At 51.0% G+C, this 209,761-nt stretch overlaps 7 protein-coding genes and 1 long non-coding RNA gene across 16 annotated transcripts; 2 read left to right on the forward strand and 6 right to left on the reverse strand.

Annotated features, from left to right (window-relative positions):
• Window positions 1-10,439: 10,439 nt before the first annotated feature.
• On the forward strand, window positions 10,440-16,181 carry LOC118550821 (intercellular adhesion molecule 5). The gene is given in 8 exon segments (XM_036116169.2): window positions 10,440-10,509; window positions 12,049-12,315; window positions 13,197-13,517; window positions 13,774-14,052; window positions 14,584-14,853; window positions 15,528-15,770; window positions 15,972-16,117; window positions 16,119-16,181. Coding segments are annotated over 8 exon segments (1,644 nt in total). The 5' UTR covers window positions 10,440-10,454.
• Window positions 16,182-29,787: 13,606 nt separating this feature from the next.
• On the reverse strand, window positions 29,788-30,978 carry LOC118550871 (somatotropin). Its single transcript, XM_036116285.2, has 4 exons — window positions 30,895-30,978; window positions 30,624-30,740; window positions 30,278-30,439; window positions 29,788-29,988 (listed from the first exon to the last, which is right to left on the reverse strand). The coding sequence occupies exons 1-4, from the start codon at window positions 30,976-30,978 to the stop codon at window positions 29,788-29,790; spliced, it is 564 nt and encodes a 187-aa protein (XP_035972178.2).
• An 8,205-nt stretch (window positions 30,979-39,183) lies between these two features.
• Window positions 39,184-42,676, reverse strand: CD79B (CD79b molecule). 2 transcript variants are annotated; one of them, XM_036116168.2, is made up of 6 exons: window positions 42,528-42,676; window positions 41,774-41,818; window positions 40,601-40,903; window positions 40,247-40,365; window positions 39,934-39,975; window positions 39,184-39,824 (listed from the first exon to the last, which is right to left on the reverse strand). In XM_036116168.2, the coding sequence occupies exons 1-6, from the start codon at window positions 42,583-42,585 to the stop codon at window positions 39,726-39,728; spliced, it is 666 nt and encodes a 221-aa protein (XP_035972061.2). In that variant the 5' UTR covers window positions 42,586-42,676; the 3' UTR covers window positions 39,184-39,725. The 2 variants fall into 2 exon arrangements, with proteins under 2 accessions (XP_035972061.2, XP_035972060.2); XM_036116167.2 differs by having other exon boundaries at window positions 41,774-41,821.
• Window positions 42,677-46,790: 4,114 nt separating this feature from the next.
• Window positions 46,791-75,084, reverse strand: SCN4A (sodium voltage-gated channel alpha subunit 4). The gene is made up of 24 exons (XM_036116166.2): window positions 74,812-75,084; window positions 74,603-74,721; window positions 74,375-74,464; window positions 73,963-74,091; window positions 73,396-73,487; window positions 71,244-71,558; window positions 70,117-70,180; window positions 69,734-69,875; window positions 68,721-68,930; window positions 68,002-68,155; window positions 65,919-66,157; window positions 64,022-64,195; window positions 62,843-63,199; window positions 58,299-58,778; window positions 56,259-56,391; window positions 55,442-55,596; window positions 54,721-54,894; window positions 54,481-54,603; window positions 52,897-53,175; window positions 52,588-52,641; window positions 52,183-52,320; window positions 51,566-51,670; window positions 50,689-50,959; window positions 46,791-49,920 (listed from the first exon to the last, which is right to left on the reverse strand). Exons 1-24 carry the CDS (start codon window positions 75,082-75,084, stop codon window positions 48,695-48,697), a joined length of 5,496 nt encoding a protein of 1,831 aa, XP_035972059.1. The 3' UTR covers window positions 46,791-48,694.
• Window positions 75,085-95,943: 20,859 nt separating this feature from the next.
• Window positions 95,944-98,589, forward strand: PRR29 (proline rich 29). Of its 3 annotated transcripts, none has more exons than XM_078065923.1 (6): window positions 95,944-96,069; window positions 96,440-96,515; window positions 96,700-96,806; window positions 97,754-97,983; window positions 98,144-98,220; window positions 98,366-98,589. In XM_078065923.1, exons 1-6 carry the CDS (start codon window positions 96,030-96,032, stop codon window positions 98,373-98,375), a joined length of 540 nt encoding a protein of 179 aa, XP_077922049.1. In that variant the 5' UTR covers window positions 95,944-96,029; the 3' UTR covers window positions 98,376-98,589. The 3 variants fall into 3 exon arrangements, with proteins under 3 accessions (XP_077922049.1, XP_035972175.1, XP_035972176.1); XM_036116282.2 differs by having other exon boundaries at window positions 96,031-96,154; XM_036116283.2 differs by lacking the exon at window positions 98,144-98,220 and having other exon boundaries at window positions 96,031-96,154.
• A 754-nt stretch (window positions 98,590-99,343) lies between these two features.
• On the reverse strand, window positions 99,344-113,350 carry ICAM2 (intercellular adhesion molecule 2). Its single transcript, XM_036116281.2, has 5 exons — window positions 113,194-113,350; window positions 103,994-104,098; window positions 101,968-102,231; window positions 100,253-100,573; window positions 99,344-99,679 (listed from the first exon to the last, which is right to left on the reverse strand). The coding sequence occupies exons 2-5, from the start codon at window positions 104,064-104,066 to the stop codon at window positions 99,531-99,533; spliced, it is 807 nt and encodes a 268-aa protein (XP_035972174.1). The 5' UTR covers window positions 104,067-104,098; window positions 113,194-113,350; the 3' UTR covers window positions 99,344-99,530.
• Window positions 113,351-120,954: 7,604 nt separating this feature from the next.
• ERN1 (endoplasmic reticulum to nucleus signaling 1) lies at window positions 120,955-203,743 on the reverse strand. 6 transcript variants are annotated; one of them, XM_036116247.2, is made up of 22 exons: window positions 203,539-203,743; window positions 177,990-178,110; window positions 159,115-159,148; window positions 158,006-158,078; window positions 153,989-154,061; window positions 151,584-151,706; window positions 150,289-150,390; window positions 149,202-149,463; window positions 147,845-147,923; window positions 146,873-147,038; window positions 143,275-143,393; window positions 140,589-140,780; window positions 138,850-139,114; window positions 138,007-138,097; window positions 137,543-137,732; window positions 136,650-136,749; window positions 136,163-136,362; window positions 135,574-135,721; window positions 134,214-134,341; window positions 131,604-131,727; window positions 131,102-131,169; window positions 125,971-130,560 (listed from the first exon to the last, which is right to left on the reverse strand). In XM_036116247.2, the coding sequence occupies exons 1-22, from the start codon at window positions 203,593-203,595 to the stop codon at window positions 130,348-130,350; spliced, it is 2,928 nt and encodes a 975-aa protein (XP_035972140.1). In that variant the 5' UTR covers window positions 203,596-203,743; the 3' UTR covers window positions 125,971-130,347. The 6 variants fall into 6 exon arrangements, with proteins under 6 accessions (XP_035972142.1, XP_035972140.1, XP_035972138.1 ...); XM_036116249.2 differs by lacking the exons at window positions 125,971-130,560; window positions 177,990-178,110; window positions 203,539-203,743 and adding exons at window positions 120,955-123,213; window positions 171,205-171,547; XM_036116245.2 differs by lacking the exons at window positions 177,990-178,110; window positions 203,539-203,743 and adding an exon at window positions 171,205-171,546.
• On the reverse strand, window positions 160,371-164,093 carry LOC144380878 (uncharacterized). The gene is made up of 2 exons (XR_013445162.1): window positions 161,394-164,093; window positions 160,371-160,882 (listed from the first exon to the last, which is right to left on the reverse strand). It is a non-coding gene; the product is annotated as an uncharacterized LOC144380878 (long non-coding RNA).
• Window positions 203,744-209,761: the final 6,018 nt, after the last annotated feature.

Genomic DNA, 209,761 nt, shown 5'->3' on the forward strand with positions numbered 1-209,761 from the left:
TGAGCCTCTGCCTCTTAGTTTGTGCTCAGGTCATGATTTCAGGGTTGTGGGGTCGAGCTCCGCATCAGACTCTGCACTCAGTGGGGAGTCTGCTTGAGATTCTCTCGCTCCCTCTGCCTCTGCAGCCCCTCCCCCCTCTCAAAAATAAAATAAATAAAATCTTAAAAAAAAAAGGTTTTCTGGAGCATTTTGATTTGAAGGATATACCACTGGTGGTCACATAATAGGCAAATGGGATTTGATACATCACTAGGGGCAACTCAAGACCTGGTAAAAGAGAACACTGAGTTGATGCTCAAGAACTGAAAGAGATGAGGGGAGGGGAGGCCATTCCTACTGCCACCCTCATAGGACCTAATGCTATAGCCAAATACAGGACCTGCAGTCATGGAGGCAGCATTCCCATGCCTTTATTCCCTTGACTTGGAATGCCTTTTTCTCTTCCTCTTCTTCTTCCCTTGATATTTACTCACTGACCACTTTTCAGAATTTCATTCTGAAACGTTCTTTGGTCTCAGAAGAGGGACTTTCCTATAACCTCTGACCCTTTTGCATCTACAGACACTCAGAGACTTAATGGAACTAAAGTATTTAATTTATTAAAGTACTTTATTTTATTTTTAAAGGTTTTATTTATTTGACAGAGGGATCGAGAGCACAAGTAGGCAGAGGGGCAGGCAGAGGGACAGCAAGAAGCAGGCTCCCCACTAAGCAGGGAGCCAGATGTGGGGCTTGATCCCAGGACCCTGAGATCATGACCTGAGCCGAAGGCAGCCGCTTAACCGACTGAGCCACCCAGGCGCCCCTATTAAAGTATTTTAAAAGTATTTAATAAACCTGAGCCAAAAAGACAATTCCCAGTGTGGGCTCTATGCTTCCTCACCCAGCTGTGTGGTGGGCAAAATAGCTCCCAAGGAGTTCCTAGGAGAAAGGCCTTCCCCTAGAGCAGGCCAGCAAAGGATCACTTCTCACTATGATGGCCCTCAGAAGGTTGGAATTTCAGAAGAAGCAATGTGGATAGTCAGGTCCTGGTGGGGAAACATTTACCACAATGGCAGCACTGCCGGGGCTGTACCAGGAGCCTGTCCTAGGTGGGACCCCAAGCAGCGACGTATCTGACTTCCAAACGGATGTGGTGGTGAGGCAGGCCTGGGGCACTGCCCAGTCAGAGCAGCGGAAAGGCTGGATGGCAAAGCAGCAGCTGTTGTAGTCTCCATCTGAGAAGCACTTACTGAGCAGCTTCTACGTGCCGGTCTCTGACATCTTCTAGTAAAGATCGATGCAGAAATAGACCATTTCTCCATGCGACAATTGCTAAGATAAAAGGTATTCATAAGGTACCATGGGGAAACAGAGGAGGGGCCTTTAACAAAGGAAAGGGATTAGTGAAGACTTCTTGGAGGACGGTATGCAAAAAAGGCTACGCATGAGTTAGGCAAAGAAAACAGAATAAGCCTCAAAGGCATGAAACAGTACAGGTGAAGAGAATCAGAATCGGTTTTGCTGGATCATCAAGTGTATGGAAGCTCCTTCTCTCTGTGCATAACATAGTCACAGTTCTCAATACACATATTTTCATAGTCAACACAGTCTAGCAGGTAAACCTTAAGAATAATGTCTTCCAGTAGTGGAAGTAGATACCAGGATTCAAGAGGTGAGCTTCAGGTCTACAGCCCAGGTGACACTCCTGAAATCTATGGAGCCACGGTCTAGGGCATGATTCTACCAGTTGTTCTCTCCCCATGCAAGGTAGAGGGTTATAGCGCATTCAGAGACCTGGGTGGCACTGTGGTCTGAGTCTTCTCCCTGGTCACTTCCCAGACCTTCTCAGAGGTGACCTCCTGGCTCCTGAATTTGGACTCAGATCCACCAGTATAACCGAAAAAAAGACCACTAAGACAGAGGAAAGATAAGGTAAGCGTCTCCACTGGGTCCATAAATGTGCTTGTCCTCTGGGGTTCTATCTTTAGCTCTTTTCTGTATATGTGACCTACCCAGGCATACTCATCTATTCCCATCCCATCAATTACTGTCTACTTTCTGATGAGCCTATATCTCTAACTCCAATTACCACCTCTCTCCTAAGGTTCAGATCCATATTTCCAATTCACTGCTGGATGCTCCATAGGTCATTTATACCCATCTGTCCAAAATCAAGGTCTCATTGTCCTCCCTCCCAGTCTTCTCTCCTGTATCTATCCTGACTTAGGGCATGAGGACATGGTGTAGGGCCAACCCTGCCTTGCTGAGACATTTCAAACCGGTCTTGTAAGCAGATGAAAGCCAAAGATGGAGTGACCCAACCAGATGCCCAGGACACCTGCAATCAAAGAGGTGAACAGAACAGAGAAAGCCTTAAGGACCTCTATTCTGTGATCTTGAAATCATCTTTCACTCCTCTGACTCTTGTTCCCCTTCAGTCTTAGTCTTCAAGTTCTGTTGGTTTTACCTCCTAAATCTTTTTTGGATCTATCCTACCCACCATAGGTCAGGTCGTCAGCATCTCTTCCTTAATCCACCCAACTAGTTTCTCTCCTTATAAGCCGTCCTACCCCATCCTCCCTGGCAATTTTGTCCCAAGGCAGCAAATGTGATCACATCTCTCCATTTTCCTATATTTGCCCTCCATTACGTTCAGCAGTGGGCTTTAAACCCACTGTGGTCCTTCGGGTTTCTCCGAGCTGTTGCGATGACCTGAGAGTGAGAAGGGATGGAAGCACTGAGAGATCCTCTCCCACCCTCCCCCACCTCTCATCCCTGCTTCAACAAGGAGTTCTGCTTTTATTGTTTTATATATTAAGTGACCTTGCAAGATTCTTTGGTGGAAAGGTTTCCACAGCTCTGACACGTTGAAAAGGCAAGGGCTTGCAGAAGAGTCTGTCTCTAAACTTTTCAGCATGGCATAAGTGGCTCTTACTCTGTCCTCCTCCTACTTCTCCAGCTTTATTTTCCACCAACATCCCAACTGAACTCACCTTTCCCTGAACATACCAAGCTCTTCCATGCTGTGATTCTTCTGCCTATGACATCACTAGAATGTAAGCTCCTTCAAGGCTGGAGCTTTGTTTGCTGCTGTGTCCCCACTACCTAGAACAATAGTTCTGGCACAAAGTTAAGTACTCAATTCATATTGATTAAAAGAGTAAGTGTTCCTCCCCAGTTCCCTGCTAAGCAAGTGTCTGTTTATTCTTCAAGGCCAACTCAAATGTCACTGCCTCTGGAATTTTCCATGACTTTCTATCCCAACCTTCCAACTGCCATCATCAATTTGTTGTTTTCTGCCTTCCATAATACTCAGTCTAAATTTCTGTAAGAGTAATCATCATATTGTGCTGTGGCTTTTGTTTAGGGCTCTGCCTCTATTCACACACCCCTCCAGTGTGAACTCTAGGAGGACAAGGACAGTGCAGAAACAATGCCTGCTCAGGAAATAGCTCTGATAAAAATTACCTCCGCTTCCCCATGCCAGAACTCTGTTCCAAGTCAGTCCTGATTAGGACTTAACCCATCAGGGCAGAAGGTTAAAACCAGCTTAGCTGTAACAGTTAACTTTGGCACCCAAATCTTTCTCAAGCTTTATGCTCTTGCTTTCTTAAACTTTATTGATTTGTGACCTTCCACCTGGATTCTTGGATTTTTCTTTGTTTACTTCTTAGCCCAGATCTTATCCTCACCCTGACTCTGATGGTCTGGCCAAGGTTGATTCACTTAATACTAACTCCTGATTTTATTTTTTTATTTTTTATTTTTTTTAAGATTTTATTTATTTATTTGACAGAGAAAGACACAGCGAGAGAGGGAACACAAGCAGGGGGAGTGGGAGAGGGAGAAGCAGGCTTCCAGCTGAGCAGGGAGCCCGATGCGGGGCTCGATCCCAGGACCCTGGGATCATGACCTGAGCTGAAGGCAGACGCTTAACGACTGAGCCACCCAGGCGCCCCCTAACTCCTGATTTTAACCCTTAATTTTCTGTTCTTCTAATTCTGGTGAAGACTGTACTGACCCTAAACAACCGTGTAGCTTCTATAAACAATATGCCTATGAGCCAGGCATTGACAGCCCCAGGAATAACAAACAGGTAAGGGAGAAAAGAGTCTTGAGGGATCAGGGAAGCAGCAGATTTGGGGAGCCCAGAAACAAAGTAAAATAGTCAAAAGGGAAATGCCACTTCAGAAGAGGACATTCCTCTAGCTGTGGTTTCCCATTTTTGTCAGGTACAAACCTACTGCTTCTATAACCCATTCCCACAACCATGACCACCCAGGCCAAAGCCATTATCCATTTGAAGGAATGATTTCTCTACTTCCCTGGGAAAGTACCATTCACATAAAGAAATGGGTCAATTGGAGCAAGCCCACTTGCCAAAATTCAATTCACTATGGACCAATTTATAAAAGTACTATAATTTTTTAAGAACTATTTTTATACAATACACCTATTTTTATTAGATGGGATTATATTAACAGCCTTAAAATATTAAAATTTAAGATTTTAATCAAAGAAATGAAAGTTAAGGTTGATAATGCCATTGAGGAATTGGGGAAAGGACAATAAAAATGTAAGCATATGACAAAATAGAATACGACATTCAAAAGTACCTTATAAAAATAAGCAGCTGAGAAAAATCCTGCTAAGTATAAGGGCAGAGACTGGTTTCTAGCAAGGGGTGATTATGATGTTGATTTGGTAGCACTCTGCAGAAATACTTAACACGAATGAGCAAAACCCATTCAAAGCCATAAAAGAGAAATGAGGGTAGCTTGAAGGGGTGACTATGATAGGTCTTACAAACCAGCCTTGAATAAACCCTGACCGTTTTAGGGTGGGTAGTCAGGAAAGGCCTTTCTGTGATTGCAAAAGGAAAACAGACTACCATTTATTGAACACCTATTTAGTGTCAAAAGCAATGGTAGGCACTTTCACATACATAAACCAATTGTCATTCCTTTGGACAGTAGAGGAACTAGAAGTTATGTAATTTCCCCATAGTCCCAAAGCTAGTAAGACATCAAAGAGGAATTCATAGACAGGCTTGTCTGGCCCCAAAGCTTCTATTTCTCGGGACATTCTCCCTCAAACTGTCAGTATGGAAGGAGGCAAAGCATTGGTACAACTAGGGCACACGAAAGGCGGCTGCCCTTCTTGGACAAGATGCCGCTCACTCATAATACCAAAGAAATAAGCCTTCATCCATAAAATGGAGTTACTAGTAGTGCCTCCCTCAAAGGAGTTAAGTAAATGAGACGGGGACTGCACGTAGTAATTGGTCCCCGGAAAACAAACTCCCAAATCCTCAAAGTTCACTGCACCGAGGAACTCCGCCCATGGCTCACGATCGGACAAGGACTGCGGGAGAGCCAAGGACACCGCAGGACGCCCCTGAGCATGGCCCAATTTGGACGCAGGAGAGTGTTCTTGAGAAACGAGCCTCCGAAGACGTTTGACATAAAAGCGGAGGAAAAGGGTCTCGGGTGGAGAGATGCAACAGAGGATTTACTCACCCCTTTCTACGGCTTATTGATAGCTCCTGGGCGCGGGAGCGAGAGCGCGGGCACGTTTGGTAGGAAGTGAGGAAGGGAATGCTCGTTCACTCAAGAGCGTTATTTGTATTTGGAGAAACGGGGGGGGGGGGGGGGGCACAAAAAGGTCTTTTCGGATATTGCCAAAAAGTCCCGTGGAACCCATTTCCCAGGTCACCCAGGAAGAACCCGTAGTGACGCCACCTAGATTCTGAACCGAGCGAGGCACCGACATCCGACACCCAAGAAGCTGCGCGACCGCTGCGCGCGCAGCCCTTTCCCGCGCGCGGCACCTCACGTGTTAAGGCCGTACCACATGACAAATAGGCACAGGGGCGCACCACCCTTTGTTTTTCTTATAGTGCCATTACTTGCTACAATAACCCTTTCTCTTTCTTTTCACTTTGTTTCTCCGAGTAGCTATTATCTTGGGTCAAACATGCGCTCTCTACCAAGCAAGATACAGGCTTCTCTACCCGTATCTTCCCCGCAAACCCCTCCTGTGGTTTTAGCTTCCTGGCCCGCCCCCGCTTGTCCCAGCCAACCCTTGCTAAGTTTCTGCGTAGACGTCACGAGTTTCTAGGCAGATCAGGAAATCCTCCCGCCAGGCGCTCCCTCGCGCGCCCCCTCCTGGCGGTGCCTCCCAAACGGTCTGAGCGCGTGCCGGGTTTCTGAGAGCGGCGCGGGCGAGGCAGCGGAGAAGGCGAGGCGGCCGAGCCACCCGAGGAGCGACCGGAGCAGCGAGCAGCGGCCCTCAGTGAGGATTTAGGTCTGGCTCTGTGTGCTTCGGTTCGTGCCGGTGTCTCCTCCCGGCTTTTCCGTCCAGTCTGCGGAGGTCTGACCTCGTGTGGCGGGCTTCGCCTTCTCTCACGGTAGCGGCCCGGAAACCCCCGAGGAGCACTCGCTGAAGTACTTTTTTTCCGCGTGTTTTTAATGTTTTCAATGTCGTCTGCCTTCACAGGCCTTCCGGGCCTGTCGGGCCGAGAGCGTGAGAGCCACACTGTGTGCACGCGAGACACGAGGCTCCTTCCGAGCGGGAGCGGGCCTCGCGCGCCGTGCCCGAGCGCCGGGCGCCCGCCCTCCAATATCTGTAACTACTGTGTCCGCTTCGTCCTTCCGTCCTTGGAGCTGGCGATGCCCTGCCCTCCCGGGGCGAACAGACCCGGCGGGGGAGGTAGACCAGCAGGCCTGAGAAGGGAGTGAGAGCGGCCTGCGAGACGGGAAAGCGGGAGCGCGGGCTGCGGCCTGGGCACTGGGGGTGGGAGGCAGGGAGGTGGTGCTGGGCCCCCCTCGCGAAGGTATCCTGAACCGGGGCGGGGGGAAAGGGGGTGTCCCCAGAGCAGGAAGCGAATTCCAGGGAATTCGAGAGAAAAGAGCACAGAGGATGGGGTGGGACTCACATCTGTGTAAGATACTGCCAGAAACGCTGGAAGAGCCCCAGACTTGGACTGGAAGTCCAGGCTGGCTACAGCGCCAGAGCAATCCCAGCAGCAGATCGGTGTTTGTGGCCCTCGCTCAACTGCCTGCGCTCTCCCCTGCAACCCTTTAGTGGCTGATTATAGGTCTAGGATTTCAGCCACTTTAAACCTTGAATTTGGGGATATCATCTACGGAGCAAGTAAGCCAAAGGAATTTAAAAAAGATTTAAAAATCGTCTCCCCTTAGGCATGCTGCTTTCTCTCTTAAGAAAATGAATGAATGTAAAAGTGCACGGTTTCAGTACCTGATCATAACATGCCACGTGAAAACAGGGATGAAATGGTAGAGCTGTGGGTATAGTTGGGGGGAGGGGCACTGGGGCACTTGAAACAACACAGAACAAGGTATGGTCAGTGTAGGAGTATTAAAACAAAAAAATCAACTCTCCCCACCCCGTTTTCTTTTATCTGTGTGGCATATGCTAGTGGCAACCACAAGGGAAAACCAACTGGCTTGGCTTGTAGACATCAAAGATGGGAAGTCTTTTAGCTAAGGCTCTAGGAGCAGAATATAATCATGAGATTCATTCACAGCAAGATTAGGCTTGCAGAGAAAGGCAACAGGAGTAAGCTAAGGAGAGATGACTAAAATAGAAGGAGCTCTTGGATTAACCTCTATGGGGTATTATTTGTGGCACTGTGACCCCATCAAAGCACAGATAATCTAGATTCGCTGAATATAAAAAAGCAGTGAAATAGTAAGCACTGCCCTGTAGTCAAGATGTCTGGGTTTGAATCCCGGCTTTACCTCTTAATTAGTTGTGTGACTTGAGGCAAGGTACTTTACCTCTCTTAGCCTCCATCTCTTCATCTATAAAACTAGCAATAATCATAGGATTGTTATGAGATAACTGAAGTAAACCACTCAGCATAGTTCCAAAGCCTGGAACATAGTATATGGTTACTAATGTTAAAAGCTGTTAGACAAGATGTGATTGAGAAAGAGTCATTGAAGTGAGATACAGATCAGTAGTGAGTGCCTACCTTGGAGTGGGTGTTAGGAAGAGAGCACTTTACCTCAAGAAATACAAGAATAAATGGGAATTCTACAGTGTCCAAGTTAATGTGACTGATATTTAAAAAAAATTATATAGCTGAATGAATGTTATACATGCCCTTCAAACAGTGGGAATGCCATTTTCCTCCGCCCTTTCCATGCCACTTTCAAAATCCTAGATATGAATAATTGATATTTTCTAAATATGTGAAAAAATATTTAGAATGCTATTTTTATTGATCTGTAAGATACATTTTAAGTAAAACCAGTATGTGTACTATGTAAACACAACCTCTAGCCTCTATTTCCAACCAGACTGAGACCCCCTGAACGTCATCTGTATAGAAATTTTGCAGCCATCCCTGCCTTCAGGGCCTCTCATATCTCCCTCAGATTACTGCAGTAGCCTTCTGACAGATCTCATGGCCACCAATCTTCTCTTCATCTTTCTTTTTCCCACACACTGCCAGTGTTGTCATCTTGAAAAATAAAGCTGATCATCCCACCCCCATGCTTTAAAAACTCTGTAAATTCCTACTTGCCTACTTAATTGTATACCTACTTCTCTTAACTTTACCCAAATTCTTTTCCCTATAAGCTGTCCTCTACCCATATTGAACTTCTTGAATTTTCTGAGTTAAGTCTGGCCTGACCTCTTCTCCATATCACTTCATTCCTTAATAAACTTCCAGTCGTAATAGAAAACCAGTTCAAAGGAGGTGTCTGAGAAACCTCAGCTCCTTCAGAGAGAAGTAATGATTTCCTCCTCAGTGCTCCTTGATCAGTTTGTCATTATTGACAGCCTCAGCAACAGTGACACAATCAGCATCATCACTAACTTACTGAAATCTTAGCAGGAACTGAGCTAAACACTGGCTTGAATTAAGTCATTTAATTCTCACTTTACTCCCTCCCCCCTGGGAATTTTTAAAATAACACTTGACATAATATTCTTTTTATTTATATTTGTCCTTCCTAGTAACTTCCAGGAATTCCTACTGTCATTGGATGAATCTTGGTAACTTCAGCACCTCACTAAAAGCCTGGAATACTGTAGATGCTCAATAATTGGTTGCTGGAATAATGTATGAATATAAGCAGTTCCACTCGGGGCTTTTATACTTTTTCAAACAAAGCTGTTATTACTTAAAACTCTTAAAACTTCAGAGTCTAGGGTAACTTTAGAATATCTTCAATGATAGGAGACCCTCCTTGGAAAGAGACTCAGAGCTAAGTCTGGTGAATAAGGTGTCTGAGTCATATCATTTTTGCTCAAAGAATAATAAAATAGTTTAAGAAAGATACTGATATTTCTTATGTAGCTTAAAAGCCAGTTCTAAATCACTTCCAAAAAAAGTTTTGAATAATGGTGTCATTACTGGAATAAATATATTGCTTTCCCAAAGTATTTGAAGAGCAACATTCACTTGGGATTATAAATCTTGATGTGCCTATTATGCATGTATAAAAAAAGACACCCCCCCCCCCAAGAAAACAACCTCTTTCAGACCAGCATACACGTAAAGGTACACCTGTGTGAAACCCAATGCGTGAACATTCAGATACAGAATTAGAGGGTAATCATTCATTTAATGGAATACCCATAACATGCCAGGCACTGTGGTAGGTGGAGATGCAAGATAAATATAGTCTCTTGTCCTCAGGGAACTCCTAGCATAGTAATAATTTCATCACTAAAAATAATTCACTAAAGTGAATTGCATTTTAATATACATAGCTTCAGAAATCGTGTTTGGCATAAAGTGAGGTACCACGTGTAGTAAGTAAGGGATTGTGAAGTGGGACAGGGTTAGTCAAGAAACTTTCTTAGAAGAAATTAGCTTGAATGGGGTTTTGAAAGAAAAAAACTTGGTATGGATTGGTGGAGAAAAGAGAAGTAGACACTTTACACTTAGCCAAATTAATAATCCAAAGGTTGCTTGGTGAACATGGAGGCAGATCAGAAAGAGATGGATTGTCTTGAGGGATATTTCATAGAGGTCATGAGGAGAGAGCCGTGATGAAACATTTCTCCCTTATATCAGAGAATGGGACTCTAGCGACCATGTTTTCTAGATTCAGGGTCACTTTCCATTGGACAATGCTAGATATACATTGGCCGATCTCATCTCTCTAAACTTCATTTTTTGTTTTCATGCTAACAGCCTTCTATTGACTCAAATAGATGGAGGCAAATCTGTAAACAGATAAATGCAATACAAGCTTTACAAGAGTCTCAATCTAATATCCTCTGTTATTTTCCTATGTCCTTTTAGTACACCCACAACATACCACTGTTACTCTTGCTACAATTTCTCCAGACTATGCAAGGTTTTAGGAAAGGGGCTGACCTTTAACAATATCAAAGAAATAATTTTCTATATCCTTTTGCTTTTCTTTGATCACTTTCTCCAGCATTGTTTTCTCCTTTCTCTCCAGCTTTTGGCCCTTCTCACAAGGATGGAAGTGCTGCTCTTTCGTGTCTGGGCCCTGCTGGCCTTGATCCCTTTCCCAGGTGAGGCTATTTGGGGACAGTTTCTTTAGTCAGTATGTACCCAGGTGCAGATGGCTGGCCAATGAGAAAGAGGATAAGAAGTACTTCAGGGCAAAAATTGACACTTGTCTGGACCCTAGGGAGAGATTCCTATTTTGGGATCATTAGGACACAGAATCTGTAGGTATCTCTGGCTTATAATTGGGGAACCCGAATTGAGGGACAGGATAATAGACCATTAGAGAGAACTCTCCTTAAGAAATATGCCTTCTCTCCTTGGCTCCCTGCTGCCCCAGGACTGTCTTATTTTTCCACTCTTGAGAATATTTTTACTTCATTGTTGCCACCTTCTGTGTCATGAAAAGCTACAATAGGGTCTTGATAGGAGAGGGCCCATAGCTCAATTATGAGGAGGGAGTTCTCTGGATGGCAAGAAAGGAACTGGAGCCTTAGTAGGTAACTCGGCCTCATGAGTTGTGTATTCCTAGATGGGACTGGTATTTGGGAGACAAAGCAGATGGTGGACACGGAGTAGCTAAAAGGGACCTGTAGGGAAGCTTTCAGAAGACTGCCTCTCACCTATGTCAGGCATCTAAAATATACCTGATGTCTCTCTCATTGCACCTGAGATTTCCCTAACAGACTAAACTCTTAAGCATCCAAAAACATCTGTTGCCTTAGTACCAAAGCAAAAAGGAATAGTCTCATGTTGAGAAGAGGTGAAAAGCTTTCTGGGAAATGAATGACCCTAGGAGTCACCTTCAGGCTAGTGGTTCTTCTGATTTGGTATGCATATGGGTCATCAGGAATGCTTGTTCTGCTCACTTGCATTACTTCCAGGTCCCACTTTCACAAGTTCTTAATCATTCAGTCTGAGGTGGAGCTAGAATCTGCAGTTTTACAAGGACCCCAGGTGATTCTGGTGAAGGCAGTCCTTAGACCATAATTTCAAAGAAACACTGCTTTGAGGTATAAGTAACAAAGCTCTTTTCTCCAGGGCCTGATAACCCCTTGAGAGCCCTCAGCAGCCAATCCTGGGAGCTTCCAAGACCTCTGGAAGCTCAGGAAGAGAATGGTTTCCTGGGCATGAGTTTTAAGAACTCCATAGTTTCCAAGGTGACACTAACAGAGAAATCAAGATCCCTAGAAAGATGATGAGTGGAGGGAATGGTGGTGGAATCAGAGTTTTAATTTGTTTATTAAAGTTACAAGGAACTAGAAGTTCCTTGTAACTTTTTCTTCAGGGTAAGTTTCCTTTTTTTTTTTTTTTAAGATTTTATTTATTTATTTGGCAGAGAGAGAGACAGTGAGAGAGGGAACACAAGCAGGGGGAGAGGGAGAGGGAGAAGCAGGCTTCCCGCTGAGCAGGGAGCCCAATGTGGGGCTCGATCCCAGGACCCTGGGATTATGACCTGAGCCAAAGGCAGGCGCTTAACAACTGAGCCACCCAGATGCCCCTAGGTTTCCTATTTCTAACCATCAAATAGAATCAGCTTTGTATTTTATTTGGGTCATGTGTTCCTCACCAAAGTCTTTGGCCTATGTGGTTGATCATTTCAGGGGCTACTGAAGAGACATTTGAGGTTTCTGTTTGGCCAGATCAGGCCCTGGTAAAGCTTGGACAGTCTCTAATGGTCAACTGCAGCACTACCTGTCCAGACCCCGGACCCAGTGGAATTGAGACTTTATTAAAGAAAACCCAGGTGGACAAAGGACCTCAGTGGAAGGAGTTTCTCCTGGAGGATGTCACAGAGAATTCTATTCTGCAGTGCTTCTTCTCTTGTGCAGGGATCCAAAAGGACACAAGCCTTGGCATCACTGTGTATCGTGAGTAGGGCTGAGGAGGAAGGGAAGAGTAGGGGAACAGGACGAGGCCTTATTTAGGGAAAAATTAGAGATTTCTTTTAGGGGAGAGAATTAGGAACCTTAATAGAGATTTCTGTTCTACTGTAGGAATTCTAGGGCTAATTACTTCTATTTCCCTTTGGTGTAGGATTTTAAATTAGGAGCAGACCATAGAGGGCATCCAGACATTGTGCTTGAGCATATGTTCAGATACAGAAGGCATATGCCAATAATGCTAGCTTACAAATGATCAAAGAAGTATACAATTAGTGCTAAATTATTTGACACAAATTCTTAGAATAAATAGGGTTTGGAGAAAGGAGGGTCTTTATGGGCCGGGATAGTTGGAGAAGTCTCCATGGAAAAGGAGGCTCTTGAGCTTCCCTCCTGCAGAATGGTAAGGATTTGAAGTGATGGGGATGGGTGAGGAAGGTCTTACAGGTGGGAAAATAGCACCGGCACGGATACGGCCATAAGAGTAAGTGTGACCTCGGTGGGGTAAAAGCTTGGTAGACTAGGGTGTAGTTTTTGTGTGATGCTGAGGAGCTCCTCAGAAGCTGCTCGTCCCTCTGAAGCACCTCTGGAAGAGAGAAAGTTCTCCAGAATGGCAGCAACAGTCAACACAAGGGACTCCCCCTCAGCAGTCATATTTCTTGGCTGTGACTTTGGCCACCTTTCATGAGCAGACGAGTCAGAAGACTGACTCGTTCCATGTAGGGCAAGGTTGGCAGAAAGCTGACACTGCTGATCAGACGGTTCAAGGGTAACAGTCACCTTGTATCACAAGCTGCCTGTCCCTGTATCATTTCTTTCTGGAAAAGTGAGTAGCCTTCTCTCATCAAGCCCACCTTTTTGTCTTAAAGAGCCACCAGAGCAGGTGATCCTGGAGCTGCAGCCTGCATGGGTAGCCATGGATGAAGCCTTTACAGTGAAGTGCCATGTGCCCAGTGTAGCACCCCTGGAAAACCTCACCCTTACCCTTCTCCAGGGTAACCAGGAACTACATAGAAGGAACTTTATGAGCTTGGCTGTGGCCTCCCAAAGAGCTGAGGTCACCATCAATGTCAAAGCCCAAAGGGAAGATGACAGGTGTAATTTCTCATGCCGTGCAGAACTGGACTTGAGTTCACATGGTGGAGGGCTCTTTCACAGTAGTTCAGCCATCAAGGTACTCCGGATCTTTGGTGAGTCAGAGCCCAGGTGTGGAAGGATCCTGAGGCTCATTTTCCTTGTCTTACCTTGGCCCTTGGGACTAAGTTCCCACAAAGTTTAAGATGAGGGTTTGAGGGTAATTGAGCTCTACCTCTACTTGGGCCTTAAACTTACCCTGGGGGACAGAGAGCTTTTAGCCACACTCCCTTCCTACGTTGTGGAGTTCTACATAGCACATGATTTATCATGGTTTTCCTCCTTTCTTTCCTTTTCTTCATTTCTTGGCAGAATTCTCTCAGAGCCCCAAAATCTGGGTCTCCCCACTTTTGGAGATTGGGATGGCAGAGGCTGTGAGCTGTGAGTTGTCTAGGGTGTTTCCAGCCAGAGAGGTCATGTTCCACATGTTCCTGGGAGACCAGGAGCTGAGCCCTTTTGTCTCCTGGAAAGGAGACACAGCATGGGCCAATGCCACCGTTCGGGCCATGGAGACCGGTGATCAGGAGCTGTCTTGCCTTGTATCTCTGGGTCCAATGGAACAGAAAACAAGAGAGCCAGTGCATGTCTATAGTAAGTGACCTGCCTCTTCCCTTCCGCAACGGGTTTCTCTGCCGCTGAAATCTTCCACAGTAAAGTCTTGGTGATTCAACAGTAAATATCCCTACTAACCTTTCCCAGGTATACTCTCAAGTGAGTTTTCTCTGATGAGTGCAGGCAGGTTGGAGACACGCATTGGGACAGTAGTTCTCTTCAGCCTTCACCCTGTTTCCCTAGGCCATCCTACTTACAGAGTGATTGTGGGTCCTTCAACTTGTTTCTAGAACAACTTTTGAGGTAAAGAGGAAAAATCTGTAAGATGAAAAGCCATCCTGCTGTCCTTGCCACAGAGGCACAGCCAAATGTACGCACGCTGCATTTGTTGTAAGAAGAGCTCTCAAGTTCCCAAATCTCACTGCTCCTGCCATTCAGCACTGAGGCAGGAGGGTATCTAAAGTCTTTCCTATCTTGTCTGCCTAGATACCACACCTTCAGCAGCAAGAGTACAGAAGTGGCTGTGAGTTTTGAGAAATATGTTTGGTTCTCTTTTTCCTTTTCTTATAGGCTTCCCTCCACCAATCCTGGAGATAGAAGAATTATACCCATTGGCAGGGACAGACATTAATGTGACCTGTTCAGGGCATGTATTAACATCACCCAGCCCTACTCTTCGGCTGAAGGGAGCCCCAGACCTCCCTGGCCCTGGGGAGCCTGCCTGGCTTTTACTTACCACCAGGGAGGAAGATAATGGCCGAAATTTCTCCTGTGAGGCCTCTTTGGAGCTTCAGGGTCAACGGTTGATCAAAACCACTGCAATGCAGCTCCATGTCTTATGTGAGTAGAAGACTGATCTTTCTGGTCAAAACAAGGATTATTATTAGTCTTTCATTTCCAGAGGTCTTGGCCAGCAACTTCATTATTAGAGTTACCACATTTTTCTCATTAAAATAAAAAAATCAAAGAAGGAAATAACATTAAAGCTCCCCAAGCTTACCTTAGCCCCAGGAAAGTGAGCTGGGAGAAACATGAGGGGGAACTGGGAATGGAAAAGAGAATACAAGGTGATCAGGTGGTATTAGTTGAGGGTTGATGGCTGAGGACACAGAAAGTGATAGTTTTGGGAGTTTATGCTGAGGAGGGAAATTTTCATATAAGAATCTGTATTTTGGAAAAGTAGAAAATCTCTCATCTCTGGGGTCGTCCCTACCCATCTCCTCACTCACTGAGAAGCAAAGATGGGAAGTAGGGAAGCCACCATTGATAGGACAACCCAGATCATTTAGTCTGAATCCATTAGAATGCCTTTGATGCGTCTCAGACTCCTCGCCCCTAGGGAAGGAAAGACGAACATGGCCCAAAGCAGGGAACAGTGGTCCTTCCCTCAGGAAGGAAAGCTGTTGGGTCAAAGGGACACAGTATTTGGATTAGGGGAGGAGGGGGAGCTGAGCCTCTGGGTGAGGAAGGAATGTGGCACACTGAGCTCAGTTCTCTGGGGGACTGTCTTCCAGACAAGCCTCGGTTAGAGGAATCTGACTGCCCTGGCAACCAGACGTGGGTCAAAGGGACAGAGCAGATGCTTGCGTGCGTCCCAAAGGGAAACCCAACTCCAGCCTTGGTGTGTACCTGGAACGGAGTGATCTTCCACGTTGAGGTGCCACACAAGGCAGCCTACAACCACACGGGAACCTACTGCTGCACAGCCACTAACCAGCTGGGCTCCGTCAGCAAAGACATTGCTGTCATCGTTCAAGGTGACTGTGGCTCTCCCCCGCTGCCAGGCCCAGGACGGAAATCCCCCAGGAGTTTGGGATTCTTATCCAAACCTGGAAAGAAGAAAACTTCCAGTGGGCGGAGGGAGGGTGAAACTGAGAGGTGGGTGTGGTAGGCTGGGAGAGGCAGGGACTCTCTCTGCCCTGTAACCCTCCCGAACTTTGTCTTCTGTACTTGGGCAGGACTGGATGAAGGAATCAGCTCCACCATCTTCGTCATCGTTATTGTTGCCCTTGGAGTGGGTGTAATCACCATAGCACTGTATCTGAACTACCGGCCTTGCAAAATAGAGAGGCGGAAATTGCCCTACAGGCAGAAAGAGAAGAACAAAAGAGGAGAAAAGCCAGTTTGCTGTTCAGCAAGCAGAAAAGTGCAATGCACATAATTGTTAAATGGAAACAGCTATTTGGTTGAAGGCAATCTCTACTACTGGGGTTTCCTAAGGGAGGAAAGGGGGGGAGGAGAAAGGAGGAGACATTACCCTTTGTGTTCTGCAGTCCCACAAAACAGGTGTTTCAGACCCCGCGTCCCTTGTGTCTCATCCATCCGCAAGCTCAGCTCCTCTGAAGTCACTCTAGTCACTAGGAATTTCACTCACAGTGTCCAGCTGATGAGAGGGCCTCTTGCTCCTTACTGTGTGCTTAATCAGTCCACTCGCTCTTAGACTCAAAAAAGATCCTTACCTTTGCTCCCAAACATCAGACTAAAGAGATGGTCAGAAATATCTCAGAAATGCAACTCATTTCTCTTGGTTTCCTCATGAGTAGATGGGAACCAGTTTCTTAGTCCACAGACAGGACTTCAAAGGGAGTGAATACCAAAGAGATAGGAATCAGAAGCTTATTCCTGCCTACACATTCCCCTGCTCCCCTAACCTGAGGTTCTGGAGTGCTGGCTCCCAGAGCTGAATTTGATAACATCATTAAGGGTCCGTGGGTGGTTAGGCTTCAACTCACTAACCATCTATTGTGTGCCTTGGAGGAGTGTAAAAGTCATAAATTCCATATTGGGTCAGACAAGCAGCTTCCCTAACCCCATGTTCTGTCCCTGAAGTGGAAATTAGAGTTCTTCCATTAAACTGGCCTCATAGGTTATGGGCTCCAAACATCTCTGAATTCCTTTTCATAATCCACTATAAAGTAATCATCTGTGAGTTCACATTTGACATATTAATTTTTTAATCTACGCAGGCTCTTAGTATAGAGTTCCAGTGTTTATTCTCCCTTTCCATAAAGAAGTATTTATTTTCATATGTCTGCAAACTATGTCCTTTAAGCTTCAGAAGAACTCCTCCTGTGACAATGTTTACCATAGATCTTATGATTCAGCTTCCTTCTCTGTTCTTTGGAAAATATATATTCACCCATACAGAAGATATGAGGAGTCCTAAAACCAGATCTCTTCTCCCAAATCAGTCATGTATGGGTCACTGAAATGTTGTATATAGTAAAAAAATAAAAGTGATTTTACGATATCTGAAAGTATTTCTCTTCTGTGTCATTTTGGAAAACTCTTATTAAGCCACGTGGTTGCATTTTGAGTACAGTTTCTAAGAAAAGAATGTTAAGCCGGTAGCTCGAACAACTAGCCCCAGGGCAGGTGGTGCGTTAGCTCAGGGCAGTAGCCTGTTTGACCTGCCCTTAAAACTAAAGTTGAGACCTCCAGATAGAGGTCTGCAGCCTTCCAAGTTGTAGACACTATGAGAAAGAATACAGCATCAGGCATCAAAGTGAAAAAAACTCATTCTTTTCAGACCTTAACCTGAGTCTGGGTTATGGATCAGGTATAAAAATAACCCTTTGATTTCAAAACATACAAGGCAGTAGGGATACAATGGTGAACAAAACAGTGTCCCTGCCTCTACAAGCTTCTAGTCAACGAGGGAATCCAGAGCAAGTCAACAGGAAATCACAATTGTACCTTTACTCCCATAACAGGGAAAGCACAGGTCTTATGAAAACGCCTAACTCAGGATCAAGGGAGGCTTCCTGGGAGGAGACTGGAAATACCTTGTTTGATCTTCAGAACAGCATCACCCCTGCCTTGCATCAAATGACCTCAGCCTCAATTTTTCCACTAAATACAATAGCCATTGCTCTCTCATCATGTGAGAAAATTACTCACTTTTCTGAATTGAGCACTTAGGGAAATAAGGAAGTGGGTTTAGAAGAAAAGAGTACAGAGCAGCCTAATCCAGGAATCTCCAGCCATTTTCAGTGTCTTGGGATCAGCTGCATCAGGTCTGTAGTTACCCCACAGAGCAAACCCCACCTCAAGGCCCCCATACCCTGAGGCACAGTGGAGGCGCCAGGGAGAGCCTAGAGGCTCCTGCCTTTGCTTCTCGCTGCCACTTGGTGTCACTGTTGACAGTCCTACACAGGCCATAAAACCTCGTGCTTCCCCCTGATCCAGGTTCCCGGGTCCGCTGCCATGGAGCTTTCAGGGAGGATAATCCGTTTCCTCGGGGCTTGGTCTAGCTAGGGGTGATTCCTTGCATGAATTTCCAGGGTTACAGACCTCACTACTTTAGATCAGCCATCTAGTAAGGCTCTTCAGATTTTGGTAGGCCTTTCCCTATGTGGACTTGGAACATCTGTTCCCTCTCTTTCCTTCCCCAGGGATCCACACAACCAGGGGGCAGGCAGCCCCTCCTAGTTAATTCTTAAAGTACAAAGGATCTCATTACATCTCTTTTGCAGAATAATAAAGCTGGTCTCTGCCCATTCCTCTGAGGGTGGCTGCCTTGTCTTCAGGGAGCCCCACCCCTAAAAGGTTTGCATATACTCTTTTTCTGAGCAATTAGCTCACACTTAACTGCAGCTACCCTGATTATCTTCAGGGAATGAGAGCTACCTTTAATACTCCATAAATTTATCCTCTTAAGAAAGTCAAGTTGACTTTCTGGTGTCTTTCTTTATAGACCTGAGAGAAAACAAGTTAATTCTTCAGTGGGGCCTTCTTACTATAGGGATAATAATACTAGTTACCTATTACAGGATTATAGTTGGAAAGAAATGACATAGTACTTATAAAAGACACTAGCATGGTGTGGTACATGTGTACACAATATCAGTTCTGACTACACTAATAATGCTGGTGCTGGTCATACCCGTAATCATCATAAACTCAAAGCAAGAGTCAGAAACCCATGGCAGCCATGGAGAGCCATCAAAAGTCACATACACCGCGGACACCTTTCTCTTTTCCATTGTGTTCTCTCTTCTATTCCTTTCCCTTTTCCTTTCTCTACTTTTCTCCTTTTTTGTGCCCTACGATGTAGGACTACTAGTAGGATGACCAGTTGTACCAGTTTGCACTGAGCTGAGGTGTTCTGAGATGCTAAAATTAGCAGTCTCATGCAGATGGTGAGGAGTTGATGACCCTAATACTGATATTAGTTGAAGTGTTTCTCATGTTTGCTGGGGCCTCCTGAATTAAAGCTGCGAGGCAAAGTGTCATGTTTGTTTGACCCAGATGACCAGGTCCTGTCATTCTGAGGACTTGCGAAGAAAGGGGAAAGTGTCAGTTTTGTTCTCAAATGTGTATAAAGTATCAAAACAATATATGTGTTTCAGCAATGCTGATGTAAGTGTTAACCTTCAAAATAAAACTGCCAGTTGTATTAACAGCAAAAATAGGTTTATTGGAGAACAGCAGAGAATTGCAATCCAGGACAAGCAAGCTACATGTAGCAAAACCCTAGGCAAGTCTGTAGAACAGAGGAGAGGACCAGTTCCTTTACAGACGAAAGGGGGACGTTGGGAAGACTGTTCTAAACAAAAGGCCCATTGGAGTAAAGTGTGAGCGGGAAGTATGGTGGTTTCTCATTGGCTGGGCTGTTGCTGGGGGAGGAGAAAAGCCTTTCTTCCTCCTAAGCGGTTGGTAAAGCAATATCCAGGTGCACGGTCTGTCTCCTGTTGGCTCTGCCATCATCAGGTGGTAGGGTATGAGCGCTCCCCCTGCCGGTCTCCCAATTCCTTTCTAAACAAGATTTTCTTTGATTAGTTTTCACATTTCCCCTTTTTGATCAAGATCTTTCTTTGAAAGCATCACTGATCAAGAGTCCGGTTCTCCACATTTCATGGTTTTGTCCCTCAGTACCACGAAGGGCCTTTCCCGGTTGTCATGTTCTAAGCTGGCGGGAAAGTGCCTAGCAGTTGGAAACCACTCAAGCCACATTTGAGTAACAAGGAAGGTTCAGAGGGAGAGCTCTCAGGTACTTCCCACCTGTCGTCCAGATTTATCAAGACTGTAAGCACTGGAGATCATCCCCAAGGGTTGAGCCAGCATCACCTATTGGGTACATTGCTTTTAAAAGTCTGATAGGCAACAAAATACAAAACTCAAAATAATGATACAAAACAGAAAAAGTAACTAACAATTCCACATCATATGATGGTTCTAAACCAGGACTCTAGGTCTGAAAGTAGCTAACAGAAATTTATTTGCACTTATTCAGACCTAGGGGAGAAAGGTTCTCCCTGTGAAGGCAAAGTCTCCACCTAAAGCAACCATGAAAGAGGAATCGTGGATTCTGCAAGAGCACACGGAGAGAACTAACCCAGTGCGGTGGGGAAGAAACAGTGCAGGTAGAAGCATGGAGCAACAGCTGATGAACTTTTTGCAAAAGAGCAAACTTTGAAAGCTGTTTAAAAACAGTATTGTTATCTCAAAAGAACTGTTTGAAACAAACGTGTTATTGATAATACAGCCTCTAAGGTTGCAAAGACCATGAAGTTCAGAGACCATGAATTTGGCTAAGAGTCTAAATTCAGTTAACAGTTCAGATGAAAGAAGCCTTTGTGAATTCTGAACCTTCTAATCCTTCAGAAAAAACAAGTGTAAGATTAATTTGTGCTGGGATCATCATGAGGCTGTTTCCAAAAGCCCATAATCAAAAGAGGTTTCCCCCTTTCGCACGGGCTTAGAAAATGCAGACAAGGGCATCCTCTTTCCACACACACAAAAAAGAAGCAACAGTGAGAAAAACGTATACAGGCCTGCCCTGACATCTTGGAAAAGTGGTCCCATCAGATGCCACCTGGGCATTCAATTCTGGGCAACCTTACCTTCAGGTCACCAGAGGGCATGCAGGTCCAGTCAGGGTTTGGTGCTTTCTTTAGATGTGTCACGTGAATTCAAGAGTCCATGCTCTGGAGTTTGGTGGCATAAGGGTTGTTTAGAAGTTCCTGATAAAGTCTTTTCCAGCGAGGTTGAAGAGAGCCTTTCCGGAGGTGTCTTTTCCAACAGATGAAATAAATCTCTAGGTTGCAAGGTGTGAGGCTTAAGATTATCATCTCCCAGGAATGGACCATGAAAAGACAGCTGTACCAAAGCATGGTTATTTTAACGAAGCAGTTAGGCCCTTGCAATACTGAAGTGTATCTTCTTTGGCCAACTGGGGGGTCAGCGGAGGCAGGGGCCCAGGGTATCAGACGTCCTGGGACTACCTCAAACGGTGAGAGTCTACGAGTTCCAGGGTAGATCTGAGATTTAGGACTAATGGCAGCACTTTTGGCCAGTGTATTTGAAGGATTTCTTAAAATTTTGCCAATTGAGTCTTAACAGTGCCGTTAGTCTGTTCAACGAACCCTGAGAACTCAGGATGGTATGCACAATGAAAAGTGCTGTGAAACCAGCCAATGCACAGACTCGTTGGAGCACCTGACTGGCAAAATGGGTTCTCTGATCACTATGCAGTTCCCCAGGTAGGGATATTTTTTTCTAATGGAATTTTAGCCACAGAAGAAGCATTGGCCTGTCTACAAGAGAAAGCATCGTGCCAGTGAGAAACATACAAACCATGGCTAAAACATTTATATTCACGAGAAGGGGAAGCTGTATCCAATCCATTTGTACAAACAGGTTTCCCTGGATTATACTTTAGACAGGTGGGACAAGAGAGGAAGGTACTTTTTGTGACCTTGTTGATATTTCCCCACCAATATTGGTGCGTGAATGCTATTATTTCTCAGTGGACCAATGTTTAATGCATGTACAGCGCTAAGGAATGGAAAATTTAGAATTTCTGGTAGGGCTGGATTGTTATTTGGTCCAAACCAGAAGTCCCCCTTTTTATTGAGTCAACAATTACTAGATTTCCAATATTGTTTTTCCCTCTCTGGGGCCAATTGTTGGGTATCTCTGGTCAATTTTTCCAAGTTATCATTTGGGAGAACATCACTTTGGAACATGACAGAGATTTAGCTTTTTGTTTCCTTGGGAGCACTGTTTCTGGCAGAAATATAAGCGAAGTGGTTTACTTTGGCCTCCAGGGAGTTGAGTCTAGAATGCCCAGGACCCTTAGTAATAGCCAGAGCAGCCAGCAAAGTATGGCATCTAAAAATTTTTGGACATAGAAGCCATTCTTAATTTTATTCCCATTGGAGGTAAAGACACCTTGCTGTTTCCATAACATTCCAAAGTCATGAGCTACTCCCAAAGCATACCGCCTATCAGTGTAAATGGTAACGGTTTTATCCTCAGCTAAGTTACAAGCTGGAGTAAGGCTGAATTATAAAGGTAAAGCTCCTGTCTCAGCGACTTGAAAAGGAGTTGCTATAGCATACCCAGCACAATATTTACCATCCTTTAAATAAGAACCATCAGTAAGGGGCATCTGGGTGGCACAGTTGGTTAAGCGTCTGACTCATGATTTCAGCTCGGGTCATGATCTTGGTGTCGTGGGATCAAGCCCCACATCGGGCTCTGCACTTAGCATGGAGTCTACTTAGGACTTTCTCTCCCTCTCTCTCTGCCCCTGCCCTCCCCCCCAACTTGTGCTCACGTGTACTTTCTCTCTCTGAAATAAATAAATCTTTAAAAAAAAAAAAAAGAAACATCAGTAAAGCATGAAAAATCTGCATTGGTTAGAGGTGTTTCCTGTATATTTCCATGGGGGAGGGTCAAAAGGTAATCTGTCAGTGTTAAGCAGTTGTGAGGGGTTTTGTCTGGGTCTAAATGTAGTCCTTGTTTCAAGATTAGATGCCCTAAGTATCGCATCTCAGTTTGAGCAAATGGCCTTTCTTTTTTTTTTTTTTTTTTTTTGGAGACCTTATGTCCCTTTAAGGCCAAAATTTAACAGGTGGATGCTGTCTCCTGTGAAGAGGTTTGAGAAAGGGAGCAGAGAAGTAAATCATATACAAATTGTAACAAAATAGAGCCTGCAGAAAACTTTCTATCACCCAAATCAGCTTTTAAGGTTGGTGAAAAGTAAAAAGGACTGTGTATGCAACCCTGGAGCTTACTGTCCAGGTGCATTTCCATTCTTCCCAAGTGAAAACAAAAAGGCACTATCTTTATCAAAGGGGATGGTAAAAATGCACTGCATAGATCAATTACAGTGAAAAATTTGCCTTCAGGGGCGCCTGGGTGGCTCAGTCGGTTAAGCGGCTGCCTTCGGCTCAGGTCATGATCCCAGGGTCCTGGGATCGAGACCTGCGTCGGGCTCCCTGCTCTGCGGAGAGCCTGTTTCTCCTTCTCCCTCTGCCCCGCCCCCCCGCTCTGCCTATCTGTACTCTCTCTCTGTCAAATAAATAAAATCTTTTAAAAAAAAATTTGCCTTCAGTGGGACTGGATGTCCGTAGCATATGGGGCTTAGGAACAACAGGTGCCAAGGGATAACAATGTTGTTACTGCTCAGAGGTCGGGGACAAACCCCCATCCTCAGCTACTGGGGCTTCCTCTCCGGTAAAACAGTGGTATTATAGGCACGAGTGCAGGGGATAATGAGGCTCCGAGCCTTGCAATCTTCTTTTTTTTTTTTTTTTTAAGATTTTATTTATTTGAGAGAGAGAGAGAGAATGAGAGAGAGAGCACGAGAGGGGGGAGGGTCAGAGGGAGAAGCAGACACCCCGCCGAGCAGGGAGCCCGATGCGGGACTCGATCCAGGGACTCCAAGATCATGACCTGAGCCGAAGGCAGTCGCTTAACCAACTGAGCCACCCAGGCGCCCGCAATCTTCTATTATAGCCTTGATACCTTGAAGGGCTTCTTTATACGGTACTGATTCATTCTGAGAAGAGATTTTGAGGGATCTATTTGAATCCTGCTGGGAGGTGCACTGTGGATTCGGCCAGTATCACCTGCAAATGTTGCTCATAAAGAGGATGGTAGCTGGGCCAAGAGGAACAAACGATACGACTCTGCTGTGGTGAGTCTGATTTCTGCCACACCAAAGGCCAACACACTTTCAACAGCCCCAGTTCCACCAGGAGCAGTCTGGTTCCGAATGGGAGTCAGACCGAAGGGCAGCCCAATCCAAAAGGAACAGTTCGGTTCAGAACAAGAGTCAGACGGAAGGCCAAGCGAACACTCTCAGAAAAAAACGAGATCTGAAAACACATCCGGAATAAAGACCGGAGAGCTCAAACACAGAGCAGAGCTCAAAATCCAGGAGAAAACTTACTCTCAACGCCAAGGTCCTGGAGGAGTCAGTGCGCCGACTGGCTCCGCGGGTACCAGCGCATGTTTGCTCCCCAGCCCCAGAATTGTTGGGGCGCTTCTCTGCATCCTACCCATGATCACTAAGGTTAACCTTAAAAACAAAATGCCAGTTATTTTACCAGCAAAAACGGGCTTATATGGGAATAACGAAGAATCACAATTTAGGGGAAGTACGCTACCCCAAAACCATAGGCAAGTCTGCAGGGCGAAGGAGAGGAGGAGAGGACTCCTTTTCTATAGAGGAAGGGGGGACGTTGGGAAGACTGTTGTAAACAAAAAGTCCATTGGAGTAAAGTGGGAGTTGGAAGTATGGGGGCTTCTCATTGGCTGAGTTGTGAGTGTCTCTCATTGGCTGGGCTGTTGCTGGGGCGGAGGAAAGTCTTGCCTCTAGTTGCCTGATAGTAAAGTGGTATCTGCAAGGTCCATCTCTTCCTGTTGGGTCTGCAATCGCCAAGTGGCAGGGCATGAGAGCTCCCCCTGCTGGCCTCCCCACTCCATTCTAACCTAGGTTTCTTTTTATTAATTTTCACAGAAATTCGGATTAGAGTAAATTTAGGTCATTTTAGGCTAGAGTAAATTTAAAAGATTACATGGAGTCCGAAAAACATTATTCCAGGGGGGTTCAAGATTACTTGAGCTCTGGCTATTGAACTCTTTCTTCGGCAAATCTCACCAATCTCACCTTTGGGAAGATTTTTCATTAGAAATTTAAAAAATTTTTTTAAAGTTGTGGTAAAATATACATAACATAAAATTTACCATCTTAATGATTTTTTAAAAAAGCATTTTATTTTTAAATAATCTCTACACCCAACATGGGCCTCAAACTCACAACCCCGAGATCAAGAGTCACATGCTCTACCAACTGAGCCATACAGGCACCCCCCATCTTAACCATTTTAAGTGTACAGTTCAGTAGTGTCAAGTACATTCACACTGTGCAACCAGTCTCCAGAACTCTTCATTTTGCAAAACTGATATTCCACCCATTCAACAACAACTCATTCCCTCTTTCCCCAGCCCTGGTAACCAACCATTCCATTTTCTTGTCTTCATAAATTTAACTATGCTAAGTACCTCATAGAGAGAAATCATACAATACTTGTCTTTTTGTTACTGGCTTATTAGAACATTTTTAGAGGACTGTTTAGAATTAGAAACAGAGCCACAACTGACCCAGGTCTTCATCACCGGTGGACCCGGAGATCTCATCTTTGTGGTCCCTAACTTACTGGTTCTCAACTTTGTTTGTACATTAGACTCACCTGGGGAGTTTTTAAAACGACTCCTTCCTGGATCCCTTCCAGACCAATGAAATCAGAACTGCAGAGAGTGGAGGCTACTGCCAGAGTTGTTTAGAAAACATTTCAGGTGTTTCTAATTTGCAATGGAGGGTGGTCTCCACCCCTTAATTGAAAAGCTGAAAGGCAGAATAACATTGGTCAAATCAAAAAGTTTAGGGGAGATGGTCTTTAAGGTCTTTTTAAATTCTAAAATTTTGCAAAATCAACCAGTATCTTTGAATTTCTCAACAAGCTTTGGTGGAGTGGATTCTGCTAAACCCAGAAGGAGCTGCGCGGAAGCTCCCTGGCCTGTGGCGCCCCCTGCAGTCTGCTGCTGTCATGACAAGCCCACTGTGGAGCCCTCGCCCGAGCAGCTGTTAACACCGCTCCCAAGGCACACTTCTGCCTCATTCATTCAACAAATACCGTACTTTTTTTTTTTTTTTTAAGATTTTATTTATTTGACAGAGAGAGACACAGCGAGAGAGGGATCACAAGCAGGGGGAGTGGGAGAGGGAGAAGCAGACTCCCCGTGGAGCAGGGAGCCCGATGCCGGGCTCGATCCCAGGACCCTGGGATCATGACCTGAGCCGAAGGCAGACGCTTAACGACTGAGCCACCCAGGCGCCCCCAAACACCGTACTTTTTAAAGAATGGTCACGTTTCCTTCTTTTTTTTAAATTTTTTTATTGTTATGTTAATCCCTATACATTACATCATTAGTTTTAGATATAGTGTTCCATGATTCATTGTTTGTGCATAACACCCAGTGCTCCATGCAGAACGTGCCCTCCCCAATACCCATCACCAGGCTAACCCATCCTCCCAACCCCCTCCCCTCTAGAACCCTCAGTTTGTTTTTCAGAGTCCATCGTCTCTCATGGTTCTTCTCCCCCTCCGATTTCCCCCCCTTCATTCTTCCCCTCCTGCTACATTCTTCTTCTTTTTTTCTTTCTTAACATATATTGCATTATTTGTTTCAGAGGTACAGATCTGAGATTCAACAGTCTTGCACAATTCACAGCGCTCACCAGAACACATACCCTCCCCAGTGTCCATCACCCAGTCACCCCATCCCTCCCACCCCACCCCCCACTCCAGCAACCCGCAGTTTGTTTCCTGAGATTAAGAATTCCTCATATCAGTGAGGTCATATGATACATGTCTTTCTCTGTTTGACTTATTTCGCTCAGCATAACACCCTCCAGTTCCATCCACGTCGTTGCAAATGGCAAGATCTCATTCCTTTTGATGGCTGCATAATATTCCATTGTATATATATACCACATCTTCTTTATCCATTCATCTGTTGATGGACATCTTGGCTCTTTCCACAGTTTGGCTATTGTGGACATTGCTGCTATAAACATCGGGGTGCACGTACCCTTTCGGGTCCCTACTTTTTTATCTTTGGGGTAAATACCCAGGAGTGCAATTGCTGGATCATATGGTAGCTCTATTTTCAATTTTTTGAGGAACCTCCATACTGTTTTCCAGAGTGGCTGCACCAGCTTGCATTCCCACCAACAGTGTAGGAGGGTTCCCCTTTCTCCGCATCCCTGCCAACATCTGTTGTTTCCTGACTTGTGAATTTTAGCCATTCTGACTGGGGTCACGTTTCCTTCTAAAACACTTATCCAAGCTAAGAGATCCTTATATTTATGCTCATGACCTCAACTTCTGAAGAATATGAGTTTTCCAAATAATTCTAAGATCCAATGAGGGATAATACAGGAATATTGCTTTTCAGCTTAATGTAAGAAATACTTCTCTGAAACCAGAGCGGTGTAATAGAGTGAGCTGCCTTGCGAAATAGTAACTCCCTCATACTAGTGCTACACAGTGAGTGCTATCTCTAAGCGATGCTATGGAGTAAGACTCCTAAATTAGAATAAATTAGGATGACCCATGAGCCCCTTCTAACCCCCAAAGTCCATGATTTTAAGCCAGACACTAAAAGAATGATCTACGGGCAGGCGAATGGTTTCTGAGCTAAGAAATGGAGCTCTGGGTTCTGATTATCCCAGCTCTCAACCACTCCCCAAGAACTTACTAAATGTCAAGTATCCAAAATGAATACAGGTGGGTCTTTTAAAGAAAATTCATCATAGCGTATACAAATTTGAACTTTTCAAGATTAATTAGGACACTGACTTTTTTAAAAAAATTTTTTTTATTGTTATGTTAATCCCCATACATTACATCATTAGTTTTAGATATAGTGTTCCATGATTCATTGTTTGTGCATAACACCCAGTGCTCCATGCAGAATGTGCCCTCCTCAATACCCATCACCAGGCTAACCCATCCTCCCACCCCCCTCCCCTCTAGAACCCTCAGTTTGTTTTTCAGAGTCCATCGTCTCTCATGGTTCTTCTCTCCCTCCGATTTCCCCCCCTTCATTCTTCCCCTCCTGCTACATTCTTCTTCTTCTTTTTTTCTTTCTTAACATATATTGCATTATTTGTTTCAGAGGTACAGATCTGAGATTCAACAGTCTTGCACAATTCACAGCGCTTACCAGAACACATACCCTCCCCAGACACTGACTTTTGTATTATAAAAGAATCATCGATTTTGTAAAATCATGTTTGGATAGTAGAGTTACTCTGAGCATCTAAGTATTGATTTATAGGTCACTACTTAGCGAAGGTGCTTGGGTGACCAAAGACTTCATTCTAAAGTGTTAACCACTGCCCTTGTAAGTTTATGTGGAAATAAGAAAGAAACAATTGAGAAGCGATTAGCAAAACAGAATTTGATTTAATAACAAATATTAAACATTCCATCAGAAAACACGGGACGCTCCAAAATTCAGTGCAAAAGAGCTGCAATTTCTTGAGGGCTGTAATGTGTCAAACACCTCGGAAACACCATTTTATCTAATCCTGACATTAGCCTTGCAAGGCAATTTTTTATCATCTCATTTTATGGGTGAGGAAACTGGGTCCCGGAAGGCAATTTGTTATCATCTCATTTTATGGGTGAGGAAACTGAGTCCCGGAGAGGTTAAGTAATCTACTCATGAGCCTAAATTCAAGTCCAAATATTTCTGATTCTTTCCCTCACAAGTTATCCCAATCCACTGCCCTTAGAACAAATCACTCACTGACAACTCGAAGAGCAAATGCCTTTGGGTTCATTTTTGACCTTAAAAATGTTTGCAATATGGGCGCGCCTAGGTGGCTCATTCGGTTAAGCGTCCAACTCTTAGTTTCAGTTCAGGTCATGATCTCAGGGTCGTGAGATCGAGCCCCGTGTCAGGCTTCGGGCTCAGTGCCCAGTCCGCTTGAGATCTTTCCCCCATCCTGTCTCTCTCTGTGCTCCTTCCCCCACTCTCGCTCTCTCTCTCTCTAAAATAAATAAACAAGTAAAATATTTTTTAAAATGTTTTCAATGTGAATTAGTCACCGATGTTTAAAAATCAGATTTCACGTGAAAGTCTGGATGTCCTGCGTGTCTTAAAAATCAGGAGGTTTGGAAGCCCTGCCCTGTGGTCCTGAATGGCGCCAAGGCCTGAGTTCTCCAAGTTGCTCTGGTCCCCATGTTCTGTGTTGTACCCCGGATGAGGAAGCGGAGTGTCAGTCAGGACTTATCCCTTCACGCCCAGCCCTCCTTACTTTCCTAATTATCTACCTGGCACCTGCTGGTGCTGAATTTGCAACCCCGATTTAGTGTCTTTCCTCCACTTCCCTTGCCACCGTTCAGATCCCAAATATTCTGGGTCTGTTTGTCCCAAAGCCTTTTGCATCGTTCCTGTTTTCCAAGAGTAGGTGGGTCTAATGTGTACTTTCTGCACAAAAGTAATTCTGATCTCTCTCATTGTTTTCTCCCATGTCGGGGCATTTTGCTTCTGTACTTACTAGCTTGTCTTGCTTTCCACTTCTTCCCGCTCTTGGGGGCTAGTTTGGTGTTGTGGGGCCCATGGGGGAGGAAGCCCAGAGACTTTATGGGGGTGCGCCTGACCTACGGCTGCCCAGAGAGCTGCGACCCGGGGCCTGGGCAGGGGACTTGATGTGCGACGGACAGGAGTGATGTGTCGGTTTCTTTCTAGCCCAGGAAGAATCGGGTCAGTTACCCTTCCCAGCAGACCCCACGGGATGCCCGCCGTGGTCTTCCCAGCCTGGCCCTTGCCCCGCATAACAGCATGACACCTACTCAGATGGTGTGATGCAACTTCATTTTATTAGGAAAGCACAGTGGACACGGGAGTGGCCCTTTCCAGGGTGAGGGGAGGCTCAGGGGAGGGGGTGAAAGGGGGGCCCGGCCCCTAAAAGGCACAGCTGCTTTCCACGAAGCGGCGGCACTTCATGACCCGCAGGTACGTCTCGGCCTTGTGCAGGTCCTTCTTGAAGCAGGACAGCAGCCCGTAGTTCTTGAGCAGCGCGTCGTCGCTGCGCAGGTTTGTGTCAAACTTGTCGTACGTTTGCTTCAGGATCTGCCCGGCCCGGGGGCTGCCGTCTTCCAGCTCCTGCAAAAGGCGGGGAGGGAGAGAGAGACCCAGGCCTCGGCCGCTGCTCCTCCCGGTCCCTCCGGGTGCGGCCCTCCCCTCCGGGCTCAGGGAAGGGAACGGAGGATTCACGGGGGGTGGGGGCACCGGGGAAGCGCTCTCAGGGCTCAAGGCCTGACTGCTGACTATAAAGGAAGGGGCACCGTCGCCCCTGGAAGCCCCCCACCCCTCGTCGGAGCCAGCGGGGCCACCAGGCCCAGCAGAGGGCGGGCACGGCCCCCCAGGAGGGGACCCACGGCGCCATCCCCACCCGCATCAGCGCTTGGATGCCCTCCTCCAGGTCCTTCAGCTTCTCGTAGACTCGGTCCGAGGTGCCAAACACCAGGCTGTTGGTGAAGACCCTGCTGAGGAACTGCACGGGCCCGAGCCACGACTGGATGAGCAGCAGCGAGAAGCGGAGCAGCTCCACGTCCTGCGGGCGGAGGGGGCGGTGGGCGCGCCGGCCTCGGCCTGGGGGGCCTGGGGGCCTCCCGCTGCCACCCTGCCACCTGCGCCCCCTCCCGCCCCAGGGGCCCGACTCCTGTGGAGAGGAGGGGCCGCCTTCTTGGAAGGAGGGAGGCCCCTGACCCTGGGCCGGCCCGCCCTGGCCTACTCACGGATCTCTGCTGGGCCTCGTCCTTGCCCGTGGGGGCCGGGATGGTCTCCGAGAAGCAGAAGGCGGCCTGCGCATTCTGGATGGAATACCTCTGGCCCTCGGGGATGTACGCCCGCTCCTGCAGCGAGGACACCCGCCCCGGGCCGCCCCATGCTTGACTCGGAAGCCCCCTCAGGCTGTGCTCAGCAGACAGCCTCTTCGCTTCGATGAAATCACCCTGAACTCCTCACCCCTTCCTGCCCCCCCCCAGCACCCCTTCCTGGGACGCTTACAAACTCCTTGTAGGTGTCGGCGGCCAGCTGGTGCAGGTGCTGGGCCCGGAGCACGGCGTTGGCAAACAGGCTGGACAAGGGCATGGCCGGGAAGGCGCCCACCTCCTGAGGCCAGGGCAGGCAGAGCAGGGTGAAGGCCAGGAGCACAGGGTTCTGAGGGCCTACGCAGGGACACACAGGGACACACAGGGACATAGAGGGCAAGGCTGGGGCCCAGACGGCGAGAGGCCTGTTTCTTTCCAGCCCTTCCCCTGCCCCCGCCCCAGGACTGAGGACACGTAACGCTTGGCCAAACGTCCGGGACAGACCTCTGTGCTCCCCCGCCGCAGCCCCAGAGCCCAGGCTTAGCGCCCCCATCCACTGGCAGGGCCCCCGCCTCGCCCAGCCCGAGGGGACTTACCTACAGCCATCGCAGCCGGGTGAGCTGTCCACAGGACCTGGAGCGCTTTGGGGAGCTGGGTGCTGGGATCCTGGAATTGGTCCCTCGTGGGCCCTTTTTATACCCTGGTCCCTTCTCTCTCTCCCCCTCCTCCCCCCCTATTTTCTCTATACATTTATGCATCGGGCCACTGGCCGGTCTGTGCTGATGGATAATTTAGAGCCTCCTCCCTCCTGTCCTGTTCCCGCTCTTCTTGGGGTCATGTCCCCCAGGCCTTCCCTGCCATCTTCCACTCTCCGATGTCACCGGCCCTGCACACAGGGTCTCAGCTTGAGAGACCACCCAGTCGGTCCTCATTTCAAGGGGGAGGTGGCAGGCGCGCTCTGCTCGGGTACCGTCATGGGGTGGTCCGCCCAGGTGAGGAGGACCCAAACCGGTCCCCAAAAGCGGGGCTGTGTCAGGTCGGCTGTGCTGGGAGGGCTGCGCCACCTCTCCTCGCCCTCTGTTCCCGATCCTCCGCCCCGCACGGCTCCCCTCTGTCCACCAGAGAGAGTGTGTGTCTAGGGAAAGGGAGCCCAGGACAGCCATGGATCCTGAGGTTTGTGGGCACAATTCAGCCCAGATTCCACCTCTGCCGCTGTCACCATCCCCCACCCTTTCCCGCCATCCCACCACCTGGTCGGGCCTGAGGCAGCTGGTGCTGAACGCCGACCTCCAGGGGGCCCCAGCCCCACACTGTCCACTCCCCACCAACTCCCCCCCTTTTCCCTGACGTGGGGGCGCCCCCAGGTGGCTGGGGCAAAGGACCAAAACTGGAGGCATCCCCCCTGCTCCTCGGACCTGCTACAGAGATGCAAACCAAGGAGAGGAGTGAACAGACCCAGGCCCCAAGTGCTTCCCCCCGCCCCCCAAGCCCAGGCACCACCAGATGATCTCAAGATTGGAAGAGCCCTTGAGGGCTTGGGTCTCGTCCCCAGCACTGGAACTCCGGGTACAGCACCCCCACATATGCTCTCTCCAGTCACCCTAGTCTCCTCCCAGTCTTTCTTCCCCTTTAAATATTCGTACAGAACTCGTCACGTTGTGACACGTTTGACCCACACAACCATCTCGTGAAGGCGGTATTATTACCTCCCCATTTTACAGAGGAGCTGACCGAGGCTCAGAGAGGCTTGCTCGCGCCAGCTACCTCAGCTGAAGCTGACCTCCAAAACCCTGCTCTTCCCCTGTTGATCATCCCAGACTCTTTCTCCCGAGCAGACTGGGTGGGCCACTCAGTCATTTCATCTTCTAAATCCCCCTCAACACAGGGATTTTGTGTTGCCCCCTCATCACGAGGGTCCCTTTGCCTCATTTTGTCCTCCCCTACGAGGCAGACTTTTGTTCCTCATTTCCGAGGCGAGACTGGCCCAGAGACACAGGGTGCACGTCGGAGATCAGGTAGCCCTGCAAGGGGGGGCTGGGAAGGCTTGGGTAGGACAGCCGCCCTCCAGCCTCCTGGTGCCCAGGCTTGGGGACATTGTGGCATCTGCAGGCCACCAGCAACAGATCACCCCCAGGGCTAAGAGCAGGAAAGAACACATTCCCCTCCGTGTAAACCTTCCACCCCTTGAGTCTAAGAACATTTAGCACTTGCCCTGTGGGAAAACAAACAAATGAACCAGCAAACCCTTCTAGAGGTCGTTGGTCATGGTGTTGACAACCAACGTTGAAAAGTTATACCCTCGTGGTCCAGGACAGGAGTACTGGTGTCTTGCCACCTCCCACTTTTAGGATACAGCTTCCTTTTTTCCCATCATTCTGGAATCATTGCCCAACCGTGCCCCGATTCACTATCTGTTGGGGAAGGCACTGGACGCACGGAGCTGTTCCCCAGGGAGGGCTGAGCAAGGACCAGAGTGGGCTATCATTAAAGATGGAGGCCTGAGGAAAAGGGGAGCGTGGGGAAGACTTTCCTCTCTTCCCTGCAGCTCTGGGAAGGGGAGGGGCCAGGAGCAAAATGGAGGAAGCTCTCTGAGCCCCACACAGCCTTCTACCACAGAGGAGGGGCCAGGAGCAAAATGGAGGAAGCTCTCTGAGCCCCACACAGCCTTCTACCTCCCCGTCCCCCTCTTTCCACCCTGTGGAGGAGGACTGATGTGGAACCCTTCATGACCAGTTTCTAGCTCATGGTGGGGGGACTTGTATGTGAACTGTGGACCACGGGTGAAGCGTCAGGCCTCCCCTAGGATTGAGGGTACAGGAGCCCAAGTTGGGGACTGCTCGAGAACCACACAAGGTGAGCACAGGGGAAGTGTGGCTGAGGTTCCCCACAGGCAGGATACTGCCAAGAACAGATGGAACTGGCCAGATCAGGGGAGGGGCTCTGCTCTTCTCACCAAACCCACTTCCATTGACCCCAGAACTAGATCGGCTCACAGGACTCTGGAGGTCCCTGAGGATACCCCTTTAGGGTTACCATGGTGGCAGCAAGAATGGAAGGGTGTGGAGGTAGACTTGGGATTTTCCCTCCGGTGCTGGGGAGTCATCCACCCTTTCTTGGGGCACCAAAGGGCCAGACCCCTGGCTTCTCCAGATTCAGAGATTGTCAAACCATGGCCTCCGTATGGTGGCCGGTAGGAAGAGGCTGTGATTAGCATCTCTGGGGTCAGCCTCAAAAGACTCGAGATGAATTGCCCATCATCTTGGAATCCATGAAATTCAGTGTGTGTGGAAGCCCTTCATATTTTCAGATTTGAAATCTGGGGTTTTCTGTACCTATTATGGAAGCTCATGGATCTGCTCTTGATCAGAAAGTGGCCTCTTTCAGGCTTCAGGAACCCCTCTGAGGTTCAATCCGCGGGGTTTGGGGCCAACTTATTTTGGAGTCATACTTACCACAGCCTTAAGGCCAGCCTCAGAGAGACTGGTAACCATTCTTCCCACTTCCCCCACCTTGGTCACTTGAGGCCCACATTTCCCACCACGAACTCTGTGCTGTCTTCCTCGAGGCCCGAGGCTGGGATTACCCCTGGGATGTAACTCCGCCTCCCCTTTGCTTCCAGCAGGAGTCCGAGCACCACGTCAATCATCCAGCACTGGGTCAAGGTCTCTAGAGAATGTTATGTGGGGATTCCCAAAGGCTTCGTCAGGGGAGGTGGGGAAGGAGATCAACATTTCTGAGTGCCCACCACGTGCGAGGCTCCGTCCTGGCTGATTGGGGTGGGAGGCCCATTTCAGAGGAGGACACTCAGACTCAAAGAAATAAAGTAGTTTGCGCACAGCCTCTTGGCTCCTAAGTGATAGCTGCCCAAGGCCCCCATCTTCCCACCACATGGAACTCTTTAGAACCCTCATCCGGGAAAGACAGTGGTGCTGTTGGGCATGGACAGAACTTTCCTCAGCACAAAGCTAGCAGAGGAGGGTCAAATCCCCGCTCAGAAGATGTTCAGTGAAGCTGGGGGGAATTGAACGGAAGGAGCTTCACCCCAGAATGAGGTCCACGGACACCAAGAAAAGCTGCAGAAAAAACAACCCGATGTAACCCAATTTAATGAACCAAATCACATCATCCTTCACATGTGAATTGCACGTTTCAGTGTGCATCATGTTTTCACTTCCTTTATCTCTTTGGACCCTTGGGTTTGCCACAGGGCTCAAGCAGGGAGGAAGGGCCTTGGAGGGCTTGGGGGTGGGGAGTAGCATAGGGGTAGGCACTCCTGTGGGTTGATAAGGGTGCTGTTTACCCTGGCTGAGAATCTCTGAACCATCTACAAGTGCATAATAGCCTCCATAACTGGACCTATTAATTTCCACTTTGGGGATTATTCCCCAGGGAGACAGTCCCATGGATAAAGAAGTAGTGAGGGGCACCTGGGTGGCTCAGTCGGTTGGGTGGCTGCCTTCGGCTGAGGTCATGATCCTGGGGTCCTGGGATCGAGTCCCCCGTCAGTGGGGCTTCCCTCTCAGCGATGAGTCTGCTTCTCCCTCTGCCCCTCCTCCTGCTTTCTCTGTCTCTCTCTTTCTCTCTCAAATAAATAAATAAAATCTTTAAATAAAAGAAAAAGAAAAAGAAGTAGTGAGTACCCAGGTGTGTCCAGCAGCTGTGGGAAGTCTGGGGTGCTTTTCTGATTGGTGCCCTTTATTGGAAATCACCTCTGACTCCTTTTACCTAATTCTGTGCTTATTTGTGGACATTTTATGCCCCTTGTGGGACTGTAAACCCTTCGAGGCTGGATTCATGCCTTTCATCGATTCATTCATTCACTCATTCTCTTTTTCATGCATTAACTGGTTCTAGAAGTAGTCATTGCTCTTTCTATGTGCCGGATATCGTACCCAGCAGATGGGCATACCCAGATGAAAAAAAGACAGCATCTTTTCTCTGCTGGAGCTTACGGTCTACGGGGAAGAGAGACAAGAGCAAACAAATACATAATGGCAAAATATACAAGGAAATTTCACGTTGCCAAAAATGCCATGAAAGAAACAGCTAAGATAGAGAGGTGAGAGCAAAGCCTGGGAAGGGGGGGGACAGACAGCAGGCACAATCCCAGAGCCAGGAACTCAACCAGCACGTGCTAGGTGGGGCGAGCAAATGCGAGAACTCAAATACCCACCCACCCGGAAATGGTAAGGTAGGCCACCTTGTGTCTCCATGTCCTTCTCAGAGAATGAATTTAAAATGAGAAGTACCCCCCAAAAAATCATAAAAAGTACAAGATCTTGCAATACACGGCACTACGTGCATGAAAAAAATTTAAATGAAAAAAAAAATAGACAAGGCAGTATGCAGATGCTGATCACAAATATTCTACACGGACTCACGACTTGCAGAACCTGAGCCCTAAGCGGGACCTCCCGAGGTGTCTGGCACCGCCCCCCTCCCCCCTGCTTTCACCACCAGAGAAAGTGGTGTTCAGTTGGAGAGAAAGAGGTCTTTATTTATTTTTTTTTTTAATTTAAGAAACGCACTAGGATCCATCTAAATGTGCTTTAACAAACTACACTCTGAACTCAGGATTGAACGCTAGTTAATCTTTGTGTGCTGTGGAGTCATCTAAGTTTCCAGGTAGAGGCTTTGGACTTGGAGAGGTCGCTGAGGTATCCCAAGTAGAAGGTGTGTTGGTTTTTTTTGTTTGCAGCTGAGTCACCGGCAGATTCTGAGGGTGCCGGAACCAGGAGCACCGTGGAGAGCCGGACTCACCCAGGAATTTCACAGATGTGGGCTCTGAATCCAGCCCCGAGGGTCATCTAAAGAGCAGAACGCTCGCAGACAGAATCTGGGAATCCCAAACTCTGTGTTCCAAGATGGCCTTTTGTGGCCCCTTCGCAGAAGACTCAGACACCTGCTAAGGGACAAACACTACCTACCAGTGACACCCACACGGCGGCAGCTTTTGACATTTTGTTTTGTTTTTCTGTCACCTCTGATTCTGCTGGAAAAAACACCCAAACCCTCAGGTCAGAGAGCACCCCAGGCCTGGCAGCACCTGCATCGAAGGGGCCGGAAGTCAAGCTAGAACGAGGAAGGAACCAGCCTATGCTTACAGCAGGGCCCCGAGGGACCCGGTTGGATTCCCCCAGTGGGCAGTGGGGCATGTGCCCACCAAGGCACCTCAGGACTGTGTTCTGTGGAAGGGGAGGCCTGGGGGAGTTGGCCAGAGCGGGGCCCCTAGAAGGATGGCCCCGTGGCGCGAACTCCAGCCAGGCTGGGACTCGTGTCCTCGTGTGTTGGGACTTGGGAACAATGGGAAATGTTTGCAGATGGCCAATGTTGTCCCAGGATTCTCTCCTCCCTGGTTCTCCTCCTTCTTTACTTCCTCCTCAATGTCTCCATGCTGCAGAGTCCTCCGAGGGAGGCAGCGGCGAGGTACCGGGAAGAATGCTGGGTTTGGCATCAGCAGGCGTCCCATCCCCCAGAAGCTATGACTTTGACCCATTGTTATCTTCCTGAGCCTTGATTTGCTCATTTATCAAATGGGGATGATGCTGCCCCCTTCCAGGGTTATGCTGGGGCTTATGCAAGATTATGTACATGAATATGGGGCTGTTCGATACAATTTTATTGGCATTTCAGAGGTGCTCAATATGTAAGTATTTTAGGGTCCCAATAAAAGATTTTGGTTCATGTTCTGTATCCTGATTTTGGTGGGGGGGGATATAAATCTGCACATGTGCTAAAATTCATCAAACTGTATACTGAAAGAAAACAAAGTCAATTTTACTGTATGACAAAAGAAAAAAAAAGAACAGCATCTGGTTCAACTCCCTTCCCTCAGACAAGTTTTTATGATTCCCATTCTACAGATAAAGCAACTGAGACCTGAGACTTTCATCACCCCCACCATCATCACGCAGTTTCATCAGCATTGCCTCAGTCAGTTCTGGGGGCCAGGGGCCCCTAATATAGATAGGACGATAACCAGAGCATAAGCCCCTAAAACAGAAAAACAAAAACAAAAACAAAGGGAAAAAAAAAGACAAACAGACCAGGGAGGGCTTCTACATCATGACCATGAGGGCAGATACCCTCTAGGGGTGTCTGGGGTAGGAGGCAGGGCTTGCGGCTCAAGTAATTCTCGGCCAACAGCACTGCGAAGCGCTAGGAAAACTCAGTGATCCAAAAGTATTAGTCTTTTGGTAAAGCCAGGGCCTCTCTAGACTCAGGGCAGCCCCAGGTCAGGGGAGACCCTGCTGGGGGGAGAAGTGAAGACACCCTCCCACCCCCAGCCCGGCTGCTAGGGTCCCTGGCGGAGGTAGGAGGACAGAATTAGCGCCACTATGCAAAGCAGCAGGAGAGGAAGGGCTCCAGCTCAGTGGAGGCAGATGCCAAAACAAACCAGTTTCCTCAGGGCCACCCGGAGGCCACGGAGGCCACGGAGGGAGCGGGCCCTGCCTGGCCTGCCCAGCCTGGCTCCCAGTGAGTGCCACTAAGCCACGCACACATGGACTGTTGGAAACCCCAGGCGCAGGAAGCTTAGCCCCCTGCCCCACCCCACCTGCTGGTCCAGCGGGGAAGCTGGTAACAACTGGTGGCTGTTCTTACTGGTCCCCACACGCTGGTCTTGCTTCTCCAGTTAAACTGGCCCTTCCCTGGGGGCAGGAATTTCTCTGGCCTGAATCTAGAGCACGAGTGGCAAAGAGGTGTTTCAGGCACCCCCAACCCCCCCGCCCCAAGGTCAATAGGAAGCGGAGCGAGGCCTGGCTTTGCACACGGAGGTTCATTGCCCTTAAGCTCCCAGCTGGGAACTGCTCCTGTCCCTCCTGCAGCCAGCACACTGGGGCCTAATTTGTAGGGCCCTAGGGATCATTTTGTGGGGATGTTGGGGCTCTAGGGGGCCTCTGATGTGGTGCTGGGAAAGGCTGAAGGAGTCACCTAAGGACCCCCAAACTTCACCACCACAAAGCCTCCTTCTTTAGGAATCTCTCTCTTGCGTGGCTCTGGGTCAGGCATGGTGGGGAGTAGTTTAACTGGAGACGAAGGCCAGCATGGGCAGCACAAGGCAGGAACGGGGCTTGGGCAGGGCCTGGGGATATTTGGGAGGGCTTCTCGCAGATGGAGGGCCTTCAGGGACAGAAGGATTGGGAATGGGTGGGCAAGGGCAAGCTCCTTCAAGGCTGAGACCCCTGCCCTACAGAGCAGGACCCAAGTGCTGCTTGTGGGCTAAAGGGAATGCAGGATGAAGGCTTCCTGCTAAAAAGGGCTACCAGCCTTTCTCCGATCTGGGCCCAGCTAGGGAAAACCCGAAGGGCGTAACCACAGATCCCAGCCAGGCTTTCAGAGAGAAGCCCTAGTGAGCCCAGGAGAGGCCCATGAGATCCATGGCAGTGATCCTCTCCCACACCCTCCGGGCCCACAGAGGTCCAAACATTTGTGCCCAGAGAGATACTCTGACCCACCCCATACCCATAGATGTCACAAGCCTGTGTGTGGTTTCTCGACACACTGTTTATTCCATGGGAGAATGGGATCAAGGCTAGGAGCCCCCTGGGGTGGGAGAGGGTGAGAGAGGGTGGGAGAGGGTGGAAGAGGGTGGGAGAGGGTGGGAGAGGCATGTAGCCCTCTGCGGCCCATCTGCGGCCAAGTGGGATGGACCACGGCTTTTCCCGGGCTCTGCAGGAAGCTGGTCTGCTTGAGTCCATTTGCAGGTTCCAGACAAGCCTCTGCCTTCCCCGTCCCGAACATGGGCTGGATCCCCACATAGCACCCCCAGAAGTCTGGGTCCAGTCTATCCCCAGAGAAGTCCCCACTCCAAATCACTGCCCTGCCCTGCGGCCCTTCCACTCCAGTCTCTGCGGCAAGAGCTGGGGACCAGGGGCCGGGGGGGGCGGCAGGCAGATGTGGTGGGCCAGCTTCAGAGGCTGACCGAGGTCCAGGGAAGTGGGGATGAGCTGGGAGCTGGAGGCGGCTCTCACACAGCCAATGAGGGCCCGGCTGGCTGGGCCCAGGGGCATGGGGAGGGCCGGCCCCTCACTCTTGACCTGGGTGCTCCCCGACTGACCACTTCACCTCTCCTGTCCGCAGAGTCACTATGTCCTCATAGGTGGCCGTCTGGTCGATGTTCAGGCCCTGGAGACACGGGATGGCACTCAGGCCTTGGCTCCTCTCTGACCACACCAGCGGATGGCCGCCAACCACCCCACAGCCCTCAGCGCTGTGGGGCCCCCCTCTTCCTTACCTCGTAGGTGTGATCTTCATCCATCCCAGCCTTGCTGTCATCCTGGCGGGGCAGGGGATGGAGAGCAGAGTGTTAGCTCCCGCCACCCCATCCACTGCTGGGCCAGGCTGGGGAGCGCCGGGGAGACTGGGCCAGGGAGAGGGATTGGGGGCAAGGGGTCAGGGGTCAGGGGGTGAGGAGCACTCAGAACAACTGAATGGATGAAGGAGAGACTGCATAGGTGAGTCAATGGGTGGGCTCCGGGGCCGGGGAGATGGAGACCCTGCCCACGTCTGGCCTGCCCCATGGCCGCCTCGCTGGCTGCCGCGGTCACCTTGTCCAACAGCAAGAAGATGGGCACGATGATGAAAAGGATGATGAGCAGGGTCTGGATCATGATGATGCCATCTTTTAGTGTGTTCCTTCGCTTCAGCTGTGCCAAGGTGCTTAACCCTGTGGGGAGGCGGCGAGGGGCGGTGAGGCTGGTGGCCCCCTCCTTGGGCCTGCGCCCCTCAGGACCTCCTCAGCGGCTCTCCTGGGCCATCTATGGCCACGGCCACCTTCACAGTGTGGCCCCCCCCTCAGGTGGCAGGCTGGGCCGGGGCGGGGTGCAGATGGCTCTACAAAGGCTCCGTGGCCCCGTCGCCCTTGCCCCCCACCCCGGCTGGAAGGCAGGCCCCAAACCCACCCATGACTCGCAGCTCAGTCCCGCAGCCCTTGCTGAGGGACCCCTTCGAGCACGTCTGCTGGCAGAAGTAGATGCCGTTGTCCTGGAACTGGATGCCTTTGATGGTCAGGGTGGCGACGGAGCCGTTCCGGCTCTGGAGGATGCGGCCCTTGTCCGGCAGCGGCTTGGGCTCCAAGTCCATCTCCTGCTTCCGGAGCCAGCTCACGATTTCCGACTCCTTTACGTGGCACCTGATTTCCACCGTGGCACCCCTTTTCCGGGCTATGAAGCGTGGGTTCTGCCAGATGCTGGAGCAAGCGCTTCCTGTGGGCGCCAAGGCCGGGATCAGCATCCCGCGGAGCATCTTCCTGACTGCCTGCCCCACCGTGGGCCCCTCCCCTCGTGGCACTACCCCAGCTCTGCCCCCTTCGTCTGTCCTTGCTCCTGGGCATGGGACAGTCATGAGGTAGAGGTGTGTGGGAGCTGAGCTCCATGAGTGGCCGCAGGCCAAACCACTGGGTCCCGCCACTTGCCGACTGCCCCCACCCCAACATTTGCTTTTCCTTTAGAAGGCCTCTGGAACTTTCCAATTCCTTTCCATGCCCATACAGCAGCGTGATCTAGGCCTCACCCACTGGGGCCTAGAGGCCCATAGGGCAGCCTCCCACCTGGCCTGGTGCTCCCACTTTTTGATTCCTAAACCTTCTTTCTCAGCTTGGCGAGCTCTTCCCACCCACCTGCTCCAAGAAGCCCCCTTCCTGCATCGTTCCCAGCATTCCCAGTGAGAGACCCCTGGGAATCTCTGAGGCCCTGTGGCCTGTCGGAGCCCCTAAGGTTACAGGCTCCTTCCCAGGCTGAGTCTGACCCAGCTAGACAGACCCAGCCTGAGTCCTCGGTGCAATTCCCTCTGGCTTCCCCCCTCCCACCTGGGTTGAGCCACACCCCTTAGCCACACCCTGGGACTGGAGCGCTTATGTCTAATGAGGGTGACAGCTGGCAGGAGGGGTGCTGGGGGAGGCCCTCGGAGCCAGGCCTCTGAGATGGAGACCCTAAGGTAGCCTAGAGATGGGTGTCCTGGCTGGGGACATCCGGGGGAACAAGAGCACAGGGGCCACCATGGGACAGCCCCTGGGACCAGGACAGCATTGGACACACACATACGTGCCCCCAGAAGGGGCAGGGGAAGTTGCTGACCTTTGGGGTCCGGGTACTCGTCTTCTGCTTTGGCTGCAGGCACACCTGCTGGGTGGGAGGAAGTGGGCGGGACTGGGCCAGGGCTCCACTGGAAACTGGCCGCCCCACCCCTGCGGCCCTCCATTCCTAGACCCACTGCCTCCTCCCGGGACATCAAGGTCAAGAGACCTCAGCCCTCCCTGGCACTGCTCTGGAGAGACTGGAGCGGGGAAGAGTCAGCAGAAATCCACCTCCCAGCCCCCCTTCTGCCTTGGGCCTGTCGGCTGGCCTTGAGCAGACACCGGGATGAGATTGGAGGAAGGTCACAACTGTCTTCCAGACCAGGGGACCATTTCTGGAACATGCACATCCCAGGGTCTGGTTGGGGGCAGCCTCTCTCCCATGTCCCCCGCCCCCCCCACCACACACACACACACACACACACACAGCCCCCGAGGGACTGGGGTAAACCATACTCCTTTCTTCCGTCCCCGTCCTAGACACCAGTCCCTCGCCCCCAGCTCAGCCGGACACCCTCTAAGCAGAAGAGGGGCCGGGGCCCCACAGCCCAGAGCTACTGAGCGGGGTGACACCCACAGACCCAGGCCCCAGGGCGGTCCGAGGGAGACAGGAGGCAGAAAGTGGGAGAGACAGAAGGCGGGGGCTGGAGAGAGCGGGACACAGAACAGAAAGGCCGAACAGCCCGCGACGGCGTGCGAAACCAGGGGTGGGGGTGGGGGGTGGGGTGGGGGCCCGCTTCAGGGGGGCGGCGTACCTGAAAGTAGCAACAGCACCAGCCAGGTGCCGGGCGCAGGGCGCAGCAACCCGGCCATGCTCACTGCTCCGTCCTGGACCCCAAGCTGGTGGCTAGGACAGAGGCTCCTGGGGGGAAACGTGTAACTGCCTGGGCTGCAGCCCGTCCCCTCCCTGCCTCTTCCCCACCAGGCCCCTTCCTGCCATGCAAATTGGGACCCAGGGGAGGCACCAGCTCTCCTGGGACCCTGGGGAGGGCGGGCTCTGTCAGCTGTGCAGCTAAGGCTCACAGGGCACCACACTGGATGACTCCGGGAGGCAAGGGCCACTGGGTCATCTGAGGGCATCTTGTGCTCCCCTCCCCGCACCCCTACCCCACTGATGGTCATGTCCTGGGGTCCCCAGGCTTCCATTGCGCAGTCCAGGTTCCCAGGCCCTTAGCTGAAGACACCCGGGTCCTGGGGGTGAATGCGAGCCCAGCTCCTCGGCTCTGGGCCGGCTTGCACTCTGCAGAAAGAGAGGCACCAAGGAAGGATGGTGCAGGGGTGCTGGGGATGGTGGGGGTACTTGTACTGGGCCCAGGCCTGGCACCTGGAGGGGCCCAGCAGGCAGCCTCTCGGCTGGAGCGCAGGCAGCCATGTTGGGGCTTGATGAAGATTTGTCCCGGTGGAGGCAGGGAGCCACAGAGGTTCTTGAGCAAGAGCCAGATGTGGCAGCTACTTGGCCAGACCCTGGCAAGAGGCCTCCCTCCCTCACTTGGTGAGAGAATTTGCTAGAAGCTGCCAAAGGGGGTGGACTTAGGTAGAGACAGCTTAGAAAAAACCCACCACTCAGGAATCAGGGGACTTCCAGGGAGTTGTCCATAGCTCCCAGGTCTTGGGTAGGGGACAGGAGCCTAGTGCAGGGAAACCTCCAGGTTCTGATACTCAAAAGCTCTCTGGCTTTATCTTGCCAGTCAGTAGAGCAGTGAATGGAATCATAGCATCCAGAAACTTGTCTGAGTTCCTGTCTGTGTCCCTGAGTCAGACACAACTTTTGCACCTTTGGCCGGGGGGGTGGGGTAGGGGGCGGTCAGGGCTGCACTTGTGCAGTACACAACCTGCACAACCACACATGGCAGGCTTGCATACCTCAGCCCCACAGCCAAGCCCACTCTGAGTTTTATGTTTCCCCCTTTTTCTCTCTTGTCCCCTCAATCCCTCTTTTCTCCCAACTCCCAGAGGGGAAGAAGGATGCTGAATCCTATGTGTCTTCTGCCTATATCTCGTTCTCCCTGCCACCCTCCATTTTTCAAACAGCCTACATTAGTGGTGGGTCTGTTTGGGTTTAGAGAGATGTGGACCTGCTCCATGCCAGGGTTGGCAATGAGAAAGGCAGGGGTCTGGGTGGTACCCCCTCAATCCTTGTGGACACAGGCCTCACCTGGATGGTAGGGGCCACCGCCAAGGAGTGTGGGCCAGGACCAGAGCTATAGAAAACAGTGACAGGAGGGTTTAGGTTTCACCCAAGGAACAGCTCGTTCCTGGCAGTTCCAGATGTTCTTGCTGTTTCCAGATGTTCCAAATGAAAAAAAAAAAAAAAAAACATTTCTCTGAAAAGGCGTCAGATGTTCAGTTCACAGAACAAACAGCCCAGGAATATAAACATCACCTGAGGTCAGCCTGGGGACCACAGGCCCCTTGTGCCGGGGTTGGGGGGTGATTGGAGACCCCCCCAGAGGAATGGGGGGAAAATCCAAGGGTTTCTTCCTTTAGCAAAGTACTTCCTCATGATGGAGACCTTGGTTAGCTTTGGAGCTAGTGTCCCCCCAAAGTTGGGAAGATAATTGGGGAAGACTTGGGGCACACACATGTACGTGTGTGCGCGCGCGCCCATGCACATGTATGCTCACATGATGTGTTGCCTCGGCTGCGTGGTGTGGGCCCTGCTCAGGAGCTGGGCCCGGGGCCCAGGGTGACTACAGGGGGCACGGAGGTTGGGGGGCAGATGGCATCTTCCAAACACACCCACACACCCACATCCCCTGTGGGCAGGCATGCAGATGTGGCCTTTGGACTTCATTCCCATTCATGCCTGGCAGGGATCCATTTTCAGGAGTGGGTGGAAGCAGTGGGGCCCCCACCGCCTGCAGGGTTATTTGTCACAGCCGGGGCTGTGCTGTTCCTTCTCCGGTGACAACAGCACAGAGTTCTGTCTCGGGTTGTGACGCCTTTTCTTTCCTGGAACAGGAGGCCTCGTAAGCCCACTCCCGCCTCTGCCCCCGGCTACCCTGGGCTGCACACCCCAACATTTGGCAGCCTCCACCTCCCCTTTCCAGGAAGGCAGCATCGAGACAAGAGATGGGGGTGGAGGGAGAGCGGACAAGGGGCTTAGAAGTTTGAGGAAGCAAGAGGTCAGGGGCCCCCAGCACCCCTGGGGAGGGTGGGAGAGGGCAGAACCTCAGTTTGGAAGGAGGGGCTCAGACCTCCGCCCCTCCCCCAATCCACTCTGCCTGGCCCTGCTGGGCTTGCTGTTCTGTGGCAGAGGGTGGAGGCCCGCTGGCTAAGAAGGAGGTAGGTTTGATTCCTGGCCCTGTAGTGCAGCAGCCAGAAAGCCGCCCCAAGTTACCTGGTGGTTCTCAGTGAGGAGTGGTCCCACCCCACCCCGGGGGCATTGGCAAAGGCACTGGGGCCAGCTGATAGCTGATGGAGGGGATGATTTTGAAATATTGGCTTTTGTTTTTCATCTAGTATTTTGCCTCTCTTCCTGCACTATTCAAGGCTCAGGGGAAGGGTGGGCCAGGGCACCCTGCAAGCTCTCCTGTCCTTGGAGCTGGAGAAGCCCCAGGCGCAGTGTGGAGAAACAGAGTGAGAAGGAGCCCCCCGCCCCAGGGAGGGAGGTCAGCACCCCGGTGGGAGAGCTCAAAACCCTGCAGGGATCCTGGACCCCTCTCCCCACGCATAGAGAACAGCAAGGAGGGAAGGGGCCTCAGGAATATGGCTGAAGGACGTCAGGGTAGCCTGTGGTGGCCCTCCCGAGCCCACACAGGTGCCATGTAACCTCAGGAGCCAGGAAAAGAGGTTGTAGAAATCTTGTAAAGGACGAAGTGTTTCCTAGTTTGGACAAATACAGCCCTGGGAGTCAGAAATCAAGTTGTAGAAAACAAAAGTATACATAAAGTTATATTTCACCCACCAGGACTGTGGACTTAGCTCACGACATCATACTACTCATTGTCACAGGTCCACGGGACCCTGGGCTCTCTGAGGTCAGAGGCCAGAGGTAGGGTCCTTGGGGGGACAGTATCTGTGAGGAGGCGTGTCCCTCAGGCACCTCGGGGCGCCTGGGGGACGCAGAGAAGCGAAGGGGGCTTCTAGAGAGGAGGCGCTGGGGCCACTGGGTCCCAACGCCATTTCCCGGGCACCATCATGGAGCGGGGGGGGGGGGGGGGGGAGGGGAGCGTGGCACTGCCCGTTGGGGAGGGGGCCACGACCCCTGACCTCACCTGGCGTCTTGGACTCCAGCTAAGAGGTTGGAGCTGTAACCTTAAAAATAAAACTGCCAGTTATCTTACTGGCAAAAGACGGGATAATTCGGGAAGAGCAGAGAATTGCAAGACCAAAGAAGCAAGCTAGGCAAAACTAGACGCTCCGCCACGAAAGGGAGGACCGGCTCCTTTATAGAGGAAAGGGGGACGCTGGGAAGGCTGTTGTAAACGCAAAGTCTATTGGAGGAAAGTGGGAGTAGGGAGTATGGTGGCTTCTCATTGGCTGAGTTCTGAGTGTCTCTCATTGGCTGGGCTGTTGCCAGGGCAGGAGGAAAGCCTTTCCTCTCCCTGCCAGATAGTAAAGTGGTAGCCCTGCAAGGTCCACCTCTTCTTATTGGGTCTGCAATTGATGAGGAGTGGTGGAGCCTGAGAGCTCCCCCCAGCTGAACCTCCCAACTCCGTTTTAGTGAGGTTTCCCTTTATTAATTTTCAAAACCCAAGCTTCCTTTTGGAGGGGGGCAGGAGAGAGCTGGACTGGGCCAGAAAGGGAGTTGGGGCCCTCCTTATCTTGCCCTCTACCCACCCTGAGGTTCCCCAAGTCTTCCCCATTTGGCTCCAATCCCCACCAGCCCTTCTTGCTTCTAGCAGCCCTCAGACCCTGTCAACGTCCACACAAGGAGGTGCAGAAGGGAGAAGCCCGCACATGAGAGGCACCCGGGGTGGGGGGGGGGAGGTTTATTATAAGAACTGTACAAAGGAGCCTGCTTGCCAGCCTGGCTTGGGTCTGTTCCCACCCAGACAGAGTGGGAATGGGTGTGGGTGTGCAGGGGAGGGGGCCATAGGCAGGGGAGGCTCTGCAGTCTGTATGAAGTCCAGTGGTGAGTATCCAGTCCCAACAGATGCGGAGCCTCTTGGGGCCACCCCAGTTTGGGGCCCCAGTTTGAGGGAAGGGCAGGGGGCAGGGTGCTGGTCAGGGAGGAGGCTGCCCTCTCTAGGACGCATCTTCTGAAGCAAGAGACAGACGGTTGCAGGAAGGTAGAAGGAGTAGGGCCTCCTTTCCACGGAGGACACAGGCAAGAGACGGGGAGTGGGGCTGGGGCAATGGGTGTGATGAACGGAATAGGAAGAAGGGACAATGGGTGGCCAGGAGGCCAGAGAGTAGGGCAGACAGAAAGGAAGGCTCCAGCCTGTGGGCACATGCACGCACACACACACACACCCACCCACACACACATACCCACACACCCACATTGTTTTGGAGGTTTTGCTGCTTCCTGAGTTTTAATCAAACTGTTCACAAGAAACAAGAAAGAGAAGAGGAACTAAGGGCAACGGGGACTCAACGTGCAAGCCTTACCAGACACGTTCACACTCATCCACACAGCACAGGCACACCTGCATAGGACACACACACACACACCAGACTACAGGGGCACGCTGACACAACACACACACACACAGAGGCGGGACACAGTGCTTCGTGGGCTTGAGCACACACACAGCCGTACACACAGGCGTGAAGCAGACACAAGGCACACGCGCAAGTGAGTAAATCCAGTGACGCCTGAGCAGGTGTCTCACTGCCCCCTCTGAGCTCGGCCTCCGTCCGTTCCCCAAGAGCCAGAAGAGGCCTGGCACGGCCACGCCTGGACCAGTGGTACCAACAAAGATGCTGCCCGGCGTGCCAGGCAGTGGGAAGTTGGAAGGTTGGGCCTGAGCCAGGTGAGCTGTGCACGTCCCAGGGTTGAAATCTCTAACATGGGCTCGACGACAACACTCTTAGGACCACTTTGAGGAGGGGGAGAGAAGGATGAGGAGGGAGGAAGAGATGGGTGTGGTGGGGGATGAGGCTGGGTGAGGCTACAGAGAGCCCTGTGGTGCTAATCGGGGAGGGAGGGAACAGAAATCTACCTCCTGAGCTCCAGGGTCCCTGCCCCCGCCCCAGGTCTGGGCGCTCTGGCCAAGGAAGCCTCCCGTGCAGTGATGTGGCTGGCGGGACCCCACCTCTATCAACCCGCCATGCTTCCTAGAAGAAGACGGTTCTTGAGTGGACTCCTCCCTCTAGCTCTTCCCCCAGGGGCCAGCCAGGGAGCCAGGGGCTGCACAATGGACAAAGTGGGATGTGGTTTCAGGGGCCACAAGCCCTGCCAGATGCATCAGGATCCAGTGGCCAATCGGACTCGGGGAGCCACTTGTGGACCAGTGACTTTTCTCTTCTCCAGGAAATTCGTGAGCTGGCAGGACGAAGCTGTATCCCAGTCAGGGGAGGCTTGGCAGGCCCTGGGTCAGGTGTCCGCTCTCACTGAGTTAAGACATCTTTATCCGGGAGAGGCCTGGGGGGGCCTGTAGCCCTTAAGACTCTGGTGGCAGGACGACAGCTCATCCCTCCACTGTAGGCTGGCTCCTCCCCCGTGTAGGGGGCAGAGATCTCTGGTGTTCCAACCTCCCCCAAGAGGAGAGGCCCATGAGGGGGTAAGAGCAACTTGAAGTGAGAAACCAGGGAAGCAGGGGGGAGGTGGGGGGAGCCTCAGGCCCAGGGTGGAGCCTCTGAAGGCAATTCCCATTTTCCATGGCCTGGGTGTCAGCCCCAGCGTGGCCACAACCTGTCCCCGACAGGGAGCCGGTCAGCGGCAGACTCAAAGCCTGCTCCCTCAGCAAGCAGGCACCATGAGTGAGTTTTGGGGGGGCTGTGCCAGGCTCAGCTGGCGACCTCGCCGCTGCTACTAGACAAGAGACTCTTTGACCCCCGGGCGCACTGTCTGCCCCAGGGGTGGGGAGGGAGGGAGGGCAGCATCCGAGGGGCTCATGGGCGTGAGCCCAATGGCAGGTCCGGCGTCCCCTGTCCAGCCCCTTTCCTCACCCGTGCTCGGCACGCCGCTGTTCCCATTCCCGTGGCCGTACATCTTGCTCATGGTGGTGGCGATCAGGCCCTCCTTCTCCGGGCCACCGTCCCCACTACCGTCCTGCCTGTGGTGGTACATGTAGGATGCCTGCTTCACCGTGCGCTGGAGCAGATGCCGGCGGTAGGCCCTCTGGATCTTGATGGCACACACCTCCTCGTGCTTCCTCTTGAGGGTGGTGGTGATGGGCTCGTAGGAGACCTTGGAGGGGTTGGCGGCCATGAACTTCTCCTCCATGGTCTCCTTGAGAGCGTCCATTTCCCCAGAGTCGCCCAGGACCTCCTTGGTGAGGGCAAAGAGGATGTCCAGGCAGTGGATTTTGTCCCCCGGCACCATGGGCAGGTCCAGCGTGATGAGCTTGATCTTGTTGGGCTTGGCGATCCTCAGCGGCTCCTGCAGGGTGTCCACGAAGTCTGAGAGGCGGCTGTAGGCAATGAACTGCGTGGCGTCGGGGTCGAACTTCTCCCATGTCTCGTAGAACATCTCGAAGTCGTCCTCGCCGAGGGGCTCGCTGCTCTCCTCGGTGGCCACGTTGAAGTTCTCCAGGATGATGGCGATGTACATGTTGACCACGATGAGGAAGGAGATGATGATGTAGCTGCAGAAGAAGCAGATGCCGATGGAGGGGTTGCCACAGTCACCCCTGACGCTGGTGCCCGGGTTCTCAAGTGTCGGGTCACAGTCGGGGGGCCCGCTGTTGAGGATCGGGTTGAGGAGCCCGTCCCAGCCAGCCGACGTGGTGATCTCAAAGAGGCAGATGATGCTATTGCCAAAGGTCTCAAAGTTGAACATGTCATCGATGCCCGACTCCTTCTTGACGTAGGCAAAGTTGGACATGCCGAAGATGGAGTAGATAAACATGACCAGGAAGAGGAGGAGGCCGATGTTGAAGAGGGCTGGCAGGGACATCATGAGGGCAAAGAGCAGAGTCCGGATGCCCTTGGCCCCACGGATCAGCCGCAGGACACGCCCGATCCGGGCCAGGCGGATCACTCGGAACAGTGTGGGAGACACGAAGTATTTCTGGATCAGATCGGAGAGCGCGAGGCCTGCAGGGAGCAAGTGTGAGGAGCACTGTCCTTGGGGTAGGAGGCGGGGTCAGGGAGCGGGGGAGGGGGGCGCATGCAGGGCTCAAGGGGGCCTGGCCTGGTATGCTCCTCCCCAGAAGCGAGCAAGAGAAGCACAGTCCAAATGGCCTGACCCATGAGGCTGGGCTCCCCCAGGGTCCTGGGGCCAGGGGCTCTGCTCTGCCCTGACACAGCTGGAAGGAGGTGAGATATGCCCAAGCTGATGGGGTTCAGGGTAAGCCGACCCCCAAGGCTGTTTGTAGATGCCCCAGATGAGACAGAGAGGGAGGAAAGCTCTGTGTGTGACTCGGAGCGTGACTTGTTTGTGACTCAGTTTCCTCATCTGTAAAGCAGAGGTGGTAACAGTACCTACCTCCTGGGATAGCACAGTGTCAGGCAAATAGTAAATGGTCAGTAAATGGTGGTTAGTTGCTATCATGATTACACACGTCTGTGCGCTTCTGTGTGTATGGAGACTGGAACCATCTTCTGTCTTCCACTGGGCTCACGGGCACCCGAGTGTGCATCTACTGGTTTCTAGAAGTGTATTCGTGGGTGTGCAGGTGACAGACTGCCTGTGAGCCTGGCCCATGTGCCTTTTGTGCATTAAGTGTGAACTCCAGCTGCCTATGCCCATGTGTCCGTGTACATGCGTGTGTGAGCTTTCCAGGTGCAAGAGCAGGTGCGTGAACGCAAGGATGGGAGCGGCAGGCCTCCCTGAGTGAGTCTGCCCGGCCTGGCCCCGCTCACCCACGATGGACAGGATGACGACCACGAAGTCGAAGATGTTCCAGCCGACGGTGAAGTAATACTGGCGCAGGGCGAGCATCTTGAGCACGCACTCGCCGGTGAAGATGATGATGAAGACCATATTGATGTTGTACAGGATGTCCACTTTGAGTTGACTCTGGTCGTCCGTCTCCACCATCATGGTGACCATGTTGAGGCAGATCAGGATCATGATCGCGATGTCGAATGCCTGCTTGGTCACACAGTCATACACCATGCCCTGGATCTTGTTCTGCAGCGTGGGAGGGGTGCGGGGGTGCAGGTGGGTGGATTTTGGGGGGGCAGTGGTCAGGACCCACACAGGATGTGGACAGGCAGGAGACACAGGATGACACAACAGCATGAGAGAGAGAGACAGAGACGGGGGGGAGGAGGTGTTAGGGCTTGTGGTAGAGTCGGCCACGGCAGGGAGGGGAGACCCATCCGGACAAGCCATTCTGGGGGGTCCGTGGGCTTCCTCCTCACTCTAGGACGCTTCCTCCTCTCAAGGTCCCCTGGCAACCTCTCATCCTTCTCCCGAAGTCATTGCTCACTGGGGAGGGTGTCTGGACATCCTCTTCCTCCCACTTCCAGGGGCCCTTGCCCCAGAGGCCACCCGCTGAAGGGGTGGGCCGACACTGGGGGCGAACCAGCGACTGGGGTTTATCAGGTTGCTGCTGCCCTCCCATGCAGTGCCTCAGTGCGGTTACAAAGAAGCAAGCTCTCCAGCATGGGGACCCAGCCTCATGCCAGGGACACCACCTGGTGGGTGGAGGACAGCCTGCATTTTGCCCCCATGGGCCCCTTTGGGCAGAAGGTTCATCCAGGCTGCAGGAGGAGGGGCTCAGAGGGCCGGTACCTGGGGCCGGGGAATTGGCTTCTGAGGCTTCTTGGAGCCAAGCTTCTTCATGGCATTGTAGTATTTCTTCTGTTCCTCCGTCATGAAGATGTCTTTCCCTCCAAAGTATAGTAGGATGGTGTCTGTAAGGCCAGAGGCCCCTCTTCTTGGCCTCCAGGGCCTCCCCACCTCAGGCCCCACCCTTAAAGCAGCCCGCACCCCAGCAGGGGACCTGGAGGGGCCAGAGATGGGGGCTGAGGGAGGGAGGAAGGGGATGGGGGTCTGCGGGGTCCAGAGAAAGGAGGGAGGGGTGTGGGGTGACAGAGTCTGGAAGAGGACCAGCACCGGCTCATAGCCTGTTTGGGGCCAGACACTTGCCATCAGTATCTCGTTGGGTGCTCTGAATGAGCCAGCTGGGTAGGGAGCATCAGCCTCGTTTCTTAACAAGGTAACCAAGGTTCACAGAGGCCTAGTCCCTCTCTCACGGTCGCCGGGGAGGGTCTGAGCCCGGGCTTGCTGCCTCAGTCATGCCACCAGCCACAGCACAGTAGCTGCTGAGGCAGCACGTGGGACTATCCCAAGGGACGGGCGAGCAAAGGAGGGAGGATGGAGCCCAGGGAAGGTGGGTGGATACTCATCTTCTTCTTCTGCTGGTTGAAGTTGTCGATGATGACGCCAATAAAGAGGTTGAGGGTGAAGAAGGACCCAAAGATGATGAAGATGACAAAATAGAGGTACATGTAGATGTTCACCTCATACTGGGGCTGTTCTTCCTTCTGCAGAGGCCACAGGACAGGACAGGCTGGGATGGGGTGGGATGGGGAGGTTGGGGGGGCATGTTGGCTGCCCCCTGTTCCCCATCTCACTGTGGGCAAGGAGGGCCTGGGGCCCAGAGGTGGGCCCTTCCACCCCCAGGTTGCCGAGTTTGGGGGCTTCTGAGGAGGTGGCGTGGGGCTGGGGCTGGGCAGAATTGCCACTGTGTCTCTGGTTGCGTCCTCTTCCCGGGCTCACTCACCGGCCGCGTCTCGGTGAGGCCCACTCACCTCCCGGGAGTCCACGGCCGCATACATGATGTCCATCCAGCCCTTGAAGGTGGCCTGGGAGAGTGTGGTTGGGTGTGAGGAGAGGGGCTGCTTGCCGTTTCCACCATCCATGAGTCTCCCTCCTCACCCCAGCCTGGTCCTCCCCAGGGCCCCACGGGGCAGGCGTCACACAGAGACCAGAGAGGTCTAGATACTACCCAGCACTGGGAGCAGGTGGGGGCCTCCTAACAAGGAGTAACGGTGGGTTCAGGTACAACACGAATCTGGGAGCGCTCCCAGTTTTGTGCGAGGGCAGCAGGTCACACTTACCACCTGCAGGAGGGAGAGGTAGCCTAGACCCACGTTGTCATAGTTGACTTTGACGTTGAGCCAGCGGACCTGGCCCGTGTGCATCAGGCTCTCACACTCGGACTTGTTGTTGACCTCGGAGATGTCAAACCTCTCAGAGGTGGTGGTGTTGATGCAGTAATAGAATTTGCCAGCGAACAGGTTGACACCCATGATGCTGAAGATGAGCCAGAAGATGAGGCAGACAAGCAGCACATTCATGATGGAGGGGATGGCTCCCAAGAGGGCATTCACTACCACCTGGGGGGCGGGGGGGAGGGGTCAGTCCCAGGTCTTTACCCAGGCCCCTTTGGGACAGGGCTCCCCACCTACACTAACCAGGGCACCAGACAGGGCTGGGCATTGTTATTCAGGGAAGGCTTCCTGGAGGAGGGTCACTCTGAGCCAGGCCTGGGGAGAAGTCTGCTGGGCTCCATGTTGGGGGGTGGGGGTGGGGAAGTGAGGAGTAGGGTTGGGGGTGCTGCTGGCCTATGGTTGAAGAGAGCTCTCTGCTTGGCTGGAGCCATCAGCCCAGAGTCGGGGCACTAGGCTTCTCTGGAAGCAGCTTGGCCACGGGTCACTAGGCAGGAGACAAACACTCCTACCTCGGCCCCCATAGGAAACTCAGCCCCTGTGACCCAGCCCCCTGCTCATCTGCTCCCAGTATTAGAGACACAGAGACCGAAAAGAAGCCATCGGGGGTCTTCAAAGCGGCAGGACCCTGTGCCCCACTCCCCAGCCCTGGCCACACAGGCCAGCTGCACTCTGTCAGGCCGGGCCAAATTTGAGAATTGTCCTTTTTCAAGGAGATGCTGTTTCATGACCTCCAGACAAGAGTGGGTGGCACAGACCTGGTAATGCCCGGGGTAGCTCTATTCTTGGCTGGGGCACCAACCAGCTGCATGGGCAGGTCATTTCCCCTCGGGGAGGAGGGGTCCCTGGTTCTGGGGGCAGGAGGACCCAGCATTGGCTGGCCCCTTGCATGAACAGGAGGGAGCCCCTCCGGCTGAGTGCCCTGTTGGCTTGTGACCAGCTGTCCCTCCAAGTGGGTCTTGTTCCCAACAGACCTCTCTTGGCTGGGGAAGTCCCAATTGTCTCAGCCAAAGCTTCTATTATTTACTGTCACTTCTGTTCTCAAGGGCCTGAGGGAAGGGTGGGCAGGCTCAGAGGCCAGGCACAGGACCCACCGACTCACCCAGGTCTCAGAGCCCTGGCGGCCCTGGTGTGAGGCTGGGGAGGGATGCCTATACACCCATCGACCTGCCTCCCTTCCTCCCCCCCGTCCCCGTGCCCTCACAGCTCCCCCCTGGGAGCTGATGCAGCCTCTGCTGTCCCCCAGCGGTGGCAGGGAGGAGCTCCAGAGGGGCTGAGGGCCGGAAGGGGCCCTTGGGTGGTGTGGGAGGATGTCTGGGGGCCCTCAGATCTGGCCTTCAGCGGGGCCCAGAGTCTGAGACCTCTCCTCCCCCCGTTGTGGCTGGAGTACAGACCTGCGCCCCCTGCACCTTGCTCTGCGGTGGTTGCTCCCCCAATCCCTAGCCCTCCTCAGAGCCCCCCCTCGGCACCCACCCTCATGCCCTCAAATCGGGACAGCGCCCTCAGGGGACGCAGGGCCCGCAGCGTCCGCAGGGATTTGATGGGACCCAGCTCCGAGTAGCCCAGCCAGTTGGCCACCAGACTGATGATGGAGACCTGCAGAGGGAGGGTGGGCTGGTCAGGGCAGGAAGGGCCTCAAGGCCAGGGCTTTCTAAGCCCCTCGGCCTCAGGGCCACCTCTGGATCTGGCTCACATCCCCCGGGGCAGACTCACATCCACAATGAGGAAGTCGAGCCAGCACCAGGCATTGGTGAAGTACACCTTGAAGCCGTAGGCCACCCACTTGAGCAGCATCTCCAGGATGAAGATGTAGGTGAAGACCTTGTCCGCGTACTCCAGGATGGTGCGGATGACTCGCCGCTGCTCGATGTAGATGTCCTCGAAGGCCTGGGGACGCCAGCATGGCCGGGGGTGGCCGGGGCCCGGGAGGCCGGGGCAGCAACCACGTCCCCCACCCTGCCTGCTGCTGGGGCTTTCCAGGGGTCTGGCACTGGGTCCAGGCCAGGGGCAGGCTGTTGGCTTCTCCCAGACTCCCCAGGGCCCACGGGTGCCAGACCCCTGGGGAGAAACCCCTCAGCAGCCCTTCCCCAGGGGTGACAGTCATCTGCTTGGGGGCCAGCACCATGACACATCTTCAACCCTGACCGCCCCCCACCCAAGCAACTCAACATTCCCAGGGCCTTCCCACTTCTGCCCTGGCTGGCACCTATCACTGGGGGTGCACACAGAGTGGGACCCCACCTGTCGCTTTAAGAAAATGAACATTTTCTACATCATATCCTGCAACCACAAGTGAGTCCATTTAGGATTCTCTGGGGTCCAGACTGCCCGGGCCTTGTCCCTCCCATGATGTGGGAAGGAGGGAGCCTGGGAGGGCCTCCTTTGGGCCTGGCACCCGCCTCTGCCCACGCCCGTCCCCCAGGGCGGTGCTTACCAAGGCTCCGCTGCTGAGCAGGATCATGAACACGATGAAGGTCTCGAACCAGTTGTGCTCAACAATCTTGAAGCAGGCCCTGCGGAGCGTCCACCACATCTTCCCACGGCCCTGGGAGATGTCCACGTAGAGGATAGGGCAGCGTTGCACGCAGGCTGGGGGAGGGAAGGGGCAAGGGCACCACATCACAGGACTGGGGACTGCCTCAGGACGTGCAGCCAGCGTGTGCCCACCGCCTTCCCGGGGATCGGCTAATCCCATCCTCCCCACCTCTCCCTGGTGGCCTTCATGCTGCCCAGCCCAGGCCCTGGGGGCAACAGTGTGTCTGCAGGGCTCTCTCCTGAAGGGCTGGGCTGGCCTCTCTCTGCAGATGAAGCCGAGGAGGGTAACGGTCTTAGAGCAGCCGTTCCCAAGCACTGGCCATCCCCAAGCACCGGGTCACACTCAGGGCCCCGTGGGGATTCCGCACGGCAGTCCTCAGGGGCCGGTGTGCACCCACCGCACACGATTGAGGCTCAGGGGGTCAGGGGCTGGGAGGCACCGGGCTCTGGCGCCCCTCCCTGGGGCTGTATCTCCCCCAGGCTGTGTCAGGGCAGGGCAGCATGTTGGTGTGTGGGGGTGGGGGGACGGGAAGTTCTGCATGCTTTCGGTGATGCACATGATCCTGAGATGTCCTCGAGGAGGCACTTGGCTGGGGCTGGGCCAGGGCTGTTGCGCCCCAAAGGCCCTGGCCTGGTCTGTCCCTTCCAGGGGCTGCTGGGCTGGGGGAGGCACCAGGTGAGGTGGTGGGGGTACACGCACATGGGCTCGCCCTCACCCTCCGTGAAGCACTCCTCAGGCTGCTCCCCATCGGGGTTCTCTTCAGCCTGCTCCTCGGGGTCCTCCTCGGGGGGCTTATAGTCGGCCGTACTGCACACGGAGGAGTTCCCATCGGGGGGCTGCGGTGGCTTCTGCAGGGGACCACGGGGTCACGTGAGCCCTGGGTCCTCCCACCAGGTGAACCAGCAGAGGTCAGGATGGGAGACCAGATGGGAGAGGAGAAAGGGGGGGTGGAGCTGACCTACTCATTCATTCATCATTCATTCATTCCCTGAGCCCTGGATTCTGGAGCCAGCACTGCGGACTTTGCAGGAGAACCACAGTGACCAAGGCAGCTATGGTTCTGCCCTCGCGGGGCTTCGATTTGGAGCAGGGCAGGCCGAGGCCTGGGAAGGGATGTGAGGACACAAGGAGGCAGGTGAGGGCCTCAGGTGAAGGAGGAGGCTGGGGGTGGCTGAGCTGGGCTGGGGGTCCTGGGAAGCGTGGGGTGGGGGCAGCGGAGGGGTAAGAGGCCTGAAGGGACTTTTGAGGGAGCATGAAAGGGGTCAGAATGGAGCCAGGGCTGCCATAGCCCGCAGGGGAGTGTGCAGTGTCAAGTTCTGAGCCTTCCCATGCCCAGGGGCTGCTGGGCTGAGGAGCCCAGAAGGAATGGAAAACTTTCCCCTGCAGAAGCTCCAGCCTGGGGCCAAGGAAACCCGATGGGAGTGGGGCAGGGTGGGTAGGCTGGGGCTCTGGACTGGCCAGGCCTCCCCCACCTCAGCTGGTGCTGTCCCAAGTCAGGTTCCTGGCCCTAGTCCCCCTCCTCAAGGGGACTCCTTCATGGCTGGAGTTGAGGTCCCTGAAGGGGAAGATGGAGAGGACAGCTTGGGGGGGCAGCCTCTGGATCCAGAATGGTCACCAGAAAATTACGGAGGTCCCCTTGTGCCCAGCTGACAGAAAGGGAAACCGAGGCAGGCATTAGGTCAGCCAGGGCACCCACTAAGCCACTTGCCCAGCCTGTGTGTCCCAACTCCCACAGTCCCCCTTGGAGCCTTGTTTGCCCCCCTCAGAGTCCCCAGAGCCTTGGCCCTGGGTGCTCTCCAGCCCTCCCCCACCTCCGCTCCTCATACCGAGGTCGGTGCCACATTTCCCTGGGTATTTATAGCTTGGCAGGCACTCGGCCCCCTGGTAAGTCAGCGTGACACATATCTGGGGGGGAATAAGGAGTCAAGAGCTTTCAGAGCAGAGTTCTTTGAGACTCCAGTGCCCAGCCAGGCCCAGGGCCGATAGGGTGGAGATGGACGGGGGCCCTGCCTTAGCTGAGGTGCTAGTCCTTCTTCTGCCAGAGCTGGAGGATGGGCTTTGGGGCCCAGAGTCCGCTCCCCTGAGAGGCTCAGGCAAGGTCCCGGCCTCAGCCTGAGCTTCTGGGGGTGACTACTAGTGCCTCTGTCACCCTTGCAGGGAAGGGGCAGGAGGAGGGGGCGTCTCCTGTGTGGGTGGGTCAGGGCTACTGCTGAGATGCCCAGCTCTGCTCTCCTTGTACCCAACCCCTTTGGCCCCCCAAATCCCTCCACCTCTCAGAGTCCCCAGCCCAGGCCCAGCACTTTGGCCCACACTGGGAGGTTGGGACCAGCCCCAGTGGGATAGTGGGAGCGACTTCAAGTTCAGAGGGGGGTTAAGAGAGGCCTCTTGGGTCCCCACCCTGGAGCTAGCGTGCCACAGGTAGGAAGATCCTGTCCAAGAGCACCACCTGCTGGTGAGCAGGAACCCAGGTGGAGGTGTGGAGCCAGAGCGAAGGGACACTGGGGAAGGACAGGCAGGGCCCGTCGGAATAATAATCGTCAGTCACCATGCACAGAGAGCCTGCTATGTGCTTACACACAGCATCTCACCTGATGCTCCTGACCATGCTCTGAGGTAGGTGCCATTACCCCAATTTTACAGATGGAGAAACTGAGTCTCAGAGAGCATTTGTGACTTCTCTAGGGTCACGCAAAAATTTGAAGCCATGTCTATCTGACCCCTGGCCCCCTCGAGCCAGGTCCTGTGATGGGCTCACCTTGCCATCCTCAGGCTCTGAGAAAGTGTCGGTCTCCTCCTCCGTTGGCATCTCCAGGTCGGACTCCTCGGAGGCGATGGGCACGTGAATGGTCAGGTAGGGGTTGTTGATGAAGTTGAGGTGGTCCAGCTCGATGCTGGGGGGAGAGCCGTCAACCAGGCCCACGTGGTTCAGGATGTGATTGTCCTTCTTCAGGTCCTTGTCGCCCTCATCGGGCGGCGGCTCCTTCTTCTCGTCCTCTGGGGCACTCTCCCCGGCCTCCCCGAGCTCCCCGGGCTCCCCGAGGCTGAGCATAATTTCCCTGGGGCTCAGGATCTTGCCATGCAGCAGTCCCAGGAGAAAGGCTTTGGCAAAGCCAATGCCCCACTTGATCCGCCCAATGGCGATCTGCAGGTTGTTCATCTCGCCATCCTCATCTGAGGAGGCCAGGCTGTCAGCACTGAAGGAGCTCAACAGCAGGGCCAAGAAGAGGTTCAGGACCTGGGGAACAGGGGTTGGGAGGAACCTCAGCTCAGCCTCGGGGGCCCCCCCAAGGGTGCCACCTTCAGCCAGCGCCAGGGGCCTCAGGTCTCCAGATCAGACCTACCACATGTGGGGCATCTGAAAGGCTATCACCTACTGGGATCCTCACAACTGCTCGGGGAGGTGAGGAGTGTTACTATCACCCCCACTTTGCAGAAAAAGAAGTAGAGCCTTAGGCACATGATAGGAGTCTGCAAGACCATGGCAGAGGCAGGGTTTGGGGAGGCCCACTGGGTGACAGGGGCTCTTTCCAGGACTCTGTCTTCCACCTCCACTGTTGGGGAAGGCAGAACAAAGAACAGGGCTCCCGTCTTTGAGTTTCCAGGACTTATTGGGACCCTGAATCAGCTGAGCCTTCTTTTCCTGTCTGTTAATAGAGCCTGTGCTCCCTGGTGCTCAGATGCATGTACCCTATTGCTCTGGGAAGGGCATACCCTACTGCTATTCACCCCCTGTTCTCTCCCCGGGATTCCCTGCTCCACCTGGTTTTCTTCCCATTTCCCTACTGAAAGACTTAGGAGGTTACTGGTCTACCCCTCCAGTCTCCAGCCTTATTTTCCAGAGGCAGATGTTTGCTGAGCCTCTCCCATTGTGGTGTCAGGGAGCTCCAACCTAGTAGAGACAGACGTTTGATCAGATACAATGCAGTGGGTTTGCATGGCAGTAGACACTGGGGTGCACATGCTGCTTGGCCTTGAACCCCAGTTTACTAGCGATGTGTCCTGAGGCAAATCATATCGCTGCTCTGTGCCTCCGTTTCCTCATGGGTATAATGGGGATGATTCCAGTACCCACCTCCTTGCATTGTTGTGAGGATTAAAAGATCAATATAAGGAGCACACAGTAGGCACTCAAAACATGTTGGCTGTTATGTGTGCAAGGACAGAAGGTACAAGGTACAGGAAAGAGTACGATTAACTCTGAGGCCAGCTCAGCATTTTATTAATAAGGAAACTAAGTCCCAGAGAGGTAGAGGGACGTGCCCTATGACATCCAGCACAATCAGGACTAGAATCCAGGTGTCCAGTCATTGCATAACTTTAGAGGATATCATTCATTTAGACTACAATGTGAATGGCAGCCCCAGAGGTTGTACAGTACGGTGGCTGTACCTTCCACCAGGGAACGAGGAGGAAGGTGAAGCCCAGCTGGGGTGGGGGGTCCTGGCACCTGTCAGCCAGAGGCAGGGCCAGGTCTTACTCTGGGGACCTTGGGACAGGGCTGGGTGTGTGAGTGGACATGAAGGAGTAGGGGAGCCTATACGTGTCCACCTTTGACCAACTTCTCTATGTGCCTCTCGCAGCCTGGCTTCTACCGGGGGTCCTCCAAGGTCTTTTTACCATCGCCTTACCTACCATGTTAGCATAATGTCTTTAAAGTGTGTGTGTATCTATATATACACCCTGGGGGAGAAGGTGCTGGGGGGATTCCTCCCCATCTCTCTGCCCCCTAGCTACTTTTCTGCCTTTGCCCCCAACCAATATTTATTGGTCTTTCTTTCCCTTTGTCGAGGGTGGTGGGGGGGAGAGGCATCCAGTTGCCAGAAACACATCTGAGATGGGAATTAACTGCTCTCTGGGTCAGCAGGGTTTGCACACGGCTCCTGCCTGGGACAGAAATAGCTGTCTCAGGCAAGGCGTAGGGAGGAGGCCTGGAGGGAAGGGGGATGGACATCATGTTCCCCCAGGGGCTCTGAGGGGTGGGTTACCTACGCCCTTGTCATTTCCTCTTCTTCATAGTAACCCAGGGGAAGTGCCCAAGTGCCACATGCAGGGGACATGGGGCCCCACACTCCTTGGCAGGATGCCTCAGTGCCCTCTGGCAGACACCAGCTTCCGTGAGGCCTGGGCTGGGGGGGCAGTGGGCGGGGACAGCGCCCAAGGAGCTGCCAGTGCCGCCTCCCCGGGCTGCTCCAGTCCTTCTGAGCAAAGCAAGAGAGCAGAGCGGCAGAGCTGGGCTGGGAAGGAGTAGCAGCGGTGTGTGTGTGTGTGTGCGCGCGTGTGTGTGTGCACACGCGTGTGCATGTGTGTGGGGGGAGTGACACACATGTGTGACAGGCACACAGAGGCAGTGGAGGGGTTCCAGACTCTGGAGCCAGACTGCTTGGGTTCCAATCCTGTGCAGGTTACTAGCTTCCTGCCCTGAGCCTTGGCTTCCTCATCTACAAACCAGAGAAGAAACAGCACGTCGCGGTCAGGCGGTGGTGAGCATCGGGAGATGGATACACAGAAAGCTCTCAGAACGCTGGACAAACGCACAGAGAGGTCAACTGTCGCCGTTGTTACTGCCCCTGATGACACCGTCGTTCTCACCCCCGCTGCTATTAGTGATGCTGTTACTGGCGTGACGCAGACCCAGGTTCTAGCCCGGGCTCAGTCTCACCCTCGCTGTGTGGTTCGGGGCAGGGGCTCCTCGGAGCACGGCGCGGACCTGACCTCCCTCCCAGGGTTGGGAGAGCATTAGGGATAACGCATGTAAAGCCCTTTGCGCAGGGACGGGCGCAGGGCAGGAGCCCAGTCCTTGCGGAGGGTGGGGTGACACCTAAGGTGAGGACCTGAACCATCACTTTCCACCCCGCCCCCTGGCCCCGGCCTTGTAGACCAAGTGCTTTGCTGAGTGCTCAGACCACACGCTGAAGGGGGTCACCACCATTACCATCCCCATTTTCCTCATGAGAAAAATTAAGGCCAGAGAGAGGTTAAATAACGTCTCAAGTTTTCCCGGTCAGTAAGTGGCAAAACAGGGGCTTGCAATGCTTTTGAGTTTACACACGTACAGATGGAAACCCACCGCAGACCTTTATAGTCATGCTGGGCCCTTAAACTTACCTTCTACTCAGAGCTACCTACCCACTCCAATCCCACCCCAAAGTTCTGCTGGGGCATCTTCTTTCTCTCTCCCCAGGCCCCAGGCCCTCTCCCAGGGACAGCCAGCTGGGGTTCTCCTGCCTAGCTGTCCCTGGGGGCTCAGGACCTCATCCCAGGGTCTCTTCCTAGTGGAGGTGACACCCCTCCCCTCCAGCCGACTCCTACCCCCAGCCGGAGCTCAGCGATATCTGAGAAGCGCTGACCCAGCAGCCTAAGGATTCCACCGGCCTTTGCGGAACGTGGGGACGTGCGTCTTCCCAGCCACCACCCCCCCCCGCCCCGTTGCTCAGGGCAGCGTCGGCCACGGCAGGGGGCAGCTGGGCACAGGGCTCCTGGCAGAAGTGTCACCCATCCTGAGCAGGGCAGGAGTTGTGGGCATCAGGATGTGGAGACACGCCACCCCGGGCCCCAGCGACAGAAATGCTGGTCAGCATGATGGCGGCCTGTACCCCTGCTCCTCATGGGCCCCCCTGCGGCTCCTCCCCTGCACCAGCCCCACAGGGAAGCCCTGAGCCACAGAAGGCGGTAGGATGAAAGCAGTTTATGCCATCTCCCCTCTCCCGGGGCCCAATTCCAGGAACGGAGGAGGGTGAGAGGGTGAGAGAGAGACAGGAGGCTGGGGAGTTCTGATGCCAACCCCGCGGGCTGCCTTCCCGCACCCAGCTGACCGCAGAGCAGTCGCTTGTTCAAGGTCACACAGAGCTGGGCCTGGAACGTGGGTCTGTCTGACTCCAGTTATCATGTTACTTTGCCCCAAACACTAGGTTTCAATGGTACTACTCACAGCGTCATCTCTGGACCAGCGACAGCTGCGTTGGTTAGAAATGCAGAGTCCCAGGCCCTGGCCCCCAAGCTGCTGAATCAGACTCTGCGGACGTGGGGCCAGGAATCTACCTGGGTTTTAAGAAACTCCCAGGTGCTTCTTAAGCAGGTTAAAATTGGAGAGCCCCTGGGTTAAACCATATAAAATTGCCCTTTTGGGTGGGGGAAGTAGAATACGTTACAGTATCAGTGATTTCATCCAGTTTAACCACATGGGGCAAAGGCCCTTGAAGGACAGCCCAATTTAAAGGACATAACTGAATGCACATGTCTCGGACGCTTGGGTTTCCTGGCGGTGGGGGCGGGGGGAGCCACCCAGCCGGCCTAACTCACCACTAGGTTGCCGATGACCATGACCATGAGGAAGACTGTGAGGCACATGGCCTGGCCGGCCACCTCCATGCAGTCCCACATGGTCTCGATCCACTCCCCGCACAGGATGCGGAAGACGATGAGGAAGGAGTGGAAGAAGTCATGCATGTGCCAACGGGGCAGGCTGCAGTCGGCTGCAATCTTGCACACGCACTCCTTGTAGCTCTTGCCAAACAGCTGCATGCCCACGACGGCGAAGATGAACACGATGATGGCCAGCACCAGCGTCAGGTTGCCCAGAGCGCCCACCGAGTTGCCGATGATCTTGATGAGCATGTTCAGCGTTGGCCACGACTTGGCCAGCTTGAAGACCCGCAGCTGCAGGGCAGGGGGAGGGTAGGGGCCAAGCAGGGTCCAATGAGGTCCAGGCCCCCCTCCTCCAAAGAGGCCCAGCCTCCCCCTCCCACCACCCAGTCCAACCCGAGGGAGCCCCATCCTTAGGAGAAAGAACTCTCCAGAACAACTCAAATCCCCGCCCCATGAGTGATCTGAGGCCTCAGCCTTCCTCTCTTGTTAAATGGGAATACTCCTATCTGACCACCTCATCCTCTTTCTGTGTTCAAAAGAAATAGAGTCCTTATATCTTAAAGATACAGACTGAAGTATTTTACAAGTGACATTGTATGTCAGGATTTGCTTTAACATGCTTCCCCCCCATAAAAAGTAGGGGACAGATGGAATAAGAACTACAGAATGTTGATGGCTGTTGGAGTGGGTGATAGGTACACAGAGGTTCAGTATACTTTATATGTTTGTGGATGAATGACAGGTCCCATAATAAAGTTTAAAAAAAAAAAGTGTTCCTATGGGGTGGTGGAAAGGATACTAAACCGGACTCCTGATTCCACTACTAATGAGCTTCCTGAGCCCCAGCCTTCAGGTCTGCAATATGGTGCCTTCTCCACTGTCACCCAAGGTCACTAAGGAGTCAAGCCCAAATGTCAGCTCCCAGGGCTCTCATTTTGGCCCCCGGCCGCCCTATGTGATAAGGGAGGGGGCTCTCTTCCTCCCCATTTCCAGTAAGGAAGGTTCTCAGTGGTGGAGTGGCATGCACAAGTGGCTTCCTGGCGATCTCTCCCCCCATCTTCCTGCGTACCCCCACCCCGCCCCTCCTCAACCTGGCCCCTGGGCCTCACGCACCAGTCGGAAGGAGCGGAGCACGGACAGCCCTTGCACGTTGGCCAGGCCCAGTTCCACCAGGCTGAGGGTGACGATGATACTGTCAAAGATGTTCCAGCCCTGCTGGAAGTACTCGTAGGGGTCCATGGCGATGAGCTTCAGTACCATCTCTGCTGTGAAGATGCCGGTGAAGACCTGCAGGGTGGGGGGCGCCCCACATCACAGAGCCTCAGGGAGTCGCCCCCCCAACTCCCACCTCCTGGCAGAGCCCTGAGTGGGGTCAAGCAGTGGTACCTGCGGCCCACACGTGTGCGTGCGTGGAATGGCCCTGCCCCAGGGCACAGTGGGTACCACCCTGAGGGAGGCCTGAACCCATCCGCTTCTGGCCTTGTGCCCATGGGCCAGTCATTCACTTCTTGGGGGCCTCCCCCCAGTCATAATATTTAGCACTCATACAGCCCTTTGCGGTTCACGTGATGACCTCACTGGAATGCCAATTTCTACGTAGTTGGGAGTGATGGTCACTTGTCCCAGAGATGAGAACGTTGAGACTCTGAGAGTAAGCGGCAAGTGCTTGCTCACGCCACCCATATGGGAATGAGTCAGACCTCAAACCCAGGTCTTGGGGTGCTTAATTCAGTCTTCCTGTCTCTACACCCTACCCTCTCTACCCTGATTGGCAGAACTCAGCAAACCTTGGTGGACTCAGAAGTCTAGGGTAGGGGCCAAAAGGGGGCAAGATCAGGGATCCAGGAGAAGGCCAGAGCTGCCCTCCACAAACCGGGCGCAGGGGTGTAAGGGCTTCCTAGCTTCTGAAAGCTCCCTGGGCACAGCCCCCCTCCTGCCGGGCACCAGCTGCCCTGGTCCACAGCTTGCCCGGGCACATGCTGAACCCCACCCAGGAGCTGTCCCTGGCCATAGCAGGTGCCCAGACGGCAGCAGAGTGCGGGCAGGGGTGGGCAAGCGGTGGGCAGGTGGCAGGCTGGGCCCATCACGCACAGCCCGGCAGCTGCACTGTGAGTCCAGAGCACACGCTTGCCCCTCCAGCCCAGCCTGGCATGGCTGCCTTAGACATCTCCATGGGATAGAAGTGCCTGCCTCACAGGCTGGGAGTCCAGGGTCTGATGCCCACACCACCCATATTGTCCTCATCCTGCTGCAGGCCCCCAAATCTTATTCTCCTTGGGCTCTCCTCACCCTCAGGGTGGTGGGGGGAGCATCTGGCCCATTTGCCATCTGGAAACATTTCTAAGGGAATGGGGAAGGGCAGGGCAGGGCTGGAGGATGAGGTGGCTTTTTCCCTTTGTCAGGCTCCACGGGGCTGGAAACGAGGTGATAATGCTCCTAATGGGCAGGGATAAGCAGGCGGATCAGTGCATGTCAACAATAGCTGGGCAGGAAAGGCCGCCGCCCAGAGCTGGCCTGGCCACGCTCGAGAAATGGTAGTGGGCAGGGCGCTGGGGTTGGGGGACTATGCCCAGGGGGCCTATTGGGCCTGGGTGCCCAGGGCTATATGCCCCCACTTTCAGGTCCCTTGGTCCCTCTTAGGCCCACATCAACCTCTGAAAGTGGAGACCTGTCCCATGCCCCCACTCCCTCACCTCTGCCTCCAGGGCATGGCCTGGACCCCAGACCCCCTGAGTCCTAATTTTAAAATGTCTAGCACCTCATTCCCATTCTCTCTGCCTCCAAATACCCTAAAACCCAAATTCCACATCCCATGGGCCACCCCATGTACCTCCCATGTATCTCAACTCCTGCCCCCCATATACTGGGAGAGAATAAGCCCAGCTTGTCCCCATACGCCCCCCAATAGTGCCCCGTATTTCCGCACAGCCCAGATGGCCCCATAGGGCCCTGTGGCCCTTCTCTCTCCTGTCCTGCCTGGGAGTGACACCTCTCCCTGTCCCCACCCTACCAGGTTGCCCACGGTGAGCACGTTGTCAAACTGCTCTGTCATGGGGTAATGCTCCATGGCCATGAAGAGGGTGTTGAGCACAATGCAGATGGTAATGCCCAAGTCCACGAAGGGGTCCATGACAATCAGGTGGATGATGTTCTTGAACTTCATCCATGGGGTGCAGCAGTTCCATATGAGCACTTTGTGGGCACACTTGTACCACCACGGTGGGCACTTCTGGTGGGCCTCTTCCAGCTCTGGGAGTAGGGTAGAAACACACCTGCTAAGGACCCCCACCCCCACCCCAAGTGTCCTCCATCCCTGACCCAGATCTTAGGTCCCACCTTCCAGGCCTGCCCCTTGAGCTCCACATCTCAAACCATCCCCTCAGCCAAGCCTACTTCAAGCCCCCCTCTGGGGGGTGGGGGGTGTCACCCTCAAGACCTGCCCCCGGAGGCCCCGCCCACATGCCCCAACCCACCCCAGTGTCCCACCCACAAAGCCCCGCCTATTAATGCTCCCACCCTCAAACCCCCACCCCCTCAGCCAGCCCTACCTGTAATCCCTTCTCTTAATGCCCCACCTCAGGCTGGGCCTTCTTGGCACACCTCACAAAGCCCGCCCTTCAGTGACTCCCACCCTCTGCCCGTGGCCCCGGGGCTGTGATCCTGGCTCGGGAGACCCCTGATCTCTGGCTGGGCCCGAGGGTCTGCAGGGAGAGGTGGGAGGCCACCGCAGAGGGTTGGGCCCTGTTCCACTTGCTGCTGGCCAATGCCATTCAGAGCAGACCAAGGATCCCCCTGAGGCCTCTCCCTCCCATTGCCAGCAAAGGTGACCCCTCCACACTGTCCCCAGCCCGTCTGTCCTTTCCCATCAGAGGGGCTTTCTGGAAACATCGCCTATTCTTGCCACCCCAGCTCTAGAGTCCTGGGGCTCTGTCAGGCCCATGGATAAAGCTGCCCTTCCTGCTGGCCTGTGGGAGTCCGCAGCCTCGGCGTGATCTTATTTCATCACCACCAGAAATTTATGAGACAAGTGCTATCAGTGACCCCCCATTTCATAGATGAGGAGAGAGTCAGGGGCCGTCCTATGGAGATCTGGGTTCAAGTGCAGGATTGGAACACCCCAGGAAATTAGCTAATTGGACCTCGCAAAGGCTGCAGATTCTAGTCTGATAGTAACAGCCCCACCCCCAAGCTGGTGACCCCCAAGTCACTGCAGGTGATTCAAACAGTGTCTGACACCCAAAACTTCTCACAGCAGTCCCAGCCAGGGCAGCGTTGAGTGACCTCCTCGGCCAGTGACACTGAGTACCCCCTGCGGCATTCTCTGGCAGGGCACAGACCCCTGGATGCCTGTCATATGAGGTGGGATGAGAAGGTGTCCTCCAGAGGTCTCCAAAGTCCTCTAGGCCCTCCCAGTCCTTCCTGGCACAAGGAAGGGGAGGGGGACCTGAGAAGGGGACCAGATCTCTTCCATGTCAGATTTCCTTCTTCCTTTGCTTCCTCCTCCCCTTCTCCTCCCTCCTATTTCCCTCCCTCCCCCCTTTCCTCTCATCCATCCACACACCCATGTCTCTTCCCATTCACTGATCTTTCAGCCCATCCATCCATCCATCCATCCATCCGTGTTTGTGTCTATCCACCCTGTCCTTGTTACCTTATCCTGTTCTTTCCCTGGCACTTGTAGGGCAGTATGGGGATTTGGGGGAATCTGGGACTCTACCTGGGCAGAGTTTGACCTTTGACCTTTAACTTCTGTCCAGAAGACATTTGAGGAGCAGGATTTCCAGTTTCCAGAACACTGGGCCTTCCTGGTTAGTATGATCCTCCTGTCCTTCCCCATTGCCTTGGCAGCCCCCGAGGTCCTCCCCCAGAAGCCCCCAGTTCCCATAGCAGCCTGGCCTTGCAGCCAGACCTGGGCCTGGCTAAGCCAGGATTATATTTCTCATGGCCATTTCTTCGATACCTATATTAAGTTACTGTCCTTCCGAAGCTGGGCCCAGCCAGGCCCCACCTGCCCGCCCCCCGCACGGGAGCCCGAGTGGCCTGATGGGCAGGACAAGCAGAGTAGGATGTCCAGAGGGGTGTCAAGCACTCACCTTCCATAGCGTCTGAGATAGCACTGTCTGCACTGCAGCTCTGCCGGGGGGGCCCCTTCTCCCCTAGCGATGTGTCTAGGCTGCCGTTGCAGTCTTTGCCGTGGGCTGGGTCCCCATCTGCCTCCCCGCCTTCCAGAGCCTGGGCAGGCTTGACCTGTGGATCAGCAAGGGTGGTAGGCACGGAGTCCATCTCAGAGCCCGGTGGATGGACTAATGGACTCTCAGAGCTTCTTTCCAAGTCCTGAGCCTGGTGCGGTTTGGGGGGCGACCTCGGGGGTGATGGGATTGACAGGGTAGGGACCAAAGTGACTGAAGACCTTCATCCCTGAAGACCCACAGCTCTCGGAAGCCCGGACTGACCCTACACTCCAGGAGGTGGTGAGGAAATGGGCGGCTTCACGCCGGGGCCTCCCCAGGACCCACCTCTCCCTCAGCATGGGCCCATATCCCACCCAGAGAGAATCACAAGACCATAGATATTTGAGCTGGAAGGTCACTTCAGGTTTAACTACTCCAGATGCCTTGTTGTTTATAGGGACACTGAGGCACAGAGCTGCAGATTACTCTTTCTACTGCCTGGATGCCTCCCATCCCCGCAAAGCCCCCAGCCTGGGGCCTTGTGCTCACCCTGCCTTGCAGCCCCTACCCCATGACTCTCCCTCACCCTCAGCCTGCCCGGGAGAACCCAGGCTGAGGGCCTCCTCTCCCTGAGTCCAGACCTTCCCCAGCTCCTCCTGCTGCTTTTTGAATTTCTCCAGCATCTGCTGAAACTCTTCTTCTTTCTCCTGATCCTCGGCCAGGGTGGCCTCGTTCTGCTCTGCATACGCCATGGCCACCACCGCCAGGATCAGGTTAATGAGGTAGAAGGAGCCCAGGAAAATGATGACCACGAAGAAGATCATGTAGGTCTTGCCAGCAGCTCGAAGGGTCTGGGAGGAGGGGGAGAGGGAGAGGGAGCGTCCCATGGCCCCCTGCCTGCTTTCACCCACCACCCCTCTCCACACACCCACTGCCCAGATAGGTAGACAGGGAGGGTCGCTCACAGAGCCTGGCGATTTGAGGACCTTGAGGCAGGGGATAGCCACCCTTGGCAGGCTAAGCCACATTCTGGGGAGCTTCAAAATATACACTTGGGACCCAGACTTTCCTGGTCTCCTGGCTCAGAGAGCCCTGAGGACCTGAGACAGACATCTTGAGATCAGAGAGCCAGGATAAAAGAAAATAAAAAAAAAAAGTGGTCAACACGGGCTTTGGGGTCAACTTGAATCCTACCGTTGCTACCGTGCCTGGCATCTAATAAGAGCTCAACAAATAATAGTTGCCATTATTATTATTATCATTAATATCATCAGTGTTAGAAACATTACCAGGGACCAGAAGGCACTGCGGCTCCCGACGCAACCTGCCTACCATGCAAACAGTAGAAGCTAAATAATTGTGTAGGGGCAGGGTTGAATTTCTAAGCTACCCTACTGGTTGCTGTGAGGCCTGGGGGGTCTGTGCCAGGCCCAGATCTCAGCGCTTAAGGCGAAGGTGGCAAAGGAAGAGAAGGCTGTGGCCAGATGTGGGCAGGTCCCCAGTGTCAGAGGCCTCCGAGAAGCTGTCTGCAGGGGCGCTGAGGGGCGTCTCAGGGAGGAGGGGGCCTTGTGACAGGTCCGGCCATGCCCTGAGGAGGCTGTGGGGCTGGGGCCAGGTGGCGGTGGGGCTGCGAGCAGGGCGGGGGCAGTCGTACCAGCTGGAAGAGGTTCTCCCAGTAGTCCTGGGTCATGAGGCGGAAGAGGGCCAGGAAGGCCCAGCTGAACGTGTCGTAGCTGGTGTAGCCGTAGTTGGGGTTCCGCCCGGCCTTAATACACTCGTAACCCTCGGGGCAGTGCCTGTGGGTAAGACGGGCTGCTGGCTTTCGGGAGGGGAGAGAACTCCAGCCGAGCAAAAGATGGGGGGAATCCCAAGAGGAAAAATCCTGTAGTTCTGTCCACGTCCCCCAAACAGGGAAGGGTTCCATTCACGTCCACGGGTTTTCCTTACCTTCTCCTCCACCCCACGTCCTTGTCCCTAGTCAGCTCCCGGCTCCTGACACCCCTGGGACACCTCTTCCCAGCCCCCCGTATCACTCACCCAGCATCGCTGCTGTTCCCACAGAGCAGGGCGTCATTGGCACCCTCCAGGAAATAGAAGTTCCCTTTGGGAGTCAGAGGCCACAAAGGAGACGTGTCACCCACGTGGACACACTGTGGACACTCGCACTCACTGCACGCCTGGGGGCACATCTGTGTGCACCACATGCACCAAATGGAGGCTCTCTGGCTGCCCCTGTCCCTCCTTTAAGGTCTCTGGGTAGATGCACTCCAGGGAGCTCAGCTGCAAGCCGTGTCAGCTCAGCGCCTCGGGTGTGTGGCTGGGCGGTCGGGACGCAGCAGGGGCACAGAGAGCCGGCCAGCCGGTGTGTGCGCTTGCACGCAGCTACCGCACGTCTGCGTGGGACGCCCGACTGAGGGGTGAGCAGGTGGGGGGAGAGCTGGAATCCAGGGGCCAGGTTGAAGAAGGGGTACCTTTTCCTAATTAGCCAGAAGGCCTTGTATGGACTAACGGTGGCTGCGTGAAAACGTGTGGCTTGTGTGTGTGCCTGTGGAGTATGGGGTGTGACCAGATGAGTCCATGGGTGGCGGGTGGTGGCCCTGCCAGGGTGCCAGGAGGTCATGTTATGGGGGAAAATAAGGGATGTGTCGGTTAGGGAATGGGGACGATGGGCCGCTGCTTTTCATAGGGAAAGCCGGAGGATTTTCAAAGTCATGGGGCATTCATTGTCACGCTCACCCTTTGAGAAAGGCATTTTTTTGTTAAAGATTTTATTTATTTTTTTGAGAAAGAGGGCGCGTGCACGGGAGCATGCATGAGCAGAGGGGAGGGGGAGGGATAGAGTGGCAGACAGAGGGGTAGAAGCGGACTCCCTGCTGAGCAGGGAACCCCATGCGGGACTCGATCCCAGGACCCTGGGATCATGACCTGAGCCGAAGGCAGACGCTTCACCGACTGAGCCACCCAGGCGCCCGAGAAAGGCACTGTTGCCTCAGTTTTAGAGGTGAGGGTTCTGAGGGTTAGGGAGACCAAGTGACTTGTCAGAGGTTCCCCAAGCTGGTAAGCGATGGATTTAAGCTTCGGTGCCCCCTGCTGCTTATCCCGTGTGAGGGGCTGCCCTAGGGGCTGGGACAGATCCCCCTGGCCTCCCCAGCCTGCGCTCTTACCTTCGTCACTGATGTAGGCATCCCAGTCAAAGGTCGAGTTGCTGGCCCAGCTCTCATGGCTGTTCCACGTGTCGTTGCCGTTCCACGTGTTGTTGCCATTCCACGTGTCGTTGCCGTACCACATGTCGTTGCCATACCACGTGGTGTTGGTGTCATTGAAGGGCGGGGGCCAGCGCACGCACTTCTGCCGCAGGTTTCCCATGAAGAGCTGCAGCCCCACCAGCGCAAAGACACTCAGGCAGAAGACGGTGAGGATCATCACGTCCGACAGCTTTTTCACGGACTGGATCAGGGCCCCCACAATCGTCTTCAGCCCTGACCAGAGGGAGGGTGAGGGTAGGGGATTCGCAGGGTGAGAGCTCCCTCTCCTATCCCCTCAAGCCTTTCCTACACATCTCCTTCAAGACTTGATATATGAGGGGCACCACTTCCCTGAAGCCTCCCCAAATGAGCCCACCCCTCTCCCATCTCATCCTTGATGTGGAACCTTTGAATGGCCACAGAATCTCGGCCACTAGAAGAGTAAGCTATAAGGACTTTCCAGGTTGTTGCCTGACTTGTAGAGTAACACACAGGCCCATGGTGGAGTTGAATGTCACCAGGTCAACACTCCCAAACTGTGTTCTACACAACACTGATCTCCCCAGCTGTGCCCTTAAAAGAAGGGATTCGATAAATGTTTGGGAAAGGCTCAGTTCTAGATTCCGCTCTTGGAGCATGACTGTAGATTAGCCTATCAAAGGCTCTGACAAGTCCTGCAGAAACAAACACACACTTTAATACCACATTTTCTTAACTTACTTGACAACAGAACTCTTTTTCTTATAATGCCTATTAACACCCAAGGAACAGCAGCTCTGGACTGAGCTGGAGATCTTATTGCAACCTGCCCCTCTGGACAGACAAAGGCATAGAAACTCTTAAAGACTTCCAGGGATGGATTCCCATCATTTATGGAAGAGCTGTAACTTTCTTTGGGCCTAATCAGAGTGTCTCTCCCTTCCATATCAGTTCATTTCCTTTCCTTTTTTTTTAAGGTTTTATTTATTTATTTGACAGAGAGAGACATAGTGAGAGAGGGAACACAAGCAGGGGGAGCGGGTGAGGGAGAATCAGGCTTCCCACCGAGCAGGGAGCCCAATGTGGGGCTCGATCCCAGGACCCTGGGACCATGACCTGAGCCGAAGCAGACACTTAACTGACAGAGCCACCCAGGCACCCCAGTTCATTTCCTTTTCTTATCCTGATGTGGAAAACAGGGGCTCAGCAGCTGCCTTATCAAAACCCTCCAAGCTGGGAGGATGCTGGAAGCGTGGTGTTGAGGACCGTGGCCTTCACTCAGTGGCCAGAGAGCAGTATGGCCTTCGGAAAGCACTTCCTCCCCCAGGGCCTGTCAGGGTGTCACCTTCCTCAGCCACAGTTTGAGGGCATGGGACTAGGGGAAAAATGGTACTTTCTAGCACTCAGACCTAATCCCCCTCCTCCCAGGGCCCATCTCTTTTCAGACCATCTTTCTCTCCTTTCGTGAACCTTGTCCGGTTTCTCCACATGCTTTTTTGAGGATCTGGGTTTTCAGGATTCTATTTATTTCATGCTTCTTGCTGCATTACTTTGGAATTGCCCTGGCCTGATTGCTCAGTGGGTATGTGGCATGTTCCTTATTGAGCCCTCGGGGCCGGCACGTTCCATCACTCATTCCCTTTGTCTCTCTCGGGTGGAGTTCTCTGCTCTGCCCAGTCTGCTCATTTTATTTAACACACATCCATGCACATTTAATCCTCGTAACAGCCCAATGAGTGAGACTATTATTATGCACATTTTATAGAGGAGGAAACTGAGTCATAGGCAGGTTGAACCACTTGCCCGAAGTCCAAGTTAGGAAGTGGTGGAGATGAGACTTGAGCTCAGGAAGTCTGGCTCAGAGTCTGTGCTCTAACCACCTTGCTGTGCTGCCTCTCGGATGCCCAGCCTCCAGCCTCCAGCCCCTGCTCCTCCCTGGCCATGGGGCCCCCCCAACTGTGTCCAGGTTTTGGTGTGAGAGTGTTGTGACCCTGGGTCAGGCTCCTGGACCTGAGTGTCAGGTTCCAGGCCTGGGCATTGGTGGGGGGAGGCCCGCTGGCTCAGGCAGAGGGTCCCTGCACCTTCCCAGTACCTGGGATGACCGTGATGGTTTTCAGGGCCCGCAGCACCCGGAAGGTTCTCAGGGCTGAGATGTTGCCCAAGTCCACAAACTCCGTCAGGTACCTGGGCAGGGGGGTTGGGGTGAAGGCTGTGTCAGAGTCGGGAGTGGATGTGAGGGCAGAAATCACAGCTTCTCTAGGCCCGGAATGAGGATTGCTGAGGAATCCTTGTGGTTGGGGTAACCACAGGGGTTGGGGGGGAAGGTCAGGTCAGACCCCCCAAGGTTCCTCTTGGGTCCTGAGAGCTGGGGAAGACAGTGCAGGGGTTTTCCTGGGCGTGGGGGTGGCAAGGGTAGAGGCCTGTGGGATTGGGGCCCAGCCCTGTTGCCTGTGGCTGTACACGGCGTGTGGAGGCTCACGGAGGGGGCATCAGGAGAGCCTCCCCGCCAGACCCCAGCAATGGCAGCTCGCCGCACACCTGCCCGTCACCCCCACAGTCCGCCCCTCCCCGAGGGTCAGCCCACTCAGCTGCCCTCTTTGAGGCCTGGCCCCCTTCCCTCACCCTCCTCCACCTCAGGATCCCTCCAGGCCCTGCTCACGCCATGGTGATGACGCTGAAGTCCAGCCAGTTCCAGGGGTCCCGGAGGAATGTGAAGTTGTCAATGCAGAAGCCCCGGGCCAGCATCTTGATGAGGGACTCAAAGGTATAGATCCCCGTGAATGTGTACCTGGTCGGGAGAGTGTGCCCAGGGCCAGGGGTGGTGAGGATGGACCTCCCAGGAGGGAGGTCACAATAATGAAATATGCCACCCGGGGGGTTGAGGATATTGATGAGAGTGACAGTGTGCACCACCCTAGGGTCTTACGGTGTTGATGGGGGGGACAGTTGCAGTGTGTGTCTTCCTGGAAGTGCCACTTGGGGCATCCTTGGGGTGCAGACCCCTGGGGTGGGCTGTGTCCCAGACCGGGGCGGGGTGGGGGGAGGGGGCCTCCGAGAAGGAGGAGACTTACTCCACGTGCTTGGACCAGGAAGGCGGGTTGCTCATGGTCATGAACACACAGTTGGTCAGGATGGTGATCATGATGAACATGCTGAACAGCGTCAGGGGGAGGGTCAAGGAAAGTGAGGGAGCAGGTGGGGAGGGGAGGTGGGCGGAGGGCCTCCTCGCCTACAGCACCTGGCTTTGCCCGCCCCTAACCCCTTCTTGCCCCTGCACTCGCCCCACTTGGGCAGGATATGAGTGGATGAGCACTTTGATGGCGCAGCGTCTGATGATGCTGAAGGGGCTCAGCATGTAGAGGGCGGGCGTAGCAGAGAAGCGGAAGATGGCCTTGCCCTTGTTAAGGACGATGAAGGTCTGTGGCAGAGAGAGTGCTGTGAGGTCTAGGGACAGGCAGACAGACGGATGATGGACAGGCAGGGAGAAGAAACCCTACCGGGCCCAGACCTTCTTGTCGCTGTAGTAGGGGTCCAGGTCCTCCAGGGGGATGCCGATGACCTCCGGTGGGGGGTCCCCGTAGATGAGGGGCAGGTTCTTGCCGGCCTCCAGGTCGCTGCGCGGCTTTCTTTCAGACTCCTCGATCTCCATCTGCTTGTTCCGCTGCTGCCGGGCCTCCTCCTCCTGCACCCGCCGCTCTATGGCTGCCAGGGACTCCCGGGTGAAGGGGCGCAGGCTCTCAGGGCCCAGAGGCACCAGGGTGGGCAGAGATGAGCTGGCCATTCTCGCATCCTGGGCTCGGCGGCTGGGAGGGTGGCAGGTCGCCGGGGCGGCTGCAGTGTGCCGCCCCCCAGGTGCTTGGCGGCTCCCCCGCCCTGGGCCTGCTGTCTGCTACTCACCTCCTGCCTGCCCCGGGGCCAGGCCGGGGGGGTCAGCGCGCAAGGCCTGTCGGGACTGGGAGCTGTGCCTGCAGGGCCTGGGTGCTGGACACAAGAGCATCACCCCCGGGCCTGCACCACACTCTCCCCAGCAGGGGGTTGGCTGCCCTTGGGACCCACAGCAAACCCACCAGGTCCTCTTCGGTGCTGGGGACTTGGGGCCAACGCCCCAGTGCCCTCCACCGCTTCCTGGGCCCAAGCTCCGGAACTGTGCGGCGTCGGCCTGTGGGGACAGAGAGAACCACAGCTGGCTACGCTCAAGCGGCCTGAGGCCGGCAGCGAGGTGGACAGGACTCAAAGGTGACAGTGCAGGCGGCCCCAAGGATGGCTCAAGATGAAGGGCCTGGTGGGAGCAGCCTAAAGCAGGAAGGGCAGGTGGATTTCGTCTTAAGGGCTGACCCGGATCAGCTGCTGTGGGCTGCCTGGAACTGCGGGCAGACCCCATCGAGAAAGGAGAATGTAGCCAATCTGCCTGTATTTGCCATCCCTGGCCTGGAGGGAAGGGGAAAGAAAGATGTGGGGTGCGGGCCACCCTGTCCTGAGCCTTGGGGAAGCATGATGTTGGGCGAGGAGAGGGAAGAAGGAAGGGACCCAGGCTCTGCAGAGGGTCCCACCAGCTCCCTCCCACGGAACTTGTGGGATCTAACCCGTGCGCAAGCAGAGCGGCTGGAGCAAAAGGATGCAAGCTGTGTGTGTGGGGGGGGAGGGTGGGGGCATGTCAGGAGAGCCTACAGATGCCACTGCGGAAGAGGAGGACACAAAGGCAAGGTCATGGGGACAAAGGCATGGGAGTTTCAATGGCAGAGCAGGGCTAGAGGTCCCAGGGACTGTTTCTGGCTGGTGGTCCCTGTGTGGACTGGGTGGATAAAGGTGCACCCACCCGGAGCTTCGGAGGCCTGTGAGAACAGTGTGGACTGTCCCTTGGCCTCTCCTGACGGCCCCGCTGCTGCCCAGCCCTCCTGAGCCCATTCCCTGTGGAGGTGGTGGGTCACTTATCCACAAGGCCCTGAGGAATGACCCACATCAGCAGGCAGGCACAAGGGGACCACGGCAGCCCAGTCACCCGAGCCACTGCAAGGCCTACCCTCATAGACACCCCAGAGCCAGCTCTCCACCAAAGGGGCTCAGGCAGACCCCGTCAGAGGCTCCCAGGGCTACACTGGAGGGCGGCCCTTTCTCGGCGGGCGCAGACGCCTGCGCGGTGTCCCGCCCCGGCCAGCATGGCACTTCCCCGCGTTTGGTCAACAGGTGGGGAGGGCGGCCCAGGGAGAGGCCAGAGCCATTGGGCAGAGCCGGCCACGCCCCCTGCCTGGCGGCCCAGCTGCTCCCTACCATCACCCAGGGAGTCGTGTTTCCACGGGGATGACTCTGCTCATCCCTGCTGAGCCCGTCCCTCAGCTGCTCCTCCGCCCCGTCGTGGGCGTGGGAGCGCGTGTGTGCGAGAACACACATGTACACACACACACACACACACCCCATCCTACCCTGCCGCTGGCCACACACCTTCCCGCCTTCCTCCCATCTCCGGCCCCACAGACATGCCCATACACAAGACGGCCCTGCAGAGACCCCATGGCTGCTGGGCGCCCTCCCAGTTCACAGGCCTCGCTTGGCAACAATCCTCTGGCCTGATGCTGCCCACTCTGCCCTTCATGGGGCCCCAAGTGGGACGACGGAGAACCAGAGACAGTCTGGCTCCCCCCCAGCACTCGTGGAAGCTACACTGGCTGGAGTCCCTAGAGGCCCCCAGCGCACAGAATCTTCAAAGCTCTAAGGTCAGCAGTAATTCATGCCCTGCTTGCACGAGGGTCTGTTGATATCTGTCTCCCCCGCCAGACTCCACACAGCCTGGGGTTTGGGGTCACCACTGAATCTGGTGCCTGGCACGTTGGCACATGTCTGTTTAGAGATTGCTGCCCGGCCCCCGCCTCTCTTCCCTCCCCTGGGCTCTCCCCCCCGGGCTCCAGACCCACAGACGGCACCCGGCTGTGTGAACTCCTCCTGCTGAACCCAGCCGGCCCCAGGCAGACTCTGCATCTCCCCCTTCAAAATCTGCACTTCCTCCTAAATTCCTCTCCCACCCTCTTCACCGGCCTTGAAGCCCCTTCATGTCTGGATGTCTTGTTATGAGAGGGAGAAAGTGCTGTCCCTGGCTAGGCCAGTTGAGGCATGGTTTTGGCTGGTGGTATACCTGGTCCATTCCCAGGTCCAGCACCCACAAGGCTCTCCGTCCTTCAGGCTCTTGCTCCTTCATCGCCCCTCACCTGCTCTGTCCAGATCCCCCCCACCTGCCTCCCTACTTCCCACTGGGCTCCCCGGTAATCCACCATCCACATTTCTGAAATCACAAATCTGATCAAACCTGCGTTCTCCTTCAGTGGCTTCTTACTGCTTAGTAGCGTGTCCACACCCTTCCACCTGGCTCCCCAGGCTCGCCACGACCCCATCCCTACTTTATCACCCTCCCCTGCCCCGCACGTACCCACCGTCTGGCCGTGCCATCTCCATCCTCACAAATGGCCCAAGCTGTTTTACAACCCCCCCCACCCAGGCCTTTGCTTATGGTCTGCTTGCCTCCTGGGGCACCCCTCCTTTTTGTCACCCCAGAGAACTTTAATTTGTCTTTCTAGACTCAACCTACACAAGAACCACTACTTCCAGGAAGCCCTCCCTGGGCACCCTGGCTGAGTGGACTTCTCCTTTGTACCACCCAAGTACCTAATACTGAACAAAAGGGTTTTTTTTGTGTGTGTGTGTGTGTGTGTTTTTAAGATTTTAAGTAACTTTACCCCCAGTGTGGGGCTCGAACTCACAACCCTGAGATCACAAATCGCATGCTCTACCAACTGAGCCAGCCAGATGCCCATAAAAGGTTGTTGAATGAATGGATGAGTGAATGAATGAGAGGAGCCCTCCACCTTTGCCCCTTTCTCCTGTAAGCACACCCTGAATCTAAATCATGACCAGAGACCACATCTCCTCTGATATCCCCTCCCCTCACTTCCTACCTCTGAGCTCACAGTCAAGTGCCCGTTGCTGTGATCCTTGGGCTTCTTCTGGCCTTCACCCCTTGTCCCTGCACTTTCTCCCTCTCCAACAGAACCCTCTGACTTGCCCAGCTCAAGTATAAGTGCCATCATCACAATCCCTCCTCGAAAATATTCTCAACTCCGGCCTCCTCTCTCCTTCCATCGCACTCATCTGGGGAAACCGCAGCCCGCCCGTCCCAGTTGTGCCGTTCCTGGGTCAGCCCCGGCGCGGCTGGATGCTGCTAGAATAAAGGCTGGGCCGGGCTGGGGTCACAGTTGACGTCGTGGTTACAAACGCCATGTGTGCCCTCACTTTTGCCCTGGGGGTGCATGTTTCTCTGGCGGCTTCACTTCTCCACTTTGTGACAAAACCATCCCATGCCTTCTCTTCTTTCCTCCAACCCCCCACACTCCTCCCCAGGGTGCTCCCAGCCAGTGACTTTGCCTCAGCCTTCAATGAGAACATAGCATCACACCCCATTTCACTGACAAAACCATCTTCGCTGCCCCCTGCCCCCGCCATCCTGCTAAACGGAAGACGGGGAATCACCAAAGGCCAGGCCTTCCACGTGGGCTCGGCCCCGACCCCTCTTGCCTTCCCAAGGATCTCGTTCTCTAGTTATCGTCTCTCTACCACCGTGAACTTCTTCCTGTCTATGACCAGCCTCTCCTATCGTAATAATAATGGCGGTGGTGACAGAGACCGCCCTCCCAGCCTCACACCTCCCTTCATCTATTGCCCCATTTTTCTGTTTCCCTTCATGGAGAAACTTCTTAGAAAGTGTCTGCACCAGCTGTCTTTACTTCCTTACCTTTTGTTCACTCTCCAGCCCATTCCAACCTGGCTTCCATCCCCCCACTCAACTGAAACGGCTTTTGTCAAGTCACCGGCATCCTCTCTGCTGCCAAGTCTGCCGAACACGTTTCTGTCTTCACCTCCCTCAACCTCTCAGAAGCATTCAACCCAGTTGGCCGCAGCCCCCTTCTGGAAAGGCTCTATTCGCTCAGCCTCCATGAGAGCACGTCCATGGTTTCCCTCCTACCTCTCTGGCTGCCTCTTCTCAATTTCTTTGCTTGTTTCTCTTTCTCTGCCCAATCTCTAAAGTTTCTCAGGGCTCAGTCTGGGTCTGGATGGCATCATTCCTAGGACTGTAAATAGTGTTACAGGAATAGCATCACTTCTCCTTTGAACTCCAGACTGATGTATGCAATTGCCAACTGGACCACTCCATGTGGATAGCTAAGAGGTATCCCAACCTACAGTATCTGGGATGAAGCATTTGCACTCTTCAACTGTTCCAACCCATAGTCTTCCTCAACCCAGAAAATGTCCATCCATCCATCTGGTTGCTCCAGTCAAATATCAGGGTGCCTCCCTGAATGCTTTTTTCCCTCACCTTCTACATCCAGCCCATCCAAAGTTCCATTAATACCATCTCCAAAATATACATGACCTCCACCTTTTCCCCCTGGACCATATCACAATAATCTCTTGCAATAGCCTGTTTCCTGCTAACTGCTTTTGCCCTGGCCTCTGCAAATCCGTTCCATAGAGCAGCCAGTGATCTTTTAAAAACAAGAAACTAATCATGTTGTTTCTTCTGCTTAAATTTCTCCAGCAATTTCCTGTTGTGCTTAGAACAAAACCTAAATGTCTTACTGTGACCTACAAGGCCCAGGCGATCCAGTCCCTGCCTCCCTCTACACCCTTGTCTCCTGATTCCTCCCTGTTCCCTCTGCCCCAGGCCCGCTGACCTCTTTCCAGCTCCTGGACCACTGGGCTCATGCCTGCCTTTGGTCTTTACCTGGCCCTCTGCTCCCCTCCCTCTTCACCTGGCTCTTCCATCTCAGCCCCCAGTCAAGGCTCAAATGTCTCTTCTCCAAGTGGCTTTCTCCTTCTTCACTCTCTATCAGTCCCCTGTGTTTTCCTTGACATCATATGTCATCATTGGTAATTACTTAAACAAGTAATTTGCCTAATTTATTTGTCTGTGTCCTCCACTAGACTGAAATGCCAAGAGGGCAGGAGCTGTCTGTCTAGCTCACTATAGCCAGTCCTAGGACTGGGCACACAGTAGGCACTCAATACGTGTTTGCTGAAAGAATGAGTGGAGAAAGACTTGGATACAGACCTTTCCAGGCATAAAATGGATTCCTATACATTTCATTCATTCATCCATCCATCCATCCATCCATCAATCCATCCATCCTGTTTATAAGCCAGAAGCTGAGCTAGCCCTGAATAGGACACAAAGATGCACCAGTTGGTCATCCTGCTTTCTGAGAGCTGGCGGTTGGGGGAAGGTGGACATGGGCACATGTAACTATGATATGAGGAGAAAGCGATGCTTGCCCTAAAGAGGGGAGGTCATTGTGCTATGGGAGTTCAGATGGATGAATGGCTACTTCCAGGTCAGAGAAGGAAAGACGTGGCTTTTCAGTTGGGCCTCAAAGGATGCTTAAGTTATAAACACAGAGAAATGGAGGGGAAGAACACTCCAGGGAGAGGGGGCAGCCAGAGCAAAGACAGAGGCAGGACATAGGGAGCTGTAGTTATGACAGTCTTTGTGGGGCACAGAATCTATTCAGGGATTTGGGGAAGGTGGGCTGGGGGCTGGCCGTAGCCTTGATTGGCAGGCCTGGGAGTCTGGACTTCACCCTGCAGCCTTGGAGAGCCCCTTGCAGGGGCAGTGGGTTGAGATAAGACCACAGTTAGCTGGCATGTATGTTCCTTCTGCCCACCCTTTCAATAGACAGGACAAGCTATATTGTTTGCAGTGGACACCAGTGGAGGAGTGAAAGGTTGTTGGGGATGTGTGCATGGTGGCTTCCTGGCAGGGACAAGCACAACAATGCCCCATATCATGGGTTAGGTGTCATGCTGGTACATCTCCACGTGGCTCTTCCAGCTACAGCCTGGAGTAATGGGGGCCAGCGTGACAGCGTGAACCTTCCTTCCACCAGCCAGAGATCAGACTCTGGCCTCCACCCTCAGTCTGTTCTTCAGATGTGGCAACTGAGGCAAACTCTTCCCACTGAATTGAAGAATGTTGGAGTTGCAGGGACTCAAGAGATCAAGGAGTCCAACGCCCTGATTTCACAGATGGGGAACCTGAGGCCCAGAGAGGAGCAGCAACTCCCCCCAGATCATACATTTATTCATTCAACAAACATTTCTTGAGCACCTGCTCTGCGCTGGGCTCTGTTCTAGGAGCCACAATATAGCACTGGCAAACCCCCTGTCCTCACTGAGCTTGCATTCCAGAGGGAGGAGGGAGATAATAAATAGGGAAGCAAATAAGATAATTTTAGAGAGTGATAAATGAGAGGCCATGCCAAGAATAAAACCCAGCTCCCTGAGCACCAGGGCCAGAGCCCATTTAGTAAGTGAGAAGCCCCAACGGAACCCGCATTGAAACGGAACTTTGGGGCGGAAGTGGTGAGTAAAGTCAGGCCATCTTGGGGGCCTGGAAGTGGTGAGCAGACAGAGATGAGGGTGGGGGAAGGAGGGTCAGGAGTTGGGGAGCCAGGCTGGGGCCAGCTGTCCATAGGCAGGGAGCCGAGAGTAAGGACGCTGGAGGGTGAGGCGGCTCTTCTCTGGAGCAGGTCCAGCCCAGCATTGTCTTTCTCTGTGGGGCTGCCAGATTGGAACACCCAATTCCAGACATAGTCTGACCACAGAGAGAGGCCTTTTCTCCCTGGCCTAGACACCCTTTGTATTCATTCATCCCAAGATAGTATTCACTCTTTCAGCAGCCTACTCATAAGGTGAAATTTGCAATCACTCCTGGATCTTTTCCTCATGAACTATAGTCAAATTAGATCTTCCCTATCCTATAAATTGTGCAATTGATTTTTCCCTTTTAAATCCAGGTGGACCCCAAACAAAATATTAGCAAATCAAATCTAGCAGTGTATAAAAAGCAGTATAACTACAACCAAGTGGGATTTATCCCAAGTATGCAAGGCAGGTTCAACATTAGAAAATCAGTTAACATAATCCATCACATCAAAAGGTTAAAGAAGAAAAATCATATGATCATATCAAGAGATGCAGAAAAAGAATTTGACAAAATCCAATACCCATTCATGATAAAACAACAACAGTAACAACAACTCCGTAAACTAGGATTAGTAGAGAGCTTCCTCAGCCTGATAAAGAACATTTGTAAAAAACCTACAGCTAACATAGTACTTAATGATGAGAAACTAGAAGTTTTCCACTAAGATCAGGAACAAGGCAAGGATGTTGCCTCTTACCACTCCTTTCCAAAATCATATTGGAAGTCCTAGCTAATGCAATAAGATAAGAAAAGGAAATAAAAGGTATACTGATTGGAAAGGAAGAAATAAAACTGTCTTTGTTCACAGATGACATGATTATCTATGTACAAAATCCAAAAGAATTGACAAAAAAAAACAAAAACCAAACCAAACCAAACTTGAAACTAATAATGGTTTCAGGATGCAAGGCTAATATAAATCCAGGTGTTGGACTTTACATTCTACAAGTTCCTCTTATTCATTGCGCCTCTTCACTTCTAGTCTTTTGTGAAAGCCTGTTGGATCTTGATTTTTCCTCTCAGTTCAACACCTTCACAGCTGGGTGTCTTCGATCATGACTGTCCCAAATTATTGGCCAAACATGGCTCAGGATAGACGTCACTACCACCATCCCCCCCACCACATGCTTCTAGAACCTTCTCTCCTAGGAAAACATGCTTTCAAAGACAGTCCTTTAAACATCCAGAAACCCACCTAACTGCACTTGCATGGGGCTGGAATCCTCCAAGAAATGTCAGCCATGCCATACCAGCCCGAGATATAAAAGCCACTATGAGAAACTCTCCTGGAAGATTGAGAATGGATGTGACCTGTCCCTTGCAGCCTTCCTTGCTCACTCTAGGGCCCATCCCTCTGGACGCAGAGGTAGCTTTCTGGCCTTGCTCAGGCCCCAATCATCGGGCCTCTTGCCAACCAAGCATGCCATTCATCTGCAGCAGAGCTGCAGTCCAGGGTCAGGCTGTTTTGGTTCTCTGTGGATTGGAAGCCAGATTACTTCAGAGCTCCATGTGGCCAGTGGAGACCCCTCCTTAAGCTTCACCTGCAGTGGGGGCTCAGACTCAGAACTTTCTGGGAGACTGGAAGAGATCAAACCTTTTCTATCCTGGCCAAAGACAGCACCGGGCATCCGGGTGGCCTACTTCCCAAATTCCTGCATTCCCATTGTGGCCCTGCTCCAAGAATGCAAAATGGATCCCCATGCCCCCTAGTTATAAATCTCAAGTCACAGCTTTTTCTCAGCTGGGGCAGTCTGGGGGTGGGGATGGGAAAGGGGTAGCTGTGTTGTTTCTCTGCCAGCACTTAGAGCTGAGGTGTTGGCAGGCCAGGGCCCTGGAGGAAGTCACCCCGGGTGCCCTCCCCTCCTGATCTAACACTCTGCAGAGGAAATCTGCTCCAAGAGGTCTTGGAGGGAGGCCTAGAGCTGGGAGTGGAAACCTCCGGACATTCAGGAGCCCCAAGAGTTCCGGAAACAATCAGGGGCACATGAGGGGTGCTCCAGGACAAGGGGTGGGCTAATGATGATCACGCTTTCCATATGGGGCTCACTGGACCAAAACATGCCTCCCCTTTTCTTAGGCACCTGAATCAACCAGCCTAATAATGTGTCCGCCGCAAGGGTTAAGTATGATAGTGGTGACCACATTTATTTTGTACTTACTGTATGCCAACTTTGTTTTCTTGTTCAGGATATGTCAGCAGCCCCTCCCCCCACAATCAGATCCATTCTCTGCCAACCCCCAACGGCTCTCAAAAAACATCAGTTAGTTTTTGCCAACCTGCCTCCTCCTCTCAAACCTGACTCTTTGCCTTCACCCAGAGTGTTTCTCGTTGGCTTGGGGCCCGATGAAATAAAAAACCCACAAATGGGAAATAAATCCTCAAATGGGCTGTGTTTGGGTTTTGTGAACTGTGCCCCCTTCCTTCCAACCCCTCTCAGTTCATCTGTTGACGGCCCTGGAAGCCTTTTCTCCCTAGAAGCAAAGGCCCACGAGTGGCTTTCCCCTCCCAAGACTGAGCCTCAAATCAAAGGAATTCATCTTAAGATGTAGAATTCCGACCTCAGTCAGCATGGGGAAGAGTCTATTAGGAGAGAAGGAGGTTGGTTCCTCCGGCCCCCAAATTTCACCCCTTCACCCGGCATGCTGACATGCATAGGCCCTTGAGGCGGAGGCTGAAGAATTATTTCTTGAAGAAAAGCAGTCATGGATATGTTCATTTGGTGCTTACTGAGTGCCTGGCACCGCTCCAGGCTCAGCCTCCCAGCTGACAAGCGGCAGAGGCAGGATTTGAATGCAGCTCTCTGAGGCAAATCCACGTGCCTACTCCTACAAACGCTGCCTCCCCACCCCAGCCCTCTGGGGGACTGGGCTGGCCTGACCCTCACCTCTCTGTCCTCTTCAAAAGGCAGACCAGGGTCCTTGGGCCAAACCCCTAAAACACACCAGCTGGGGTGGGCGTCTGGCAGGCCCTGGCAGGACTAGACTTGGGCCTCCTGGGGCCGTATGTGTTGAGAATCGTGGGAGTGAGGGCTACAAGTCAACAACTTGGTAAAGAGACTTTCTTTTATACCAGTCGACCCTCATGGACCCCCTAAGGCCCTCTGCAGCCCACTTGTACACACACACACACACATACACACACACACTGCTTCTATGAGTCATTTCCCAGCTGCTCCAAAGGGTGGAGAGGCTGATTAGTTCCACGCAGGCCTGAGGCTTCCTGCCCTCTGCTAGCTCGGCTCTCTCTAAGGAGCCCTCAAGCATGACCACCAGGGTTCTATGGATGCCACCCCTCACACTTGTGCATGCACGCCCTCTCCTGTACACATCTGGCCTACCTCACCCCCTGCACGCAGGGCTGCTTCCCCTGCCCTGCCTGTTCCTACCTCCAGTCTGCCCTGGGAGATACCTCTGCCACCGTGCTCTTCTTATGGTCTCCCAGACCATGGCAGACAGGCTCTTTCCCTGCCATGGGTCCACCAAGAAGGTGACAGGAAGTCTGTTCAAAACCCATCAGAGCCCACCTGGCTCCCCGTTTCCTCCCTCAACCCCCAGCCATCCAGGTAAGGTGGGCTTTGAGCCCTCCCCACTTGGGCCCCCCATGCCCGCCAGGTCCTGGGAGCTGGGGATCACCGTCACCAGCCCCAGGAAGAGTGGCCCTCTTGCTGCCTATGGAGCCCCGGCCCCATCACCGGGAACCCACAAGGGAGGCTGGCGGACTCTTTCTGCCCCTTCAGCCAGCCGGGCCCTGCCACTACCTCCGAGAATTTCGCTCTACCCCAGAAACTGCTCCAGGGATGTTTTCCTACCAACAACCCCGGTAAAAGGTCTTTCTCCCCAACTAAGGCCAATCAAGAACTTACAAGCCTCAAAAGACACTGGGGTCACGAGCAGATCTTACTGAAATGAAAACCGGAGGGACTCTGGTTGGCTTTTGGCGTCACTGTCCTCACAGCAAACATGTGTCAACCGTGGACCCTCGTGGAAGGGGTCTGCCATCCACTTTATACCAGGATCTCCCTCACCTGAGGGAGACCAGACAGGAAAAAAACATAGCCCTCCTCCCAGCTATGCAGGGTGCCCGGAGCTGGATAAGTTCGTCCTGCTTCCTGCCAGGCAGACCCTCCTTCTACAGCTCCTCTCCCTCCTTCCGTCACTCCCTCCCGCCCATCCCCACAAGATGAGCTCTTGATTTCAGAGTCACAGCCTGGTAAGAGGCACGATAATTAACTACTAGTTAACACTTACATAGAACTGACCACTTGCCAAGCATTGTTCTGGGCACCTCACATTCATGAGCTCTTTTAATCCTCCCCATGATCCTAGTATTATCACTCCATTTGACAGAGAAGGAGACTGAGGCACAGAGAAGGTAAGTCACTTGCTGGAGGTGATTTATATAGTAGACTGAGGCTGGAAACCCGGCCCTTGGGGGTCTCGAAAGAGCCCCTGGCACTTAAGCAGTAAGCTATACCACCACTCAAGTCTACATGGACCATGTCCTTCTAGCACCTATCGGGCGGTGGGGGGTGGGGGTGGAGGGGGGACGGGGCAGGCGGAGTGGGGTCTGGTGACCATTGTGGTTCTGTACTTTGCATTTATGCTAGGGCTCCTGGCAGAGGGCAGCAAGGCCTGAGGGGAAGGGGCAGCCTGCCCTTCGAGGGGCACAGCTCCCTGCCACCCCCTCCCTGTCTGCTCCTTGAGCCCCTCCTGCTCCTCCCGCTGCCCCATCCCCCCAACGATGGCTGTTGACTGAAAACCTCCAGGAATAAAAATAGCTGTTGCTGACAAGGCAGAAGGGGGGCCAGAGCACATGAAAGGCCTGGGGCAGGGGTGGTGGAGGTAGAGGGAACCTGGGGTTCCCCCAGCCCCATAAGCACCTCCCAAAGGAGCCCCTGGGAACCATGGCCTGTCTCTGCTGCTGCAGAGCTGGGGACCCCTGCAGGAGGCCCGGCACCTGCCCCAGCCCTCGGGCTGCCCACGGGAACCCCCTGCCCCGCCCCCAAGTCTCAGGGGCGAACTCTGCCCCCCACCCAGCCCGGCACCAGCGTCAGCGCCCCTCACTAGCTGTGTGCCTCAGGCAAGTGACAGGACCCTCGGAGCCTGAACCCTCCCTTAAGACGAGTCAAGGAACGGAAGGCTTGCACAACCTGGGTGTTGACGTCGCCTCCCTTCTCCCTACCTGCTCTCTGGGACCTCAGGCCTCAGATTTTTCATTTCCGGTCAATGCATCTCTCTCCTGTCACCTGGAGAGAGCCTTTCCGCTCCTCTCTGTAAGGTCCAATCCCTTGTCTCCTCTCTGGCTGTGCCTGGCCCTGGGAGACTTCTCTGAACTCCATCCCCAGCTGGACTCCCCCCACCCCGTCCCTGCCACTCTCTACACTTTTCTCTGTCCTGTGGGCCAGAATTGCCTCCGAAGGCAGGGACCTTGTCAGGACCACCCCCATTGTCTAGCCAGGAGATGTGTGCTTTCAGCATTGAACTCAGGGCTTCCCCATGGCCTGAGCCCGGCGGCGGGACCCAGAAGCCCCGGCGAGGGAAGCCATAGGCAGGCCTTGACGCTCAGGCCAGCCTAGAGCTGGGAAGATGATTCTGAGTCCTGAGCCCCCACGTCAGGCAAGTTCCCAACCAGAAATGACAAGCAGGGTCAGGCTAGAACAGGGGCACCTAGGAAGGGCCCTTAATTATCTTCCCAAACCCCACTAAAAATCTCAGCTGATCCCCTGAGAGATGCCTGGGATGGACACGGGAGTGGGCCCTTGGGTTATGTCTGGGACCCTGCATCGCCCGCACAGATGATGTGGTTCCAAAGACGTGTGTGTTACCACAACGGTCCACAACACTGCCACACGGCGTGAGGCTGCCAGCCACGGCCAGGGGACCGGGGACGGCCCGGAAGAATCTGGAGGGTCCTGGGAGAACCAGTCCTCTTCCTGTGCCCCCCGACTACCACCCCTGGGGTCTCCTTAGCTCAGCTCAGGGCCCTGAGGGGCAGTCACAGCCTTGGTCATAGATGAATGACAATAGTGCTCACCATTGGCTCTTCCCTACCTCTCCGTCAGCCCCTTCCCCTCTCCAGACTAGCCAGACTGGCCCCAAACTGGCCTGGAGCTACTCTCCTCAAGCCCGCTCCTCCATCGAGGCTAAACTCAGGGGCCTTCAAGGCTGCTTCGGGCTCTGCCCATCCCGGGCTCTGGGGTGATTTCTTTCCAGGCCGGTCCCCCACTGCAGGTGGTATAGGTGGGAGGGGACATGTTTAGTGTCCACCTGGAGGGCCCCCTCCCCACCCTGGGGCAGTGTGAGCCCTCTCGCCGGCCCTGTGCCCCGGGCAGGGGGAGGGGCCGCGAGACAGGGTACTTCACCGCTCGGAGTGGGCAGGCGCCCAGGCCCTCTGTGCCACACCAGTGCCTTCCTGGAAAGCCTCAGAAGCCCCCATCCCACCCTCAGGGCCCTCTAGATGGGGACTCCCCAATCTTTTGAACAAATGCCTCCCTCTGGTAAGCAACATCACACTCCTCCCAAACCCCGTCTCCTACCTCCGCTCAGACCTTTCGGCTTCTTGCCCCAGCCGCTGCCCGACCCCCCCCACCCGCCCCCAGCCCCCGGCCCCGGGGACCCAGCTCTGCCAGCAGGGAGGGGGTGGGGGGCTGCGCTCTGCCCTGGCACCGCGCTCCCGGCCCCACACCCTGGCCCCGAGTCCCCTCCTGAAGCCCCCAGCGGCCCCTCAGGGCCCTGGGCCCATCTTCTGCCCCTCGGGCCAGGCTTTCTGCCTTCCCCACTCGTCCAGGAAAGGAGCCCGGCCTTGCCACAGCTGCCCGGGGAGAGGCCGGGGCGGTGGGCAGAGCCTGGGCCGTGCAGCCTGAGATGTGTCCTCTGCTGGCATCTGGAAGATTCCTGTTTCAGCAGAGCAAAGGAGCCGCCGCCACCCCCCACCCGGCCTCCCGCTGCTCTCCTCCCCCCACAGCCCTGCCTTCCGAGAGAGCCGAGCCACGGAGCCACGGAACAGGCTGAGCGGCCCCTGGGAACGGGCTTCTGGCTCCTCTGCTCTCCTCTCCTGAAGACACTCAGCCCCGTCCCGTCCCCGGGGTCACCCTGCGCTCGCCTGGAGCTGAGCCTTTGCCACCAGGCCATTGGTGACCAGGGCGAGGACCCTTGCTGGGGGCAAAGACGGCCAGCCAGGGGCACCGAGGGCAGCTGATGGGGGGGGCCCCCGCACGAGGCGAGTTTGGGGACGGGGAGGGTCAAGCCACAAGGAACTCGGCGCGGCCGGGGCAGAGCAGGGCCCGGTGTGGGCAGGAGGACAGCGGTGCCCGGAGCGAAGCGCTGGCTTCCTTGAAGCCAGGCTGGGCGTGGGGCCAGGGTGCCCTGCTCCTCGGGGTGGCCGGCCCTCGGGGCGCCGGCCGGGGCGGGGGTGCGGTACTCACTGCTGGACAGGAGCGGAGTGCTTGCGGCCGAGCCTGGAGCGCCGTGCCCACCTCGGGCTGGGGCTGGGACTCTGGGGGACTTGGCCGGGGGGCCGGCCGGCGGGGACAGCTGCTGCCGCTGATGTCACAGGGTCATGAGTGAAACCTGAGGACTGGGCCAATCTTCAGGTGGGAGCCTGGGCCGCGCTTCCCTCACCGGGTGTGCTCGGGCTCAGCCCCGCACCGCCGGGGCTGGGGGCGCCGCCGGCACACGCGCCTGCTCACGCGCACGCGCAGCGGGCACACGGACGAGCCCTTTCACGTGGGCCTCTCCCGCCCTCGAGGAGCTTCCGCAGCCTCGTTCTACACGCAGTGTGCTTTCACACTCAGCCCTGGGAGCCCCGGCGGCACGTGCCAGCTCGCACACTCACACTCGCTCCCGTGCACACTCGCGGACGCGTCTCCCCACAAATGCCGCGCTCACACATAAGTCACCCTTCATACATCCACACACCCCCTCCCACTGTGTGTTACACCCGCTTCCACGCACGCTCATTGCTCGCGCAAACACGCTCCCGCACTCCCATCAGGCGCGTGCGTACACTTGTATTATCATATACGTATAGTCGTAGCTACTCTCCTGCCCAGGTGAGCGCGGACGCCACGTAGCCCGGACGCTAGAATTTTATCACGCGCATGTCTGTGTGTGCACACCCCCATTCCCACGGGCACGCTCAGGCATTCACGCGTGTCCACGCACGTTCCTTATATCTGTACCGTTGTCTGAGTCTGCGTCCACGTTCCTGTTCACACATGCCCAGGGCCACCTGGGTGTACCTATGGTCACGGGATTTTCATTAAGTGTATGCCTGCCTGTACACACACACCCCTACACACACCCCTACACACACCCAACTGCCAGGGGACAACACAGAAGTCTCAAGAGTCATTTCTCCACCACCACTCCCCCCCCAACCCCCGCCACCATCCCACTGGCTAGACATCTGTCCCTCAGAGCTTGGGGAGGGGAGGGTGGGCTGGGGGGGGGGAAGGATGAGGTGGGTTTAGCCCCCGCCCCCCCTCCATTCAGGGGCTGTGATGACCCCTAGTGGAGCTGTTGGGAAATGACCCATCTCCCCGCTCGCCCACCTCGCTTGCCACAGGCAGACAAGAGAACCCTGGGCTGAGTCCAGAGTCACTGTGCCCCAGAGCTCCCTGCGGTGCTCCCCCCAGTGTCCCATGCCCGTCCCTGATGCCGTCTTTTCTGGTAGCCAGAGCTCCAGCTGAGCTGAGCCCAGGACAGGGCGGCCCTTGTGAGGGGCCCGGGGAGGCCTGGGGAGTGGTCACCCTCAGGCTGAGGCTGGATGGCATCTCTCCTCCCAGCGACCCTCGGTGGACCCAGCCTCAGTCTTGTCAAGCGCCTCCTCGGGGGCCAGGCCTGGCTGTGGTCTGAGAAGTTTCTGCTGTGCCTGCAACTGCCCACGGCTCACCCCAGGGGAGTCACTTCACACCCTCAGAAGTGGGTCTCCCAAACCTACGGGTGTGAAGCGGGTGTTCTCTGTGCACCGTTCTTATGCTGCTTGGCTCACACACCTTTCTGACACACACTTTCCGTAGAGTTTTACTGCTGATGTGATCCAGGTATCTGCACACCTCTGTCTCTTCTGTGTAAGGAGCTGCTGCTTCTAGCTCTCAGAGGGAAAGCACACGTTTTGTGTCTGCCTTCCCAAGCTGTCTCCCTGGAACTGTTCCCCGGGGCCCCTGTCACCACCGAGGGCCCTGCTGTGGCTCCAGTTTGCTTTGCTGCTGGTTACTGTCCCCTTGGTAGCTCACTCCTCCCTGTCTGGGAGCACCGGAGGAGGGAGGTGGGCAGGCAGCCGTCATTCCCATTTATGGTCTCTACCCGGGCACTGCCTAGAGCTCTATGGGGTAAGAATTTCTTTAATGAGGGGTTGAAATAATTGAAGGGAATTGTAACATATGAAGGGGGCGGAGGGCTGTTGCATTTGGTTGTCTGGGTTGTACACTGTACAATTCTGGGCACCATCACCTTTGTAATCATTATAGATTCGTGTATTTGAGATGATAATTGTGTAGCAGATGGTAGCAAACTGTCTAAAGGACAGGGCTAATTTGTCTAATTTGCACAAGGTGTCATTGGGATTAGGAATAAGGCTGATTGGAAAACCAAAGCTGTATGTGAAATATGACCTTTTCCCACAGCTCAAGGGGAAGGAATGCCTCCCTCTCTTGATGACAATATTCCTCCTTCCTTTGGGGAAACTGCTCCTTCCCTACCCCAAATATGTCATTCTGGCCTGGCTGCTGATTCCCGCCCTCCCCACCTCGGCCATGGAAATGGCCATGTCACCCAGGTCTGGCCAATGCTCTTGGCCACAGTGGTTGGTCCCAAAGCTGGATATGTGGCACAAGTGGGGTCAATCATAGTCCTTCCTGGGGGTTTATGTATATCCATACAAAAGAAAGATAATCTCTCTCTCCTCAGATTCTCTGAGTTTGTGTAGAGTAACTGAAGTAAGTCTGAAGCTGCCTGAGGTGTGTCTCCCACCAAGTGGAAGGGTCTGTCTGTAGGACGAGGGAATGAGAATACCACTCACAGGTGGGGGAGATGAGAGAGGGACCTGAAGGCCCTGCTTGACCCCTGAGTCACTGGGACTACAGAGAAGCCCCATCACCGTCCTCCCCCATCACATGAACCAAAAAGCATCCCTTTTCCTTAGTTTAGGGTGAGTTTCAGTTGCCCCCAGACACAAGAATTCTGCAGAATAGAACCACCTTTCAGAGAGTCCCACCCTGACCCGCTGGAACTGGCCTTGTCGTACCCTGTCCTGGCCACTACCCCCCGCTCCTCACCCCCACCTGGGCCTCAGTTTCCTTCCTGAGCCATTCACTCAGGGGGACTTCCTGGGAGCTTCGGCAGGTGCTCCCCCATGGTTGGCAGCACCCCGATTCCAGGGAGTGGGGGAGGGGAGGGGCTCAGGGCTCCATACCACAGCTCTATTCTGGTGGTGGTGGTCGGGGGGGACCTTGAAACTGAGTCCCCACCACCGTGCATCCCACTGGTGCCGTCTACACTTTGTAAGTCCCCAAAGTACCACCAGGGTCCTGTCAGGCAAAACCACACACACACCTCACAAGGAGAACCATGATTTGGAGAAACAGCACAGTCAGAGCCTCCAAGCAGAAAACTGGAATTTCTTTACTGTGGTATTTTCAAGGCCTTCCCAACATAGCCAGTCAGTCATGTAACTACCTCCTTCCAATTAGTGTCTCGTTAGGACCTGGGCCCAAGAAAAGGGCCTGCTGTCGGGTCGTCTCTCTCTGCTCAGCACTTCCTATCTGTACCAAGAAGAAACACTGAAATTTCCACCCCAGTTCTTTTCTTTTCTCTCCATTCCCATCTGAGGAGGAGAGGAAGGAGCTCATTTTTTGTGGGGTTTTTTTAATGACTGCACACTCTTCTTTTGAGTGACTTGCCTTCAGTTACACAACCATTCCCTTATTAGAGGACCCTGGGTATGTTCAATTTTCAACCCTTAAAAATAACACTGTGATGAACACACTTGAGGAGAAATCCTTTGCGGTGTTTAGTTTATTCCCAGAAATAGATTTACTAAGGTAACAGGGAGGACTTTTAATACATATCGCTGTGGGACACCCAGAAACAAACGAAAAACCCGGTAAAACAAAAAAAAAACAAAGATGCAAAACCAGAGTCCTCACGGAGACACCATGAAAAGGAAATAGGTGGAGTGTTCAGTGCCTCACAGAAAATAATAGCGGGCCAGGCAAGTGGCCGGAAAGTCACCTCCTCCACTGTGGGACTAATGTTAGATCTTCTATAAGCAAAAGAGCCCCGGCAGATAAGCACGTGCGGTTTTTCCATTCTTCAAAGGGCAAATGCTTTAGTTTCCTTCGACAAGGAACTCTGCTTGCACACAGAAGCCAGGCAGTTTTTACCTCGGCCCTGTCTTCCAAAACACATGTGGGCTCAACGTGCGGTCTTATATCGGAGGTAGTGAAGTAATCACCAATCCCTGTCTGTTTTCCACAGCCGCCTCCAACCTGCTCTGGGCTGCTTTTATTTATTTATTTTTACTTTTTTTTTTTTTTTTAAAGATTTTCTTTATTTGAGTGGGGGGAGAGAGAGTGTGCACAAACTGGGGGAGGGGCAGCGGGAGAAGGAGAAACCCACTCCCTGCCACCCCCACCCCCACCACGGATCCCAGGACCCTGGGATCATGACCTGAGCCAAAGGCAGATGCTTAACCGCTTAACTGCTTAACCGACTGAGCCCCCCAGGCGCACCCCTCTGGGCAGCTTTTAGAAGGAGGAGGGTGGTGGCCTCCTGCTGGCCTCCCTGCCTCCAGCTTTGCCTCAGGTTAATCCATTGACTATTATACTCCCAGATGAATTTTCTTCAGGGTCTGTTTCAGTATTTTACTTCATCGAACACAAATTTATCATAGAGCTATTAGAATTGTGTTTTCCAGGAGTTTTTAGCAGCCTGGGAGCACACACGGAGAGAATGGGAGGCTGGTGTTTTAGTTTGGATTTCCCCAAAAGCAGAGCCTGAGACAAGGATTTGGGAGCAAGTATTTTATTTGGAAGGAGATCCCAGGAAGCACTCACTGTGAAGGAGTGGAGAAATGACAGAGAAAAGAAAAGAGCCAGTAAAGTGTGTATTCGGTTGGTAAGTAGGTTATAACTGGGACACATAGGAGTGTTGAGAGACTCTGGGGAGGATTCTCCCAGAGTTGTCCCACTGAGGCCAGCGGGCTCTACCATCAACTCCTGTCCCTTAAATGCATCAGGGTTGCTTCTGGGATGACTTCTGGCCTGCCTCACTTGTGGCCAGAAAATGTCCCCAACTGGAGACACTGTAGGTGAGAGCAGAAACCAACCGTATACCATTCGGAGGATACATCCCCATCAGACATTTGTTCTTCCGAATTCTGGTTGACATACACAAAGATGTAAGGAACAAGATTTATCTTCCTAAAACACGGCCGTGCACACGTCACCCCCCTATTTCTCTCCTGCTCGGAACTCACCAAGAGCTCTCCATTACCCACGCGGCACAGCCTAAATTCCACGACCGGGCCTGCAAGTCTGACCTGTTCCTGCCTGGGCTGTTAGAACCTCTCTCAGCCCAGACCCTCCACTACAGTCGGACAATGTGCCCACTGGGTCATTACAGGCCCTGTCGGTGCCTGCCCCTGTGCCTTCGTTTGGGCTGCGTCCCCAGCCTGGGTTGCCCCTTTTCTCCCACACTGCTTGGCCCCATCCCAAGGTCTTCCACTTCAGAACTCTATCCCTCAGTGATCAATTCATCCCTTTTTATGACCCCTTCTTCTAGGTCTCACCCCACGGGGAGCCTTGTATTTTTGCTCTCTTCCCATGGGTACATTTTCACTTCCCAACAATGCTGGGACCAGCAAGAATACACCACTGTGTCTCCAGTGTTCAGAAGGGCGCCTTGCACACACAGGCACCTCCTTGGTCAAGGTTTGGGTGATGGTAAACACAGGACTGGTTTCGCCCCTCTTTTTTTTTTTTTTAAAGATTTTATTTATTTATTTGACAGAGAGAGACACAGCGAGAGCAGGAACACAAGCAGGGGGAGTGGGAGAGGGAGAAGCAGGCTTCCCGCTGAGCAGGGAGCCTGACTCGGGGCTCAATCCCAGGACCCTGGGATCATGACCTGAGCCAAAGGCAGACGCTTAACGACTGAGCCACCCAGGCGCCCCTGGTTTTGCCCCTCTTACTGCAATGAGGGTGCAGACGGAAGGACGCACCTCTGTGCTCATCCCACTCCCCCCCAGGGACTGTCACCACATTGCCCGATGTCAGCTTGTTGATGGCCACTGAAGCTGTAAGACTCACAGCTAATGCTCAGCCCACAGGCCCCTCCCAGGGACTAAGGCACAAAAGAGGAGGTGGGAATGGTCTTTGTGGTTCTAGATACCAGGACTGCCAGGAAGAGGAGCTGAACAGAAGTAGAGGGTGGGGGAAGGGCAACTCATGGGTGCTAATCCCAGTTTCCTGTCTGGATTTTCCTTGACTGCTGCTCAGGGCCTATCTTAGGATGGTCACAGCTGCCGAAATAGATCTCTTCCCTCACCTGTTCTGATGCAAGGAAGACCTTGATAACTTCCCTCAAAAGAATGCCTGCTTTGGTGATTTTTCCTGGCTGTGGGACAATAATGTGGGCTCTGGTGCTGATCGCCCCAGGCCTCTCCACCTCTGCAAAGCGGCAGCCTGGAATGAGGGAGCCAACGGCCATGAGGGGCGCGTCAAGGGGCCAGCCACCTGTTTCTGGCCAGGGCCCAGACTTTTCTGTGAACCGTCCTTGGTCTGCTCCAGAAAACACTCCTGGCCCAAAGGACATCCCTCTGATTCAGAGTGACCAAGAACATACCTTCTGCCCTCCTCACTCACCTGCCTTTCCCCGCCAAGTCCGCTCCTACAGAATGTTCTATTCCTGCTTAACTCATCACCCTAGCCAAGTCTGGGGCCTGAAAACCAAGTGTTTGCTTTGGGGCTGGTCTCCCCAGCCCCTCACTCATTCACTCAACAAACATGAGCCGCTCCCCCCCGCACCCGGGCTTGGTCCCGGAGGTGCGCAAGGGTGGAAGGTACAGCGAGGAGCAAGACCCGACGCCCGGCCTGGGAGCTGGAGGTGGACATCTGGCAGAGGGACCCGCCTCCTGGGGGAGGGAGTCCTCGCAGCTGAGCAAGCCCCGAGCACCGGAGGCGGGGAGGGACCTGCGCATGCGTGGGAGGAGACTTTGGCGTCGCCCACGTCGCCTAGGTAACCGTGACCGGCTGGAGCCCTCATGGCCTCGGGCCCTGGAGGGAGCTGGGGTCAGCCCCCACCGCTGAGTGCAGCCGGGACGGTGAGGGCTGAGCCGGCTTTTACCGGCGAGGCCTGGGGGCTTGGCCGACTGGGGAGCCGTCCGTGGAGGGGCCGACCCCTGGAGGAAGTGGGGTGGGAGCAGAGAGCGACCCCAGCCGCAGAGGAGGAGACTCGGGGAACCGGGGCGGGCGGGGAGGAGAACGAGGCCCCAGCGGGGTGAGGGAGGTCACTCGTTGGGTGCCCGGGGCGGGGGGGGGGGGTGTTGTTGGGGAGAGGTTGGTCCGGATCCCTTGTCCGCCTCGCCTGAGTCTCCCGCTCCCCCCAGCCCTGGGTGACCGTCCTGCAGCCTGTCACATGGGCCGTCCCACCGCCGCCCCCGCAGCCGGGCCGAGTGAAGGAAGGTGAGACTCGGGGCTCACCCGCCTTGTACCCCACTCTGCTTCGCACATTCTCTGGGCGTCCTCGCTGCACCTCCCTTCCGCGCGGTCCTGGGCTGGGCTTTGGGGGGGCCGGTGGGGGTGGAGCGGTGGGCAGTGGGGGGCAGGGGGAGGCCTGGCGTGGGCCTGCTGAACTCCCCCGCCCTAGACCTGCTGGAACTGATGTTGCTGCAGAACGCGCAGACGCACCAGCTGCTGCTGAGTCGCCTGGGGGCAGCAGCGCTCCACCCGGGGCCAGCCTCTTGCCACCCGCAGGTGCGTCAGCTGGGGGTGGGGTGGAGGTGTGCCACCAGGGCCGCCGGCTTGCAGGTCCGAGGGCGGGGATCCATCTGGGGTGCATCCTGGAGAAAACGAACCAGGCAACAGTGCAGCCGCCCGGCTGGGTCCCTTTGGCATCTATTATGTGCCAGGCTCCCAAGTCAGCAGCCTCCATGGGGTGGGAGTCCCCAAATCCAGAGCACTCAGGTCTTGTTTTCAAGGAGGTCTCCCTGCAGTGCACCCCCTACTAGACTGCAGGCCCAGGAGGACAGGCGCCACTGTACCTGGAGTCTGCAGGGTGCCCGATACTTACAGGGGCTCAAATGAAATTTGTTGAACAAGTGAAAAAATAAATCGATGACTATGAATACAAGGCGACTTCGTCCCAACTGGCACGGGGAGGGGAGCGAGGCATGAGCGCCACTCACTGGGGAATGAGGAAAGGCTCCTTGGAGGAGCAGGTGACCTTAGAACCAGCCCTTGGAAGCCAGGTAGGATTTTGCCGCTTGGAGGAGGCCAGGTTGTGTCCACCATCCAGGCTGGCAGGGGCTGCCACCACTCCACACACCCTGGCCCTCAGGGGGGCCCTTGGGATGAGCACCCCACCTCCCTGATGGGGGCACAGGTGGGTCCAGGGGCTGGGGGCGAGGCCAGACGCAGGTCACTGGACTCCTGACCCCGCTCTGGAGTCATACCTGGATTCTTCCAGTCCCTGCTCGGCCACTTATTACCTGGGTGACCTTAGACAAGTTGCTCAACCTCTTTGAGCCTCAGTTTTTCCTCCTGCAAAATAAGGAATAGACGTCTCCAAAGTACCTAGCTGCTCGATAAAGGGAAGCCAATTTATGATGTTCCTCCGGAGAAATTAGAGGAACAGAGAAATGGGGGTAGGGACATTGGGTCCCATATCATCATCCCTCCTCCCCCTTTCTCACAATCCCCAGGTCTACCTGGAGGGTCCACAGGAGGAGGAGGAGGAGGAGGAGGAGGAGATGCAAGCCCAGGAGGAAGGGCCTTTGGTGTTTCATCACCACTACCTGCCCTGCCCAATGCCCGTGCTGGGCCCCTCGCTACCCTGGCCAGTCCCTTTCCTTTCCCTGCCCCCACATCAGCCTCACTTGCAGGACACAGCCAGGATTCAGCACTGCCCTCCTGCCTCTGGGAAAAGGAGGGGGTAAGTGAGGCTGGGGGATCTGGGCGTTGCCAGAGTCCTGCTCTGGGGCTGGGCTGGCAGAGCTCACCAGGAGCTGGGGGTGGGGTGGGGGTGGAGATACTTCTGGGTGAGACCCCAGAGACCGCTTCTGATGGGGGGGTCTTTCTTTTCTCTATAACAGAAGAACCATAACCGTGCCCCCACCCCCACCCCCCAGTGCCACAGGCACTGTGGGTGCGGATGTACCCCCGGCTTCAGGTAGGGGCAGGGTAGGGGGGCAGTGGGGCCCAGGGATGTGTCACGAGGCCAGGAGGGCCATGTTGGGGGTGGGGGAGCGCCTATCATCACTGCTACAGGCAACTGGCCTGTCCGGAGCCAAGATACGGGTACTGTCTCTCCCCAGACTACTATGATGCCGAGAGCCTCCCGTGAGGACAGACATCGGCCCTGGGACCCTGCCAGCTTCACCGCAGAGCTGGAAAGAGCCCTGGAGCCCCTAGGTGCCCTTCTAGTGCCTATGACTCTGCAGCCATGCCTGGCAGCCCTCCCCCACTCCCTCAACCACAGCCAGGCCCTCTCCTGGGTGAATCAAAACCTTCTTCACCACATGGAGACCTTGAACTGGCCTCATCTCTGCCCTGGAGCACAGACCCCTCCAAGCATCATCCAGGGCTGGGAAGCCGCCGGTGGGGGGGCCTGGGGGTCTGGGAACCAGAGCCCTCCCTCGCTCGACCTCCTCCACTCACCCCTATGTGGGAGGGCCAGTGCTGTGGGGCCTTGGTGGCCTAATGACAGAGCAGGAGGTAAGGGGAGGACTGCTTTTGTTGTCCAAGGCTCTGAAGGCCTAGAGTGATGGGAGAGAGGCCTGGCTCAGAGAGTCCTGGAGCTGAGCCAGTTCCCTTGGGCCCCACCCTTGCCCCAGGAAGCTGGCTCTTTTGGCAGAAAGAAGTCAGAGCCATGTCCTGCTTGGGAGTGGCCTGAGGTCCCCGAGCGCCAAGTAGGAACAGAACGTCTCTCTGCCCTCCTGGGCCAGGGCGTGTCTCCCCCATGTCCCTGTCCCTCGGGAGAAATTAGTCACTCAGGGCTCCGCAACGAAGGGTGTCTGGTGCCTGGGCTGGTCAGCATGGGGGCACCCCATGGCCTGGGCTGGTCAGCATGGGGGCGCCCCATGGCCTGGGCTGGTCAGCATGGGGGCGCCCCAGGGCCTGGGCTGGTCAGCATGGGGGCGCCCCAGGGCCTGGGCTGGCTGGGGCTCTGGAAGGCCCCTGTGAAGGCGAGGGGGGAGGGAGGCTTAGGAGACCTCTGGGGAGAAGTCCAGGCCTGGTGGGTGCCTTTCCTGGCCGTGGAGTTCTATCCCAGGAGAAGACATGGAGGCACAGGGTTAAGTCCGGGTGTTTATATGCAGACTAGAAAAGGAAATGACCCCGCTGTCCTCGGCTGCTTGTTACAGTCCTGCAGTCAGGGCTGGACCACGATCCCGAGGAGTCGTGCTGAGTTCCAGGGGCTGCGGCGCTGGTGGCCGTGCCACTCATGTAGGCTGTGCCCAGTCGGCCCGACTTCGGCCCTGCTTAAGCATCCTGTACCCCGTAAGCGCCCATCCGCCTCTGGCGCCAGTGTTGGCCCAAGACAAAGCACAGGAGGATGGATGTCACAAACAAGAACAGCAGCACCGACACGACAGAGATGATGACGACCATCTGGTTGTCTGGCCTGGGCTCTGGGGAGGGAAGAGGGGGCAGTGGTCTCAGAAGTCCTCCGGTGCTCGAGGCCAGGGCCCACGGGGGAGGGATCCGCCTGTCACCCGCCCACGCCTCATCCATCTTGCAGCCACCTGGGCTGCAGAGATGAAGGGCTAATGGTGTAGGATCTCGGGGAAAGGTAGGCCAGGGTCCAGGCCACTGGCCCTTGGCAGCAGCCTATGTATGCTGGCCACTGTGGCCTGGACTGCGGCGTGGTCCCAGCCCAGCCCCGCCCTGGGCAGAGCTGAGTGAGCTTCTACCAAACTCTCTGAAGACAGGGAACACCTTGGCCATCAAGAGTCACAGAACAGCAGAGCTCCAGGGGACCTCTGGGCCCAGCCTCTGAATGTAGAGAGGGGCCATGGCCAGAGAGAGGGGGGTGACTTGGTCAAGGTCCCGAAGAGCAAGAGGGAAGCCCCGGGATTCAGCGTGGGGTCCCTGGGTGCCTGCCCCCTGGGCTGGCGGAGGGCGTGCTGAGGGCTTTTTCTTCCCCTAAGGAACTGAAAGCGAATGCCCTCTCCCACCCCTCCCATCTGGGGGGCGCCCCTCACCATAGACCTTGAGCATCTGGGGCTTGGAGACACGGTGAACGATGCCCCCGCCGAGAGACCGCAGATCTAGGCGGGCGTGGCATGAGAAGTTGTGGTGGCCGTCTTCCCTGTGAGCCGTGCTGTTGTGCGTGGCTGTGGCCCCTCGGGTGCCGTTGTCCCCCCTTGCAAAGGTCTTGTTGCACAGGGCCTCCTGGCCACGGAGCAGGGTGAGAGTGAGGCTCTCAAGGGGTTTCACAGCCGGCACGTGGCACTCGACGGTGAAGGATCTCCCCACAGCCACCCACGCGGGCTGCAGCTTCAGCAGCACTTGCTTTGGAGGGTCTGCAGGGAAGGAGAAGGGAGGGCTGGTCAGGATGGGGGTGCAGTCCCAGCAGCCCCCCCACCCTCCGGCCTGGCCCATCCCCTGGCGCCGCAGTGTTCTCGGGGCCTCAGCTGGACGTGGGGAGGAAGCGGGCTGGGGCCTGGCCTGCTCTAGAGCATAGGAAGAGGATAGAGGAAGTAGTTCAGGGTGAAGGATGGATTGGCAGGGAGTTTTATCAACATGACGTTTTCTGGAATCGACAAGAATGGAGGTGGCCAGGGGTCTACAAAGAGGAGGTCTAGAAATTATACAGCCAACCAGAAACAAAAAAAAATGGATCTGTCTCCTTCTCCAGAAATCAAACACAAATTTCCATATTAAACAGCTGGGTAATTATATTGAGACTAAGAAGGGGGTGCTCACTGGAACTGGGCCAAGAGTTGTGGGGTCCCCACTTAAGGGGTGGGGGCTGGAATCAGACCTGCCTTGCTTAGTTAGACCTGCCATCCCTTATCTATTAAACGGGGTCCTCAGTGGTACCGTGGATTCCCTTTCAAACTAGAATACCTTGCCCCCATCACCCCAAGGTAATATGTTGGATTTAGAACATCTTTCTATTCACTTGATCCACTGATGCTGGTCATGGGGAGGACCCAAGCCACACCCTTGGTGCCGAGACGTTGAGAGAATCCTGCCCTATGGGAAGGTCTCCGTGGCCCGTGCACAGGTGTGTATGGGTGATGGTCACACATTTGCCAGGGGCCCTCAGGAATATAAAAGCAGGGGCGCCTGGGTGGCTCAGTCGGTTAAGCACCCAGCTGTCAGTTTCTGCTCAGGTCGTGATCTCAGGCCTGTGAGATCAAGCCCTGTGTCCGGCTCCGCGCTCAGCCCCGAGTCTGCTCGTGTTCTCTCTCCCTCTCCCCTCCTTCCCTCCCCAGCCCTCTCAAATAAATAAATCTTAAAAAAAAAAAAAAAAAAAGGAATATAAAAGCACCAGGTCATGCCTTAACCTTCTCTCCGTGAGGTGAAGGGGCGAGGGGAGAGCACGGTGGCCCTTCTGTCGGCGCCCCGCTATTTGTGGTGGGGTGGGGGGTGTCCGGTGATGGGCTGCTACTGAGCGGGTAGGAGACTGTGAGCACTGCCGGGGAAATGACTCGTCAGTTTGCGCAGACCTTGCTTGGACTGTCCTCTGAGCAAGCCTCGGAGGCGGCGTGGCCAGCAGGCTCACGGAGTCCAGTGAAGGGTGTGAGCAGACTCTGAGCCCACGGCCGGGGTCCCGCTCCCCGTGCCCCCAGGAGCCCAGGGAGGTGGGGGCCAAAGCGAGTGCCCAGGAGCGGTACCAGAGTCGCTCTGCAAACAGTCAGTAGACACGGGCTCGGCCCGGGGGAGGAGGGCCCCGCAGGGTGGCACTCACAGAACACGCTGACGTTGAGACTCTTTAACTTCTGATTCCCGAGGCAGGTGAAGTAGCAGTGGATGACTGTGTCCCGGGAGATGTTGGAGACCAAGTACTGCTTCCACCGAGCTCCCGACTCCAGCAGGGTCTTGGTGAGGGCGGTCTCCAGGCCCCCGGCCTGCGGCTGGGCGCAGCTAGTACTGCAGTTAATCAACTTTGACCCTCCAGGCTCCACCACGAGCTGCTCCGGATACATGTGCACCTCGAACCCCTCACCAGACCCTGGAAGACCGGAAAGACTGGGCAGCACACGTGTCTGCTGCCCTGCCCAGTGGGCCCGCCCACCGCCCACCGCCGGCAGTCTGATCGCGGGGCAGGTGCCCAAGAAGATAGGCCAGAGATGGCCCGTCTGCTACTGTCCCCTCGGTCAGGCCTTATGTACCGCCCCGTGTCCAGACCGCGGAGGCGACCCCACAGCTCTTCCTCCAGCCCACCACCTTCAGATGAGTCTCCTCCGTGCACGTCTTCCAGCTCCATGTAGAGGGATCCTATGCAACCTTCAAAGCCCAGCCCAAATGTCCCCTCCTCCATGAAGGCCTCTCAGAGACGGAGGTGGACTGGGTGCTCTGGGTCCCTGTGGCCCTAGGTTCAACCTTTTCCTCCCTCCTTTCCTTTCTTCTGCAAATACTTTGTGAATACCTGTTGTGTGCTGGGCCCTGTTCTAGGCTCTGACGACACAGCAGTGACCAAAGCAGACCAAACCCTGCCCTTGCAGAGCTCCCTTTGTCATGAAGGGGAGAGACAATAATCAACAAGTGAAACATCCAGCCCTGTCCGACGGTGATCAGTGCCTGGGACAGGAAACAGGAATGGGGTGGAGTTGCCATTTTAATAGGGTGGTCAGCACGGGCCTCACCAAGGCATTGACATTTGAGCGCAGACACGAAAAGAGGTGGGTGTGAGCCCTGCAGATATCTGGCGCACAGGGAGTGTTCCCAGCCTTCAGACCCTGGGTCAAGGGCATGCTTGGTGTGCTTGAGGAATGGCAAGATCAGGACAGCTAGAGCTCAGTGAGGAGGAAGGCAGGGGGAGAGGAGTTCAGGAAGATAATGGGACCACCTTGCAAATGCTTGATATCCATGCCAGCTCTCCCTTAGATGTTTTAGAGCTTCTAGAAGGCAGGGCTGAGACTTTACAGGTTTCCCTCAGTGCTTAGCACAATGCCCTGTGTGTGACAGACATCCAGAAGTATTTGATGCCTCAAGATTGAGTCCTCAGAGCTCAGCTCCCACTCAGAAGGCCCTTGATCTCAACCAGTGGGGCCTATCCTGTGCTTCCCCCACACCAGCAAGTCCCCACTCAGCGCTCAGTGAGTGGCATAAAATGAAGTGGCAAGAAAGGAGCTTTGCAGGTAGACAGAGCTGGATTTGAATCCTGAGTTTGCCACGTACCAGCTGTGTGACCCTGGGCAAGGGGATTTCTCTCTCTGAACCTGTTTCTTCACCTGTCAAACGGACTAGTGATCCCTTTCCTGCAGGGTTGTGGTGAGCTAGCCCTTGAAAAGCACCTGCCAGGTTGTCCAAAACAGAGGGCTGAGCACAGGGTAGCATTTCCCTTCACGGTCCCCTGACTCCCTGGAGTCCTGAAAAGGCCATGTCCTCTGCTGCCCCCTGCTGTCCCTGGACCACATCTGAAGAACAGCTGGGGCATTCCCTCACCTTCCCTCGAACCCCAGCATCCCCTCCTGCCTCAGGCCCCCACACAGCCCACCATTCAGCTTCCACAACCTGCCACTTCCACAGGCCATGCTGCCGTGGGGCCTGTTCAACCTGCTTTCCAAAAGACCAGCTTCCCCACCCCCCATCCAGGATCGTGGGGGAGCCAGGCTGGTAGAGCATCCAGCGCCCAGGGTGGGCTGCCCCTGTGTTCAGAGCCTCAGTGACTTCAGGACCAGCCCCGCCTCCCACGCCTGAAGCCAGGGGGACAGGCAGCCCCCCGTCTGGCCTGGCACATGCCAAGTCAGGATCCCCAGGTACCAGCTCACCTGGGCAGCAGAACAGGGCAAGAAGGGCGGCGGGCAGGCCCCAGCAGCCAAAAGGGGACATCTCGAGTGGCATCCACAGGCTCGCTGGGAACAGCCGAGGGCCTCCTGGAGGGAGATGGTGGACCCAGGTCAGGGAGTGGTGGCCTAGAGCTGTAGCCCGGAACCCCAGTCTTCTATGAGCTGATGACCACATTTCCTCTCATTATCTGAGAGGTCTTCTGGAAGCCACGTGGAAGGCCAGCTCTCAGAGCTCCAGGCCCGCAGGAACGCAGGCAGAGGAAGCTGGGAGGTAGCCGATAAGCCGGGGTATGACCTGGCCTCCTGCCATGCCACTGTTCTGGGGGTCAGCGCAAGCGGCGGGTACGCATGTGAGTGATGTGCCTGCACATGGGGTTCAGGGCACTGTGTGTGCACAAAGGACCATGATGCCTACAAGCCCCAGACCTGAGAACCCCCAATCCCACAGGACACATTATCGAGTTCCCTCCTGGGGAGAGAATATCCGAAGTCAGGTCTGTCCAGCACAGGCTGTCTCCTTTGCAAAGCGGGCCAGGAGCTGGCCTTCTCTAAGCAGACCCGGGCAGGCAGTGGAGGCACTCCGATGGACACCCCCCCCCCCTTGGCACGGCTATTGAAAGCTCAACACCCACCCGGCTTGCAACCTCACCCTGCCCGGACTCAGCTGATAGGGACAACTTGAGGGAAGAGCTCCCACAACAGTGCCCAGCAGCCCAGGCACAGACAAAGTAATGGGGGTCAGTCTGGCTGTAGCCCAAACCCCCAGCCTCCATTTCCAGGGCCTGGCTTATGGTGTCTCCCCCCAACCATTCTGGGCAGGGAGCCCTGGTCTGGGGAGGGGGGCTCAGGGCCTGAGGCGTTGCAGTGCATTTTTTTTTTTAAGATTTTTTTTATTTATTTGCGAGAGAGAGAATGAGAGACAGCATGAGAGGGAGGAGGGTCAGAGGGAGAAGCAGACTCCCCGCTGAGCAGGGAGCCCGATGTGGGACTCGATCCCGGGACTCCAGGATCATGACCTGAGCCGAAGGCAGTCGCCTAACCAACTGAGCCACCCAGGCGCCCCGTTGCAGTGCATTTCCAGAAAGGCTTTGTCACCTACTGAGGGAATCCCCAGAAGCAGGAGTCCCTGGGGCCAGCAGGGCCTGGGGAGGCAGGAGAGGAGTGGGTCTCCTTGCTTTAACAAGGGGTGCCCCGGCATTTTCAGGGCTCAGGCCTAACTCGGTTCTGGGTTACGAGGGTGGAATGAAGTTGTGCCCTTCTCTTTGGCTACTGAGGCCAAAAGCTGTCACCACCGTGTGTGGTGGGCAAGGGCTGCTGGTCAGCCTGGAGCCAGGGATGTCCCTGGATGGCACTGCTTCAGAGTGATGTAGACAGAAGATGGAGGAAAGCGCGAGCTATAACCCCAGCCCGGGATCTGGTCCTTGTGGCGCTGCAGGGAACACTCGTCCAGCCCACGGGGAGGCTGAGGGTGCGGCCCTGGGGCTCCGACAGCGGGCACTGCTGTGCTGGAGACCCTGTGGTCTCTACTGGGTCAGAATAATAATGATGCTGAGAGCAATAACAGCAAAAATCATAACAAAGATAATGCAATAGTGAACTGACTACAGCTCAGCACTGTCAGAAGCGCTCTACCTCTGTGAGGTAGGTACTCTCACTGTCCCCATCTTACCAATGGGGAAACCGAGGCACAGAGTGATTGACTTGCCAAGGTCACATCCCTAGGAGAGAGTGAAGTCTTTATGAGTGAGAGGAAGCCCACAGAGCCGGGGCAAGAGAAGGATTCTTAGAAGCTACACGCCCAGGAGACCCTTGCGAGAGAAATGCAAGACAGCAGAAGGCCAAAGGAAATTGCTGGGGCCTTCCTTGCCATAAGGGGCTAGGCGGGGGTAGTGGTTGTGGGGTGTGTGTGTGTGTGTGTGTGTGTGGCTCATGCCCAGGGAGCTCTCCAAACATCTTCTGGAAGGGTCTGTGCCTGTGAATCCCAACTGCGCACACAGCTGGGCCAGCCTGACTCCATCCCCACCAGTGTTCAAGTGAAGCTTCTGGGGGCCAAGGTCCTGCTGTAAGCCCTCAGCCCCTGTTCCCACCCACCACTTCCTCTTTGATCTCCAGGCATGGGAATGTGGCTGTGCATCTGCTAGCTTACACATCAACTCCCCCTCCCTCCCCACCGGCCTGTCCAGCAGGGCAGAAGCTGATTCTAGAACTGCTTACCGTTCTGCTGCGGGTATGGTAGGTACTACCCGGCGAACTGCTGATGCTGAGTAACTGTTCAGTAAGAGGATGGATGGAGGGATGCAGGAATGGTTGAGTAAATGAAGAGAAGAAGTAGTTTGTTTTGGTGTACCACCCAGATAAGATTGCATGGGGTCTTTCTTTTTGGGCCTGTCCAGTGTACCTTTCTCCTGCTGATGTCTCTGCTGATGCCCAGGCCACGGAGCTTGGCTGAACACCTAACAAGGCCAACCAGGGCCCCTCACCCCCCAAAGATGGGCCCTCAGAGTGAAGCCTGGACAGTGGTTTTCCTGGGACTCTCTGAACCGGAACTGGTAGGAACAAGCCCTTCCCTTCCTGATCCTAACAGCGGGCACCCATGAGCCAGCAGCTATCCGCACTTACGCCCCCGGCAAGTGCAGAAGCTGATAGAGAGGAACTGGACTCAGTGGTGGAGGGAAGGTGACCCAGAATTGTCCCAGGTCACGTGCTGGCTACGGGGTGGCCTCTGGGTGGAGGGGCTGGTGATGACTCTGTGCTTTCCAGGCTGGAAGGTTCTGGCCCTTCAAACCTGCCCATGGGAGTCAGGGTCCTTGTGAACCGGGAGTTACTTGGAGCCCCGTTCTGCCTCACAGAACTTTTGGGGCAGAATGGGAAGGCGGTGTGGGGGGCGGGGGTGCTGTCTTGGCATGAGGCTGCAAGGCCTTCCGGGAGAGAGAATGATGTGGATTCGGGGGCCTGATGATCAGACCCTAGAAGGCCAGATGGATGCTTCCAAACAAAGAGGGAAGACCAATGCTTCCTGTCACCAAGAAGCTGCCCAGGGATGAGAGGAACCCGACCATCATGTAGATGAGAGAAGAAATTCAGGTGCTCCTTCTTGGAGTGCTGTTCTACCACCAAATACTCCCTGCCTTGTTCTTTAGGTCTCTGAGTTCTCCAGTGAAGGGGACAATAAAGCTGGAAGAGTTAAGATGCTCTGCTCTGGAAGATACAAGAGGATTTGAGGGGAATGGAGATTGGTGTGTCGGTTTGGGGAGTGAACTCATGTCTTCACAGGGCTGGGGAAGGGTTTTGTCATGACTGGGTCTTAATCCAGTGACTTCTCTCATGTTCCCAACAAAACCGTGTTTCAAGAACCAAAGTGAGAGAAAGACAGATAAACAGAGACTGAGAGAGTTTACCCCCAAGATACCTCCACTAAAGGAATTTTTAATGATGTGCATCCAGAAGAAAAAATGATTGCAGGAGAGTTTTCTATGCAAGAAGGAAGCATGAGAAAACAAAACAGCAAACAAATATGGAAGATAAATATGTAATATTTATAATATTTAATTTGAGAAGTCTTAAAAAGTTCAAAACTAACATACTGGGCAATAATATTTGAGAGAGGATTATAGTTAAAACTTTCTAAACTGCGTTGTTCAGGAGGGAGGATGTACTTTAAGTTATAATGAGCATGGTAAAATTTCAAGAAAAACCAGCAGAGAGAGAGTGTTTAAGTTCTAAACTGCTAGAGAAGGTTAAAATGGCATGAAAACAAACAACCTTCAATTAAAAGAATTAAAGGAGAAAAGCATGGAAGAAGAGGGACAAATGTAAATTTTTAAGAAGATGGTATTAAGAAGTCCAAATTTATAATAATCACAATAAAGATGAAAAATTTAACTATGGTTAAAAGAAAGAGATTTTCAGATAGATTTTTTTTTTAAATCCTTGCCCTGAGGGGGCTGGCTCGGTCAGTGGAAGCAGGCGACTCTTAATCTCAGGGTCATTAGTTCAAGCCCTATATTGGGTGTAGAGATAACTTAAAAATAAAATCTTAAAAGAAAAATTAAAAAAAAAAATCCTTGCCCTGTGTGAATCTATTCCTGCCTGGTGTCTGGATTTAATGCAAAGACAATGCCTTGTACTCATAAATCAGTCACAACAGAACAACCAGGAAAAGGAATAGTGCATGGGCCTGCTACCTTTATAAATCCTCAAACTTTTAATGGGATTCAGGGCAATTCCCTTGGAAACGACAAGATCTCATGTGACTTGCATGACCTGGATCACGATTCCCCCTGGTGCCATGCTTTTCCTGCACACACAACCTGGTTCTGAGTCACTTTAGCTCCTGGACAGCTTAAAGACCGAGCACACCTGTGCATTTGTCAGATGTAGGTCAGAGGTGTTGGATGGAGAAGACAGATAATGTATGGATGGGAACCCTCCTGAGAGGAAGCAGAAAGGGAGGGACTTTCCAAGTTGGACAGAGAGGGTTTGGGAGGCAGTAACCTCTTGTGTCCTCCCCTGCTTAGATTTCTGGTGATACACCCTGTCACAAGGGAACATCTCTTTGCCTTTTCTCAGCAAAACTTGATTTCTGATTACTAAGAGAAGGGGGTGGGGGGAAGGAATGGGAAACTAACATTTCGTTGATGTGTATTCTCTGTTAGGGACTGAAGGGAGGTTTTAATACATTGTTTTATTTAATTTTCATACAAAAATAAGGAACCATTCTGCATTCTGATTATGCATTTGAGGAAGCGGGGCTTAGGTGAATTAATCATGTACCCAGGTCATGGAGCTATTAAGTGATAGAGTGAAATGAGAACTTAGGCAAGATCAGTGGTTGCCGGGGGTTGGGGCAGAGGGAAGGGTGAATAGGCAGAGAACAGAGGACTTTTAGGGCATAGAATGTACAACACCGAGAGTGAACGCTAATGTAACTGTGGACTTTGGGTGCTAAGGATGTGCCTGGGTAGCATCACTGAACGTAACAGGTGGACCACTCTGGTGGGGGGTTTTGACAACAGGGGAGGCTGCGCATGCGTGGGGGCCATTTTATGTTTTGTTATGAAGATAGAACTACTCTAAAAAAATAAAGTCTATTTCTATAAGTAGCTCAAACACACAACCTCAAAAGAGAAACTTCTGGATTAGGGTTCTTGTCAACTTGTTGAAAATGCAGGTTTTTAAGCTCAACTCTTACTCAGTAGAGTGTAGTGGAAGTTGTGGACTCGGTCATTCCTAAAGTCTCATCTCAGATTGGATTTTTAAAACATGAAAACACAAAATCCAGGGTGCCTGGGTGGCTCAGTCTGTTGAGCGTCTGTCTGCCTTCGGCTCAGGTCATGATCCCAGAGTCCTGGGATCGAGTCCTGCATTGGGCTCCCTGCTCAGCAGGGAGTCTGCTTCTCCCTCTCCCTCTACCCCTCCCCCTGCTTGTGCTCTCTCTCTCTCTCTCAAACAAATAAATAAAATCTTAAACCCACAAAACCCAGTTCTCTGGTATTTATGAGACAAACCTAAGGTATAAGAGTATGGAATGGTTGAAAGTCAAAGGATAGGAAAGAATATACCCGGCAAACACTAACCAAAAGAAAGCTGGGAAAGTTCTGTTCATATCAGAGAAAGAGAACTTCTAAGACAAAAATATTATGAGGGATAGCATGAGTGCCTGGACTAAAGGGACAGATCACCAGAAAGTTATAATTCTTCTAAATTTGTAAGCATCTGCCTTGAAAGAACCACAAAGAGATAAAACCATCATTATAGCAAGGAATTATAATACATGTCTCTCAATTAGGAATAATGAAGTCACCAAACAAGAGTGTAAATGAATGGATGAGGTGAAACACATAATTTAAAAGCTCGATCTGCACCTCTAAATTAGAGAACACAAACTCTTCAAAAAGATAGGCTTTAGGGAGCCTGGGTGGCACAGTAGGTTAAGCATCTGCCTTGGGCTCAGGTCATGATCCCAGGGTCCTAGGATCGAGTCCTGCATCGAGCTCCTCACTCAGTGGGGAGGCTGCTTCTCCCTCTCCTCCCCACCAGTGCTCTCTCTCGCTATCTCTGTCTCTCTTAAATAAATAAATAAAATCTTAAAAAAAAAAAAAAAGATAGGCTTTACAGCCCCATATACTCGGTAATGTGAAAACGTCCTCTGACACATGGGTCAGAGAAGAAATTGTAATGACATGTTTTAAAAATCTTCGCATTGAGTGATACTTATATTAAAATGTCTGGGATACATCAAAAGTGGCACTTCAAAGGAAATGGATAGGCTTGAATGCTTGTATTAGAAAAAAAGTCAGAAATAAGTATTCAATCTTAGTATGTAGTCAAGAAGTTAGAAAAAGAACAGCAAAGAAAACCCGAAAGTGACTCAAAAGGGAGTAAAGATCAGAGCAGAAATCAAAGTAAACAGAACAACAAAGTAAACGCAAAACGGAATAATAAAGAGCAAAACCCAACAAAATAGAAAACAAAGATGTGGTAGACAGGATTAATAAAACCAAAAGTTCTTTGGAGAAACTAATAGTATAGGCAAATCTCTGGTGAAATCTACTTATAAACAAAAGAAGGTACAAGTCACCAGTATTAGGAATGAAAATGGGAACATAGCTACAGGATTACAATGAAGACAGTACAAATTTATAGAAACAGAAGGTCGACATGGTTGCCAGTGATTGGGGGAGGGGAAGTGAACTGCTTCATCGGCATAGTTTCAGTTTTGCAAGATGAAAACGCTCTGGGGATTGGCTGCCAAACAACATGAATACACTTAACACAACCAATTCTACACTGAAAAATGGTTAAGATGGTAAATTTTATGGTATGTGTATTTTACCACAATTAAAAATTTTAAAAGACTATAAATGACTTATGCAAAAAAAAAAAAAAAAATGAAACAAAGCAGGCCAAATCTTAGAAAAATATAACTTACCAAACTTGAGAAGAAATAAAAAGCCTGAAATGGTTCTATAACTATTAAAGAAACTGAATCCATAATTTAAAATCTTCCCACAAAGAAAATACCTGGTCCAGATAGTGTTATGCAAGTTTAAGTAGAGATGGTTCTAATTTTATGAAAACTCTCCCTGAGAATGGAAAAAGCAGGAACACTAACTCTTTCTATGAGGCCAGGGTAACCTTAACCTTAACATCAAAATGAGACCAGTACAGGATGAGAAAGAAAGATTAGAGGCCAAACTCACTCATGAATATAGATGCAACAATTACACGAAAAATGCTAGCCAACCAAATCTAGCAGTGTGTAAATATATATATATCACATCCAAATTGAGCTTATCTTGGGTATGCAAAAGTTGTTTAACAATAGAAGAGAACCTACAGATATCATTTATTATGTTGGTAACAGAAGACTTTGGTGCTCTATGTCACATCACTTCTGCCCTTCTCTGATACCAGCAGAACTTAATGCAGATAATTTCATGCAAGCTTAGACTTACCTTACCCTGCAGTGGCCCACCTCAACTTTATACCATGTTTCTTTTTGCTTCTTGCCTCAGGGTCTTCTTCAATGCTTTAGGAGCCACTTAGCCTGCTATGTGTTTCCCAAAAGTGGGAGAGAAGTTCCCTAAGATGCAGCCCTCAACCAGTAAAGGACAGCAGCTGCGGGATGTGAGCTCCAGCCTCTTCCTTCTCCTTGGGCAACTGTGGGAGGCATCTAGCAGGATTCTCCAAGGTTGCAGAGAGTCAAGCGCCCTTTGCCTGCATCCATGACCTCAGTCAAGCACCTTTAATTGGCTTTTCTTCCCTCCCCTCTCAGATCCCCCTGCTCTTTCACTCCCAGCTTTCTGGAATCACCTCTTAAATAACCTACCTGAACCCAAGTCCTTGTTCCAGGCTCTGCCTTTAGAGGAGCTCAAACTAAAAACTTACACTAACAGATTTAAGAAGAAAAACATAGGATCATCCAGAAAAAAAAAAAAAAGAGAGAACATTCAATATCGTTTCATGAAAAAGATCTTAGCAGATTGGAAGGAAACCTTTTTTTTAAGATTTTATTTTTAAGTCATCTCTACACCCAACATGGGGCTCGAACTCACAACCCCGAGATCAAGAGTCACATGTTCCACTGACTGAGCCCGCCAGGCACCCCTAGAAGGAAACTTCTTTATTTTTTAATTTTTCTTATTTTTAAAGATTTTTTATTATTATTAATTCATTTCAGACACAGAGATAGAGAGAGAGAGAGAGAGAGAGCATGAGCAGGGGGAGAGGCAGAGGGAGAGGGAGAAGCAGGCTCTCCGCTGAGCCAGGAGCTCGACGCGGGCTCGATCCCAGGACCCCGGGATCATGACCTGAGCCGAAGGCAGACGCTTAACCATCTGAGCTACCCAGGCGCCCCAAGGAAACTTCTTTAAACTGGTAAAGAGAATTTACAAAAAGCTTATGTATATATTATATTTAATGAGTAAATCTTAGGAGCATTTCCTATAAAAGCAGGAACCAGATGAGGATGCCCACTATCTCTGCTATTTTTACCATTGCTCCAGAGGTCCTAGATAAACTCTCAGTATTTCCATATGATACGATTGCCTGGGTAGAAAATCCAAAAGAATGACCAGACAAGTGATTCAAAACAACAAGGGACTTTAGCAAGGCAACTAGCTATCAGATCAAGATCCAAAAAATAAGTTGCTTTTATGTCTATCAGTAACATACAATAATAAAATTTTAAAAGCACACCATTTACAGTAGCAGTAAAAGAGGAATAAACTAGCAAAACCTGTGTGACCTATAGTAAGAAAGTTAGAAGACAGATTCGTCAGGAACCCCAGATGCAATCCTCAGAGGAAGGGGACCATCCCTTTCTCTCTGCATCCGCTGGGAGCATAGCAGATGGCTCAGGCCTTACCCACGTGGGCCCACGGGCCAGAAGGCAGCCCCTCCCTTCTAAATCCGTCACCTGATGACAGAACAGGAGAGGAAGCGGGACAAAAACAGGAAACAACCATAAAAGCAAGGTCAATAAACTCATGAACTCAGAGATGACAGGGGGGAGCTTCACCCGGCGGGTAACATCTGCCCAGAAGGAACTCTGGGGGTCTCTGCCCGCTTTGGCCAGGGAAACAGGCCAAGAGAGGGGAAGGGACTAGAAGTCGGGCCTTGACAGTCCGTGGGAAACCCCTTCCAGGCTGCCAAGAGAGAAGGGAGAAGCGTGACCTTACCCGTCGTCGTTGCTGATGGGAGGACTGGGCTGGGTGGGCGGGGGGTGGGGACGCAGGGTGGCCCGGGGTCCAGCGGCCGGGATCGGCGGAGGGGACAAGGTGCTCCCACTTCTGCGGTTGTGTGGCTCTGCGTGTGTGAATTCAGACTCCTCCCTCCCTCCTCACGCCCGAGTCACGTGCTTTCCTGTGGCAGGCTCCCCCCTCAGACGAACCTCACTTTCAGACCACTCCTGTTTGTATTTTTTTTAAACGGTGGCAAAATACACGCAACAGAAAAGGTACCGTGTTAACCACTTTTAGGGCACCATGCTGTGGCCTTCGGGTACATTCGCGCTGTCCTGCCACCATCACCGCCGCCCGCCTCCAAAGCCCTGTCATCTTCCCAAACTGAAACTCTGTCCCATTAGACACTAACTCCTGGTTCCTGCCCCCTCCCAGCCCCTGGCAACCACTGTTCTCTCTGTACAAATCCCATTACTCCAGGAACCACATAGCAATAGGAGCCTACAGTTCCTGTCCTTTTGTGACTGGCTTGCCTCACTTCGCGGGATGTCCTCAAGGACCGTCCGTGTCAGGGTTGGTGTCAGAATCTGCTTCCTTTTTAAGGCTGAGTGACACTCGGCCGCCTGTGCACACCACCGTTTCTTTTTTTTTTTTAATTTTTTTATTGTTATGTTAATCCCCATACATTACATCATTAGTTTTAGATATAGTGTTCCATGATTCATTGTTTGTGCATAACACCCAGTGCTCCATGCAGAACGTGCCCTCTTTAATACCCATCACCAGGCTAACCCATCCTCCCACCCCCCTCCCCTCTAGAACCCTCAGTTTGTTTTTCAGAGTCCATTGTCTCTCATGGTTCTTCTCCCCCTCCGATTTCCCCCCCTTCATTCTTCCCCTCCTGCTACATTCTTCTTCTTTTTTTCTTTCTTAACATATATTGCATTATTTGTTTCAGAGGTACAGATCTGAGATTCAACAGTCTTGCACAATTCACAGCGCTCACCATAGCACATACCCTCCCCAGTGTCCATCACCCAGTCACCCCATCCCTCCCACCCCACGCCCCACCCAGCAACCCTCAGTTTGTTTCCTGAGATTAAGATCCTCATATCAGGGAGGTCATATGATACATGTCTTTCTCTGTTTGACTTATTTCGCTCAGCATAATACCCTCCAGTTCCATCCATGTCGTTGCAAATGGCAAGATCTTATTCCTTTTGATGGCTGCATAATATTCCATTGTATATATATACCACATCTTCTTTATCCATTCATCTGTTGATGGACATCTTGGCTCTTTCCACAGTTTGGCTATTGTGGACATTGCTGCTATAAACATCGGGGTGCACGTAGCCTTTCGGGTCCCTACTTTTGTATCTTTGGGGTAAATACCCAGTAGTGCAATTGCTGGATCATATGGTAGCTCTATTTTCAACTTTTTGAGGAACCTCCATACTGTTTTCCAGAGTGGCTGCACCAGCTTGCATTCCCACCAACAGTGTAGGAGGGTTCCCCTTTCTCCACATCCCCGCCAACATCTGTCATTTCCTGACTTGTTAATTTTAGCCATTCTGACTGCACACCACCGTTTCTTATCCATACATTGGTTGATGGACACATGCGTTCCTTCCACCTTTTGGCTACTGTGCATCAGGCTGCTATGAGCGTGGGCACAGACACGTCCTCGAGGCCCTGCTTTCAGCTCTGCGAGGTGTAGACCCCATAAGTGGAATTACCAAGTCATAGGATAATTCTAGGTGCAAGATTCTGAGGAACTGCCGTACGCTCTCCCCCTACTCTCTCTTTGGATATGCAGCGTCTACACCGCTGGGGGCCTTTGATGAACGGACAGTTCCAGGAGGAGCCCCCTATTGTCCCCCTGCAGGAGGCTAGTCACTGTCACAGAGCTGGGTCTTCCCCTAATTGACATGCCCTGCCACGAAAAACTTCTCTTTGTGACTAAGAACCATTGCTTTCTCAGATCTTGCCACATTTGCCACTTCGCCCAGCAATTAAAAAAAAACCCTACCCTAGCAGAGTGGTTTTGTACCAATAGGCAGAAAGTGTCAAAGCCAGGTGTAGAGGTGGGTGCTGGGCAGCCAGCTCGGCTCACACACAGGCAGGGGATCTTGCTTCCACAAGCCAGCCCCCCATACCATTTAAATTCCTGGCTTAGCAAAGTCACAAATTAGATCACGTGAGAGACCACAGGGCAATCAAGGCCACGAACGCTGAGGGTCTGCTGGGTTCTGGAACAATCTCTCTTGGTATTTTTGTGCATCAGCATCTTCACAAGTGTTCTTTTTGGAATCTCCCTGTCATACTGCTGGTGGAAACGAAGCCAATGTGGGATGTTGGGTGGGAGGGCATGAAGGCCCAAAGCTTGGAGGAGCCCATGTGACTTGAAACTTTTGATGGCATCTGTCATAGACAACAAATTAGGATGCATGTCCCACTTGCAATTTCCCCAGGAGCTATGCTGGACTTGGCCTTTTGTGAGGGGAACCCCTCCTTTCTCTACTCTGGAAGGTTTTCTAGGGAACTTCTGTCCTCCAACTCGACCCCACTTTCCTGCCAAGTGATTGGTCCAAGGTTGGCATCATAGTACCCCACCTTCAGGTCTTACCTTGAGGGTTTGTCGTGGTGGTGGTGTTTAACAAGTTAGGGAAAGAGCCTTTTTTCTGCCTGGTTGCAGAGGTCAGAGGACAGATGCTACCTGAGGCTATCCCCCCAGTCAAAGGAGAAGGGGGATCTGCAGGAGGTGAAGAGGTCAAAATGCACAGAGAAGAGGTGAAAACGTTCTGATGGCGTTCCAGCCCCTGTCTGCAGCCATTCCTGAAGCCTATTCCTGAAGATTGGTTTCCATGAGCCTATCCTTTTGCCATTTTTGCTTAAGCCAGTTTCAGCTGGTTTCTGCCCTGTGCAAGCAGAGTGTGGAATAAGAAACCATGAATCATGCCAGAGAAACTGATCAGTCAACCAAGGAATGTTCCAGAATAAAATTGCCCATTGCTTGGATTGGCTCTGGCACCAGTGGCTTAATTTGGTGCTGGGTCTTCACAAAAAGAGGGCGGGTGAAAAGGCATCAATGTTTGAGAACATCTCCACATGCATCTTGGTTCGAGCTTTAGGAAGTAATATAGCATTTTGGTAATTGCTTTTCGAATTCTCAGATGGTAAAAGCGAAATCGCATCGTACTGAGGAAAATACAAGCGTGTAAGCAGTTCACTATAGATTGCTGTGCCTCACATTCGGTTCCTTCCTAATGCAGACTGGCTCTGTTTTGCCAGAGACAGCATCTTGCTGCATTTGGGCACTCCCCGGGCCAGGGGAGTAAAGTGGGGAATGCATGGCTTGTCTGATATGTGGGGTCTGTGGCTCATGAGGCATCAGGCCCCAGAATCACTAATCAGAGCCAGGACTGTAGTAACTGTAATAACCTGGTACTGGGGGGAGGGCGGGAGGCTGGCGAGACTTCCCTGATGGCTGATGGCTGAGTGCCACCTTGGGGACCCAAGCTTGCTTTCAGAGGGGGAGTAATGAGAGAAGGGGCTTGGGAAGTAGGCTTGAGCCCCGGCACTTACAGGCTCTTATCAACCATCCGCTGTCCAAGGGGGATCTAGACCTGGTTGGTCCCCAGCCCTGCTTCTGACTCTCCTAAAATTGGAATTTCAGATACATTATTTTTAGTATGTCTCAAACATTGCACATTGTAAGTTGCATCTTGTGTATGTATATACTGTGTTTTTTAAGCTCTCCAGGTAATTCCAAGGTGCACAATGCTGAGCCACCCGTGCACCGGGTGGAAAAGCAGAAATGTGGGTGACAAGTGCAGAAGAAAGCAGGAGCAGAGGCATGAAGGCATGGTCCCGTTTGGTGCATTGGGAGGTGCAGGGGTCAGCTGGGGGCACAGAGCACAGAAGGTGCATGAAGAGGCAGCAAAGTGCTCTGCAAGTCCCCAAAAGTGAGCCGAGGAAGGGAAAGACCAAGGCGGTCCCTCTCCAGAAGGGTGGGTGACATCTTTTGTACTGCAAACAGTATCAGACTCCACCTGGATGCCAAGCTTGACCGAAGCCTGGCTGTGTAGCCCCCAAAGCCATCTCAGGGCAGGTTTTAGCTGAGATGCTGAACCCACCTCAGAACTGTCTGATTATAACCCCGTGTGCCTGTGTTAAGAGCTGCGCAGACAGTTCTGATGCCTCATTTGGGTCCATCTCTGACCTGCAACCCCCCAACCCCTGTCTCTGCCCCCCACCATTTTGTAGCTTCTGGGGCAGATTCCATTTCATGTCTGTTTCCTTCCCTTTGCTGCTAGGTTTCTGGTGCCCTCTTCTCTGAGCCACCAAGAACATGCTCGGGAAATGCTTGTTGGACTTAATTAAGCTTAAGGACTTGGTTTTATGAGACATGAGCGAGTGCCCTCAAATTGTAGCATGCATCAGCATGGAGGGCCCCATCCCCAGAGTTGCTGAGCCAGCTGGTCTGGCATGAGGCCTGAGAATTTGTATTCCTAAAAGTTCCCGGGTGATGCTGATGCTTCTGGTGCCGAGACCACACAGTTTTAGCAAGAATGAGAAAATGCTCTCCATTTAAATAAAGTCAAGGGAGTCGCAACTACAGGTAGAAACAGAGATTCAGAGTAGAAATGCCGACCAGGTCCTTGGACGGCATTTCTTCATAGACGCAGCGGCCTACAGGCCGAAGGGTGGAGACTGTGGGGTCATCCTGGCGGAGTACAGTTACAAGGACCCGTGTTTGATTCTCTGCACAGCTCCCCGCCGGCTGTGTGACCTTCTCCGAGCTTCAATTTGCCTATCTGTAACATGCAGAAAATACCGGCAGCCAACATTTCTGCTGCGCTTACTCGGTATGGATGTTGAGCTGAGTAGTTGGTGCGTGGTTCTTTGAGCTGGCATGCAGCGGCAACAAGAGGCCACACAAAGATTATTCCAGGCAATTGGGATCCCACATCTAAGCTCTAAGGTCCTCTTGCCCACCTTAGAGCCCCCTCGAAGGGCTTCTGGGCGGAATAAATTTGATGATTTGTAAAACACTGACTCAGAGCCTGGTACATGATAAGCACCGGACCACGTTTATGGTAGTTGTTACAACTGGTGCCTGGACATGCACCTATCTGTGTCCCTGTGGTTGAGCTCAAGGACACCCTAGTACCTGTCTTGACTACGGTGTGGATCCAGAGAATGTCAGACCCCAAGATCATCCCCAGAGAAGGAAGGGCCCGTACATAGTATGTTGCATGTTAATGCTCGAGTGAGAGGAACTTGTGAATATGCATTACTTTCATGAAGGACTTGAGTTGTTTACAACACCAGGTCCTTTGGCCTTCTTTTTGGATCTCAGTCTCATCTCAGAGGGGGCGGCCCCGCAGAGCTGGAGGGAGGAATAGGAGCCACACCCAGGACAGGGGACAACGTGGGAAGCTGCTGGCCCAGCAGGAAAGGAGGCTGCACACAGGCGCCACCTAGTGGCCAAAGTGACAGGGGTCCTGCTGCTCCGTCTGAAAGGCACGATTAAGTTCTCCTGATGGCGTGGCAGTGGGAGATCACATTTCTTTGCAATCACAAGGAGGTTGGAAATGGGCTGGGATCCTGAGAGGCTGTTTTTAAGGAAGGTGATCTATATAGATGCAGCAAATTTACCCAGAACCACCCAACAGCCAAAGAGCTGACGGAGGATGAGCTGAGAGTGTCTCTCACAGAAGGAAGATCGCCTTTTCTCTGGAAAACATGGATGTCAGGGTAAGCACCTGCTGTCCTTTTCTTCCTTTCACCTTTACTGCAAGGGAGAGAATAAACTGAGATGTTTGACTAGGAACCCAGATGGGGAAACGAACTGCTTCCTTAGGAAAGACACCAGAGGCGGCTCCTTGGCTTGTTGGAAAAGCAAAGGCAAAATCCAAGCGTGTAAGAGGTTATCTTTTGGTTTTACTGTGAGACTGTTCTCTTTTGAGGCCTGAATGTTAGATTAAAAGATATTTGAATGTGGATAAAGATTATTTTTTAAAAATTAGATACTACCAGGTGTTTGTGTTTTTTCAGTGGTTCTGATTGCATATTCTTTCTGTACGTGGGACCCGCTATAGGGTCTGGGCCCAGCGGCAGGGATAGGACCTCAGGGGGCTGGTGCTGGGGCTTGGATCTGGCTTCCCCGCTCCCCTCACGGCTGCGCGGGCTCTCCAGCCACAACAAGGCCACCCAGCCAGTCAGGTTCTGTTGCAACAGCAGAGAACTGCCTCAGTTCCTCTGCTGGTGTAGAAGAGAGCCTCAGCAGCTGATAAAGTCAAGACCCCACAACCTCCCGGGGGCCCCGTGTCCCTTCTGGCTGCTGAGCAACTTTCTGTCCATTCAGATCACAACCTGAAGGCGAGTTAACCCACCCGTGTGAACTGTCCTGGGCCTTGTCAGTCTGAAGGACTGTGCTCGGACCCCACCAGCTCCTGAGGTTTCACCCATATTCAGGCTACTGCTTCTCTTGGCTCAAACCTCCCATTTGCCCTCTGAAACCTCTTTCACTGGAGAGAAATTTGCCCACACCCCTCACTTCTTCACAGACCCTCCATTTCATCGCCCTGGCTGGAGCCTGGCCCTCCTCTGAGGATGCCTCATTTCCCCCCATTCTTCCTGAGTGGGGACTTCCCGTACTTCTGAGCTGGGTAGGCTTTGAGCACTGGCTGGCTCCTCATGGCTTCAGCGTTTTGGAAGCAAGCCCACCCTCATGTGCTGTGCCCCCCTAAGGCCCATGCCAACTCCCCATCTCCAGGCCATTGCCCAACCTGGGGTTCTTGGAGGACTTCAGCTCTGTCTTCCAGTCTACCTCTACCTCCCCTGCCCCCTGACTCTTGCTGCCACCATGGTCAACCCCAGCGTCTACCAGAAGACCCAGCTACACCTGAGCCTCAACATCTGCTCGCTTCCTCAAGCTGTAAGAGTCTTCTTCACCTTCACTCCACCACCCACTCCTGCAGCCAAATCTTACTTTGTCACTATGCAATACTGCTCCACCTCCATATCTCCGGAACTTCTCCTGACCACATTCCTGTCTCCCTCCATCAGCCTGGACCCCAAGGTCAACCACTTTCCCATCCACTCCCTCAATGTCCCTTCTTTGCACTTGCTGTGCCCACTCAGTACCCCCACCCCCAATAGGCTAGGTCTCCTCTACAGGCTGCAGCCCTAGCCAAGGGCACTTGCCTCAGCCTACACGTGAATGAGATGGAACTGAGGAGGGGCAGATCTGGCCAACGGAACCAGAGAGAGGCTTCCCCTTGGAGATTCAGGGGAGGCTGGGAGTGACATGTTAGAACTGGAATGAACTAAGAAGTTGGTTCACAAAACATTTGATGCCTGATGCAGAAGGACAGATAGTAGCAGTTAATCCCCAGGCCAACAATCAGAAGACTCTTCTCCAAAGACATTTAAGGACCCCAGAGCAAAGACCTCTGCCCTCTGGCATTTAAGGGTTCCCCATATAATAACTTAAAAACCAAGGCTTACCAGCTGACAAGCTCTACTCACCAACACAGGGCCTCAATCAGCTTTTTGTTGCCTCATTTTTTGGTATGTATAACCCATCAAGCATCACCAACACTTAGGAAAATCTGCAACTTGGAAAAGAGAGATGAAGATAAGCAAAAACTACCCAAAAGGATACAGAGATGATACAGGGAACTGAAGAAAGCCTTAAAAAAAAAAGTCTAATTAGTATCCTCAAATACTATAAGAAAGGGACAAGGATCAAGAGCTTTGGAAATGAAAAATGATTGCTGAAACTAAGAAGAGTGTCATGGCAAATTTGGGAAATAAAGCCAGGACATTTTCCAGAAGGAACGAAGTCAACAAAAGCAATATAAGAAATAAACTGTAAGTGCCACGGAGGATCAAACCCAGAGTTCTAACATTCTACTGTTGAAAGTTCCAGAAAATAAAAACAGAAAATGGAGGGGATACAATGATTTAAAAGTTAGACAAGCCAATTTCTCCCGGCGGAAAGACACAAGCCTTTGGGTTGAAAGGACTTGCCAGTGTCCTGCACAAGGAAATAAGACCCACATGCAGACATGTCTTTGGGAACAAGCAATAATGAGATTCCTCCCCAAAGTTTCCATGGAACACACTCTCCCGGGGGCTGGGGGTGGGTGCTGGGGGTCTCTGACTGAGGGCTTGACCGCATTCCTTCAGGAAGCCAGTAGCTGAGGAAACCAGATGATGAGCTCTTGCTCTCACCCACCCTCCCAAGGAATGAGATGACCAGCTATTTCTCAGCCCTGGGGACTGGCTTGTGGAAACCAGGATTTTTTATTTTTTTTAAGATTTTTTATTTATTTATCTGAGAGAGAGAATGGGAGACAGAGAGCATGAGAGGGGGAGGATCAGAGGGAGAAGCAGACTCCCCACTGAGCAGGGAGCCCGATGTGGGACTCGATCCCGGGACTCCAGAATCATGACCTGAGCCGAAGGCAGTCACTTAACCAACTGAGCCACCCAGGCACCCCGGAAACCAGGATTTTTTAAAAGTATGTACAATATCATTGGATTTAAAAACTGGTATCCATTTATTTGTAATAGGTGAGAGACACACCAAAGCGTTAACGGTACTTATCTTGTGAACTTCCTTTCTCTGATAAGCACTATGGCCTAGATCGATGGTTCTCACACTTTGGGTTGTGCCAGAATCACCTGGGAATCAAAGAATGCAGAGACTCAGGCTTGCTGAAGCAGGATAGGACCGGGGCCTGGGCAAGTTTCCCGTTTCCCACACCATGATGCTGATACGATCAAAGTTCGAAAACCACTGACCTAGCTAAAAATTCTAAGACCTACAAACAATGACACTGGGTTTTGTCATCCTGGTTACAGCAAATCCTATCTAAGAGGGCTTCCTTTTCAACCAACAAGTTCTCCACTCTCTGTCTGCCCCCCACTCCCTGTGACGGCCACCCAGCCGCTGAGGGTGTTAAAACATGGCTCCCATGTTGGAAGGGAAAGCAGTATTTGCTCAGCAATAGCTGTGGTTGACTGTCCTTATCTCTGTCTCCTTCCTCTGCAGCACAAGAGCAAGAAGGGGGGCTTCTGAGCCACCCAGAATGCAGGTCAGACCCTCAGCTCCATGCTTCATGGGGCCTAATGTAAATTATCCACCTACTGCCCCTTAGTCCCCATTTTGTTTCTCCCCTAAAATTGTTCTGGGGAGAGTGGGTGCCAACGAGAGGAACTCTCCTTCCCACCTTCACCTCCTCTGGTCCCCACCAACTGGATGTCCCAAGCCCTGGGAGAGACCACCGTGAGCCCAGCAGGCCCTGTGGGGCCAAGGGAAGGCAGGGTGTGTGTATGTGTGTGTGTGTGGGGGGGTGTTATTGCCCTGCCCCTCCCCCTTCCCCTGCTGGGTTCAGCCACTTCTCGTCAGGCTTCGCCGTGAGAACCGCTAACCACCAAAACATCAGGTGACCACAGGTAACCATAGAAGCCAAGTGGGGCATTCAGTGATGAGGGGAGGTGGGTGGACAAAAGACAGAGCAGCAGGCAGAGAATCCATCTCCTTTGCCCCCTCAGATTGTTGACAGCACAAACTTTTTAGCTGGCTAAATTCACCAGTGGCCCAGCACTGTCCTTCACCTTTCAGGGCATGTGTGGCAGTCTTTTTTCCGGGATATTTTCTACCTAAACGGTTAGTCAAGATGGGCTCAGCTGGGCTGCGGTGTTTAACCCAGACATCTCAGTGGCTTAACACAAGGGTTGGTTTGTTTCTTTATTTTACTGATGAGAAGTCTGTTCTGAATCAGGTGACTTTTCAGGGCAGCTTGCCTTCTGTGTGGTGTCTGCATGATCCAGGGGCTTCCATTGTGTGTCAGCTCCACCTGTGGCCTCCACGATGGCCGGTCACCGCGTCAGAGGAAGAGAGAGCTGGAGGTACCGATTACCTCCCCTCCCGCCTGTTGGCCAGAGTTAGTCACCTGCCCCAACCTAACTTCCGGCGAGGCTGGGAATGCTGTCTTCCTAGGAATCCAGAAAGAGGAAAATAAGATTTGATGAAAACATTATCTCTGCCACTCCGAACATCCTTTAAAAAAAAAAGAAGAATTAAAGGCAATAATTCAAGATATCCTATTAGTATATGGTGGTTTTTTTTTTTTTTTTAAGTAGGCTCCACACCCAATGTGGGGCTTGAACTCATGACCCTGAGATTAAGAGTCACACACTCCACTGACTGAGCCAGCCAGGCGCCCTTCCTATTGGTATATGAAAAGCCTCTGAATGGTGTTGCGCTCAATAGGAAATCTGTCTTTAGTCCATCATTTCCCAAGTTTATTTGGTCATCGAGTGCTTTTTCCTAAGTGCAGTATTCCTTGGAACTGGCATTCTGAGGTGAACACTTGTCCCAAATGCGTCAACTGTGGCTTATATAACCACTTAGAGCACCTGTGTCTGGAATAGCGGACGCCCCCGGCAGAATCTCAGAGAACACCAGCCCAGCCCCCTCCAATCATCAACAGCTCCTTCGAGGTGCACACCCCCCCCCCCCCCCGCCCCGCCCCAGCTTCCTGTGATTCACACCCAGCCAGGCAGGCTTTTCCAGGAACTCACTGCGGGGAGGGGCAGGCCTCAGCCACAGATGCTTATTTGGAAGGGCCCTGAGTGCAACCTCCGACCCAAGGAAGAATTTCTTCCTGATCTGCTCGGGATGCAGGATGGGGCCTGTCCCCTCTGCTGGATTCCTCCAGAGACCCAGCTCTCCCTCCCTTGCCCAGCCTCCTCTGGCACTGTCGGGCAGCTCAGGCTCCCGCCTGGACCCTGCTCCCCACTAGGCTAGCTGAAACCCTCCGGCGCAAGAGGGCAAAGCCAGCCCCTTGTCATGTGACAGATGGCTGAGGCCCCAACAGCTCTGCTTTCAAGTGTCTGTGGCAGTTCCCAAGCCCCTCACGGCCCTGCCCTCCGCCCCCAACCCCATTGTAATGTCAAAGGGCTTCCGATCATCCTTTGGGTTTGGGCTCATCCTTTGGGTTTGGGCTCGGCATTCCAGCTTCTTGTTAACCTTCTGGAATTTTGACTGGGTCATGAATCATGTTCGTGATTAGTCACCCTTTCCAGGTTTGTGTCGCCGGCAGGCAAACCCAATGAGCACACTTCTGTGGCTTCATCCAAACCGCTGAGCAGGCGTAGGTGAACCTGGGGAGGCAAAGGTTGGGGAGGGCAGGGAAGAACACCTACCGGGCTCACCTGCCAACCCTCTCAGAGGCCAAGTTCACTCAGCTACTGTCCTGCCGGCCCAGCCTCTCCTGTTTCTGGAAACCGTGCCCTCTACCCCCTGCCATCTTTTATTATGGTTTCCCAGGGGCTGCCATCTTCTTACCAGCCCTGCTCCCTCTGCCCCCAGCTAAGTGGCCCAGATGCGAGATCATCTCCCGATCGTTGGCCTTGGCGAAGGGTCCAGTCAGTGTCTCGCTAAAACGAAAGATGTTGTATGTTTTTGATCTGAAGGGAAATGCTGGTCTGCAGGGGGAGAGGAATAAGGTCAGGCCCAGCGCCTGGCCCAGTGGGAAGGGCAGACAGGTGGGGCTGTTAGATGGCTCTTTTCATGAGCTCTTGTAGCTCAGGCCTGCGCCCAGCACAAATGACAGATGGGACAAATAATAGAAAGAGTACCAGTCGGTGCCTTTGCTGATGAAACGCTGTTGTGTAAATACACACATTTACCTAATGAAATGTATCCAACATTCAGAAAAAAGCACCCTCTTTGCAGCCCAACACCAATTCAGCATGCCAAGCAGCAAACCCTGCCTCAGTGGCCCAGAACCGTCGCCCTGGCCATGCCAGTGTCTCGACCACCTGCAGGCCTCCCTCTTGAGGACCCGCGCCTGTCTCTATTCTCAGAGGCAGCTAAGGGTGCTACCAGAGGCCCCCCTCCCTGGCCTGGGCCAATTCCAAATGTGGCCCCTGCTCCGGCCTCGCAGCTGTCTGGGGACTCCAAGAGCTATTTCTGCTGCTCCATCGAGTGGCAGGAGGCAGCGAGCGGGCATCAACAGCATCCTGCAGCTCCCTCGGGTTTGGGCGTGTCCGTGATCCAGAGCTTCAGAGGCTGTGTCCATGGTTGTCAGGCACGCTCCTGGGGCCTTGCCGAGCCAGAGGGATGGGACGGTGGCGGGCAGAGCAGAAGGAGCCAGTCCTGGGGCTTTGTGAGCGGTCCCTTCCTGTGATCCAAGACAGAGGAACCTCCTCTGCTTTTTCACCAGATGGAAAGGAAGAAGCACACTGGCAGGATTCTAAATTCCAACCAGACTGGCCGCTGGCTCATTCCTTGGCATGTGGGTAGATGGAGTATGTGCCCCTGACACACTCAGGTCACTGCTTTCCCGGCACTGCGCTGGCCGAGCTCCTGAAGTGGTTTTAACCTCTTCATGGGCTTCTTGGTCCCGGGTCCTCCCCACTGTACACCCCCACCCCCAAACTCTGCTGGAGTCTCATTCTCACCATGGGGCATTTCGGTCCCAACCTGGCCAGCTTCCTGGAATTCAGCCCAAACCAATACTTTTGGGGACTCCCTGCAGGGTTTTAAAGAACCTTTCCCTGTAGTCACCAAGGAGGACGTTCCAGCCCCCTGGACCGTGCCTCGGACACCGGCGGGCAACCGCACCCCTTTCACCCCCCGAGTCAGCTGCTCACCCTCACCATCCAGACCCCTACAGCCAGGAAAAGGGCCAGGAATGACCCCAGGCCTGAGAGTGGGGGTCAAGTTTTTAAGAAGACGAAGCCGACTTCCAGGTCTAAAACTACCTTTATTTGTGGTTGGCGCTGCGTAAGACGCCTTTATCAATCAGCAGAATTATAAAACTGTACAAGAGGTACAAAAATAGGCTGTTTAACTTAGATAATTACCTTCACATCAAGCTTTAAAAATACACATAAAAATTGTACAATCTGGCAGTTTATAAAATATAAAGCTAAAAAGAGGATTGTAGGTTCACAGAGAGGATTCTATCACACAATTAACACATACCCATTAAACAACTGTCTACAGAGAAGACACAATGGCACAGAATTTTTTAAAAAAATCACTCAAAAAAGAAAATTTTTACCCTGACCGAATTTCTCACCCTTTAATGATAAAACTACTGTGAGGCGTCCATCCCATGGAAGGATACAGTATAACTTTTCTTTTTCCAGTTTTAGAATGGTCAGGGGTGTGTTGTCCAAAACAAATCTGATGTGCTTTAAAAGCAAGTGCAGTTATAGCTGGATATACGTCAGAGTAAAAATTAAATAAATATAAATAGGTTAAATAAATAGGTCATGGCAAAAAGAACACTACGTAAGGTTTGCGTTTGAGAATGCCGCATGGTTGACTGGTAATGCTCTCTAGGTAAGTGGGGATGCCCCCGTCACAGCTTTTGGGATACTGAAAAGGAACACTGTACCCGCCAAACACAGGGTGAGGCGAGTGGGGTGGGGACTTTGGCCGGAAGTGGAGGTTAAGGCTGCCCCAGGGGGAGGCTCATTGCAGATGCGCTCTTTGTGGTTGCCCAATGAATACAGAACGGGTTCACGTGCAGATACAAAAAACTGAAACCAGGGTTACTCGTGGGGGAAATCACGGTCTCATCAAGAAAACAAAGTGCAGGATGAGGAGACACTTTGGTTTAAAAGATCATAGTCCAACCTTGGAAGGTGGCATTTCGGCTCATCTGTAGGGGACACCCAGTGACTTTCTTCCAGGAAAGGCCAATGCCAGGCCACCAGCTGCAAGGACAACTCCAGGATGGTGAAGGAGTCAGCGAGGAAGAGACACGGGGATATGTGGAGAGAAGGGAGTTCAGGCACTAAAAGAGCAGAGAACGTAGAGAGGCTCTGTACGGGTGTGCTGTGTGCTCTTCCGGGCTCACGGCACAGGGGGTGAGCCAGCCTACCTTCTGCGAGGACCTCCAGGCCGAGGACCCAATACACAGAGCGGGAGAGCGAAAGCAGACTCAGGAAACCCAAACCCGGCCGGAGCCCAACTTCTGAAGAGACAGCGGCCAAGAAGAGAAAGGTCTACAACCCAGAGGCCCCCCACATCTGCGAGAGGTCCGATCAGCAGCCACCGCATCTTTCACTGTGGTGTGAAAGAAGTGCAATGGCAAACAAATCACAGTCACACAAAACCTTGCCCGGAGTTGATTCTGATCAAGGCCTTTCTTCTAGAGTTGGTAGAAAGAAAATACTTTGCGGGGCCCACTAACCTGTGGATCTTCTAATCCGTGTAATGGGTCAGAGGGAGGTCTCACTGGAAAGAGCCTAGGACGGCTATGGCACGGAGAGGGAGGGGTGAGGGAGAGCCCCTCTGCACTCAGGGTTTTAGATCCACCACTAGATGATTTAGTGACTTACCACAGACGCCAATGATCCCCCAAAGTGCAAGTGCTCTGACGCCTAGTGACATGGGAGCTCTCGACAAACTGCAGTTAAAAAGACTCAAGAAGCAACCGGAGAAATTCTGGCAGGCGTGCCAAAGACAGATTCAACACAGGATTTAATGAGAGTGTCCCTGGGATTCCCAACAGATATGACTAAATTCTGTCGTGACAATGAAGATAGTGTACTTCTAAAAAGTTAAACAGCCTTCCAGGAATCGTGCTAAAGATCAAATTAGCTCCGCTGTGACAGGATGCACAAGGCTGCAGAGCCCTGTTCTAGCAAAGGACAGACACCTTCTCATGGTGCAGAGCACAACAGGAAACCAGGATTCTAGAGACGAGAGAGATGTGGCGGAGAATGCCCGAGCAGTTTGCATAACCAGGGTCCACATGAGACCTCTTCAAGCCATCCGAGGGGCTGAGGAGTGACCAGGTTCCTAAAAGTGACGGAGAGAAGGCTGACGGAGGACGGCTTTTCCTGGAGCCCTGATCTTTACTGTTTGTTGTGTCTCCCCCTCTACGCTCTCACAAAAGCAGAGGTTTTGCCTATCTTGTTCACCTCTGCGTCCCCAGCCCCCGGGATCCGGCCTGGCTCACCCCGCGAGTACCCAGAATCCAACACATCGAATACATGAATTTGAGAAGATGGGTGGCTAGAAATGAAGAGGAGAAGCAGAAAAGGCATGTGAAAAACAGTTGTCCTGGAGACAAGCTGGGCCCGAACAGCGAGAGGACACAAACCCTGGGCAGCCAGAAGTGACTGGCTACTCCCCCAACGACACCGTTCGGCCACGAGACAGAAGCAGCATAGAGGGCCGACAGCCTGCCCGTCACTTGTGGGACCTTCTCCACCTGACTGCCTGGCGGGGCGGGGATCGCCACTCAGGCCCGGCCGCAAAGTGACCGCAGGGCCACAGGGACAATGGCGTGGATGCAGCAGAGCAGGGAGAGGGCAGGCATCTGGCCGGGTTCCTGAAAAACGAGCAGTATGGCAGAAGACTCACCACAAGGCCAGCCCAGAACACCGGGATTCCCAGGTCTAGATGAGGTAACCGGTGAGGGTGCAGGATAACGCAGATGGAGGATAATGTGAATTTAAGGAAAAAAGTGACTCCGGGCATTATGAAAGGAAGGAAACTGAATTCTACGAAGACAGAAGGAGAGATTTTGAGGAGTGGCCCTCAGTCCAATCCACCATCAGGAAGTATTTCACAGAAGAAACAGTGAGTTCTCGGTCCGTCAGTAACATCCTTACTCCTGAGTGGAGTCTCCGAGCTCCCCAGCGCTGAATGAAGTGCAGGGACCCACTCACCCGGCTGGACAAAGGACACGGGGAACACCTCCACACTGTACCCTGCTCACATTTAACCGCTAAGGCTCTCGGTAGAGGAAAAGACAGGAATTTCTGACTGAAACTAAAGTTAAAAACTACACTAATTTTAGCAAAAAAAGATATTGACATAATTTAGGGACTATTACTTTGAAGTTGTTTAATGGATGTATATAGCCTTGCTACACTGTTTTACTCTTCAGCAGCAGAGCATGTTCTGAACGTGAACGCTCTCTCTGGAGGGGATGGAGACTTTTGGTACCCACAAAATAAAAAGTGAATTATATATCTTGCATTTATCTTCTTCACAAGGAAGCTTCAAGTTCAGCTTACTTATGCTAACATAGCATTCTACAGTATGATCAAAATATAAAGTTATTAAAATCTGCCAAGAGAAACATAAAAGCCTGCCCACGAAGCCCGTGGTGACCCTGGCCTCTTCTCCCGACCCCCTGGCCCGTCCTGCTGGCTCCAGGGACGGAGGAGCCACATTGCCCACCTGCTGGCCCAGGACTCCCCCAGGGTGGCCGTGAGTGTCCCACCTGGCCTGCTCCCCTCTGGTCCCAAAGGCCTGTTCCTGCCTGGGTGTTGCTCTTCTTGATGGGGAACTTATCACCTCTTGCCCCCAAATGCTCCTAAACATCCCCCAAATCCACCAAAGGCCACTGATGCACTGGGCTACCGTGGACTCAGGACAGAGCGTCCTCTTCGTTTCTAAGAGATCTGCAGACACGGCCTCATCTTCCAGTGTGCGGTGCTCACCTGTCCCAATGCCGCGCCTCACACTCAAGACTCTCACTGCCCCCAAAGAACACTGGTCAGAGTGAGCTGGGGAACTCTGGGTGCGTCCGTGATGAGTGCGGCATCGCCGATCCCCAGGAACGACACGCTCTGAACGACTGCCTTCTCCGTAACAGCCCTCACCTCTGGAGCCCCACTTCGAGCAGAAGCTGTGCTTAGTGCCTCTTAGCCTCGCTGGCCAGGGACAGAGATGCTCCTGGTCCCACACGCAGGCAAAACGTGGGATTCCCTCCTCTCTCTTCCTTACAGGCCCACAGGCTGACATCAAACAGGAAGTTTAAAAAAGAAAGTGTAGGTCTGAAGCAAGTGCATCCAGGAGAAGGTGGAGGATGCTTCTGTCGCTGCCTCTGGGATGGGCCCTCCTTGGCAGAGGACCCCCGACTGCAGGACTTTCGTGGCCAGCATCTTCCCAGCTCCCTACAGGTCAGAACGGGTCATGGTTCCCGCTTCCTGGGGTCGGCATCATCCCCTGCTGGCTGCACTGTGGACAGCTCAAGGCACTTGGTTTGGGAGCCTGGTCTCCTTGCCCAGCCGGGAGGTGTCAGGCTCGGGCTTGTAGAGACCAGGCCCACAGTCACAGCTGCGGCCACCAGAACGGAGGACCACCCTGGCTCAAAGGGTGTCTGGAGTCAATGGAGGCCGGGGCCCTGGGGGCTCGTGGAAGTAGTAGGGCTGGAAGAGCCGCTCGTGGCCGCACGGCTCCATGGCCCGGTAGGTGTGGGAGAGGAGGTGGGGGAAGCGGGACGTGAAGTAGCGCACGAAGTCGTCAGGGAGGGAGCCCAGCGTCTCCCGCACCTCCGCGGGGAGCTCCCGGTAGTGGTGCTTCTGCAAACAGGCGGACACACAGACACAGGGGTTAGCAGCTGGAAAGCCCAGGAAGCACGGGTGAAAGATCCTCTCGCTAGTCAAGGAAGATAGAACGTCAGTTGGTTCTCTGTCAAAGAGAAAAGACTCAGATACTCAACGGTCCAGCCGCCTACCTTCCCTGCTTCCCCTCGTTCAGGAGGGTGCCTCAGAGCCGAGTCAGGCCCAGGGCTGGGGAGGCAGGCAGGAGCTGCCCTACCGGAGTGGCCCGCTGGCCAGGCCTGTGTGGGAAGGTCCCCATCAAGGGAGTTTATACTGTGCTGTCTCAGACAGGAACAGGGCACACACAAGTCAGCAGAGACCACAGATGACACCAGACAGCCCGCTTCCCAGAGCGGAACTCCTCACCTCAACATCCCGGAAGAGAAAACCCATCTAAGGGAACAAGTTGGCCCTGCAAGTTCAGAATTCTAGTACGAATGGAAGGACCCACAGAGAACAGAAAGGAGAAAGGTGGCTGTAACCCCCGTCACCGGGACCACCGGGGGTTCACGCCCCTTACCTTGTTTCTCATGGCTCGGAGGAGGTCTCGAACGGAGCCACCTTTATAGGTTCTGAATTTCCGCAGATCTAGGGAAAAAACAAGGAATGCAATGTAACAAACCCATTTCTAAAGGAGAAAATTCCCGGGGCTCCTCGGGATGAGCGATCAGACTGAAACACAACAGAACTACACCACGCTCGGGGTTAAAGGAGTGTGTCCCCCAGAGCGAGCCTGACTGAGGGCAGCGCTATGAATGCCACCTCTGGGTCGCACCCACAAGCACAAACAACCATTAAGAGCACAGCACCCGTCACTAACCTGTCATTCAAAGAGACAAAAATGAAACCCACATCAGCGTAACGAACCCCAGAGGACACACCCACAATAGCCTCAACCCCGAGAGGAGGATCTGGAGCCCAGACCGCCTGGAGCTGCCAGTTCCATGTTCGCTTCTTAGAAACGGCTACTGCTCTTGAAACGTTTCTGCCAACATGCACGGCCGGGGCATCAGCATGGTCACCTGTCTGCAGGGGGACGGTGATGTTTTCCCTCCAGTCCATCTTCACCACAGCTCTCCCGCCTCGCTCCAGCTGCTTCACTATCGGGCCGTCCAGGGACTCCTTTTCTATTCGGTCACTCACGTCCTGTGAGGGTGACAAGGGCAGCAGATGATGGTCAGGGTGTGGAGAATCGGAAGCTGGAGGAGCGACACACACACAAGTCACAGATTGGTCGCTGCCACATGAACCTCGGGCCTCAGGACTGATAGGAAGTGTTGTGCCTCGGTCCCTCCCGATCCATCACCCTCTCCCCTGCAAGCAGCCCCGTCTGTGGCTCACTGGGGAGAGACCCACACAGAGCACCTCCGTGACAGGGGAGGTGTCACACCTCTCCACGAACCCTAATGCCGCACCCACGTCTCACCCCTGTGCACGCACACCGCATCTCACACGGAGCCGTAGTGCAATCAACGTCCATCAATGAACAACAACAACAAAAGCTCAATTTTGATTTGCATCTTGGGCTTTTCTGTCAACGCAGGGAAACAGGACATGCTCAGACCCACAGCCGGTCAGCACTCCCCATACAAACAGTTAGAAAAGATGGATGAAGCACTCTTTGAGAGGCAGAAAGTTGCTGACAAGCATGTGGGCTCCGGAGGCCCTGCTCTAGCCTCGCGCCCTGCCCCGTGTCTGAGGGCCCCAGCCAGAGCCGAGCGTGAGCTCCAGCAGCTGAGGAAACGGAGCGAGGAGCCCCACACAGACTCACTGGCCATAGGCTTTTCTTTCTTTGATGAAGATGAAGCCAGACTGGCTGACTCTCAAACTTAGAGTGGCTAGAGGAAAGCCCTGGGCACCCTGCAGACACACACTTCTGCCGCAGAGCCGGGGCGGCTAGTTGATACAACGCGAGGCAGGTGTGTTCACATGAGAGCGGGCTCGGGAAAATGAAGAGCTTAAATCCTAACCCACGGTGGGCTGGAGGTCCCTTTGTGTGAGCTTTATTCTTGTTCTACATCTTGTCATCATCAAAGGAACCTGGCGACTTTCCAGACGTCCCTTGAGGACACCTGACCTCCGAACTGTAATGTTATGATCCGTGGAACATAGTGAACAATCCTAATGTTGTCCGTGGAAAGTGGCACGAAACCCTCGCCTTCCCAATCCACCCAAATACTTAGTAAGCACCTGCCACATGCCAGGCAGCGACGAACCAGAAGTCAACCACCACTGCCCTCAAGGAGCTTAAATATTGGGGGCTAAGGCTCTAGTCAGATTCCAGGACAGGGTGATGGTCACTCCTAAACCCAAGCTTCACTCTGACCCAGCCCCAGGAGGAACAGCACTGAGCCCGTGTGCTTGCTTTCCAGAGCCGGTGGGCTGGGTACGATGTGTTTGGACGAGCTGTGCTGAACTGACACCGGGGAAGACTCTGAGAAACACGTTCCCTTTCTACAAAAGCCACCGGGCGGGCAACACCACAAAGCCTTAAGACAGCCAAACCACCGGGCGCCTGGGTGGCTCAGTCGGTTAAGCGACTGCCTTCAGCTCAGGTCATGATCCCAGGGTCCTGGGATCGAGCCCCGCATCGGGCTCCCTGCTCTGCGGGGAGCCTGCTTCTCCCTCTCCCACTCCCCCTGCTTGTGTTCCCTCTCTCGCTGTGTCTCTCTCTGTCAAATAAATAAATAAAATCTTAAAAAAAAGACAGCCAAACCACTGACAGAGCTCATCTCTACTGATCCTATTAATTTCACGTTTCAGAATCCAACGTAAGCGAAAAGAGATCTGGGCAAAGATTAGGTAAAAGAGGATAGAAAGAATCCAATGTAAGTAAATGTTTAGATTTAGGAGACTTGAATGAAATTATATAATGCCTAAGATTTGCTTCACAGTAATCTGGGGTGGAGATTCGAGGAGGGAGTAGAGGTTCAGTTATTAATTGCTGGAGCTGGAGAATGGATAAAGGGGAGTTCATGATAGTATTCCCTCTACTTTTGTGTATATTTGAAAGTTCCCATAACATAAGGTTTTTAAATTATGGCACATCCGTAGGATGGAGTACTAGAGTCATTAAAATTTTAGAACTTTTAGGGGCGCCTGGGTGGCTCAGTTTGTTGGGCGGCTGCCTTCGGCTCGGGTCATGATCCTGGACTCCCGGGATCGAGTCCCGCATCAGGCTCCCTGCTCGGTGGGGAGTCTGCTTCTCCCTCTGACTCTACCCCTTCTTGTGCTCTCTCTTTCACTCTCTCTCTCTCTCAAATAAAATAAAAAAAAATTAAAAAAAAAAAAATTTTAGAACTTTAACATGGAAAAAGAGTATGTTAAAACACTACATTTACTACTGCAAATACTAGTAATGCTATTATTAACACTGAACGAAATACTGTGTAAAAATATTAGGTACTGAGAAAAGAAAAGGATATAAAATTGTATATACAGTTTGACCCCAATCACACTTTTAGCTATATGATGAAAATATGTTAAAATGTCAACCATGGTTATCCCTTGGTTATGGGATTAGGAGTCATTTGTTTCATTGTCTTTTGCTCTGTTTTTTTAAAATCTGGGAGAACTTAAATGAAGGTTTTGATTAAAAAAATACCCCAAACGCAAAAACCCAAGAGACCGACCTGAAAGAACTGGAGCTGCTTTTCCAGGCTCCAGAAGAACGGATGTTTCAGCACGTGCTTTGCGGACGGGCGTTTCTGAGGATCCATCGCGATCATCTTCTCTATTAATTCCCGGGCAATGACATCTTCTACAAAGGAGGAAAACAAGCAAGTAACTCATTATCACCGGCCCACGGTCGCCGTGAAATACCTGAAACTTAACAGCACGCGTGCCTTTTGATTCAAGATTCTACCAACAGGAGCTCACTGCAGTAATGGAATTAAGAACATGCACAAACGTCAGCTGATGGGCGGGGTGTCTGGGAAAAGGAGTAATTGGAGATACCCACTAGCGGAGGCTCCGGTAATGCTGCCTCCAGGTCCTGGGCTGTGCTCTTAAAATGATGCCCTGTGGAGCACCGGTCAACATGGAGAGGGATTCGATGGCATGTACGATTTACCCTCCATGTTTTACAAAAGGACGCACACCCGTCTAATTAGAAGACTGGAATAAGATATACAAAGGTATTAATAGCAGGAATTCATCACGGTGTAAAGGCGTTGTGGGTCTTTATGCTAACCTATTGTTTCTACAGGGAATAAGGAAAATTAATCCATGACCAAAACAGTAAGTTAGTTTTAATTTGTTTTTTTTAAGATTTTGACTGAGAGAGTGCACACACATGCGAGCAGGGGAGGGTCAGAGGGAGATGGAGAGAGTCCCAAGCAGACTCCGTGCTGAGTGCAGAGCCCGATGTGGGGCTCGATCTCACGATCCTGAGATCATGACCTGAGCCGAAATCAAGAGTCAGACGGTTAACCGACTGAACCACCCAGGTGCCCCAGTTTTAATTTTTTAAAAAGGTGGCACTGGGTGTCATGGGTCAATTATAACACAGGAAACCCTGAAGTCAGGAAGAAAGACTTGTTGCCCCTGCACCCGGAGAGCAAGACCCAGCCTGTCTGTTCCCAGCCCAGACCACACCCACTGACCACTGGCCTGCACACAAGAGTTTACAGAGCATGGACTATCTGTTTTCCTGAATGTTGGTGCAGGAAGGGACCTCAGGTTACTTAACCCCTCACAAGTCACAAGCAGGAAAATAGAGGTCCCCAAAGGGGGCCTTGCCCAGGTCACAGAGGTCATTGGGTGACCTGAAGGAACCTCAGAGCCGCCTGGCTTTAGGAGGAGGTGCACCAAAGACAACCCACCCAACCTTCTACCAGCTTCGGAATGAGTCATCAATTCACGGAGGCCCACAGGGCAAGCAGTTGGAAAGAAGGGCCTCTGGGGGGCACAGAGCTGGCACCCTTCCAGGCCAAGGGTCCACCTGGGCAGCTGGGGTGGCTCCCGACCTCTCCTGCCCCGTGGCCCGCTCACCGTGCTTCTCGGGGTGCAAGCAGTCGAGGCTGTAGGCACCCAGGAGGATGTTGGCCTGCCGCTGCAGGGACTTGCCAAAAGGGTGGCTGCCCTCCGAGATCACGTAGTAAAAGACACAGCCTGCAGAGAAGATGTCCACTGTGTAGGTCTGAAAAGAGAGGCAGGGTGTGAGAGGCCTTCTGGAGAATTCTCATCCTCAGACTCAGCAGCAGTGAGGACCGGAATGCTGCTGCCGCTTCTCCCACCTTGAAGGGGTCCCGGGAGACTCGTCTAGCACGTTGGCAGTGCCCAGAGCTGCAAGGGCTGCGGGCGTGTTGGCGTTCACAGCGGGGAATGTGGGCTCTAGAGCCGATGGGCTGGGGCTGGAAGTGACTGGAAAAGTTGGGGGGGGGGATAGTAATTGCCCACATATGTCCCTTTCATTCGTCTGAGCAGGAGACTATATGGAAAGTGCCAGCAGCATGCTGTTCACACAGAAGCTCTTTGACAAAGAAATGTCATTCTTCATGTGCCACAGCCCCCAAGTCTTGAATTCAGAAGCTGTCACTCCTGAAGAGGCAAGAGGCTGAGAGCTGTGCCCAGTGCTCACCGGGTTGTCCTTGCAGTCTTCGCTCAACATCTCTGGAGCGATCCAGCCTTCTGTGCCCGGCACTCCTGAGCGGCGGCTGAAACTGTGCCGGCCTACCGCCAGCTTCTTGCAGAGACCGAAGTCCGAGATCATGGCCTTGGTCCTGCCATGCGCGTTGGGCATGGAGAGGAGAATGTTGTGGGGCTTCAGGTCTCTGTGAACTAATAGAACGCTCCAGATCAGTCCCATATTTACCATGAGTAGTGTCAGGGAGTGCACTTTCTCTGACTCCCAGCAGGCCTGCTGCCACCTCTAAGGGTTCTGGTCTGCGACTATGAAAGGTTCCTCCTCAAATTCTTATTGTCAAAAGGCCACCTAAAAACCCCACGTGCAAGCCAGCGATGAAGCACAGATTCTCAGCGGAGGGATGGACCATGCCAGCAGTCGGCCACCCTCCCCAACCTCCCCCCTCAGCTGGGGTGCGGCCTGGGAAAGGGAAGCTTCTCACCAATGTTGAGGGAGTGCAGGTGGGCCAGGCCCGAGGTGGTCTGCTGCAGCAAGGTGATGGGCTCCAGGCCGAGGTGGGCAAAGTCCTTCTGCTCCACGTACTGCAAGAGACACCATGGCCAGGTCATGCACAAAGCCCCTCTGCAGAGAGGGGCACCTCTGCACAGCACGCTCTTTCTTTCTTTCAAGTGATTCAGTTTTATTTAGAAAAGTCCCGCCTGCAGCTTTTTGCTTTAACATTTGGGATTAGGTCAGCCCATTTTCTTTGCTCCTATTTTAAGAAAGAAATGGGAAGTTTTACTGACAACGTTCTCTGCCCAAATCCACGTTTGCCAACAGACTTTCTCCTGAAGCCATAGGCTCACTTAAACAACCAGAAGTTCTGACGGACTAGTGTACAGTGATAAAGGTAAGGGCAAGGAACTCAAGTTCATGGCCTCATACAGGTAAACCTGCAAGTGCAGCCAGCTAATACCAAGGTAGGTTCACAGTCAGCCTGGAGACTGAGCAAAAGGAGATCGATGGAGGATCTCAAAGGCCTGACTCCTCAACCAGCATCCTCCAAGCCCACACCAGCCCTGACCAGTGGTGAGAACAACTGCGGGGTTTCCTGGGGGCACAGGGAGACAGACACCAACCGCACCCAAAGACTGCCCCACCCAAATGAAGCTGAGGTGCTGAAAACGCTCTCCGTTTGGATTGTTTGTGGTTAAATGGGCGTGTGCCCCTGTCAAACGCACCAAACTGGTCACTGAAATGAGTAGGCTGTGTTATAACTTCAATAAAGTAAATATAGAGAAATAAAAGAAAAAGAAATTGCAGGCCCTCGAGCCACCGCCGCCGGGAGGAGGAAGGCTGCAGCGGCCCCGGCAAGGCTGCCCCCAGGGCCCCCACCTCCTGCAGGGTGGCTGCACACAGCTCGATGGCAATGTACTGGAACTGCCGGTCCCTCTCTGTGCAGAAGTAACGGATCACGTTGGGGTGCTCATCTGATTCTCGAAGCAGCTGGACTTCGCGGTCCGCGAAACTGAAACACTCGGGGAGGATCCTCTTGACGGCCACATCGCGGTTGTCAAACATGCCCCTGAGGACAACGATCAGGGGCTGGGTTGGGGGGGCAAGACAGGCTGTGGACACGAGAGACCCACGGACCCACCGTGCTCCTTGTCCCGTGAGCCAGCAGCCGCCTCGTGAGCCTCACAGCCCTGACCAACCGTCGCTTCCGCCCCGGAGGTGAACTCCTGAAGGACCACGCCACCGCTGTGACCCCGCTGCACCCCTGGAGCCTGGCCTGCCACCCGCAAGCTGACAGGTACTGGGACAGGCGGCGAAGTCACAGAGCTCCCGGGGCCACTCACCGGTACACAATCGTGCCCTCAGCTCCGTGACCCAGCACGTCCTTGGGACAGAATGAAATCTTCCCAACTATCACCATGCTGGTTTCCTCATCTGGGACAAAACAGGAAGAAGTGGTTTTAAACAAACATAATCTAAAACACCTTGAGGCTGGAATGGTGCGAGCTTCCTGAGCTCAGATTCAGGGACGGGACCTCTCAGGCTGTATGTTCCCAGCCCCGCGGTAGGCGAGAGCCGGCGGGCTCCACGCCTCCCTGACGCCCAGGACCACGGCTCCCCTGCCTCCTGCCCTCCGTTCCTGCCTCCGCGTTACTGTCAGGAGACAGGGGTTTGCCACAGATGCACAGACAATTTGCACCTGAAGCCTTCATGGAGCCGCAGTGGATGTGCAAATGAGGCCAGGAGCGGCCTCCAGCTTGGGACTGGGGCTCAGCTCTCTTGCATGAGCTCGGCATCCATCCCCTCAGAATATCGCCCTGACGGCCGGTCTGAGCCAACCCCCCAGAGGAATGGGGGTCAACAATGGCACTGTCACACGGGGCCCCTGGCTGGCCTCAGGAACGCTCTCAAGCCAGACACCCAGTGGCCCTCTGGCCAGCAGCAACTGCCAGCCCTTATGGAGCAAGATGGAGGGAGGGCAAGGTGGTCCCCCAAAGGGCCCGAGAGGGAAAGGCCCTGGGATGGCGTGGAAGCCCGGCCGCCAGAGTGACAGGGAATGAGGTGAGAACACGGTGAACCCTTAGAAACGGCACTCCATAATCCCATGCAGACTCCCCAGGAGGACTTGGTACTTTATGGTTCTCAGGTTGAGTTCAAAGGAAAGGGAAGACAGCAACTCGCTTTACCCTCATCGTCCTGCTCCAGGAAGGGGCTGGTGCCAGCCTTGGAGGCCGAGCCAGTGGAGTGCAGTGAGTGGTTGGAGGCTCTGGGGGACGTGCTGGGGCTGCTGGTGCCCGAGCTCTCAGAGTACAGGCCGGACGAGTCCAAGAGCTCAGCATCTTGAGCCATGTCTCCAGATGGAGGGAAGGGCAGCTGCTGTTGTAGGAGCTGGATTTTCTCTAGTTCCTTCTGGAACTGCTGGTGCTGGAGCTGCTGCTGCTGATGCATGCTCTGGGAAGAGAGAGACACGTCCAAACAAGTGCAGCCCACTCCCCCAGGGACACAGGCAGGCCAGCAGGGAGAGGCTCCCTGTGGCAGAAGAAGCCCGTACCCGTTACAGAACCCCACAGGGCGGGCCGAGACCAGTGAGAAGGCACAGGAGGCAGGAGGGGTTCTTGCCAGTTAGGATTTCCCAGGAGAGCCCAGTCCCCCTGCTGGAGGGGCCTGGCAGGGACAAGAGGGAGGACTCTGCTGTAGGTGGAGGCTGGGCCAGATGAAGGCGGTGGGGGGGGGGGGTGTCCATTCAATTCTAAAATTTTGGGACTTCTATGAAAGTCCGGGAGTTGTTACAAACAAGGAACCAAACAGAGCATGGTGGATACAGGAAGACCTGGGCTTGCTGTCTACCGCAGTCGTGTACTCCAGAGAGGCTGGCACACAATGGGCACCAATCCAGCCAGGCAGAGGAAGCAGCTGGGGCTCACAGCCTCACAGCCAGGATGTGGCTGAAACACGTGGCCTGGCCAAGTCTCACTCCCCCCATTTCACCACGCTGCCTTCCCCACCTCCCTTACTCCTCTCATCTATTCTGGAAAATACGTTCTGTCATAATTTGAAGTAGCAGTGATCCGTGATTATCACTGCCTGTGTGTGGGAAGGGCACTGAAGAGACGGCTGCGTAGCCAACCCCCCCTGGGAGTTTTCTGGCTCTCGTGTGCACCCCCACACTCTCTTTCTCTGAACTTGGGTTCAAATCCTGGAAATGCCCCCTACCAGCTGAGTAACCTTGGGAAAGTTATTTAACTTCCCCAGAGCTTAGCTTCTTCATTTGTGGGTAGGGCACAGCGATAATGACTGTGTGAGGTAAAATATAAAACAATGCAAGTGAACCCATTTGCACAAATGGAAGAGTTAGTCATTCACATTCCTATAGGGGACATGAGCTTCCCGGACACTAGTATTCTAAGGTGATGACACTTCAGTGCTCTGAGCAACCTGATGAAAGAATATTCTAGACTGTTTTATCCAATTGACAACCTATTCAACTACGTAATCTTAGCTGACTCATTTCCAATAGAAAGTGGAAGGAATGCCGCCTTTTTCACTCTAGCTGGCATCTCTCACAGGCAGTTTGTAAGGGAGGAAAGTTAAGTGGATTTTCATCTATCATGCCTATTCTTAAAAAGGAAAATATAGTTGACTATTCGAAATGACCTGCAAAAGCAAGGTTTACAAATCAGCTTTTACAATCAGTTAACTCTAAGACATAGGTTAAAAAAAAAACAACTGTCCTTTCCTGAGAAACTAGTGTCTTTTTAACTACAATGTTTCTGAAGATAAGCAAATACTAACTTTGAAATGTGAAAGGAAACGTATCTGCTTATCTGCCGTGTGCGTGGCTGTGCATGGAGCTCACAGACACCAGATGACCAGCACGGAAGTTCAGAAACACCCGGGAGGGCAAAGGGAAGGGGCAGAGCTTTACCAAGGGGTAGGTGATGATGAAGGCCACCCAGCCGATGAGCAGGAAGGTGCTCAGGATGATGGTGGCAATGTCCTTGAGCATGGAGTCCACGGGGGCCTCGGGCTTGGCAGGGGCATGCTCGTATTTCTCTTCCACATCCTGTGAAACGGTGGTAGGCGCGTTTTCTGAAGTCTGGTCAACCAGGTTGATAACCTTGTATGGGACAGAGTGACTACGTCACTGAACAATTTCTGGCCAGATATAAATGAACCAAATGGTCAAGAGTAGCCATGACTACCGGGAAGGATCATACTGTAGAATGTGCTGGGTTGTTTTTTTTTTTTTTAAGCTCACCAGAGATCACACAGCCAAATAATCGCTGCCTTTATCAAAGTGACTGTCTTGAGAGGCCAGGCTTTATTGCCGTGAGGTTATCAGTACTCAAAAACAGTTCTAAGAGCAGTACTTTTGGAAGGGCCTTCAGATCCTATATTCTTTTGAAAATCCTCACTGAAGGCAAAGACATCCTCCTTTGAGGGTAGATTTGATATCTGGGAAAACTCTGATGTCATCGGTGACAAAGGCTGGTGAAAAGGTTGATAGTCACTTTAATAAAACCATTTCACATTAAAAAGGAAAACCCTGCGTGCGCGCACACACGTGGCTGAAGAATAATAAAGCAGCTTGCTTCTGTTGCTTGTAAACTTTCAGGGCAACTCCAAAAGCAAAATCATTTTTCTCACATATCCCACTATTTTTCAAAGTTTCTGAAAAGCATCAGAATCTTTTGTTAAAGAAAACTTTACTTGGAAGCCCAAAATTAAACCAGATAAAAGCGGACCTCCCGTCTCAGCTTCCGGGAGTCTCTAGGACTCCAAGAACAGTTTGGGAAAATGCATCGATGTGTTCTCAAACATTCCATGTCCCGGGAGTGCCGTCGCCAGCTGCCCAGTGAGGCGAACACACAGCCTCCCGGCAAGCGCAGACCTTGGCATCGCCCGCCCTGCACACCTCCCCCCTGCCCCCCCAGGGCCCAGACTTCTGCCTGTGCGTCTTCCCCTCTGGCTGCCCCCCTCCCACGGTGTATGGGGTGGGGGCGGCGCAGCTGGGGGGGAGCAGACAGCTGAGGAATGTCTGCTGAGCGTGTGACCGGGAACAACACTAGGTTTATATTCGGTCAAGTGTTTGTTAAAAAGCTTGTCTTGTTGCCATATAAATGCACCTCAGAGTATTTTAGTGGAGTTTTTAAAAGCTCTGCTCAAGTTTGGATGATTATTAAAATCTTAACTGTGGCTATCTCTGGGCATTAGATTAAGGGTCTGTCTTATTTTCTTCTCTATACTTTTATTTTCTACGTGTTTAGTGGTAGATACGAGTGACTTTAATAAGATCAACATCAGATCAAGACCTTATGGCACCAAAGTTTTCCAAAATCCCTGTCTTAGGACTCAGAGTGCTTCTCTAACTGGCTACCTCCAGAGACGACAGGCAACTCGAGATATTTCGCTCTAGAGTCTTAAACAGCTACATAATTTTCCTTCCCTTTCTCTCTGGATAAAATCTGAGCCTTACAGTGAACTTGCGGCGATCTCGGTCCCCATATCAGCCAGCCGCCCTCATCTTCCTCGGACCTTGCCCATAGTCCAGGCCCCTCTCGGGCTCGAGTCCCCCACGGCAGGGCTGCAGCAGTTACCAAGTCTAAATGGCTTCTCTGGACGCCTTCCCCACCCCACCGGCCATGCTGGAATCCCCCCCTGCAGAACCACCCTCCCGCCTTCTCCACCTGCTCTGCCTCAGAAGGCAGCCACCTGTGGGCACAGCAGAGTCTCCCTGCCCTCTGGTTCCTGATTGGGACACCAGCAGATGGGGCAGGGGGAGGGAAAGGAGGTCCAATTCTTTGGGGTTGCTGAGTATGTCAACTGAAGCTCCACCTCCCAACTTGAGGCTAAAGGATGCTAAGGGAACCCCTAGGGCTGTCCACATCTGTGCCAATAATCCCTTCCTTAACTCCCCTCTGACCGTCCTGATCTGGGTGGCCCTCTGCATCCAGCTGAGACCCTGCCTGGCACTCTGTCTCTCCAGAGCTGCAGGACAGCAGCCCAGGTCAGAGGCTCATGGCAGCTACCACCTGGGTGGGCCTCCCTGCTGCCCAAATTTCCATTCTGTGGGCACGCTGGGTCCCTGCCAGACCAAGCTTCTACCAGACCGAGCAGCCAAGCCGGCCGCTTCCAAAGGGCCACTCGTGGCTTCATGAAGCTTCAGGTCTCCCGCCTCCTCCTCTCATCAACCGTTGGCTCCACTGCCAGGCGCAAGCAAAGCTCGGTAACATGGTTCCTCTGCAGCACGTGGTCCCACTTCCCACTGCCCCCCACCTGGTGGCCTCAGATCTGGTCTCAGCCCCAGAGCTGCACACGTAGGGTTCGTCCCACGTCTAGGCCTTCATCTCTGCTGTTCTCTGTCCTCCGGTGCCCTCTACCTCTGTCCCACCAGGCCAACTCCCTCCCCCGTCCCTCTGCCTTTCCCACGGCCCTCACTAAGCGCTCTGTCTTCCTACCCACCAGGCCTTCACTGGGTGATGTTTGCTATGGGTTCCCCAGCATTCCTCTCCCTTCCTGAGTCCACTGCAAGCTCCAAAGGCAAGGGCAAATGCCTTCCCCCAGCACCTGACACGAGGAGCCAGAAACTAACTGTTCACGTCCCCACTCACTTCCTCAAAGCTCTTCTTCTCTGAATCGGCAGGAATCACGTTTTCCCGATGTTTGGGCAGGTTGTTGGGGAATCTCTCCAGCATCTTGGTAGACGCAGACAGGGGGGTTTCATGGTGTCCTATGAGAGGAAACAAATTTCCATGAGACCAGTTCCCCACAGTGGGAGCCCTCCATGCTAAGCTTAGGCAACAGTTGCTCCCCACTGAGGGGCCCAGAGTGCAAACACCCACATTTGTAAAGCAAGAGAAAAGGAGAGGCAGTTACCAGAAAAATCTCATTAAGACAGAAATTTTATTACCCAGTGGCAGGTATACAGTGTTCTGGATCTCATAATGAGGGGCAAAGAAGTGTGCTTGTCAGGAGAGATGAATCAGGATCTTTGGGATATGTTCAGAGCAAGACTTCTGTGGGTAATTCCTAATTTACCTTGTGGGCTGCTGAAGCATCTTGAAGCTTCATTAAAAATTCAAGCAGTTCTCCCTTGAAGGCCTACCTTATAAACATCACTATACTAAGGCGATCACATTCCCACCTTGGTATTTAAATTGCTCAGGTGGAGTTCTATTCCTATTATCTAAATGGGAGCTTCCATCCTGGGAAGTGGTGAATTATTCACAAGAGAGAAACAGGATGCATTTGCTACGGGAGCAGGGGGTCATGGTTCTCTCTGCGCTCACTCACTGTTCTCTACGCTATTTGAAGACTACCTAGTATATGTTACACATTTATTGAGCATCTACTGTGTGCATATTACTGTAAGAGAGACAAAGTTGAATAAAATAGGCAACTGGGATTCGATAATGGCTTGAAAATCTATTTAGCTCTAATATTAAATGACTCCTATATTACCCAGAAGAGCCAGTTAACTCTCTCTCATTGGGCTGTTGGCCCCAGGACACACTTTCCTTTTTTGTTCTCTCCCTGTGATTCGGATCTTACCCTATGATCTTTCTACTGCTGTCCCAAACCTATCAGAGATTCTATGGTCTATATTTCTAAGACAAAAATAAATAAGAACTAGTCCACACTATGTACATTTCTTGATCTGGAAAAATCTTTATCTTTAGATCAGTTCTCTGTAAGATCGTTCTTTTTTTTTTTTTTCTTTAAGATTTTATTTATTTGAGAGAGAGAACAGAGGAAGAAGCAGACTCCCCACTGAGCAGGGAACCTGACACGGGGCTTGACCCCAGGACCCTGGGTTCATGACCCGAGCTGAAGGCAGATGCTTAACCGACTGAACCACCCAGGTGCCCCTCTATAAGATCGTTCTTTGGGGAAACCTCGTCTTGTTTTGAACCACCACCAGTTTCCCCTTGTCTGTGAGAACTGTGAGACGTGCTTTGTTGGGAAGCATGATGTCCTCATGTGGGGTCTACCTGCTTCAGACCCTGGAATCGGACTTGCTGATGGGGCCCGGGGATCTGAATGTGAGTTTCTCTGGGTACCTCTGAGGCTCACTAACAAGAAACCTTCCCAGGAGAAAACGGGTTGCTCTCCCATGTGTCCACCTGTGCTACAGAGCCCTGCCTGCCCCACCCCCAGGGCCTGCTCCCGGTGTTTCAAGTCCGCCTCCCTGCTAGTGACCTGGCAACAGACCACTACAGACAGGATTGGCCCGGATCCTCGCTTCCTGCTGCACTTCTGCTCACAGACAGGCGTCTCCCCCAGCTGGGCCTCTGGTGCTCTCATGCTATACACGCTGAACCAACTGTTCCACAAGCATCATCAGGAGATCCCAACACATTTTGTACAAACAGTACCTGGACTTCGTGATTTATTTATCATCATCATCATCATGTCCGGACCTACTGGATCAGGATCTCCAGGGGTCATACATGCTTGTCTGACAAAACTCCCAGGGGAAGCCAAGAGCACCCCAGGTTAGCGCCACTGCTCTGGGGAAACCCAGAGACCACACCGCTCAAGCTAAGTGGACTCATTTTATTTTCAAGACCAACGTGGAAGTGGGGATATCCTTAATGTCTTCCCCAAAAACCAAATCAAAGGACACAGTTGGACATAAAAGGGCATGTCATTTTACCTGTGGCCCCGAGTCCCTGCAAAGATTGTCAAGTAGTTCCTTATTTAAAATTGACTAAAAAATGACTAGCTCTGGAGTTCCTCCAGGGGACTTCGGAAGTGTGGGGTGATTCCCTAATTACTTCTTCATACTTTGTTGAGTTTCTCAGTTTTCTTACTTGGACAACCTTTCCACTTTAAAAGGGTATCATTTTGCGACCTAGCCATGAAGACTTCTCCCCCACAGTTTTTATAGTCTTACGTACACATTTCCTTAGTTTCCAATTATTTTTTCACTTCTTGGCCACTGGTGGGCAGTTTATGTATCCCTTAACTGGTACAGAAAACTATGTGACCTTGTAATTTTAATGGCCTTCGCTCACAGCTATTTTCCCACATGGCCCACTCACGCATGCTCTTGAACTTCTGTTCAAAAAAAAAGGCAGAATTACTGTTACCTCCTTTGCCCATTATTTGGTAGAAATAATCAGCAGAGAAAAAATGGCTACAGGGAGTCAGGAAGAACAAGACCCGGACAACCATAAAGGGACTGATCAGGACTCCAGGAGGCTCAGGCTCCTGTCTGCAACACCCAGTTACCACCCCCCACCAGCCCGGGTGCTGCCTCGGGGCCGATCCTGAGGCCTCCTGGGCCCACACTCTTCCGAGCCGCTCCACATCCCCTCCTGGTGCCTCCAGAGCTGCCCTCTCTCTGCCCCCTTCCACTCAGCAGCTGGCACCCACTTGCCTCCTGGCCCCCCTCACGAGGCCACATCCCCACCCCTCATCACCTCTGGGGCCGGGAGGCAGCGGAACTGGGGGAGACGGGGCACACAAAGGCAAATCAAACTCGAGAAAACTCTGCCCCGCTCTAATTACATGGGACACTTGCCAGAGACACAGCTCTTCTCACGTGACTCTGCCTTCATTTGTCACACTCACTGCCTTCGAGTGTCATCTCAACTTATCTCTGTGGCTGACGGGACCCCCCAATTCCCCCTGAGGGCCATTAGCAAGGACAGCAACAACAGAAGCGAAAGGAAAAGGGGGGACCCCCCACACACACACACATCAGGGACTTCTGCCGTGGCTCCTTGACCCAAGTCCAGCCTTGATCTATTCATGGCTTCCAACCCTCCTGGGTCTCCAACCCTCCCCTCCCCCCAGCCCCTGCCCCAGCCCCAGCCCCACCCCCAGGGAACTCTTCCATAGGAATCGCCCTGGTTTCCCCTAAGTGGAATAACAAGGGTGTCTACTGGCAGAAATGAGGAGGTGGGTTCTCAAGCGCTTAGTCCCAGTGCCTGGCACGAACAGACGGTCAGTGTGCCAGAGAACTGCACAAAGGTTAAGTCAGTACTTGGGTTTTGGAACATTAAATGGCTTTTGAGAATTGACTTGGTAACACAGCCACCCTGTTTCTTTTCCTTGGGGGTGAAAACGGCCCCAGGTCTGAAAGACTACCTTGGACCTGAACTGAGCCCAGTGCCGAGTTGACCACGGTCACTAGTGAGGCCGGCCTTTGCCCACCAGGGGGCAGCACGTGGCGGCCGGAATGGATGCAAAACCCGCTCTTACCGATCAGAAGCCAGTAGTTCCTCAGGTAGTTGAGCTTGTTCTTCCCTTTGAGCCCAGGGTCAAACTTGAGGTCTGTGCTGGGCGTGATCACACACTCCCCTTTGTCCCCAATGGTGACCCCGTCGGTTTGGGGGCCTTCCAGCAAAGGAAGAGTGCTGCCTCGGGGCTGTGAATAAAGCACAGGAGCGAGGTCTGGGGCAGCTCTTGTAGACGTGCACCCAAGGGAAGCGATTTCTAGTGTGGGGCTGGTCCAGAACAGAGCAAGACACAAAGGCCCTCAGATGGCAGCAGCTCCTCCCTCAACACATGACACTGTTGCGCTGACACCTTTATCAGGGACATCTAAGTTCTTCTGTCTGGGACTTGGGAAGAATGCGTGTGGAATTTCCGGAGGCTACTGGGAGAAGCAGCGGTAAGTGAGGGGTGGAAGAAGCTCCGGCCAGGAGCCCGGTGCTGGCTCTGCACTTGGAAGAGGCTGGGGAGGTCTGAGGAGGCCTCGAGAGGTCACCAAAGGATGGAAAGGATTTGAGCAGGAAAAAGGGAGGGAGGGCATTTGACGCGTGAGGCACGGCCTGAACAAAGGTGGAGAAAGGCAAACAGGAACCTTCTGGAACTGGGGAGAAGATGGCCTGTACAACTCCCACAGAGCCCCAAGCAGTGCGGCAGAAGGGCCCCGAGGGCCCGGACGGAGACGGAGGAGGGCGTGAACAGCAGCCTGGGCAGTTTAGACTTGAACAGGAAAGCAAAGCGGAATGACCGAGCTCCCTTGGCTTAGGAAGCTGCTCTTGTCATGCATCTTTCCTCAAGAAGTAGAATGTGGTATGTGCAAAAACTGTTTCTGAGGATCTAAGACCAGTGTCTTGCATTCTTTACCCGCAGGATGTTCAAATATAATTGAGTCATTCTTTGCCAAAATGGAAGAGGAGTGCTTGGGAGGAGGCTGCACCTGTGAGCCGCCCAGAGGAGACTTACCACGACGGCGACCCCCTCGTGGACCATGGAGGGGGAGGCATACAGGCTGGTAGAGTATTTCCCAACATACAGGGTGGGCCTAGGAGACAAGCAGAAATACGCATTCCAGCCATTCAATTTCTGCATCCCACAAAAGGGGCCTTTCTGGAGAGAAGTATCCCAGGCCCAAATGCCACGCTAAGAATAACCAGATTAACCCCCGGCACTCGGGCAGTGGGGACGTGAAGGCAGGGCTACTGTCCTGGGAACCTGGACTGCAGGCCCCGGCTGTCACCGCCTCCAGAGACGCACACAAGTCACCTAACTGCAAGCCTTGCTTTCCTCATCTGCCAAGGGCAGGGCTGCGCTGGACCATCCCCACGCCGGCCTGCAGAAACAACCACGGACGGTGCTCCCCCAGGAAGGACTGAATGCTCGCGGCCACTGCAAAGCCGCTAAGATGGCCCTGACCATAGCCCGCTCTGACAGCTGAGCTGCCATTCTGAATTGTGACTCTTCGGGAGTCTAGAGGTTCCACAGAAGCCTTAAGAAACAGTTAGCTGCTCTCAGGTGGATGACTACAGCAAAGGGATACACAAAAAGTTCCAATCTGGGTGAGGCTTCTGCTCCCCCGGCTGGGGGGCTGTCCCTGCCTGGGGCATGGAGGGGTGAGGTGGGGGGAGGGTCCGGCCTTGTCTGTGGGGTCAGCGTGAAAAAGCAGGGGCTGCACCTCCAGACCCCTTGTGGTTACCGTCCATTGCCAGTTTGGGGTTGATCGTCCACTAAATTCTTGAACCCTCTCCCAATAGATACCTCTCATGTGAAAGGTGCTGTACAACTTAGAGAGCACTCTCCCAGTCTCATCCGCTCTCTCAGCAGCTCTGCAGAGCAGGAAATGGGGATTCGGCAAGGCCAAGGGAGCGAGGTTCAGGGTGCTAACAGGTGGGGATGGTGAACACAAGCCTGCTGAGGCTCAGGCATACATGCGGTAATACTCTTTCCCTGGTTTTGGAAACGAATATAACTTACAGTAAAAAATTTAGAAAATTTAGAAAGTTAAAAGGTAAAGATAGCTCTTGTCCTCCGTCAGCTGAGATAGATCCAAACTGTACTGTGGTTCTGAATCAGCAGTCTCTTATCCCTGTCCATATTTCTGATTTATTTAATACTTGAGAACTCTGAAGCGTCAAGGGATGCCCCGGTTCTTATACGCATTACAAGCTTTCCGACTGAGCCAGTCCCGGCTCTTTATCCACCTCGTGGCTTCCAAGAGGCGTGCCCTGCACCGTGGCATCCTGTGTACTGTCTGCCACGCTGCAGCAGGACCGGGACGTCTGGGTCACGGCTGCCCTCTTTTGCCCAGGGTCCCCTGACTCACGTCAGCTTGCTCTTGGCCTCCGTCTCCTTGGGGAACGGGTACTTCCACTTGGTGATGCGGCCCACCTCCCCAGACATGAAGGTCAGGTAGCGCAGGGTCTCCACGGCGACGTTGATGTGCATCACCTTCTTCAGACCCTCCCTCTGCCAGACATAAAAGGCCACCACGGGGGAAGCGTAGTTTTGGATCCACAGGACGTCGCCGGATTCACTGTCCACGGTCACCACCAGCCCGTCGCCGTTGGACACAAAGTGGGACATCTCTGTACGGATCAAATAAACAAAGCATGCGGTCTCACCCCATCTTGTGACCACATCCTCTCTGTCCTGGCAAGTGGCAGTCACTCAGCTAGAGGAAACAAGGCTTCTGGAGTATTCTCAGATACCCTCCCGACAATTTCACTTGTTTCCAATGAACCCGCACAGGCCCTACAACATCGGGACAGTGAGAGCTGCCTGCTTTATAAACATAAGATAGGACCACTCTGGGGAAGGCAATTTACTTGGTGAGATTCTTTAGCGCTCTATGCAATTAGTGCGAGTCAACAGTGAGGAGGAAAGAGCCAGTGGAGAGACCTAGGATTCGGATATTTTATAGCAATCATTTCGAACCAATTGATGGAGTGGAAAGTCAAAGCTGACCACTGACACGACCCACATCTGCCCCACAGAGGAGATTTCTGTCAAACTTTCAGGTATCAGTGTTCAGATGGCAAAACTGGCTTTCAGTTTTCATTTGAGTTGGGGCAACGTTTACGAGAGAAATAAACTAGGGGATGAGTCACATCTAGGGGGTGGGTTGTTCACGTCACAGCAGGTACTTAGTTCTGCTTCCCATGGGTTTGTGGTACGTTCCTTCTGGGACACAGAGAGACTCAACAAGGCGCATCCTCCCTCCTCTCAGGCTAAATGGCCCACCTGTTCTACTAAGGCTCCCCTCCACACTTCTCGCCCAGGCCCCTGCCTTCAATACCGACTGTCGAAGCCTTAGAAAGCCCGGAAGCTGGTGGCTGAGAGTGCCTTCAAAGAAAACCCAGCGTTTGGCTTCCTCAGCGGTCACATGTACCCAGCCAGCCGTGCACACTTACTGTAGTCCCCGTCGTCCTCGGGCAGAGAGGCGGCGTAGTCGAAGTAGGTGGCGTTCCACCGGAGCTCACGGGTTTTGGTGTCGTACATGGTGATGGTGTACTCTGGAGAACACACACCAGCCGGTCACCTGCAGGGGCCACAGCACCCGCTGAGGTGCCGACCTTACCTACACTGCAACAGACAAACCCTCCCCACACCGTGTGTGACACGTCCAGGCCGTCCACGGGGCAAGAGAAAGGCCACGTGGGCGGGAACCGAAGTCCCAGACACATGAGTGAACCTGGCTGACAGCATGTGGAGCAGGGACAGGGCACTTGCGCTGTGCCCTTGAACTCATGACTCACAGAATCAATATCACCGTGTTTATTTACTTTTTTTTTTTATTGCGCATCACTGTTTTATTTTTTTTATCACGGTGTCGTTTAAAACCACCTAAGTGATGGGGTGGTTTAGAATACAGCAACAGTTAGCTGATGTTATAAACCGGCACCCAGACGTGGGAAAGGGCCACGACAACACATGGAAACGTGTGGCATTGGCTGGGACAAGGTGGCAGGGGGAGGGTGGCAGGCTGACGTGGAGACCGAAGGAGCAGTAAGGAAACTGCTCCTGGAAGCTGCAAAGGGGTGGCCCAGGTCACACCACGGAGACACTACTAGTAGGACCACGGCTTGCAGTAACTTGGAAAAGCACAAGAAAGCACCTAAGGATCTTGCGGGTCTGGCTGAGGAGATCTCCAGGCAGAACGCAGAAAGTGCCAAGCAGTTTCTCTTAACTGCATGTGATATAATGTGAGACAGAGGGGCTGAAGAAGGAACCATTCAGTTTTCAAGCTGAATACAGAGAAAATAGAGAGGGCTCAGGACTGACACTCCAGCTGGAAGAGTCTCACTGTAAAAAAGGCCTCAGGGTCAAGATCAAATCAAGCCAAACAGGTGCATACCTGGTGGAGAGGGACCTACTGCGGAACGTCTTTAAAAATAGCAATGCTTATTCTGGGAACTGACTGGAAAATGTTTAAGTCTGGGAAATACAGCCAGAGAGGAGCTAAAAGAGGCCGTGGCTGCACCACGGAGGCTTTGCAGGCTCTGGTGCTGTGGGTTCATCCCTCAGGCCATGGGGCGCCACCAGGGGGGCTTCTAAAGGGGAACGACGTGGTAAAATCTGTGTTTGGAGAAGACAGCTCCGGCCACCTTCTAGAGAATGAAGCCCGGAGCAGAGACCCAGGGAGAGGCTACTTCACGTCCTTTTCTGGAAACAGGCAGGTTGTACACAACAGAAGGTCCCTTCTTACCCGTTCGCCCAAGATACAGCAGAGAGGTGGAAGGGCAGAGGCTGTCTGCAAAGGCCGATGACAGAGTCTGCTGCTTCTCCCCGGTCAGAAGGTCAATAACGTACCAAATGTCCTGCTTTTTACCTGAAAGGTCACAAGGACACACTGTGGTTTACACTCACCCCATATGGAAAAAAATGTATCCCTGCCAAACTAGCAGGCCAAGATGTTTTCTGAGCTGAGAGGCCCAGAGTTCTCCTGGTGTTGAAGACATTTCTATGATGCTCTGAGGGTGACAAGGTGAATGCTACTGCAGAGTTAATAAAACTTCTTGGCCCACTGGGTCTTATAATAACTTAATAGCCTAATGATGGTTTAAAAATGTCTTCAAACCTAATAAAACTCATAGATTTCATTGCTTTGATGAGTGGCCTTAAATATGAAAAGCCTGGCCTCTGAAGGACAATCCTTTTCCCACAGACTAGGATCTATATAAATAGAGAAATGCACCCAGGGTTTACCTCCCTGGTAACCATCATTCATAGATCTCCACACCCCTACTAAGGAGCCCACATGTAAAGAGGATCTACAGTTACTGTTTATAACTCTAATTAGCTGGTACCTGGGACTAGGTAGTAGAGTTGGTTGCAACCTGGTGGTAATGAGGCCAAACTTGTCTCAGTCCCGGACTCCAGCCAGTAAGTTATTCCCCAGGCACACACACTACACCCCTACACCTTGGTCTGCTGATTAAAAGGTGTGAACATGTCTCTACGGTACACACACCAGAGCAACCCGCTAATGTTGGGTCGGTAGCATGGGCCTCCCATCTGAAAGTCAACACAGTCACCGTAACGTATGCATTTCTATTTTGTAAGGCATGGCCTCTGGTCACTGGGATCTTCCTCACTTATTGGCCAACGGTCCTATTTCAAGGGACTCTTGGAAGCAGGGTAGAGAGATGTCGGGAAGATCACATGTCTGTGATCACAGATCACAGAACAGGGCATCAGAATTGGCTGGAGCTACATTCAGTTCAACAGGTGTAACACACAGGCCTAGTCTACATATGTGAAACTTGTCCATGGATGATAATTTTCTGTTCTCAACGACAAAATCTTAATGTGAAAAAGATCTGCAGATAGAGTGAAAACATCACCAAACAGCCATGCCCATGATCCCTTTCCATCTGGCATGACACCCTTCTGGTGACTTCGAGGACCATTACAGTCTGCGTAACTCAGCTACCTCTTAAAGGATGGACTGGGCAATTGCCACAGTTTTAAATATGCTTAATGAACTCACTTAAGAGGGCACCACACAAAGATGATAGAAACACACTATCCTAAATGCAACATAAGTGATGAACCGCTGGTAAAAGTTAGAAGCCCAGACAGACAACACTGACACAGTCAGAAGATGGTCAGGATGGGGCGCCTGGGTGGCTCTGGTTAAGCGTCTGCCTTCGGCTCAGGTCATGGTCCTGGGGTCCCAGGATCAAGCCCCACGTCTGGCTCCCTGCTCAACGGGGAGCCTGCTTCTCCCTCTGTCCCTCCCCCGACTTGTGCTCGCTCTCTCTAATAAATAAATAAAATCTTAAAAAAGAAGATGGCCCAGGAGAGAGAGAGAAAGCCTATGTTGATCACTTCCTCTGAATCTCGAGGCTTGGGGCTTCCTCATCCTGAAGGTGTGGAAGAAAGCAACAGCCCCTGTGTCCAGGCAAAAAATTAAAATCCAGCCTGCACTTGAGGCCCAGAAATACACATAAAGCTCCCGAGGCATGAATAGGCAATAAGCACTTTCAGTTCCTCAGAAGGAAAGCTGCTATGTAAATACAGGATATTATTACTACTATGATTTCAAGATAAACACAGCTCTCCTTTGTATTACAAATGCATTTTTATTGACATTTTGGCAGCAACACGGTAAAAGAAAAGCAGGGGATCTGATGCTTTCAAAGAAGTGACCCCATAGATATGAAGGCAGCTTATCTAGCCAAGCTGTTAAGTGCTGTTTTATCCAATATTCTGATAGCAGGAAATACTAAGAAAGTCCTATAATTAATAGGCAGAACCTGGCTTCCCTTTCTTGGCTCAGACTATTGTGTTCACTTTAAATTTCATCCAATTGCTCCTGGGTATGTTGCAATCTTTAAATCACAGGGGTAAGTCAACACAGCAGCTAAAAGCCTGTTAAATGAGTAACCATATTAATGGTGTCAAGTCTGCTCCCAAGTGGGGGGAACCCTTTCTTAATTGGTCAGCTGATCCTGGCGCGAACAAGCACAACCGAGGCAAGAAAGACCTTTCCCAGAAGGCTGGTGGGGAGTCACCGCACACCTCGCTCTCTGACGCGCCACTTTCCCAGATTCTGGGACTCATTTCCAAAGAGATCAAAGTCTCTGTGTTGAAAACAAGAACTCTTACCCATGTAGAGAATTCCGTCTGAACTTCGGCACGGGGATGCCTGTACCAACTCTGGGATGGTAAAAGGAAGTTTCTTTAAAAAAGGAGGCAAAGGAAAAAATAAGTTAACCACGTCTTGTGCAATTATTATAATTTTACTGCACAGTCTGTTTCTGTTACCCAATTCTGCTAAGAAGAGAGAAGCAGTGTGGATGGTTGATGGGAGTTTTCCTAACTGGAAACCAAGGAGAAGGACCGCCCCAAGCTTCCTTAACCACTTTGAACAAGCCTCCAGCTCCCAGATAACCTCCCCCCAGAAGCCCCTTAAAGTGTCTTTTCCAGAGCACCTCTGGGGGAGACACAAACCTTTTCTGAAAAGACTTATACAAATATGGAGAAGTTATACAATTTTTGAAATGGGGGGGGGGCAGAAAGAACTCTCTTGTCTTTGAAAATTGACCCAGAGCCAGCTAGGCTGAGTGGAATGACATGCTTTTCAGAGTGTGGATGAGCCGAGATTAACTCTGAAGAGAAGCAACCTCAGTACCCAGCTGAAGCTTTAAGGGAAAGGAGAAGTAGTCATTATGTGGGTGACCCAGGAGTTTGAGGTGGAAAAAGTCACTTTGATGTTTTCATTAAATAATGCTCTACTGAAAAAGCAAGAGAATTAAGACTTTTGGTATTAAAAAGAAATTACGGTAGGTGCAGGAAAAGAAACTAAACTCAAAAGAATTCACGTTTCAACTGCATTTCATCATAAAACTGAGTCTTCTGAGTCTACAGCTGACATGTGACGAGTTCCTTTGGTTAATGTTCGTTTCGGTATACTTTATTTTTGGAACATTCTGTGTTCTTGAAACTATTCTACAGATACCTGCTTCTACTACACTGTCATCTTTTTCTCCAAAAAAGAAAAGATTTCTCTCTAGCTTTAATAAACAGAACTTGAAATAATCAATCATTTGGATTTTCCCATTATCCCCACATTTAAAAGGAGAAATGCCACAGGAGGCTGACATGGCTGACTGGGTTTTTGCCAGATGTTTTGGAGAATCAGAAGGTCATTGCAAGGCTTCCAGTCTGGAGCCCTATAGTCTGCTGAGCATTTCTACAGGCCGCCTGTTCAAGGCCCAAACTGGGAAACACATGGCTTGCGGAACTGTTAACCCACAACACAGGAAGACGTGAGGGGTGGTGGTCAGAGCATCCTTTGGAAGTTCGAGCTCAAGTCCCAAGTTCCAACGCTTGACACTTTGGCCTTGGGCACATTCCTTCACCTCTATGGGTGAAGCTTCCACGCCTCTTACGTAGGATAACGTCTCTATCCCAGAGGGCTGCTGAAACATGAGACAACTTCCACAAATCGCTGCACAGTGTCTAGCAAACAGAGCACTCAGAAACAGGCTCTGGGTATATGAAGGGAAATGCTGACGTGGGACACGCACACCTGTATGAAGGCTTGCCTTCCTCCCATCGGTTCCAGTCATGGGTATTCAGAAGATAAGGTTAAAATATCCCGATGAGGGGCGCTTGGGTGGCTCAGTTGTTAAGGGTGTGCTTTCGGCTCAGGTCATGATCCCAGGACCCTGGGATCGAGTCCCACATCGGGCTCCCTGCTCGGCCGGAAGCCTGCTTCTCCCTCTCCCACTCCCCCTGCTTGTGTTCCCTCTCTCGCTGTCTCTGTCAAAAAATAAATAAAAATCTTTAAAAAAAAAAAAAAAAATCCCGATTAGAACTCATAGCCACTTACATTCTAGACCACTGGTTCTCAACCTTGGCTGCACATTAGAATCACTTGGAGGCTTTTTTTAAAAAAAAACCACTTTCTATTGAAGCAGAACATACAAATGGCACACGGAAGTGTACAGTTCAGCTCAGTGAAATTGCGCAAAGTGAACCAACCCACAGAGCCGGCATCCACACGGAGCAGCAGGACATTTCCAGCACTCTGAAAGCCCTCTTCTTGCCTTCCCTTCCAATCGTAACCTTCCAGGGTAATCATTATCCTAACTTCAAAACAGCATAGACTAGTTTTTCCTGTCTTGGAGCTTTATATAAATGAATCATTCAGTGTGCAGCCTTTCTTGTTTGTCATCTTTTGTCCAATCTTTGGTTGGTGAGGTTCGTCCATGTTACCATGTAGAGTCGCAGACTGTTGCTTCTCACTGGTATAGACTATTAAATTGTATCACTGTTCCATAATTTCTTTATTCTGTCTACTATTGATGCTGTCTGGGCAGTTTTCACCTCTCGGTTATTCTCAGTAACGCTGCAGTACATTTGGGTACCTGTCTTTGGTGAACACACACAGGCATTTCTGTTGGGTACATAATAACCTGGGAAGGCTTACTGGGTCATAACACTTTACAGATTCTGCATCTTTACGGTTTCCAAACTGGATACGCCAAGTTGCACTTGCTCCAGCAGTGTCCAAGAGCTCTGGTTGCTCCGCTCCCCACCCCAACACCCGTTTTGTCTATTTTCCTCATCTTAGCCACTCTAGTGAGTGTGTAGTAGTAGGACATTGTGATTTTTATGTGCATTTCCCTAATGACTAATGAAGCTGAGTATCTTTTCATATGTTTAATGACCATTTGGATATCCTCTTCTGCTATTTCTCTATTGGGTTCTCTTTTTAATAATCCATAGTTCTTTACATATTCTGAATACGAATCCTTTGTTGGAGTCATATGTGTCTTGCAAGTACAGTGTGGCCTGCCTCTCTTAATGGTGTCTCTTAATGAAGATAAACTCTTAATTTTAATATAAATGAATATATTGGTTTTTTTCCTTTATGGTTAGTGTGGGGTGTTTGTTTTGTTTATCTCATTCTACTTAAGAAATCTTTTCTGGGGTACCTGGGTGGCTCAGCTGGTTAAGTGTCCAACTCTTGGTCTTGGCTCAGGTCTTGATCTCACGGTTTTGTTTTCAAACCCTGCATTGGGCTCCACGCCCAGTGTGGAGTCGAGTCAAAAAAAAAAAAGAAAGAAAGAAATCTTTTCCTACTCTAAGGTTGTGAAGATGTTCTGCTACTTTTTTTTCTTAAAGTTTTATTTCACATTTCACACTTAGGTATGCCATCTCTCTGAAACTAAGTTTCGTGTATCTGGTGTGAGGCAGAAGTTAAGATACTTTTTCATGGACATCCCAGCTGACTCATGCCATTTATTGAAAGACCACCCTTCCCCACTGCACTGCAGCATCACCCTTGTCATAGATCAGGTGACCATAAGTGTGGACCTGTTTCTAAAGTCTCTTATCTGGTGAGCTTTTAAAAATTGCTGATGACCTAGATCAATTAAGTGGAAACTTTTGGGATTGGGATCTAGACTTTTTTTTTTTTTTTAGAGTTCTCCAGGTATTACAATGTGTAGCTAAGGCTGAGAACCACTGGTCTAGGTTCTCAAATGACGATGGGATGGGAATGGAATATCACCAGCTCCCCATGCCAGAAGGGGACATTTGCTGGGGTGGGTGGGGGTAGGCAATGCTTCAAACTACCCTCCACCCCCAATTTGAGAATCTCTAGTTAGAGGAAGTCCTGCTGTTAAAGGGAGTATTCTACCCCTCCAGTGTGCTGGCTGGACCATGGGAACCTGCTGGTCTAGATCAGCGTTTCTGGATTCTGGCTGCCATTTAAAAGCTCATTTAGATGGGTGCCTGGGTGGCCCTGTCGGTTAAGTGTCTGCCTTCGGCTCAGGTCATGATCCCAGGGTCTAGGGATTGAGCCCCACATCGAGCTCCCTGCTCAGCGGGAAGCCTGTTTCTCCCTCGCCCTCTGCCCCTCCCCACCACTCATGCTCTCTCTCTCTCAAATAAATAGATAAAACTTTTAAAAATAAAAAAAATAAAAGCTCATTTGGGAAGCTTAAAAAAAAAAAAAAAAAAGATATTGATGCCCAGATCTCACTCCAGACCACCTGAATCACAATCTCCAGGAATTTTTTTTTTTAAGCTCTTAGGTGATCTCAGTGTGCAACAGTTGAGGACCACTGGTCTGGAACCTCTGAAGTACACAAAGAATCTAAATATACTCACCGTCAGGCCTTCATTATTCTTGCCCCCAAGCGTATACAGGCTGCCATCATTGGGATCTGGGAGGAAGGCAGGCCTAGAGGTTGAGCAGTAAGTATTAGTGATAAATTATAGCCCAGGGCACAGAACAAAATATCAAAGCCATGCAAAGTCATGATTGGGGGGAGGGGGGCATGTGTGTGTATAAGACAATTCCACCCACTGCTCTTTCACTTTTAGCCACAAATAAAATATCCCTATGGTGATAGGCTATATTTGAGCAGAAAAAAGCAACCTGCAAGAAAAAAAAAAAGTAAAAAACCATAGAAGAGTAAATCACCATTTGGTCAAAGCACTCTGGATGATGATAAATAAGTGAAAAAGGACCCAGTAAGTTTGCTTTTCAGTTTCTAAGTCAATTGTGTATAGAACTTCAACAATTAATATTTAATAGCATGAAACAGTACATAAACAGGTAGGACAAATCTACCTTTAGTGTTCAACAAACATTTATTTTTAAACTGGAGGCAATAAAAGCAGAGTCTGAAAACATGAGACATGAAAACTCTGACATCAGAGAAAACATGCCAAGGAGATGGATGATGGTCTCCAGTCCGTGGCTTCCTGTGAAGTAGATACGAGGTAGTCTTTGGTAAGGTTAACCTGGTGAAGTCTGAACTAGGAGCAGGAACTCAAAAACCCCTTGCTGAATCTTTTCTGTGCTTAGGATGTCCCATCATTTGAGCTCTTACAGGGGCCATAACACACTCTCTAGTAGCAGGTCACGTTCATGTTTCCTTTCACGGTACGACAGTGAAAAGGGAGAGATCTAAACCCTTTGGTAGGACTTTGGCAGCTTAAGCTCAAAACTCAACTTGAGTTTCATCTCAAGGAAGCCTCTTTAATATCACTGCCTCCCTCCCCCGAAGAACTGACCACACAACACAGGTCATAGCACCTATAAGACTTCATGTCTCCATCATTCTCATTATACCTTAAGTGTATAAAAGTGTATGCATATATGCACTCCCAGCAGTTAGCTTCCTAAATATTGATTGAATAATTAAGAAAATGAATTTTTAAAAAAAGGAAAATGAATTAAAGGGAAGTACTGAACAAATCAGAACACTTACTCTTCCACATGTGTTGGAACCTGCAGAACCGGATCTGTGCAAAAGAACAACAAAGGCATCATCAGACTCTAAAATATCAGGATTCCAAGAAGGTCCCCAGGACAGATTCACAAGTGGTATCAAAATCTTAAATTTACCAGAGAGTGTATATGAAGGCACTTTGGAAAACACACCCAGGGATGCCTGGGTGGCTCAGTCGGTTAAGCCTCTGCCTTCGGCTCAGGTCATGATCCCAGGATCCTGGGACTGAGTCCCACATCGGGCTCCCTGCTCAGGGGGAGTTGGCCTCTCTCTCTCTCCCTCTGCTCCTACCCCCCTCTCGTACTTGCTCTCTCTCTCAAAATCTTAAAAAAAAAAAAAAAAAAAAAAAAGACAACACACACCAAAGACACAGATTGTCGCCGAGACTGGCTAGAGAACATAGCAGAATGGAACTGATGTCAAGAAACGTGCACACAGGGGCGCCTGGGTGGCTCAGTAGGTTGAGCACCTGACTTTTGATTTCAGCTCAGGTCATGATCTCAGTATCATGAGATCAAGCCCCATGTCAGGCTCCGTGCTCAGCGCAGAGTCTGCTTGAGGATTCTCTCTCTCCCTCTCCCCCACCACCCTAAAACAAGATAAATAAATCTTAAAAAAAAAAAAAAAGAAATATGCACATAACTTGGGGAATGGACTGCGAAGGAAGAACCAGTCGCAACCCACAGTGGACAATGAGTCATAGTGTGTCTGACATATCAAGGACTTTTAAAACTGAAGCCATCACCTTGTCACAGATTCCTGGAGTGATACTAGGAACTCCCATTGGGAAAAACAAAACTGTGGCTTAAGAATAAATTTTCCTGTTGATGAGAATTTGGTTGGTGGTAAATGGATACACCCCATTGGGGCAGCATTATGGCGATCTGAGAGCCTCCAAGGGCTTGTTTCCCTTGATTCCCTTTGATCCATAAATTATTCCCTTTCTATAAAAATCGAGATTAAAAGTAATATGAAACATAGAAAAATGCTTTGTGTACAAAGATGCTCACAGTAGCATTACAAATGACTTAACTATTCAATAATATGGTTAAATTAGGGAATGTCCACTTGGCAGAAAATTAAGGCTTCTAAAAGGGCTTATACAATTTTAAAAACATGTACAAATCTTTACATTGTGATGTTCAGGAGAAAAGATAACATTATACAGAGTATTAATGCAGCTGAGGAGAAAATCTTCAATGCACATAGAAAAAAAAATGATGGAAAGGCAAAAAAACATGCCAAGTTATTTTTATTGGAAGTGACTCCCCCACCTTTTCTGTAGTTCCCAAAATCTAAACAGGCATTACTTTTTAAATTGGGGGGAAAAGCATTTTCTCAAAGTCAATTTTATATTTTCAGTAGTCAAAACCAGGAGAATTTCTCCCTCCCCAGATTCTCCCAGGCTCGAAGCAAGAGGATGCTCCCGGTTCCCAGAGGCCGACGGCGGTGGCATCAGGGCGCACCGACACGACGCAGAGCGACAATCCACAGGCGTAGGACAGCGCCGTCCTGAGGGATTCCCAGCAACCAAAGCCCCGCGGGCCGCACAGCCCCGGCGTCCGCAACGTCAAAGCCGGGGCTGAGGATGGCAAATAGTGTCACAGGGTTTTGGATGCAGGGTGCCAGGCTCCACAGCTGGTCGTGACGGACGGCTGCCTGATTCCCCCCGTCGCCTGGGATTCTCAGATGAAGAGAACTCTTTCAAGCCTTATCATCTGTTGACTTTGCTCTGCAAGCCCAGCTCCTACGCAAAAGCATACACGGTGTTCACGGGGACAGAAGCGCACACAGCACATGTGGTCTGTGGGCAGCAAACAAACAATTCATTAAGCCGAAAACATTTTAGGAAACAGGAGGAACTTTCAGTTAGGAAGTGTTTAGCGTCCCCATTAGTCACCTCTCGGTACTCTCTCACAAACAGACTGATGCAAGAGACAGGAAACAAGAGCGCGCGGCGTTCACCCACTGAAAGGGGCCGCGGTGCCATCACGGCCCAGCTCCCGCGACCCGGCCCGGACGGCGTGCAAGCCCGGAGGAGCGACAACGCCACACGCAGTGTGAACAAAACACGGCAGTCAGAAGGCCCCTTTTTTTGTTCATCTCGGCTGCTCTGAGCTACCGCAGATAAACACAGCTGAGGAGGACACTGCCGGATTCCCGCCCTTCCCCGGCAACAAGACACGGAGACCGACAGGATTTCCAGTCCTGGTCACAGGCTCATGTCTGCCGGACGGCGCTCGCGCCCGCTCACACACCTGTCTTCAGGTGCAGGTTTTCCTGGTTTCTTAGAGCTCATCTGCTGGTCACCTGACACTGAGGCCTGAAGTCCCAACACGTGTCCTGTACCCAACAGGTTCCCGGGAAGACAAAGGCCACTGGCAGGAGCCAGGGAACGACCCGTGGGACAGATATACGGGTGTGTAAGAACTGTGCTTCTAGAATTCTAGGCTTAGGAGGACAGGAACTCCAGTAGGAGGAGCTTCTGGTCATCTTAGCATTCCCATCCACTCAGTAAGATACGGGCCCTGGAATGAACATGTGCAGAGCTGGAAGCCATGTAACAGCTCCCACGGGTGAGCAAAGTGCTGCTTGGCTTCTGAGGAGGAGCGGTGACCTATACCCTAGATTTTTGTTTTCTTAAACAATCATTTGCATCTGTGATCTGCTTTAAAATACTATAGAAAAAAGGAGCGCCTGGGTGGCTCAGTGGGTTAAAACGTGTCCAACTCTTGATTTCAGCCTGGGTCTTGATCTCAGGGTGGTGAGATCGAGCCCTGCGCTCAGCGCAGAATCTGCTTGTCCCTCTCCCTCTGCCTCTCCCCCTACCTGCATGCACGTGCGCTCTCTCTCAAACAAAATCTTTAAAATACTACAAGAAGGGCAGATAAAACGAAAAATGGCAGCCAACTGATAACTGTTAAAGATGAATGTGGCGACACTGGGGAGTTATTTTGCTATTCCTTCTACATATGCTTGAAATTTTCCATAACATAAAAGGTTAGAGATAAAAAAATATTTGGAAAGCCAGCAAAATAAAAGTGAACAGCATCATCTGAAAGATGTGCAATGAAAGCCCAACATGGAAAAGTGCTTGTTTTTATTTAATAATGGGAACTGGTATCAGGCAAGATTCTTGCTTTAAAAAAAAAAAAAAATTCAGCCATGTGAAAAGAAACCTGGCCTACGTATAAGGCTATAAACAAACACTGCTACAAAACAAGCCACTCTATCTACATGGAGACTGATAAGGATAAAAGCCATCTCACAAAGCTGTTTCACTTTCAGAAGGGAGAAAAGGGGTGGGGGCGGAAGGGGGGGCTTGCTTTGCAAGTATGAAAACGGGTTAATCAAGGTAAAGGCAAGGCTATCAGAGGAGGAACTGACAGGGGCAGACACAAACCTGCTCACTGCTCCCCAGAGAGCAGCCCCCGGACTGGACCCGATTCCCCTAACGGGTCCAGCTCAGGCTTGAAATGGCATAATCTTTACCCCCAGAGAGACCCGGATGACGTTGTGTGACCGGACTGCCACTGTTGTGCTCATCGAAGCCTCTTTCTTAACCAGGGACAGAAATGCCTCCAAACAGATGGTCACATCCTTCCTTTGCCCAAGTTCACAAGGGTGAAAATTTAAACATTTTTATTTCCACAAGACATGAATTTTCGTCTTTCCACAAATACCTGTTGCACCTTCATTCTCCATCCCATCCTCTCTGGAACCTCATGCCCTCTCCTTCTGTGCTGGGCCACACGTGGACTCTTGACTTTGCTCCGTCCTGAGCTATGGGTCTTCGTGGCTCCATCCAGCAGCACCAACAGCCCTAACCCTTTCGGCTGCTTCTCCACCACTCTGGCGAGCCCGTGTACCTGCTGCTCTGACCACCCACTAGGAGGCGGCCCCTCCACTGCCACTTCCCGTTCCATGGCTCACCCTGCCCCTTGAGTCTCTCACCTCTTGGCCTCTGTGGCCCTGCACGGCCTGATTTCTGCTCCCTCCCTCCCTACTCCCACAGGAAGGGACATTTCCAGGTCCTCCCTTGAGTCCTCTCAGAGAGCACACCCATCCCTGAAGCTTCAACCACAACCACGATGGGAGATTCCAGGTCCCCATCATCTTCTGAGCTCTTCTTTCTGGATCAACCAGACATTTCCACTATTTCCTACCAGCACCTCAGCTACCACCCACCCAAAGTCATGCCCTCCATCTTTTAACTCTACTTTTAATTCTACTATTGACACCCTATTTTATTAACAGTACCACTATTCTCTTAGAAGACGGGCAAGCTCCAAATGACGCTGTTGACACTCACATCTCCCCAACACATCTTGTCAGCTGCCAAACTCTAGGGTTTGTTTCCTACACCCAGTATCCCTCCATCATCAGAACCCCTTCCCTTTTAAGGGCTCCTTTTTCTCTGGTCTATGTGACCTTTGGAATCAGATGAGTCTATGCTTAAGTCCTAACTCTGCCAAATTACCTAATCTCTCTGGGCCTGAATGTCCTCATCAATAAAGAAAGAAAAAAAATAGATAATAACACCAACCTCATGAGGCATCTCTATGTGGATTAAATAAGGACTAAATGTTTGTCAAGACTTGAAGTCTGTGCCTTGACACAGAGAATGGTGATCCTTTTTTTTATTTTTTATTTTTTTAAATTTTTTTAAAGATTTTATTTATTTGAGACAGAGAGAATGAGAGAGAGAGAGCACATGAGAGGGGGGGAGGGTCAGAGGGAGAAGCAGGCTCCCTGCCGAGCAGGGAGCCCGATGCGGGACTCGATCCAGGGACTCCAGGATCATGACCTGAGCCGAAGGCAGTCGCTTAACCAACTGAGCCACCCAGGCGCCCAATGGTGATCCTTTTAAGGGCAGAAGTCAGATTATTCTTCTCTACCACTCAAAATCTTTTGGTGGTTCCCATCTCAATCATAAAGGCCAGTGGTCACACAGTAGCTTATAAATCCCACACAATCCTACCCTCCCACCCTCTAATGCTCTCCCACTATTTCCTCCTTGCTTATTCTAGCCAAGCTGGCCTCTTCATATTCCTCAAATACGGTCTAGCTTGCCCCTGCCTCAGGGCCTTTACATCTGCTGCCCCCTCTGCCCACACCTTTGATCAAATATCACTATCTCACAGAGGTCTTCCATGACCAACTCCTACCGCCCAGAGATTCCCTACCCCTCTTCACTATTTGATTTTTCTCCACGACACTTACCACCTCTGAAGTACAGTATATTTTACTTATTTAAAAAAAAAAAATGACTCTAGCCACTGTTAACTACATGAGGGCTGGGATTTATCTTCTGTCGTCTGCCATATCCCCAACACCTAAAACAGTGCCTGGCACAGAGGAGTGCTCAATACATTGATTGAATGGAGCAATCAATTCCTGTTAGTCTCCTTCCTACATCTATTCCTGCCCAGTCTGGACACCCATCATTAATTACCTTTAATAATCCAGCAACTATGCTCTATCACCCCTCAACCCAAAATCTACCTAGCAATCCCCTTTCCTCCACCCAGGCTCTGAGTGCTGCTGAAGAAAACACTAAATCACTCTTGAAGAACCATTCTCCAGCTGGGCCCCAAGTCATAGGAGATACATTTATCTACTTCCTGGTTGGCTTCTGTTCCCTGTTCCTCACAGCTGGTATTTCAAACCTTCACCCCTTGCCTCAAGGCCTCCTCCTCTCCACACCCGATTCTGCCTTCTGTGGCACAGGGGGAGGAAAAGGGGGCAGAGTGAGCTCTCCCAAACTTCCTACCCTTCTCCTCAGGTTTGCCCAATTCTACCCTTCCCTTCTCTATAAAAGGACAATGTGTTCACCTTCACATTCATAGGTACTGCACAGCCCCCGGGTGGTACCGTGTCTCCAAGGATCTTCCCATCCTCCTCTGGCTGGCTAACTCCTTCCCCTCAGCCCACAAACAACCCAACCTCTGGGGGCTCTCCTTTCTCTCCTAATGCAGCCCCTTTTAAGTGCACAATTTGAGGAATATTGAGAAACCTACACACCCATGTAACCACCCTCACACCCTGGAATGTTTCCGTCACCCCAAAGCATTTTCTCACGTCCCTTTGGATTCAATATCCCCAACTCCCACCCCATATAACCACCAACGGATTCGTTGTGTTTGTTCCAAAACTGCACAAATGCAGTTCACCCATTAGCTTCTCTTGTGTCTGGCTTCCTTCTCTCTGCATCAGGTTTCTGAAATTCCGCTACATTGTTGCCCCTATCACCAGCTGCCCTTTTATATTGCTAAGTAGTGTTCCACTGTATGGATATGCCACAATTTGTTTATGGATCTGCTGAGGGACACTGGGTTATTCCAGTTTGGGGCTGGAAAAACATGACTAAAGCAGTTATGAACATCTGTGTGCAAGTTTTGTTGGGTCCTAGGTTTTCCTTTCTGTTGGGAAAATACCTAGAAAGTGGAGCCATGCTTGTTTACATTTGACTTGACAAGGAGCCGCCAAACAGCTCTTCAAAGTGGTTGTGCTATTTTAGGTTCCCACCAACAATGTGTAAGTGTCTGTATACTTTTTAAAATGCTGGGTACCAGGTCCTTCCCCGCAAGAAGCAGATTCTGTCGGTAAGGCCAGGGAATTAGTGCTTTTAACTAGTAAACCATTGCTCTGGACCCCGTTTCACCTTCTCGCCTTCTGTGCCCTTCTCAAGTCCCTGCGCTCTGGCCCCTACATAAGACCAGAACTGCCACTGTCAAGTTCTAGTGACCGAATCTAACAAACACTTGCAAATCCTTCCTATTAGGTTTCCACATGGCAGCTTATGACGTTCTCCAGTGGAGTCCATGATTCAGCCCCACCTCCAGCTGCTTATAGGGTATCTCAACCCCCGATGTCATTCCCCCCCAGAACCTGTTCCTCTTCGACATTCCCAGATTGGCTGGCCTCACTTCCACCTAGTTGTACAATCCGGAAACTCAAGAGTTGTCCTTGATTCTCCCCTTAGTTCTAACCTGCTCCCATTCAATTAGATCCTGACTTGTGTAAGATTCAACCCAGTAAACATTTCTCAAAATCTGTGTCCTCCTTTACCATTGCCAAATTAGGCAGTCACCATTTCTCCCTGGGTCTGCCCAGCAGTCTCCTAACCAGCTCCCTGTCTGGGATCTCTGCCTTTCAGATGGACATTCTACCTACTGTCTGCAAGGGCTCGACAAAGGCAAATCTGTTCACATCTTTCCTCCACGTAAAACCCTACGATGGCTCCCCCCTCTGCCTACTGAATACCTTCCATCTCTGTGGCTCAAGTCAGAGGATCCCAAACTTTCTTGGTTCACAGCACCCTTTGTGTCTCAGTAATTTCTTCATAGCACCCTAGGCCAAAAGAAATACTTAACAGTTCCATTTATTAAACAGTTAGTTCTACACGACCTAAGTATTTAGGGACTAGCAACTTAGAAGCCACGTGAAAAAAAGGAAAACACGTAAACGGAAAGAAAACCATTTATCTCCTTAACCACACCTGCTTACTAAGGGGCTGTGTGCCTGCTGGATGCCACACAGATTCCAGAACTTATAACCCGATTAGACGCTGCCGCCCTCGTTACCACTCCACACTGATTATCACACGGTATTTGAATTTTATTACAGCAACCACCAAAACTTCAGCTTTGCAAAGATAGACTGTTGAAAGGAAAAAAGCACAACCTAATGCTGAAACCAGAAACTACCTCGAGCATGGTGTTTGACACTTGTTGCGTACTGCTACGCTTCTCTCAAAAATTTAAAACAAGATGCAGTGCCTGTGTGAATTTACTGTGGCACCCGGGGCCCCTCAGCACCGTTTGGGAACCAGAGGCCTAGGCATTCAAGGTTCTGCAAAACCTGGGCCCAACTCTTCTCCAGGATTCTCTTTCAATCGCGTCTCTTCCCTGAACACCCCCATGCTTTCGTGTTGGTCTCTGTGCTACAGGAAATCAGAAAATGACCGTCCACTGCACTTGGCATGTCCTTAGGAGGCACTGCTCATGCTCCCCCAGGGGCAGGTGGCCCTTCTGGGTCTCAAGTATCTGGAGGCTGGCTTGAATTTTAAGCAGGTTGAAGGACAGAGACCATCTATGTTGCACACTGTGAAATATACATGGAAAAGTACATAAAGCTTATGTACAGTTTAATGAGTAATCAGAGAGTGATGTCCGGGGTAACTGCCCAGGGGGCCTCTGCTCCCCTCGTACTTAGTAGACAATGCTGTCTGCAGAATGAAGGGAAGTCAGGAATTTAAGATAGTCAATACTGTATGTGGGATATAGTCATTCCAGTAAGTTTTTTCTAATGAAAAGGACTTTTCCACACAGAAACCTATACAATAAAAGCCAAAGAGAGCTGCCACACACCACTTGTTTGTTCACTCACATTTAAGATTTTATTTGACACAGAGAGAGAGCACAAGCAGGGGAGAGGGAGAAGCAGGCTTCCTGCTGAGCAAGGAGCCCAACGCAGAGCCCAACATGGGGCTCGATCCCAGGACCCTGGGATCATGACCTGAGCCAAAGGCAGACGCTTAACTGACTGAGCCACCCAGGGGCCCCACGTTCACTCACATTTAAAAATAATTTAAATGTATGGGAAAAAAATGATCTGACACTCGCTATAAAGAAGGAGCTGATGAAGGGGACTGCCATGTGCTTGCTGGGCGCTGGGTACATGAGGTTCTCATGATACTATTCCACACTTTTGTGTGTGTTGAAGTTTTTGTAAAATGCAAAAATTTTTAAAAAGAGAGAAACTTAAAAAAAGCCATTTAAGAAAAGCCTTTCCGATATGTACAGAAGAAAAGCCTGTTTTTTCCTGCATTCACCTATAATATAAACCTTCACTTTTAAAAAAAAAAAAAAGTAGTATCTATACTCAACATGGAGCTCAAACTCCTGATCCTGAGATCCCTACTGACTGAGCCAGCGAGATGCCCTAAACCTTCCCTTTCTGAAGTGAAGCCTGAAGGGTTTGAAGGCACGGCAGGGAAACCGGCTCAAAGAGCAAGAAGGACCCCGTCAGCACCACGGCAGGCTTCCCTAACACACGCCCAGCAGAACTGGTGAGGGTGTGGGAAAACATGGGGGTGATAAGTCAGCAAAACCGAAAAATGTCCCTGATGAAGTCAACCAAAATTTAAATAAGTGTTTCAAAACAGACCTCAGGTCTGACGGCCTCTCCCTGGAGGTAGCTCTGGGCAGACTTTCTTCCATGTAGGAAGGAATAGATTCCTTTGATTACAGAAGCCACAAGAACAGGTTGCCCATTTGACTGGAGCTTAAGGAACCTTACAAGATCATTCTCTTCTCTTTCTCAGATGAGCATTGATATTTCTGGAACACTGCTTCTCTGGCGGGATCTAGATGAGCACAGGTTTTTCCACTCTGCCTCACCTCATTCTTCTTTCCAAAGCACAACCACCTAGCTGACTCCTACACACCTGGCAGAATGAAAGGAAGTCAGGAATTTTAAGATAGTCAATACTGTATGTGGGATATAGTCATTCCAGTAAGTTTTTTCTAATGAAAGCTCCATGTTGGGCTCTGCGTTGGGCTCCTTGCTCAGCAGGAAGCCTGCCTCTCCCTCTCCCCCTGCTTGTCCTTTTTTTTTTTTTAAAGATTTTTATTTGACAGAGAGAGACACAGCGAGAGAGGGAACATAAGCAGGGAGAGTGGGAGAGGGAGAAGCAGGCTTCCCGCCGAGCAGGAAGCCCGATGTGGGACTCGATCCCAGGACTCTGGGATCATGACCTGAGCCAAAGGCAGACGCTTAACGTCTGAGCCACCCAGGCGCCCCCCCCGCTTGTGCTCTTAACTCCAGCTTCCTGGGGTGCCTGGGTGGCTTAGATGGTTAAGTGTCTCACTTTGGCTCAGGTCATGATCTCGGGGTCCTGGGATCAAGCCCCATGTGGGGCTCCCTGCTCAGGGGGCAGCCTGCTTCTCCCTCTCCCACTACCCCTGCTTGTGTGCTCTATCTTTCACATAAATAAAATCTTTAAATAAATAAAAATAAATAAATAAATAAATAAAAATAAATAAAAAACCAGCTTCCTCTCAGACTAGACAACTTCTCTGGGTACAACTAAGATGTCACAGAACATGTGAAATTCTCCAAGCCAGCCCCTTCTAAGTATACCTCTAGGAATGATACGAACTCTTCTGGGTTGGCCCTTCTGAAAGGTATTTATGGACCATAAAACCCAGAAATGAAGCCTCCTCATATACCAAATATTCAAGAGCCTTGTCCTTCCCTCCCTCCCTTTCTCTCTGAGAAAGAGTATGACAACAACCCAACTACTAGTAATTATCTGTTGAGATTTACCATACACATCTCAAAAGCAAATGTTGGGCATCTGCCATCAGCTTGGTTCTCTGCTCCATGCTGTGTGGGATAAAGAAAGGAGTTTATAAAGCTGATATACATGAACAGTGAATGATCAACTGCCGAAACCTGTGGTACATACCACAGGATTTCCCAGGTGAGGGAAGTCACTGGGGGCTAGTGTACTCGGGGAAGACAGACTTCATAAAGAAGGATGACTCAGAGGGCGGGGATGACCAGACAGCATGAGTGAAGAACCATCACCCCACTTGTGGGAATGAGGACACAGGCTTGGCAAGTGCCAAGTGTTCCTTCTGAGGAGCAATGCAAGTAAGGCTGGACAGGAGGCAGAGAGGCCGTGGAGCAGAAAGTTGTGAAAACTCTGTGATGTGGTACACGGTGGGCACTAACCAGGGGCTGACTGGAGGCTTCTGAGCAAAAGAGGGACGTGATCCACGTCCGATGAGAAGGAAGGTTAGACAGGCAGGCATCAGGGCACAAAGTGAAAGAGAAAGGGAGGAGTCACAAAGGGCAGTGAAGAAGGCGGCCCAGTAACCCCAGTCCGATGGCCTGCGCCAGTGTGGGGGCAGGAGGAAGGATGGCAGGAAGGGTGGCAAGAGGGCTGGTCAGGAACCAAACAAAAGGGGGAAATGTAGCAACAAAGCCTCCTGATCAGAAAAATGCAGTGGAAAAAGGACCTAAAGAGGACGTGGAGATTTAATCCTAGCAGATAGTGAAGCTAGATTGGCTGGTCTGAATGCAATAAACCCACTGGCATCTCCTCAAGAAAATGCTTAAGGTTCTAATACTATTTTCTTATAAAAATTATTAGTAGAAACAAGGTCATTCACTTCCCCTAACTCAAAAGGTAAGTTTCCCAAATATGTTCAATGCACTCAAGTGAACCAATTAGGGAATATTTCTCCCCAGTGGCAGCTCATTTCCTCCCCCAAAGGAAAGGTACTTCTGTAATCTAAACCTTAAGCTCCCATTAAAGTTGTAAGGTCCAACGTGTAAGAGAGCAAGTCTCAAATGTTCTTCAAAGTTCAGCTTTCATAGGGAGAGCATTTTATTATTTTTTAAGATTTTATTTATTTGAGAGAGAGCACGTGTGCACAAGTGGGGGTAGGAGCAGAGGGAAAGGCAGAAGCAGACTCCCCTCTGAACAGGGAGCCCAATGTGGGGCTTGATCCCAGGACTCCAGGATCATAACCTGAGCTGAAGGGAGACACTTAACCGACTGATCCACCCAGGGGCCCCAGGGAAAGCATTTTAAAGCAGGCATCTAATCAAAAGCTGATCCTCAAATTCCAAATCTCACCAGAACTGCAAGAGGACATAACAAGGTTTCTTGCAGGTAAACCCCTGCAAGTCACCAAATGTCATGTTTGACAAAGACAATCATGTGGAGGGACCAAAGTAATCTGAAAAACCTCCCTTTCTAAAGGCAGTCGGATTCTACTATGTTCTTACTGACCTTCCCCCTGACAGAAGTAACTCAGACGTAAAAAGTGCACATTGATCACTACAATCAACAGTGACAGAATGCAAGGAGGAAGAGAAGACAACTCAATGCTACGGCCTGCAACCCAAACGCCTCTCAAGACATCAGAACTTCACGGAATTCATTCGTGAGCGGTGCGAGTGCCATCAAACCTGGCACAGTCATCCCAATATGAAAAGGACAAGTAACAAAGCCAGAGCCTTCAACATTCACAACCATGTCCCAATACAGACCTAGTAATGCTGCAAAGAAGACCCCCGGAGTTGAAATCTGTGCTCCTCTGCGTGGAGACTTTTTAAGAGACCCCTTACACTGAGAGACTTGTCGCTCTGCGGTAAAGCCCAGGCTTGAGGGAGGGACATCAGAAGGGGCACCGATGAGACTGAACATGAGCAGATGCTCGCTGAAGCTGAACGAGGAGTACAGGAGCGTTTGCATCTCTAGTTGTCTCTACGCTGGTATATGTTTAGAATCTTCCAGGATAAAAAGGAAAATACGAAAAAGAGAAAGAAAACACATTTTCAAGATACTCAAAAGTAGAAACAGGCCTCTCTCTTATCCCCCTCTCACGACTTGATTTTCAGTCCTCCAAAACAATGGAGAGCAAATAAACACTTCTTTTGTGCTTAAGCAAGGAGGTACAAAGGCAGTAATGCATATCTTAAGCTTAGAAAATTCCAAAGAGAAGACAGATTAGAACTATTAACAGAATGTTGTCCTTCCTTACAATTCCCTTCTTCTGTTTCTGCCACACCTCTGAAGGCAGATCTCAGACTCAGAGGAACATGCATGCTGCTTAGGCACAGGAGAGAAAACCAACCGCAAAAAATCACAGAAAGCCACATGCAACTCAAGATCAGGAACTGGAACTGGAACCTGCTGGTCCAAGTGACAGATAACGCATCCCAAGGGGGCAGAGTCCAGTCTCGCCTGTTTCCCAGAGATTCCAAAAGACATCTTAGTGGGAAGGGTTCTGGGACCCGAGTCAGCATTAGGTGGCTCAGACATTTACAGAGCATCCCTGGTTGTCTATAGAGCCCAGCCTCAAGAAGTTAGAATTTAGGGGGCACCCGGGAGGCTCAGTCAGTTAAGTGTCCGACTCCTGATTTCAGCTCAGGTCATGATCTCAGGGTCATGACATCAAGCCCCGTGTGAGGCTCTGCGTCGAGCTTGGGGCCTGCTTAAGATTCTCTCTCTCCCTCTCCCCCTCCCCCCACCCCTGTGCTCTCACTCTCTCAAAAATAAAATAAAGAAGTTAGAATTCATTGGGAAGACAAATGCAAACAAAAATTCACAACACAAGCACGAAGTACCCCAGAATCCAGATGAGGAAGGAGCTCACCCTGACGGTGGCCTCTGAAGGGGATCTTGACAGATGACTAGGAGCCTGTCCAACACTGCACGGTGCTGGTGGGGAGGGAACACAAGCTAAGGCCCCATGTCTCTGAGGCCTAGAGGGGTGGGTAAGGGCCGGATGGTGAAGGACCTTGCATGTACGCCAAGAAGCTTAGACTTGACCCTGTAAACCAGTGCTTCTCTGACTGTGGCGAAGGACCAGCTATTGAAAATTCCAACCCATCATGGATGACGCTTAGGATCCCTCCTGTGCTTCTGGAGGACCGGTGGGCAGACCACATCTGGAGCACTGCTTTAGACAGCACCAAGGCCATCTCAGCAGGGGTGCAGCATGGTCCGTGGTCTCATTAGGGGGCATGTCTGACAGCAGCGTGATGGCTGAAGGACAGCCAGGATGCTGCTATACTGATCTAGGAAAGGGATGTGGAGAGCCTGGCTAAGGCACTAGCAAGGAGGGCAGGGAGAAGCAGTCAGATTTGAGAGACACTACTTCAGTCTACATGACAGAACTCAGTGACCAAGTAGCAAAGCATCACTCTACTTTCCAGACTGGGTGGGCCGTGGCTGTCAGCACCAGCAGGAACCATGGGAAGAGGCACATGGTAAGAAAGGCAAATGCACGTGAAATCTGAAGAAAATCTTCCCCTATAACCCTAGTTTTTCTTTTATTCTATTCTGTCTAGTTTAGTCTTTCAAATAATCCTAGTTATCTAGTTAATTTTAATAACCGGTATTCCAAGGTGAATGCAAGAAGCCTTAAGCCAGCCCTGGAGATACCAAAGAAAATCCTTTCACCCTCACCAAGCCAAAGCAAGCTTTAGAAAACCAATCTAACACCAAACAGGGCAGCAATGTTTTCTGTTTGCATTTGGGCTGAAAGTGCAGAAAGGAAACACACTCAACTGTCTTCACTGGTGAAATTTCAGACAAAGACAGACAGTTTTGGTGTTGCTACAATCACAAAATCACAGCCTAGAAAGATCACACCTCACTTGGTATGTCACAACTCAAATTAGCTTCTGAAAACAAAACTCCGTTTTCTGCACTAGGTGCAGTTTGCTGCTGTGGGGTAAGAAATCTCCATTTCTTCTGTTCTGGGAACAGCAACACATGTTTGGGTGAAGAACAAAAGCACCTGCCAAAACCAATCTGTGGAAAGAAAAAACCAAAACTCTCCCAGCTTGTTGGCCCCTGAAACAAGTAAACAGTCAGGAAACCATGAAATGGAATAACAGGTATATATTCTGCATAACCCCAGCCTGAGGAGTTACGGGGCTCTGTTTGCATTAGCAAGTTTCTTCCATTTGACTCTGATTCCCCACTGCCACTCAGGCCCAAAACCGTGGCCTCCCTTGCCTGGACTGGTGCAGTAGCCTCCGCCTGGTCTCCAGCTTCCTCCTGGCCTCATCAGCTCAGTCTCAACATAGCACCTGCTGACCCCGTGAAGTGGAGGCCAGGTGTCTTAGCATGGGCTGCCACAACAAAATACCACAGCCGTCGTGGCTTCAACAGACATTTATTTCTTACAGTTCTGGAGGCTGTAAGTCCAAGTTCAAGGTGTCAGCATGGTTGGGTTCTGGTGAGAGCCCTGTTCCCGGCTTGCTGATGGCAGCCTTCTCGCCGTGTTCTCATATGGTGGGAGAGAGCAAGCGCTCTGGGCTTTTCCTTTTCTCACAAGGGCACTAATCCCATCATGGGGGCCCCTCCCTCGTGACCTCATCTAAGCTAAATCCCCCAAGCTCCACCTCCAAATACTATCACATGGTGGGGTAAGGCTTCACCATGTGAATTTTGGAGGGGCACAAACGTCAGTCTGTGGTACCGGGACATGTCACTCCTCTGCTCAGCTATCTCCAGTGGTGGCTTCAGCACACCAGCCACCAGGTCCTAGAGCTCTATCGGGAGGGCACAGCTTGCCGGTACTCAGGACATCTGTGAGGGCATTTCTTAGTGGTCGCAGGGACTGGTGGGGGGTGGGGTGGGGGAGGAAGACAAGCATGAAGCGTGGGGCAGATAGCACTGCGCAGCCAAAGATCATCCCAAAGCTACACCCTGCTCTGATGTCTGTCAGGCTCTCCCATAGGCCAAAAACCTTTAATAACTCCCTGAGCTTAGAACCTCACTTGTATAAAAGCACAAAAGCACTTTTTGCATAATTTTATACAACTAATCTTCTCAGAATGTAACTACTGTATAAATTGGGTTAAGGTCACACTGCTTTGGCTTGGAGCATTACCAAGAATAGTCCACCATCTTGGAAATCCAGTCACCGTGAGTATCCCGGTGTTTTGATCAGTCTGCATTAGCAGGCACCGCATTCACTCAGAAGTGGAGTGTCACCATGTGAGAGTATTTACGTGTTAAATCACATATATGTGAGTAAAAAGTACTTTTCTATTATCCCAGTGTGAGATTACTAGCTGGGTAATACATGCATTTCTTTTTGAAATTGTGTGTGTAGGTTACTGTCTTATACATTTCATTTCAGGACAGTAGCGGGGGCATTTTTATAATAAACAGTATACGAAGACAGCACTGTGTCTTTGCGTGACTGGGGCTCTGAGCTCATCTCCTACTACTCTTCCTCTCCTTTACTCCCGACTCCCCTCCAGCCACGCCAGGGTGCTTCCTCCACCATACCAAGGACTCTCCCACCTCACCCCTGCTGTGTTCTGCCTAAAGACTCCCCTGCCACCTTGAGTTCTTGCTCAAATGACGCCTTCTCAGTGGGGCCATCCGTGCTTAAAATTGCAGCTCCCCACCCCAACACCCGGTGCTCCCTAATTCCACTTCCCCGCTTTATTTTTCTTCAATAAAATCCGCTCTTATCACCACTACATAATTTATTTCCTTGTCTGTTTTCCACTAGAATGAAAGCTCTAGGAGGGCAGGATTTTGTCTGTTTCGTTCACTTGCCATATCCTCAGGGCCTAGAACAGCATGGGGTTACCTTTATGGGGGATTTACAGATTAATGGTTTAGAAATACCAATTCTGAAATCTTTAGTTACAATTGCAAGATTAAAACTAAATTAAAAATTCAGGGTCTCTATACATTACCACTTTTAATCTTTGTGTAGAAATACATACATATATACTGGAATAGACATAGTACACAGATGTATAGAAATATATATTATATATTTTATACAGCTACTCATATCCAGGACTGAATTTAACTAAAAAAAGCCAGTCTATTCTCAGAAAAACAATGAGACTTAGAACATGTTAAGTATTACTTGAAATTACTAGACCTTACTGAGATTTCTCAAATTCTCCCTCTAAGTGTCTTTTAACACCTCCCTGCTCTGCCTCCCTAATCTGTTGCTGGATTCTACTGATCATATTTCTGTCCCACCTTCCCTTCCCCCTGCCCCCCTTTCAGGTCTGCCCTACAGCCCTGGCCTCCCTGTCGCCAGCCCACACTCCCACACTCCGCTGCAGGATTAAAGGTTTAAACCTGTTGAGTCACTCATCTGCTCAGTCACATGCATGGTCCCAGCTTCCTGTTCACTCAGATACAAAAGCCCTGATGCTACCACAGGGCTCAACATCCCCTCCAGCTGCTCTCCTACCACCTCTGTCCTTAAGCTCCTCCTTAACAGGACCTGTCCCCACACCCGAGACCTGCTGCCTCCTTCGCTCCATTGCAGGCCTTGCAGTCCCTACCACCTCCCTTACAAACCCTGGCTCCGTGCTGAAGTTGTGGTACTTGTCCTTTCTCCCTATCAGGCTGCGGGCTCCTTGAGGGCAAGCATGGGCTCTTTCTTCTCTGTGCCCTATAAAGTATCCTTCACAGACTAGATTCTCTAAACACACGTTAATTAAGTAAAAGAGAGAAGAATTCTTTAAGTTCTAAGGTATGGGAGAGAAGAGGGGTGCCTGGGTGGCTCAGTCAGTTAAGCGGCTGCCTTCGGCTCAGGTCATGATCCTGGGGTCCTGGGATCGAGCCCGACATCGGGCTCCCTCCTGCTCCCCCTGCTTGTGCTCTCTGTCAAATAAATAAATCTTTAAAAAAATAAAAAATAAAGTATAGGCGAGAAGAGACGGATTTTTATGTTTGACTAAGTAACAAACGAGGTGAGACACGGTTTTGCCAGATACAGCCAAGGCTACTTGTAGAAATTAAGACTTCGACAAGATCAGTTTAAAACAATACATGCAGGGAAAAACAAAGCAGAAGAATGAAGTAGCTTGGGCCAAAAATGCCCTGCCTGGGAATGCTGAGACTGAGGGCCCAGCCCTAACATCCAACAGTAAAAATGTTTATCTCAATCCTTGTGTTGAGGATTTGTTGATTTCACCTTTGGACAAAATCAGAAATTGTGAAAATTTAAAGAACTGTGCTTTTTGTTGTTAAAAGGCGGGTTGCCTGGGTGCCTTAGTCGGTTAAGCAGTTAAGGTTTAGGCAGGTCATGATCCTGGGGTCCTGGGATCAAGCCCCATGTTGGGCTCCCTGCTCAGCAGGGAGTCTGCTTCTCCTTCTTCCTCTGACCCTCCCCCCTGCTTGTGCTCTCGCACATGCTCTCTCTCAAATGAACATATTTTTTAAAAATTTTTTAAATAAAAAATGTTAAAAGGCTTAAATATGAAGGAGAGACAGTACGGATAACATTCTGGGAGCTTGTAATGCAATGCCAAATGCCGGCTCTATAGTCTTCTTGTGGCCACTCACTCCTGAGAGAGCTGGTCCTGTCAGCTGCCTACGGTTCTTGCTGATCCAAGCAGGACCCAGACAGGTGAGGCAGGTGTGTGGTACCCCAGCTGCCATTATCTCTGGGTGGTAACTAGGTTTGCTGTCGAACTGATAAAATGATGTGTGACCTTCTGACATATGCCAATATTTTTCCATCTAAAACAGTGTTTTGGAACATTTTATGATCGAAGGAAAAACACTTGCTGTGCTCATGAAAATAATGAGTCACAGATCAGTGACGAAAGAGAGCATGCTGGTCACACCCTATCTAAAGCCAAATCAGAATTATTACTGGACAGAATAATAGAGATGACTCTGAAAGCCCCAAATCTTTGGATTTGCATGGCTTTATCCACGAAGATTACTTTGGAAATGAAATACAATTTCCTAGCTGTAGGACTCCACTCTGCTAACTATCACCAGGAAGACATGATCATAAAAAAGGAGGCATGGCAGATTAAATGAGAAAACAAGCTCAGTCTTTCACTTCCTTCAACGTAAAGACTCAATAAAGTGGCTAACTTGGATGAATATCAAATCTTATAGCCCTCAAGTATTTCAGCCTCTATAAAAACAAATGAGTAATTTGAGGTTACAGAAGATAGTTCTGATAATTATGATTACAAGATTCTAATCATTAGATAGAACTTTAAAAAATTTAATGGAGTATGTCTTTGTGAAAGACCTACCAGCCAGAGCTATTAATAGAAAAGCCTAGAGCCACTTAAACATGAAATCTGGAAAGAAAAAAAAAAGATAAAGCTTGCCTCTTCAGCTGATGCATTTGGTGAATGATCCCTTCAAGCTGTAAATGTACCCTCTGAGTATAACTCTCTCTCCTCTCCTTGACTCCACTATCCTTTATTTTATTAAAGATGTGTAACTGTTTTTCTCTTTTTCTGGAATATGCTTCCTTGGAAGCAGCTGAGCAAATGTCCATGTCACCCAAGGACCAAATCCAAATTACCTTCTTTTAAAGTCCATTTGATCGAGCCTGTCCTCTTGCTAACAGCATGCAAACTTCCATCCAGAGTTGACACAAACAACAAGGTTTCAGGAAGTGTCACTGTGCTGGGACTTCCAAAAATCTGCAATGAGATGTAGAAGAATCTTCATGTTCAATAGGATTCTTCATTTTGGGCATGTACAACCACACACAGACCACCCCCCCCCCCAGGACATCCCAAAAGTTATCCTTCTAAAATCCACTACCTCACAGACAAAGACGTTGAAGTACAGAGCCTACGTCCAAGGGCCCATGTCTAGACAACAGCCGAGTCAGGACTAGACCCCAGGTTGCTTTATACTATCTAAGCAGCAATCCTTCCTGCAGACAGATAGGCTTATAACCTGATATGACAAAGACAGGGATTCTGAAATAATCCATGGGTAGCCTCCACTGAAACAGGAAGAAGGTATGCTCAGCTTTCTAATGGACTTCCTTCTCTTGGTTATACTTCACTTTCTAAAACCTGGTCATCTTGCAAGCCTCCATGGTAAAGAAGAATGCCAACACACCCACATATACCCACGTGCACTTACAGAATTTTAAAAAGGCAAAGAATTAGGGGAAAGCATTTAAAGCAAAATAGGAAAAAACAGCTCTCATTATATAAAAAATTTATATAATAATAAAACACCAAGGTTTCAAAAAAGACAGGTTATAAAATATATGAAAAACATAACCCAAATTGTTCTTCATTATAATCAAAATATAATTTAAATAAAAATGTATCTTTTATGCTTAATGAGTTAAAACACGCACTCTCTTTACAGAAAATAGCCAAAGGTGGTGAAATTTACTTTCTCATCCATTGTTGGTGGGAATGAAAATTGTAAGTTGGTGCACTCTTTCTGGAAAGCATAAAAGTGCTCAGACTTTTGATCCTATAATTCCACTTCTATATCCTATAGAAACAGTTCCAGATATGGAAAAAGTCATGTGCACAATGATGCTCACTGTATCCCATTCACAAACACAAAAACTGGAAAGATCTGAATTTCCAATAATATCTTAAAGACTGAAATAAATTATGACATATACATTCAGTGGAATATTATGTAATCATTAAAATAGCACTTTGGAAAATTTACAGCAAGGTAGAAAAATGCTTCTACCGGTCTTCACGTGAACAATATCGAATCCAAAATTCAATGTACACTGTGATGATGATTCTACTGGGCAGATTTTTTTGGTCTGCTTATCCTCCAGCTTTGCTAAGAACTGTACCCTCACCCACGTGGTTTCCACGGAAGCCACTGTGTGCACACATGCATGTACACACGTGCAAGGCACACATGTGCAGGTGACAGCTGGTAAGGTTTCCTGAGACTACACCCCTTTGAGTCTGGGCCCATTCAGCAATGCCACCTTGTAGTAAGGTTTTCTCCTTGTCACCGTATAGTCCCACAAATTATCTGGTTCCTGTGGGTCTTAAATTAAAAACGGGCCAACACAACTTGCTTATACTGTGAGAGTTTGGATTTTGGCACAAAATTTTAAAATACAGGAGTATGGCTGGCTTTTAGCACTAAACAACAAGACTGGGAGTATACTTGTGCATGGCAGCCTGACCCCAAAATAGCTGCCCACTCTTGGTAAGAACCAGGATGGCACCTAGTTAATCCCTTAAGAAGGAAAGCCCAACGGCTCCCTCCAAAGCAGACCGAGATGGCAGGACAAACACCTCGTCCCTGCATTCCTTCTCCACTGTGGAGACCCACTGGCAAAGGGGACGAAGCCGCCGCTAGAACCTCACTCTCTCCTCCCTTGCCTGCTCCTGGCCTAGAGGCGAGGAGGTTCCACCCTTTCCTTTGCCCAGAGCCAGGGCCCGCTCACCCGGAATGGGAGAACCAAGAGCAAGCTTCCTCACTGCCTGCTGAGTCTATTCTCAGTGTAAAGTCTCAAGTCTGAGGAAGAAGAGTCTGCTTTTTACCTGGCTGGGAAAACAGAAGCCTCAAGGGTGGTGCCTGCCCTAGCAGGGAATCCAGAGGTCCTGCATACCCAGTGTTTTGGGGATGAAATTCTTTTAGCCTACAGGGTATAGACGGTGACAAGCTTCATCTGAACCTGCTCACACCTGAACCAGAGAAACGCTCACTGCGTAGAGCACATGGGCCTGCAGAACAGTGGCCCGAGGACAAGACCGCTGAGGGCTGTAGCTCAGTGAGCCTGAGGGCTATCTCCCACTGAGAAGGTCGAATGGCTCTGCAGCTGATGGGGGACAGTGGGATCACGTCAGGTGGGGGCTGTCTAAAGACTGAATAAATAAAAAGGGAAGAGTATGCACACCTGGGGACCAAGAGGTGGAAAGGCCTGCTGAGCCCCCCTCCACCTGTCAAACGGCTCCCCGAGGAACAGGCATTTTGTACAACAGGTCTTGGGATGACACAAGAATTGCTTTGAACTCTCTGGGTCACTGAACTGGTAAGCAATTAAACTCGGGAGATTTCCGTGAATGTTTGCTGGATGGGGGAGAGACAAAGACTGAAATGGAGAAAGAAGCCTGAGAAGAAACACAGCTGACAGAGGGAGAGAGTGTGCCCTGGCTTCTACTCTTCCTCAGGCCAACTTCCTGTCCTTGGGCTCAGAAAGCCTTCCAAGAAATTCCCCCTTTGCTTACATTTCTTGGAACTAGATTTCTGTCCCTCGCAACCCAAAACTGTCCCAAAACAAACACGCACACCCCTATTAAAAAATAATAATAGATATATATATATTTATAGAAAAAAGATGAAGGAAATACTGCAAAATCATAGCAACAGGTTTTTTTTCTCTGTATTTTCTAAATTTTCTAAAATACCGTGTAATCGGCGATGAATTTTTCATAAAATAGAATGGAGAGGAACAAGTTAGCAGGTGGGAGGGAAGCTGAAATTTAAAGGAGCTTCAGCAAGCCCTCAGGTTCCAGATGAAGTGCTTTCCATATTAGGATTCTCAGGCAATTCAACCACCTTCGATCATTAATATCCACCACACAGAAGCAAAAGTTTAGAAACAAAGAGGTCCCTCGGTAAGACAGTGTGTATCCAGAAATAGATGAGTTTTGTCATTGTTAGTAAAGCCTAGAGTACAATTTTAATGAACTGAATGCTCCCAAATACATCTTATCACAGTATTATTAACATTAAAATGGGTCAATATTTACTAAAACATATCAGTGCTGCTTCATTACTAGTGTGGAAACAAAAGCCACCTGCCTTGTCTGAGCATCTTGGAAACCACAGGAAGAACAATTGTCTATGGTTGGTTGGTGAATCGAAATAAAACACTAATCACATAACTAACATAATCTTCTGAAAATCTCAAAAATACCAGGTTTGGCTAGAAGTTGAATTTAGCAACTGAGAGCACCGACGGTTAATCACAGCGTCCGCACTGACGTCACAAACCCTGTCACAACAGGCTTCTCGCTTCTTTGGAGGCTGCTGACGGCTCCCAATTAGAATGTCCGGGGAACCACTCTGAACAATGTTATGCTCTCACATGGCAAATTAACATGACAACACTTCTGGCTTTTCTCCGCCAGCATTTTTGAAAGCGTGAAAATGCCTGCCTTCAGATACAGTTGCTATTACTAAGGTGAATTAAATAAGCTTCTATAAGCCTTTTGGGATACTGAGCATGGCTGAGAACCATTTGTACCTGAACATCTAAAAATGCTGCTTCACAGTAACGACCTTGCAGGTTACCTCACCCAGCCATTTTAGTGGCCGGGGCTCCCTTCTCTCTACGATGGATCAAACGGCCGGAGGCCCTACCGTCACACACGCTCATTTCCGGAGAACCTGAAAATGGAAACGAAATGCTGATTCTGTAGATCTGCTTCAGGTTGACTACCTGGCATCTGACTCATTTTTCCAACGAGTGGGATATGTACTCCTGGGTTTGATGGAGACTTTTTTTTTTTAATTTAAATTTTTTAAAGATTTTTATTTATTTGAGAGAGAGAGAGAGCGAGAGAGAGAGAGCATGAGCCCAGTGAGGGACAGAGGGAGAAGCAAAATCTCTGCAGAGCAGAGAGCCTGATGCGGGACTCGATCCCAGGACCCTGGGATCATGACTCGGGCCAGAAGGCAGACACTTAACTGACTGAGCCACCCAGGCGCCCTGATGGCAACTTCTAAGAAGTTATCACAATGACACTGTGGAGGGGGAGAATGCTAGTGGCTGGTAACCTAGTCTAACCTAACACTAAGCATCCATCGGCCAGCTGGTCCTCATGGAAGCCTGACCACGCATGCTCTCTCCCAGGAGGTAACAATGCTGCAAACACCCAGCCGGAGAACTATGCATGAAGCCTGGCAATTCAGGGCAGATGATGCTGGGCAAAGGGCTGCTAGTACCACCAACTTATTTCATGTAGGTTCATTCAGTGGTGGTAGAACAGCCCTCACTGCAGCCCTGCTTGGCCAGGACTCCCAACAAGAGCCTTCCTCCCATGAAAACAAAGGCAGGACTGTCACTGCATCCTCATGTTCAAGGTTCTGATGGTAAAGCAAAGCCCAGCATCTACGCCATTTCATAAAACGCACCACTCACTTTGCCTTTACTACCAAGATGTGGAAGCAACTACCAACAACTTATATAGGGATGATTAAAATTAGAATTTCATTCTAATATTCTAAACTCAGCTACTTGTTAGTTGTTCTTGCATTACTTAACTCAACCGCTTATATTTCAGGTAAGAAAAAAATCTTTCCTAAAATGAGTTCTGAAATAACTTTGTTTAGAAAATGTCTTCAGGGGCACCTGGGTGGCTCAGTCGGTTAAGCGTCCGCCTTCGACTCAGGTCCTGATCCCAGAGTCCGGGGATTGAGTCCCACATCGGGCTCCCTGCTCAGCAGGGAGTCTACTTCTCCCTCTTCCTCTGCCACTACTCCCCCGCCCCCGTCCGCTCATGCGCACTCTCTCAAATAAATAAAATCTTTTTTTTAAAAAGATTTATTTCCTTGAGAGAGAGACAGTGAGCAAGCACAAGCAGTGGGGGAAGCAGCAGAGGGAGAGAGAGAGAAACAAGCTCCTCACCGAGCAGGGAGCCTGATGCGGGGCTCGATCCCAGGACCCTGGGATCATGACCTGAGCCGAAGGCAGGCGCTTAACGACAGAGCCACCCAGGCACCCCTCAAATAAATAAAATCTTTTAAAAAAATGTCTTTAAAGAGAATCAGACACAAAAGATTGGGATGTGTTGAAGCAGCACAAAAACAAACGAAACCGCCTTTCCCAAAAACCCACCCATTCTTGAACTAGGACTTGGGACTGGTCAGGCAAGGAGGCAGCTCACCAGTGCCTGGAAAGCAACCAGCAAAGCCCAGGGCTTGGTTTCAGGGGTCACGTCTACCACTGAGGTGGTTGCTCATTTCTACTCACCCTCCGCCCCCCAAGGAAGAACAGCAAGGAAGCATACCGCAAGCTCGGAACATAGGAGAACCCACTGGTCCCCATCAGGGTTTTCAGAAATGCTGCATTTTCCAAAGAAATACAGTGCTTAAGTTTCAGACACACATTTCAAGAAACAGTCCACACACACACACTGACTACCTAATAACAAGGATCAGAATAAGTTAATAAAAATAGCACAGACTTTCCACCTTGCAGTCAGTGGGAAGAAGCGGTGCCATGCACACGTGCGTCTCATACTGCTTTCCAAAGTCATCCATACATGATAAGTGTTGTAGTGCTGGTTCTGTTTACAACACTGGTGAGGACCCACCCCCACAAAAGGGGTGTACATACACATCCAGAAGACCCACCACTGCGAACAAGAGAGCCACACACTTCTCAGGTGGGTGCAAATCCATCAAGTCAAACACAACCCAGCATCTCCAAAAGCTAATCTACATGGCAACACTGTAACGCCAGCTTAGGTCAGCAGAAACAGTAAAAATCGTTACAGTCTGTTCTCTGAATCTTCTCTACCTCCTACTTGCACTCTACCAGACTACAGTCTTCATAATAATATTAGAACACAATAATCTGGCTAGTAACATGATTTTTTTTTTCTTTTAGGAGTACCACACCAATTTCCAGGATATGTTCAGAGGCTGTTTTTCTGTTTTGTTGGGGTTTTTTAAATTAAGTTTTCCTCTGTGTTCCTTGGATTACTCTTATACTGCATAGTCCAAACTTTAGTTTCCCTAAGGCTAAGAAAACCATTCCTCCAAACTAAAAGTACAATACTTGTGTTACTCCAGCAAGGATACTGGCATGCTTCCAATAAAATATTATTACACAAGATAGCGTGTACCTAAATTCCTGGAACCTACAACCTGCCATCAACACCCAGCCGGCCTTACGCAGTGCAGTGGCTCGCCTTACCAGGGCTCAAACCCACTGGGCGCTGGCAACAGAGGTAAAGTGACTTATGAGCTCATTTTGGTTGGTTAATATATACACATTACAGTTTTATGGGTAAGATGTAAAACAAGTCCCCAAGTGAGGAAAGGATTAGATAAGAAAGATTTCCATGATGTTCTGTCTTACTACTTAAGGATACATGCAATCTTGAGAACAGTTAAAGCTGCATGTCACCAAATGCAAAATAAGGGATTTCAAATGGATTAGAATGTGCTAAGGAATCAGAGCTTATAATTATTAATCTTAGCAATAATGCTCAGAGGTGAGAAGGGCATTCTCTGTGGGGGATGTACAATGCCAAAGGAGGGAAGAGAGAGTGCGTGTGCGGATGTGGTAGGGGAGGTGGTGTCTGATGGGTAAGAAGGCAGAGGGGAGGGGTAACGGCTAACAGACGGGATTATTCTGCTGGCCATAATTAGCTGAAAGCTACAGGATGGATGAGCTGATTTTGAGAGATCAGTAAGACGCTTTCTGGCATGCCATAATGGGATATCAACCCTCTAGGGCTTCACGCGCACACACGCGCGTGCACACGTGTCAGCCTGTGCAGTAATAGGTCAATTCAGCACAAACTACCTTAAAATAGTATTCTTTTTTTTTTTTTTTAAAGATTTTATTTATTTATTCATTAGAGACAGAGAGAGAGAAGCAGAGGGAGAAGCAGGCTCCCAAGGAGCAGGGAGCCCGATGCGGGACTCGATCCCAGGACCCTGAGATCATGACCTGAGCCGAAGGCAGACGCTTAACCATCTGAGCCACCCAGGCGCCCTTAAAATAGTATTCTGTAACACAGTTCCCTGGCAGGCACTGAACAATATTCAAGAAAAGGGCATCTGTATCTATAATTCTGTTTGCAGTAATACCATCTACTTCAGACTATAAACTTCAACAAAGCCTGGCTATTTGCAATTCTGATTGCTTTATAAAAGTACCCAATAGAGTACTGTTATTCTAACACCACTGATCCCATTGTAGAAGACCATGCAGATGATGGCCAAAAAACTATCAAGAATTCACCAAAGCAGAAGACTGACATCAGTGCCCAGTAAATGTCAGCACACACCCATTACATAAAGATCTCTTGTTGACCAAAAAAAAAAAGGCCACATGAATTTAAGCCTCTTATTAATCAGAAAGAGGGGGGCAAAACTAGCAGATCCTAAAGGCCTACCTGTGAAGGTATCATATGTAAAAGCCTGATTAGAGAGACAGACAAAGATTTTTATTCTAATCATACTCTGCTCCCCAACCCCCATCTATTTATATGTCTGATCCAACAGTAAAGAACTCGTTCCCATCGTGGAGGCTTCTATATAGCCAAGTGTACAAAGTGACACAAAACTCATTGTATTTAGTCTCCTGTCTGCAGACTATCCCTGCTGACTTGGGATAAAGATTAAGAACAGAATTAAGACATTAGTGATATTAAGAGACTTTCTGGTTTAATTGTGTCTGTTTTAGTGATCTCAGTCTACTACAAAATCAACCCTAACTCTATCATATTTTGTTTGGCTGCAGGTAGGTCAGCAATAATCCATCAATTATATAGTTCCTTCTAACCAGACTACAGGCTGTTATGTTTCCTGATATTAATCAATAAAGGTAACCATGACATTTGCTTTGGATGGGAGTCAAGTGTCTGGCTGGGATGCAGAAAAGGGCAAGGCCTAACTGAACAGCCCTGTGTGGTTTCCAAACCAAGCAACCAAGAGAGTTAAACCTGCATTTGTGGCAATCCTTGTGTGTGGTGTAATTAACCACCACCCAAGACAGTTACAATTCTTCAGTTTAGGCTACTCTTCTAATGGTTCTCATAAAAGGTTCCTCATAAGTCCTCTTATTCCTGAGCCCAAAGATAGGTTACTTTCACAACAGGTGAATATATTTCCCCCAAACTGGTTCCGGGGCCCCAGGCTAACTGCTTGGGCTCAAGCAGGTGGCAGTTCTGTTGGTCTCCACGGTCCCTCTGCCGCCAGCTTATATTGACACCATGGGAGGGGGAGATACATTTGGGCATGAAAGGTGCTGCGGGAAACCTTGTAGCACGTCATGGCCGAGGGAACAAGCTCTTATTGTTTCGGGTGCTATCAAATCCCCAAGGCCCCCGAAGCATTTTATGGACATGAAAACTAAAACCCAAGGTTTCACAATCATTCAGTGGCTGAGGTTCAGAATGCAGGCATTGCCACTATTATTTTGTTGCCTTCATTAAAGGGAAATAGCAGCAGTTTGGATCCTGTAAAAACTGAGAGCCCTGGGAGGCTCACTTACCTTAATGGAGCAGCATGGTAAACAAACTAAACTGAGAAAGGTCTGACTTCAACCATCAATGCATTGGGGGACTACCAGCCTCACAGGAAGCCCGATTTCATCTACTTGAGTTTGCATACTCATGTGCAGTTAAACATATCATGAGGAAGCCCCCTACGAAAACTCCAAGGTGGGGGGGGAGGGACTCCATTAGATACCAAATTTTTCAGTCCTGATAATTGCAACTAGTTTCAAACTGTCAATTTTACTCTTTACACTGGCTAGAGATTTCTTTTGGGGGGAGGGGAACAACTGGGGTCAAGTAGAAAGTGGGTAAATGCTCTAGTGAAATAAAAATGATCTACAAACAACTGTATTTATGACCTAATTGCCACCTAAGCTTGCCAGATGTTACCAAGCTTTATAATAGAAGTTAAACACTATGAAACGTGCCTCTAGTTGAGATAGATACCTGGCCAGTCTGTCCTCCCCTAGACAGAAGCCCCACCATTTCAAGTACATTTGAGGATTATCTACTTCCCTACTGGCCCAGTGCACCACACCCCGTTCTTCTGATTAGCCGGATAGTCATTGAAGCCCATATGGTTCCATACAACACAGATCAAACAGCGGGGACTGTTTCCGGCTTCTGGGATAGGCCATTTTAGAGATGAAAAAGAGAGAGGAAGTCAAGGCCCAGAGAGGTGAAGTGACTTGCCCAAGGCACCAGAGACAGTTAACCGTAGACACAGGACTGGAACCAAGGCGTCCGCCTCTCCGTCTGGTCCTTTGCTCACTATACCACACTATAATTTCACTACTTTAAATCATGGTTCTCTGACAACCATAAGCTTAAATTACTTCAGGCCTGGAGCTCCCCTTTGAATTTTGCTGGGGCAGATGAAGATCAGCAAGCATCCTGCTCTGATATGGGGGCAGGAGCTTTTGGATGAGACCAAAATGTAATTTGTGGATTCTACATAGACACCCAATATACCAAAAGGCACTGCAAATTATGTAGGGTGGGGTCTTTAAAAAATGTTCTGGATAAAAATTCCTGAGATCCCACTGTAGATCTAAAGTGGGTGGGAATAACACCAGAAAAAGTTAAAGGTCACAGCCTTGGCCACCATAAAAAAATTCCTGCAATACACATTTATCCAGGCCAGTTCCAATGGTTTAAAAAAAAAAATGCTCTTTGATGATGATGATGATGATGATACAGTAGCTACTGCCAAATCCTTTGATGAAGCGAGTAATTGTTTTAGTGCCAGTGCCAAGGAAACACACATTACTGATGAGCACAGGACAACTCCTTCGAACAGCGAGAACCGTTTTAATGACCAAACATATGCTGACGAGCCTCACGTAGGAAGCCATGACCACTGCACTTAGCAGGAATAAGAGGCTCACAAAAAAGGGAAGGAAACGCAGATCTGAAATACTGACTTTTTCGTGTGGAAAAAAAACAAAATCTGATGTCACCAGATATCCATAATTTCAGCGCAGGTTTCTATGTTCTAGGCTTCTGAGAGGCAAATGTACACAACCCCATGCAATTCTCACACGTGGACAGAGCTAGGAACGCAAAAGAGACTGCTTAGAAGACTGTGTTGGCACAACCAAGTCTCAGAGCTGTGGTGTGAAAACTGAGGGCTGAGAAACCAGAGCGAAGCAAGAGGACTGGCCTGGATGGAACAAGGCTGCTTTCTCCAGCCTACTGAGCAGTGGGCAGAGAACAGAAGCAACAAAGCATTACCCACAGGGAGTTACCAAGCCTTTGGGGTCAAGGAAGAAGCCCTTCCAGACACCAAGAAGAACACAACTCGCTGCTGAGAAAGGAAAAATGACCATCCGGCCAAGGGATGGGAGGAGAGAGCCACTCTGCTGCCAACAGGCTCCATTTTCCCAGAGGCCTCTCTTCCTAAAGTCACCATGCTGGTCAGGCTTCTGCCTCGTCTGGAGGTCATCCAATCTTACTGCCAATTTCTCCAGGTCAGAAAAGTGGCTTACAAGGGCATCCGCATTGTGGGGCAAGGTGGCAAAGCTCCCAAATCTGTTTTTTCTTTTGAAAACTGAGGAACAGCAACATCTCTTTAAATGCTATGAAAGCAAAATAAATGTTAAGAATGTCAAAGACAAGAGTTATGTAAATACTAGGGAAGATCGTTTTATTAAAGAAATTGGTGGTAGCCAAAGATGCCATCAGAAAGTAAATACACTCAAAAACCTGATTATCTACTCTGTCTCAGAGTAGCTCAACTGCTCCCTATTTACCCTTGTGGGCAGACAGCGAGTAGACAGGAGCCGGTGCTGACAATCTGAATAGTTAAGGAAATATGTTTGGTTGATGGTGGTTAAGCAGGAAGGAGAATATAAGTGCTGAAGAGATTTTCAACAAACGGTACATTTCAAGTTCAGGGACTGTATTTGAATTATCTGGAAACTCACTCATGTCGTAGCCCCCGTTCTCTGATGATGCTTGATAATTCAACTTCCACTTGTTATGCTTCAACGTAGTGCCTGGCAGTGTGGCTGCTAGAAGGGCAGACTCTGGAGCTAGACCATCCCCAGGCAGCTCTCCGTGCCTCGGTTTCCTCACCCGGAAATGGGGACAGTCATAATACCTACTTCAAAGAGCTGTTGGGAGGTTTAAATGAGTTAGTACATGTTAAGTTCTCAGAACCGTGCCTGGTTATACAGTGAGCACCATGTGGGTGCCAGTTCTTATTACAACTAATCAAGAACTACGTAAGGCAATAGAATCTAATCATAACAGATCTATCCCTGCCCTGGTGGAGTTTATAGTCTAATAAGGGACCACAGTAAATAATCACACAAACAGAATGACAAATTGCAGTGAGTGCTGTGAAAGACACAGGGAACCATGAGAGCCTAGGAGAAGCTGCTGTGGTCTCATGATGGGGGTGCACGGAAGCATAGTGCCAAAGTTTTCCTAAAGGAGTGACATTTGAATTAAGATCTATGGGGGGGGGGGCGGTAAGGAAGGGCAGAACAGCCTGGGGAGAGGAAGCAGCCTATGCAAAGGTCCTGAGACTAAAGATAATTTACTGTGTGTGAAGACCTCTGGGGGGAATGGGCCAAGGTGGGGCCGGGGAAGCAGACAGAAGCCCAAGTGTGCATTCATGCACAGTGAGCCACAAAATCAGAACCTTCTTCATGTGTTTGTTACCCTTGCAGCTCACAGAAACAATAGGAAGGTGTACTATTCTGATTGGTGTAAAGCACATCTAGAGGGGAAAACAACCCTCCCCGAAGGTGAAATATTTGATATACCAAACACAGACAATCTGTGTTCACACCCCAGGTGAGTCTTCTCTGGTGTTTTAACTTACCCTAATCTTAGACTAATGTTTCTTCACTGGTTTATCGCTGAGTATGAGCAAAACACACCAAAACTTCACGGGCAGGTTTAGTAAATCACTGTCGTGGTGAAATATGGCTACAGAGCGAATCCCAGTACAAGGGCTCTTGCTTTCCAAGACCCTCACCTGAGGGACTTCTCTGTCCAGCCCCCCACACGTGGGATCAGAAAGCTCCCTCTGAAGTTCTCAAACTTCTGGGGTGCTCCATCTCCCCAGAACCCGCTGTCAGTGCCAGGGCCATTTCTGTCCTGCAGGCAGAAATCTCGGGGGTACTAACCTTATAAAATGAGGTAAGTCACCAGATCACAGTCCCACATTACTCAAGAAGGTTGGCAAGGATATGAAGTATTTATCAATCTCATCCAGGCACTCCCTGTTTCACACTTCTTCCTGTTGGCTGACTCTTCCATGCACAATTTACTTGCTAGTTCACGCATTTCAGCCCCACCCCCAGGCTGGACTCTCTTTTATCCTACAGACATACAGGAAGAGGGGTCCTGTCACACATAAGGCACTGGAGTCCCAAGGCCTATAAAGCTCCTGCCTTCAAGGAGTTTACCATCTGGCAGAGAAGTGGTACAATACAAGGGAAACGACGGTAGGTCCACCTCCATGCCTCCTGACGGCAGACCGGTGCCTGGAGCAATCCCCTAAGATTCTGAACCCACACTTCCCAGCTCAGGCCTTCGTCCTGACTCTGTGGCCTAGCCTGCATTCATGTAAACTCCAAAGCCCGTTAATCATGCCCTCAAAACTCCAAGTTAAAAAACCTCAAAGCTCCTCAGGTATCCCCATGAGCCTGGCACATGCTCAACATATGCTTCTGGATGAACGAAGCTGAAAGGAAAGGAGATGGGGCATGGGGGTATGAGTTGGGGTGGGGCTCTGGGCAAGTCATTAAATCTCTCTGGGTATCAGTTTCCGATTCTACAAAGTAAGACGACTGGGTTGAATCTGCCTGTTAGCTCAGAAATGTGATGACCCATGATTCACCAGGCCTTCATCCCTCCTCAGGCTTTACTGCAGATTCTTCTAGATTCTTCTAGCCCCAACCAATCAAAACATGCCCAAAACCCACATAAGAATTTGAGAGAGTTTTAAAGCCTTGATGCCTTTAAGCAGAGTCATTCCCAATCCTGGTCTTTCAACATCCCACTGTCTCTGCTTATCTTGAAATATTTCAACGTTGGAAATCAGTAATAATCTGATTCACTTAAGGTTCAGGGTGGGGGAAAAGAAATACCATAGAAATCAACTAATGTTATGTGGGAGGAAATGGGTGACTCCCATGCGCACATTCTTGCTATAGATACTAAAACCAACCACCTCCTAAACTGAAAGGGTGATCTTGGTCTTCTCCAAACCACAAATCAGATAAGTGATTGAACTTTACCCAGGCACCAAAAGCCCTAAAGATTTCCTAGTACTGAACTAACAGATCAAGAGGACTTGGGATTGGTTTTCGAAGCAACTGTGGTTTGGTTCCCAGTCAGCTGAGTGCCAGAACTTCAGATAAACTTGTTCTTAATCTCTATGCATAAAGGAAACCGTTTTCTGCTTTGCAAAACCAGACCACAGCAAGTGGAAAATGAACCCTAACACAACTATAGGATAAGGTCACTGGATTGTTCAGAGACAGGTGGTGCCTTTGAAGTCTGAGATTCCCCGAACCTGGCTTTACATCTTTGTTGCAGTATTTGAATTTAGCTGGAGAGCTTATAGATACTTCTACAATAGAAAAAAACTATTTAATTTTGTTTGTAAAAAATATATACACACCACATGTATATTTGGGAGCAGAGCCATCACAAAAACCAAAGAATTGTTGGCTCTGTTCCCTGAATTGTGGGGGTTTCTAAAAGTTCCTTGATAGAATTTTAAACTTTCTCTTGTTATGTTGTCATTAAAAATTGGCAACAGTTACACTCAATATCTCATATTTGCTCAGTATTTTCAAACATACATGAGTTGTCAATACCAGTCCTTCAGGAGATTAGAAACAAACTAGGGTACAAACCCATATATTAACGCCAACACTGTGTGATGTGATGTCACTCAGAGTAGGGGAAGGGCTCTTGTCTAGGGGAGGACAAGTGGTCAGGGAAGGCCCCACGCTTGTGCTGCACCTTACAGGACAGGTGAGCAACACGGGATGAAACCACAGCCCACTGTTGTGGCAACTCCCAGGCCCTCGTCTCCCTTGCTCTGCTCTAGGTTTTCTTTCTTTCCATAGAATTGTTATCACTTTTTCACAAATAGGTTTATGTATTTATCATGCTATTGTGGCTTGACTCTATCAAGTAGAGGTTTTCGTGAGGGCACGTCTTGTTGTGTTCATTAATGTGCCCCAAGCACCTCAAACAGTGCTTAGCATATAATATATACCCAATAAAATGGGTGAATAAATGAATGAATGGATGGAATCCACCACATTCGGGAGCTAGGGAAGCTGGGAGGCCCAAAGCAGCCTTCCCATCTCCGACCACGCAGGTAAGAGTGGATGTAAAACTGCACGGGGGGGGGGGGCCTTAGTCACTTTAACCTAAATGGTGTTCCTAATTTGGGAAGACATTTAGGAATAGGCTGGCCTAGATTTTCTAGTTTCATGCCTTATTTTATGGATGAGGAAACAGAAAGGAAATAACTCATTTGTCCAAAGTCTCCTAGCTGGCTAGCACCCAACCCCTCCCCTCCCATCTCCCACTCACCGAAAAAATACATGTGTATCGTAGGGGTCAAAATACACATGAAAACAGGAGAGTATGCCTATAAAACTATGTTTCAGAACAGCTACAATGACAAACTACACCTATCTGTCTACTTGAGCAGTACAGAACTGGGATTTGCTTTCAGCATGAAGTTCGGTCAGGAAACATGGCCCCTGCCCTGAAGTTCACCCAACTCTGTCAGGTCAGATGTCCGGCCCCATGCAGAAGCTGTCATCGAAGAGTGACCTCCCAATCCAGGCCGTTAGATTTGGTCAAGCCCAGTCAACGTAAAACTTGGAAGCGAGTTCCCCTTGCTTCTAAACCACCCATTTGGATTCCTAGGGTAACAACCAAGGCTAGTCCAGTTGCTCGAGACAACGGGCTGGCCAGCTCCCGCGTGCGTTCTACTGTCAGGCCCTTCAACTGGGCACCTGCTGCAGAATCCCCACGGGCTGATGAATAATCCGGATATCCAGCCCTCCCAGAGAAGGGGAAGGCGAGTATCACAAACCGTACCCTCCCACGATTGGCTTCCAACCCACATTCTCACCCTGATAAGATAGTTCCTTTTTGTTTATATGCTTCATTCTTGTACTTTATCGAACCTACTCCTTTCACACAGTTCTTCCACACCCACTCCCCTTAGCTGCTTCACTCTGGCTCCAGCAGGCTCTTTTAACTCAGAGATGGGGGCACCTGGGTGGCTCAGTCCGTGAAGCGTCTGCCTTCAGCTCAGGTCACAATCCTAGGGCCCTGGGATCGAGCCCCCATGGGGATCCCTGCTCAATGGGGAGTCTGCTTCTCCCTCTGCCCCTTCCCCAACTTGTGCACGCACACACGTGCTCGCTCACTCATTCTCTCACAAAAATAAAATCTTTAAAAGAAAAACAACTCAGAGAGGGTACTGTAAAGGAACCTGGAAGCCAGAATTATTGATTCCTTAGGCCTCTTAACATATGGAGAAGGCAAAAATACCAAGTAAGCATGAAGTAGAACTTTAAATAATTCTAAACATCTTATAATTCAATGATTAAGTGTATTTAATACAAAGCCAGTTTTGGGGTGCCTGGGTGGCTCAGATGATTGAGCGTCTGCCTTCGGCTCAGGTCATGATCTCCAGGTCCTGGGATCCAGCCCCGGCATCAGGCTCCCAACTCAGCAGGGAGTCGGCTTCTCCCTCTCCCCTTGCTCGTGCTCTCTGTCTCTTTCTCATGAATAAATAAAATCTTAAAAAAAAAAAATACAAAGCCAGTTTATAAGCTAAAGCTGATTTCTTAAAAAGCAATTTTTTAAAAGATTTTATTTATTTATTTATTTGTCAGAGAGCTAGAGAGAGAAGGAGAGAGAAAGAGAGCACAAGCAGGGGGAGCGGCAGGCAGAGGGAGAAGCAGGCTCCCCGCCAAGCAAGGAGCCTGACGCGGGACTGGATCCCAGGACCCTGGGATCATGACCTGAGCTGAAGGCAGACGCTTGACCGACTGAGCCACCCAGGCGTCCCTAAAAAGCAATTTCAGTATTCAGTACTTGCAGCCTGGAATTACTTGTTCATTAAAAGTTGGGCACTACATGGGCGCCTGGGTGGCTCAGTTGGTTAAGCGACTGCCTTCGGCTCAGGTCATGATCCTGGAGTCCCGGGATCGAGTCCCGCATCGGGCTCCCTGCTCGGCAGGGAGTCTGCTTCGTCCTCTGACCCTATCCCCTCTCATGTGTTCTCTCTCTCTCAAATAAATAAATAAAATCTTTAAAAAAAAAAAAAAAAAAAAAAAGTTGGGCACTACAATATATTAGAAAAAGCACAATGCGACCTGGTCCATTACTAGTTCTGCCACTAACTAGCAGAATGTATCAACCTCAATTTCTCTACAGAATGAGCCAAACCTGTCTCCAGTCTGGTCTAGCGCTCTGTGATGTGACAGGGCACAGGGAGATGCATTTGCTCTGTCCACGATTAAGGTACAAGAATTGCCTGACAGCACATTAGAATCATCTGGGGCTTGGGGGGGAAAAAAAAATTTTTTTTTTTTTAAAGGGTGCTGGGCTCCATTCCTAGAGATTCCAATTTCAGTCACCTTGGGTGGTGCCTGAACAGAGGGTTTTTAAAGAGCTCCCCAGGTGGCTCTAGGTGACGAATTCAGCCAGGTCTGAGACGCACTGCCTCATGTAACACATTCCTAGTTGCAGCTGTGGCCCTCCAGGCAGGTGTTTCTCTCACTCCTAGAGGCCCCTCAGGAGTGACAGGCTGTTTACTTTAAGAGAAGAGAGATGTGGTTCAGTTTGGTCAACAAACTCCTATGACCCAACTGCAGATCAATGACAATATCTAGGGATTCTGACAGCACCGTTTGTTCAGAAAACGTATGAAAAAATCTGGTTTCCCTGACAAACACTTCTGCAGCCTAGACAAACAATTATTCCCTCATCTGAAATGGGGGGTGGGGAAATAATCCACTGGAGAAAGCGCTGGTTTTGAATTATAATTATAAATTAGTCTACTAACTAGGGAAATCATGTTTAATACATAAGAGGACAACCCTAGACCAAGGTTCATTTTTTAACAATGAAACATCATGCTGAGTGAAAAATGAAACTGACTCGGAATAATCACAAACCATTTATCTTGCAGGGTTTGGCCATGGAAAGATTAATCTCATTACTGATATGAGGAGCCCATCAAGAGGGTCCCACATACTACGGTTGATGCCCACCCAACCAAGTACCCTGGAAGCCCCTCTCACGCTGTAGAAACACTATTGATGAGATCCCATTAAAGGGTACAGCAACCTCTTCCTCCCCCCCTACTCCCCCCTAAGAAATCCACAACCCACATGCCTGACGATAAAACAGCTCCTTGTTTTATTGGTCTTAAAGAGCTTCAAAAAGGAACAATCATTACCTGCTGAGTGCTCACTGCAATGGGTATGGCCAACTCACCATGCTAAATGCCGCAGAGGATGCAGATAAGCAAGACAGGGTCCCTTCCTTCTAGGGCAAACCAGCAAGAGAAGCAACAGCCCTCCCCCCCCACCCACCAGGGCACCTTCTTGGTGGTCTCCTCTCTCCCTCATTACACTCTCCCGAGACCCACCGAAGCTAACCTTCGTCCTCCACTATGGTCCAAGGGCCAAGGCCACTCTCTCTCCTGTCACCACAGACCCACTTCCTGGTGCCGGAACCGCTTGGGAGGTAGGGGCCTCTGCAAAGATCAACACCCCAGGCCCAGCCTGATGATTAGAGGGTTCTAGCTTTTCAGGATTCTGTACCAAAGACTGACTGCACCATGGAAGAGCAACTCTGGTTAAAGGCTTTTAAGACCTGAACTTTCAGTTTTGCTATTTCAGAAACATTTCTGGGCAAGATCTTACTGAAAAACATGCACCTGCTTGGTTATTATTAGACGTAAGCGAAGAAATGAGCTTCAACTATGACCTGGTTTTAAGGGCCTCTGAATATCCACTCTATCCACCATCACTGTACTTGGCTCCAGAGTTGAAAATGGTCTTTCTCGCTGATGGAGAGTCTCAGGTGAAGGCAATATTTCCACCTCAAAGCTGCATCTTTCTACTACTGGAACAAAGGGTAAGAGGCCATGACTTTCGTGGGAGGAACAAGAGCGTTTTCTGAGCATGCTCCTGAAGCTTCCAAGGAAGTCTACTTTCTTCTCTGCCCAGTCCTTCTCTAGAGCCAATCTCTCCTTGCAACATGGTCGGTCACCTGCTCAGGGTGTGACTGGAGTAAACGGACAGTTCTAACAAACCCACCAGACATAAGCACTGTAGGAGCTGCTCTTCGAAGGGAAGCAGGAGGGTTAGATTCAAAGTTCAGTTCCGCCACTGAAGCATGATCTTGGACAGGTCACCAGCCCTCTCTGGTCTCAGCCTCCTCATCTGTCTGCTCTGGGGAGCACAGCGGAGCAGCTATTATTCAACTTGGGAGGGGAGGACACGGTATATGCCCCAAATATCACCCTCCAAGGTTCGAATGTACTCCCACTGTTACTGATGGATGTGCACTGTCCTATTCCTTACCTGAGGTGGGGAAAATACAGAGAGCCACTGGGCTAGATCAACAAGACTCCTTCTACCCTGACTCTAGTTATCTTGGGAGGCTATCCATTTATTCGTATATGCTCCCACTGCTCACAATATTTCTGGAGTTTTTTGGAAATCCCCTTCAAAGAATATACTTTTGAATCCCCTAAGTGATAGAAAGTGTTCAGTTGGTTTTTAAAAACAACCAAAAATCAAATACAAGTGTCCTCAATAAATTACGCAATCAAGCTGAGTAACAGTTTTGATCAAAATTTCAGTGTGAACCATGTAGAAGTTATATTCAAGCAAATACCGGAAGGAATTGGGAAAGGTTTTAAATTGTGTAAGTATCATTGGCTTAAGAGTAAATATTTGCTTTTTTAGGGTCCCTGAATTATTAAATGGGTTAAAAAAAATTCCTAAATGAAATAATGAAAAGTAAAAAAAAAAAAAAATTTTTTTTTCAACTGATTTGTATGACATGAACTCTGACCCTTGAAGGGGTAATTATTTGGAAAGACACAACATTCTTTTGGATGAGTAAGTTTAGGTATGTTTGTGGAAAAGACAAAACACCACCAAAGGCATTACTCCATTGTCAAGTGGTACCTGAATCTTCCCAGGAAAAACACCTGTCCGGACAAGCTATATGTTTTAAGAACTATGGTCTTCACAAGGGACAGTCAATGCACCAGCTCTTGACTTATTAACAGCCTTAAGGCAAAAACTTAAATGGCCTCATGACAAACTACAGAAACAATCTTGTCTGCAGAAGGTCGGCTACCCTCAAAACCAAACTTGCAGAATTATCCCGAGGTATTTCAGGGTGTTCATGGGAGCCACATCTGCTAGAAAGCTGATCTGAAACCACTGCAGACCAAAGGACTCTGCAAACAAGTCACTTAACAAATCAGAATAAAACATTTCTCAGCAGCTTTTAGGTATAGAAGGGGTCATCAAGAGACTGCTGCGGTTATTTACATCTTCAAAATATAAACAAAACAAGATCTAAACATTCCATTTTCACTTGACCTAAAATCCACACTGCTAAAAGAAAACAGGTTACTTTAAAATGGTTGCTACAAAACCAATTTAAAGGTTAGTTTTGTGCTTTTTTAAAACATCCAGTATTCCCCGGAGGCTGGGGAAGAGGGCAAGAGTAAATAAGATTAGAAAATTCTGGTTCTGAGAATTTATTCCAAGGAAATAATTAGGCAGTTAAGATATGCTTAGCAACAAGAGGTTTATCACATTGTTGTTGTTTTTAAAAAAGATTGTATTTATTTATTTGAGAAAGAAAGAGAGAGAGAGAGAATGAGCAGGGGAAGGAGCAGAGTAGAGAGAGAAGCAGACTCCCTGCTGAGCTGGGAGCTGATGCGGGGCTTGATCCTAGGACCCTGAGATTATGACCTGAGCCAAAGGCAGACACTTAACCGACTGAGCCACCCAGGCACCCCATCACATTGTTTATAGTAATGAAAATTAAAAACAGCCTCAATATCTAAATGGCTGAATGGCCAAATTATGGTATATCCAAAAAAACAAAACAAAACCAAAAAATCACGGTATATCCATTCAGAGAAGTAGTATGCCACTGTGAGAATAATGTTGCAGAATTAAATTTACTGACACAGAAAGATTTAGGATATATTCCAGTTTGGGGAAGAAAAATATCTACACAAATATGTGCACAGAAAAAAATGTCTGGAAAGCTATATATCAAGACATTAGATCAGCCATCAGGGAAATGCAAATCAAAACCATAATGAATTACCACTTCATACCCACTAGGCTGACTACAGTCAAAAAGACAGAGAATATCAAGTGTTGGTGAGGATGTGAAGTTAGAACCCTCCTACATTGCAAGTAGGAATGTCAAGTAGTGCAGGTGCTTTGGAAAATCATTTGCCAGTTCCTTAAAAGATTACTTACCACATGACCCAGAAATCTCACACCTAGGTATATACCCAAGAAAAATGAAAATACATGGCCATTCAAAAATCTGTACACAAATGTTCATAGCAGCATTATTCATAATAGCCAAAAAGGGGAAACAACCCAAATGTCCACCAACTTATGAATGGATAAACAAAATGTGGTATATCCATATAATGGAATATTATTCAGCAATAAAAAAAGAACAAAACATCAATACAACATGAATGAACCTCAAAAACATTATGCTAAGTGAAAGAAGCCAGTTACAAAAGATCATATGCAGCATGATTCTATTTCTATGAAATGTCCAGGGCAAATCTATAGATATAGAAAGTAGATTTCTGGTTGCCAGGGGCTGGGAGGTAAGTGGGAAATGGGGAGTGACAGCTAATAGGTATGGAGTTTCTTTTGGGGATGATGAAAATATTACAAAATTGTGATGATGTTTGCACAGTTCTGTGAATATACTAAAAACCACTGAATTATATACTTTAAATGGGTGAACTGTAGGATATGTGAATTATATGTCAATAAAGCTCTTAAAAATGTTAATAGAGAATGTTTGGATAGTACAGGTTTATTGTTTTAATTTAGACTTATCTAAGCTTTTTAACATTTCTATAAAAATATGATTACTTTGAGGGATTTTTGAAAATCTTCCCATGTTTTACAGAAAGCACCAAACACAGAGAAGATTTGAAGAAAGGGAAATACACCTTTCCTTATAATAGTAAGAAGACTAGAAACAACCCATATGATCCCAGTAGGGTGGCCACTAGGCAAAGCATGGTTTATTACCATACTGATCCTGGTCAGTAAGACCCGTCTCCAACCTCAGGCTGGGCACAGAAGGCTCAAATGCTTTTGGCATGGATGATGGTTTACTAAGGTGCTAGTCAAAATGACAAATTCAATAACATATTCAGAAAATTTCCTAACAGTTACAGAAAACTTTTGTGAAACTAAACATAAATATAGAACACATATTTTTATGCTGCTGTATTTGCTGTGTTTGTACATGAACAAAGATCATATGATAATCAGAAGCGATGTAGAGGGGTGCCTGGCTGGTTCAGTCGAGCATGTGACTCTTGATCTCAGGGTTGTGAGTTCAAGCCCCATATTGGGTGTAGAGCTTACATTAAAAAAAAAAAAAAAATTATGTAGAAACTAAAAATAAATTAAAAAAAAAAAAGAATGCAAGCAGGGAGCTTATGATTACTTTTAAAAGTTCTACTTTTCCTAGCCCGTATCTTGTCTGCGGCACTCACTTAAATATCACTAAGAATGTGTTGCTCTGAGGCAAGGAAGTCTGAAACCAAACAGGGGATATAGGTGAAGATAAAGATAGAAAAAAAAAAAAAATCCCCAACCCCTGGGAAATACAGCCAACCAGCATGTTTATTATTCACAAACTATGATTCACTGTCCCTATTTTTTAAGCCAGCATCACACTCTAATCATATTGCTAGGTTACAGGCCCCTAGTTATTTGTGCATAATAAAAACTGAATACATTACATTTTTCTCGCCTATATCATCTCTTTAGGGAGAACATTTGATCATTATAAAACGTAGACAATATTGAACCTAAAGATTACTTTGGATCCCCAAACCAGAGAGGTTTCCAGTGAAAATGAAATCTTTACCCAAAGATTCCTCAACCTGAAAAATGGAGTCAAAATCTGACGCAGGCAAAGAACTCTCTCCCCCCAGGACCATGCAAGTGGCACTATTCTGTCCAGACAAGAAGAAACCTTTACGTAGCTCACTGGTTTTATGTTCAGGAATATGATCTATTGTTGAACACTCTCAAGAGGAACTCTCATACACATTTTCTCTTGTGCTCTGAGAAGCTCAACTACTGCGGAAAGCCCAACGGGCAGGCAGGTTAATGAAACTAAACACACACATGTGAACAACTACAGTCCAATTTCATGATCAGCAGCCCTGATATGAGCTTAATGAAACATTCTCCTCACGGCCTCAGTATAAATAGTCGATATCGCCTTGTAGGATCATTCATGCGGGTGATAGCTATCAGAGCAAATGATAAGCAAGGACATTTTTAGTTAAGACTCATGTCTCAGATGGTATCCTCAGCGTGTTTTCGTACACACATGGCCCTCAGTTCTCAGTGACGTTGTTTATTCTCCTCTAAAACCAAAACATTGGCTGAATAAAAGAAATCGTATATATTATAGTTGAAGAAAGCATTTTGCTCACATGCTACCAATCTGTTTGGTACTTGACAGAAATGGTGCATAAACACCATTAAATGAGGACTACAGGACAGCGATGATGTAACACAAACCAACACTGGGTACAAGATCCAGGCCCAGGGAGGAGGGAAAACACTCACTAAATAAGCACAATTTGGATTAACAAGAGACAGCCTGCAGTAGGTAACACCGATGTTACTGCATTTTGGATATGATAGCCTCGAGTCTCAGCCTAGGATGAGTCAATGTCTGGCTCAATCTGACACACACTCTTGAAAGAAACTCACAGTATTGCTTCCAACGCACTAGTTATTTCATCAATCAAAAAGAAACAGCACTGGGGCACCTGGCTGGCTCAGTCGGTACAGCACATGACTCTTGATCTCAGGGTCATGAGTTCGAGCTCCACACTGGGTGTAGAGATTACTTAAATTTAAAACTTAAAAAAAGAGCACTGAAAAATATTCTTTGCAGAGGCATATAATAACATTAAAAAAATAATAATGACACTAAAAACATGGGGGGGGTTACATTTATTACCTATGATATGCAAGGTGCCTTCACACGTGCTAGTTTTCCCCACTTCACGTATCAGGAAACAGACTCTAAAAAGTAAAATAATTTGTCTGAGGGCACAGCTAACTAGTGGCCAGTTTGAACTCAGTTCAATTTGAAGTCCAGTTTGAACTTTGTCCAATTTTACACCCAATATGTTTTGCGGGACATCACTGTTGCCTAGTTTAACTGCAAACTATGCAATGGGTTCCATTTAGAATTTAAAATAATAATTCTATGTTTGGGGATCAAAATTTTTACTGGTAGATAAGTCTGGGAGTGAAATTCTGACATTTTACTTACAAAGCAGTTACACTAAAATGTAACTTTTTGATAAGGGTCTGGAATATTTTACCATGAACTTTGAAAAGTTTGGATTTCTAAATACAATTTGGAAATATTTACACAAACTGAAACTATAGTCCCAACTAAAGCTAAATAGTTATTTTTGGCTCTAAGTTACTCAATAACTAGAATACTAGAATCCTGTGAAATAACAGCCCATGGAAAGATGTGGCAAAGAAAACCATATACATCTAGGCCCTGATATGAAATGATCAATTTCCATATCATTTGTTTGGTCATTCTATTTAATACTCTTATTTATGAATAGATGCCGAGCAAGAGTTAACCAAGGTGAAGTGTTCAAGTTCAAAATGTGACCCTAGTTGTGAAAGTGGATTATCTTTTTTAATTAGAAGAAAAACCTGGAGCACCTGGGTGGCTCAGTCTGTTAAGCATCTGCCTTGGGCTCAGGATCCTGGGATCAAACCCCATGGGGCTCCCTGGTCAGCCTGGTGTGGGCTTCTCCCTCTCCCTCTGCCCCCCCCTTGTGTTCTAAAATAAATAAAATCTTTAAAAAAAAGAAGAAAACTTACATGAGTTCTATCGCGAAGTGTGTACAAATTTTCCCCTTAAAAAACCCCCAAATTTGAAAAAGGTGATCTTATATTTTACTTCATCTATTTCCAAATTCTTGTTACTCCAAGAGCACAGACTATAAGTGCATAACCTCCGAAGACGTCACACTGTGGTACTCAGGTACACACATGTCAATTCTCCACCTGGACACCTGGTACATGATATACCATATTAAAAGGTACATAGTGGAAGTCATTAAACAAGAACCTGAACCAATGTACCATACCCACATCCTGAACAAGGAGTTTTTTAAAAAACCACTAATTTAGGTTTTTTTCAGCTAGAAGGAAAAAAGCCAAGTCTGTCCACAAAATGTCCTCCCCAGCCACGGGGCCCAAATCCACAGCCTGAGTAAAGGCCTTAAATAGTTAAATAAATGTAATCCAGGCGCTTCTCTCCAGGAAAAGATGAAAAGACGTTTCATACCGCTCTACAGTGCTCACGTGAGGAGACAAGTCTTTCATTTAAAGTTCTGAAGCGGCTTCACCGCTGTCCCACATGGGATCTTTAAAAAGAGTGTAAATCCCATAGCTTAACTTGCTTCACGAAGTCTTGGTGCACAAAAGGAAGCCTCCTGCCTCTGAATACTTAGAAACCTGCAAGGCAGGTAAGCAGAATCACACTCGCAGGTAAAAATGCTTGCCCTCACCCCGTGGCATTCGTTTCCCAAAGTTCTCGCATTTTTAAAAGTTCAAACAAGGATTATAAACGCAAGACATTCCCGCCCCTCGATTATAGGGTCCCTTCCATCCTTGCCCCGCGGCCACCGCCAGGCAGAGCGGGCGCCCACCTGTGGGAAGGGTCCGGCAGGTGGGGCGGCCTCCCAAGCGCCCGGGGCCTTCGAGAGGCCCCGAGGTGCCGCCGGGACGCCGCAAAGTTGTGCGGGAGCGCACGGGGCCCCGGGAGACGCTGCCGGTGACAGCCGCGCTGGCCGGCGAGGCCCCTCGGGTGGCGTGCGCCTCGGCCCGGCAGACGGCGGCCGCCGCTCAGGCCGGCCCGGAGGTGCTCGCTCCCCGCCCGGCGCCGTCTCCTACGCCCTGCCCGAGCCTCCGCTGGGGCGCGCGGGGCCTCGGGCCGCCACCGCGCTCCCGGCTCGGACCCCAGTCCGCCCCGCGCTGTCCCTCACCCCACGCTCCCCCGGTCACTCACCCCGGGGCCAGGCAGCAGCAGCAGCGCCAGCAGCGCCAGCAGTAGCCGGGCCGGCATGGCGAGGACTCGGGCCTGGCTCCCGGCCCGGCCGGCCGGCTCCGGGGGGGCGGTGCGGGCGAGCGGGCGGGCTGAGCACGGGGCGGGGGCGCCGCGACGACAGCGCCGCGGCGGCCGGACTTCAGCGGACGCAGGGCTGACTAGGCGGTGGCAGCACCCCCATGCCCAGCCCTATAAGCGCCGGGTGTCGGCGCTTCTTCCGGTCGGGGCGGGCCCGGGGGCGGGGCCTACCTAGGGGCGGCCCCGAAATTGGGCGGGGGCAGGGCCCGGAGGCGGAGCCTGGGGCGGGGCTGTACTGGAGGGGCGGGGCCGGGGCGGTGCTGGCCTCCCGCTGGCCGGGCGTCAGGCGGCCGCGGTTCCTGGGGGAGAAGGACCAGGCCTGGGTGTCCGGCGTGTAGGGGCGCTGAGCGATTGAGGCAGGGAGCTTTGCCGAAGCCTGGGGGAGGCCGGCAATCCCGCCCCGCGGGTGCACCCCTTCCCCAGGCGGTCCCGCCAACCCCGCGGAGAGATCCGCTGCGTTAAGACTGGAAGACTCGATCAGGGGAAAGGCCAGGAGATGGGCGGTGCCGGTTGTCCAGAGCCCCCGGTTCGTCTTTCCGTCGTGGTGGAATCATGGGCGACCTCCGGAGCCAGGGTCAGCAGCTGGCAGGGATTCCAGCAAACACAACACTTCTGCCATGCGCGCAAGTCCACAGCTCTAGGGTCCTCCGGCTGTTTCTCAGCTAGCCCCAAGGCCCCTTTCTTCCCTTTGCCCTCAGGAATTCCCCTCAAATCTCGTCCAACAGCCATCTCTTCCCTTTGGAATAAACTACAGCCAAGTCATTCTCCAAAAATTATAAGCAAAGAAGGAAACCATTTCAGCGGCTTGCGTTGTGTGTTTATGAGGCATTTAGCAGATGTGACTTCGTGGAGCTAGAGATGACGTGTGTCACAACTCATTGGAGCGAGTGGGTGTGTTGAGGACTCATACAAGACCTATTTGAGGATTATGGACTATTAACCTGAATTTAAAATCTGGCACCTATATGGTCACTGGGTCCCATGCTGCTCTCCACTTGGATGGAAGTGGAGAGAGAAGACATACTGTTTGTAACAGGATAAACTAAGATTCAAAGCATAACATTTACATATCCTTGGAGAAAAAGAAAAAGGGGATAGCAACTTCTCTAATTTTTCCTGACTTGCTCACATGACAGCCTAAGATTTTTCAGGGATTGGGGAAAAAGGAGTAGGCGATGCTAGAGAAAACAGCAAAGAAGTAGCAGGGGACTGACCAAATGTCTGGTCTGTGCGCACTGTGGATCAACCCTATTTGAGTATAAGACAGATAGATGCTCATTGGTAGCCCAAATCCCATAAACAGAGTTCCCTATTCCCAGCCACCAACGCCTGGATCGAAGTCAAGGGACCAATCTCTACCACTGCTGGAGAATCTAACACCAATTTTTAAGAGTGGGATGAATCTTGGCAACTGTGAAAGTGGTAGACACATTTTGAAAAGTGTTATCTGCACAGTTTCAATGTAGAGAGGTTTGGGATTGACAGAGAGATGTGTGAAGGCAGAGGCTCCATCACTCCTAGGCTGCGTAGCCAGATGTCCACGGAGGAGCCTACAACACAGAAACTGGGAGGAGCTTTTTAATGATTACCTGTCCAGCTTGCAAGCTGACGACAGGATCTGCAAGACCACGTTTGAGTTAAAAGAGGAGCTTGACTAGAAAATGCTGGTCTCACATCCCTTCACTGGTGCTTTTTCTCAAACAGAGTAAGTCTAGGAGGGGAACTTTCTGTGCTGGAACTCTGGCAGCCCTTTGACAATTCAAAATGTCACTGTGACCTTGTAAGCACAGTAGATGAAACACAAAGGGGAATATGACTCATCTGACTCATAAATCAGCTTTAAAGATCTAACGAAGAAAAAAAAAACCTGTCCCAAGGAGTAGGTATATTTTGCATCTTGTACTTAGTTGGACCAAATCCCCAGGCTTTAACTGCACTATTAGAGGTTCTCAGAATTTCTCAGAATTTCTTATGCACCAATTAGATTGTTCTTACACTTAATCAGTTCCCATGTTTTATGCACTTCTCCACTTGACTGGCAACTCCTATGGTAAGCCCTGGTTTTATTTATGGTAACATTGCCCATAAGGTTGCTCCAAAGTTAAGTACTATTTTAAAAGCTTTTTGCTTAATGATAAAGCTAAAGCTGGCATCACTGATAAATAAAAACAGAAACGGAAATACTTTTGTAGGGTGCCTTTGAAGTGGACCTGCCCCTATAAAAGACCTGAAAATGGGCAGTAAGTGACCTTTCTGGAAGTTGCATTAAATAGCATGCACTAGGGCGCCTGGGTGGCTCAGTTGGTTAAGCGACTGCCTTCGGCTCAGGTCATGATCCTGGAGTCCCGGGATCGAGTCCCGCATCGGGCTCCCTGCTCGGCAGGGGGTCTGCTTCTCCCTCTGCCCCTCCCCCCTCTCATGTGCTCTCTCTCTCTCTCATTCTCTCTGTCTCAAATAAATAAATAAAATCTTTAAAAAAAAAAAAAAAAATTTTAAAAAAAATAGCATGCACTAAACAAGGCAAAGGTCATGGTCTTGGTGTGAAGCTAAGCCCTCTTTTTTCACCAAGGCAAGAAAAATATGTGTATCGGATTTGACAAGGACTGCAGCAGGACCAGAATATGTCTGAGGAGCTGGGGATTGGGAGAAAGTGAGTTCACAAAATCTTATTTTCACTTCTCTCTAAACCAGTGGTTCCCAAACTTGGAGAATGTTTAAAAAACAGATTTCCAACACCTTTTCGTGCCCTTGTCCCCCACTGATTCAGCATCTCCAGGGGTGGACCCCAGAGCCTGTATGTTTTCCAGTTTTCACAGGTGACTGAGGGCAGCCAAGATCTTGGGCCCCAGCTGTCTCATAATGTCCGGTGTTAATTCCTGTGGCCTCTAATCCCTTTTGTTTATTTTAGCAAATGTCGCCCTCTGGTGGGATAAATTATGACTCAGTCTTTAAAGAGTTGGTGCCTCTTCATTTCTGTTTAAAACCCTTCAAAATTTCATTTAAAAAATGATCATGAGGTTGGTTTGCAGAGAGCTATTTAGTGAGAGGGTAGCTGCCTTTGAAGGAGTCTTTCAATTTAAAATCAGTTTGATTAACATATAGTGTATTATTAGTGTCAGAGGTAGAATTCAGTGATTCATCAGTTGCATATAGCACCCAGTGCTCATTACATCAGGTGCCCTCCTTAATGCCCATCACCTGGTTACCCCATCCCCCCACCCACCTCCCCTCCAGCAAGAGTCCCTTATGGTTCGTCTCCCTCTCTGATTTCATCTTATTTTATTTTTCCCTCCCTTCCCCTATGTTCATCTGTTTTGTTTCTTAGATTCCACATATGAGTGAGATCATATGGATATTTATCTTTCTCTTGAAGGAATCTTGAAAGGAAAAGAAGCTGATAAAACCTGAAAGAGAGGCCATGGTTGACAGTTCCAGGAACGTCTCAAAGGAACAGCATCTTTATCAGAATAAGGTGACTGACTTTTTTTGTGTTGCTGCTGCAGCTTCCAAACAGACTTGACCTTCCAGCACATGTAGGGTAGTTACGGGATAAGTAAAACAATGAGGCGAGAGTCTCTGGTAGCAAGTGACATCTTTATCTCCTTCATGTCCTACTGTTTGAAGGGAAATTTAAGAAAAGCCACTGTCGCTGTGAGCAGTGTGTTTAGACAAACAGAACTTCGGCTCGTCCTGTTCCAGGATGACCGGATTTGAAAAGACTGTGATGCTCTGAAGAACTCTTTCCCACAGAATCCAACCCAATGCACACTTTCTTGTGCCGCAAAGGGGAGTGTTCCTCATTATCGCAGTTAAGAGTTATTGGCTATTTCCTATTGTTTGAGAATGTGCAAGTACACGCTTTATGGGATCAGCTCACGTTACCTGCACAGCAGTTCCAGAGGTAGGTGTTGTTTGCCCCGTTTTACAAATGACACATTGAAATGTTAAGAGGTTTACAGTCTGGCAGGGGTAACACATAGGGAGCAAGAGGCATGACCTGGATTAGGACCCAGCTACGTACATGATGTCAGAGTTCATCTGGTCAACCCCAGGGGCTATGACACTCTCCCCCATTAGCTGCTTGTTATTCTTGCTTCTCCCACAGCATGATGACAAGGTACCATTATTTGACCTGTAAACATAGTTAGGTGCCCAGCTTGGCGTTTCCCCGAAGTACTGAGAGCAACCAGAAATTCGTACAAATGTGTGGTGATGAGGGGCATTGCCTCAAACAACATGTAAGCCTCCTGGTCTCATCTGGGGGTTGTGCAAAAGAATGTGAGTGATAGAGCAGCCGTGTGGGAGAGAAGAGTGAGCTTCCTCCTGGGAGTTCTGCCCTGTGAGATAATTCAGTCTAATCCTGACTGATTATTTGTTCACTTGCCTGTGAGCTGCCATATTTCACACCCAGTCATACCAAGTCTGTATGCCACCATGGGGAAGCGTCCACACTGTCACCGTTTATCAGATATGAATATTCTCCGAGAGCCAACGCAGCACCAGTATGAAAATAGCGGTCCTCTCAAAATGCCTCCACTTCCTCCCTGGCCAGTCCCTCTTACTCCCCTGGGGTCTGGCTTATTTCCACAGAACTCTGGAAACTTCCTTCAGGCAGCTCATAAACATTCTTCCTCTTGTGAAATCCCAGGGGCCATGCTTCATCTAGTTTTTCCTGGGCCTCTCTTCAGATGTGTTAATAGTTCTTCTTTCTGAACTTTCTCTCTCTGGGTATTGCCATTTTCTGGCTCTTTTTCCTCCTTCCGGACTGTGCTTCTCACAGCTTAATAGTAGACCTTACCGACTCTCTCTCCTTTCTCCTTAGAACTCATTCACAGACATAACCGGATTTCAGAGCAGGAGGCAGACTTAGTTATAATCTAGTCAGCTTCCTTTTGCAGATGACTTCATCTCTGACTTCTCCACGGATGAGGACTACTCATTCATTCATTCATTCTTTTAACAAATATTGCCGAGGGCTTCTGAGTACAAAGGATGGGTGCCACGAGGGAATATGACAGAGTCTGCAGGTTGGCAAAAGTGTCAGGACATGCACTGAAATAAGCACCATGCAAGGCTGACTGTGAGAAGTTCGAGAAAGCAGGAGTAAACTCAGAAACATAACTGTGGTGTTCAAGAGAGAGATGGATCAGGTGGAAGGAAGGGAGTGGGATGGATAGAGCAGGAGCGGGGGGCGGGGTGCTTCATGGAAGAAGTGGTTTCTGCACTGGGTCCTTTCAGATTTGGCAGGGGAAGAGGAGGGGCATGAGGAAGGGATGACCCTGTGTGGCTTCATGGAAGCCCGAGCTGACTCCTCGGTGAGCCCACGCTTGGTTTCCACACCGGGGAGCAGTGGGAGATGAGGTGGGGAAGCAGCCAGGATGGGTCGGTGGGGAGTAAATAAATAAAAATTAAAAATTAAATAAGTAAATAAATAAAAATTAAAAATAAAAAGATAGAGCTGTTTTCCTCCTTTGAATCTAGACTGGCTCCATGATTGGTCTTGACCAGAAGTGACATTCAGGGACTTACCAGCCCAGGTTTAAGAGGACTGGCAGCTTCCATTTCCTTCCTCTTGGAATTCTCACTTTGGGGATACTCCTTCTTGGAACCTGGTTGCTATGTTGGGAGAGGCCCAAGCCACACACAGGCCACCTGGAGGAGAATGGGGTTGCTGTAATTAACAGCTCCCACTGAGCCCCCAGTGGCCAGCCAGCCCCAGCTGTCAGCCATCTGGGTGAGCCACCTTGGATGTTCCAGCCCAGTCAAGCCCCTAAGTGTCCTCAGTGGACACCACATGGAGTGGAAGAACCTCTCAGCTGAGCCTAGTTTACTCACACACTTGTAAGAGATAATAAAACAGCTGACTCCATAAAACTTATGGAGTAGTTTGGGTATGCAGTATTAGATAAGCAAAACAGCCACCCATCTGGCCACCTTCACTTGACCCTACTCCAACTAGAGTCATGAAAAGAAACTCATTTCCTTTCTAGTGGCCAAGCCAGGAGGTAGGAGGCCCAGGAACTGCCTCCATCCAGTAGAAAGCCAATAGAAAAGAAAGAAGTTGACAAGAAATGCACAGATGCAGTCAAGGTGCCCTGGCCAAGCT

This window comes from Halichoerus grypus, chromosome 2 (assembly GCF_964656455.1).
Source record: "Halichoerus grypus chromosome 2, mHalGry1.hap1.1, whole genome shotgun sequence".
Classification (NCBI taxonomy): domain Eukaryota; kingdom Metazoa; phylum Chordata; class Mammalia; order Carnivora; family Phocidae; genus Halichoerus; species Halichoerus grypus.

Bases quoted from the DNA above. Each gene is read 5' to 3' on its own strand.
- LOC118550871 (XM_036116285.2), bottom strand. From the start codon at position 30,978: ATGCCCTTGTCCAGCCTGTTTGCCAACGCCGTGCTCCGGGCCCAGCAC. The intron at 30,741-30,894 runs GTAAGCGTCCCA...TCCTCGCTGCAG, and splicing joins CCGACACCTACAAGGAGTTT to GAGCGGGCGTACATCCCCGA. The intron at 29,989-30,277 runs GTGGGGATGGCG...CGCCTTTTGCAG, and splicing joins GCATCCAAGCGCTGATGCGG to GAGCTGGAAGACGGCAGCCC.
- PRR29 (XM_036116282.2), top strand. From the start codon at position 96,095: ATGGCCTCGGGCCCTGGAGGGAGCTGGGGTCAGCCCCCACCGCTGAGT. The intron at 96,516-96,699 runs GTGAGACTCGGG...CCCCCGCCCTAG, and splicing joins GCCGGGCCGAGTGAAGGAAG to ACCTGCTGGAACTGATGTTG. The intron at 98,221-98,365 runs GTAGGGGCAGGG...GTCTCTCCCCAG, and splicing joins GGATGTACCCCCGGCTTCAG to ACTACTATGATGCCGAGAGC.
- CD79B (XM_036116167.2), bottom strand. From the start codon at position 42,585: ATGGCCGGGTTGCTGCGCCCTGCGCCCGGCACCTGGCTGGTGCTGTTG. The intron at 39,976-40,246 runs GTGACCGCGGCA...CTGCCCCGCCAG, and splicing joins TCTTCTTGCTGTTGGACAAG to GATGACAGCAAGGCTGGGAT. The intron at 39,825-39,933 runs GTAAGGAAGAGG...CCGTGTCTCCAG, and splicing joins ATGAAGATCACACCTACGAG to GGCCTGAACATCGACCAGAC.
- ICAM2 (XM_036116281.2), bottom strand. From the start codon at position 104,066: ATGCCACTCGAGATGTCCCCTTTTGGCTGCTGGGGCCTGCCCGCCGCC. The intron at 102,232-103,993 runs GTGAGCTGGTAC...CCGGTCTTCCAG, and splicing joins TGCCCTGTTCTGCTGCCCAG to GGTCTGGTGAGGGGTTCGAG. The intron at 100,574-101,967 runs GTGAGTGCCACC...CCTTCCCTGCAG, and splicing joins TCTCAACGTCAGCGTGTTCT to ACCCTCCAAAGCAAGTGCTG.
- SCN4A (XM_036116166.2), bottom strand. From the start codon at position 75,084: ATGGCCAGCTCATCTCTGCCCACCCTGGTGCCTCTGGGCCCTGAGAGC. The intron at 74,465-74,602 runs ATATCCTGCCCA...CCTCCCCCTGAC, and splicing joins ATCAAAGTGCTCATCCACTC to GCTGTTCAGCATGTTCATCA. The intron at 49,921-50,688 runs GTGAGCGGGGCC...TGCTCCCTGCAG, and splicing joins CGTCATCCTGTCCATCGTGG to GCCTCGCGCTCTCCGATCTG.
- ERN1 (XM_036116245.2), bottom strand. From the start codon at position 171,409: ATGCAAACGCTCCTGTACTCCTCGTTCAGCTTCAGCGAGCATCTGCTC. The intron at 159,149-171,204 runs GTCTGTATTGGG...TCTTTTGCACAG, and splicing joins CTTCTTTGCAGCATTACTAG to ATCCGGTTCTGCAGGTTCCA. The intron at 131,728-134,213 runs GTCGGTCTCTTG...TCACCCTCACAG, and splicing joins AGCAGCTCCAGTTCTTTCAG to GACGTGAGTGACCGAATAGA.